The sequence below is a fragment of the Mirounga angustirostris genome, unplaced genomic scaffold (genome assembly GCF_029215605.1).
Source record: "Mirounga angustirostris isolate CCGP_5_RB_7025 unplaced genomic scaffold, mMirAng1.0.hap1 SCAF_2, whole genome shotgun sequence".
Taxonomy (NCBI): Eukaryota; Metazoa; Chordata; class Mammalia; order Carnivora; family Phocidae; genus Mirounga; species Mirounga angustirostris.
In genome coordinates this window covers 101322868-101611225 of record NW_026991710.1, presented here as the reverse complement: position 1 = coordinate 101611225, position 288358 = coordinate 101322868, and the positions used below count along the sequence as shown (strand labels likewise).

At 38.7% G+C, this 288358-nt stretch overlaps 5 protein-coding genes and 1 pseudogene across 11 annotated transcripts; 4 read left to right on the top strand and 2 right to left on the bottom strand.

Moving 5' to 3' along the window:
* The first annotated feature begins 74890 nt into the window (after positions 1–74890).
* Positions 74891–148320, top strand: TRPC3 (transient receptor potential cation channel subfamily C member 3). Of its 2 annotated transcripts, XM_064583119.1 has the most exons (13): positions 74891–75363; positions 93862–94633; positions 101709–101897; positions 110382–110546; positions 114450–114666; positions 116692–116925; positions 119229–119493; positions 122292–122487; positions 124669–124878; positions 126167–126214; positions 127951–128034; positions 142991–143066; positions 146483–148320. In XM_064583119.1, exons 1-13 carry the CDS (start codon positions 75149–75151, stop codon positions 146623–146625), a joined length of 2814 nt encoding a protein of 937 aa, XP_064439189.1. In that variant the 5' UTR covers positions 74891–75148; the 3' UTR covers positions 146626–148320. The 2 variants fall into 2 exon arrangements, with proteins under 2 accessions (XP_064439189.1, XP_064439194.1); XM_064583124.1 differs by lacking the exon at positions 126167–126214.
* A 6513-nt stretch (positions 148321–154833) lies between these two features.
* On the top strand, positions 154834–198304 carry BBS7 (Bardet-Biedl syndrome 7). 2 transcript variants are annotated; one of them, XM_045880496.3, is made up of 19 exons: positions 154834–155043; positions 157106–157171; positions 161383–161445; positions 162787–162962; positions 165511–165697; positions 167684–167756; positions 168366–168482; positions 170113–170243; positions 171713–171797; positions 172533–172635; positions 174250–174442; positions 180747–180821; positions 183577–183642; positions 187751–187890; positions 189546–189710; positions 194465–194574; positions 194701–194804; positions 194936–195059; positions 197097–198304. In XM_045880496.3, exons 1-19 carry the CDS (start codon positions 155008–155010, stop codon positions 197228–197230), a joined length of 2148 nt encoding a protein of 715 aa, XP_045736452.2. In that variant the 5' UTR covers positions 154834–155007; the 3' UTR covers positions 197231–198304. The 2 variants fall into 2 exon arrangements, with proteins under 2 accessions (XP_045736452.2, XP_064441083.1); XM_064585013.1 differs by lacking the exon at positions 197097–198304 and having other exon boundaries at positions 194936–195064.
* A 271-nt stretch (positions 198305–198575) lies between these two features.
* CCNA2 (cyclin A2) lies at positions 198576–205694 on the top strand. Of its 2 annotated transcripts, XM_045880498.3 has the most exons (8): positions 198588–199614; positions 200390–200633; positions 201900–202012; positions 202209–202432; positions 203289–203496; positions 204048–204161; positions 204604–204737; positions 205079–205694. In XM_045880498.3, the coding sequence occupies exons 1-8, from the start codon at positions 199402–199404 to the stop codon at positions 205125–205127; spliced, it is 1299 nt and encodes a 432-aa protein (XP_045736454.1). In that variant the 5' UTR covers positions 198588–199401; the 3' UTR covers positions 205128–205694. The 2 variants fall into 2 exon arrangements, with proteins under 2 accessions (XP_045736455.2, XP_045736454.1); XM_045880499.3 differs by lacking the exon at positions 204604–204737 and having other exon boundaries at positions 198576–199614.
* A 136-nt stretch (positions 205695–205830) lies between these two features.
* EXOSC9 (exosome component 9) lies at positions 205831–218096 on the bottom strand. The gene is made up of 12 exons (XM_045880497.3): positions 217932–218096; positions 217487–217581; positions 216667–216786; positions 216435–216537; positions 215381–215518; positions 213524–213606; positions 211429–211561; positions 210251–210339; positions 209481–209627; positions 208717–208901; positions 206352–206430; positions 205831–205978 (listed from the first exon to the last, which is right to left on the bottom strand). Exons 1-12 carry the CDS (start codon positions 217995–217997, stop codon positions 205894–205896), a joined length of 1323 nt encoding a protein of 440 aa, XP_045736453.1. The 5' UTR covers positions 217998–218096; the 3' UTR covers positions 205831–205893.
* Positions 218097–218151: 55 nt separating this feature from the next.
* On the top strand, positions 218152–258104 carry SMIM43 (small integral membrane protein 43). Of its 4 annotated transcripts, none has more exons than XR_010409531.1 (7): positions 218152–218231; positions 218652–218914; positions 243341–243635; positions 248636–248694; positions 253075–254356; positions 255387–255544; positions 256590–258104. XR_010409531.1 is itself a non-coding variant. In XM_064585014.1 (7 exons), the coding sequence occupies exon 4, from the start codon at positions 251945–251947 to the stop codon at positions 252134–252136; it is 192 nt and encodes a 63-aa protein (XP_064441084.1). In that variant the 5' UTR covers positions 218154–218231; positions 218652–218914; positions 221658–221813; positions 248636–251944; the 3' UTR covers positions 252137–252263; positions 253075–254356; positions 255387–255544; positions 256590–258104. The 4 variants fall into 4 exon arrangements, 2 of the variants coding, with proteins under 2 accessions (XP_064441084.1, XP_054364745.1); XR_010409530.1 differs by lacking the exon at positions 243341–243635 and adding an exon at positions 221658–221813 and having other exon boundaries at positions 218153–218231; XM_064585014.1 differs by lacking the exon at positions 243341–243635 and adding an exon at positions 221658–221813 and having other exon boundaries at positions 218154–218231; positions 248636–252263.
* A 12019-nt stretch (positions 258105–270123) lies between these two features.
* On the bottom strand, positions 270124–271418 carry LOC123847547 (protein SET-like; annotated as a pseudogene).
* Between the last annotated feature and the right edge of the window lie 16940 nt (positions 271419–288358).

The following is a 288358-nucleotide window of genomic DNA, read 5'->3' as shown; positions in this document are numbered from 1 at the left end:
TAACTGTTACTTTTGTAAAGTGCGATCATGAAATTGTGGATTTTAGGAAATACTCTGATTTTTCAGGGATGTATATTGAAGTATTTAGGGGTAAAATGTCATGACGTTCATAATCTGTTTTAAAATACTCTAAATTTATGAACCAAATATGCCAAAATGGTTACAATTATTTTTTAAAGATAATGGTTAAGTATTTATTATTCTAGTCTCTCTACTTTATACATTTTTCATAATAAAAATATGAAAAAAAGGATACATGTATTATATGCTTGCATTTTCCTTTCAGGGAATATGATGGAAAGAATTCAATAAACCTTGAATTGTACTTTAAAAAATAGATGCTAATCCTGAAAGAAACATCTACTATAGAGCATATAAGCTTCCCATCAGAAAGGTTCTCTCTCTAATTCTGATTCAGTCCTACTTATTTATCTTCTCAACTACTGTCCATAGACGCACTACCAGCAATCAGAATAATTTTGATATTGTTACAATCTGAACCCCGACAAGCACAAGATTCAAATTTTATTTTACTTAATTTGATGAGTTTCAAATGTGTGCACTTTGATTAAGCAGGCGATTTAGAGAGCAGATAATGGGGCTGACACAGCCTTCTGAACTAGGAAAAGTACAGCATAATTGAAGTCAGTTAACAGGATTTCCAGCAGGGAACGATTGCCCCGAGTGTGTGATCTGATTTTCTTTGATGTTTGTATTACAGTAATAGCATTAACAGCATCCCAAACAACACTTAATGAAATTTTAGACTTGCTATACGTGAGGCCTCCTCTGTCATCAAACTTGGCTCTTTTCTATACAATTTCTCTCAGGTAAACTAGCTCAACATGTGGGAAAACCAGGACAATATAGGACATATATCAGCTTCAAATTCCAGACAAAATATCCCTGCTTTTAAAAATAATTCTATATGCTTGCTATCCGTGGCCTAAACCTGTGTGTATTTTGAATTAAGGAAGTATCTAAACTAGTCAAATGCGTAGAAGTAAAGAATAGAATGATGGTTGCCAGGTACTGACAGGAAGGGGAAAACAGGGAGTTGCTAATCAAAGGGCATCAAGTTTCAGTTGTGCAAGATAAATAAGTTCTAGAGATCCGTTGTACAGCATAGTGCCTATAGTTTACAATGCTGAATTGTACACTTAAACCATTAAGAGGATAGGTCTCATGTTAAGTGTTCTTATCACAATAAAAAGAAAAAAAAAAAGGAAGTGGGTAGAACAACATCAACTGGGCATGAATATAGGAATAATGACTGGCTAAGTCCTGCTAATGGTTGTTGGTGGTGATGGTAGCTTAATGTACAAGGAATAGTGCATTTCACACTTCCAGAAAATTGCTTATATCTCTTCAAAGATGGTTTAGAAATATAACAAATGTTAAGTGCCATTTAAGGAGTCTAGGATTCCAGTTACTACTTTAGTTTTATTAAGAGTGAGTCAGTAAAGAAATATTGAACTGTCTTTAAAAAGCTTTTCAATGAATAATTAACCCTCACACAGGGAGAGAGGGTCGTCATCCTGACTTCACTGTCATATAAATTTGGAACCTGAAAATTCATCTCTCCCTGCAAATGTTTGAAAAATGGAAGAACAGGTCTTGTTTTCCATAACTCATGCCTGACTACTAATCCATATGACTGAATTGTATGTAACTACCAAGGTTAAAATCCATGTCTAAGATTTTCCAGGTTTGGGGCGCCTGGGTGGCTCAGTTGGTTGAGCGACTGCCTTCGGCTCAGGTCATGATCCTGGATTCCCGGGATCGAGTCCCGCATCGGGCTCTCTGCTCGGCAGGGAGTCTGCTTCTCCCTCTGACCCTCTTCCCTCTCATGCTCTCTGTCTCAAATAAATAAATAAAATCTTTAAAAAAAAAAAAAAGATTTTCCAGGTTTGATGGAAAGGGTTTTGTTCTGTGTGTATAATTAGAAGAAAGGTCTTGGTTCTTAGTTCAGAACTAAAAATGGGGGTAGTGTGGTGGAGGAAAGTGGGAATCTATGGCTGATGGATGGGTCAAGTACATGTATTAATGATTCCATAAACTAAAGTTATGCTGAAACTAACAAGTAATTATAAGAAATTAGTAAAAGTAGGTAATTATTGACAATTGCCAATAAAAATGAGAAAGGCATTTGACCAATTATGACTCCTACCTAGTTAGAATCCATTTTAATATGGTCCCAAGTTGCAGAGTTCCAAGAGACACCAGGTAGATGAAGATTCTGTATTCTGATGTTTGTGATTATCTACAATTTTTATTAAAGGCACTTCAAACAGGTCACTGAATAAAACTCAGGTAAATGTTGTTGCTCTATTGTGGCTGTTTAATTTTGAAGTTCAGCTAGTAGGATGATGTAGTCTAGATTTCAAAATGTATAACGTATTTCCATTCACTACAACTGATCTTTTTAAGACCCTGATTCCAAACTCAATCACAGGAAAGCAGTTAATTTGGAAGTTCTGAAAATCATTTTTGCTTTCCTTCTGTTGAGATCAGTTACCTTGTTGTGTATAAAATTCAGGTTCCACAAGGATTTATTAGATAAATCAGAAAGTGTGACTATAATATGGATGATGGCTTATTTGGGCTCCAGCTAGAAGACAGAAAGATTACAAAATCACTTCACATTTGTTTAATATAACTTCACTCATTTTGGGGCCAACATTTATTGAGCCCCTACTACAAGCAAAGGATGTACTTGGTTGGCCTTCTGCTGTGTACAAATACAGTAGTCAGGAAGGCAGTCCTGGCCTGCGGGTGACCTTAGGAGATCAGTCCATTAATGACTTGCAAATATTCAAAAGTACATCATTATTTAGTATTTTTGCTAAGTCAATAATGGATTATATCTTTTATAGAAGTTTATCTTATCTATCTAAGAATTGAAAAGTAGATTTTTAACATGGGTTATATCATAAGAAAATAAAAGTGACCCACAAGGATAAATGTTCCTGGGTACCTAAAAAGAGCAGAAAAGTTGGGACTTGAATTTAGCTCTAGTTTTCTGGCAGCTAAGATGAAAAGGGAAACATAGATCATGTCTTGTTATGTTTTCTATTTTGTTCCTCTGCAGTGGCAACATTTTTCCTGGAAGTAAATCCTATGAATCATGAATAATTTAACTCAGCAAAGACAGGGTCCACTTTCCCAACAGAGGTGATAGTATTTTGACAAGAGTCTGCAGTCAACCACGTCATACACAGCAGACGTGGTGGTTTTTATTCTGTAAGAATAAATAGCAGGGTCATTCACATGTTCAAAAGATGTGTCCAAAAAATATAACAAAAACATATTTTTGTTTATCAGTTCAAAATATCTTAGTTTTCATTATTCTGATGGTGTAGAAATCCCAAAAGTAAAGGATTCCATTCTTCTGAGAATAACAGCTAACAGTAAAACATAAAGAAAGATTCATGAGGAAATATTTTATGACTATTAACTCTAATGTACGCAAAAGGTTATCCAGGTTTGGTGTCATTAAAAGCTTTTATCAGATGATTTCCTAATAGGACATAATGGTTCTGTTGAGGTAGTTAAATAATGCCTTTGATATTTCCTTTTTATTCTAAATCATGCTATGCATTTTTAAGAACACATTTCAATTGCTATCAAGTAAACTTAAATTATATTGGCAAAGACAAATATCAGTGGATTATGCTAGTAGAAACAGATGTTTTATTTAACAATCCAAGTTCCAAAAATGATTAACAATGTAATAATAACGTAATTTTGTGAATTCTAGTCTATGGCTGTTTTTATAAATTTTCAATTTTCTGGAGACCTATAGAACAATTGTATAGCCAAATGATTTGCTTGGCTTTGGTGAAAGAAAATGTTAATGTGAGGCTTGCATAGGTATAAAAATGTTTGGAAATTGAAATTCTTCACTAATTAATTTAAATGTAAAAAATTGACAGCACAGACCTATTGAATGAGATTCTATTCTATCGTAATATAGGAGTAATGGTTAGTCATCTTTGTAATTCAGTATTCATTCATTTAGCAAAGATTTATTGAGTCCTACTCTAAGGCCATCACTGTGTAACATGTGGGGACATAATACTGAGTAAAACAGACAGTCTTAAACTTGTGATGCTTGAAGTCTATTGGTAGTCAAGATATCTCACAAATACATAATTACAAATTGTAATGCATGCTATAAAGACACTTCTATTGCCTAGAAGATGCAATGAGAGTGTATCATAGGTAGACCAGATGTAATATGGGGGTCAGGGAAGGCTTTCTAGAGGAGGTGGCATTTAAGTTTCTATTTGAAGGGTGAATAGGTGCTAAATAACAATGAAGAAGAGAGTGGGAGGAGCATTCCAGGCAGAAAGAGAAGCATGTTCAAGGGCCCTGAGGTAGGAGGTATGGAGGAACTGAAAAAAGAAAGAAAAGCCCTGCCTGTGGGATTGGATCACAAAAAGTGTTGGGAAAGTGGCACGAGATGGTATCAGAGAGGCAGGCAGGGCCAGATGTCAGGATTTCGGTGTTTATTGGTAAAAATAATGGGAAGCCTTTGAAGTATTTTAAATAGAAAGGTGATATAACTAGACTTGCAGGTTTTTAAAAATTACTTTTATTTTTTTAATCCCGAAGTATAATTTACATTCAGTAAAATGTTCCCACTTTAACTATACAGTTTGATGAGCTTTGATAAATGAATGCCTGCTTATAATCACTGTAAAAATTAAGATATAAATACTTCTTTTGCCCCAGAAAGTTCTCTCATGCCCCTTTCCAGTCTTGATGACACCTCCTTAGCCCTAAACAGCCACTGATCTGCTTTCTGTCACTATATTACTTTTGCCTCTCCTACTATTTCATGTAAATGGAATTTTACAACATGGACTCTTTTATGTCTGGCTTCCTTCACTCAGCATGTTTTTGAGATTCACCCTTATTGTTGCATGTATCTGTAATGCTTTTTCTTTCCAAGTGGTATTCCATTCTTTGGATATACCTCAATTTGTTTATCCATTAATCTGCTGATGGACATTTGTGTTGATTCCACTTTTGAGCTATCATGAATAAAGCTTCCACGAATATAAAAATCTTTTTTGTAGACCTATGTTTCCTTGGATAAAAGTAAGAGTGGGTGGAGGGTAGATGTTTAACTTTGTAAGAAGCTGCCCAGTGCTTCCCCAAAGTGGTTTTATGTTCCAAAACAATTTTTTTTTACTTGGAAGTACATTTTATAGTCCCATAAATGGTATATGAGAGTTCCAGTTGCTCCATATCCTCATTAACACTTAGTATGGTCAGTCTTTTTAACTTAAACTTTCTAACAGTTATGAACTGATAGCTCATGTTTTTAATTTTCATTTGAAATAAATCACCCTGACTTCAGGGTGGAGAAGGACAGGAAGGAACCAAAAATGGAAGCACAGAGAGATCAATAATTTGGATGACCAACTCATGTCTGCTTGGCCTGGACTATCCCAGTTTAAAATAAAAAATCCCACATTCTGGGAATGCTCTTAGTGCTGAGCAAACCTGGATGGTTAGGCACTCTATCAATAAAGAAGGAATGGTGGTGGTTTGGCTTGAGTGGATGGCAGTGACAATGAAGAGAAGTGGAAAGATTTGAAAGATATTTAGGAGATACAAATCAACAGAACTAAGTAATGGAGTAAATAGATGTGGGGAGAAGAGGAAGATGCCAAGGAGAACTCCTAGGCTTCTGGCTCTAAAACTGAGTGACTGGTGGTGCATCCACTGGGATGGAGAACACTGGGGGAGGACCAGGTTTAGGGAGGATGACCTCGAGTTCAGTTTTGAATACGTAGAATGTGATGTATCTTTGAGACATCCACTTGGCATTGTCATATACACATATAGCCTGGAGCCTAGAGGACAAGTCTGAGCCAGAAATACAAATTAGGGAAGTAGGCAAATACTCTGGTGGGTAATTGAGGACAGGGATCTCAATGAGATCAGAGGGATCTCATTGCAGAACTTTAGTGGAAGTTTCTTAACTGACTTTCCCGGGTGTTTTTCCCTGTGATTTTTGTAGTATGTAAGTCATACTACTTCAGTATGAGAACAAGAATAGAATTTTATCATGAACATGTCACTTTATATGGCAATTTAAAATTTATTCTTGATTTCTTAATATCAAAAATGTAACATCTCAACCCCTCTTTTTTTTTTTAAGATTTTATTTATTTATTTGACAGAGAGAGAGAGCACAAGCAGGGGGAGCTACAGGCAGAGGGAGAGGGAGAAGCAGTGTCCCCGCTGAGCAGAGAGCCTGATGTGGGACTTGATTCCAGGACCCTGGGATCATGACCTGAGCTGAAGGCAGACATTTAACCGACTGAGCCACCCAAGCACCCCTCAAACTCCCTCTTAAACTAGATTTTCCAACTTGGCATAATACAGACTCTTATAATTAGATGGCTTAATGAATGCTTCTGTACCTACCCTATGCAAAATATATTTATTGCAACATCATTTAAAGATAACATATTTTTATTTATTTATTTGTTTGTTTTATTATGTTATGTTAATCACCATACATTACATCATTAGTTTTTGATGTAGTGTTCCATGATTCATTGTTTGCCTATAACACCCAGTGCTCCATTCAGTACATGCCCTCCTTAATACCCATCACTGGACTAACCCACCCTCCCATCCCCCTCCCCTCTAGAACCCTCAGTTTGTTTCTCAGAGTCCATAGTCTCTCATGGTTTGTCTCCCCCTCTGATTTCCCCACCTTCATTTTTCTCTTCCTGCTATCTTCTTCTTTTTTTTTTTTTTTTAGCATATAATGTATTATTTGTTTCAGAGGTACAGGTCTGTGATTCATCAGTCTTACACAATTCACAGTGCTCACCATAGCACATACCCTCCGCAATGTCTATCACCCAGCCACCCCATCCCTCCCACCCCCCACCACTCCAGCAACCCTCAGTTTGTTTCCTGAGATTAAGAATTCCTCATATCAGAGATCATAAGGATAACATATTTTTTAAATGGGTGGTAAATATGCCAGATTTCTGAGGAGCCCAAATTTAGGGGCTTCTGTCTTTTTGAAAAGAGACTATTTTCACATCTGAAAACGACAAAACTCAGATATAATCCCTTTGCTTGAAAGATGGGAACATCAAGAAACAAAGATACAGTGGTATGGTGAGCGCTGTGAATTGTGCAAGACTGTTGAATCACAGATCTGTACCTCTGAAACAAATAATACATTATATGTTAAAAGAAGAAGAAGAAGAAGAAGATAGCAGGAGGGGAAGAATGAAGGGGGGGAAATCGGAGGGGGAGATGAACCATGAGAGACTATGGACTCTGAGAAACAAACTGAGGGTTCTAGAGGGGAGGGGGGTGGGGGGATGGGTAACCTGGTGATAGGTATTCAAGAGGGCATGTTCTGCATGGAGCACTGGGTGTTATACGCAAACAATGAATCATGGAACACAACATTAAAAACTAATGATGTATATGTGCTGCCGAAGCGAGCACTAAAAACTAATGATGTAATGTATGGTGATTAACATAACATAATAAAAAGAAGAAACAAAGATACAAAGATATGGAAAACACATTTTTTTTAAGATTGTATTTATGTATTAGAGAGAGTGAGAGAGAGAGCACAAGAGTGGGGTGAGGGGCAGAGGGAGAAGCAGATTCCCCGCTGAGCAGGAAGCTTGATGTGGGGCTCAATCCCAGGCCCCCCAGGATCATGACCTGAACTGAAGGCAAATGCTTAACCAACTGAGCCACACAGGCGCCCCTGGAAAACATGTTCTATTATGAAATTCCAAATACTACATCTTAATTTAGGTATGCTATTTTCATTTAAATGTATGTGTAATTTCTAGATTATATTCTATCCAACGCTCAGAGAATGCATCAAAATCTGAATGTTAGCAATGCCAATATTTTAGTAAAATATCTGACTAAACCTTATCTTAAGAAATATAGGGTTTTTTTAATTTAAAAAAAAAGGTCTTAGGGACCTAATAAAGAGCTGAAGAAAATGTGCATAAACATAATATATAAGTGCATAAAATAATAGAAAAGTATTAATGAAAGGCAAACACTGAAAATGCAGATTGTATGTTTAAGAAATGAGAGCTTAATGTGTGGGGATGCAGCACAGACCAGGTCAGAGAAAGCCTGGAGTGGAGGGAGAGATAATTGGGAAAACGTTGGTGCCCTACTTTGTCGAATATCAGAATATCACATCAGCATTCAGGAAAGCAGTCTTGTAAGGCCATATGACCTATTAGACCCCATCTGGAATACTGCACTTAAATCTATACTTCTGGAAGCTACATTTAAGCATTCAGCCCCAAATTGTTCTTAAAAGTATGTTCTATTATTTTTCTGTCACAGTATTAAACACAGGTGCCGGAAAGTTAAAAAGAAAGAAAAAGGTTCAGAGAAAAACATGGACATAGTACAAAGGATTTTAGGTGTAAATAATGTGATGAGATGAAAAGAACTAAACCCATCAGCTGAGAGAAACTTATTAGGGACTCAGTTACTGGGGGCTTATTAGGGATTGATATATATCTCTGAAAGAAAAGAAGGAAAATAAGTAGTGGGTGGAAGACATCAGAATTTGGTAAGCATGGTAGAATAGAATAAGAGGAAAAGATTCTTCTTTCTGAATTTTCATTATTTAAGTTTTGGTAGGAGGAAAACCATCTGACCTGGAAATTCCATGATCACCGGTGGAAGTTTTATTCCTTGAGATATTCTGAAGACTTCATGATGACAAGCTCAAGAGTCTAACAAAGGGGAGAATGACTGTGTATGAAGAAACTATGAGAAAGTGAGAGCGTTTTAATGGGGCTCAGCTTGGATTTAGATACCTATGAGGAAAACACAGAACGCCACAGTGGGTTCCAAATGACCATGGGTCAGTAAAATGCGTACCAGAGGCATACGGACCGTGTGTTAGTTGCTAAACTTTTATCAATCCCGCTTTTTGAAGATTGTTTCTGCTGATTGATTTGTAACCCCATTTGCCCATAGATAGCCAACGTTGTAGCCTTTCATTTAGCAGAATTCTAATAGAGCCAGTCTAAGCAAGCTTTATATAACAAGGATCTGAAAGAATAAAGTAAGCCCCACCCTCAATTCCAGAAATCTGGTGTTGCAGGCAAGCATTTGTTGTTTTCCTATTGCTGCAATCTGGTGGCATGTCTGCAGGGTGCTGAATGCATTATGTAGAGTGCATTGAAGATACAGTGAATGTTTTCTGAAAGCTTTTGTGCTCTGAGTTATTTTCTAAGGTGCTATTTAATACTACCAGATGCTAATACAGTGATGTGAAATTTATGAAGCCAAGTGGCGAATGCCCTCCGCTATACTTTTTCCAGTGCCTTGAATGCCAGCTTGCTGTGATTATTACTTTTCTTCCTTTCGTTTTATCAGCAATAGACTTCCAACAGAGTGTAAATTTACGTATGGTTTATTCTTTGTTTTATACAAATACTGAACTCTAATTCAGAGGACCCAATACCACTCTATACATTTGTCCAGCTGGACACTATTTTAGGCTGCTTCAGAATGTGTGTTTAGGGCAGGGAAAGGGGGTTGGACGCTTGGATTGTATTCAATATGGAGGCAGCTGCATTAATAAGCACCACTTTATACCACTGATTTCATTTCACAGTAACAAATGTTTTTATTTAAGTGTTCCTATTTCCCTATGAAATAGGTTTAAATCTTTAACCCCCCATCTAATTCTAATTTTGATTAATGTTAATAATTTTCCCCACCAATACAGGAATTCAAAATTTAACAAATGAATTATAATTCTAAGGAGAAAAAATGGATTGAGTTCTTTTGCATCCTTTAAGAAGTCTGAAGTGAAATCCCCATTCATCCATGTCCTTACACCTCAATGTTTGCTGTTCCCTGACACACTCTGATCAGATCAAAGTGTCTACTCGGTATCCACCGGATTGTGTTCATTCCTACTTCTGTGCTTTTGTTCACGTAATTTCCTTTTCCTCTTAGCTTTTTAAAAAATGTTAATGATTTTTATTATGATGTATTTCCAATATACAGAAGAAAGCAGAAAAAATACAGAACAACTATATGTATTCATCTACCAACAGCTTTAAAAGACATTTAGTGGTCATACCTGCTTTGATCTCACCAGCTTTTTTTTTTTTTTAAGAAAAATAGTTTTGCTCAAAAAAACCTTCCAATTCCTTTCAGTTCAACTGTTTGTTTTTGTTATTCAATAAACAAACAACTGTTGAGTACATCTAGAGGCTCTACTATGTCTAGAGGCTGTGCAGGGTGTAGAGAGGTGGGGAGAAGAAACCAAGTAGCCTAATCTTTTAAGAGTTCACCATACAGGGGATCCTGGGTAGCATTGTCAGTTAAGTGTCTGACTCTCGGTTTCAGCTCAGGTATGATATCAGGATTGTGAGATAGGAGCCCGACGGGGGCTCCGTGCTCAGTGCAGTCTTCTTGAGTTTCTCTCTCTCTCCCTCTGCCCTTCTCCACTTCTTTCTCTCTCACTGAAATAAATAAATCTTAAAAAAAAAAAAAAAGAGTTCACCAAAGAAAGCCCTTCCCCTGTTTAAATCCTCCCTTCTCCCATTAAGGACTTCCTAATAGGAGTCTGACAGGCTGACCTCCCTTCCCCAGACATCTAGGACACCTGTGATCTAAAAACACCATTTAAGGGATTGTGCATGTAGACAAATGACTAGTTGTGCTGGAGCTGGCTTGTACTAGCTTGTGAGAGACTATGGCGTATAGCTCTTTCCAGCTCTGCATTCAGTGGTGGCAGAAATGAGCAAACACTACAAATCAGAGATTTTGTTTTTAGGAGAGCTCATTTACCAGCACATCACTGCATGTAACACACATATAACATACCTGTCTTGTACACTTAAAACGTTTTTGTAAAGAGGTCTTAACTGTAAGTCCTATAATCTCCTTGAAGATGGAATCACATTTTATAGGACTTTCTTAATCTCCGAAGAGTTGGGCAAACATTTGGGATTTTATGAGTACTTTCTGATCATTTTGAAAGAGTGTGTTCAGTTCTCATCTTGCCATAGCGATTCATTGATGACACCCACTTTGCCCTGTTTTTGTTACAGTGAACTTTAAGATGCTGTTATTTGAAATTACTCTGATAGCTAATTGCTTTCCCTCTCCCTGTGAGGTAATTTCATAAACATCAAAATATCAAGTACTTGCAGCCCAGAAAGACAGATTCCAGTAAGTGATAGTCTCTCGGGTCCTGTGCATCCTCTGGTGATGCTGTGCTCTAGGACACAGGCTGCCTGCTCCGTCTGCGGCTCAGTTGTACTCTGCACGTTCTGTATTACCCAGCAGGTCTCTTTTGGAGGCCTGGCTTGATGCTAGTCAGTTATTAAGAATCTTGAAAAAGGGAGGGGAAGTGTGAGGTATGTGCTTCTGGATGGGCAAAGGGCCCTTAGAGGAGACCACAGGATCTATCAGAGTGAAATGAAGTCAGATATTAACACTGACAGTCATGTGCAAGTTTCTCAGAGTCCTGACCTTTTTATGTCTTCATTTCTCATCCCTCTAGTGAGATAGCAAAGCTCATTGGAGAGACCGATGCTCTGCAGTTCTCATATTTGCAGACCTTGTACTCCTTACAATTCTTACACAAAGGTAGAGATTCTCACAGATCTGGGGTATGTCTGCAGAAAGACTACTGTCTGTCCTACCTCAGGGGTCCTTTAAGGGACCAAACATACCTGAATTTTTCTTTTCTGTGGCCTCCTTCTTCAGTAAACCACTATAGTGTTCAATCACTTTGTCCATTTTTAAACTGGAAAAATGTTTTTATTTCCCTTATTCTAGCAAGACTAAAATAGGGAGTAGATTATGATTATATCCTGTATCCTGAGAATTTAAAGAAAGTTACACACTGGCCTTTTTTTCTCTTAATCATATTTATGGGGGTAGGCAGGCAAGAGGTAGAGGATGCTTTATGCTTTGTGATATGTCTGTTTACTTAGGTTTATGTTCCATGAGTAAATGAAACAGCATCCACTTCCTTTTCCCATCTTGCCAGAATTCCCAACATACAGACTATTTGGCTGACTTTCAAACTGAAGAGCTTCCTTCAAATTCATTGTCCCAATCTCCTCCCCTTTCCAGGGGCCTTTAATAAATCCTCAGTCCTAGGGGAGGAAGCAAAGGCAATTGACTGGTTTTCCCATTTTGCTTGTCAAATGCTTTTTAAAAAGTTTTATTTATTTATCAGAAAGAGAGAGAGCACAAGCAGGGGGAGCTGCAGGCTCCCTGCTGAGCAAGGAGCCCGATGCGGGGTCGATCCCAGGACCCTGGGACCATGACCTGAGCAGAAGGCAGATGTTTAACCGACTGAGCCACCCAGGTGTCCCTTCTCCAATGCTTTTAAAATTCTCCCTTTGAAAAGAAAAGGCTTTGCAGAGGTGGCTCCGTTCTCCGTGTTAGGGACAGATAAAGAAATTCGTCCCTCCTGCCACCACACCTACTGTGACCTCGGTGCGCCTCGGCAGCTTCACCAGCTGGAGGGCCCCATCGCTTTCCAACCTCGGCCTCTGGGCTGACAGGACAATAGACCACATCTGGCTCTGCTGGCACCACCTTTCTGGGCTGATTTCCTGACTCTTCAGAAATCACAATCCTTAACAGGCTTTACACGTTTCTTATCCGTTACAGAGTGGCTGAATTTTATCATCACCTCACTGATCAGCCTGTAACAAGTTTTCCTGGTTGCGCTGAAACAGAGAAAGTAAGCAATATCCATCTTGTTGAAACACTGACTTACACAGGTGCTGAGGAGCCTCTTAGGAAAAAACCTGACACTTTTCTACAGTTTGAGTCTGGACATGTCTGAAAGATGAGGAACAATGGAAACCAGATTAGTGAAAACCCCCAATAAGGGAGAAAGGAGACTTGCAAGATAAGCTAGACCCATCATCAGGACCCAAACAACATTTATTTCAATACTTAATTCAGTAAGTGTTTATGGGACGCCTACTATATACCAGAGCCTGCACTAAGTGTCAACCTTAATTTTGTGTGCTTCGTCATCTGTGAGTACAGAAAATAAGAAGACAGACCCTATTTGGGTTTTCTATGTGTGGTTTAGGCAGTCAGGACAATTTTACAATTATGACTTTAATAGTCTGAGCACCTTTAGAGAAAGTACTAATTTTGATTACTAATGATATTCAAATTGAGTTACTTTTTAAATATTAATTAATGCTACCCATGATACTGGAATAAAATCCTAAATATGTTAACATATTTCAAAAGAAAAATTATCAATGTAACCTAAAAATTTTCATATAAAATTCTATTATTTCAACAAAAATTTGGTATTGCATTTGTTATGATTACCCGACAGTGGTAGCTTCCCATCATTTTGGGGATGCTTGATTAGATGTGTCCAAATCCCTGACTGCATTAAACAAATGATTGTATTCTATATAATTCCATGTGTTGTGCATAACTGTGCTAGCCCTTCCATTTGCCATTTTATCCCTAAACAAAGACCCAAACACTCAGAATGTGAAATGAAAACATTGATGGGTTTGAAGTTAAGTGGAAACTCATGAACCTTGAGTTTTTACCCTACCTAAAATTTGACCATATGCCTTCAATTCTCAGGATAAACCCTAAAATGATGTGGCAGTTACTGTGCTGCTGGTAAGGTTGCAAAGCTATGTCATTGGAATTCATCTATGTCAGTTTCCATTTCTGGGGGTATATTTTACCACGGAAATAGTGTGTGGTGGAAAAGAGATATAAGAGAATTGAGTAATGCTGAGTTAGCATCTCCAGGTACCCATGGTCCCAGAGGGCAAAGTTATGAGAGCAGCGGTGAGCACAGACCACTCAAGCTATATCGCTAAGGTTAAATGAAGGAATATAATGGAAGCTATCAAGAATCTAGGTAACAGCTGGAAATTCGACCTCCTCTGTAGCTTTGGGAGCAAATCTACACGATGCATAAAAATTTCTAGGATGGTGAATATGTAAAGAACCACATAAAGAACCACACAGATATAAAAAAGACCTGCAAAAACTTTCAGCTATAAGATGAATAAGGTCTGAGGATCTAATATAAACATGGTGACTGTAGTTGATAACACTATATTTATAACTGAAATTTGCTAAGAGCAGAACTTAAACATTCTCACAAAATAAAAAAAAGAAGGAAAGATAAATATGCAAATGATGAATGTCTTTACTAACTAGCTGGAGGGGATCCTCTCACAATCTATATGTATACCAAATCACAATGATGAACACTTTAAATACATATCTTCCAATTCTATATGCCAACTATATCTCAATAAAGCTGAAAAAAATACCTACATTTAGTGAAACTCATTCATTGCTGTAATGTGCACTGTCATAATTTCTGATGAGACAAACAAACTGGCAGAAGACTGGAATTTCCCTTTATAAGATTCTGGGTAAAAACATGAGAGTATTTAGCCTTCTTCATAGAGTTCAATGCATCAAAGTAACTTAGCAGGTTCTGGGGCACTAGTGTAAGGATGGAAACTTCAAAACTCATCGATTCCCACTTCCCTGCATCTGAAAATATTTCCAAGCCTATTTTCTGAGGCTGTGATACATGCCTCCAGTGTTGGAGTCTGTTTCAGTTGCTTAGGTCATAGCAACTTCTGCTGCTCTCTGGGACAGTCACATCATGGTAGAGAAAGCCTGATTTCCCCTGAACTATTTCTAGGCTAAGTGGATTGGCTTCTAGATTACTGCCAATAAGTTTCCACTATTGTTTGCCTACCACACGAGGAACTGCTATCAATAACACTGTATAACAATAACAAATACTACTAACAATAACTAAGAAAAGTAGCATTGGCAATTCTGGTAGCCGGCGTCATCAAGTCACGCAAGCCTACAGGAATTAATGAACAGCACAAGAAGCCAGAAGTGGGCCACTGAGGTCTGAAGACAGCCACCACTGTGAAAGAAGTATCCACATTAGAACTGTGAAAATTAATCAAGGGAAACCTCACTAGAAGGGAATTAGAAGGTTCAGCAGAGGGAGCTTTCACACCCTACCACTCGTCAATTGCAGATCCAACAGGAAGAGACGGACCTTGCAAGTGGATATACTACCTTTACTACCCCAACAAGAAGAAAAGATGTCCTCCTCCCCCTGCAATAGTCCAGCCAACGAAAGACAGCAACAACCGAGCCAATGAGAAGCCACTATACTTCCAGCTCCCAGTTTACTCCAATGGAGTAACAGTCTATACCGATTCCATTGATTACTGAGTACAACAGCTCACAACACAGGATGCCAAAGGATGAAGTATCTTGAGACTGAGTTACACTAACTTTGTAGCAATGCACAGGAGAAACAATAACAAAAAAACTAGAGTTTACAATACAGAGCAAGACTTTTTAAAGTCTTAGGAAAGTCAATAAAGTAACCAGGGATCTTATTTAATGCCATTTTACAATTTCCTAATAATAAAACATTTTAAAGATGTTTTGTCAGTTTCTCATGTAGCATATCAACCTTCAGCTGTTTTTTTTAACAACTGGTGATCAATATTTGAGGTGATGTGGCTTCTCCTGTCACATTCTCGCTCATTTATTTCTCTACCCACACTGATCACATGGCCCATTGTAATACTGCCTCTGGTACCCTCCTGGCTATTCTCATGCTTTGAAGGATTTTCACATTAAACTTTTCAACAAATTGCCAAGTCTACATATTCTAATTGCTCCTTGTTTGAAACCAATTTTTAAGAATATTTTATATGTGGGAGAATTGTTTTGACTATTTTTGGGGTGACGGTTTCTATTTCTTCAACCTTGAAGCATTTTTAAGTTGTTGTGTTTTTTTTTGCCAATTCTTCAAATGACATATCAGCATTAATTTCGTATGTTTTATCACCAGTAACTAAAGCTGAACATTCCTATTCAAATATTAAAACCATTTTTAATAAGTCAAGAAATTCTGGCAAATTGGTAATTCAGTGAATTGAATCTTATTTTTCAAAGTATTGCTTTTGTGGTGACTTGATCTCCCAAAAGCTGGAGGCACTAAACTATGTCCATGCTTACACTGAACAACTTCTATAGAATATAAATAAATACTGACATTTTTGAAGTATTTTGGTTACAATAGTAGCTCGGATGAAAAGCATACACATTAGAACACACCGCCCATGATGTAAATGATTAATAAAAGGACAAACTCTTGAAAGATTTAGGCTCCAGAAGTTGAGAAGTGTCTTTATCACAATCCCAAAGGGTTTATAAATAACCCAGAAGGCTCAGGATTCTGTTTATAGGTGTTATATTATGTCCTTCATCTAGGAATATTGCTGAACACTGCTGGACCTTTTGTTTGCTTACCTATTCATGATACCTTACAGGAACTTTTGTTTCACTGTCTCCACCATGAAGGTCCCACTTATTAGGAGTTATAATAATAATTATTGTTTGTGTAGTAATATATTACTTATAAAAATTGTGTATACTGTTACCGCTATTAATAAGGCAATAAACATAGATCAATGGAACAGAATAAAAAACCCAGAAATGGACCCCAAACTATATTGTCAACTAATCTTTGACAAAGCAGTAAAGACTATCCAATGGAAAAAAGACAGTCTCTTCAACAAATAGTGTTAGGAAAACTGGACAGCAACATGCAAAAGAATGAAACTGGACCACTTTCTTACACCATACACAAAAATAAATTCAAAATGGATGAAAGACCTAAATGTGAGACCTGAAACCATCAAAATCCCACTAGAGGAGAACATAGGCAGCTCCCTTTTTGACATGGGCCATAGCAACTTTTTACCAGACACGTCTCTGGAGGAAAGGGAAGCAAAAACAAAAATAAACTATTGGGACCTCATCAAGATAAAAACCTCTGCACAGTGAAACAATAGAAACTAAAGGCAACCTACAGAATGAGAGAAGATATTTGCAAATGATATATCTGATAAAGGGTTAGTATCCAAAATCTATAAAGAACTTATCAAATTCAACACCCAAAAACCAAATAATCCAGTTAAGAAATGGGCAGAAAACATGAAGACATTTTTCCAAAGAAGACATACAGATCACTGACACATAAAGAAATGCTCAATATCACTGATCATCATGGAAAAATAAATCAAAACCATGATTACATAACACCTCACACCTCTCTGAATGGCTAAAATTAACAACACGGGAAACAACAGATGTTGGTGAGGATGAGGAGAAAGGGAAACCTTGTTACATGGTTGGTGGGAATGCAAACTGGGGCAGCCACTCTGGAAAACAGTACGGAGTTTCCTCAGAAGGTGAAAAATAGAACTACTCTACAACCCAGCAACTGTGCTACTAGGTATTACCCAAAGTATACAAAAATAGTGATTTGGAGGAATACATGCACCTTGATGTTTATAGCAGCATTATCAACAATAACCAAATTATGGAATAACCAAATGTCCAGTGATGAATGGATAAAAAAAGAATTCATTCTTTTTTATGGCTGAGTAATATTCCATTATATATATTACTCAGCCATAATAAAAAATGAAATCTTGCCATTTGCAACGATATGCATGGAACTAGAGTATATTATGCTAAGCAAAATAAGTCAGTCAGACAAAGACAAATACCATATGATTTCACTTATATGTGGAATTTAAGAAACAAAACAAATGAACATGGGGGAAAAAAAGACAGAGGCAAGCCATAAAACAGACTCTTAACCTCAGAGAACAAACTGAGGGTTGCTGGAGGGTAGGTGGGTGGGGGATGGGCTAAACAGGTGATGGATATTAAGGAGGGCACTTGTTGTGATGAGGACTGGGTGTTATATGGAAGTGATGAATCACTAAATTCTACTCCTGAAACTAATATTACACTATATGTTAACTGGGATTTAAAGAAAACTTGAAAAAGAAAAAAAAAATAAGGCAATGAGCTAGTTTCATTGTTGTGGATTTTTTATAAAGAGGGAGAATTTTGTATAGTAATGTAGAAAAGTATCTCAATTCTTCAGCTACAATTTCAATGTATTGCACATTCACATGTAGAGATTTCAATTAAGAACCTGTGAATAATCAATTTAATACTCAGAAAGCCAAGGTCCTTTTTCCCAAAGCTGGTTCAGGCATGGACCTATGCCTTTACCATTAATATGCCTCAACTCTAATGTAGCTTCTCCTAAGGCAGAAGATAACAAATTCAAGAAGAATTTATTAAGCTGAGGCTAACACTGGCATTATCAGAATGGCTTTTCAATAAAGTCAGGAATCGAACTGACAGCACCAATCAAAACTGGACATCTTTGATTTCATTGGTAAGACAAAAAACCCAAGAAACAATGTTTGGCTACAAAACCAAGTAGCAGCAAATGTATGTACACCAGATTTTTCTCTTAGTAGTCATAAAGTAAAGCTACTTGTCTCTTAGATGCCCCAAGCCAGTCCTGCCCCGACCAGGCTCTGTTCTCATGTTTCCCTGGATATAGTACAAGGAAATCGTTGACCAATCTTGAGCTATATTCATGTTGGTGACTGGCGGGGATTAATATTCTCTTTGAATTACAGTAACTTTCTCTGAATAAAACCATGCACAAAAACCCACTTTGATTACAATATGTAACTATGATATAAAATGAAGATGCAAAATCTCTGGACACTGAAAACCAAAATAGTCTCTTAACTGCTTTTCCTAAAATAGGTGATATAAAACCTCTTTTACAAAGAGATAATTGGCTACCATTAATAGTCTTATAAAATGTCTCTTGTTTCTGCTGTAAAATTAAAATATGTCCATAACAAAAGAGAAGACTCCAAGTTTTAACATTTGATTTTTTTTCTTTTTTTAATTTTTTATTGTTATGTAAATCACCATACATTACATCATTAGTTTTTGATGTAGTGTTCCATGATTCATTGTTTGTGCATAACACCCAGTGCTCCATGCAGAACGTGCCCTCTTTAATACCCATCACCAGGCTAACCCATCCTCCCACCACCCTCCCCTCTAGACCCCTCAGTTTGTTTTTCAGAGTCCATCGTCTCTCATTAACCTTTGATTTTTAATGCTGAAGTCATTTTGCAAAAAAAAAAAAATAATACATGTGATATTTATATAGTAAATCTAGCTAAGATTTTACTACCAAATGATGACCTGCAGAAGCACTGTGAAATGACTTAATTTCTTGTATACTTCTTCACTTAGTAAAAAGGGCTATTGGTCACATTTTAGCCCATATAATTTATAAATGATTGATACAATTAAAACTTAATTCGTGACCTAATTGTGGGAAAATGCCTACTACACGTGAAACAGAGATTGCAGCGTTGACCAGTTGAATCCTAAGTTTGAAAGTTTTATAAATTAAGGATAATAATGCTATCAAAAATAGCAAATGCTATCAAAGTAGCCTTCCTGTCTTGTGTTTTGAGATTATCTCCACTTGGTGACTGGAAAGCCAATAAGGAACCCAGTTCCATTTCATGCTGGAAGTTTAGCCCTCTTGTCAAAGGAGGAGTGATCAGAGGCACAATGACGGCAGCTGGAGAGATATGAGAAGCAGGTTCTGCCAGCATGGGCACAGTGATGAGGCTAGGTAAGGAGAAATAATGATTGGACACAACCAAGCTGGATCTGATTAGCAATTGGGAGCCTCTCCTGCCTCATGAGCAGATGATAAAAACTATTCTGTATGTGAAGGATAAACTGGAAGGGAAGAAAATGCAGACAAGGAGCCCAGCTAAGAGGCTGTTAAGAACACGTGTGAGGCAGGTAGGATATTGGTTATCGTGGTGGCTGTGGAACTAGTCAGAAAAGTTTAATGGGGAAAGTACTGAATGAATTGGCAGCTGATTGAGTGAGGAGGAAGGGGGAGAACAGGACAGAGAGGCAGTAACTAAGATGCACTCCGATGTTGGGAGCCTAGGGTCCCAAGAGAGTGTGGAGGCCTTGGCATTCATGGAGAATTTTGAAAGAGCTGCAGATTTGAGAAGATGGAATGGAAGCAGAGTATGTAAAGCACTGGTTCAGAAAAGAAGACTATATTGCATGGTAAAGAAAAATTGAATCATGTCTAAATATCACAAGAGAAGACATGGAAGAAAAATATTTAAAGTATTAGAGATTAAAGTATTAGAAAAATTCCCACTATGCATGAAATCCATGGTCAGGAGAATCTGTGCAGTGAAGACACTACTGAAGAGGGGAAAATGAAGTCTTCAGAGATATCTAACCCTAAAATGAGTCAGTGGGGAGGGAGTGCTGACAAGACCCTGAAGAAAAGCAGGTGGAAGAGAGAAAGTGACAGCACAAGATGATGCCAGTATGTCAGACTCTTGAGGATAAGCTGAATCTGTCATCATACCCTTTTCCATCCTGAAATCCTGATTCATGGTGTCTCTACCCTCCCTATTCATTCGTTCGTTCATTCATTCACTCACTCACTCAAAAACTGATTAGATACCTTATCAGTAGCAGGCACATGCTCGGATATGAAGATACATAATGTAGAATCTTTGTCCTTGAAAAGCTCACAGACACACAAAAAGTTATTGGATAGGGTGGGAAATACACATGCTCTTAATTCATTACGGTAAGTGCTCACTTCGAGAACACTAAGGACAGTACAAATAATTCTGACTAGGAAGTGAGCAAGACTTTCCAGAGGATGTTTGTCAAAAAAGTCATATGCATGAACACTTATCACCAAATGCTTTCACCAATAGATATCTACAAGAACGTTCATAATAATATTATTCATCAGATCCCCTGATTAAAATCTATGCAAGTGTCCATCAACAGCAGAATGGATAAATAAAGTGTGGTATATTCATATAATGGAGTGAGAATGAACAAATTACAACTACATACAACAACACAGGTGACATAATGTGTGGGAAAAGCCAGACAGACATAAAAGAGTATGATTCTACTTAGATCAAGTACAAAAACAGGCAACGTGATTCTATGGTGTTAGAAACCAGGATGGTTACCCTTGGGAGAACGCAGAGACTGGAAGGGAGCCTGAGGGGAGTTCCTGTGGCGTTATTAACATTGTTTCTTGATGCAGATGCCCTTTACAATGTATGTTGACTTTGTAGAAAGTCTTCAAGCTATGTGCTTATTACTTGTGAATTGTTCTGTATAAATGTTACACTTCAATAGAAAAAATAAATAAGTAAAATGAGGAAAGAAGGATTTGAAGCCTAAGAAGAGCAAGTTTGGGACTCTGTGGAACGTGAACCACCAAGGACCTGATGAAAGAGTGTGTCAGCTCTCCCCTGCCTGCTCCTCAGCACTAGCTCTGCAGCCACCCCCGTCTGGAAGGGTCACTATTGTGGGTAGAATTGTGTCCCTCCAAAAAGACTGTGTTGAAGTCCTCATCCCCAGTACCTCAAAATATGACCTTATTTGGAAATGCGGTCATTACAGATGTTCATTATACATGTAAGTAGTTGAGATGTGGTCATACTGGAATAGGATGGGCCTCTACCAGTATGCCTGGTGTCCTGGGAAGATCATGTGAGGACAGAGACACAGGGTGGATGACACCACGTGAAGACACAGGGTTGGAGAGATGCATTGAAAAGCAAAAGAAATGCCAAAGATGGCTGGCAAATCACCAGAATCTAGGAAGAGGAAAGGGAGGATTTCCGTAAAGTTTTTAGAGACTGCATGGTCCTGGCAATACCTCGATTTTAGATTTCCAGCTTCCAGAACTGTGAGATAGTAAATTTCTGTTGTTCTAAGCCACTAAGTTTTGGGTACTTTGTTATAATAGCTCGAGGAAAATAATACATGGACTTTTATAGACCTTTATGGACGGCATTAATAGGCTTCCCTAGCACTAGATTTTGGCCAGTGTGAGGTAGCCGTAGGAGGCCCCACAGATTGGAAGGTGGAAAGTGTGCTGGGCTATGCTGGCAGCTGCTGAGTCTCTCCACCAAAGACTATAGCTCCTGGTCCAGGTCCTTTAACTGTAACATTATCATGCCTCTCTGGCCCAGGGGTGGTAATGGACCCTGTTGTTGCTAGCTCCAGGGTACTTTCCCATCCCTGGTAGTTCTCCCTTTACCCAGCCTATACTTTTGTAAATAGGCCCCCATTAAACTCCTCTCAATTACCCTGTTTGAGGATTCTGCATGGATCCTGAATTATATAAAGGAGAGAACTACCATTGCCTAAGTAGGACATACATACATATACACAACACAGTATAGTTTCAGAATAAGTTTGTGGGAGTCATGATGAGAGGCCTTCAGGAAGATTCTCTATGAGGGAGCTAAAACTTTAGATAATGACAGATAAAGATTTTTCCTGATACAGGTATATTGCCTATTGTTCTTTTTTTTTTTTTTTTTTTAAGATTTTATTTATTTGTCCGGGGGGGCTGGCAAAAGCAGGCGGAGCGGCAGGCAGAGGGAGAAGCAGGCTCCCCGCTGAGCAAGGAGCCTGATGCAGGACTCAATCCCAGGATGCTGGCTGGGATCATGACCTGAGCCAAAGGCAGAAGCTTAACCAACTGAACCACCCATCCCTATTGCTTATTGTTATTATTTTTTAAAGATTTTATTTATTTATTTGACAGAGAGAGACACAGCGAGAGAGGGAAACAAGCAGGGGGAGTGGGAGAGGGAGAAGCAGGCTTCCCGGGGAGCAGGGAGCCAGATGCGGGGCTCAACCCCAGGACCCTGGGACCACGACCTGAGCTGAAGGCAGACGCTTAATGACTGAGCCACCCAGGTGCCCCTTGCCTACCGTTCTTAAGCAAGGTCTGTGTACTGCCTCCCAGAGCCAGATTGCATTTCTGCAAGAGGAGAACTTGTACCTTCAGCAAAGCCCCTCCTTAAAACCCTTTGTTTAGAAACCATGTTTGTTGGTTTTTCTTCCCACAAAAAGTAGAGAAGAGGAGAATTAATCTCTGAATGCAGGCAAAAGAATTTTGTGATTGGCTGTCACCGTAGCCCATTATTTCTGTTCTGGGAAAAACCACCCATGGTCTATTGGCATGGGTTTGCCCACAGGCTACAGCCTTAAGAAAAAGCCCTTGGTCGGGCTCCTAGCTGGCTCTGTGGGTAGAGCATGTGACTCTTGATCTCGGGGTCATGAGTTCGAGCCCCCCCACCCCACTGACCCCACACTGGGCATGGGGCCTACTAAAATAAGCCCTGTGCTCCCAAAGGCTTCTGCTAGGTGCTCAGAGGCTGTTCCTAAAAAAAAAAGAAAAGGGGGGGGTGCCTGGGTGGCTCAGTCGTTAGGCGTCTGCCTTCAGCTCAGGTCATGATCCCAGAGTCCTGGGATCGAGCCTTACATCGGGCTCCCTGCTCAGCGGGAAGCCTGCTTCTCCCTCTCCCACTCCCCCTGCTTGTGTTCCCTTTCTTGCTATGTCTCTGTCAAATAAATAAATAAAATCTAAAAAAAAAAAAAGTAGAGGGAAGTCAAATCTTTTAATTTGTCTCATTATTATAAAAAAAAATGATGAATGGTCTGGTCCAAAGAGGGGGCAGTACCAAACTTGATATATGCTAAGAAAGAGAGACAGTAATTATAATTATAATTATAGTTACATTTGAACATTTGAGTGCTCACCACTCCTCACATGCCAGACTAAGCATTTTACATATCTCTCCAACACTACAGGATAGGTACTATTATTACCTCATTCTATAGATCAAGAAACTAAAGCTTAAATAAATTGCCCAAAGTCACACAGCTGGTGAGTGTTAAGTTTAGGATTCACATCCAAGACTATAAGAGACACCAAAACTCCATTGTCTTCCCAGGACAAATGGGAAGAGAAAGCCCTTGGGTCACCTCCTCTCGAAGGCTGAAAAACTTAGGGATGGAGAAAGAAGTGAATTACATTTAAAAAAAAAAAAACAAAAGGGAGGGGGAATTCCACTCCAGATTTTGAACTCTGGCTGTGAGACCTCCATTTTGCAGATGAAGAACCAAAGTTTGGAGGTTAAGTAGTTTGCTCAAAATCCCATCCCAAATTAGCACAACCCAACCCAAATTTTTGCCTTCTTAATATGAATAATATGTTTTCAATGAATTAAAGCTAAACCTCCACATTTGGGAAGCTTGTGAGTATTAATCTTGGAAATTAAAGTGCTGATCAAAACAGAAAATGCCTTTCCCAGAAAAGGACTCTGCTATTAATTGAATTAATAAATGAAATCGAGTGCCTCGGGAGGGTTCTTTTTTCCTCAGGGTAATCAGGCTTAGTCTCTTACAAAATTGTGTGGAATAGCAATTGGCAATGTAGAGAAATATTTAGCAAGGCAAAGCCTATAGAACTAAGAGACAAAATTAGATTTACTATGTAGTTAACATCCCAATGGGATCATGGAAAAAATGGCCAGTCTTAACAAACTGAGGGTTCTAGAGGGGAGGGGGGTGGGAGGATGGGTTGGCCTGGTGGTGGGTATTGAGGAGGGCACGTTCTGCATGGAGCACTGGGTGTTATGCACAAACAATGAATCATGGAACACTACATCTAAAACTAATGATGTAATGTATGGGGATTAACATAAGAATAAAAAAAAAAAATGGCCAGTCTTAGTTTAGTGGAACTGAACTAGGGTTTGAACATTGTCAGCTACATGTATCTTAAGATTTAGGTTTATAAACTTTATGTTCTGTATTGATGCTAATTGAAAGACTAAAGTTTAATACACCTTTAAAATACAAGAAAGGACATCAGTAGTGTCTGTCTAAGGTAGCAATAAGAAAATTTAAGAGGTAATGGAGTGTTAACAATGTAGCTAATTGTTATTCTCTAGTAACAGCTATGCCCCAGTGGCCTTATATATAGTTTCTTCCATTCCACTAACAGATACTCTCAGTGGTTTCACTGAGAGTTCCCAGAGCCATCCTGGGAACTTTAGGAGTGAAAAAAATAGCTTAATAGGAGAAAAACCCAACTCTGTAGTCCTCAAACTTCAGAGTGCTTCGAATCATATGGGAGGAGGGCTTTAAAAAAAGATTTCAGGGCCCCAATCCCAGAGTTTCTGACTCAGCAGCTCATGGGTGAGGTCTAAAAATTTGCATCTCCAACACATTTCCAGCTGATGCTGATGCTGATGCTATCTGTCTAGGAAAGACACTTTGCTAACCTCTGATTTAACTGTATGGGCAGATCTGTTGCCTTAGGTGAGAATCAACCAGGAAAGTTGTCTTTTCTCCATTTATGTTTCCAGCAACTACCAGCTTCACATGCATCACAAGGTTAGAATCGAGGTTTAAAAATGAAAAAAAAAAAAAATTTGGCATCTCTATTCCCAACACAAACATAGAAGCCAAAAAGATTCTATAAGATGGACCTAAAGTCAGAGCAAAAAAACACCAATCTAACGTGCCATAGGATTTTAGTGTGCTATCTGGACATGCTGTACTAGGATTTACTTGATGAAGACAAGATGTTAACTCTCAGTAAAATCATGTGAGAACAGCACTATTTTCCTTACTTAGCAGCTGACAATCTGGAGAATTGAATGGCAGTATATCATTCACCAAAGGCAGCAAACTAAGGAATGGTAAAAGAAAAATGAAAACAGAGAAGAAGGAAAAAATATCCAACTTTTCTATTTTCCTCTGCATGTAATGTACATATCACACTTGTGTTGCACATGGAAGGAAGAAAGATTCCTGATGGCCCTGGTTGCCTATCATTGGATCATAAAATGAGAGAGCAAAACGTGAGTTCATTTTACAGAAGAGGAAATTGAGGCTCAGAGAGATTAAGCAACCATTACGAGTTCCCCTGGCTGGTGGTAAGTGACTTTCTGAAAGGCCTGGGCCTCCCATCCAGCATGTTGTCTAGCACACAAGTTACAACAGTTGTAAAGACAAAAGACACTGGTTAAAATGGAAAAATCACTAGGCTAGGATTTGTGTCAGGCTGTCCTCTGTGGACCTGTCATATACTCAGTCTGATCTCAGTTTCTTCAAGTCTAAAATGGAAATAACAATTCCTGTCCATAGGGTTGTTCTGGGGATCAGTGATGGAATGGATGTATGGTCACATTTTTGGAAACTGAAAAGCACTGCATAGACCATGACACTCTAGTGGTAAATGTGATGTGACTGATGAGCCTAATGGCATTTTATAGCTAAATAGAAGAATATGGACAGAAAGGAGCAAGGGTCTTAAAGAAAACATTTATCCAAAATAAAGAGCCAATAACAAGTAACTCCAAAAGACTTCTATTTGACATTTCTAGTGCTGAATGTCATATGCTTTTGAAAAGACAAGAAGTCAAAACAAAAGGAACAAGCAAAAATCAAGAAAAGATTTAACCAAATCACATCCTGTACTCTCCAGATCATCCTGTATACTGGTATTAACTAGGAGGACCAAGTAGTCAAACTTTAAGCCTTTTGTATTAGTCATATATTCCATAGACCCGTTGGACTAACTAGCTGCTATTCATGACAAGTTGTCTGTCTTTCTGCCTCAGCTGGGGAAGTCCTAGGTCAATAATATCCAGACTTTAACTTTCAAATGGCTTATGGCTCTTGCAATTGCCAAGAGACTCCCAAACCTCTGGTTTGGGATTAGAATATCCATGGGACTATTTAACAACCCCGTGGCCCTGCCAGTTAATGGTGATTACAGCTGTGAGGCTCCAGAATCCTAGGACTGCAGATACTCCTGGCCTGGGTATGAACTATAAAGCACTAGAAGTAATATGGTGACCTTTGTGGAAATACCCAAAATAACCAAGGTCAAGTTGAGATGGGATAAGGAAAACTCAGCCTGAATTAGCATCCATAATATACAGCAAGAAAAATATACAGGGATTACTTGTCTCCACAGTCTATGTTTAGCAGAATGTGCTCCTTCGAAAGCTGGAATGTGTGGCTGATATTTATAGAAAGCACCGTAAGCATGTCCAGGACCTTTCTGTGGTATAAAAAAGCAAACTGCCGTGAGCCACAGAGAGGAATACATTGTCAATGTTGATAAATCGAAAAACCCCAGTGATGAGGATGTGATTATGTGACTCACTGGGGCTATTTCCCCATCTGTCATGTGTTCCATGAGGATCAGGACAGCTGTGAGGATAGAGATGGAGGAGGGAAGCATTGATGGTAAATAAGAAAACTTTTAAAGTTAAAATAAGCATCTTACTTTTCTGGTGTCCCTATTTGACAAGAGAAGGGATGTAATAAGGTTGTCATCAGTCTTAACACTGTTGGGCCAGGTGGACAAAAACCAACTATAAGGAAGAAATAAGCCATGAAAAGAAATAAGAGCATATAATTTAAGACATTTGCTATCACTTCTTCTTTGGCTTTATTGAGAGAAAATCGTTCCCTTTCTTATTCTATAACCTGTTGCTTTAGTTTATTAGGCACTTATTGGGCATTTATGTGCTTAATTTTATAGGGAAAACATTACTTCTGTCATTTTTCTATTTTGTGCTTCAGAAGAATGCCTCTCTCTTTCAGAGTGTTAGGTCCCAGGCAGGTTTGCCTGGCTTTTGGAGGGGCCACTGCTGGCCTATAGGTGCTTTTGAGTGGGTGGAGGCAGCTTCATGGGCAGGCACATGGCTAAGGGTGAGAAGTGAGGGCTGGATTTTGGCTCCCACTTGTGCCCCAAGCCAGGTGTCACTGGGCAGTGCACAAACTGCACATCTGTATTTGGCAGCCTAGCTTCATGTAATAAATATATTTTTAGTAAGTTGTATGTGATTAAATATGTATGGACTCACTGTGATCTTTGGTTTTCCTGTAAGAGGAGATATTGTAAATTGTCAGGGCAATATCTTATTTTATACTCTGCAGCAATTCCATGATGGATTTTTTTGTAAGGGGAAGAAGTATCTCCTAATTTACCTATTATACAAATCAATAGTTAATAGTAATATTATAGTAATTATTTATTATAGAATAATTTAATAATAAATTAAATTAAGCTCAGCTTATTTCTTCATGTCCAGGGTGGCAAAAAACCTCTATCTATGTGCCCTAGAGTTCTTCAGAGTAAAAAACAAAAACAAAACACATAAAAAAACACAAAAAAAACACACACAAAAAAACCTTTATTACTATTCTTTTTAAAATATTTTATTTATTTATAAATATTTTATAAAATAAATATTTTATTTATTTGACAGAGCGAGAGAGGGAACACTAGCAGGGGGAGTGTGAGAGGGAGAAGCAGGCTTCCTGCGGAGCCTGGGATCCTGAGCTGAAGGCAAACGCTCAATAACTGAGCCACTCAGGTGCCCGATTTACTAGCTATTCTGTAGAAATACGTGACACTATAACAAATTTATTTCTCACTACCTAATGGTCAGGAAAGCTTCTTTGAGAAGTAAAAGTGTTGGCAGTTGTCAAGGGAGACAAGAAAATAGGAGTGTTACTGGTAAATTATTCCCCCAAATTTGTTTCTCTGTGCTGTCAATCCCCCCACTATCCTCCCTTCTAGTACAGCGTAGTCTAGGTTTAGAGATGCAGAAGCATATGCTATATGCAGAGACAGAAGACGAAGTATTTTCCCCTTTTCTTAGTGTAATGTGGGCTTAATATGTTAGAAATGATTATAAACCGACCATCTTGTTCAGAACTAGTTTGGGTGGACATAACTAAACCCAGCTAGTGTTGGGTAAGGGCAAGGGAGGAGCTGGGACTCGAGAACAACTTGATGCCAGGTCTCAGACTCCGCCATTCTTACTTTCTCTCCATCTCTCCATCTGTCTCTCAATCACTTGGTCTCTGTCCATAGGTCAGCTTTTTATTCTTAGACCTATTTCCTCATGGATATACAGCCACCAGCTGCTCTTCCGCCAGACATCTCCTAGCTTCACCACCAGAGGGAGACTGAGACTCTGGTCCCCGTTGAAAGATTGGTGGGGAGGACTCTGGCCTGGCTTGTGTTCTCCCCTCTGAACCCAAACCTGCTGGATTCAGCTCCAAGCAGGGCCACGGGGGACAATCAGAGGAGGCAGGAGAGTGGGATCTCTAAGTGAAGAGCGGCTCCTACATACATAGGTTAGAGTAGAGGATGGAGCATTTCCAGAAGAAATGCTGTACGGTTGTGGGCAAAGAAGGCCCACTATGCACGTTCTTACACCAAGTGAGAGTTAATGGGCTCTTTTGTATGTGTTTATTCAACATGTATTTATTGAATGCTGCCTTATGCCAGCTAGGAAGCGTGGAGTTGGAAGACACAGTTATGGGTATACTGCAGAGCCCAGTCCGATTTAATGGCATGGATGCTCAATGATTAAGAACTTGGGCTCTTAGTTAACAAACATGAGCTTAAATCTCAGCTTTCCCATTTACTTGGGCAGGTTATTTAATCTATCTCAACCTCAATTCTCCTTACACTCAAAGCACTTCACCAAAGAGCCTGGCATATAGTAAGCACTCAATAAATGACAGCTACCAGGGCACCTGGGTGGCTCAGTCGGTTAAGCGTCTGCCTTCAGCTCAGGTCATGATCCCAGGGTCCTGGGATCGAGCCCCACATCAGGCTCCCTGCTTGGCGGGAAGCCTGCTTCTCCCTCTCCCACTTCCCCTGCTTGTGTTCCCTCTCACGCTGTCTCTGTGTGTGTGTGTGTGTGTGTGTGTCAATTAAATAAATAAATAAAACCTTTAAAAAAATTAAAAAAAAATAAATGACAGCTATCATTATTCAAAAACATACGGAGATCTTATTGTCCCCAGTGTGTTAATACAATGGTGGACTGTCTTCATGAAGATCAAATAGAATTTGGAAAAAAAAATCCATATTGTTTTATTTGGATGGGGGTAGGGGAGGGGAGCTTAGGCGTCTTCACCAGAACAGTCCCTCTTCAGGCACAAAATATACAGAAGCCCTTGTACAAACTAGATTTTATTGTGGCACCTAGTCCTAAATTCCTTGTGTGTCTGGATCTTGTGCCTTTTCTCTGCCCCTTCTCTAATACTTGCCTGCCTCACCGTCTGTGTTTTGACCCTCTGCACTACTGATTCTCTGCGTTTGATTCTGACCTTCTTCACCTTCACCTTCTTGACAGGTGTTCTGACTCTCGCAGACAATTGAGGCCTACATACTTCCATACCATTGCTGGGGTAATGTTTCACTGAATAGAGAATCAGGGACATATTGGGATAACAGCACCAACCCAGGAAGAACAAATCAAAAACAGGGAGGGGGTGAATGTATACATTGGAGTAGATGGAGATAGCGTGTAAGTGGTGCAAAGCCCTTATATGAAGATAAAAATATGTCTCAAAGGACGGCAAGTAGGTACATTTTAGTGGAGGGTTGCCATAAGGCAGTTTATGGTCGGATCCAGAAGGAAATAGGAAAGAGCAAGGCAAGGAAAATGAAGACACACAGTGTGAAAAACGTGTGCAGGTAGAAGGATTATCAGGGTCTCATTAAATTTCCAGAAGGCTGGACAGTCCAATTTGGAAATGGACAGGCACGAAGGCAGCTCTGGAAGACCAAGAAGGAGGGACCCTAGCAAAGTCTCCTGATAGGTAAGGGTACCACCAAAAAATGTGTAGAGTACCTACGTTGCTTTCTTGTGTCCCTCACAACAGATTCCGATACCTGGGAGAGAACATCTGATTGGGGAAGCATACACCCTTGCTGGCCTGGGGCTTTGAGAGAAAGGATCAGGTCACTTCAACTGTTATGGAGGGAAGGCCCTGGATCCACCATCCGCCAGCATCACATTTGGTGGAAGACAGGTAATTCCCCAAAGGAAATGGGGGTGCTGCTAGGAAATGGGGAGCAAATATCCTCTATACATTCTTGCACCACAACATTTTTGGTTATTTCAATACAGAAAAATGAGTTGCACTGATTAGAGGAAAATAAAAGTTTCCATGATTCCAACATTCAGGGATTTTAGAATTTTTTCTTCCCAGAAGCCATTTTTGTAACTGTAAATGTTATGTAGAAATCCAAATACAAAACGGGTAAAAAAGCAGAACTACTGCAGTAGGAAGGGGAAGAAAAGCCCCCACATTGAGCCCCACCATGGAGAACCTGTGGCTTTGAGAAACACGGTTTAAGAAAAATCTCTGCTAAAAGTCCTTAATGGTGGTTATTTAAAAAGAAAAACAAAAAAGCAAACAAAAACTTTGAGCACATATTAAAAGGCAATTCTGAAATTAGAGTTTTTAGAGGAAGAAAATATATGAACCAATGTATTTATATCCTAGTTCTAGTCCTTCCTTCCTGTGAACCAGAAGTTCAATTATGGCTATTAAGAAATTAAAATGCAAGAATGCTAGACTGCCCATAAAAAAAAAAAAAAATGTTTCTCTGCTTTTTAGATATTTGTTCCAGGTTGCTGTGCCAATTCAAGTTATTCCTTAAAAGGATAGAAAATGTACTCTTCATCATTAATATGTTGACCTTGGTACTTGAAAAGGATGAGACTGAATTCTGTGATGTTAGAACCGCTGGTGCAACCAGCAGAGCTGATCTCTATACAAGTAGCTTCAGTGGAGAATAAATCAAAGACTGGAGGGCACGAACTCTACAATTGCAGAGGTATTCTCTCCAGCTCAAAAGGAAAGTGCATTGACTGGCAGAAAAGCAAGTTGCTAGCACCAAGCCCCGCTGAATGAATAGGGGAGTTCAGAGAAATCTGCACTATTGAAACTGGCAGATTTCTAGAGCATCAAAATTTATATGCAACCTTTTATTTTCCAGTTTAAAACTGTTCCCAGCATCTTCAAACAGCAACTCGTATGAAATTTTCGAATATGTGCCTGTTTCGAGTTCTTAATCTTTACGTTTAAAACAGTGATTCCCCAACCCCTTTGCTTAATTGCAAAATCAATCCTGGCCACCTGAATGATAAACATAAGCAGCTTGTTCTTCGTCACAATTAGGAAAGAGATGAATATGACTGTTTAACAGCCGGGGTCAGAAAGAAGAGATTTGGGAATGTAAAGAAATATTTATTATTGTTGTTGTTGAAAAAGTAGACCCATAAAATCCAGCACAGATTGTACTAAACCTGCTGACTTTCGTTTCAAATGAGAAGCTAAATACGGGTGACAGGAAACCGGTAGTGTGGGGGATTTCAAAGAGATCTCACGTTCTAATCCTTCCTTTCACAATCTGGGATATTGTTCAGTATGCGTTTAGGGGAGAGGCAGAGGAAATGCTAACATTAATTAGCCCTTGAGGAAAAAGCAAATTAAATGTATTTCTGAACAGTTTATTTATATATAGGAATTAATTTTATCCTCGGAGAATTCATTGTCGTACCTGTAAGCCAGAATTACTAGGTCGAATTCTTATATTTAGCCCATGCTAGAATCATACAATGATATTTATAGGACTTGTATAAGCCTTATTATATATGACTTCTGACTTTTTATTCCTGAGGTACCACCTACAGGGATTGGTGATAATTGCTTTGGGGGTCAAGTAATAATAATAACAGTAATAAAATAATGATAGTTTTTTCCAGTTGGGAATTGATCATCTAGTTGGGCAAGTAAGCACATACACATGAAAAGCTAAATAATAAAACAAAGCAATACATATGTAAGGTCTAAATAGGACCCTAGGAATTAGAAGAGAGCTATCACCATGAGCTATTGTGATCATTGAAAAGTTTGTGGATCATGTAGGACCCTTAGCTGAGTTTTTACACATTGGTAGGATTTTTATTAGGAAAAAAAGAGGGAAGACAGTATCCATTTTAGGCAGGAGAACTCCCATGCACAATACTGAGGGCAGCATTAGGCTGAATAACACTAGCTGCTGTAACAGTCTCCAAATGTCTGTGATTTAACACAGTAAACCTTAATTACTCACTTACATCCCAATCTAATGTGGCGGGGGCAAGAGTGGGGAGAGAATAAGGGGCTCACCTCTTCTCAGTCATGCAGAGCCCAGACTCATTCCATCTCTTGATATCATCATCTTCCATGTGTGGTTCCCAAGGTTACCACAGAAGAGATGAGTAAATGGAGGAATGTGCATGGGAGATTTTCAGAGGACAAGCCCCGCGGTGGTGTAAATCACTTCTGCTCACATTCTACTATCTAGAACACAGTCGGATAGCTCCAACTTGACTGCAAGGAAACTGGGAAGTGTAGTTTATGTATGTACTCAAGAGCAAACGTATGCATTGTTTTTGCTGCAGGAGGTCACATGAAAGACAGTAAGAAGAGCATATCACAGTGGCAACTTTAATGGCTATTGCTGGTCACCTCACTAGTCCCCATTTTCTCCTTCCTAATACTACCCCAAGTTTTGTTACCTATGCACCTCCTTCAGTTCAAGGGATATGGACACTAACTTTAAGCAAGAAGAGAAGACAAGTTTAAACTTGATAGCAGAGGGAGTAAATTGGATGCCATTCTTGGTGCCTTTGGAGATAATTGACATGGAAAAAATGGCACTTGTCAACAACAGTATGGAGTAGACATGAAAAAGAGTGGAGAGACCTGAAAAGAAATAATATATTTGTAATATTTTAAATTATATTTTTCTTTTTTTCGAAGATTATTTATTTGAGAGAGACGGAGAGCACAGAGGGAGAGGGAGAGGGAGAAGGAGACTCCCCACTGAGCAGGGAGCCCGATGTGGGACTTGATCCCAGGACCCCGAGATCATGACCTGAGCCGAAGGCAGACGCTTAACCACTGAGCCACCCGGGTGTCCCAATAATATTTTTCTTATTTGTAATTTTTTTCTTACACTCTCTTACTATTACTAGACCATGAGATTCTGAATTGTTGCCCTAGGAAAGAGGAAGGCAAATACCAGAAAAAGCAAGAGATGCCAGGATGATACATTTTTTAAAATTTTATTTTATTATGGTATGTTAATCACCATACATTACATCATTAGTTTTTGATGTAGTGTTCCATGATTCATTGTTTGCGTATAACACCCAGTGCTCCATTCAATACCTGCCCTCCTTAATACCTATCACGGGTCTAACCCATCCCCCCACTCCCCTCCCCTCTAGAACCCTCAGTTTGTTTCTCAGAGTCCATAGTCTCTCATGGTTTGTCTCCCCCTCCGGTTTCCCCCCCCCCCTTCATTTTTCCCTTCCTACTATCTTCTTTTTTTTTTAACATATAATGTATTATTTGTTTCAGAGGTACAGGTCTGTGATTCAACAGTCTCACAAAATTCACAGCCCTCACCATAGCACATACCCTCCCCAATGTCTATCACCCAGCCACCCCATCCCTCCCACCCCCCACCACTCCAGCAACCCTCAGTTTGTTTCCTAAGATTAAGAATTCCTCATATCAGTGAGATCGTATGATACATGACTTCCTATTAAGTATCGAAGAACTTAAATGGTCTCTGGGAAGAAGTGCAGGAGAAGGGGAGGGAAAGAATCCAGAACTGGCCCAGCTTAAATGCTAAAGGACTGACACTGTAATAATCCAAAGAGACTTTTTTAACCAAAATGTGCTGAGTTACCTTGGACTAAATAAATGCCCCCTACCCCATTACAAAGTAGAAGTGGAAACTTCATTATTGCAAATACTATCCATCACAGTTAGTAATGGAAAAGTGTATCTGTTACAGATCAGTTAGGAAAGCCTGCATGTTCCCAGGAAACAGAGCCCTGAGACAAGGTTTGTATGCAGGCAGGTAGTTCATTTTGAGAAGTAATCTCAACTAACAAGGACGGGGAACTAGGTAGAGTGAAACAGGGAGGGAAGAGAGCCAGTACAATGGTGTGTCCTCTAGTTGGCTATCCCTGTGGGCAACGGGGGCCTGATGCCAATGGCGGCCCCTGGGGCACCGTGTAGAATGAGCCTCAGATCTCTCCACCCAAGGGATGGAGGAGAGGGGCTTCCGTCCCTACACACTCTAAGGCTGCCAGTAAGAGTTCCAGCAGGCCCCTCAGGCATCGCCCGCTGAGGCATCAGAGAAGGTCAGCTCGTTAATAGAGAGATGCGCAGAGCACCTTGCACCCGGTGCTGCAAGGTGACCCCGTGAGGACCTGGGTAGCCGGGCAAAGGCTGGAGCCAAAGGTAGGCTGGGGGGATGGGAGGTGTCGAAGGCAGCTGCAGTCACAGGATGATGGGGGCACAGGCGAGAGTACTGACAAAGTGGATGAAAAGGAAAAGATGTCCTGCCGCCCTGCCCTTTTATCTGCAGGTCTTCTCTGTCCTTTCAAAAAGAGCAATAATCCCAGCCTTCACACGAAAGCAAGGTTTTATTTAGGGACTCTAATGGATACGTGCTACTTAAGGAAGCCTCTAAAAAAAACTGGAGAAAGGGGAAAAGGCTACCAATTTCCCTTTAAAAATTTCCACTCAGAAAGCCAGACCAATTTGAATGTCATGCCCCCTTAGTGCTACCACTTAGTCTAGTGTAAATTGTCGTTTCCCAGAGGATGAGTCACCGATTAATGCATTTCACTTACATTTTCTATAGAATTCTGTGATAGTTGCCATTACCCAGAAAAAGCAGCTAAAGTAGTTACGTCCCACACTGACCTCCTCTACCCTGCCCACTATAAATGAACTGCTTTTGGCTTATACCCATGGTCAGACAAATGTCTTTACCAGATAATGGTCTCTGGGCACTGGATTTCTTCCTTTAGAGAGTTTCTCATACTGAAATAGTCCCTATTCCATGCTCCTTCACCCCTGCTGGTTTTCACAGTTCAGCATTCTTGACATCGTCGTTATGCTGATAGGGGCCACCAATAATGTCATAACTAATGGAGTCAGAACTTTACTTGCAGGTTTCAAAAAAAGGAGATTTGACATGAAAACGAGGATAAAGAAATGGGTTGGGATTTTTCTGTTAATCACCACACTCTTACGTTTTTCTAAGCACAAGAACCCATTTAGCTAGTGACACCTCTTTTAAATGATTACAACTTCAGTTATTCTGATTGAAAAAATTTCCATGCTGAGTACATAAGGCAGAAAATTACAAGCAAGCTGTGATTCTAGAATATATTGCTAATGCAGTCATTTTTTAAAACTGAGCTAATATGGGGAATTTTTAAGTCAGCGTCGATACATTTTTTTTCCCCAATGTTTACTAAGGAGCTGTTTGTTATGTGCTAGGTGCTAGGGATTCAAATTTGAGGAATTCCTTACCCTCAGGGAGTTCACAGTCTAGTGGAAGAAATAGAAAAATAAATAAGGAAACTCCCTCTGGAAAATGCCACAAGAGGAGCTTGCATAATGTGTTAATGGGTCAGAGAAAACCCCTAACCACCTCTGGGTGTGTGGGGTGCGGTGACAGGGATGGGAGCAGATCAGGAAGAAGGCTGTGAAGAGGTGGCCGCTCTTGCATTGAGTCGGAAGGATGGGTGAAAAATCATCAGAAAACAAGGAGAGGAGGGGCAAGTGCAAAGATGTGGCTTTGACTGTGGCTTATTTGAGGAGCTGCAAGACACGGGGAATGCTGATTGTGGGGGTTCTGCTGAGACTGAACTCTACACTTTATCCAGGTATCAGGAAGGCAGTCTACGGTTTTAAGCTGGGGAGCAACATGATCGCATTTGCAGTTAGAAAGCAAACGGGTGGTGGTGGTGTGGAAAATGGAATGATGTGCTGGTGCAATGCCCAGTCAAGAGGCGACAAGCACCTGAAGGAAGGCAGGTGATGGAGTGAATAAAAAATGTACTTGTGAGAAATACCCAGGGTGTAAAACTGCCCGGTTCCATAACCAACAGTGGGAGAGCCAGGATAGGGTTTAGGTGGACTGTGTTTGCTCTTTTTTCTTTCCTCACTGCCATCCATACTCCTTGCTACAATTGCTGCTTGCTCTCCTGCCAATAACTCTCCCCACATGAGTAGATGAGTGACAGTGACAAGACAGGAGTGGTGCCTTGTTTGAATGTACCAGTTATAATCTCACCTTCTGGCATTTGACTTTTGATGCAGAAGATGGGCTGTTTTTAAGTATCTGGGGGACAGTCATGTTTGCACAAGAATTCTAGAATAAAAACTGGAATTGATGTAACTCTGTGCAGCTTACAAAGCACTTTTCCATTTGTCATCTCACTTAAGATGCAGGGCAATGTTCTGGTGGGTAAAGCAAGTGCTCTCACCATGCCCATATTGCCACAGGCAGTTGTGCCTGAGGGAGGGTAAGTGACTGGCCCAAACCCACACAGCTTCTGAAGAGCTGGCCCAGGGATTCCATAAGATCTTTCTCACTCCACAATTTTACAGTACCCCACCATTAGTTAAGCCGTTTGGTTTTTAGCTTGGAATGTCATTGATTGCTTTTTATTTCTCTTTTTAAGACTTATCATATCTCTCCAACTTGATTATAACTCTCACAAGGTTAGGAGTTAGGTACTATTCCAGTTAGTGTTATATCGCACAGACAACTTAAAATGTAATGCTAGACTTTCTTCTTCTGAAGATCCTTGGCTATTTCACCGATTCTAGCTTCTCACTGAATTGCTCTGCCTCCCTCTTCTGCTGCCACAAACACTGAAAACATTCACAGTGACAATGGTTCTTCCTATTGTTGATGGGGTGGAAGAGTGCTCTGCAGCTGTCTAACCTCTATTCCCCAATTCAGTATCAAGCCCCTTTCAAATGGCCAAAGACTATTACGGTGGGTTCCTGCCCCGGGTCTCACACCCCACCTCGTTTCGTCTATTGTCTCTGTGAGGAGAAAGCAGCCACATAGAGACTGATTTCTCCACTGAAATGAATTATGCCACCTCTTCCTTGTAAGGGAGAACCAGCCACAGTCAGTTTTCATTTCAGATGCATTTTTTTTTTCTTAGTAATATATTATTATTGTACCTTGTGGTGATGGATGCTGCCTGCTTAATAAGATATAAAAAGATGATATTGAATGAATTGGGTTTTTTTTTTTTTTAATATCTCTTCGTTTGGTAAAGACTTTCACTCCCATCCTAGGATTTGCCATCTGCACTGACTTAACATTGCACAACTCCTCAGGTGATAACTTAAAAAGGACTTGGGTTTGCATGAGATGCAAGAAAACTCCTTGCAAAGCAATGCCATAATTTTGATTCAGATAAACCACCTCTTTAATAGCTAATTTTTCTTCAGCCTTTGGAATAACACAGTGTCTTACAATTACATAGTATCCCATAAATTACTGCCATGTTTTCAAGTAACCTCTATTTGAAATAATGGATGCCTTGTTTTTTCTGGGACGAGAAACTGATGTCTTTGTCTTGTGCCAATGAAAATAAGGCAATCTCAAAATCGTGCAGATCTAGAGATCTGGATTCTTTAAAAAGGTGAATCCCTGAATTTACAGTAAATAAAAAGTTCTGGGATTAGAAATAGAAATTACAAGTATGCCTTTCACTTCATAGGAATTCCTTCTTGAAATTTTTCCAGTAACTTAACACACTCAGTATCTTGTGACTAGAAGATTTCAATAGAAACTTCTTAAGGGAATAAAACACACTGTTGCTTTCCAATACATGAAGTCAACTCTATAACTAAATTGTCTTTTCTGACAAGCAGTCAGAAGTGTTGTATGAACCCAAGTAAGTCACGTACTTTATATCCGGGCTCTTTAATTGCCATTTTGATGGAACATAATAGATAGTTTCACTCAAGAATTTTGCTCTGTTATCTTTAATCTATCATCATTTTGATTTGGCAATATACATAATGTCTCTGGTTTCAATTTCATTCCTTTTTCAATTTACATTTGATAATTAGACATATGTGAATCCACAAATCCCCTTCAATTTAGAAATGGGATTAGCTTTTGGAATGACTGAACAGAAGATTAAAATCTTGGGGCGCCTGGGTGGCTCAGCCAGTTAAGCATCTGCCTTCGGCTGAGATCATGATCTCAGGGTCCTGGGATCGAATCCTGCATTGGGCTCCCTGCTCGGCGGGGAGCCTGCTTCTCGCTCTCCCTCTGCCTGCCGCTTCCCCTGCTTGTGCACCCCTCACCTCTCTCTGTCAAATAAATAAAATCCTTGGGGAAAAAAAGAAGACTAAAATCTTAACCCAATTCTCAAAACTTAACTGGTATATTAAGAAAAAAAAAATCTTAACTTCAAGGTACATTAGTGTTGGATTTAGAATTATTTTGACTTCTGAATAACATTTGTCTTTCCCTGCAAAACTTGCTATTGGTAAACTAAAATTCCAACATTAATTCATTGCAAAGTAGTAATAAAAAACTTGCTTTCCTACCCAGAATTCTTGCCCCTATCTTTTTTTTTTTTAAGATTTTTAAAAATTTATTTATTTGACAGAGAGAGAGTACAAGCAAGGGGAGCGGCAGAGAGAGAGGGAGAAGCAGGCTCCCCGCTGAGCAGGGAGGACGGCGGGACTCCATCCCAGGACCTGATCCCAGCACCCGATCCCAGCACCCGATCCCAGGACCGGGAGATCATGACCTGAGCCAAGGCAGATGCTTAACTGACTGAGCCACACAAGTGTCCCCTTTCCCCCATCTTCTTAAACAAAACCCACATTCTCCTACAGAAACCACCCCTCCTCTACTCTCAGGCTAGATGGCTGGGGTAGACAAACTCCTCCTCTTGGCACCAGCGCAGAGCATGTGAGGAGACCTGCCCAATGAGAGCACTGTATCTCTCAAGGAAGGGCAGAGCCAAGAGATGGAGAAAGAAAGAACCTTAATTATTTGGTCTTGGATCCAGCTGGGCCACAGTCCAGTCCACCTTGGAATCCCTGATTATGTAAGCTCAAGTCAGCTTGAGTTAAATTTCCTATGACTTACAATAGGCAGAGTCCTGACTATAACAAATAGCTTCAGGACATATTTACTTGGCAGCATCTCAAAAAAGATTTCCCTTTAGTTTATCTCTGTTTTGCCAATAAGCAAGTTCTTGAAGCTAGATATAAGTCACTTAACTTCAAAGGTGACCCAAAAAAGTACATTCAAGGATTTATTATTTCTGCTTCTGGATTGGTAGCTTTAATTCACATGTTATCCCCAGGAAATCTTTGTAAATTCAAAGTTTGTATTATCCAAACTATTTCTGAGATCTGGGTTTGCATTTCATTTAATAGGTTTTGTTACTTTGCTTCTTATTTTTAAACTTTCTAAATGCTTTACCATCTCACGAGAGAGGGAAAATGGACAGTATGAGATGGCTTCTTTAATGGGGAAAAAGGGCCTTGGAGAAGCCTATCCTCCCCTGCTGCACCACTATTTACATTTCCATCTATTTTTTCTGTTCTTGTTTTTGTGTAAGAGCTTACTTTTATGTAAGAATTTTTTTTGATTACTAAGATATATAAATTAAACTGCTTTTAGCTCTAAGAGGAAAAGCCCAACTCAATTGGCTTAATGAAAAAATATATATATATTTCATATACCAAGAAGCCTAAGCAGGGTGGCTTCATGGCTAGTTAATTCAACAACTAATTGATGGATTAATTCAACAACTAATTGATGGGTTCCCTCCGTCTTTCCACTTTGCCATCTTCAGGAAAATGACCCTCATTAACAAGATGGCTACAGCAATGCTAGGAAAGAAGAGCTGTTTCTTCTCCCATGTCTCTTTTCATGAAAGATGAAATCAGATCCCATTGGCCAGCACTGTGTCAGGTGTTTATGCCTACCGGTTGCTGACAAAGGAAATGGGGATATATTCTTGGCTTAATCCATCCTCCTGGATTTGGGGATGGGACTCGCCTCCCCTAAAAGGATGGTCATGTGAAAGAGAAGGAACATCTGAGGATAACAGTTGGGAAGGTAACCAAAGAGTTCTGCTCATGGTCAGCTTCATGAGTGTACATCCTTAACAGTTGCCCAGAGCCAAGCTCCAGAAGGGCCCTGTCCTTAGCTTCATGCTCTGCTCTCATGAAATTCTTAATTAATTTTGAAAATTATGTAGCCTGTCTGAGTTCTGGCATCTTGAATAACTATGCCAGGCGCTCGGTAGAGTGTCTTCTTCACTTTCTCTTTTCCATCTCTCCTTGGAAGAATGCAAAAATAAAACTGTGTTGTGCAGAGGTGAAGCAAAATTAGTTAAAAGAATGTGGAAGACAGTAGCTACTGAGGTAAGGAGGAAGCTGTCAGTACAGATGTGAGCAGTCAGAAAGAAAACAGGAGGGATGGAAAGTAGAGAGCAGGAAAGGATGAGAACGAGGCATACCCTGGGGATGAGCCAAAACAGGCCAATGCAGCTCATTTTCAGGGAGCTTATTACCAAAGGAGATTGCATTCTATAGGAATTGGTCAAGGCAAATGTTGTGGTTAACTTTATAGCTGTTTAATTATCCTCATATTTGCTTATAGTTATTGTTGCTTGTTTATTTTAAATCTCTCTTTTAACTACTCTCTTTCTCATGCTATTCATCTGCTCTCTCCAGGTTTTCTGTTAGAGAGCTGCTTTCCTCACATCAGTTATTGTCCCTCCCCCCTCCTTTTTTAAAAAAAAGATTTTACTTATTTATTAGACATAGAGAGAGAGAGCACAAGCAGGGAGAGTGGCAGGCAGAGGGAGGGAGCCTGATGTGAGGCTCGATCCCAGGACCCCGAGACCATGAGCTGAGCTGAAGGCAGATGCTTAACTGACTGAGCCACCCAGGTGCCCCTCCCTTTCCTCTTTTGAAGAATAGTTTCTACTTTTAGGTAAAAAGGGGTCTGCTTTACCCACAAGTGCAAAGGCCTACCTCACACAGGAATGTAGCACACTTTATTGCTTGTTGCTATTCATGTGGTTAACCCCACATTCAACTCCACTTCCAGGAGTGGGCACATGGTATAAGTGTGGCCTACCAGTAAAGTCCAGTACCCTGGACTCAGTAGTTGTTTTACTTAGCCACTCCCTAAATAAAATTTAGCTCCAGGACATCTGCCAAAACAGTTGGAAGAGAGGTGCTCTCTATCTGTGAGAGCTCATAAACCGATAGGATACAAGCCTAGAGCTGCTGGCTGCCACCTTTCTCATGACTTGGTCAGAGTCGGAAAATGAAGTCAGTTCAGGGACAAGCAGAGCTGAGACATGGAGACAGATTTCTAGAAACTGCTTTTGAACACTTGGGTTCCAGTGAGCTGGAACTCTCTCCCTGATTTTCGATTATGAGGAACAACACATTCTCTTTTTGGTTTAATTCAGTTTGGGTTAATCCAGTTTCACCCAATCTCTTTTAATCTAAAGAGATTTGACTAATGTATATCATTGCCACCACACAATATATATGTGTAAGTATTTACAGACACTTTTTAGGAAGAGATGCATTTTCAAGGAAATTTCTCTTGCTAGCTTTCTGAGTGTTGAATATCTACCTAGAAAATAAGACAAAAAAGTGCAAGCTGCCCATTGAACGTGACCTCTGACATGCCAGGACTAGTCAGCCCCAGTGGATTCAGCCAGTTGGAACTGAGCAGGACCTGGTCCTCAGCTGCCAGGAGGGAAGGGGCCCTTTCCCTTCACAACTCATGGGGACGTTGATGAGCCACTGGGTAAATGGCATGGGTCACGTGAAAAGATGACCACGCCCCACATCTTCAGCTTGGACACATGGCAGAAATGTCTTCAAGCAGTAGAAAAGATGAAAAGGACAGAGATTTTTAAATCAGATTATGAAAAATATATATATATATATATCTAGATGAGGTGGTAACTTTGGAAAAGTTCAGCTTACTCCCTGTAGGACTTTTCATGTAGCCCTAGATTTCAGCTGCTCTGGAGTTCCACTGGCTTTATTCCTCTGATCTTCTTATTCTTACTAGTTAGAAATAAAAATAGACATCAAAAGGTAGTGTTGTGGTTGCCAATCAGCACTGGCACAAAGTCTGTTTTCTGGAAATTAGGCCCATTAGCTACAGAAACTTTGTGAAGAACAAATATATTTGTAAATTATATCCATTATGTTAACATAACCAAAACCTCAAAAGTTCAGTATTTGAAATGTGTACTGAGTCCTAAATTTAAGAAGCAAACCATCTTAGCACATACATTACTTTACTAAAATCCAGGATAAAACCTCTCATTCTTTTCTCTTTTGTTCACAGACAAATTCCTCCATAGGACTTGCTCTATACTTACAGTCACCATTTCTTCACTTTACTGCCCTGCTTCCGGCTAGCCTGATCCACCCCCAGACCATAAAGGAGAATGAGGAAAGCCCCACTGGAGCTCTCCATGGTCCCCCAGCTTCTCTCCCTGGGTCCATGGTCCCCCGGCTTCTCTCCCTGGGTCGCAACCTGCTTTTCCTCCAACCCTGTCTTCCCAGTGTCACACCCTTGGTCTGCAAACCCTTGGAACTCACCTTCTCCAGGGCTTGACACCTGGCTTTACTTAAATGACTGTAATCTGATTCCCTTCCCCCTACTACCTTCCCTAGACACACAGTTCTTTTTCTGCTTTGAGGAGAATATTCCACCCCTACACTTTAGTGCTAAAGAACCCACCTCAGACAATACAAAAAGCAGGGTAGAGTGAGTCAGGGAGTGTCTGGAGGACCCTTCTAAGTGCCTATAGAACTTCATCTCTTCCTACTCCCCCCTCTCACTCTATGCTTTCTAAAATAATTCACCTCAGATTTTTTAATACAAAGACCTCTTAGTGTATGTGACCATTAACTTATCAAAATCCAACATGCACATAAATTTGGGGGGAGAAATATTTGCATAAAGCTGAGTATTCTATACAAATATATATTAACATTTAGATTTCTCTTTGCAAAGGCCTATATGTTCTGTAAGCAGGAAGAATATAAAAGTCTTGTGTTAAGTTTAACCCTCTATCCTAACTGAAAAAAAATTAAACGCAATGAAGTATTTGCCTATTGGAAAGCTGCTAAAGAGAGCTAGAGGAGGACGTCCTTGGAGAGGGGTTCCTGGTCTCTCTGTGCAAAAGTCAATGCCAGTTCTCCCCACAAACAATAGAGCAGAGATGACTGTGTCCCAGCCAGATGGTGAGGAGCATTTTTTAAGACAAACCCAGTATCCTGTCTAATATGATCCACATCCTTCTGAGACTCTGAATTGAAAGAAGACAGATATGATAGTGAAGTTTTCAGCCACCTAATTATAAGCCAAATGGCATTTCCATCCAGAAAGAGGCCCTCACATAATCAGACATGTTTATAGTTCATTCCTGTCCTTTCACTGGCATGGATTAGAGTAGATAATGCAGTGGCTTTATCAAAAGGTTGTAATGTAAGAAATTACATGCTGAACATCCCTGAACTCCTATAAATGGAGTGTGGCTCCATGGAAGAAAAGAGTTCCTAGAATTAGAATAAAGAGTGAAAGATTGAGATAGTCAACAAATGAGTACATATGTAAATTTTAAAAGATACTTGAACTAAGGTTTGTTTTTTAACATTTGAAGAGAGGCACTGCTTGCCCAAACAGAAAAAATATGCTGCATATCCAAGTGATTTTGGCAATTAAATTGTAAAATCTGGTCTAATTATTCTTTCATTTTTCTTGGGTTAAGATGAGGGTTTTTTGTTTGTTTTTAAAAGATTTTATTTATTTATTTGTCAGAGAGAGAGAGAGCACACAAGCAGGGGGAGCAGCAGGCAGAGGGAGAGAGAGAAGCAGGCTCTCCCCTGAGCAAGGAGCCCGATGCGGGGCTGGATCCCAGGAGCCTGGGACCATGACCTGAGCCAAAGGCAGATGCTTAACCAACTGAGGCACCCAGGCATCCCAAGATGAGTTTTAATGTACTATTTTAAAAATAGAATTTGCTATAATATTTGTTCACAAAAAGTGACCCATTTTTCATTTATGAGTTAATGGGATTGAGTCAAGGTTGATGTTTTCATAGTGAAAAACTTGAATAAATTCATTAATTCATTTAAAATGATATTGTTCAACTTACAGTGATAAACATGAAAATGTGGGGTTTACATTCTAATGGAAGAGAAATGACAACAATAGACAAATAAGGCAATTTTTGAGAATGATTAAGTCCCCTAAAAGTAATAAATAAAATGGTATGAAAATAGATACTAATAGTAGTTATGATGTACTGGATAATTACCATGTGTTGGCACATTATATTCTTTAAATATAATCCTGTAATGTAAATACTATTATTATCCCCATTTTACAGACAAGGGAATTGAGGCATGTGGAGGTTAAATAACTTGTCCAAAGTCACACAACTATAATGTAACAGAGTGAGGATTTGAGGTGAAGCAATTTCCTGTGTAATGGTGGGCTATGATATTTGAATCAATTGTCTTGCTAGAAATAAACAAAATACTTAAAAGAACCATCTTCTTCAAATCATCAAAGAAACAAGACAGTTTTTTAAAAGGCCAAATGTGAAGAGAAAATGAAAATTCTGGAAGGCAAGTGGGCACAGAAGGGAAGTGGGCATAGAAATGCTTTGGCCTTGAAGGCAGTTCCCAATCTGGGTAAATCAGAAGCTTTGTTTTGATGACCTTGTTGGAAAAGGGAGATGGCCTAAAGTGGAGAATCCAGGGGAAGACCCTCTTTTCAATAAATTGGGAGCCCACCCCCAAAAGGCTGCACATTCAGGATAAGCATGAACCAGTCCAGAAGAAAATTAAAGCCTGTGATTTAATTACTATCTCAAGACATAAACTTGGTTTAAGGTGAAAGTGCTCCAGAAGCTTAGCAGAAGCAAATAAAAGTTCCCTCTGGAGTTTAGTACTTTCATCTGTGGACCTCAAATTGTTTCCATGAATGATTTTCACATACAATGTCCAACACTCAAAGAAAACCAAAAATATAAGCAAACTAGACTTGAGTAAGAACCAGCGGAAACAATAAAAGAACTATGCTGATTTTGTTGAGATAAATAAAAGATAAGCTTGAATACATCTGCAAGAAATAGAAAACTATAAAAACTAGCAAAGCCCAGAAAAGAAAAAACAAAATGTGATAAAAAATTGAAAACTCAATGAATGAGTTTGACATCAGATTCAGCTGAAAAGGTGAAGAAAGCATTAATGAACTGGAATACAGGTTAGAAGAAATTATCCAGAGTATCACATGTTATAGATAGAGAAAAAGAACAGGAAAATACACAGGAAAATGAAGAAAATTGAAGGATAGATTGAGAATGCCATGTGTCATTTATGGGCACCAAGTAAGAAAAGGAACAAAGATGATAAGACAGGACACAAAACAATATCATGTAAGAGATTTTGGAAGAATTGGGAATATTTAACACTTATGATTCAATTTTATTCTACAAACACTTGCTGAACATATCCCTGATGCCAGGGATGGTTATAGTCACTGAGATACAAAATATATAGGACTGGTTTCCAGTCTCAGAATGTTCATAGTTTCATTACAGTGTAAACAAGAGTAGAAGATTAGGGATAAAGGGGATAACTGTCTTACAAGAATGTAAGGTTGAGGGGCTCCTGGGCAGCTCAGTTGGTTAAGCGTCTCACTCTAGATTTTGGTTCAGGTCATGATCTCAGGGTTGTGAGACTGAGCCTCACATTGGGCTCTGCACTCAGTGTGCAGTCTGCTTGTCCCTCTCCCTCTGCTCCTCTCCCCGCTTGCACCCTCTCTCTCTAAAATAAATAAATAAACAAAACCTTAAAAAAAAAAAAAGAATGTAAGGTTGAACTGTGTGATTTTTTTAAGGTCCTCCTCACCCTGAGAATCTATTACTGAAAGTGAATTAGTTATCTATTACTGGTTAATATATTACCACAAGCTTAGAGGCTTAAAGCAATATACAATTATTATCTTATAGTTTCTGTGAATTAGGGATCCAGGCATGATTTAACAGGGTTCTTTGCTTCTAGGTCTCTCACAAGACTGCAACTAAGGTATGGTCAGGGCTGGGGTCTTATCTGAGGACTTGAGTGGGGAAGGAGCTGGTTGTTGGCAGACCTTCAGTTCTTCAAGGGCTGTTGGACTGACAGAGCCAACAGCCATAGGTCACCTTCATTTCCTCTCCAACATAGCCATTTGCTTCATCAAAGTGTGTCAGGGAGAGAGTCTGTTAACAAGGCACAAGTCACTCTCATGTAACTTAATCATAGAAGTGACATCTATCATATCCTACTAGTTAGAAACAAGTCATAGAAGCTGCTCACATTCAAGGTGAAGGGATTATTTCCAGACATGCAATGAATTAGAAAATCAATTAAGATAATCCACCATATTATCCTAATTCAAGGGAGAAAACCTCCAATCCATGATCATCTCTACATATACCAAAAAAAAAAAAAAAAAGACATTTGATAAAATTCAACATTCATGCCTGAGTAAAAAGACTTAGTAAAATAGGAATAAAAAAACATTTATTCAATAAATGTCTTAAAGTGTTAGAAGAACAGTAGCTAGTATGGCAAATGATCACTTGATGGTCCAAATTAACAGCCTCCCTGTGTCCCTGCCTTTTAATGTGAATTTGCATCTCCTCCCATCGAGAGGTAAAGTCTGTTTCCCATATCTTGAATCTGAGCTGGCCTTGTGACTTGCTTAGGCTAACAGAAAGCCAAAGAAGTAAACATGTGCCAGGTTTAAGCCTAGGCTTCAAGAACCCTTGCATGCTTCCACTTTCTCTCTTGGACCTTTGCCTCCACCCTGAACACCAACTCTGGCTAACCTGCTGAAGGACAAGAAATCACATGGAGGAGAGCCAAGAGGTGCCAGCCAAGTCCTGGAAGCAGAGCTACTCGTCATCACATGGGTGCATGCAGACATGTAAGGGAGCCCAGGTGAAACCAGCCTAAATTGACTACTTGATGAACTAAATAAGTGGTTGTTTGAAACCATTAAATTTTGAGGTCGTTTGTGATGCAACAATAGCTAATTGGTACAGCTAGCAAGTCCACAAAAATTCTCAACTAATTTCCTTTGTTTTGGAAATGATAACTTCTGGCTACATACATCATCCTCTCCACTCAAAAGAATGGAAAGAAGGAAGAAGAGAGGGAGGGAGAAGAAGGGAATTCAGGTTACATTTAATTCACTGTACATTTCTGAATGATGACAAAGGAAACAAGTCATGAAATGATTATTCTATGTAGATAAAAGCTTTTATTATTGATTTTTACATGAGAGTCAGGATACTGATACTTTGCTACTCCTCTCATATTGAAGTTATTTCTAAGAAAGTCTTGATGCATTTAAAGAATAAGTGGCTTGAGAGAGAATTTTAGCTAGTTTATGCCTTCTTTCCTAACTCATATCTTGAAATTTAGATTCAGGATAATCACTCAGGCTTTATATTCATTTTTTGCTTTTGCCAATGATGCTTACCATAAGCTACAACACTTGAAATCACAATGGAGACATTAAATTTCCAGAATCATAATATTACCTTCATCTTTTGGTTCAAAATTCATCTACTCCCCACATGTCTTAATGGCAGTTGAGCATTTTTCTCCCTTTTTGTGCAGTATAATATAATATAACTCAGATATTCAAGATTGTCTTTTGAGGATTAGCTAGCAGTCTAACCAACATGTGCCATAAAAATTGGACCTCTAGTAGAGAAGACACAAAGCAATGTAAATCTGGGAGAATAGTCTGTTCAACAGACACAGTCATGATTAAGTAGTCAGTATGAGCTCTAGCCTCTTCCTGAGGATGAAGTGATGGGCCTTGAGGATCCTTCATAAGTCCCCATGATGTTTTTGAATCCAACGTAATTGAAGGGAATGAGTAATTTAAAATCTGTTTAGAATCTCCAGGATGGCCATTTCCTTCTAAACTTAATTCCAAGTAAAAAGTTAAAAATAAAAACAAACAGACAAACAAACATAGTCCCAACTCTTGAGTCTAATCTTAAATGGGTGAACCAAATAGCCCCTAGGAGTAAATGCTTTTCCCTCTTTATTTTTATCTCTGAAGATCTATTTATTTTCCAATTACCTGAGCCTAAGATGGTTCCCCTGGCACAATAGCTTTAAAATTGTATAATTGCTAAGGATTTCTCCTACCTTAGGTCTTCTCTGTTTTCTACAACCTCTTCCTGATATTTATCTTATAGATATTTATGGAGCAACTACTATGATCATGACACCAGAGAGATGAAAAGTTTATGGTTTTGCCTCAGGAAGAGAAGATATTAAAGTAATTCTTTTAAGAACACTCCTTTGAAAGGTATGGCTCTTCTATTATCATCAAGAAAGCTTTTTGGCATCTGTTCCTTAAGGAGCACATCCACGATTCCTCCTCTTTACTAATAAAGAGAATTATGTTTTGGAGTCAATTCCCAAGCTCAGTTTTCCTGCTTAGAAATGAATGCACTCTAGCCCACAAACCCAATTCTGAAAAACTGTAAAAAAACAAAACAAAACAAAACAAAACAAACCTTCTCAATTGCTTGGCTCTGACTCAGTTCTGGTGGGTTCTGATAGTGAGTTGGGAGCACAGAGAAGGTGCACAGAGCTCCAAACACACTTCTCTTCCATTACCATCATTGGAACGCACAATTTGGTGGGTCAAAAGCAGTGCTACTGTTAACTGCATGAGACAGAGGAGTCTGTTTCAGGCAAATCCTTTTCACATGTACCTCTTCACCACTTTGTTTTTTGTTTGTTTCATTTTGCTACAAATACACTCCTAAAATAGCCTGCAAATTGGGAATCATTTCACTAGCAAGATGGTTATGTGGAAAATGTAACATAGTGTGAAAAAATTATGAACCTCTGGGACCAGGTTTTGTGACAACGATCCACTTCCTCTTAATCATGCCATTCTCACACCCAATCAGATTCCTGTCAAACGCTCCTTACTAAATTCTTTCATTTCTCCACAGTCTGTCACCATGACCCTGATTTACTTCCTTTCCTCTGTTCTATGGCTTTTGGCTCTAATTTGATCTTCCTATTTCCTGTCTTTCCTGATTCCAGGGCATTTTAATTTTAATCTTCTTGAGGCCCAACTTCAATCTTATCACTGGCATGCTTAAAATTCTTTTGTTGTTCTCTATCACCCACAGGATACAATTCAAACCCCTGTGGAGACATTAACAACCCTCCTTGTCTCACCACAACTTCTGTTTCCAACTTTACTAGCCCTCCCCTCTTCACACACCCTATGGCAGAGTCAAACTGATTTCCTCATTCCTTCCTGTGCCCGCTCTTCTCTTTACTGCCCTATGCCTCTCGCTTGTAGTTCCCGTTAACTGAAATACCCTCCCTATCACTTCAACTATAAATACTATCTTTTCTTCACAGGTCAGATCAGATGCTGCCTTATTGACAAAGCCGCTCTGATAATCCCCATATAAATGTAGCTGATCTAATCCTCTTCCCCATCTCTGGTGGAAGAAAGAACTATTTTCCCTTTAATTTTTGGTTCAAATAGCTCTGAAGTGCTACCTCACAGAATGCCCTTCCCCCGTTGGAGAGTCCTCTCTCCATGGGAACTCCAGTTCCCCCAGACTTGCTTTCTTAGTCCCAGTGGGCAATATTAATTATTCTTATCTTGTGGGGGTGGGGGTGTGAACCAGAAAACCTGCTCTATCAGCCAATGGGCCTATCCTTGTACCACACTTCAGGTCCATTACTTGAGGATCTTTGTCATCTTGGACATGTACTACCATCAAGTCTGGCACAATCCCTGTCCTCCAAAGAAATTCCTTTGGCGGTCAAGTAAGATTATACAACTGTTTTTGCTCTGACCATCATCTCCTTCAATAAGAAGGGGAAAAGGAAAAGCCTCTCTACTTGTAGGCACAAGCAGCTGCCTTCATCTCCGACCACTCAGAATGTTACTGTTCTGAAGTTACATCTTTCCTCAGGTCTATAACAATATACCCACAGAGCCTTTGCCCAAGGTACTGTGGGCAGTGCCAGAACAGCTCATTCTTGAGAAATTTCCATCTCAGCCCTATGCCATAGTCAGAGCCCTTCATCCCATGCCACTCCATCCCTTGCTACCTGACTTGTATCTCATTCCCAAAACAGGTTTCATATCACCTTCCATTCAGTTAAATGTGCCTTCTAGGTAGTTATCCAAGTCCTTAGGAGATATGTTGGTTAAAATGCACTGGGTGTTATATGCAAACAATGAATCATGGGACACTACATCAAAAACTAATGATGTAATGTATGGTGATTAACATAACATAATAAAATAAAATAAATGCCTTTAATTTTAAGTAGTAAAACAAACAAAAATGAACAAACAAGAAAAGTCTCAAGCTGGATTAAACAATAATGAGATTTGCTGAGTGATATAACTGTAAACTTAGAGGTAAGATAGGTTTGACGATGACTTAATCCAATAGACAGCCCTTTTTCCTTGTGATTTTTGGTCCTGTCTTCTCCTAGTATTGACTTCATCCTCCAGGCTGGTGACGGGATAGCCTTAGAGGTCTGAGCCTCACACCCACACATGTCAAGATCCAGAAGAAGAGTTAGAGGGTCACTTCTGCAAGCATTCCTGGAGTAGTGGAAAAAACACTTCCCAGAAGCCCCAGCAAACCTCTCTTCAGGTCTCACTGTCAATTTGGGGACTCCCATTCCTCAGCCAATCACTGGCAAGGAGGAGTAAGACTGCCAATCAGGCTTACCCCATCAAGAATTATATGGGTTGCATGAGTTGGGGGGGCCGCCTAAAAAATGTGGGCTCCCTTAGGAAAGATAGGAAAGGAATTTCACACATGCCTCATAATAGCTGCCTTCTTTCTAAACTGGTGATATGGAAAACATCTCATATACATTGATTAAAATCTTAGATACTGTTTTATTACTCAGTTTTTTTTAAAAAAAAGCTTTTAGAATCTCACAAACATAATATTGAGTGAAAGAAGACAGACACAAAAGAAAATACGTTCCGTAAGATTCCATTTATATAACAGCTCAAAAAGAGGCAACACTGTATTGTGTTATAAATAAGAGGGGTAATGACTAGAAAGGGCATGAAGGGGCTTCTGGGGTAATGTTCTGTTTCTTGATCTATGCTAGTTATAGCATGGGTTTAATTTGTGAAATTCATCCAGCTGTACATATATGATTTATGTAATTTTGGAATGTATGTTCTACTTCAAATAAGAAGTTAAAAATAAAAAATACAATCATAGTGTGAAGTGCTGTGCAAGGTATTACAGATACTGAGATAAATAAAGTCTATTCAAGATTCAGGGACTTTATAGCTGGGTGGAGGATTCACATAAGTCAGTAATCCATTACTATATAGTGTTAGGATATCTTCTATAATATGGGGGATCAAATCCAAGGATGGGGAAGGCTTCCCAAAAAGGATGACATGTAAGTTGGAGCAAACACAAGGTATGGGTATGAATTTGCCTGGTGAGGGTTGAAAGGGTCTTTGAGTGCACAAAGATAACAGACTGCCAGAAAATAGGTTACTATGGCTGGATCTGAGTGTTTAGGAAGGGCACACATTGAGGCTAAGAGAGGTCAACAGAGGTCTTTTAGGTTATGTGAAAGAGGTATACCTTATCCTGAGGGCAAAGGAAAGTCACAAAAGAAGACTGCTATGATCCAGCCTCAGCCAAGAATACACTCAGCACTCGTAGTGAAGGGACTTCTACTTGTGTGTCTAGGAGACTGGAAATAACATCCTTGAAGAGGTTAATAGGCATCAGGGTTTGGCTGAAAGGAATTAGTGGGAAGCAAACTGGCCTGCAAGTCAGATAATCTAAATTCTCATCCCCACTCTTCTACAACCTTGATGTGTATCCGCAGATAAGGTAGAACAGGGTAGGGTAAGAACACTATTGAATAGTTCCACTACTTAGGCAGACCCATCTATTTTATCTCACTTAATAATCTCATTCAATATATACCCATGCCATAGCTGTTCTTTTTTTTTTTTTTAAAGATTTTATTTATTTATTTGAGAGAGAGAATGAGAGACAGAGAGCATGAGAGGGGGGAGGATCAGAGGGAGAAGCAGGCTCCTTGCTGAGCAGGGAGCCCGACGCGGGACTCGATCCCGGGACTCCAGGATCATGACCTGAGCCAAAGGCAGTCGCTCAACCAACTGAGCCACCTAGGCGCCCACCATAGCTGTTCTTAGCCCCATTTTATAGAAGATGGAATTGAGCCTCAGGAGGGCACTAGTGGCAGAGGTGAGATTCAAACCCAGGACTTCTGGGGCCCTGGTGCAGCTCTTCCTGCACTATGCCATGGAAGAGCCACAAGTCCCATCACTCTGGGCCATACTCCTCTCACCTGTAAGGTGAAGGACTGATTGCCCTTTGGTTATTTCCAAGGTCCTTTCTAGTTCCTTCCAAGATTCCATGCTATTTTTTTTTTTTTTAAGATTTCACTTATTCATTTGACAGAGAGAGAGAGAGATAGTGAGACAGACAGCACAAGCAGGGAGAGCTGCAGGCAAAGGGAGAAGCAGACTCTCTGCTGAGCAAGGATCCCAATGTGGGACTCGATTCCAGGACCCTGGGATCATGACCTGAGCAGAAGGCAGACACTTAACCGACTGAGCGACCCAGGCACCTCCAAGATTCCACGCTATAATTAGGATGCAAATCCTTAACCCAGAGATTAAAATTAAAAGTATGTTTTGGGGCACGTGGGTGGCTCAGTCGTTAAGCGTCTGCCTTCGGCTCAGGTCATGATCCCAGGGTCCTGGGATCGAGCCCCACATCGGGCTCCCTGCTCTGCGGGAAGCCTGCTTCTCCCTCTCCCACTCCCCCTGCTTGTGTTCCCTCTCTCGCTGTGTCTCTCTCTGTCAAATAAATAAATAAAAATCTTTAAAAAAAAATTTAAAAAAGTATGTTTTAACACACATTTGCAAATTCTTGGTTGTATTTTTATTATTTTTTTAATCAATAAAAGGAGGATGGGCTTTCAGACATTTCTTTCTCTGAATGCCTAAATAATACAGGAAATAAAATACTACTTTAATAGTAATTAGAAATCTGGAGGCTTTTTAAAAAAATATTTATTTATTTGAGAAAGAGAGAGAGAGCAAGAGCACATGAGTGGGGGGAGGGTTAGAGGGAGAAAGAGAGGGAGAGACACAGACTTTCCACTGAGCATGGAGCCCCACAAGGGGCTTGATTCCACAACCCTAAGATCATGACCTGAGCCTAAATCAAGAATTGGACATTTAACTGACTGAGCTACCCAGGCACCCCAGAAATCTAGAGGCTTTTTAAAGCCAGGCCTCTATATGTTAAAAAGCAACAGTATAACTAATTTCTGTAAAATATCAATAGAAAAAAATCGCCTCCACTTGACAGAACAATGACCTCATATAAATACTTAAGCATGGTGTATTGCTATTTTTTGGTCATTAAGTCCTATTAATTACTTATTCTTTTCTAATTTCTATGAACCTCACAAATTCATTCCATCACGATCTGTCCTAATGCAAAACAAAAATGCCATTGCTAGTAATATGTAGTATACTAGCATCCAGTGTATTTGATATCGGGCCACTCATCCATTTAATGATTTAGGTTTGTTTTTTGGGGTTTTTTTTGCCATTGCTGACATCAAATGAATACTTTGTGATGGAAGAACCAAGAGGATCCATGTAATCTTGCCTTTTGCCCTCTAGTAAAGGAATTAACATCGTGACCTAATGACTCTATCTATATCAACATCTATACTCATATGTTTGATACACAGTAAATTGTTAATAGTGGTGCCCATAAAGAGGAAGTGATGCTGCGGGAAAAGGGGGATGAAAGGGAGGTATCACTTTTCCTCATTAAACTTTGACATTGTTAGAATAACTGTTTTACAGTTAAAATCTTTTCATATATTACATGTATCACTTAAATTTTTAAATTTTTATTTTTTATTACTTTATTCTTCATCATGATAAGCATACTCTTTAATCCCCTTCACCTATTCCAACAGCAAAAGTGGTTCTAAGAAGGAAGTTTACAGCAACACAGGCCTACCACAAGAAGAAAGAGAAGTCTCCAATACATGTATAATTTTTAAAAATAAAAAATACCACTTGCCTAGCTCTCAAAATTCTTTTTTTTTTTAAGATTTATTTATTTATTTATTTAGAGAGTGTGTGTGCTCATGAGCACACGAGCAGGAGAAGGGGCAGAGAGAGAGGGAAAGAATCTCCAGCAGACTCCCAGCTGAGCACAGAGCCCAGGGCTCCATCCCATGACTGGGATATCATGACCTCAGCCAAAACCTAAAATCCAGTGCTCAACTGACTGAGCCACCCAGGCGCCCCTAGCTTTCAAATTTCTTAAGAATTAAATCATTTTGAACAACTGTGCAAGCCACTAATGACTATGTCTAATGGAATCTTATAATTACATAAAAACACTTACATGTTTTACCGCCGTTCTTTACAATAGTGTTTTATGTTGAGAACACTATTTTTTTAAAGCATTTAATACCACTGGCGAAAAGAGTGTGACAAAGAAACAGTTCTATTGACTATTCCCTGGAAGTGTGAAGGGCAATGATACGAAGTTTCACATCTAAAGCCAAGAAAATCTCTGAGTAATAATAGCAGTACCCAAGAGCAGTGAATCCCTGGAATTCTAGAATCATGACTCCCACAATTAGATTTAATTCTCAGAAGATTTCTTGAGTGTGGCCATAGTAGAGACACACAGATGAATAAGATACAGTTTTCCGATGCCAAATTCCGATATCTACCGAAGGAAGCCCGGAAATACTATTGCAGTAACGTTATTAGTGTACAAGGGAGGGATTAATTAATTCTGCCCTGGGAGAGGCGAGGGCTGGTGGTTAGGGAGGTTTTCAGAGCAGGTGCCTATACTGGGCTTAAAGGACAGAGAGAATTTCTTCAGACAGAAAAGAAAGTAGGTGAGTTCATTTCTTGGGAGTATAGGAGAATGAGCATGATGGCCGCAACACAAACAAAGGCATCAAGGCACTAGGTGTGCTCAAGCAAAGTGACCAGACTGGGAGGCGGGACAGTGGTGAGCGAAGGATGCTGAATGACTGAGAAGCAACAGGATAGGAACCGCACCGGTGACTTCAGCTGATTTCAATCCTAGCAGGATGGCAGACTGGATACTCTGAATGGCTCTCCATGATCATACTGCCAATTCCTTAATAAATTATAAAAAGCATGTTTATTTTTTATCCATTCATCTGTTGATGGATAAAGAAGAGGTGATATGAAGAGGTGAGATATATATATATATGTATATATATTACTCAGCCAACAAAAAGAATGAAATGTTGCCATTTGTAATGACGTGGATGGAGCTAGAGTATATAATGCTAAGCGAAATAAGTCAGTCAGAGAAAGACAAATACCAAATAATTTCACTCGTGGAATTTAAGAAACAAAACAGATGAACCTAGGGGAAGGGAAGGAAAAATAAAATATGATGAAAATTGAGAGGGAGGCAAATCATAAGAGATGCTGAACTCTAGGAAACAAACTGATGGTTGCTGGAGGGGAGGCGGGTGGGGGGATGGGGTAACTGGGTAATGGGCATTAGGGAGGGCAGGTGATGTGATGAGCCCTGGGTGTTATATGCAACTGATGAATCACTAAATTCTACCTCTGAAACTAATTTTTTTTAAAAGCATGCCTTTTTAAAGAATTGCTCAGCTCAAAAGAAATCAAGAGAAATAGCCTAAGGCCAACTTATTCAGGTGCCTGGGAGGATGACGAAGCAGAAGGAGAAGTGCAGAGGTGTAAGGGAAGTGGCCAGCCTAGTAACCTTAGGAAAGCCGCTCACATTCTCTTCACATGGGAAATGAGGGTGTTGGGCAAGGAGATCTCTAGGATCCCAGTGCTAAGATTCTATCTGTCTGAAGGCAGAGCGCTTTTCCTGCCACACCTCTCAATACACACTAGTGCATTGACTTCTCAGATCTCTGTGAAGAGGCAGGACCCTTGGAAAGGTCCCTAGAGTTTCCTTTTTCTATTCTTGTTGTTTCTGGAAATTAAGAGCCTAAGAAATTATTATTATTATTATTATTAGGCTTATTATTATTATTACTTTTTAATTTTCAGGTAAAAATGTAACATCAAGAATATTCAGCTGGCCAAAAGCATCAAAGAAAAAGCCACTGCCATTTCATTTTTTCAAATCTTAAATTCACCTCATATAAAGTGAATAATGTAAACAGTAACTCCCAGGGGAAAAAAGTCACTTACTCAATAGAGTGTTTAACTTTATTCCATCCCGTTGGTCATTTTATTAGCAGAATTTCTAGCTTCGGGTATAGAAAATACTATTTCATGAAATAAATATTAATATAATATATTCAATAAATATCATTTTATGAAAATGATAATGTATTTAAAAGAACAATTTGTGGTTTTAATAAGCTTACAATTATAGAAGAGTGAGTGCAATGTTAGGAAATCATCCTTTAATAAAGACTTATTTCAGAAAAACAACTTCCTGGTATTATGGGAAAATACTGACACAAAATACATTACTTGAATAAAGCATTCATTTGGTTATGCTTAATTTGTTTCAAATAAATTATTTTTAGCTTTTAAATGAGCTGTTGAAAAGTTCTGTCTCAATAAGGCAGCTACTATTGTTTTTCTTTGAGTTACCATATTTGCTTTGTCCCCAGAGAACAGAATTTATGAACTTTTGTGTTTGCAAAATCAATGAGAAAAGACATATTCACTCTTTGGCAGTAGCTATAGAAATCTAATTTCAAAAATGTATGTAATTTATTGGAAGAAAACAGGAAGGGAGGGAGTGAGAAGAAATCAATAAAAAATTAAAATTTTCCTTAGATAAATATAATTCACAAGTGCAATGGGGAAATATTTATCTTTGCCCCTTTCTCACTTATCAGACATGAAAAATGTTATTAAAACCCTGTTATCATTTTTACTGTACCACTTTTTAAATTTATCCTATCCTTAAGTTTCCTCTAGGGGCGGAATACACATCATCATACAGAGTTTTGAAAATTATTCTGGAAGGAAATGTGTGAAAATCTATATAGTGTAAGAGAAGAATATGATTCAATAATTATTTGGCTTACCTACCCCATATATAACATTCAGGGAAATTCAAACCATCATTTCCATTATTAGACTAAGAATACTAATTTTTTTTTGGTGCTATGTATTTCTTTACAGTGGAATTAGCTTCTCTGAATGACGATAATTCACTCCTAGTTTTTCCCATGGGAAGAATTAACAAACATGGATAAACACAGAGAGAGAAAAACAACCACGGTTATGGTCCTTATCTGAAATACATTTAGGTACCTCAGTTCACCCCTCGTTATTTTGCCACTTCACTGACTGGCATGCAGCACTGTGCTTTGCTACTTGTACTTCTAAATACCTCCCAAGAAATAACCATTGACTAAATGACTGGGTAGCCTACGGTATTCTCCCTTCTGTGGTGGAGAAAATATGTCAAAAGCTCCAAGAGTAAAAATATATGACTTCTTTTCCCCCATTTAATCCACTTCAAGAAATAAGAAAGAAAGAAAATTTACATGCTTTATCTAAATTGAGATCTCAGACAAGGAGGGAGGAATGTACTGTATAGTAAAGTTCTTAGGTGTTACTAAACTTGTAGTTTGTAAGTCAAGGTGAGTCAAGCTTGTAGTCAAGGAACTAGGAGGTTCCAGAACTGTGGTCTGCTGAACACCACTAGAATTGAACTCCGTAATAGGATTATACACAAATGATGAGGTCCTCAGTGAAACACAACTAGCTTTGTGTACGAGTCGGAAAGAAAACCATGGATGTTGCTTAGATTCATCATATATCAGATTAAACATGGGAATGTTAAGCAGAGAAGTGATTCTCCCCATTGTAACAATTGTCAATAATTATATGTGCTTATCACCTTTTTTATTTCTGGCTTGATTTGTTATTCAAGCCCTATTGATTTTTAAAACATTTTATATTTTTACATCCAATTCTTCTAGAACATGGCTGGAAGCTCCTTGACTGCAGGAAAAATTGTCTTTTTAAAATATCTTCCTACAGTGTTTTATACCAGGTTGGTATTCAATAAATATTGTTTGATTTGGATAATGAAATTAAGCAAAGACCAAATTTAATTTTAGCAATTTAGTTTTAAACATTTTTTTCTACTTAAAAGGTAACACATGGTTAGTGCTGAAAATGTGACAAACACAGAAAAGCTGAAGGAAAATTCAAAAGTCATCACAAGTCCTAAACACCTTTCTCCACTTCTCTTTTGCCCCCAGAAACAGGTGAAAGTTCTTATGGTTTTTTTACTATGTTGGTTTGCAGAAAAAAATGGTATAAAGCTGTACAAAGAGTTCAGTTTTTACTTAATGTATATCATGAACTTTTCCCCACAACATGACCTTTGCGCCAGAATAGTATTCTATTGCATGGGAGCATCATAATTACTTTTTCAAAATCCTGTTGTTTCTATTTTTTCCATTATAAATTGTGGAATACTGTGAATATACATGTTAATATTATATCAAATACACATAGCAATTAATAATTAATCAAATAGTTGAGCTCTGATAAGGGAGGATGCTTAATTAAAAAGAGACAAAGAATGGAGTTAGATGGCTTTACGCAATCATGTATTGCATATTTTACATTTTCACATAGGAAAATTACTGTTCTTGGGGCACCTGGGTGGCTCAGTTGGTTAAGCATCCGACTCTTGGTTTTGGCTCAGGTCATGATCTCAGGGTCATGAGACTGTGCCCCGAGACAACAGGGAGCCTACTTGAGATTCTCTTCCTCTCCTCCTGCTGTTCCCCCCTACTCTCTTTCTCTCTCAAATAAATAAATAAATCTTTAAAAAAAGAAGAAAAATTACTAATCTCTTGAGTTCTGAAATGTGATTAAGAAATAAGACACTAAGATCTTACAGGTAAAATATGTGCCTTTATAAAGTGACTAATTTCCTTTTTTAGAGTATAAATGATTATAGATAACTAAAGCCTTAAATCATTTAAAATGGAGCAAACAAAAGGCTTAGCATTTATTTTCTATACCATTTACCTTATCTCAGTGAGTTACTAAAAAAATAAATATGGGGAAGAATTCTTGCTAATTCAGGAAAGTTTGAAGACAAGTACATTCCAGATAAATTACATAAATGCTCAATACATTGATACATGATCATTGATCAATTCAATCTTGATTTGTGTCACATGCAAAAATCTACTATATGACTTCTACAAAACTCTAAAATTCTAGACTATGATTACATACTTAAAATATGAGAATGAGATTATCTGTCACAGGCCAACATCATTTTTTTTTAATAATTCCATCACCAACACAAATGATGAAAAAAACTCAAAAATATCTCAGAATGTCCTTTAAAGCAATCAGTTCATGGACTATTTATTTCTGCTCTTTTCTAGCCATCTTCATAGCTGGTGACCTTTTTTACCCCCTAATCCAAAAACTTTTATAGAGGTAAAACATCAGACTGTTAATAAAGAAAGGCTTTGGGGGAAAAGATTATTCCTAAGGTTAGCAGTCTCTTATCCAATTTGATTCTTTGACACCCAAAGTAGCTTTATACCTTAAATATGGGCCAACAAATAAAAGAGTAATAAAACAAGGTTTTTTAAAAGAAAAAGAAACAAAATGGATTTAAGACAGGGGACAGAGAGATTCACCAAGAATCTAGAACTTCTGCTCTAAAGAATTCAGAATATTCTCAGAATTTAAAATTTTTTTTAAAGTAAATGCCAATTTTTTAAAAAGATTTTTTATTTATTTATTTGACAGTGAGAGAGACAGTGAGAGAGGGAACACAAACAGGGGGAGTGGGAGAGGGAGAAGCAGGCTTCCCGTAGAGCAGGGAGCCCAATGAGGGCCTCGATCCCAGGACCCTGGGATCATGACCTGAGCCGAAGGCAGATGCTTAATGACTGAGCCACCCAGGCACCCCGGAACTTAAATTTTTAATCTAGCACTGTAAATGCATGCAGTTATTGCCTAATAAGAACATAAAGATGATCTCAGTTTAGAGAGGATGAAGTTTAGGTAAAATACATTTAAGAAGTGCCTAGGTCCATGTCATCAACATCACCCCTTCTCGCACGGCCATATTTATTGGTTTATGTCATTACCTATAACAAAAGAATGTTCTGGTCAAAATCAAATTCCCCAAGGATTTATTAAGCACTAGGTTGCTAGAACTCAAGAATGAATAAACATAGTCCTCATCTTCAAGAGTAACATCCTGAAGGGAAAACAATTTGTAAAAAACAGTGGTTGCTCATAAATTACACGTTCTGAAGTGTATATTTTTGTCACTTTATAAAGTTAATCTATATTGTTATCCTTTCTCCAAACAAGACGTGACTCTTCACATGTTTCTACTTGCCTCCATCTCCCACCGCTTTTCGTGTCGTGACGGTTAGACAGTAGTAACAGCTCTCTTGATAGTCTTGGTCTTGCTTTAGTGGGAGGTCACGCCCGAGGACTGCATGGTTTCCTCCAGTCACAATCAGCTGTATCAGCAGAGGCCTGCCACAACAGAGTTAGCTCTGCCAAGTGAATACAGGGAAGGGAGATGGGGTGAGGGGGCTGGGGGCATTACACGGAGAACGGGAAATAATCATGATCCTAACATCTAAGCTGGGTAAGGGGGCATGTGGGAAAGGGAAGAGGCTAGGATTGATGGATTGGATTCTGGAAAGACTGGAGTATGGCTGGAGCTGCGCTACTAGAGGGAGTCAATCGCCTCTATAGAGGTCTGTAGGGGGTGGGAGGTCAGAGAGTGAGGGGTATGAAACGGAGAGGCCAGAGGGGTTTTAAGGACTGGTTATGACAAATTCTAGCGTATGATCATGGAGTTCACAACTGAGGTAGAGTGCAGGACAAGATAGAGGAAAGGAGTTCAAGAAGCTGAGAGGCCAGTGTGTTGGAAATATTATCTACGTATATATCGCATCTTCAAAAATTAATACAGGAAAAGTGCTAGAGAGAGTGACCATGAGTCAGGAGCTAAAATCATAGAGAAATTTAGGAGTGACACAGGCGTAGGGACATGATCCCAACAATGAGCGTTAGTTGGTAATATCATTTGATGACATTAGAGTCAAGCTGGGGGAGGAGGGAGGAAGAATGGTCTAAAGCAGGAGAAAAAAATAAAAAAAGGAGCAGAAACAACTACATCTACCCCTATCCCAGGTCTATATATACAAAGGGAGTGGTAGAAGAAAGAGCCCCAACTTGAGAAGACTGCAGGGGAAGAAGCATCCTCAGAAGATAACCAGGTTCTCTGTAGAGCAAGAAGGTGAAGGAAACTCTCAGAAAAGAGGTTGAGGATGTGGTAGATTTTGCTGAGGATGGATCATGAGTTCCAGAAGGCACAATGGAAGAAATTCAGGTGTTTGCTGAACAATGTGTGGGAGATGAGGTCAGGAGTAGAAATGCCCTGGAGTCTAGAGTTTCTTATGGTGAGTGACATAAACGTGTAGCTAAAAGGTGTAATGGAGACAGTCCCGGTAGACTCAAGGCAGACAGTGTAGTCCTGGTAAGACTGTAACTGCTACAGGGCAGGGAAAGAAGATATCCAGGGTATTCAGGGCTCCTTCATGTCCTCATCAGTTACAGATAAGGAGGCAGAGAAGCCTCTCTCAGAGGCTTCTTGACACCCGTTGATAAGGGTGTCTGACTAGCGAGATGTATCTTATTCAATGTGTACTAGATTCACTCTTGACCCCTGCTGCTCAGGACTGCTGATGGGAATTTAAACAACTACATTCTCCTTGCAGGGCAGTTTCTTAGTATCTAAATAAACAGAAAGTGCATATATATTTTGACTCAAAAATTTTAGGAATTTTCCTCAAAATACTCTCATGTGGTGATCAATTTAGAAACAAGTTAAATGATGAACGGTTAAATATAGTCTATATTATAAAACAGGGTAGATAGATTGTTAAGCAAAAATTAAAAATTGCAGAACAATAAGTCAAGCAGAGAAAGTCAATTATCATATGGTTTCACTTATTTGTGGAACATAAGGAATGGCATGGAGGACACTAGGAGAAGGAAGGGAAAAATGAAGGGGGGGAAATCGGAGGGGGAGACGAACCATGAGAAACTATGGACTCCAGGAAACAAACAGGGTTTTAGAGGGGAAGGGGGTGGGGGGATGGGTTAGCCTGGTGATGGGTATTAAGGAGGGCATGTATTTCATGGAGCACTGGGTGTTATACGCAAACAATGAATCATGGAACACTACATCAAAAACTAATGATGTACTGTATGGTGACTAACATAACATAATAAAAATAAATAAATAAAATTGCAGAACAGTAAGTACACTACAATTTCATTTATATAATTTAGAAAGCAACATAGAAACCTATACTTGGATTGCATATGTAGCAACTACTTCAAAAGAATTTTCTATGTGCAGGGCACTGTTCTAGGTGCCATAATTGGTTATGTACTATTACGATTATTGCTATTTTATGGATAAGGAAACTGAGACCCAGCAAAGGTAAGGAATTTGCCCAAAACCCCCAAAATATTAAGGGGTAGAGCTTGAATTTTGTCCCAAACACCCTGACTCCAGGGTCTGTGCTTTTAAATACATTAAAATGCCTATCAGGTACATAAGTATAAAGAAAAAAATCCTGAAACAATATGCCCCAAACTCTTAACTGCAGTTACTTTTTTTTTTTTTTAAGATTTTGTTTATTTATTGGTCAGAGAGAGAGAGCACAAGCAGGGTGAGCAGCAGGCAGAGGGAGAAGCAGGCTCCCCACTGAGCAAGGAGGCCGATGTGGGACTCGATCCCAGGACCCTGGGATCATGACCTGAGCCGAAGACAGACGTTTAACCAACTGAGTCACCCAGGCATCCCACCAGCAGTTACTTTTGAGGAGAGCAGGATCGGTGGGGTTGAAAGTGAAAATAATTGTTAGTTGTTACTTTGACTACAAGTTTTTTTAAACTTTTAACAACTGGAATATGTTCACTTGTATAGTTTGTTGGGGTTTTTTTCTTTCTTTTCTTCACTCACTTAAAAAAAAGTTGCTGTACAGTTCTAGTCTGCACCAGGGTTGTACGCAGTACTGTGTAATGTGGTAGCATTATTTAAAAGGGTAAAAGGATAGTGATCAACTTGCCTCAAGGAAGGACACTTCAAAGAGGAGATTTTTGAGTCTTAAAGGATGAAGAGTCTGCCAGGAAGATGTTTAGGAAGGGCCATACAGTTGGAGCTCAATAACTGTTTTTGAATGAATGTGTTCTAGGTAGAGGGGACACATATACAAAGCCTCAAAGGAAAGGTAGCAGGAGATAAGGTTGGAAGGATAGGTAAGGGCCACATCACCAAAGGTCTTATGTGTGAAGTAAAGGACATTATCTGGCAGCAATGAGAAGACTTGGAAGGGTTTTAAGTGGTGGACATCTGATTGTTCTATGCATATGGGTTTAACAGGTTTCCAGCACATCATCCTACAGATGCTCACTCCACACTAAACAGAAAGAAATAATCACTAAACAGAAAGAAATAATAGCCAAGAATAGTTGGTGGTGGTAGTGAATTGAGATCCTAGGACTCTGATCTATGACCATCTCATATGATACATCAGTCTGGTATTTTTTGTATTTAAGATCATTTAATTCATGGCCACGTTAATATCAGGGGAGTTTTAACTTCCTTAGGCATTGGTGATTTTTTCCTGCTTTGTACTCAATTTTGTATTTTGCATTTATATAAAAGTAGCTTCTGAAACAGATCTAAACACATGAATAAGATCTTCTTATATATCCTTACAAAAAGTCATTCTAATTAAACTATCCAGTTTTTTCCCCTTAACAGTCCTAATAGATATAAATCCTTAATGCCCTCTCTTGCTCATTATGAACTTTTATTATTCCTCCAGACATCAATTCATTTGTGGATATTGGGCTTCTGCCAAATTATCTACAAAGGTGTCTTTGTTGCTGTTTTAATGTATTTGGCTACAGTACACATAATATTTCTAGGCATGGATAAGCTGGATATTTTTAAATAAGTATTATTGGTGGCATAGGTCTCTCAATGCATTTTTGGTAAAAATCCACCTGTGATTCGCTAAGCTGATTTTACATGAAAATTGAAGCCATTTATGGTTTGGGAGCCTGCCATGCCTTTCTGATCTGTGAGAAGCCTCTTTCTCCCTTTGGGATTTCAGCATTTTAAGCTGCAAGCGAAACAGCTGAGCAGAGTAAAAAATTCTCATAAAACAAATAAAACATTCTAAATAAATTATTCCTTTTGGTTGTTCAGTAGCCAAGAGTAATGTAAAACTTTTATGAGAAGTACTTTTATGTGCAGGAATTGTTTGTTTGATACAGATACCAGCTCTTTTGTTACTGTGCCTGGGCTCCGCAGCAAGCATCACCTTTACGAGATGCCAACAAAGTCCCTGGGACAAAGCTCCCTTTCCAGGATAAATCACATTTAAGCCAAGATTTAAAGCTTCCACTTTCAAATTACATTTTAGACAATTCTGTTTTGTAGTGAAGCCTAAATCTATTGTATGCGAAAGTCTGTAACTTGTTTTGTTTTGGGTTTATAAGAAGGCAGATCCTTATTAATTTGCTCTCCATTCCCATTTCCAACTCATAATGATGACAAAAGTTCTGACTGGGTTATATCAAGGCTTAAATTTAAAAAGTGCAAACTTTCAATGAAGACTCACTTGTTTACTGAATTTGATTTGAATATATCCAGTTGGACTTTTCTAGTCTTTGTAAATGTAAGTGGCCTTGAACATCAATGCTTCCCAGGAATTCTCATAGATATCACTTATTGTCCCCCTTTGAACACATCGCTAAGAGATATAACAATCTTCTTTATAAGGGCTGTTACTCACAGACTTAAGTAACTTACTCATTGATTAAGATGTAAGCCACATCAGGGGTGCCTGGGTGGCTCAGTCAGTTAGGCATCTGACTCTTGATCTCAGCTCAGGTCTTGATCTTAGGGTTGTGAGTTCAAGCTCTGCATTGGGCTCTATGCTGGGCCTGGAACCTACCTAAAAAAAAAAAAAAAAGATGCAAATCACATCATTTTTCCCCCCTGCATCTGCAATCTCTTCTAAGAAAGGATTTATTGTATTACAAAACAATTTATAGAGGTAAGTGAATCACATTTTTAAAAAACTGTTTACATGATAAAGATACCAGTGTATACGTATGAACATTTAGCCAGGACACTGCAGAGGGATTCAAGCATTATAAGGTGACCATACCAGATCTCCTTTAAGATATGTTTCAAATCCACATAGTTCATGATTTTCTAGACAATGTAATCCCCTCCCTTTCCTTTATCCCTAAAATCCTTAAAGATATTACGATGATTATAATGTCATATCAAAAGTATTAATAATTGAATTACATATTTTATGTTGCTGTGTGAATATCTTGTAATTTTAATTTTTAATAAAAATTTGCATTAAAAGGAGATCATTGAGCATCCGTATATATGGGAATTTCATTTTTAAGATAATTTATTCCAGATGAATATATGGAAAAGCAGAAAACTTTGCCTTCTCTCCTATTTCTTTTTCCTTTCACTTTCTCTTAGCATTTTTGCCTAAAGTTAAGAGTTACAGGATAGAGGAATTACATTTGAAGATTAGGGATAGGAAGTTGGGGGGTGGGAAGGGCATGGCTTAAAGCAATGGGGAAACATTGTCCTTTATATATTCAAAGTGTCTAAGTGTGGCCCACTTTCCTCTCCCTAAATCCATATCTGTTCAGACTTGGGGTGTCAGCAAGTCAGGTCTCCTTTCATCTATTGGTGGTGAGTAGATCCTTGTGCTTTTAAATACAGCAAAGGACAGTGAACTGGTAATGTGGATACCAGCAGCTTTACCCTAAGTCTATTACTAAACAATGTAGACCTTAGAATGGGATTGCATTTGTAACCTCTTAAGAGATGTGTGTGTAGCACAGAATAAATTTGACATAGAAGGGCTATGTGAGCAGGAAAAAGAAAGAGAATTACACTTTAGTTTTTATGACCATTTTAAATTTGTCCTAAGAATTCACCCTGCATAGGGATAATATAAATAAACGAATTAGCTCATTTCACTAAAGATGAAAATACGATGACTGGAAAGACTGAACTTCTCTATTTTTTCAAACTCCCTTTCTGCCAGGTGACTTACAGGATACATTTCTGCCAGTTCCCATTTGTAAGTAATCAGTATTTCTTTCCTCCCTCAAGGAAGGACAAATATAACTTTGAGGAACATGTCTTTAAATAGGCTTTGGGGGGCACCTGGGTGGCTCAGTCAGTTAAGTGTCTGCCTTCAGCTCAGGTCTTGATCCCAGAGTTCTGCGATCAAGTCCCACATCGGGCTCCTTGTTCAACAGGGAGCCTGCTTCTCCCTCTCCCTCTCCCTCTGCCTGCCGCTCCCCCTGCTTGTGCTCTTTTTCTCTGTCAAATAAGTAAAAAAAAATCTTTAAAAGAAAATTAAAAAAATAGGTTTTGGAAGGAGGTGGGCAAGGATCATTGGGATTAGGATGGAGCAGAGTTGTTCTTATCCTTGCCAAAAATAGAGGCTACACAGATTTGATTTCTGTATGTACACACAGACAGAGGTCGAGGAAATGAAAGCTAAACATGCACCCTCACTTCCGCCCCAGCCCCTAAACACAACAGCACTCAGAGCCTCAAGGGGCAGTGCCGGCATCAAGCCACTCCTCGGATTGTTGAAACAAAACTGTAAGCAAGTATGAAGTCTATATCTTACTAGCAGAAGCACATTGATTTCCTCTGGTATTAGTTTCACATAAAAAATCATATTAGCAAATATGTAAAAGAATTGGCATAGAAAAATTAATTAATAATGCCTTTAGTCCCACGGGAAAGTTATTAGAATCCTTTTAAGAACCTAATTTACTCTTGGATTGTGGTGAGCATAGCATAACATATAAACTTGTTGAATCACTATGTTGTACACCTGAAACTAATGTAACATTGTGTGTCAACTATATTTCAACTGAAAAGAAAAAAAAAAAACGAAACTAATTCACTCTTGGAGATTTCTGCTTGGGGTAGGGGTAGGGACAGTTGTGAATTTTTTCATCTGTAGATGTAACTGCTGTCAAAAATTATGAAGCATCTGAGATTTTACACGATTTGCAAGTTCACAGGTTGACACAGTTTCATGGATGCTAGCAGAAGGCACGAAACTCCCGGACTAGAGACAAAGGATGGTTTATTACTCACAGCAGTAACAGGAGCCAGAGTGTCAGCATTTGTGCCAGTTCCCTGAGTCCCAATTCCCACAGAGTGACATGAAGAGAGCTAGATGATCCCTGCACAGGCAGTGGGGTGCATTACAAGAGAGGAACCCTGAGCTTGGGTAACTGAATCTTTTGTAATGATCAGTAAGCCCATGTGACCTTTGTATTCTCTTTGTTATACCGGACAGAAAACAAACCTGCTTTTTGCTCCATAGAGGGACTCTATCTCTGTCTTCCAAGGCTTTTTTCAATACAAACACCCTTGAAAAGATATTCCAGAACAAAAGCAGCCATTGCCTCTGCTTGCAAGATGTACAGAAATGTGAGGCACTCATGGAGAATTGAACAATAATAAATTTCAATCCCTATTTTCTCAAACTTGAGACTATACATAAAGTCCCTTAGCCCATTTTCTACTCTTTTTTTCAAACTGGGAGTCTTTCTTGACAATACTATGGGCAGATGCTGGTGGGGAGAGGGATGGGGGCACTTTTGAATCAGTTAGGTGTTGTAACTTTAGTAGTGGGAAGATGAAAGATGAAAGTCAAAAACTCTGTAGGGAAGTTACCCCAGAGCAGGCTTGCTATTTGGCAGCTCCCAACGGTCCCCGCCATCCTACCCCAAGGCATCTTCCTTTCATTTCACTTCAACACACAGCTAAATGGATAATCACTGCAGTTTTGAAAAATGTAAATCTCTTAGCATTAAGGAATCTTGGGTTTTTACACACATGAGTGTGAATTTGTGTAAGACACTTGTCCTTTAAAAGCCAGCTGAGATTGGCTGCTCTGAAGGAATAGCAATTTTGACTGTTAGGGGAGAAGAAGGGTAATTGTGAAATCTGGAGCAGTTTGGGGGTATAGCAGGCCAGAGAGATAACACTGTGGGAGAATTAAAACAATATGACATCAGAGTCCATCTTGCAGGGCAGCTGGGCACTATAAGGTGGGAAAAGATGTGAGAGAAAGAGTAGAGAAAGACTAGGGAGATATCCAAGAGAAATTGCACCTATTCTGATTTTACTTGAAGTTGGCACTGTGCCCAAAGCAGAGGAAGAACATGCTCTTCCTCCTTCTCCTCGCCCCTGGATCCTCTTTCCATAAATATTTATTGAGTATCTGTTGTGGCAACTGCCACTGCTAATATTACTAGTTATCAACTATTGAACCCTTGCTATGCGTCCAGTTTTATGTTTACACTGGTGTGACAAGGTCAGATAAGACATTACAGTCCCGTGTGGGAGATAGACAAGGAAGTCAACAGTTATGCAATTTAGTAAATGCATCTAAATCAGACAAGGTAGGTCCTTGCTTTAGGACCCAGACTTCATATTTCCATCATTAGTTCTGTAGCCCACAATAGTGAACTAATAGTAGCTAATTCATACACAGCCAGGCAGTTTTAAGTGCAATTAACAATGAGCATCTTTATAAAAACCCTATGAAATAGGCATTATGATTATATCTTACAGAGTGTATATCTACCCACCCCAATGTCACAGAACCAGTGAGCAGCTGAGGTGGGGTTTGATTCCAGGCCTCTGGCCCAGTGTAGGGGGAGGTAATACCGACACTGAATCTAGTTTAAGCTAATTAGGCATTTGTGAGCTGCCCAGGAAATGTAACCATCACTTACAACTTCTTTCTGTGATAAAGTACATTTTGACTTCCAAACTTGTGAAGAAATTTTCAAATGGGTGTTTTAAGGTAAGAAAGTACCTGAAACCTCTAAAAGGCTAGAAAAGACCTATGAGCATTGGTGACCTATGGTTAATAGGACACTGTAAATTCGGTGCAAAAGGCAATAGAGTATTAACTGTCACACTGTAAGTTCAGGGATACTCCTTTTTTAGGTTCAATTGTTCTTATAGGCAGCAGTTCCCCCACTTACTAAGAAAATTAATGACTTGAGTTTACTTTAAAAAGCAAAGAATCAAAAGAATGAGAAGACAAGCCACAGACTGGGAGAAAATAATTACAAAAGACACATCTGATTAAGGAGTGTTATTCAAAATACACAAAGCCTTAAAACTCAACAATAAGAAAACAAACAACCAGATTAAAAATGGGCTAAAGATCTTAACAGACACCTCATCGAAGAAGATATACAGATGGCAAATAAGCATATGAAAAGGTGCTCAACATCATATGTTGTTAGGGAAACGTAAATTGAAACAATGAGATGCCACTACATGCCTTTTGGAATGGCCAAAATCCAGCATACTGACAACATTTAATGCTGGCGAGGATGTGGAGCAATAGGAATTCTCATTCATGCAGGTGAGAAAGCAAAATAATACAGCCATTTTGGAAGACAGTTTGGACGTTTTTTTACCATATGATCTAGCAAGCATGCTCCTTGGTATCTACCAAAGGAGTTGAAAATGTCTGTCCCCACAAAAACCTGCATATGGATATTCATAACAACTTTATTTATAATTGCCCAAACTTGGAAACAACCAAGAGTTCTAGGTAAGTAGATAAAGAAACTGTGGTACATCCAGACATTGGAATATTATTCAGTGCTAAAAAGAAATGAGTTCTCAAGCTATTCAACGACATGAAGGAAACCGAAACGCATCTTACTAAGTGAAAGAAGGCAATCTGAAAAGGCTATATACTGTATGATTCCAACTCTATGACATTCTGGAAAAGGCAAAACTATAGAGACAATAAAAAGATCAGTGGTTGCCAGGGGTTAGGAGGGAGGAGAGATGAATAGGCAGAGCCCAGAATATTTTTAGGGCAGTGAAACTCCTCCATAAGGCGGATAGTTTTAAATTTGTCCAAACCCACAGAATGTACAACTCCAAAAGTGAACTCCAATGAAAACTATAGACTCTGGGTGATAACGATGTGTCAGTGTAGCTTCATCAGTTTTAACAAATGTGCCACTTTGGTGGGGGATATTGATAATGGGGGAGGCTACGCATATATGCATAGGGTATATGGGAAATCTCTGTACCTTCTAATTAATTGTTCTGCCAACTTAAAACTGCTCTAAAAAATAAAATCTAGTTTTTTAAAAGAGCAAAGCAAAATTCATTTATAAGAGAACCTCTATTCTTAAGAAGAAAAAAAAAAGTGCACTATTTGGAACATTATACCTGTTCCCATGCTCTTGCTCCCTTGAGAAAATTGCTAACCTTCATCCTGGGGTGCAAGAATTACTGCTCATAGTGTCTTCTTATTAGGTGTGTTACAGACAGACCTGGAGAAAGGGAGAGAGTGGGCAAGGGAGAGAAAGAGGCACAGAAAGAGAACAGGGGCATTCCATAGTGTGTGAAATGGATTTTAAACAAAACACAGCATTTTCTTAGAGATTTAGGAGGAAATTTGGAGACCATTTTCTGCTATCAGGTTAAAAAATTAGTTTTATTTTATTTGGACCTAGCATAAAATTTATGCTTTACTTATGCCTCAGTGGCCACCTCTTCTTGAAAATAATCTTCCTCAACAGTTGGATTTTCTGAATATTGAATAATGATTTTTCCCCCAAAGGAATAATGGATTTTGAATGTATGTTAGGCGAACACTCATTTAATGAATACACAGATAACTAACAACATACATGCAGTGATAGATCCTCTTTTACAAAAGAAGGACATAAGATAAAGCTGGCTTATGCCAGGGAAGAACATATTTCCTATCTTCAAGAACCTACTTTCTTTCAGATTTCCTCTCCTCTGGGTTTTCATCAATCTCAGGGGCATACGTCTTAAGAATAAAAATGTTAGCGGACTCTGGGAAGAGACTTCCCTCAGACCAGGAGAGTTAGTTTATGTTATGAACTGAATTACGCTGCCCCCTTCCTCCCCACCACCCCTCCCCCGGCAAATTTATATGTTGAAGTCATACTCCCCAATACCTCAGGATGTCTATTAGTAGATAGAGTCTTTAAAGAGGTAATTAAGTAAAAATGAGGTCATAGGCCCTAACCCAAATGACTGACATCCTTATAAGAGATGAGGACACAGACACAGAAGGAAGACCACGTGAAGATAGAAGAGAAGACGATCATCTACAATCTGTCAGGGGAAAACAACCCTGCCAACATCTTGATCTCAGACTTCTAGCCCCCAGAATTGTCAGAAAATGAATTTCTGTTTTTCATCCACTCTGTGATACTTTGTTATGGCAGCCCTAGCAAAACTAATACAGTGTATAAGAGTAAACCCTGGTGACACCAGCATTCCCAAAGTGCTTTTATCCAGAGCCTAATAAGAGCAGTTCAAGGGGCGCCTGGGTGTCTCAGTCAGTTAAGTGTCTGCCTTCAGCTCAGGTCACGGTCCCAGGGTCCTGGGATCCAGCCCTGAGTACTCGGGCTCTCTACTCTGCAGGGAGTCTGCTTCTCCCTCTCCTTTTGCCCCTCTCTCCCACTCATGCTCTCTTGTGCACTCTTTCTCTCATAAATAAAATCTTTAAAAAAAAGCAGTTCATGAACTTAACATAATTATAAAGAAGTTGTAGACTTCATAAATTAATTCAACAAATATTTGTTGAGCTTCTCCAGCACATCATGTACTGAGCTAAATGGCAAAAACAAAAAGATAAGCTCCCAAGTGGCTCAAAGTAAATAAGACCCCAGACCATCCTCAAAGGAATTCAGTCTAAAGAGGACACAGGTACAGAAAGAGTTAATTTCAATATGATGTGACCAGTAAGATTGTGGTATGCACAGAGTGCCATGGGTAAGGACCAATGGCCATGAGAACTTCACTGAGATATAGAAAGGGGAGCAGATTGGAAGCCACATCCAATCTAAGTCTTTAGGAAAAAGTAGAAGTGTGCTGGGTGGACAGGGGAAGAGAGACATTTCAGTGACAGGAGTACCGCAGACAAAGGCAGTGAAATGAGAAAGTGTCTAGATTGTCAGGTAATGAGCGAAAAGTTCAGGGTAACTGGAGTTAGGATGTGTATGAGGGAGGATGGGAGGACAGAGTGAAGAAATAAGGTCAGACCACTAAGGGCTGGGCATGCCAAATTTGGATCTTATCCTGAAAGCAGTGGAAAGCCACCAAAGATTTTTATAGAGAAAAGTCACGATCAGACTTGCTTTGAGTATGGTCTGGCTTAATAGCGTGGAAAATGAAATGGTATGGGGAGAGGTAGGCTGCATAAAGACAGAAAGCAGAGAGGTTGATGGGAGCCTGAACTGAGGCAGCGGTATTGGGGTACAAAGAGCAGTCTTCCTTTAGAGATATTTCAGAGATGGAATTGAAGGGGTCTAGAAATGTATATTGTGAAGATTTTAACACTTCTATTTCTGCATGTGCTAATATGGAAAAGGTGCTTCCAAGTGTAAAGCACTAGACGGTATTTACTTGTATTTTCTGTCAGATGTACAAATAAATATCGTTTCCTTAAACATCAGATTTGTTGGGCGCCTGGGTGGCTCAGGTGGTTAAGCGACTGCCTTCAGCTCAGGTCATGATCCCAGGGTCCTGGGATCGAGTCCTGCATCAGGCTCCCTGCTCTGCGGGGAGCCTGCTTCTCCCTCTCCCACTCCCCCTGCTTGTGTTCCCTCTCTCGCTGTGTCTCTCTCTGTCAAAGAAATAAATAAAATCTTTAAAACAAAACAAAACAAAAACATCAGATTTGTTACCACCTTAATAAAACACACAATATTTTATTTACTTTTTAAGAACTGAATTCAAAAGAGCTAGCTACTACATTTCCTTACTTGTGTTTTATTTAATTTCAGGAAGAACTGCTCCCTGAAAAAATACAGTATAATTGGATACAGTTAAAAGATGAGTATCTTGGGGCGCCTGGGTGGCTCAGTTGGTTAAGCGACTGCCTTCTGCCTTCAGCTCAGGTCATGATCCCAGGGTCCTGGGATCGAGCCCCGCATCGGGCTCCCTGCTCCCCGGGAAGCCTGCTTCTCCCTCTCCCACTCCCCCTGCTTGTGTTCCCTCTCTCGCTGTGTCTCTCTCTGTCAAATAAATAAGTAAAATCTTTAAAAAAAAAAAAAAGATGAGTATCTTATTTCATCTCATCATAGCGTGTCTGGTATTTCTGTGACTCTTCCAAGCTGGACTTGATTGAAAACTGCATATTTGAGGCAATTGAAAGCCTTGGAAAATACACTCACCTCAGTCTAATCTGAGTTTTCTCACTAGCTGCCTTCCATGACTAGTTTACATCCTCTTTCTAGGCCTCAGTTTTCTTATTTCTAAAAAAAAAGGGATAAATTCTTTGATCCTTAAGACTCCTTTTGACTAAAATTCCAGTATGGCTTTTGACTTTTAAGATGAAAAAAAAAAAAAAGCTTTATTTATTTATTATTATTGAAGTTTTAAAAAGGAGACTTTAAATTTTGCTGGAAAATATTTATTGGAATGTATATAAATCTTGTTAGATGGTTTTGAGACTTATTAAAAAAAAAACTGAAGCACAATGCACGTTCAAACATTACCGTTCTTGGGGTACAAAGGCACTCAAGGAAATGTACTTAAACCTCCGTAGTTTCAACTAAGTCTTAGAGTAACACAACGAACAAGTGATGCTTGTTGAAACAAATCTGGAGTCGAACTGGGTAAATACGACTTCAGAAAAATTAGCAAGCCAGACGACTTCCTTTCCCCTTCCTTAGGAAACTTGTATCTGGAAATGGAAAGGGGCTCTAGCTCCTCCGGCAGAGAAATGGGAGAATACGGAGAGAAGTTTCTCTGATTCCTCACTCCCTACCTGCTGGTCTGATTTCCTCTCCAGCTCGCTCTGTCTGATAAGGAATTGATTCTCCCCCTTCTCTCCCTCCCCCGCCCCCGCTCCCTCCCTCTCTGTCCTTCAGCCTGAGTAACGGTAGTGTCCTAGCAAGTGATGCTGTCGGAGACAGGAGCCGGGCACCGAGGAGCCTTCGGCGCCGCCGCCGCCGCCGCCGCCGCCGCCGGGCGGAGAGCCTTTCCCAGCACGAGCGCGCCACTCGGCCCCGGGCTTCCTCCTCGCAGCCACAGCCGCGGCGGCTGCTCCCACGGTTTCGTGGTGGGCGGCGGCGGCGACTCGGCTTTGGTTCCCGCCTCTAACTGCTAGGTGTCGGGCCGCGCCGTTCTCTCCTCCTGCCTTCCCGCCCGGGGCTGCCCGGAGCTGCCGGAGCGGCGGGCGGTGCGGAAGGGGCGCCGCCGACAGACCCGGCGGCGGCGGCGGAGGCCGGCATCCCCACGCTCGGAGCGCGGCGGGCGCGATGTCCACCAAGGTCAGGAAGTGCAAGGAGCAAGCGAGGGTGACCTTCCCCGCGCCGGAGGAGGAGGAAGAGGAGGGCGAGGACGAAGGCGCGGAGCCGCAGCGCCGCCGGCGGGGCTGGAGGGGCGTCAACGGGGGGCTCGAGCAGCGCTTGGCGCCCTCACAGCGGGAACCGCACGGCTTCTGCCCGCCGCCCTTCTCCCCCGGGCTGGACAGGTGAGTACCCCGCCGGTCCGCGGCCCGCGCGTCGGGAGGGCAGCGCCGGGCGGGGGGCAGAATGGCGCGCTCCGGGACGCCCCGCCACGTGCCAGGGACCCCCAGACGCCTCCCGGCACGGCAAGGCAGTTCTATTCGGGGCGACTTGGGGATGCACACCTCGATCGGGAGCTCGTCCCCTTGGTTCTGCTTTGTGCAGGGACTTGGGGGCCGCTGAAGGCGTGGCTGGGGCTGTGTCCCGGTTCAAGCGCAAGGAACGGCCCCGCGGACGGACACAACGGACGCCAGACTCGCTTTGCAGCAAGCAGACACGTCTCTCCTACACGCACACTACTGCCCCATGGGCTGGGAGCCCTCGGCAAATGAACCCCGAGCTTACCCGAGGAAGTCAAAGAATGGGAAGGTGTGCCTAGACCCAGGCGCGCCCTCGAACTTCGGCCTCCTCCCCCGCTCCCCAGCGTGGAACTACCCTGGGAACGTGCGTGGCCCCCGCGGCGCTCCCGGCGGCCCCAAGCCGGGGCAGGGGAGTGGGGAGAAGGGAAGGGAAGGTGTGTGATACGGAGTGTGGGTATAAGTTTGCCCAGTCGCCTCGTTTCTCCATAGTCCATTCACAGTTGGGGGCAAACTGAAGCCAAATCCCCAGGGGAGAGTGGGCGCGAGGCAGCCGCGGGAACTGTTTCGTGGTAACTTTGGCTGTAGTTCCCAGGCGGCTCAGGGTCAGCAGCTGCTTTCTTTTTAAAGGAAGGTAGAGGTCGGCACTGTAGTGTGTGAGAAAGAGCAACTTTTCTCAATTTCCAGATCTCGGAGTCAGCCTTAGCAGCTGCGAGACATAGCGAGGATTAAAAGAGAGCGCTTAGTTTTAAAGGGTGCATGCTATTTTTCTTGTCACATACCTTGGGCGTGCCACGGGGTTTACAGACTTTTTTAGGAAAAACGCACAGACCTAGGTAGAGAACTTGGGGTCAGACGTGGCGGGCGGCACTAACCGTCTGGGCGGGGTGGAGTGGTTCTCTGTGAAGGGACGGAGGTTATGCAGCGCCCCCTGCTGCCCTAGAGCTGCCACATCCTGGTCCCAGGCTTCTGCGGCGACCTCTAGACGGACCTAATCTCGCATAGCTCTGCGGGCTCAGAGACCACGCCTGGCCCTTCCAGATTTGCTTATAAAAAACCAGAAATCAGCCGCTAGGAGTAGATCGCCTAGGGAAGGGTTCTGAATTAAAATGAGCGACGCATCCTGATGTGGTTAGCCTGGAGTGGAAATGGCCCAGGAAATGGAAGGAAGGTATACCTTAGGGATTAAAGCATGCCAGCTCGCTTCCCAGCCTCCCTAAGATTTTAAGACATTGTCTATTTTTCCTTTTGCCAATTTGGTTTTTATAACCCAGTTCAGTTTCTTGATTATTTAATTTTTTTTTTTTTCTGTTCCCTTCAATCCACACTAAATGGGACACCACTGCCCTCTTATCTGAGAAAATAGGGTGGAGCAGAGATTACTCACTTTGCCTTTTGGAGTTTGAGGTCAATTACACAAAATACTAAGGCAAATTCTATCGTAAACTTGTCTACCTGCTAATAGAAGAGAACATTTTTTTTTCTATTTTCTGACTTTACATAATTCAACAAGTAAATGTCTTAGTATATTTACTTTGTAAAGCGCTTGAGAAGATCCAGTCATCTTAAGGAGACAAACATTAATAAATGTTTCTTCGGGTGGTAGGGCAGCGATCTCTTCATGTTTGAGTCCTGTCATTTGCTAACGTTGGGCACTAGTTTGATATCTGTAGAAAAAAATCAGCTCTTTATTCCTCCTTCAAGTAGAATATGGCCACAGTTTAAAAGCTCAGAAAGTGAACACAACAAGCCTAGGATGGAATTGGAGCAGGATAACCAGTCTCTCAAAGCCCCAGGGTCATTTTCAGTAGTCAGAAGAGAATAGCTGGACTTAAAATTTAGTCAGGATGCTGAAGATAGAATCCCACTTTTACCAAAAAGATTCCTCAAGGTTATCCTGTTGCTCATTTCACTGCTCCGTGCTCCAGTATTCCATTTGGGAATTTTAAACAGACTGACTTAGGAGAAAGAATGTCATCTGCTGTATCACTAACAAGACTTTTTAAAAATGTCCTTTGATAGAACTCTTGATTCAACCATTGATTCAAACCAAGACTTTCTTTTTCCCAATTGTTTGCAAACCTAGGACCAAGTAGTCTGTCACTGGCAAGATTACCTCATTCTCGAAGTTTTTAGTTATTAAATATATCTGATAAAACTCCAAAAAGGCATCTGAAGGCGGTTCTCATGAGTTTTGATTCAAAGACATTTCTTAAAGCATTTGCATGTGCCAAGTGCAAGTTAAGTACAGCAAGCCCCAAAGATGAGTATGACAACTTTTCTGCACTCAAGAAGTTTAAAATCTCATGAGGGAGAGGTGGAAATGAAACTGGGCATGAGCTATTATGCTATAAATTAGAGTAAAATAAGTACCATAAAAACATACAAGGAAGGAGCTATGAAGGATCAAGTGTAAAGGAGCGACGGACTATGTAAGGTCATGGAGAAATGAAGGAAACATTTATGGCTCTAAAAGATAGGAAAGGAGACAGAGACAGAGTGGGACATTAATTGAAGCCCTTCCCCCAAAAATGTTAGGCATGTCTGGGGAACGTTAATTGAGTTTCATTGGAACATAGAGTATGTGTAGGAGCAGTGAGATTTAGTTGGATGTATTGGTTTGGGGCATTAATAGGGAGGATCTTGCCAGAAGGAGACAATAGGGAGCCATTGATGGTTACAGAGCAGCAGCAATTTGATCAAAGCCAGTCTGAGAGCAGGATGGATTGAAGTGGCAATTGAGAGAATGTCAATAAATAAATTAGGGGGCTACTATAGCCATTCTGGCTGAGATTAGGATTTGTAATAGTGTAGTACTGGTGGGATGGAAAGGGAAGAGGTTGGAAGACAGAATACACAGATAGGATCATGGAATATGCAACTAACTGCCCATGAGGGGTTTAAAGAGAAAGCAGAGGGGTGCCTGAGGGGCTCAGTCAATGAAGCGATTAAGCTAAGTGTCTGCCTTTTGCTCAGGTCATGATCCCAGGTTCCTGGGATCAAGCCCCATTGCACTCTCCTTGCTCAGCGGGGAACCTGCTTCTCCCTCTCCCTCTGCCCCTGCCCCCCTTATGTGCGCTCTCTCTCTCTTTCTCTGTCTCTCTTTCTCTCTCTATCTCAAGTAAATAAAATCTTAAAAAAAAAAAAAAAAAGCACGTGCGAGAGAGAAAGAAAGCAGGGTCAGAGATGACTTGGCGATTTTGGCCTAGATAACTGAGATCATCGATGTCGTTGAAAAGGAAAGGACAAAGAGGAGGATCTGATTTTTCAGATAATTCCGATTAGAGGTGTGAAGCAGGAAGAGGGAAATGCAAGTTTAAAGCTTGGGAGAATTTGAGAATCTACTGGCTGATGGGGCTAGTTGCTGAGTCATGTGAGTATATGGTATTACCCAAAGAAAGAGTGTAAAGAGACAAAGAGAGCTCTAGATTCCCTTTTCTGAAGGATTTTTGTTGTTTAGAGGGTAGAGAGAAAGGGTAGCAAGATGAAGGAGCAGGTGGGTACTAAGGCAAAGCTGCCTAGAAAGACCAGTTTCAAGAAAAGAGAAGAATTGACCCATAGTTGGCAAATACTTGATAAATCAAGAGAGAAACTTATGAGTCTACTTTTAGAAAGAAGAATCAATCCTTATATTAACGTAGGTGCACATAATCATTGGATTTCTCAGCAGTGTTATCTTTAAAAGAGAAAGACTTCTAGAAAGGAAGATTCTGTTTAGTTTTTCTTCAGAGGTAGTACTGCCAAAAATGTGTCATAACAAAAGCAGTAATTTGTGTTTATATAATATTTCATGCTGGAACTGGGAAGGGATCCCCCGTTCTTAGTGCCTGCCCTCTCTTGGGTCTGGTACCCTCACAACCAGAGTATCTCTGTTTCTATTTCTCTGGAGATTTCATACCCTATCTTGCTTATAGGGGTGAGGGTATCAGTCAGTGGGGTAGAGATCTGGGGAAAGAGTTCTACCTGATCTTTATACAGACTTTCAGCCAATTCCCTTATTTTGGGCTCTTGCCTCATCTCTACTTTCTGGGATTTCTTTTGCCTTCAATTTCTGGGCCTTTTCTGGCATTGAGCAAGGTGGATCAAATTGCTTCTTGTTATAGACACTCTGGCACTCTGGTTGGACCTTCCTTATCTCCACTAAATCATTTACCTGTCTTCCAACTTCACATATTGTGTAGTTACAGATATGACAAATGTCTTCTGTTTCATGGAAGACAAAATCTGTGTTACTTTTCTCTGTTTTCCTTGCTGTTTAGGGGAGATAATTTTGGAGAGGAGAAAGGGTAAGAAAGGCCTTTATCCCATTGTCTTGAAACCAAATATCCCTACGATTATGTTTTAGGTGTTCATTTAAGCCCCAATGAAGACTATATTATTAACAGGCTAAGATTGCAGAAGGAAGAATATTCTTATTCATGACTGATCTTATTGGGTGAATGGAGTAGATGGTAAGCTATACAGTGTGATACGAGGGTCATTTGAACTCCTCCACCTAAAGTCATCTTAGTACCACACTTCCTAAATCTAACTACTATAGAATATTTTGGGGGAAAAAAAATAGAATGTTTGAGTTGCAAAGGATTTCATCTAGTCCAGTCTCTTCTTTTACAAATTGATAAACTGATTCTGAAGTTTGACCTCTAATTCACAGCAGCCCCAAGTCATGTGAAATCTCTAGGCTCTTAGGGCTCTGCTGTTCACACCGTGGCCTCCTTTCGGTTCAGCTTTTCTCTCTTCCTCAAAGAAATTTAAAAGTGCATTTACTCTTGGGAGGAATAACACAGGACACTACTAATTAGTATTAATTCATTTATGAGATCCAATTAATTCATCATTTCAATTTGCTGATGGCCGATCAACTTGAGAAAGTTTGTAAGCTAAGTGGGAGGACTAAGAATGGAAACAAAAAGAAAAGAATATCTCAAAACATAAGTGACCCCCTGCCAAATGTCTGTTATGGTTTTCTCTTTTCTTAATATCAAAGTGGTGAGAGGATCCTGGAGCAAGACTGGGGCATCATCTGATGATGGGGTTAGAATTTTAGGGATTTTTCATTACTGGCCTGGGATAGCAAATGTCAGTCCTCTCTTCTCTCTCTCTCTCTCTCTCTTTCTTCCTCTCTTTCCTTCTCCCCCCCACCCCCAGTATTCTTAACCATTGAGCTTTGGCTTTGCCTACAATATCCCATAAACCCCCTTACCGCAGTTGACAGTAAGCAATAAAACACCATGGGAAATGTAACAGGATGAAGAAACCTGTTTTTACTGGGTTCCTAGGCTCTTGGTAGGAAGGAATGCTTTAAACTTCATGGCTCAGGATTGAGATTGTCCCCTCAAGGAGCATGCTTAAGGAACAGTGAATGGCTGCTGAGCAGTCTTCTGAGGAGGGAGGCTCTTATCTTGACCAGCAATCTTCTTTTTCAACCCTGCCCTCAACATCACACGGGATAAGTCTGGCAGGAGAGCCTGATTAGTGGCCTGGGCAGGGTGAGCACGTAGAAGTCTGGCCCCAGATAGAAGATCTGGAGTTGTGAACTATGGGGTGACCAACTTCACACTTGGCATAAGGGGCTCAGCAGTGACTTTATGAGAATAATTAGGATTGTTACAGTGTTTTGTCTTTAATTTAGCATCTAGGCCAGGGGTGTCTGTCTACAGTTACCTAGTCAAAAGAAATCCCTCATTAAAAAGTAAACTTCCCTCCTTTTGCAGTATTTAAATAATAGGTGACAGTACGGATTTGGTCTTAGATCTTTTAAAAAATGAGATTTAAATGTCCACAAGTATATGACCTGTTAAGGAAAGAGCATGATAATGCTAATATTCTACACCAGTTTTGCATTTCTAAATATATTTTGTCAAGTAGTCCTGATGCATATGGATTCTGTTGAAAAGTATGTTGCAGGGTGACGAGACAGGAGCAAGCATCTAAAAACTTAAGACTTTTGACTTAGGATGTAGATGATAGTGATAGAAAACCAGATCCCTTTGCTTCTAATAATATTAAAAGTGTATATGGATATATATATAATAAGTTTATATGTATATTATATAAAATATTATTATATATAATATCATCTAATATATTTAAGTAACCAAATATGAATTTCTCTTGGGTCAGTAGAACTTTTTGATTTTATTATTGCGTTTATTTTTTTTTCTTTATGGTTCTTTTTTAAAAATTTTTTTATTGTTATGTTAATCACCATACATTACATCATTAGTTTTTGATGTAGTGTTCGATGATTCATTGTTTGTGCATAACACCCAGTGCTCCATGCAGAACGTGCCCGCTTTAATACCCATCACCAGGCTAACCCATCCTCCACCCCCCTCCCTTCTAGAACCCTCAGTTTGTTTTTCAGAGTCCATCATCTCTCATGGTTTGTCTCCCCCTATTATTAAGTTTATCTCAATTCTTGTTCACTTACAGATTGAATTCATATTTGACTTCTAATTTCATTGTCACTTAATATTCCTGAAATAATAAACATTAGTTTTAGAAAGTATTGTGAAAGAGTTTATTTTTGAAGATAAGCTTCATTATTAGAGCTTATTAATTCTAAGACTTATCCCTGTATTTTTTTTTATCCCCGTATTTTTTTTAAAGATTTTATTCATTTATTTGAGAGAGAGAGAATGAGAGAGAGAGCTTGAGATGGGGAGGTTCAGAGGGAGAAGGAAACTCCCCGTTGAGCAGGGATCCCGATGCAGGACTCAATCCTGGGACTCCAGGATCATGACCTGAGCCGAAGGCAGTCGCTTAACCAACTCAGCCTCCCAGGCACCCTGATTAATCCCCATATTATCCTGATAAACGTCACTTTTTTTTATCTAAAGTTTTTTTTTTATTATTTGTCAAATAAATAAAGACACAGCGAGAGAGGGAACACAAGCAGGGGGAGTGGGAGAGGGAGAAACAGGCTTCCTGCTGAGCAGAGAGCCCAACGTGGGGCTCGATCCCAGGACCCTGGGATCATGACCAGAGCCGAAGACAGACGCCTAACGACTGAGCCACCCAGGCGCCCCCAAACGTCACTTTAATATCAAAATCAAGAGATGTGGAATTCATCAGATACTTTTTGTGGTGTAACTAAGAATTAAATGTGATTAAGCAGAAATCTGCTTTGAAAGAAGAATAATTGTTTACATTACTTTAACTTCTGATTATTAATTTATATTATTCATGACTTTTATAGAAGAATTATTCGAATTCCCCTCCACCTCTACTTCCACACATTATCATATGTGACCAAAAGTTTTCTTTAATCTGGAGGGGAAAATTGTCTGATCTCTGGGTCTTCAGTCTTGTGGTTTAAGCACTCATGCATCTGTGCAAGCATGGCTCCAGCAGATAGATATGCATCAGCCATGTACTGAAAGCCAGGTGTATAGAGATAAAGGGAGGCGGTCTCTGCTATTAAGGATGTTACATTATCTTTGAAGAGCCAAGCATAAAAGCAGGCAATTGAAAGCAATGCAGGGGCACCTGGGTGGCTCAGTCAGTTAAGCATCTGCCTTCAGCTCAGGTCATGATCCCAGGGTCCTGGGATTGAGTCCCTCATCCGGCTCCCTGCTCAGTGGGGAGCCTGCTTCTCCCTCTCTTACTCCCCCTGCTTGTGCTCTCTCTCTCTGTTAAATAAATAAAATATTAAAAAAAAAAAAAAGCAATGCAACAGTCAGTTTAACCGAGTTATACACAAAATACAGTTCCTGAAAGCAGAAACATCTAAGTTCTAGAAAGTACATGCGTTTAAGAAGTATTATCATGCCATACAGGCAATGATTAGGGGTCTTCACCTCTGCTCCCAGTGGAGGAAGGAACACATTGTTAAGTGGCCTTTTTGCTTTTCTGGTTGTGGCTGCTGAGGGGTCTGGCAAAGAGCTTTCATGAGAGGGATGACAAAGAAAGTGATGAAGGGAGAAGACCGGAGCTTTCCTCCTTAAATATACAACAGCCTCTTTTCTCTGACTTGGCGATTAGGGTATATACCCAAATTAGCATTGTCTAATAGATTTATTAAACTCATACCTAGAGGATTCTGAATATAGCACAGGCTAACAGAAACTGTCAGGAAATTAATTACTGTGGAGACCCAGATCTCTCTCCAGACTTGTAAGTGCTGGAATCTCTACCGATTAATTTTTTTTTTTTTTTTTTTTTGGTGGGATGAGAATCTTTAGAAATGAAAGCTATGCTTTCCTGTTTTTTTTTTTTATAAAGATTTTATTTATGTATTTGACAGAGAGAGACACAGCAAGAGAGGGAACACAAGCAGAGGGAGCGGGAGAGAGAGAAGCAGGCTTCCCGCAGAGCAGGGATCCCAATGCGGGGCTCAATCCCAGGACCCTGGGATCATGACCTGAGCCGAAGGTAGACGCTTAACGAATGACTGAGCCACCCAGGCGCCCCTGCTTTCCTGTTTCTTAAATGGAGCTCCTTATCTTGTTGGTTTGGTTGCTATTGAGACAATGTGTTATTGAGCTGTTTGTGGTGTCAGGAGATGTGAGCTCAGCACTAGGCGCTGTGGGACATGGGACTCCCTGTAGCCCTGTACCCTATTCACCAAAGAGTTGAATAGATTGGGCTGCCTTCCTCTAGTCTTCCATACTGATGCCCTTAGGGGATGTACTGAAGTTCAGAGTGTCCCCCACTCCACTTCTTCCCCTCTCCAAATACATATATTAAGAGATTTTCAAAACATGTGTTTTTGATGCTCCATTGAGGCTGTTTGTGAGACACCCTCCCTCCCTGCGAGCCCACTCACACGAAAGCCATATGGTATAGATGTCAGGTGTCTCCAGAGGCAGCCACGTTGACTGACAGCTGCCTGCTTGCCAGGGGGACTATGAGGTTTGTCTACTTTTTGATTTTTCATCTCTGACTTTCTTGTCCTTTGTCAGTGCCTGCTGCTTCCCACCCTTATCATCACTTCCAGTTATCACCACCCCGGACACTGTAACATGGCCGTTGCTCTCTAATGCTTTTCCCCCCTCCTCTGTGCTTTTTCGCACTACTTCTCTTCTGTGGCTCCTTCTGCTCTTCTTGCCCTTCACAGAATGACAGACTGGATCCTGGCCGGTTGGCACATTCACTTTCTTCAGGGGGGTGAACAGCTTCGTCAAAACAACTTGGGTGTTATTCTCATTGCTTTGGCTCACATTGATGGTGTTATTACTCTGTTTGCCAGCTTGCTACATGAATTGAGTAGTTGGCTAATTCTTCATTTCAATAAAGGATTTGACTTCTTTAATAATGCTCATTTGTTGCTGAGTGCTAAAGAGATTGTGATTCAATCCAAAGAGCAGTTTTTGAAGCTGTTCTTTCTAGAACCCAAGTGTTCCAAAACATAAGCTGAGCATACATTTTAATAACATTATTTTGATTTGCAACCTTTATTCATTTTTTTCTTATTCCCCGGAGACAGCATGGTAGAGAGCCTGGGAGAGGACCTCTGAGCTCTCTTCTTCTAATTCTTTATCCTTTAATGACCTTAAGGAAGTGACTTACCATTCTGACTGAATCTCTTTGTCTATAGACTTAGTATCAATTGGGCAGAAATAATGGTAGGCCCAGGGATGGAAACAAAAGGAACATCCCAGAGGCAGGTGTAGCAGGGTCAAGAAACCAGAACAACTTAGATGAGCAGCAATGTGTTGCTCCTGTAATCTGCCTATAATAGGTCTTTCTCTTGAGCCTCCCACCTGCTGACCAGGAGAGAAAAAAAATAAACCAAATGTCCATTCTGTGGTTTAAATTCGTTTTTTAAATTTTGGGGGTTTTTTTTGTTTGTTTGCTAAACAGACACTTATTCTCATCCCACAAGTGAATTAAACAATCAATCAAGCAATTAAGTTAATTAAGCAGTTAAGCAGTTATGTGAGTTAATAGGAGGGAAGACTTGCCCTACATTATTGCAGGGAATAGGTCAACTAGGACAGTGTCTCCTTGTGCCTTGAGCTCATATCTAAGGCATTTTTGCTTGCTGATTCTTCCCTCCAATCTCTTCAAGGGGTCGTAGTCTCCTTATGGTTCATGTATACACCTCTAGTTCAGGGCACCCTGGGGAGATGCTGTGAAGCCAATTTCATTGATCCTAGTCTGATGTTATGAAGTAAATTTTCCTTTTAATAAATAGCCTCTCACTTGGATAAAATAGCTCAGGCTCTCAGAAAGCCCCCCCCCCCCCCACTGTCCTCTGTAGCATCTGGGCACTGGGGGAAGGGAGCTTATGTGTCCCTTGGAGGAAAGAAAGAGTTGTTGTCCTCTGATTCTTCTGGTCTCTGGGCGATGTTCATTGTCTACTTGGGTGCTGCTTGTCAGTGAAAATAACTCGATCTTGGCTGACTTACCTTTGTTATAACCCAGTCATGCTCCTTGGCTTATATGGTTTGAGCTCAACTCCCAGGAGCTCCAGGGTTCTAACCCAGCTTACAGCACCAGTGGTGTCCCTAGTCAGGGTGCAGGGTCTCTGGCTCTCAGCACAGGGTCCACACCACATGGGAACTTAGGGTGGCTTGACAAAGCCCACACCATTCCCTACTTAACCGGGCTGGGCTGTCCCAGGTCTCTTACCCTCAATGGTTCCTCAGTTTCTTGGATCCACATCTTAATTTTTACTTCCCTTTTATTTTTTCTTTCTTCTGTTAAGACAGGAAGCATCATGGCCTTGCTGTCAAAAGCTGTCTTGTCTGCACGATGAGAACATTCTATGATCAGGTTCCTTCAGAACTAATTAGAGAAATGAAGGAACTGAGCAAATCTTTCCTCAAGACAATTTCTCTTTTTCCTAAATTTTGCTTGCAAAATCCCATTTTTTCCTACAAAAAGCTGAAAATTACCTTGCTCTTTCTCTTTGCACTCCTCTAAAATTTGTCTTCTCTTCTTCTCCCCTAAACACACCCACCTAACTCTAACTAACCACTGATACAGGAGCAAGGAGCCTGATGCAGGGCTCATCCCAGGCCCCTGGGATCATGACCTGAGCTGAAGGCAGACTCTTAACCAACTGAACCACCCAGGTGCCCAGGAATATATATTTTAAATGAACATCCTTTGAAATTCCCAAGCACACTAAAGGTTGGGAACCTCCAGCATAAAAACAATGGGATTATCCTGAATCAATGACCCCAGACTATGAGGTCCTTAAACACCTGTCATACTGGCCCTGACAAAAGTCAAGTTGAAATAACATGTGTGAGCACTGCAGCCTAAGGGACAAACAGCCATATGTTTGTTTAGGTTCCCTGTGTTTTATTAACATTTAAAATTTGAACCTCAGGAAGCTGAACTTCAGCAAGTCACCTGAATCACAGTAAATAAGAAGCCTGCAAAATGCCTTCACCAGTGACTTGTTAATGTCACGCCCTTGCTTTTATCAAGGATTGATATTTTTAAAAGGTTACTATGTCGTCTTCAAAATTGCATTTAAAGGGTTAAGAGGTTGTCATATCCATATCCATTGTACCTTTTATGAGGATGCAAGTGCTAAAGTTATCATAGAATTGTGTATTAATAGGCCTCTCTCTCCAGATAAGTTTGCTTCTTTTAATCTAATAATATATAAACTATATAACCCTTGCCTTTTTTTTTTTTTTGGCCCAGGAAATCTAGCAATTTAGCTTAGATCTAAAAGTGTTCAGTTACCATCATTATTCTACCCCAGATTTCTGGTACATTCTTTTCCCTCCTCCTAAATGATTTCTCACATAGATTTAAAATCAATTATCATATATTCCATGTGTTCTAAACCTATTTTATGGTTACATGAATTTTTTTAAAGAAATACAGTATTAATAAATATCCCCTCACATGTGCACATATTCCTGGATGGTCAGGTAATTCTTTATTTCTCATTATCCAGTGACCCATAGGGAGTAAGTACTCAATAACTATTTGTTCTTTTGAGCTCCCAAATCTCTTGCCATGTCCTGTCCTCCCCCTTGACCTCAGATCCTACATGTACACCTGTTGTTCTCTGGTCACTCTAAAATGTCCCAACTCACCCTCTCTCTTAACAAGCACCACTTCCTTATTCAGATTAAGCAATTTCTTTATTTTATTTTATTTAGATTTTATCTATTTGACACACACACAGACACAGAGCAAAAGCAGGGGGGGGGGCCGCAGGCAGGGTGAGGGGGAGAAGCAGGCTTCTCGCCGAGCAGGGAGCCCAACGCGGGACTGGATCCCAGGGCCCAGGAATCATGACCTGAGCCGAAGGCAGACGCTTAACCGACTGAGCCACCCAGGCGCCCCCAGATTAAGCAATTTCAAGGTCATCTATGACTCACCGTCTTGATGCTGTCAGTCTCAAAGTTCTGAAGCTTCTCCTTTGGAATGTTTTGTGTCCTGGACTCTCCCTTCCAATTCTCATTGCCAGCACCGTCTTCCAGATCTTTAGCCAATCGTAGCTGTATTATTAGACCAGCTTTCCAGCAGAGATGGCATGAAGGAAGGCTACTAAACTTTACTCAGCACCTGGCATATAGGTATGTTTTTCACGCACTATCATGTTTAATTCCTATTTAGTTATGAAGCAGGTATTATTTCCCTTTCATAAATAAGAAAACTGAGATTAAAAAACCTGCCCACTGTAACACATATAGCTAAATGCAGATCTGGGCTTCAACTTGGGGTCTCTCTGTTTGACTCCAGACTCTTTCCAGTGCCACAGGCTACTCCTAATTTTCCTCCTTGCATGCCATAGCCATCCCCAGCACCTTGCTCTTCTTAAATTCTGCTTTTACTGTCACACTTCTCTTAAATAACAACAACAAACAAACTAGAATTCTCTGGTTGACTTTCAAGGATGCTGCCCAGCCAACCTTCTTTTCCTTGTTCTTCAGATTCATTTTTCATTGTCTTATAAACATATTATTCTGCTTACTTCTATACTGTCAAGGATATTCCTATACTGTCAAGGGTATTTTTGGAAAAAGTAGTAAGGTGCTTTTCTCTTTTGTCTTTCCAAATACAATATCTTTGCCCTGGTTGACTCAGGACACCTTGCTGCGGGGGTAGCAGGAGGGGGGGCGGTCACGAGTCACTGGTGAAGGCATTTTGCAGGCTTCTTATTTACTGTGATTCAGGTGACTTGCTGAAGTTCAGCTTCCTGAGGTTCAAATTTTAAATGTTAATAAAACACAGGGAACCTAAACAAACATATGGCTGTTTGTCCCTTAGGCTGCAGTGCTCACACATGTTATTTCAACTTGACTTTTGTCAGGGCCAGTATGACAGGTGTTTAAGGGCCTCATAGTCTGGGGTCATTGATTCAGGATAATCCCATTGTTTTTATGCTGGAGGTTCCCAACCTTTAGTGTGCTTGGGAATTTCAAAGGATGTTCATTTAAAATATATATTCCTGGGCACCTGGGTGGTTCAGTTGGTTAAGAGTCTGCCTTCAGCTCAGGTCATGATCCCAGGGGCCTGGGATGAGCCCTGCATCAGGCTCCTTGCTCCTCAGGGAGCCTGCTTCTCTCTCTGCCCCTCCCCTCTGCCTGTGTGCTCCCTCTCTCTCTCATGCTCTCTCTCACGCTCTCTCTCAAATAAGTAAATAAAATCTTTTTTAAAAAATAAAATACATATTCCATAGCCCCACCCCTGAGAGATTCTGATTTAGTTCATCTAAAATGGGTCCCAGAAATCTGCATTCTAATAGGCACTCCAAGTGATCTTGAGGCAGGTGGTCCTCATGTCACATTTAGAGAAACAGTGTTAGAAGTCAGATGAGTTTATGTCAAAGTTATGAAGACTGAGGAGTGTTACTTGTATTTTTACCTCTGAATGCAATGGAGCAAAGGGTTGCCTTTGGGTACACACCAAAATATTTCTCAGAAAGAACTTTTTATCTGCTTTTGTTTGGAGAAGTACCAAGAATCCAAAGTTTGTTTCATATAGCATGCATTTTTTTTTTCTTAAGATGTATGGTCACTGTCTTACTCAGCTTGGGCTGTCAACCAAATACCATAGACTGGCTTAAACAACAGAAGTGTTTTTTCCTCACAGTCCTGGAGGTCAGAAGTCTGAGATCATGGTGCCAGTATGGTCAGGTTCTAGTGAGAGCTCTCTCTTCCTGGCTTGCAGGTGGCTCTTTTTTGCTGGGTCTTCACCTCGTGGAGTGGGGGTGGGGTGGGGGCTTGAGGTGGGGGGAGAGAGAGGGAGGGAAAGAACATGAGAACTCTCTACTGTTTCTTCTTACAAGGGCACTGATCCCATCATGAGGGCTCTACCCTCATAACCTCATCTAATCATAATTGCCTCCTAACCTCTCAAAGGCTCATTCCCAGATGCCATCACATTGGGAGGTGGGGCTTAAACATATGGATTTGTGGGGGGACACAGTGCAGTCCACAGCAGACAGATATTACCAGGCATCCATATCAGCCTGAGCCTGCAAGAGGACTTTTGAGCAGCTGGTTTAGGTCAGTGGTACTCCAATGCCCTTATAAGAAAGAAGGCCCTGTGCAATGGACCCTTGTAGTGCTGAATGAGTCAACCCACTGGATGGAGATCTGAAGGTAAAAAAATGTCTGGCAAAATGATTTTAGTGTTAATATTACTAAAGCGAGGCATCCTCTCCCTTTCACCCTCATTCCTTCCTTATTTCTCATGCTAGCGGAGATGCACTGTCAAGACCAGCTAAGATTGGCGCCATGTTTATGAATTGTGGACAAGGTGAATTCAGTGTGACTCATACCATCCTATCATTCCAGATTAATGAAGGTTGTTTTACCTAATACTGTAAGTCAAGTTGTTTTTTTTTTTTTAAAGGCACTTCCTACATAGATTCACCATGAAGATACATTAGATCAGCTCTTTTATTTTGAAATAGCTGTATAATTTGTTCTAATTCAGAAATTGACTTCACACTTAACTCAGTGTTAGAATCTTTTAAAGACAAAATCAAAATGACTCATGTGACATGTGTTGTGTAGTACTAAAATCCCACATTTCAGCTCAAATACACAATATGGAGATATTAGTTCTGAAAGAGGAAGAGATACTAAGAAAAAAATGTTAAATTTTAAGAAATGCAAAGAAAAATTCATTAAAAAATCATATTCCGGTATTTTCAAATCACACTCTTTGGGGAGAAAAGGTGGGGTTTTTATAAGTGATTTTTGTTGTAGATAGCAATCATTAGATAAAGAGCCCTTTCCATTAAGATGTGACACTTTAATAATGAGTTTATTTCCGCAAAGATAATGTATCTGAGTATAGATTGGAATTCTTCAGACATATATACTCTGCAGATACCTTCTGGAATTATAGAAAATGTCAATATATTATCACTGGTAAGCATAAAATTCATCTTTTATGCCATATGGAAATTCTAGCCATTTGAAGAGTTCCAGTTTGTAGCTTCATAGTAAAAATATTAACCCAAAAAAGTCAGTACCATTAGGAATAACAAAAGATACTCACCTACCACAGTACAGTATTTACCAGATTTGTTTAAAGCCCTGTCATAGAGTTTGGTCTTGAAACAAAGTTCTCTTCTATGCAATCCAGTGAATGCTATTTCCCAGTTCTTTTTTTTTTTTTTTAAAGGATTTTATTTATTTGACAGAGAGAGATGGTGTGAGAGGGAACATAAGCAGGGGGAGTGGGAGAGGGAGAAGCAGGCTTCCTGAGGAGCAGGGAGCCCGATGCGGGGCTCGATCCCAGGACCCTGGAACCGTGACCTGAGCTGAAGGCAGATGCTTAATGACTGAGCCACCCAGGCACCCCTGCTATTTCCCAGTTCTTGTCCACCTAAAAATCATCCTCATACCAACACATACAGACACACACATATATACACACACAACACACCCCAACCCCGACCCACCCTTACACCTCCTTGTCTCCCACACACACTACACACTACGCACACCTCACTCTACATGCTACCCTACACAACATACATCCATACTACACTGATAGGGCATTTATTTAGCTTCAGAAAGATTATAATGTAATCATTGCCAATAAGCACCTACATTCAAAAATTTTTGTCAACTAAGGGAATAAAATTTATAGACATTAAAAATATGAATTTTATTTTATTTATTTTTACTTTTTAAAAGATTTTATTTATTTATTTGAGAGTGAAAGCATGCACAAGCAGTGGGGAAGGGCAGAGGGAGAGGGAGAAGCAGGATCCTCGCTTTGCACGGAGCCCGACACCAGGCTCCATCCCACGACCCTGGGATCATGACCCGAGCCAAAGGCAGACGCTTAATGACTGAGCCACCCAGGCATCCATGATGAATTTTATTTTTAATAAAAATATTCAAACTGTGGTCAAAAGTAATCAAAATGTGCAAAAGGGTATAAGTGAAGAGCAGAAATCTCCCTTCTCCTCTGGCTCCTCAGTTCTACTGCTCAGAGCCCAGGTATAACTACAATTAAAAGCCTCTTGTGTTGCTTTCTGGAAATTGCTACAAACACATATGTATGTGTGTGCGTACATGTGTGTACATATATATGTATGTATATAAAGTTGTATATACATATAAATACTCTATTTATTTAATTTTAAAAAGTTGATCACCTGACACTAGTTGAGCAGTTAGGATGGGGTGCCAGTCTAGCATTGTCGCCCTTGGAGTTAACGTGCCTCTCCGGACCTCTTTGGTTATCACCTCTGATGACCCAGGTTTGCCTGGCCATGTTCCCTTGGTCTCCACGTGAGAAACCTCTGCCAGTGCCTTCTGTACTCCTCTCTTGGTTTGAGGTCAACAGAGGTGAGAATTGAGTGGGGGCTGGTAACTGCCTCTGACTTCTGCTCCCAGACCCCCAGGGAGAAGGACAGTGTCTTCTCTAGCATAGTTTGCAGCCCCTGACTCTGTGAATATTGTTTTATCAATGGTGGAAAGTATTTCTGGAATATATATCATAGAAGGAAAGCATTTTTCTCCCCCAGCCATTCACTTTTAACTTGTCACTATTATTTGCTTCAGAAGTCGGTAATGTAAAAAGAGCTTTATCTGGTATTTTTGGTTGCAGCTCATACACAAAACAAAAATCACAGATATTTTAAAGAAGCTTATCTTAAGCATTGAAGTCAGCAAGAATGTTAGAACTGGCTAAGGGTAGAGATGCAGATTTGTATTTATAATAACAGCCATTTAAATAGTAAAAGTAATCACAATGTTAAAAAAAAGTAATCACAGTGTTAAAAATTATGTTGTTTATTTAGCATCATTTTTCAAAGACTCAGAACTTCTAAAAAAGCTTTTTGTTCATGTGCTCATGAGGAAACTCTGGAGCACTTTGTAAATTTCCATTTTACATCTGGGGTAAGGAAGTCCAAAGAAATGAATTTACTCACCATCAATTAAAATGTGAACCTGAATCACTGTACACATCAACTAATGACATCACTTTCATAATGCAGCTAAATCTCAATGAATGTGGTTCGTATTAGGTACATTGTTCTGGATATACAATTAGTGTCCGGTTGCTTTATTCATAAAATAATAGTAGTGATTTTTTTTTTTTTTTTTTAGAGAAGGGGAGGGGGTGGGAGGGGAGAGGGTGAGAGAGAGAAAGGGCGAGAGAGAATCTTAAGCAGGCTCCTCGCCCAGTGTGGAGCTGGATGTAGGGCTCTGGGCTTGATCTCACAACCCTGAGATCATGACCTGAGCCGAAATCAAGAGTCAGAGGCTTAACTGACTGAGCCACCCAGGTGGCCCAATAGTAGTGATTTTTCAACCATAAATCATACTATATCATTTTACTTCAAAGAGGCAATTATATAATATTGGTAATTAAACAATTCTTATTACAAAGTCACAGTTATTTTCAAGCAAGTAAGTTGGGTTTTTTTGGGGGGCGGGGGGGAGGCAGATACCCTTAAGAGGAAAAGATAACAAAGGTAAGATCCTGAAAGATCCTTGACCTAAATCTTAGACTTCCCCCCCCCCCGTCAATTATTTTATTTAGTTAAAAATATGCAATGATTTGAGAGGATTCTTCTGGTCTAATTCTGGAAAAATTTGCTTTCTTTAGCCTTAAATCCTAGTGCTTTGGTGCCAAGAACCTGCTAGACCTCTATTTTCAAGACTTTTAAGACTAGTATGCTTATTTATACAAGGTCCAGTGAGTTCCATCTATACCAGGGCCACAAGGGAAGCATGGATGTCTAGACCTTGTTTATATTAGGATTTCTTCCAAATGCCGTTTTCTTTTGAACAGGAACCCTTGTTCTGTCTGGGTTCAAGCAGCCGGTATTAGGTACAGGTGTAAATTTCAGGTGCGTTGTTTAGCAACTGACCCAGCTGCCCGCGGGCCACAGGTCTGCTGTAGGTGCTGTGTACTTGGAAAGGGCTGGATCTGTGGGAGGAAGCAATACACCCTAGTGGTCTACAGTTGTTTTTCATTGCTGCTGATTAGGTCCATGGAGGAAAGTCCATCTCTGAGGCGCAAGACGGTGATGCGGGAGAAGGGCCGGCGCCAGGCCGTCCGGGGCCCGGCTTTCATGTTCAATGACCGGGGCACTAGCCTCACTGCCGAGGAGGAGCGCTTCCTCGACGCTGCGGAGTATGGCAACATCCCTGTGGTGCGCAAGATGCTGGAGGAGTCCAAGACGCTGAACGTCAACTGCGTGGACTACATGGGCCAGAACGCGCTGCAGCTGGCCGTGGGCAACGAGCACCTGGAGGTGACAGAGCTGTTGCTTAAGAAGGAGAACCTGGCGCGGATCGGCGACGCCCTGCTCCTTGCCATCAGCAAGGGCTACGTGCGCATCGTGGAAGCCATCCTCAACCACCCCGGCTTCGCGGCCAGCAAGCGCCTGACCCTGAGCCCCTGTGAGCAGGAGCTGCAGGACGACGACTTCTACGCCTACGACGAGGACGGCACGCGCTTCTCGCCCGACATCACGCCCATCATCCTGGCGGCGCACTGCCAGAAGTACGAGGTGGTACACATGCTGCTGATGAAGGGCGCCAGGATCGAGCGGCCGCACGACTATTTCTGCAAGTGCGGAGACTGCATGGAGAAGCAGAGGCACGACTCTTTCAGCCACTCACGCTCGAGGATCAATGCCTACAAGGGGCTGGCCAGCCCGGCGTACCTGTCCTTGTCTAGCGAGGACCCGGTGCTCACCGCCCTGGAGCTCAGCAACGAGCTGGCCAAGCTGGCCAACATAGAGAAGGAGTTCAAGGTAAGCTCCGCGCTCCACCCCGGCTACCCTGCACGCTCATCCACTTTCCTACTGCCGCCTGGTGCCTTCCAAAGTTTGCTCTGTAATCAGTTTTGCCCAGCGGATTTAAAATCACCAGATATTGGAAATGTTGTTCAGAAATGATTTCCCCCTCTCAGCATGGTGCTGTGATAAATTCGCTTTGGGGCTGGGTATATACTGGATTAGAGAGCTATAATTATGGTGCTGTTCTGTGGGGATGAGCATTAAGTAGAACGCAAGACTTCCCCCCCCCCCCCCGCATTTGTTTAAAGGAGGGATTTGATGTGACTTTTTGCCTCCCAAATTCTTGTTCCTCTTCTGTAGTTAGTGGTATGTGGCACACAACACAGAAGAGTATTTAGTTTTGCTGTTTATTGACCCAAACATCTGTATATCCCTTTAGATAGAAAGTCAAAAGACTAATATGAAATACAATTAAAGTCATTTTATTAATATGACAAAAATGCCTCTCCCTGAAATCCACAAATGTATATTCAGAGTGGTGAGCCATAGACATTGGGTCAACCCAGAAATACAAGGATAGCAAATTATTTTGTTTTAATGGAGGAACTTTTTTTCTGAACATCATTTCCAGTCAAGCAGTATTATTGTTTTTTAAGCAATATTATTTTTTACAAAAATTATACATTAGTGACAACATTTTTTTCTTTTATTCGGTTGCTACATCCTCTTATGTATTTTGGATGGTTCTACCTTTAAATCTGGGGCAAAAGGAGATTTCATGGTTCTGGTGAAAGTCAAACTGTTTTTCAGCAGGTTCTTGTCTCCTATTGTCCACTTAAGATTATTGTAGACATCAATTCCTTAAATTATTTTCTGGATGCTGAGTTAATCCAATTTTTAGTGTTGTGGTGTCAGATCACAGAAAGAGTGATTATTCGGTCTTTCAGATCTTATTACAGTTTTTCATACTTAAGTGAGATTTGCGCAAATGCAACTAGCAATATAATTCAGGTTAAGGGGTTGCAAGAAAATGGTATGAAACAAAGAAAAGAGCTATTAAGCCATGAAAAGACATGGAGGAACCTTACATGCATATTACTAAGTGAAAGAAGCCAATCTGAAAAGGCTGCATACTATATGATTCCAACTATCTGACATTCTGGGAAATGCAAAACTATGGAGGCAGTAACAAGATCAGTGTTGCTAGGAGTGAGTGGAGAGGGAGGAATAAATCAGTGGAGCACAGAGGATTTTTAGGGCAGTGAAAATATTCTGTATGATACTATGATGATGGCTACATGTCATACATTTATCCAAACCCATAGAATTTACAACACCAAGAGAGAACCCTAATGTGAACTATGGACTTTGGATGATTATGATATGTCAGTGAAGGTCCATCAGTTGTAAGAAATGTACCACTCTGGTGAGAGATGTTGATGAGAGAAGCTGTGTACGTTTTGGGGCAGGGCACATATGGAAATTCATGTACCTTCCTCTTAATTTTACTGTGAACCTAAACCTGCTCTAGAAAAATGGTCTTTTTAAAAAATATCACTTAAAAAACGGCAGGAAAGTTTTGCATGTTTTTTGTTTCCCTTTCCCTAGATATTCATCAACCCTCATCTTGTCCTGGTAGAGATCTGGCCTTAGTATAATTTTGTTATTCCATTAAAATTTTTTCTGATATAAAAGCTACACATATTTATTGTAAAAATGTGGAAAAATACAAAGAAAAAATAAATATCACCTTATAGTTACTCTCTTTGAAGAGATTCATTATGTGATATATGAAAAGATGTATTTCCTTGGACTCAAAAGGAATTATTTATTTATTTATTTTTAGACAGAACTCAGAGCAAATTGAAAACTTCAAATTCTGTTTAGAGAGAATAGAAAAGCATTGAGGTAAAATAGTTCTGAATATCATTATTTTGACATAGTAATAAAAAATATAATTCTAAATGTATTTGCCACTATTTCAAATGTCATTCAAGCCTTGTTTTTTCCATTTTGCTTGATAGTATATTGAAAATCTGTAAAAGGGATTCTACAAAAGGGAATATTTTCTCATATTATGCTTTAATAATTTATAAAAGATGGTGATGTTTGCAATCCTGCCCAGAGAAGTCATCTCAGTGAAGCGATAGTTTAAAAATTTGTTATTCATAGTTTTCCCCTGAAGCTGGCTAAATCTGTATTGGTAATACTTAGAACCTCCTTTACCCTGACTTGAAGAGTCACCTCTGATAACCTTTCAAATGTTGGAAAATATTACAAGAGGCAAAAAGAGAAGAAAACACAACTGAATTTAAGAGGGAGTCCAGGAAGCTACCAAGTATCTAAGGATATGCAAAAATCGTCTAAATTTCACAGTTCCTTTTTCTAAACTGCACGGAAAGCACTTGGGTAGCATAACCCTCTCTGAGCCAGAATACAGATGGTTCTTCAGGATTTACAGTCTCTAAGGACAAGTCTCTCTCCCCTGACTGTTTCTTTTCTTTCCTGTTTCTTGCCTGTCCTTATTATTCCTTTCCATATCTGCCTTCCTTTCATCTCTTTGCCCTCTTGTCCTATGCTCCTGTCCAACTGTCAGGGCTTTAGACAGACAGAGAAAATAGTGCTTTCATGACACAGACCCAGAGACTCTGAGCTCGGAAAGGGCAGTGGGAGTGAAGCTCATTTCTGAGGCAACCAGGTAACCTAATTTGCCCTATTCCGTGTGTTCACTATATTCTTTCCATAGAGACCATGCCCTCAAAATACTAGCCTTGAAATGAAAAACTAATGTGTTCCTAGTGAAAAAGAGGTGATTTTTCCCCCTTTTAGACACTGTACCTATTTTATCTTATCAATGGCCTGTAAGATTATCGTCTCACCCCTCAAATTGCCATCACTTAGGTGCATCCGAGAAGGTTCCCAGGCAGTGCGCAGCTTTCAGAGTTCCTTGAAGAATACAGGAGGCATGGTGCCGAAAACATATGAAGGTCATTACCCCAGAAGGTTGAACATTCTAGGATATAGATTTAGATAAATTAATGGAGGACAGCTTGGTGACAGGTTATTAAAGAAATAGTTTGGATGTGCAAATGATGTCTGAAGCTATTCTGAGAAACAGAATATTGGACAGGATGGACTCTAGGTCTAATCTTCTGAATGTCATTGGTAAGAAAGCTAGTCATTTATTAAACTGTGAGAATGCAAAGTGAAGTTTCTTAATTGTGAGTCAATGATGCACTTTTTTTTTTTTTGAAAAAAGAAGGTATTTTCCTCCCCTATGCCTCAGTTTTCCTCTCTTTAAATTAGAAAAGCAATTTTAACTTACATCACAGTAGGGCTGTGAGGAAGAGGTAAAGAAATATAATCCAAAAGCAAGATGGCATTTTATAAAGCAGGAAGATATTCTAGGAGTCCTCTAGCTGTACAGACCTCTTATTTTACAAATGAGAAAACAAAGCCTATTAGCCAAGGACCCATCTGCTAAGTCTAGATTTAGGTGTCTTGGGTCCCAGGATTAGATATTCTATCTAACGTGCTGTACCCAATAACACTGTGGTATTTCTATAGTACTAGTGCATGAAGCATGCCATAAGCATATAATCCTCATAGCAGCAACATTAGGTAGGCTTATTCTCATCAGAAAGGCTAAGTAAATTCCACCCGATCATACAGCTAGTAGGTGGTAGAAGGAGTGTTTGAACCCAGGAAGTCTGGCTTCAGATTTAAGCTTTTGTTTTTTTTTTAATTTTATTTTATTATGTTACGTTAATTACCATACATTACATCATTAGTTTTTGATGCAGTGTTCCATGATTCATTGTTTGTGTATAACACCCAGTGCTCCATTCAATATGTGCCCTCTTTAATACCCATCACCAGGCTAACCCACCCACCTCCCTCCCCTCTAGAACCCTCAGTTTGTTTCTCAGAGTCCACAGTCTCTCATGGTTCGTCTCCCCCTCCGGTTCCCCCCCTTCATTTTTCCCTTCCTACTATCTTCTTTTCTTTTTTTTAATATATAATGTATTATTTGTTTCAGAGGTACAGGTCTGTGATTCAACAGTCTTACACAATTCACAGCGCTCACCATAGCACATACCCTCCCCAATGTCTATCACCCAGCCACCCCATCCCTCCCACCCCCTACCACTGCAGCAACCCTCAGTTTGTTTCCTGAGATTAAGAATTCCTCATATCAGTGAGATCATATGATACATGTCTTACTCTGATTAACTTATTTCGCTTAGCATAATACCCTCTAGTTCCATCCACCTCGTTGCAAATGGCGAGATCTAAGCTTTTAACCACTATACTATCCTGCTTCTTTTGTTATTAGGGAAAGGATCTGACTGAACCAAGCCTCCTTAGAGTTGAATTCCAACTTTTCTCTTAAAGATAAAAAGGGATTAGAATGATGATTAAACCACAAACATTAAGTGTGCTAAAACCTGTAGACAGGTTGTGACGAGGACCAGGCATCCTCGTTCTTCCCTTGGCTTGAGCAGGTCTTCGGGCTTTTGAGTTCCTTCATCTAAAAAGAAGGTCACAGGTCCTTCTGGTAACTTTGTGGAGAGCCATGGTATTAGAAGAGTGGCATGATGAAGATGATTAAGCAAAACTAAATTAAGAGAAAATTACTAGAAAATGCAAACCAGACAAATGGTCCAAGTCATTGAGTAACATTAGGCAGGACCTCATGGTAGAACTAATCTAGTCACCTCATGGTGCAATGCAGACTTCAGGTAGTTCCTTTTGCAACTGAGAAAAGGCTGTCTTTAGCTGGGGCCCTCCATCTTTCCCTGGGAGCTCCGTATCTGTTGATAAAGCAACATCCCATGCCCTCAATAAAAGAAATTGCCATTACCTCCAGCACTGATTCTTTTCTGCACTTAGGCAACAGAATTCTTCCAGCAGGAAATGCTTACAGTGTTATGAAGACAAAGTGTTGTTTTTGCAACTTGTATAACTACCAGTTTTTGTTTCTTGATTGATGTTTCTGTGGATGTGAACAAACCACACAGCTTTCTTTAAGACAATTTACTGATTATGATTTTTTTGAAGCAATGAGTTATACTGAGGTGTTACTGCAGAGGTGGCTACTGTTTTCTTCCAACATTGGAATAGTCTCTCTTTTTTCTGATCAATGGAGAAATGGTCATCCTGTGTTGCATCAAATCTTATAAAACAGTCTGAACTGAGGAGTAACATGAGGAAATTTCGTCAAAAAAAAATTGTATTAAAAGGAGAGCTTTATATGGAAACAGACATGAATTTAATACTTCTGGATGCTATAATAAAATATTTCATTAGTCTCTCAGGAATGGAAGCAGATGGATATTTAACTGACACTCTGCCTAGAAACCAGGGACTGAACATTTTATTAATTTTATCAGTTGCATGGTACCAACTTGAATGGAAACCAAAGACTGAAGTTTTTATTCATTTTATCTATTCTCTTATGAGGGGAAAAAGATTAACTGTAACTGTTCCTTATCTGAATTTCTGATATCTGAAATGGAAACTTTTCTAGTCTGTGTAGCCTTTAAACAGTCTCTCTTCTTTATTTTAGTTGGTGACGTGATTTTTTGCCCATCAAATCAATTATTTATTTAAAGGAAAAAATTCAAATTCTTCATGTCTTTTTTTTTTTTTTTTTAAGTAGGATTTTTGGAAGCCTGGAAATTCTGCTGTGCTAGGTATTACTTGAGACACGTATAGTATCTCGGGCCATATTGAAATGGGGAACTCTATTTTCCTCAAGTGTGCCAAATTAGACTATCATCGGTTAACTATTTATTTATTTATTTATTTATTTATTTATTTATTTATTTGTCAGAGAGAGAGCACAAGCAGGGAGAATGGCAGGCAGAGGGAAAGAGAGAAGCAGACTCCCCACTGAGCAGGGAGCCTGATGCTGCCTCGATCCCAGGACCCTGGGATCATGACCTGACCGAAGGCAGACGCTTAACCGACTGAGCCACCCAGGAGTCCCCCGGTTAACCTTCTTAATGGGCTAAAATTTTAGTGAAAGCCATAGAAGTAGAACTGGGGTTTCTGAAAGTGAGATACTTTCCCAACAGATGGTCATTGATACCTTAACTGGAACCAAAGTGCTAGAAATAGAACTCCATTCAGAAGGTAACAGGGAATGTTGCCAAGTGACTTCCTTATCCCAGTCCATGGCACTATATAAATATGCTAATGAAATTAAAGATTCACAGATTATTTTTAGCAAGGTGTTAGTTCCACTGGCCTGGAAATTTTCTCTCAGGTATTGATACTCTGCAACCCCTGAGAATTCAATTACATATAATCAGACATTTCTCTCCTTCCAGTTCTGCAGGACATGATAACCTTCAGACAAACAAGGAAAAATACCTCCTCTCTCTGTTGGTACCTGTGCATTTCTTTACATTCACTAGAAACCAGTCATTCTCAAACATACATGTGTATCACAAACACATGGAGCGTGTGTTTACATAGATTGTTGAGCCCTCTCTTCAGTTTCTAGATAGGAACAACTGAAATGGGGTCTGAGAACATACTTCTAATACACGTCCAGGTGCTGTTGATGCTGCTGGCGATAGGACTACACTTTGAGAAGCTACGTCTCCAACAAGGCAAGGGAGAGTAGAAACTGAACAAGTTATTTTCATGTATAGTCAATCTTCTATGTCAGATCACCACTTTAGAAAAATTACCATTTAAACCAATTTTCACTACAGAAATGGTTTTGTTTTGGCTTTAAGGAAACTGTTGTTTATATAAGAGAGATGCCGCTCTTTTTGATCCTTTTGGTCTGTCAGCATTAGCATTTATCCAACATCTCTTAATACAAACCAGTAACAAATGTGCATACCATTTTCAGAGCTGTATCCTATGGGTGGGCGGTTTGCAGAAGGTACCGGCTGAGATTGTGAGTGTGGGCAAATCCTGCCTGGGTCTAACTCAGCAAGCCTTGCATGCATGTAGGAACAGCAGCTTCTACCCAGAAGAAGGGACCCCTTTTTGTAATTAACAAAAACCCTAAACACTTTCCATTGAATTAAAGCAAACTCCTTGAGTTAAACTTTAAACCTCTTGTTTTTAGAATGACTATAGGAAGCTCTCCATGCAATGCAAAGACTTTGTAGTGGGTGTGTTGGATCTTTGCCGAGACTCAGAAGAAGTAGAAGCTATTCTGAATGGAGATCTGGAATCCGCAGAGCCCTTGGAGCTACACAGGCATAAAGCTTCACTGAGCCGTGTCAAGCTTGCTATTAAATATGAAGTAAAAAAGGTGAGTGGCCCACTTTTATCCAGCACCATATTGGAATAAACATGTAATATCAACTATGCCATAATCCCAGGAAAATCATTTAAATAATAAAGATGTTATTGACAAATATGGTAAAGTTGTGAGTCCAATATCTAGCTTCTGCCATCCTTTCCACTTCTTGTCTGCTGTGAGACCTTGGATAAATCATAAAACTTCTTCAAACTTCAGTTTCCTCATGTAAAAGGAGGATAATATCTCTTATCTATCTCAGAGAATACGATTTCAGTGGATTAAGATATGCAAAAGAACTTTGTGAACTGCTCATTACAATGCAATTAAAAATAAAATGTTACTTGTATACATTTTTGTAAATCACTGTTAAAACTGTCGTATTAATCCTTGTGACAAGCCTATGTGATTATCCATTTCACCTATAAAATAGGTAAAATAGACGATGACATTTCTACTCTAAAAAGGAAACTGAGGTTTGCCAAGCTTAAATATGTCTAAGTCACAGAGCTGTGGATACCAGAAATAAAATTTGATTACTTTTTTATTCTGTTTATTGCAGATAAACTGTTAAGTGTATGTATTTGCTGCTTGTATAGGGCTTTTAAATAATTCTTGAAAACTGTAGTTATGATGTTTTACTATAATAAAAATCTGTTAACTACAACCTAGCAGCGTTTATATGTTAGGTAACTGATATTTTTTTGTATTCTAAGAGAAAATGATAAGTCACCAAGAAGTAAGCTGTTTTCAGGAACAGATCTAGTTTCATGAACTAGTTACTCTCTGTAGAGCTGAATTTTCTCTCCTCCCTGCATGGTGCTTAAGAGGGCAGGGAGCCAGCTTGCAGGGGTTCAAGTCCTGAGTTAACCACGTGTTCCCTGTGTGGCCACGGGCAAGTCACCCAACCAGGCCAAGCCTCCATCTGCTCAGTTAGTGAAGTAAGGACCACAAACTGTTTATAAGATTATAAGAGCTAATACATGTAAAGTAATTAGCACAGGTCTAGTACATGGTGATTGTTCAACATGTACTAGCTGATAACATTTCTACATTATGAAAATTCATTCTCAAAATGATGACTCTCAAACAAGTTCAGCTTGTAGTCCTCAAACACAGATCTCACGTTCATTGTGTTGACTCCAGCCCTCAGTAATAGACTACAGCCATTTTAGGCAGAAAGGAATTTAGTAAGGGATCTGAGGAGACTCAGAATCATTAGGAGGGGTGGGGGAACAAGCACACCTAAGTCGTGCCTCCAGAAACCTTCCTCAGAACCAGGCCCAGAACGGAGACCTGTGCATATGCCCCTGGCCCGTGGAATGGAGGCAAGTGTAGGCACCCTAGCAGCAAGTGAGCATGAGGGAAACTTCCTTTCTTTCCTCTTCTCTCCTTGTGTGCGTGCACGTGTGCTCGCGTGCACCCCACACACACACAAATTCTGCCACAATCTAGAGAACTTTCACATACAGTATTCACAAGGTTTTAGCCAACTATTAATCACAGATCTCCCCTCAACTTAGTAAGACAGGCAAATGTGAAGATTCTTAGTAAATACTGATGTAAAATAACTTTTTAAGGAATTATCGTTTAAAAATAAATTGGCTCAACTGCCTTCCTCTCAGAGCATTCTTTTTTTTACTTAAGTTTTTATTTTTTAATTCCAGTTAGTTGACATACAGTGTAATGTTAGTTTCAGGCATACAATATAGTGATTCAACACTTCCATATAACCCCCGGTGCTCATCACAAGTGCCCTCCTTAATCCCCATCCTCTGTTTCCCCCTTCCTCCCCCCTGGTAACCATCAGTGTGTTCTCTATAGTTCAGAGTCTGTTTCTTGGTTTGCCTATCCCTCTCTCTTTTTTTCCCTTTGCTTGTTTGTTTTGTTTCTTAAATTCCACATAGGAGTGAAATCATATGGTATTTGTCTTTCTCTAGAGCATTCTTGCTAGTTGAGGTGTTGCTATATTAAAAGGAGAAAAGATAATTTTGAATAAGATTAATATTAAACCATTTTTAGAAATCTGTCTGGACATTTATTCACAGATCTTGCAATACACATCTCTTTTCTTTAGCACCTGAGAGGAGTGAATTGATTTCAGTTGTCTCCGGTTCGTTATTGTTACTCTGAGAGTGTCATTAGCAGAGGCAGCTCATCTGTAGATGTGCTTCTGTTGACCAAACTGTCTTGAGACCGTGAATATCTTCCTGGCATGTTAATTTTAAATAAATTGATGTATAGCTTACAACGTATGAGGTGTCATTAATAATAAATTTGTTATCAGTCAACTAACTACCAGGAAACAACAAAATAATATATTTGAAACTGAAAGGAGATTTAGGGCTCTGCAGGTATTTCTGGGTTTGTTTGTTTTATGCTCTTTGATTTGGAAGCTTCATTCAATGTATATAAAAACTTTATCCTAGCATGCCCAAAAAAACCCCAAAGACTTCCTTCATTCTTCACTCAACATTCACATGTCTCCATCTAGCAAGGAGGAAAGATGCCCTATCCCTTCTGGTGCTTCCTTTTTCCTTCATCTCATTTCTAGTACCGAAGTGAAACCACTTCTTGGCTTACAGTGATGCGTGAACCCTATCCCCAGTGCCACTGAGGTAGTCTACAGCTACATGCAAGGCATTGGGATTTCAAAATATATGTTATGGAATTTTTTCCTCCTGATAACATAATAAACTTATATTTATTCAAATCAACTCATAATTCCACCAAGGAAACCAGTTTTGTGTAACAGTAAGCTGTTACCCATAAGAGACTCAGGAAGTCTCTTCTGCCACGTGCCTAAGATGTACCCCCAGCTCTGTTTATGAGATGCCTAGCTTCTGTCTGGCCTCACAGTCCTCAGAGCTCAGGTCTTCCCTAGGAATCACACCGTGAGTTCTACTCAGGCCTTACAGAGCTCAGTGGCAATTAGTCAAGAAAATGAAAATATGAAAGACCTGAATAGGAGAGATCTGAACATGATTTTTTTTTTTAAGAGAGCGAGAGAGAGAAAGAGAGCACACACCAGTGTGCGCACGTGGGGGAGGGTCAGAGAGAGAGGGAGAAAGAACCCTAAGCAAGCTCCGCGCCCAGCATGTGGGGCTTGATCTCATGACCCTGAGATCATCACCTGGGCCGAAATCAAGAGTCAGATGCCCAACTGACGGAGCCACCCAGGTGCCCTGATCTCTACGTGAATTTAATGTTTATATGAGAAAGAATTTTCTAATACAAAAGTAGTCAAATAACAAAGCAAAAAGGTAAATAATCTGACAACATACAACTTAAAACTTCTGTACACAGAAAAATCATAAACAAAAAGGTAAAGGGCAATGTGAGAAAGGTATAATTTCTCAATTCTAACATACAAAAGATTGATATTCTTAATGTCCAAAGAGCTCAAACAAATTTTTAAGGAAAATTTCTAGAGCTCTGCAGAAAAATAAGCAAAGGGCTTGAATGGGCAACTCACAGAAAATTCAAATGGCTAACATATTTAAAATTGTCAAACCCTCTAGTACTAAAATAAATGCATCCTAATATGCAAATAACATTTCCTGTCTCTCAAATTTTTAAAGAATAAAAAATATTCTCAATGCTGTTGGTGTAATGGGCAATCTTATGCTCCTACTGAGGAACAAACAATAATGCGTTCTCTATCAGGGAGTGGATGTTTTAGATTATTCATCCCAGAATCATTTCTGAGGAGTCTCAAAGGTAAATAATAAAACTGGAAAGATAGTAAATATTATTACTGTTTGCAGAGTTACCCATGTTTTTCTACAAAAGAGAATGGGATAGAGTGAAAGATGAAATTTGATTTTTTTGAAAGAGTACAAGAAGATTAAGTTTTAGGCAAAAACATCAATTATTTTCCAGTTAGAATAATCGATTATTTACTTCCCCCCAAAAGCTCTGAGTTTTAATTCTGCCTGTACCTCTGCCTTCTCTGCGACTTGAGGATGAACATCAATCCCTTCTTCCCCATAGAAATAATGAGAGCTTCACCTGCTTCTAGTAAGTAAGCTCTGTCTATTCTAAGAAAGTCCTTGACAAAGTTAAAAGATACTAGAAGTTGATAAATCATCGAATGTGGAAAACTGGGCTATTGAGAAAGAGGAGAGAATTTCCTGGGTTGTTCCTCTTTGCTCTCTTATTTCTTCCATGGTGAGATTAGATTTAACTATAGAAATATCATCTAGAAAAGAGACATGCAGCAATATATGCACATAAAACTACCCATTGTGTATGAAGAAATTGTGCTTTCCCTAATTCCAAAAATTGAGCAATGCAATGTGAGTGGTAAATATACTGCAGAGACCTTGGGCAGGGTGCATGTGCTGGCCGGTGCGGTCCTGAGTCCTACAATTGGGCAGCCTCTTGGCCAGGTTCATGCCCGGCACCAAGAAAGAACAGAAAATTTTGCGCTCTGGGTTTGAAATCCAGCAAACTTATACAATGTAAATTTTCAGTTTATACTTCACAACTCAGAACTTTAAAAAGAAGTTGAATGAAGTAGCTTTTATTCATAGCAGTATTTTAAATGGTATGAGCTGTGCCTCCAACCATGTCATTAAAAACAAACACAGGGGCACCTGGGTGGCTCAGTCATGATCCCAGGGTCCTGGGATTGAGCCCCGCATCGGGCTTCCTGCTCAGCGGGAAGCCTGCTTCTCCCTCTCCCACTCCCCCTGCTTGTGTTCCCTCTCTCCCTGTGTCTCTGTCAAATAAATAAAATCTTTAAAACAAAACAAAACAAAACAAAAACAGAGTGTTCCTACCATGTTTTTGTACAACAGTAGTCCCGTGAAGATAGTTCTTGTAAGGGCTGATTTGATAATAAGACCGTGTAACGTGAATTTTTTTTAAGTTGAAAATTATCTCATTGTTTTCCTTTAACCTGTCCTGATCAGTGGTTCCGTTTACAATCTGTTAGTCATTTGGCAGGAAAAAAAAATGTTCTCAATGCTATGGTAGTTTTGTTCCATTGAAAGGTTGAGATTTTCTTGTGGGTCAGGGATTCTCCTTTTAAATCAGAAAACCTCAAATAAGGGCATTATTTTTGTAATGATTTCAATTTGCTGATCCACTGAAGTTAGGATGCAGCATACAAATTTATCCAACTGGCTATGACTGGTGTGGCAGCATAGGAAGTAGTAAACAATTTTAAGACATAAAGGTCACCGCCCTATTTTGAAGTCCTTGAAAAGAGCAAAACTCATCTCCCAGAGGAATTAACTTTTTCCCCTCACTTGCTACTATTGTATTGATTTTATTTTATTTTTTAATGTTCCTTGTGTGCTTGCATTAGGATTTTAAATTATTGGAGGAAAATATCTATTTGTGTTTTCTTCCTGTGAATTGGAAGGGATGAACAGATACCATACGCTGGTGTCTTACTATCTCAATTAAGAAGAGAGTAGAATTAACAGTATGGGAAATATCGATGTAAAGCCGAATTTTAAAGTGTAACAAGTAAGATGCAAACACCACAATTTGGGCTAATATTTAACATATATTAAGTGTTTGCACTGTATTGTACAAGTCACAATGGGTCGAAGATTGATTATTATATAATGCCATATGGAAAGCACTGATTTCCATCAAGTCTTTAAGGGCTGTGCAATCTATATACAATGTAACTAATGCCATAAAGCACATATTTAAGTTTGAAGATGATCTGGAAGAGGAGGAGCAAGAAGAGGGAGCCATACTGCAACATTAATATTTCTGTCCTCAAGAGTTTAAAACCTAAGAAAGAAAGGCTGGACACTCACAAAAGCGAAATTTATCCAACAATTCTATATGGACCCATGTCCACCTGTCTCTGAACTTTATGGGGATTTTCTGTCTTGTAGAAAACCTTGGCCTATAAAAAAGTGCATGTTGACTTCCCAAGTGGTAATCTGATTCGAGGACATTATCTATTCCACCTGTAGATTTCTCTGAATGCACTATTCCCCATCCTCAGTTGAGCCTAGTTGGAGTCACAGGATGGCTTTTTATTTTCATCTGTCCAACCTCTCACAATGCAGACCCTCCAAACAGCAGAACATTCAGACCAACATTCAAACTAGTACTGTTGTAAATGTTGATTATTTATCTTGGCAAGCATAAGGAGACTGTCTCCATTTTTTTTAAAGAATTATTTATTTATTTGAGGGAGAGAATGTGAGCGAGTGAGCAAGCCTGGAGGTGGGGAAGGGGCAGAGGGAGAGAGATAATCTCAAGCAGACTTACCGCTGAACGTGGAGCCCAATGTGGGGCTGGATCCCATGACGACCCCGATATCATGACTTGAGCCTAAATCAAGAGTTGGACGTTTAACCCACTGAGCCACCCAGGTGCCCCTCCATTTTTTCTTTCACATTTATTGAGAGTGTGCCCTAGAACAGGACCTGCTTATCACTTAATGCATACTGATGCTTCCATTTTCACTTTATTCTACCAAATACCTAACACAGTGCCTGACTCACAGGAAGAGCTTACATTTTGAAGAGTGAATGAATAAATGAATAAATGTCATTTAGGAACTCCGAGGGGATGAGGATTTTTAACACAGAAGGAGGGATAAAGCAGGAAGGAGATGATCCACTAAGGTATAGAGGCAGAAGTGGAAGTTTGGCAAAGTTCTCAACAAGAACCCTACCTAGAAAGTTGTCACCAAGACCCCAGGGCTTTCAGCCTTGATCGTATTTTATCATGAGTTCAAATAATGGCTGTATTGATCGAAAATTGGAGGAGTGACCGGATCTTGAATCTGGAAAGGAGATCTAATATAGACCTAGCTGCTAGCAGTGACCAGTAAGTGAGCTCTAGGACCTGGGATTTTTAGAATTGAATTGAAAGACACTTATAAAATATGCTTTTTCACACTGAACTTGTTAAGTGAGAAAAGATAGCATCTTCTTTGTAGTACTTTAAATCTCCCAAATCCTCCCAGTCTGTATTATTGAAATAAATTCAGTTAAGTACTTCAGATCTATTATTTGTAAACTCATCCTTACCACGTCTACCAGGACAAGACCCCCTTGTGCCCAGGGGGCACACCCGTCACCAGAGTGGCTATCAACGGACTTCCCAGAGGGCAGGTACACACAGGGGCAAAAGTAGGGACTTGGGAGAAATTGTGTCTCTACTGCCTACCTTGGGGGGTGAGGTTTTATTTTTTAATTTTATTATTATTTTTTAATTAGAAGAGCTAATGAGAAACGACACACCAGTGAGTAGAAACCTGTTCATTTCCTTGTAGGCGTGTAATTGATAAATAGCCAGATAACTTGAGGAATTGCCTAGAGTTGCTAACAATCATTAGGATCATTAACTAGAATTTGATTAAAGATGAACCCTTCATGGGTGGAGACTGTGGCTGTTTTCCTTGGCCCTAAGAGTTTGAAAAAAACATTTCACGAGTACTTCCTAACAGGTTCATTGTTATTTTTTTATTTTGTTTTTTAGAAGATAGTGATACCTTGATTTTTGTGTTGCTAAATACACTTTAAAAAAATATGTTGGTACTCATAGTTGATTTGTGAATGACCCTGAATAATTTCTAAGCTTGGGCAAAGTGTATCTGGTCATTCAAAGATAGGCATATCCAGTCACAAATGGACACCTGTTGATGTAGGGGCCTTTTCACATGAGCCTGACTACAGATACATTCTGCTACCTGAATAAGGACAGGCCTTTAGTGAAATACCAGTCCCTCTGAATAGATGCTGGCAGATGACTTAGTGAAACCAGATGGCAAAATAAAATGGCAGGGCTGAAATAAATATAATTTGCTCAGTTTTTCCTGGTTAGAACTGTCGTTACAAAAGAACTGTTGGAGATACATGTTTGTGGTTTTTGACCTGTGAGAGAAACAGCAACAAAAAGGACAGATTACTGAAATGGGAAGGCAGGGACATTTGATGCCAGTTCCTGGAGGCAGTGCAAGTGTGGACCAAGCATAATTCTTGCCCGTTTCATTGGCTTTTTGCAGATCTTTGCAGATTTGCAGTGGTAGTACATACGTATACATAGGGCATGTCGTGTATATATTTTTCATACATGTAGCATTTTAGGAATTGCTTATGAAACTTGACACATTTTTCTTTAAGCTGTAGTCTACAATGAACCAAATGACTATTCTTTTCCATTTTGGACCAAAAGCAAGTAAGCGGGCAGACAGCAGGATGGGACACATTTTCACAAAGGAAAGCATATGTCACCTAGATTCTGGAGAGGAATTTGTGAATTACGGAGAATTTCAATCAGAAAGAACTGTAATTAAGGACAACATCAATTTTACCCTCTTGTTGCCAACTTTAATTCTACTAGTTCTGAAGCAATTTTGGGAAATGGAGGGAAGGTAAGGGAAAATATTACCAGAGACTTCTAGTGCCTATATTCCAGAAAAGTACACATTAATATCCTTAGGATACACGTGCATTCAGTAGTTGAAGTGTCCCTAATGGCACAGTAGTAACCTTCGTCTCTTTCTGCCGACAGTTTGTGGCTCACCCCAACTGTCAGCAGCAGCTCTTGACAATCTGGTATGAGAACCTCTCAGGCCTGCGGGAACAGACCATAGCTATCAAGTGTCTGGTTGTGCTGGTTGTGGCCTTGGGCCTTCCGTTTCTCGCCATCGGTTACTGGATTGCACCGTGCAGCAGGGTACGTGTTTTTCCTCATCCATTTCCTCTGGGGTTGGTGTACCATGTGCTTTGGGGATGAAAAAAGAAAAGCTCCCTCCTTAAGGCTCTTATCAGTTTTATCCTGAATGGTAATTGACTCCAGAACACAAATGCTACCTTTTTAATGACTGGATCAATTCAAATAAGGGGTGAAAAAGGATCTGGTACTAGTGGGGTAGTTCACATTTGAAGGTGTGTAATACTTATTAGGCTTTTAAGATAAAATCCCCATGGTAGTCAAGAGGAAAAGCTGCCTGAGTGAGGTAGCACTTTTTTTTTTAAATTTTATTTTATTATGTTAATCACCATACATTACATCATTAGTTTTTGATGTAGTGTTCCATGATTCATTGTTTGCATATAACACCCAGTGCTCCATGCAGGACGTGCCCTCTTTAATACCCATCACCGGGCTAACCCATCCTCCCACCCCCCTCCCCTCTAGAACCCTCAGTTTGTTTCTCAGAGTCCATAGTCTCTCATGGTTCGTCTCCCCCTCCGATTCCCACTCCCTTCATTTTTCCCTTCCCACTTTCTTTTTTAACATATAATGTATTATTTGTTTCAGAGGTACAGGTCTGTGATTCATCAGTCTTACACAATTCACAGTGCTCACCATAGCACATATCCTCCCCAATGTCTATCACCCAGCCACCCCATCCCTCCCACCCCCCACCACTCCAGCAACCCTGAATTTGTTTCCTGAGATTAAGAATTCCTCATATCAGTGAGATCATATGATACATGTCTTTCTCTGATTGACTTATTTTGCTTAGCCTAATAGCCTCTAGTTCCATCCACGTCGTTGCAAATGGCAAGATTTCATGGGTTTTTTTTTTTGATGGCTGCATAATATTCCATTGTATATATATATATGTACCACATCTTCTTTATCCATTCGTCTGTTGATGGACCTCTTGTCTCTTTCCATAGTTTGGCTATTATGGACATTGCTGCTATAAACATTGGGGTGCATGTACCCCTTCGGATCACTATATTTGTATCTTTGGGGTAAATATGAGGTAGCAATTTTGCTGATTCTATTGACAGCTTAATAAACAGAGAGCCAGGGCGCCTAGGTGGCTCAGTTGGTTGGGCGACTGCCTTCGGCTCAGGTCATGATCCTGGAGTCCTGGGATCGAGTCCCACGTCGGGCTCCCTGCTCAGCAGGGAGTCTGCTTCTCCCTCTGACCCTCCTCCCTCTCATGCTCTCTGTCTCTCATTTTCTCTCTCTTTAAAAAAAAAAAAATTTTTTTTAAAAAAGTAAATAAATAAACAGAGAGCCAACTGAGTTGGCCTGTGTGAGGAGAACAACCCTACAGCAGTGGTACCAAGAAACAGTGAACCTGAGAACTGGAAGGGCAACTCGTTGGAACCTGTCAAGAATCTGAGGTTGAGTGTATTAAGTACGGTCACGAATAGTGGTTTGTCGTTCGACAGTTAATTTGAAGAATTCAAGAGAGTGCATGCCAGGTTTCCCCAGCCCTTTATTTCTTCAGAAGATTCTAAAAAAGGTAGAATTTGGATTTGGGGGCTTCGGATTTTTTAGATTATTTATCTCTTTAATTTTGCTTGACTCGTTTTTTCACTACCTCCATCCCTCTCTCAACTTTACCAGTATAGACTCAATTTAATTGTGCCTCAGAGATCCTCTGAACAAGATATAGGAAGGAATACTAGTCACGCTAACAGAATGTGTATTAGGTTAATAAAGGGCACCACCAGAGAGAAGAAGCCATTGTGAGATCCTTTAATCCTGTTTTTATATTCCACAATCTGGTTTCGTTTAAATCAGAGGCAGTTTCAGGAAAAATGAGTCAAGGCCACTTACAAACGATTCTGGAAATCTGTCAGCTCTCTGGCTCAATTGTCTTTCTGGCAGAGTGAGGCCCGCTCTCATATACATGTGAGACTATTCATCTCACTTCATTGTTGAACTGCCCGTGCAACTGAAGGCAGAAAGTTTGTCATTGTGATCAGTTTCGATGACTCAACTAAGTTCCTTTATTATGTATCATGGGAAAGTATCTTAGGATTCCTCCAATATATAAACCCTGAAGACTAAAATCTCTAAGTGATGAGCCAAAATCACTTCCCATGCATATAATTTCCCTTTCTGAGGGAAATGACTTGGAAAGGTCAGATTTCTAAGTGTTCATCTTTGGGGACAGCTTAATCAGTTAAAACATTGAAGTCCACTACTTTTAACTCTTCATTTATAAAAGTGCAGCTCTTATAAATGGTGTGTGGTGAACTCTCTGTCTGGCGGAGAGGGTTAAAGGAGGGAATTGAGTCTTTTTTTTTTTTAAGATTGTATTTATTTATTTATTTGACAGAGAGACACAGCAAGAGAGGGAACACAAGCAGGGGGAGTGGGAGAGGGAGAAGCAGGTCCCCCGCGGAGCAGGGAGCCCGATGCGGGGCTCGATCCCAGGACCCTGAGATCATGACCTGAGCCGAAGGCAGACGCTTGACGACTGAGCCACTCAGGCGCCCCTGAATTGAGTCATTTCTGGAGCCCACATTTATACCTGCCATATACCACCTAGCCTGTGGCAAAAAGTACATAGCAAGAGCTCCCCACATATATCCCATTTTTAAGACAGGCATGCTGCTTTATTTTCATGTTATTTAAAGTTAAAAGATCAGCCTTGATGAGAAACAGACTTGGCAGCTCCCAAGAAATCACTGTGTGGTACAGATGAGCTCCCCCAAATGTGTCTCTTTGCAGCTGCGGAACAGCACAGTGATGTGTAAATGTGTTGTTTATTTTTCTATGTCTAATATGGAAAATGTGACATTTGTGTGTCTGCATTCATGTTCAACTCCAGAAATGCTTAACATTCTTTGGTTATTTGTTGACATCAAATTAAGGTTCCGGACATACAAAAACATTTGTTTGAAGTTGCAGTCTCTCAAATGTGAACCTTGGTACTTTTTAAGGTCACAGACTGAGTTTGAAAGTTGGTTCTGAGTATGTAGACTAGAGAACTTATTTGATAAATCTACCAAATGTACCTAATTCTTGGGCTACAGAGGCCCTTGGGACAGGCAGAATTGTTTTTCATTTCTACTAGAACATGGGGCTTTTAAGGACATTATATCACATGGAATTTTAAAGGAGTTACCTTAAAATAATTATGCACTGAACTCTAGAGATGCTTTGGTACTATTTATATGATTTTCCAAACTCAGGGCTGACTTAATTAAGTTAACCTACTTAGAGGTTTTACTTATTATATATCTCCTTCTTCTTATTGAGGTAATAACACATAAAATATTTGCTTGATTCTAGTATCTTCTTCCTTTTTTTTCACAGCATACAAAGTGCAGCTTGATTTCAGAATATTTAGAAGTGAGAATGAAAATTTATTTCTGCAGTAGTAAGGTTTTTAACCTTCAGAGTCCTTGTTAGGTCCTACAAACCCATCATAACACTTCAGTTATAAATGAATGGGTCTCCAAACTCATAACATTTCAGTTATAAAGCAATAAAGAATACACACTACAGATTTGGAGTTTCTCTTCCTAGACTCTCAAAACCTAGATGTTGATTGCGTAGTATTTCATGTAAAAATAAGAATAACCAGCATATGCCTTGTGATTTTCAGAAAGGCATCTGTGTATGCAGTCGACCCTAAGGCAAATTGGGTATTTAGAAACAATGAAGTTTGAAGACTTCTTAAATTATTCTTGGAGGAAGCATCCCCTAAAAGGAGTAGTTTTCATAATGTATACCTCTTCACAAACAGAAGCAGAATTTTGAAAGTCTTCTGTTTCATTTATTTTTTTTTAATCCTGTATAATCATTTTCAAAAGTGGAAGCCAAGTTTTCCAAAGTAAAAGTTTCTTCTTCTTTGTCTGTTTGTTTGTTGTCCTACAGCTGGGGAAAATTCTACGAAGCCCTTTTATGAAGTTTGTAGCACATGCTGCTTCTTTCATCATCTTCCTGGGCCTGCTTGTGTTCAACGCCTCAGACAGATTTGAAGGCATCACCACGCTGCCCAATATCACTGTTATTGACTATCCCAAGCAGATCTTCAGGGTGAAAACCACCCAGTTCACGTGGACTGAGATGCTAATTATGGTCTGGGTTCTTGGTGAGCTTACTATTTTAAATATTCTAATTTCTACCAAAAAATAGTGTCTATGTAATGATTATCTTTTTTATCTAAAATGTTATCATGTGTTATATGGTGACAACATTATCATTGTAAGATAAGCAGAAGAGCAAAATAATTGAATAATTTGGCAGCTTGATAATACTGAAAGGTATCCCTTAACACTAAATAAAAATTTTTATGAGCAACAAGAGCCTAGTTATAAATACACCACGTTTCTAACTTTAATTATTGAGAAATGTAAATTTAAAAAAATGTGACTCACCATGATGATCAAATTCATTGAAATACTTGTGAAATAAATGGGTAGCCATTAACTGATGATTAAAGAACATTTTTTGTTTTCATTTCAGAGGTTTTTTTACAAGAGTTTCCGTTTTCAGAATGCTTGTTACTTCATCTTACAATAGTGCATTTTTTTGCTTTTTAAAATTTTTATTAGCAAAGTGTAGTTGACATGCAAAGTTATATTAGTTTCAGGTGTACAACATCGTGATTTGACAAGTCTGTATATTACTCAGTGCTCCCCACGATCAGTGTAGTCTCCATGCAATGTTATTACGATATTATTGACTATATTCCCTGCGCTGTACTTTTTAGCTCCATGACTTATTTATTTTATTAACTAGAAGTTTGTATACCTCTTAATGTCCTTTTTCTCCTACCTGCCCCCCCAACTGACCTCCCCTCTGCAGCCACCACTTTGTTCTCTGCATTGAAGAGTCTGTTGTTGTTCATTTGTTGTGAATTTTAGATTCTACATGGAGGTGAAATCATATGGTGTTTCTTTCTCTGACTTCTTTCACTTACTATGTACCCTCTAAGTCCATCCATGTTGTCACAGATCTAAGATCTCACTTGTTTTTATGGCTGAGTAATATTCCAGTGTGTGTGTGTGTGTGTGTGTGTGTGTGTATACACATATGTGTATATATCAATATATATATATACACACATATGTGTGTGTGTGTGTGTGTGTGTGTGTGTATATATATATATATCACATCTTTATCCATCCATCAACCAATGGATGTTTAGGTTGCTTTCATATCTTGGCTCACAAGAGCCCATTTTGAATAGCTATGTTAAAGTTAAAAACTTGAAGCCATGAGAGGGAAAAAAATGGAGGTAGGAACTCATTTATCTATCCATCACTAATCCAGGTCACTTTATTCTAGTCTCTCTGTTTTACCCAGAGTGTTTTTGGTATCATCTCAGTTCCTGAATTAATAGGTTGGTTATTACCCTCATTCACTCCTGTGGACTCAACTTGCATCAAATAATTATTTTATAAATTTTATTTTGAGCTATGACATTTTTTAAAATTCCACAATATCTTCCCCTTACATGGTCAGGACAAGTTGTTAAATTGGAATATTTGGCCCCCTTCTCCCAGAATGGCATTTTCTGCTTTCCATTTCTTCACAGTGTCCTAGGGCCCCTGCTTAAGGGTTCCTTCTTTTTCCAGTGATATTTCTCACCTCCTGGCATGAAACTAGAAAGAGGAGAGAAAGGTAGGGGAGTGACGTAAGTGTTCCTGTGTGATTGGGAAACTGATCTTGTTAAGAGTTTATAATAAGTTTCTCATTTAGGGGTTTATTTCATCAATAATTACTATGGTGTGATGACCATTGGGATCCACAAAGATGAACTTTCTCCTCTCCCCCCAAAAGTCTCATAGGGCAAATCATTTGACTTAAAGAGTCTTCTTTGCTTATTTTCCTTCCCTCTTTCCTGCCCACTCCTCTGTATAAGTAGCACCATTGCTGGTGCCAAATGTAGAACTATGCTTCTCCAAATTCTAATTCTGACTTAGTTGAAGATTTTTCCTCCACTTAATCTGCCTAGGGCCTCAGGGAGCTGAACAAGAGCTGGTGCTTGGTGGTGCCTAGTATGATGTGCCTTATCTATGGAGCCTTTTCTAGATGGGGACTGATGGGGGACAAAGTAACATCTTCTCAGTCTAAGCTGTAAGAAGTAATCTGTACCTTCCATGTGTGACAGGAATGATGTGGTCTGAGTGTAAGGAGCTCTGGCTGGAAGGACCTAGGGAGTATATTTTGCAGTTGTGGAATGTGCTGGACTTTGGGATGCTCTCCATCTTCATTGCTGCTTTCACGGCCAGATTCCTAGCTTTCCTTCAGGCGACAAAAGCACAACAGTATGTGGACAGTTATGTCCAAGAGAGCGACCTCAGTGAAGTTACACTTCCACCAGAGATCCAGTATTTCACTTACGGTAAGTTATTAACTACAGGCTCCTCATATGAAAGGTCCTCAGAAAAGGTACTGAAACCACATTTTGGAAGGAAGTGTCCATATGTTTAATATGAGATGTGTGTTGAATGTATATGAACAGAGGAGAGAGCATGAGCTTTGGAACTGTACAAAACTGGATTCCTGTCGAGGCTACGACTCTCCCTTGCTGGGTGTGACTTTGTTCAAGTTAATTTCCTTCTCTGTGTCTCAGTTTTCAAATTTATACAAAGAAGATGTTGCAAGGTAGGAGAAAATTATCTTTAAGTCTAATGACATAATTACTTTCATATATTGTGAAGGTATGAAACTGTCTTAATTAGGGGGAAAAAATAGCTTGAGAAACTGATTGAGGTGGAAGATGAATCCCTGAGAGTGTGGTTCAGAGCAGATAAACTGACCATTGACCACCTGCTGTGCAGGTGAAGTGAACAAAAACTCAACAGAGGCAGGAACTAGAAGCCAAAGTGACATGACAATGTAAGCTCTGGAGAACAGGCAGAAATACTGGGGTGAATGTCCTGCCCCTCAACATGAGGTGGAAGGGAATTCATGCCTAACTTCTCTGTATCATGAAGAGCAGGGAGACCCCAGCTGATAACCAGTGTGTAAGGATATTGACTCCTTCCTTGCCCAGCACAAACCAGTGGTAAGCGATGTGAGCCTCCCCTCCCTTGAGGCCAGATTGGGGAGGTGGGATTAGCAGATTTTCATGTAGTTGCACAATCTTAAATCTGGAAAGGACTTTAGAAATTTATTACCTACCCCTTATTTTACTGATAAGGAAACTCAGGCACAGAGTTCAAATGTGTTCTGATTGTGAAGAATAATTGTTTATAAATGTAATTAAGGCTTACATTGTGATAAGGACAAGTGGCATGTTAACATTGAAGAAGACTGGGTGCTTGCTCAAAAATATAAAATGTACATTTCACACATTGTGAACTTTAAACATATTATCTCCTGTTGTCAGCAAGCAAAGATTTTTATATGCCAAGGACACCAGATCAAATGAGTAAATGATTACCATTTATAATTAAAGAATTAGCTTAAATTGTATTTTTGTATAATATCTATCCTGACTATTTCAATAACCTATTTATTTAAATTTATTAATGTGTATCTAATGATTGTCATCTGGAGGGAAATTTGTGAGTTCAGGATTTACTTCTTATTGTGTGTATGATTTTGATCAAGTATTTAGCCTTTTTAAGTCTTGGTTTCTGCATCTCTAAGGAGCAGATAATAATAACATCAAATCCATAGAGTTATAGGAACACTCAATAAATGTTAACTTTTGTTGTTGCAAATGTCTACAATGTATCCATTCTTCTGGCAGTGACTCAGTTTGCACAAAATTAGCCACATAATATTTCATTGACCTTCCAGGGAAATGAGTATCCAGTAGTCTGCTGTGAACTTACTAAGTGATCTTGAAAGGGGAGGGTCCTCATTTAGAATCCATATCCCAAATTTTTGCACCTCAGTAGCATTTTACATTTTCCAGGAACAAGTCATACTGCTCAGATATCACACCGACAGCACCAGTGTGATTCAGTTGACGTTCTTACTTCTCATAATATGACATTTTACTTGCACAAACTGTTAGATGAACTAATTTCCCGATGAAATATGAAAAAGAAGTTTTGTGCCAACTGAGCCTACAGGATGACAGAACAGTTGGTCAATAAATCTAGTAACTGAGGGGATAAATTAGTCAAGCCTGTTGTTTTGTCATTCTGGACACAGTCTGTCTCTGATGAAGGGTTTTAACCTCTTTCTTTATCTTTTGTACTTGATTCTGTTTCTACTCAATGTGAAGCAGGCTTAGTATCTTTATAATAGTGTTTCCTCCATTAAAAGATTCCATGTGAGTGTGGAATTCATATGTTTCTGGTTTAACATGAAAAACAGTGCCTGGACAGTTAATTAAATCTAGAGTAGTTTCAACCAAGATAAAAACCACCTACCTAAAAAATAGATATTATTTAAGGTATTTATTTTGCATGGCTAGCAATGACTAGGAAGTTCCATTTCTTTCTTTTTTTTTTTTTAAAGATTTTATTTATTTATTTGAGAGAGAGAGAATGAGGGACAGAGAGCATGAGAGGGAGGAGGGTCAGAGGGAGAAGCAGACTCCCTGCCGAGCAGGGAGCCCGATGCGGACTCAATCCTGGGACTCCAGGATCATGACCTGAGCCGGAGGCAGTCGCCCAACCAACTGAGCCAGCCAGGCACCTGGAAGTTCCATTTCTAATCTCTCTCTCTCTCTCTCTCTTTTTCTAGCCAGAGATAAATGGCTCCCTTCTGACCCTCAGATCATATCTGAAGGCCTCTATGCTATAGCTGTTGTGCTCAGCTTCTCTCGGATCGCATACATCCTTCCTGCAAATGAGAGCTTCGGCCCCTTGCAGATCTCTCTTGGAAGGACTGTGAAGGACATTTTCAAGTTCATGGTCCTCTTTATTATGGTCTTTCTTGCCTTTATGATTGGCATGTTCATACTGTATTCTTACTACCTTGGAGCTAAAGTAAATGCTGCTTTTACCACGTAAGTAAAACATCTTATGAAAAAGGTACAATGAAGAGAATTGCTAACAAATCTAGATGAAGCAAACACACAAAAAATTCAGAAATTCTAATAAAGATGTTTTTAAGGGGAAAAAATCCATTGAAAACAATGCTTATGTGTGATTACATTGCTCCAAAGGCTTGTTTCTTTGAGCTTAGTAAGTGTTTGACCACGAAACGGAATCAGAATTTGAAAAATCCTAGATGAAACTGACTATTTTGAGCGAATTGGGCAGCAAATTTTTAATACTGGGTGTCCCTTACATTATGTATGACATTAAACTTAGTTTCATCATTTTGTAGCCATTACTATTCAAAAAAGAAGCATTGTCTTTTATTTTAATGTATCATTAATCAGTACAGGAGGTGAGTAAGAAGAAATTAGAGCTAAATGTTGTACAGCTCACTGTAACTCTAAAATCACTTCCTTCCTGTGGCGACACTGGTTTCTGCACTGGGGACTCACCTTGCCTGGGAAGTCTTCCTTGATTAAACTTCCTTAGTCACTGTCCCTTGAAGTTCCCTCAGCATGGAGACATCCAGTTGTGAGATCCTCTCACTCATTGGTGCCTAGTGGTCAAGACGTGGGCCCTCATTTTTACTGTAGTCATTCCAGGTAGGGAGATCGTAAGCCCTCCCTGCCTCACTTTGTACCCTGTCGTGCCACGACTGGAAAGAATCTAGACCTTCAGTTCCCTGCAGACTAAAATAGAATATTAAGCCCTTTCAGGCATCTGAATTGTTTTGAAATGATTTTTTCCAAAGAGTTATATAGAGCAAGTCTTAGGGGTAAAAGAGAACTGAAACTCCCTTTATTGTAATGAAATAAAAAATCTGTTTGAACCCACTTGGGGAGGGACAAAGAGATCCTACACACAACACCACCCCTTTGAACTCTGTGAGAGCTCATTTTATACAACCCATTGTGTTCACTGTTTCGTGTGAGGATGTGGCAACTTGATATGGTGGAAAGAATATAGGCTGGAAAATCAGGCAGATCTGGATGTGGATGCAGTCTCTGCTGGTTTCTGGTTGTGGTTTTGGTCAAGTTACTCAGCAGTCCTCAGTGTTCGTTTCCTTCTTTTTAAAATAAACACAATAAGGTTGGGATCAGGTTGTTGTGAGGGTGATTTAAGATCATTGATAGAAAGCCTCTTGCACACAGTAAGAGCTCAGGAACTGTCTGTGTCCTCCCCTTTTCCACTGTCTGCCTCTTCCCATACATACAGATTCTCAGGAATCTGTATTCTTGAAGTTAGAGGCGAGAAGGTCTGCAAAAGAACAAGACAAAGGAGTCAGAGAATTTGGGGATACTGTTACATTAATGGCAAGGAATGAAGAGATTATAGTTTTTCTTAGTCTCCTGCTACCATGTATGCTATAACATCACACAATGAAATGTTTTGTGATAGAGAGTAACTGCATAGAAGTAGGAACCTTTCTGTTCAACCTTCTACCCTCAGGGTCTAGCACACTTTCTAGAACATAATAGGTGTTCCATCAATATTTGCTGAATGATGGAATGAATAAACCAACTAGTACTAAAACCTGTAAATCTATAGAATTGTTATTTAGAATCTGTTACAAATTTTTTTTTAAAAAAAGCACTGTTACCATAACTGTTTCTTTGGAAAAAGGACTGACTTGAACCTTCTGTGTAATGGAATTCTACACGTGTAATTGTTTAATTTAAGGATTATTTTTGTGGTTCACAAAGCAGTGAGTACAACTTGGTTATATGCCAAAACCAGGCAAATTCAGTCGGCAAAGTTCATTGAGGGGATAAAAGTAGGTAAATAATCTGGTAAGGGCCTAAGTGTTCATTGCTACGATGGAAGACTCAGGGAGTAAGTTATATAAATTAAAGGAAAAGACCAGGAATCTTTCAATCTGTTGCCTCCTTTTCATTTCCAGTTAAGTACAACTTTTAGGTAGGGAATATATTCTTGTGGCAAAAAATTCACAGAGTGGCGTCTACAGTGAAAAGCATCTGTCCCCTTCTTCACCACTGGACCCCAGTCTCTTATTTCTCCTTAGTTCACAGAGGCAATGGTTTCTTTTGGATACTTTCAGAGATAATTTATACCTAAACAAGAATATAAGTATTTGTAAACCCCTCTTTTTTAGTCAAATGATAGACTATTTCACTCTTGCTATGTCTTATTTTTTTACTGAATAGATCTCAGATATCATTTTATGTAAACACATGTAGATGGATTTGTCTCATTGCCCCAGTGGCCGCATACCACCCATCATATAGATGTCGGAATTATTTACCCACCCCCCCATTGATGGGTATTTAGGTGGTTTTCATTCGTCCCTGCTGCCACAGTACAGGGAATGTGTTTGTACATACTTTTTTTTGAAGTGAGTATATAATTTTTATCCTGGCCTTGTTCTACTCCAGAAAACCTGATTTAAATGTCTAAACCACCGATAAAATCAACCCCCAAATTTCCATCCTTCTAGGAGAAAGGAATGGGTATCGTGGCATGACTTTCAGCTTTCCTCTGCTGAGTTGAGAGAATTTTCACCTGATGATAACTTCCAGAAAAGCTGGGCACTGGCACTATTTAATCACAAACTCCTGAAAACCTGAGAGAATGATTTCTATTAAACACTATGATAAAATAATTATACTCCTGGGCTTTATTATGATGATATTTAATGATGGCATTTTACCTCTGTACAGAATTCAGACCCTAACTTGTTTCTCTTTTGACTTTTTCATACTGAAAACTGTCAATTTATTTACTGTGTACCTTATTCTTTCAACAGTGTAGAAGAAAGTTTCAAGACTTTGTTTTGGTCGATATTTGGGTTATCTGAAGTCACTTCCGTTGTGCTCAAATACGATCACAAATTCATAGAGAATATTGGATACGTTCTTTATGGAATATACAATGTAACTATGGTGGTCGTTTTACTCAACATGTTAATTGCTATGATTAATAGCTCATATCAAGAGATTGAGGTAAACCTGCTTTCTATCCATGGTGTCTATTCTTGCCATCCCACTCTAATAGTACACACATCTGTTTCTGTGCCCTATGGTGGATTTCCAGGTCATCTAAATAGAGAGGCTTATACCCAAGCAGAGGGAGTCAGGACATTTCCCTACATTTTCTTCCTGGGTAGATAGGCCCCCAGCCTCTAGTGTCTTCTAGGAGCACAGCAGGGGTCCCCCTGAATTTACCATCACTCTGCCTCCTCTCAGAGTACATTTCAAGTTTTGAAATTTGGGGGGCCAGACGTATTGGCTATAGGAAAATTATTCTCTCCTAAGTTAGCCGGCCAACCATCGGAAAAATCCCAGTAGAGGAATTACTAGATGTCTGGCAAACACTGGTGATGTTCCATATACAGTCAGAATTTTTAGTATTGTTGAAGTTATCCTATTTCTGGTTTTGGATTGGGCTTGGTTTGGTACCTTCCTTCATAATCCTATGTGTGCTTTCCCTTGTCCTCCAGGTTAGTGTTCAGTATCTCTTTAGTGCTTTGCTGTTTGTTAAATGCACCGAGTCTGTGTGTGTTTTAGAAACACATAAAAAGGTTTCTCAAAGCAGAAGTTAGGTTCCCCAGAAATGAAAACTGTGGGATCCTGAATACCTGTTTGAGTGTGGTAATAGCAGTTCTGGGCAGTATGAGATAAGCAAGCCAACTTCTCCCACCTTTGGACCCCCCCTCCTCTTCATTTCTTTTCTCCATCACCATGGGCCAGGACTGAGAATAAAAGTGTTGCAGGATTTTTTCTCCTTCGTTGGTGCCCACGGTTCTCGGTCACGCTGCTTGAAAGAAGGAAGAGGTAGACCAGACAGAGTGGTGGGACCAGACAGAGTGGTGGGAAACAAAGCAAAAGTTTATTGAGTGATAGCAAAGTGGTAGTATGAAGCTTCCAAGGAGGGAGGGGATCCAAGAGGGTTCCCACCAGAGTTTCTAAGTCTAGGGGTTTTTATGGGCTTGTTGACAGGCTGTTTTAATCTGATTAACCCTCCCCGTGCCTGTCATCAAATCAGGTTTTTGTCACTGATCACATGGGAAAGGGTGGAGGGCTCCTTCCAGGGTGGTGTAAAATCTTTTTAAGCATGGTTTCCTCTTAGGGTGGGGGCCCCTTGTCCCTGCCTGCCTGCCTTCCAACTATCCTTCATCAAAAGGACATATAAGACAGGAATAAGCCACTGAGGGCCTCATGTGACATTTGAGGACAGATGGCAGACACATAACCTCCGAAGTTCAATTCAACTGAGTGCTGTCTTTTTTCTTTTGCTCTGAAGTATGTTATAGTCTATCTACAGCCTGCCTTGGGTGGGTCTAGATGAGGAGGGAGCGCAGGTAAGGAGTGGGGAAGTATGGTCGAATATGTGGAATTATCTTTTCATCCTTCCTTGACCTTGAATTTTTCTGGCATTTTTGCTTTGTTTTTGGCTGGAGAACAGGACATTCTGGTTAAATTTCAGTGTGTAGAGACAGAGGCATATGGAAGAGAAAAATAAAAACATTCTTAGCAGTACTAAGAATATATGTAGGCCAATAGAGGTTATATGCAGATAAATGTATGCAAGTCACTTATCTCTTTCAAAAGGATAATTTAGGTTCATTGTATGATCCTACTGGAATATTTGGTTTTTAAAATCGAAGTAGGGAAGTGAGGTTCTTGTCTTACGGAGTCGAAGAATGAATCTCGTGGACGAAGGAGAGTGAAAAAAGCGATAGAGTTTTATTAAGCAAGGCTACAGAAAAAGCTCTCAGGAGTGAGGGGGTTCCGGACAGGGTTGCCACTGAGGGCTTTTAGGGTTGGTCTTTTATTGAAGGCTAACCAGGGAACCAGTTAAATCCTTTTAACATCTCTACTGATAGCACCACTGAGTAAGGATTAGTGACAACACCTTTGATGGCTTACTTCCTTTTTAGGGTCCAGTAATTCTTTATTCATCACAGGTAGCTGTTGCAACAAGATTCCACCTCTGACACCTGGGGCAGGGTGGTCTGGTTTGTTCCCTTCTCTCTGGTGTCCTTACACCTCTGCATTTTTGGAATTTCTGTGAGCCTAATCCCATAGCGCCCTGCCACCACACACACCTATGTCTCCCTACCTAGCCCCGCCTGTCCTTTACTCAAAATAAGTCATTATTTCTTTTCTGTTTTTGTGACACAGGATGACAGTGATGTAGAATGGAAGTTTGCCCGTTCAAAACTTTGGTTATCTTATTTTGATGATGGAAAAACATTACCTCCACCTTTCAGTCTAGTTCCTAGTCCGAAGTCATTTGTTTATTTCATCATGCGGATCATTAACTTCTCTAAATGCAGGAGGAGCCGGCTACAGAAGGATATAGAAATGGGAATGGGTAACTCCAAGTCCAGGGTAGGTATCCAAAATTCACCAAGACCTGAAGATGAATGTTCTGTCTTCCTCCTTGTCTTTGTTGTTTATTCAGTAATTTTTATGTGAACTTAGAAGATGTTGAAAGTTACTGTCCATTCCATAGTCTTTCACAGACTAATCCTTAGTATCTTCACAATGTTTCAAGAAGTCGCTTAGTCTGTACCTTGCTTCTGGTCAGAATTTCATGCAAAGTAACAGATTAAAAACAAAAACATCTTTTTAACTTGTTAAAAGTAAACAGAAATGTTATTGTGAGAAAATACTCTGGTTTTGTGTGTGTGTGTGTGTGTTCCATGCTTCTCAACTGTTATTCTGTCGTTAAATAGTTTTAACCTCACATTTTTCTGTTGGCTATATGTATGGTTTACCGGCACCATATTCTTCTTATTTGTAGAAACTCTTGATTGGGCTAAGTAATCTTTTTTTTATTTACTATCATAAAATTGACACAGACCTAAGAGCATCCTCAAATATTAATCATAAGTACCATTTTTATATGTAATCAAGAATGGTTTGTCCCAGAGTTGTCCCATTTAAGTCATACTTGGGTTTTAGTTTGAGTCATACTCTGATTTTAACAAAGATGAGTTTTATGATAGTAGTTTATAATAATGAACTTAATTTTCAGAGATAGAATTGGTAGAGGAGGCAGAAGGATATGAGCAGGACCTCAGATAACAGGGAGCAAGACAGAGTAGCAAATGTGTGGAGTTAAAATAGCATTTTTGCCCCTAAGTTGTGAATATGGCCTGTAGTTGTAATACCCTGGGAGCCCACCAGGTGGCAGTGTTACCTCCATAAAGTACAGGCCTGTTGAGCCGAGGTAGGTACTTGTTCTCAGTTGAAGCTAGGGAAAAAAGACTGGATTACTGCAGTTTAATTTCTCACTTTAAAAAATAGATGTGCATTTCTAAGATTTGTAATACCCCGGCATCTTATTCTTTAAGCCTTTTAAACCTTTTAAAATTTTACCTGGATGTGGTCTCTTGAGGCACTGATTGGGCTATCCCATCCCATGATTTCAAATAGTAGCTCATATGTACACAGTGAGAAGCAGTAGAAGGTAAGGAAGAGAGCCTCTGCGTTAGACCCGGATTTGAATTTTGGCACTTCTGGCTTCCTAGCAAGTAGCTCGGATAAGTGATTTCATCGCTCTGAGCCATAGTTGTCTCCTCTGAAAGAGGAAATTTTGTAGGGTTAATGTGAGGATGATATGAGGTGTACAGTTCCAGCCTCAACAAATATCAGTGCCCTTCCTCATTCACAGTTTACAAAGTGCTTTGCTGTACATTTGAACCTCATGCAACACTGTGAGGTAGGTATTATTATCATTCCCATTTTATAAATAAGACCACCGAAGCCATTAAAGTAGCGCACTTACACAGGTCAGGGAGCTAGCCAGTTGTGGGGTAGGTGTGGAATCCAAGTTTTCCGGCATCAGATGTCTAGCTCTTTCTACTGCACACGACTGCCTTGTACTCAGCACCCTGCAGGGCGGCTGATCTCTTAAAGGGACCACGCTTTAATTGCCATCCTGGGCAATTCCTGCCACGACTGAAATTGACTTTGTTTTGAAGGCGCTTTGTTTCTCTGGGGATTTATTAACTGAGTCTTTATTATTTAAAACCAGAAGTCTCTCAAGTATGGGAACCCACAGCTCTTGCTCTTCACAACTTAAAGTTCTCTTTCTGTAGAAAACTGATTTCCCTGACTTCACTCCTGAGAGTGTAAGTCAGTCAGGTCAAGAGAGAGCACATTCCAATGGCTTGTGGCTGCCTGGGCCTCTGTAAAGGAAATGCAACTGGCGCAAAGGAATGTGAAGGGATCAGATGTGCTTCGTTTAGGGTGTCCTCTCCTGCCTGTATCGCACCATTGGCGGAAAGAATAGCTTTTTTTTTTCAGAGAAGTTGCTGGAAGTAGAAAAAAAGTTGAGCACTGATCTCTCAAGAGGCCATGGGCCTTGGCTTCCCAGTCTCCCCAGATCCGATTTAAAACCATCACTTCGATTTTATTTTTTTAAATTGTGCATGGAGATGTTGAAGTCTCTTTAATATTATTAATACTATGAATATTAATAGATACTCTCTGTGTACTGACTTGAGTAAAAATTTGGAGAAATTATATGTCTCTGTTTTTCTTTTTTAGAAGAGAGGAAGTCGCCTCAAGAAATCTTTTGCACTACCCAGCAGTAAAACTAACCTCAGGCAACAGTCAGATACTGACCTCCAGTGGCAAAGAGGAGAATTAATTTTATTTGCCAAGGTTTTCTCTTGGTGTGATTGTGCCACTTCCTTCCTCTTAGCACCCCAGCCATTCCTGAGTTATGACGCTGGGAAGTCAGGTGGTGGGTGAATATACATTTTGGCCTGGGGGCCCTGCCTTCGAATCATACCTAATCGGCAGCAGCTTGTGCAGGAGTAAGAGGCGGTCCCTGCTCACATGCATAAAGAGTAGCCAGTAACAGTGTGCTCTTCTTACTGTCTCTTTCTCCCCACTCTGAAGTTAAACCCTAAAAAGAGAGTGAGAAGAGAAAAGAAAACCAAAATTCTTCAAGCTTATTCTATTCAAAGTTGTGAATCTGAATCAGTATAAGGCCATGATACCTGGGAAGACACGTCATTCTGGCTCATATTTTAGGGTTATAAATTATCGAATGACCCATTCAAACTTGTAGTGTGTTTTTGTTCAAGTGTCGGAGACGAATATAGGCTCAGGAGCAGAGAGTTGCTTCTAGGCATCTTTGCTTTCTAGATGGCATGAATACATTTTGATAAAACATCCAAGTCCCCAGGGACAATTATGTTTAGTATGAGCCAGATTTTAAAATAGGTTTTCCGTTCTATTGCAATTCACCTTGTGAACATCTTGACAAGTGTGAGCATGTTGCTCACGTTAATTTTTACTGTTGGAAATATATTAAATCACTTATGAAATTCAACTTCCACAAAATGTTCCTTGGAAATGTTATCAAGGAGAATATATAGTAGATTATATTTTTGGTTTCCCAATGAATGTATTCTAATTTACTAGGTTAATTGTATTTTTTCCTAGTTAAACCTCTTCACTCAGTCTAACTCAAGAGTTTTTGAATCACACAGTTTTAACAGCATTCTCAACCAGCCAACACGTTATCAGGTAAGCATTCAGTAGATGTATCTCTTTATCTGTATGTAATTACCCGTGTGTGTGTGTGTGTGTGTGTGTGTGTGTGTGTAGTGAGTAGAATTATGTTCTGATATATTACAAGGATAAAACAGTAGAGAGAGAAAAATAGTATGGTAGTTGGACAGGACTTTAGAAATCAGAGTCCAAGTCCTCCTTTTTTTGGTTGAGGAAAAAGAGTTCTTTGTGATATTAAAAGCCAAGTGTTGCCAGAGTTTCCAAAGAACACCTTCAAATACCTTGAGCTGGAAAAGCAGTGAAAGATATGAAATATTAGGAAAATAATGCTCTCATAGTATGGAAATCTGATACATTTCTCTAGGTAATCCATTTTTCCAATGGATTCTTAGGCTATATTGTTTCATCAGTACTACTTTAGAGTATCTTTTCCATTTTGATATTAGATGTGACGTTTGAATGCTAAATTCCAACTCAGAAGAAGTTGTAGCTTTTTACTTTCCATCTGGTTGATCATTTTGACTGTAGACTTCTGATGAGTCCAAGACCACAAGAATGAGGATCCAGGAATTTATAATGGATGGTGATGTCAAATAATGGGTACAGTTTTGTATAGTTTTCTTGGAAGCAGCAAATTCTGCAAAACTGCTTGGCACACTTGATTGTCAAAGCCTTTTTAATGGTTACATTATATCCCATTATATGGTTATATTTAATATGTCAGTGTTCTATCAGTGGAAATAGAGGATATGGCCAATATTTAGCTATTACAAGCAACCCAGCAGTAAGTAACCTTGTATATATGGCATTTGAAATGTGCAAATCTATGAAACTGTCTGGTATCTAGGCATTTTAATGTTTTAGTTATTACCAACCTGATTTTGATTGAGCTTGTGCCAGTTTATATTCTTACAGTAAAAGTATGAGAGAGCCCTTTTCCTCCTTAATGTACCAACAGTGTGTTACCAAAAGCTTATCTTTGCCAAATAGATGGGTGAATATGGTATCACAGGGTAGTTTTATTTTACATTATTTGTAATAAATGAACTTGACCATCTTTTATTTAGTGTTCCATATGTTTGAGATCCTATGTATTTACTTTTCTTGATGGGCTTTTTGTTATAAATTAAGACTTCTTTTAAGACTTCTTTTAAGAACTATTTTAAGAACACAGCCCTTTGTGATATGAGTTGAAAATTTTTTTTCTGTTTCCTGTGTGTCTTTTTAATAATTTTCCCCCAACTTTCTGATTTTTGTATAAACTCCACAAAATTTTTATGGTTTTAGATTTTGTATCCTGTTTAGAAAGGTCTTCCCCCACATAAGAATACTTAAGAAATTTTTTACACACATTTTCTTGGTTTCACATTTTATATGAAAATCTTTGACCCATGTAGAATATATTTTGATGCAAAGTGTGGGGTGGGGATCCAAATTTATTTTTTTCCAGATGATTATATAGCTGGATATGTTGAATAATTATCTTTTAATTGATTTGTAATATCACCTTTATCACTTACTAAATTTCTTTATCTCCTTAGATTTATTTTTAGGCTTTTCATATGTAATAGAACTGCATTAATTATTAGAGTTTAGAACAAAAGTCAAACAAAATATATGGACACAGACCCACATATACACATGTCCTTACTTTAAGACTTATTTTACATAATATTCTGGTTATTCTTTCTTGTTTATATTTCTATTTGAGCTTTAGAGTCAGCTTGTGTAGTTTGCAAAATATTTTGTTGATATTTTTATTGTGGTCGTATTAACGTAAGTAAAATTGACTTCTTTATAATGTTCTGTCTTCCTTTTCAAGAACATAATATACCTTTCCATTTATTCAGATCTTCATTTGTGTACTCAGTATCATTATAAAGTAGTCCTCCTATTGTTCATATTAATTAGGATTAAGTTTGGTGCAAACCACACAAAACCACCAAATACCACCCACTAAGTAGTTAAAAAAAGCATAAAATTTATGTTTAAAAAAAACACAAAAATTTATTTCTCTCACCTATTCAAGAAGTCAAGAAGTGGTCATTCCAGGGCTGGTATGGTACCTACCAATGTCAGGGACCAAGGCCTTTCTATCATATAATTCTGTCATGACTGGCTTTCAGTCTAATGTGCTCTCTGGTCCAAGAAAGCTATTGGAGCTCTGGCTCTTATGTATGCATTCCAAAAGACATTTAGAAGGTGATAGGTAAGAAAGATAAGCCTCCTTCTTGTAAGGAACTTCTGTAAAGTTTCACAACTTACCTGCAATGGAGGCTGGGAAATAAAGTCGTAATTCCTAGTGGCTATTTGCCAAGCTAAAAAACCCGTGAAGAGAATTGGCAGTCACTCCTGAAATGGATTATATTACTTGTCTTGGTGCTTACCTTTATGTCTTTACACACACTTCTATCTCTGTTACTTGATTTATAAGTTGCGACTTTATCTTTTGATCCTCCAGCTCTAAAATATGAGAAAATCAGTGTGTTTATCTTCCATCATTTCCTCCCTTCTCTCAGCTTTTGTTGGTTAAATCATTAGAACTTGTGGGGGAGGAGGAGAAAAAAAAAAAACCTTTTCTCTATCCATTAGGTTCTGTAGCTAGGGCCTGTGAATTAAACTGACAAAAGACAGATTAATGGGAGAAAAAAAACACAGTTTATTTACACACGCAAAGTGCATACACACAGGAGAACTCAGTGATGAGTAACTCAAGGGGTTAGTTAGAATTTGGAGCTTATATACCATCTTATCAAAGAGTAGTAAATTTGGGGAGAAGTGACAATTGACAAAGGAAAAGAGATTTGGGTTCCCAGGAGTAGTAAATTGCGGGAGGGTAATATATGAGAAAACCAATGGAAGATGAGGGTTAGTTTATTAAGGTTTAATTGTGCAGATGCATCTCAGTGCCAATTCTCTGTCTCCAGTGATGATGGTTATTTTAATTCCTCCTGATATGGGACAGGAGAGAGGGAAGACCTTCATAAAGGGAAATTTATGTCTCGCTTTTAGGCAGGTAGGAGAAGGGTAGTGAGCTCTTTCTGTGTTTTCTGCTTCTTAATTGACTTCAGCTCAAAGTAATCCTCATGCCAAAGTGCTGTAAATATTGGGGTGGCATGTTCTGATCCCTTTCACTACCTGGTCAGGATTATAAACCACATTTGTTTTCATTTTAGTTCCACAGAGTCAAAACTCACCACTGATATTTGGCCATAATTTTTCTTTGTAGGCTAAAGTTTGTCTTCCTTTAGTTTCTTCAAAAAGAGCTCATGGGAACTATGTTCTCTCAGTTATTTCACATTCTAAACTATTTTTTGTATATTTATATTGACTTGCTCTACAATTCTTAGATATGACTTTACTTTCTTAATGTATTTGTAAGTATCACTCCACTGCTTCTAGAATGAAATGCTGATGTGAAAAGGTTTGAGGCTGGATTGTTTTTCTTATACTGTTGACCTGAGATTTTGAATGAATGCCCGAATTTTCTTTGTTTATTTTTTAAATCCAGTAGCTGTTGTTTATTCTGTAGGTGAATCTGCGTGAATTTTTTCTGGACAAAGTATGACTCTTAAATCCATACATTCAAGTCTTCATTTATTTCTGAATAATTTCCTTAAATTATATCTTGGAATATTTTTTCTGTTCCTTTATTTGGGCTATCTTCTTTAAAGATACCAGTTAGATGCCTGCTGAATCTTCTTTGCCTGTCTCTATAGCTACCATTTTTACTCTAATCCATTTGAATTTTTCATCCATTTCTCCTTTTTGGCTCCTTTTTTCTCATACTGTATCTTTTTTTTTTTTTTTTTTTTGGTCTGTCTTCATATGTGCTACTTCAAGTTTACCTTTCATTTCTGTGATGATTTTATTTTTTTCTTCCTCCTCTTCTTGAGATCTTCAAGTTTATATATCCTTTCCTTCTTTGGCTCACCTTATTTTCCTTGCCCTCTTTGTGCTCTTAATTTAAAGACAGGATTGGCTCATTTATTTTTAAATGTATCTAAATGATGGCATCATGTATTTTCATCCTTTCTTTAACATTTTTCTGGTGATTTTTCTGTATTTGCTATTTGTTTTATCCTTTTTTTCTTAGACTATCTTAATATAGACTTTGTGTAGATTCCTTACTGATTATTACTCAGTTTTGAATGAAGTGAGTTCTTGAACCAGCTGCTTTCAGGAGGTTGGAGTGTTGGAGAATTCCAGATCCTCATTCTCAGCTAATAGAATTTTCCTTTATGCACAGAATTGTATATGTTCACTTTTTCTTCATGTTTCCCTATCAGAAAATAGCACTACAGGACTAGTCAGACACTCCCTCTCAACCTCACTAACTACTTCTAGCAAATAGGGCTTTCCTTGATAATTTCTCCTTTACTCTTCTATTCTAAGCTTCTCAAGATTTTGTATCAAAAAGTCAAGGGAAGTTCTCAGCCATGAATGTCTGCCCTTGGCATTTCCTCACCCCCCCGCTTGATCTTTTCATATAACCTTTCTAAAAAAGGGTATGGATGCCTCTAAGTTTCATCAAAGGAGTTTGTGTTTCTGTTTCTTATTCTCCTTGTTGCTTTTGAATGATTTAGAAGTGGGAGAAATTCCCAAGTTTATTGTCAAATTCAAACTTCTTGTGGTCTGAGAATTGTTATGCTTCTATAAACTCTGAGAAAAAAAGTTTGATCAGCTATCAAACTTCACATGTCAATCAAACTTCATATAAATGGCTTGATTATATTTAGATAAAGTCTTTTTATTATGAACTCCGCAAGTGGTAACAATTGGTTTAGTTGTTATGGACTTTTGTTTCACGTAGTGTGATTAAAATATATGACTTACCTTAAAGAAATCCTAGATCCTAATCTGCTAAATGGGGATTACTTTCTTCAAAGTGGTAACCTTTTGGGATACCCTAATTCTAATGGTGCTACCACAGCTCAGAACATTTTTTGAATATCTCTAAAGAATTACTTTTTTTTTTAAAGTTTTATTTATTTATTTGAGAGAGAGAGCACATGAGAGGGGGAAGGGTCAGAGGGAGAAGCAGTCTCCCTGCCGAGCAGGGAGCCCGATGCGGGGCTCGATCCAGGGACTCCAGGATCATGACCTGAGCTGAAGGCAGTTGCCCAACCAACTGAGCCACCCAGGCGCCCAAGAATTACTTTTATAATTAGCTTATGAGACACAAAAAATGCTTTAGTCTCATTACTAAACTCAGATAATTATTCACTTTTCAACCAGACTCAATGCCATAGGATTTTACACTTTTTTTTTTCAAAAATAGTCACATCCATCTTCAAAAAAACACATGGCTGTCACCAGTTGGTTTTACCACCCTATGTGTTTTAGATCTAAATGAGTATTTCTTCGCTAGTTACTTCAAAAGCAGAGAGATTCAAATGCGCCTCAAAGTACAACAGAGGAAGAGTTTCAAAAATACTTTGCTCAATGGCAGTATTATTTTTATTAACATTATTAATAATATGCTGAGATCATTTTTTTTAAAGATTTATTTATTTATTTGAGAGAGCGAGAATGAGAGAGAGAGAGAGAGAGAGAGCACACGAGAGGGGGGAGGGTTAGAGGGAGAAGCAGGCTCCTCGCTGAGCAGGGAGCCCAATGCAGGACTCGATCCAGGGACTCCAGGATCATGACCTGAGCCGAAGGCAGTCGCTTAACCAACTGAGCCACCCAGGCGCCCCTGAGATCATTTTTATTATGTGTGTAAAGATTTTTTTTTTTTTTACAGAACTAGGGATAATTTTTCTGAAAAATATAAGGACTTGAAGGGATAGCCTTGATTGAATTCTGCTCATGAACACCTGTGTTAGTTCAAGTTAAAGGTACATAGATATGCTAAGGTGACCTTAAGAAATGGGAAGTTTCTCTAAGACTCCACAGAGGCAAGGCTCTAGGTTCTTGGGTCCTATTCTCTCTGGTGTCTCTTGTAGCAGCACTGCTTTAACTAACTTCTTTGGCTTGGGGACACCTTTGGCCCAGATAGTGTCAGGCTGTCTTTGACCCACATGGTGGTCCCTGGTCCAGTCCATGAAGGCTACCATAGGTGGCTTAGTTTTACTGGAAAGCACATGGCAGTTTTTCTCTAAAGGAGGCAATATGAGACATTCACATTAAGCTTCATTTACAGTGAGCTTGAGGGCACATTCAAGACTCCCACTACGAAGAATGATCCTTCGTTATAAGGATATAAAGATACAGTCCATGCCTGCAATGATCTCTCCCTGGAGTGGAAGTGTGGGGTTGAGGTGGGAAGGAAAGGAAGGGAAGAAAAAGGTGGATGAGCATTCAGACAACCCTGTGGTGTGGCTATGTGGTATAGATGAAACATAAATAAAATGTTATAGTAAGGGGACCTAGGGAAACCCAGAGGAGGGGAATACATGAAAACCGATCAAGTAGAAGAAGTGATTTTCTTCTCTGTTTCTCTAAAGAACAGAGCTTGGACCAGTGGTTAGAAGGTACAATGAAGCAGATTTGGTGCAATACAAAAGAATTGTTTTTAAACTGCTTCAGTTGTCTAAAAATAGATTAAATCAGCTGTCTGGAAAGAGTAATAGGCTCTGAATCACAGATGTTTATTCAGAGGCTGGGCAATGGTGATGGGTCAAAGTGAGTGGTATGAAAATACGAAAAACACATGACTTCCAAGGTCCCTTCCCTCTCTAAAATTCTACTCTTTACTTCTGGGTTCTTTATGTTTGTTTACATCAGTCTTACCTTATAGTCAGACTTTAAAGGTTGCTAATATCCATATCATGGAAGTACTGATAACAGTCAAATTTGGCTTCTCTGTAGGATTAAATGAAAAAAATGAATGTAAAAGTACCAGATAGAGTGCTTCACAATTGTTAGTTGAATTTGAATCAGTGAAAAATAAGCAAGAAGAGAGGCTTTGATGCCTTTTGGGAATGAAGAGCATATCCATATATCCAACCACCCACATTTCATTCCTTTTCCCAGTCTTAATGGAGGGTTGAGAAAGGAACTCAGATTTGTTTGCAAGAGATAATGTTTAAGGTAACTACTATCTAGGCTTTCCATACCCTGGATAGAGAAGATCCATAGTCTACTCTACAAAAGTCACAATGTCTACCTAAAGAGTGATTCACAGGATCATACCAAGAAATTTGGATAGTTCCTGGAGGTGTGTGGACTGTGGAAATTAATCTATAGACTTCTTTTTTTTTATTATGTTATGTTAATCACCATACATTACATCATTAGTTTTTGATGTAGCGTTCCATGATTCATTGTTTGCATATAACACCCAGTGCTCCATGCAGAACGTGCCCTCTTTAATACCCATCACCAGGCTAACCCATCCCCCCACCCCCTCCCCTCTAGAACCCTCAGTTTGTTTCTCAGAGTCCATCGTCTCTCATGGTTCGTCTCCCCCTCTGATTTCCCCCCCTTCATTTTCCCCTTCCTGCTATATTCTTCTTCTTCTTCTTCTTCTTCTTCTTCTTCTTCTTCTTCTTCTTCTTCTTCTTCTTCTTCTTCTTCTTCTTCTTCTTTTTAACATATAATGTATTATTTGTCTCAGAGGTACAGGTCTGTGATTCAACAGTCTTACACAGTTCACAGCACTCACCATAGCACATACCCTCCCCAATGTCTATAGACTTCTATTCCATTAGTTTTCTATTCCATTAGTTAGTAACTTCACCAAGAAGGGAAAATGATGAATCTGTTATTGGCCAATTTAGTTTTTGGTACTGGCTTTGATTAAGGAATCTGTTGAAAATTTAAAGATAATATTTATAACGGTAATTTTGTGTGTCACATATGTTTTATGATCCTTGCCCATATAACCATCACTATTAAGATTGGTTAATGAAGATTTGCTTTACAGAAGCATACTTGATAATGAGAGCATAATAGTTATGTTAATTGAGCACCTACTGTGTGATTTACCTATACTATCTCTTTTACAATGTAGATTATAACATTTCCATTATACAGATTAAGTTGCCAAGGTTCCACAGTTTGTATATAATGAAGTCACAACTCAAATACAGGCAATTTGCCCTTGCAGCCCACTTTTTTAACTGCTTACACAATACTGCCTCAGGTTCACCATGCAAGCTACCTAACAGAATGGAAATGGCTAACCTTTGCCCCTTCTCTGAGTTGCACATAATTTTGGAATTCACATGAATTATCTTTCCAACATGAACTGAGGAGTGGACTATGGCCAGGTAGTTTCATGTGTGGGGCAACTGATTTCAATCCAACATCAGGTGTCTTCTTGCCTTGTAGAGAAGCTCAAATTTAGTACAGTGGCAGATATCAAAAATATTTAAGCTGTAAATATTAAGATGAAATTTTTTTAAAAAATGAGAATTTTTGTGGGATACATGGAAAACCTAAAACACCCAATTTTGAAGGGAAAAAATTTAAGCCTGTAACCATAATTTTCCCTATAGGTTAAAGATGAATGTATCTATTTTCCCTTCAGTGAGGGAATTTAATCTGAGTGACTCTGCACAGGTATTTCTGGGGAACCTGTACTCTATTTGAATTTTTAAAATATTTTATTTTCCAATCATCTTCCTTTCTGGCAGTAAATATAACTTTTCATAGGCTTCTTCTAAGCATAGTTTTGGATAATGTTAAATATTTTAGAGAGTATCATACTAGAGCATGTGGGTAGCAATATCTTAGCCTTCAAATTTTATCTTTATAAATAATACTAGCAAGAATGAACCTCTTCTAAGCAGAAATTCTGCTTTTACGTGCATTTGATGATTTAATCTGTACAACCTCTGAGTTTTTATTGCCCCATTTTTTTCTATGGGGAAATGGAAGCTTAGAGAGTTAAAGCACCTTAGGTTCACTCAGCTAATAAATAAAGACCTGTTCAAATTCAGAGATTTTTTTCTTACTCCAAACTCCTTCTGCCTCCTTTTCATTTTTAAGCAGTTTTATTTTTTGTAGATAGGATTTCTAAATAACACATTTCTGAATGGTTCTAAACAAGACCCTTTTATAAGCTCTGACTTGCTCTCAGTTTATGTATTAGCTAAAGTTTTTACAGCTTTGTAAAAGTGAAAAATGTTTTTCTATTTATTATAATTGAAGGGCTGTTGCTGCTGGAAATGGAAGGAATGCACAGGCTGGGGAGGCACATCAATTTGTTAGGCAGCATTAAAAACCTACTCAGAAGAACATTTTAATAGTTTTTATTTTAAGTTTTAATTATAAACTATTTCAAACCAGAAGGGTACCACAAATATCCTGTTAGACATCTGTACCACTACCATCTTGATTGAATAAATGTCAACATTTTCCCATATTCTTTTTGGACCTTTTTTGTAAGGATTTTCTGATACAACTAAATGCCCCTACCCTATCACATTAGCCTTCATCCTTCCCCAGTGATCTTCACGATCTTGAAGTTCAAGTGTGTTCTTCCCATGCATGCTTTTATATATTTATTACATATATAAGTACATTCATATCTTTATGTACTAGTTTTATGTGTTTTTAAAATATACATAAGTGAGTAATATACTACATATTCTGCTCTTTTTCCACTTATCTTTATGCTTTTGAGAATTACCTATATTGGTACATGTATATCTTGTTTTTCATTCTCACTGCTATAGTATAATGTTCCATTGTATGAATAAACCATTTTTGTTTATTCATTCCTCTATTGATGAATATTTAGCTTATTTTCTTTCTTTGACTATTATAAATAATGCTGTAATGAGCATCTTAATAAATGTCTCCTCTTGCACATTTGTGTTTTTCTGGATGACATACCTGGGAGAAGTTATATCAGTTTATATTTCTAGCAACGTGGTACAAGAGTTTCTCACTGTTCTCAGAAGCACTTGGTATTAACATATTTTAAAAATTTTGCCTACTAAAAAATCTGCCCTGCCCTGTATATCTTCAAAAATGTTGGTATCATGAAAGACAAAGGCCAGAGAACCATTCCAGATTAAGGAAGAGTAAAGATAAATAACATCTGAAAGCAATATTGTTCCTCAGTTAGAAAAAAGAGACTGAATATGGACTATGTATTACACAGTTCTTGACTCATGTTACTTTTTCTAAGGTTTGATCATCGTGGCTTGGTTATATAAGAGAATATTCTTGTTCTTTGGAAATATAGAAGTTATTACGGATAAAGGGACATGATGTTTGAAATTTATTTTCAAATGCCTTAGCAATATAATAATAATACAGACACAGGGTGAGATAAAGCAGTGTAGCAACTTTCTCACATTGGTGAATCTAGGTGAAGGGTATATGTAAATTCATTTTACTTTCAACTCTTCTGTAGATTTGAATTTTTTCAGAAGGAAAAATGTTTGCTAAACTCATAGGTGTAAATGTATTCATTATTTTAATTTACTCTTCTCTGATTACTAGTGGGATTGAACATCTTTTTATATGTTGATCATTCAGATTTCCTTTTTTGTGAATTTAAATTCCTTTTCCTAAGTCTAATTGGCTATTTGTCTTTTCCCTCTTGACTTCTCAAGATTCTGTAATAGTCTTCATCCCAATTCTTTGTTGATGTATTTTGCAAACCACTTCTCCTAAGTTTTGGTTTGTCTTTTAACTTTGGGTAATGGGTTCATTAAGGAATCTCAGCTTATGAGTGTATAAAATGACTTTGTTGTCAGTATTTTTCCACTGACTGTCCTATTTGGGATTCTTCTTTTCCACTGGATGGAGGATCCCTTTACACATCTTGTCAAGACTCCATAACTTTCCAGTGACTTGGTTATTAAAAAGTCTCATTTTTGTAATTAAAGAGACAGTTAAGTTTATCTTGAACCATGAATCTCCAAATCTAAAGCTCTTCTCCTTACTCCTAGCACAAGCTAAACCTTTCCATGTCTCTAGTGGAGAAAGGCAGTGGTCTGCTTTGTACATACATCCCCCTGCTAACTCCATCGAGGTGCTAATCCTCTGCTATGTGGAATGGGAAGAAGAAGCCAAGGAGCAAGCATCTTTTCACTTGAGTGAACTGTAGGTGCAGCTTCCTCCTTGTTTGTCACTACTGCTCTAAAATTGACCAAGTTCTAATGTCCTCACTGTGGCAGGCACCCATGTGCTGCCTCTGTAACTGGGTTGGAGGACATGTTGAGAGGGTTTGGAAAGGCCATGTGGGCTACCTTCCCTTTTGCACAGCTCCTGAAGCAGAGACCTAGCTCTGATTTAAGGTTCACATCTAATTTTCACCTTTTCCATAGGGACAGCTCATCATCCCAGCCCCATTCATTGAAGACCCCCCTTTCCCACTGATGTATACTACTGCCTTCCACCCAATGTAGTGGAAATTTTATCTGTTTGCCAAATAATGGGAGTACAGGTTGGCCCAATGGCTGTTCCACTCTTAACTGAGTTCTTTTTTCTCCCTGACTTAATTGCCAGGAGCAGGTTGGTAAGTTTGCTGTACTTGATATTTAATTGGGAGCAGGATGCCAAGACTTTGGTTTAGGCAACTCTAATCTTTTTTTTTTTTTAAAGATTTTATTTATTTATTCAACAGAGAGAGATAGCAAGAGCAGGAACATAAGCAGGGGGAGTGGGAGAGGGAGAAGCAGGCTTCTGGATGAGCAGGGAGCCCGACATGGGGCTCGATCCCAGGACCCTGGGATCATGACCTGAGCCGAAGGCAGACGCTTAACCAACTGAGCCACCCAGGTGTCCCAAGGCAACTCTAATCTTTATGAGTGATTGCCTTGGCTTTTTCCCCTCCCTTGGCTTCTGGGGAATGGAGGTACACCACCTCCCTTCCACCCAGAGAGAGAACATCTCCACCCCAAAGGCCCGTGATCCCTCCCATCTCTCAGTCCTTTTCCTTATGTGGAGTGAGGAGGAAGTTGGTGGTAAGTACTGGTCTGGTGATTCTCAGTAAGCCTTGAGGGAGGGTGGCTGGCCCCAACTGCTAGTGAAACTTGGTCTTGTACCATGGAGAACTTAGCATCCTTTCTCATCAGTTTTGGATTTATCAACAATGTCAGGACAACCAGAAAAAATCCCATTTGACATAAGGTTACATTTCATTGGTATTCTTTCTTGTATAAAAGTTTTAAAATGTCTTAATACAGTCAGATTTACTAATCTTTTCCTTATAGCTTATCCTTTCCTTTAGCTTTTTCAAGAAGTATTTCCCTATTCCTTTCAAAATTTTGCTTTTCACATTTAGATCTTTTGTCTATATGACTCTTGAAAAATTTGTTTTATATGTGATATGAGGTAGAGATCTAATTTTAATTTTCCCAAAAGGATAGTTCTTGTCTTAGTACTATTTGTTGAATAGTCTTTTCTTTCCCACTGATTTGTATTATGGCCTTTCAAGTTGCTTTTTTGTTGTTTTTTTTTAAGATTTTATTTATTTATTTGAGAGAAAGAGACAGCGAAGGAGGGAACACAAGCAGGGGGGAGCCCTAGGCAGGGCTCGATCCCAGGACCCTGGGATCATGACCTGAGCCGAAGGTAGACGCTTAACGACTGAGCCACCCAGGTGCCCCTCAAGTTGCTTTTAACTGATATCTATTTCTTTGTATTTTCTTTCTATAGGAATCACCTTTGCTATCCCCTAAAGTTAATTAGATCCCTGACATGTCCACCCATCATAGTGAATTGTTCCAATGACATTTTATTAGAGTAGGAGCTGACTGTCCTATTTTGGATTCCCTAGCATTTAGTACAGTACCTGGCACAGAGTTGGCTCTCAATAAATATTTGGTGAATAAATGAGCAAGTCCAGGCCAAGATCCATCCAGCTGTGAGTCTGCCCTGAAGTCTAGATTCCACAGAATTCAATAGGTTTTCTATTTTACTGCGATTGGTAAAATGGGTTTTTCCTTTCCAGTTGCATAGTTTCTCTCTTGATCTGTTATTCTTTGAGACAGACATTTTGAATATTCCTAGATTTCTCCCTTTTCTTGAGCTTGGCATCTAATAGGTCACTTAGCTTCATGATTTCTACTTTCTTAAAATTAAGATATATTTTCTATTCCTACTATATCTTCATTTTACCTCAGGCCTTTTTTTCCCCCTTTCCTTTTTTTTTTAGTGTGATATTTGATATATGCACAAGAATGTGAGTAACACATAATAAATTATAATTACATGTACGCCTGTGGGAACCACCACTTGCCTAAGAATGGTAACATTATCTGTCCATTGCCTCTACTTAGGTGCTCCTCCCTGGCCCACCCCTTGCCTCCACCTAAGAGGTAATCGCTAAGCTGAAGTTTCAGTTTCTCATCCTCTTGTTTTGGTTTCCTTTTCAAATATAGACTTATTACATATAAAAGTATTCCTAACAATGCATTATGTAGATTTACTTATTGAACTTTATAAGAATAGTTTCATACTTTGTGAAGTCTGCAAACTGAATTTTTCATTCAACATTTATGCTTCTAAGATTCATCCATCCTGTTGTGTGTGGCTATGGCTCACTAATTTCATTATTTAATTTCATTAATGAGCACAGTGAGATTACATTGTGTAACATACCATGGTTTCTCTATCCTCCTGTTGGTATTTGTTTAGACTGTTTCCAGATTTGTGTTTGCTACCTTGGACAAGATTGCTATAAACATTGTTGTTTATGTCTCTTGGTCCACATGTATAAAGTTTTTCCAGGCTCTGTATCAAGAAGTGGACTTTCTGGGTGAAAGGATATGCCAGTGTTCGACTTTAAAAGATAATGCCAAATTGCTTTTCAAAGTGGTCTGTTTATACTCATGCCAGTAAAGCATAAAAGTCCCCATTGACTTATATTCTTTCCAACATTTGGCATTATAAGATTTATTAATTTTTTCCCTTTTTAGATGGGAAATTGTGTCTCCTTTTAATTGTAATTTATATTTCCCCGAGAAACGAATTTGAGATTGTTTTATATGCCTACTGACTATTCATGATTCCATTCTTGTGTAATGCCTGTTTGTCTTTGCCCTGTTTTTCTACTGGGTTATTTGAGGGTTTTTTTTGAATAAAGTTCTTCATATATTTTAGATACAAATTAAATTCTTTATCAGTTGTAAGTATTGCCAATATTTTCTTCCAGTTTGTGGCTTGCTTTTTTAATTTTCTTTATAGTATCTCTATAACCAGAAGTTTTAATGAAGTTTTAAGAGTAATAATGTTGAATTTATCAATCTTTTCTTTTATAATTGGAATTTTTTTATCTTGTTTATAAAACATCCAGCTCTACACTGAATTTATAAATACATTCTCCTATGGTTTCTTTTAAAGGATTTAAAAGCTTTGTCTTCCACATTTTAGATGCATGTGGAATTAATTTTTGTGTGTATGGTATGAAGTAGGGCTCCAATTTTATTTTATTTTTTCCTTATGGATAAACAGTTATCCTGTAAGAGCATTTATTTAGATTGAAATATATTTACAATATATATTGCTATGAGAAGAAAGCATACAATATAACGGAATATATGGTATTTTGAAAACATAAAATATACATATAGTATTTAGTGCATATACAAAATTTAAAGAGACATACACCAAAATAACAATTATGATTATCTTTGGATAGTGGGACAATTGATGATCTTTGTTTATTTCTTCTTTTCTATGTTTTCCAACTTTTCTCTGTTGAGCATATATTCATATTTTTTTAACAGTGAAAGATAAGGTAGTGTTTATAGATGATAGTGCGATGTCAGCACATCTTAAAGAGAAACCATGAATTTAAATTCTCCAACTTAACTTTTTTTTATATAGCTTCTTCCATTCCTAGGGGTGGGGGAGAATGTTTGTAGATTATGCAGTAAGTCTCAATAGAAGGTGAAAAATGGTTGAATTCTGAAATCTGGGTGAATCTTCTATAATTAGTTAGATAAAATTTCTCTCTCCTGAGCTGCGTTTGCTTTACAGGTATGTAAGACTCTTTGGAGAATAGGATCCATGTTACTTATGTGTATCATTGATGATATAATTATTTCTTTTTGATCAACAGCAGATAATGAAAAGACTTATAAAGCGATATGTTCTGAAAGCACAAGTGGACAAAGAAAATGATGAAGTTAATGAAGGTAAGCATCTCCACCTTGAGAAGCATCCTTTTGCAACTAACTTAATGACCTTGGAAAACTTGATATTGAAAGATATTTTAAAAATCCAATCTCAAGTAACAGTTCCAAGATTGATAGGAGAATCTTAGGTTACATTTCTAAAACTCTATCTTTTAAAAGAAAGGGTTATTAAAAATGTCAGTCAGAGACAGTTGATCTCTATTTGAATGCCCTAACTGATTCTTAGAATGTAAAACCTGCCATCATTCTGGGAGCCTTTAAATTCCTATTACATAAAGTAGTCAGTAGTTTCAATTCTGTTGCAGTGAGTTCACATGAGTGTTAACATTTTTCCAATGTTAACATTTTCCAATAAAGTAGTTGGCTGGTTGGCTCAAATAAAACCTGCATTTCTTCAGAAAAATGTTTCCTTTGTTGTACAGAAAGAAATCTGTAACCCATTTTTCTCATCTGCTGTTTCTCTTTTCCCTTTCACTTTTCTCCTTTGCTCCTTATTTAAAGGTGCCTATTTTTCCAGGCATATCCTAGGCAGGGCAGCTGTCTGTACTATAAAAATGTTTCACCAAAGGCTAGGCCAAAGAACAGGCCCAGAGTTGGAAAGAAATCAACCTGGGAAAAGTAAGTTGCCTTAAAATGGAAACTTAGCTTCCAATAGCAATGAGAGTCTACTAGATCTATCTATGCTGATAAGAAAGGGCTAAACTAAATAAAACTGGTGATGGGCTTCAAAGCCATTACTTGATTTATGCAAAGAATCCCTTGAAAATCTGGATCAATCCACTGGTACGTGTATGTAGAAAAGAAGTCTGTGAATATGTGATTGAGGACCAGCAAAAATCCAATCATGATGCCCTAGAAACTGTCTCAGGGAGACAGGATGGAAAAGGGTTGTAGTTTAGAAAGCGGAAATCTGATCAGTAACCTCCCTGGTGGATGGCAGTTGGGAGAAGAAAAACAAAGTGATCTGGGGGAATTGGATTGCTGATGGCCTCAAAAACAAAGGAGCGGGAGGGGAAGAATGAAGCGGGGGAAATCGGAGGGGTAGATGAACCATGAGAGACGATGGACTCTGAAAAACAAACTGAGGGTTCTAGAGGGGAGGGGGGTGGGAGGATGGGTTAGCCTGGTGATGGGTATTGAGGAGGGCACGTTCTGCATGGAGCACTGGGTGTTATGCACAAACAATGAATCATGGAACACTTCATCTAAAACTAATGATGCAATGTATGGGGATTAACATAAGAATTTAAAAAAAAGGAAAAAAATATTAAAAAAACAAAAAACAAAAAAAAAAACAAAGGAGCATCTTCCATGTCCCTGCACCAAAGAGGAAAATAAGTTAATGAGAATTTGGAGTTCTGAACAAAGTTCTAGCTGAACTATCATACAGTTTAACATCCTCATTTAATAAATGAAGAAACTGAGGTCCAAGAGGTTGAGTAGTTTGTGTTTCCCATATTGGCAGACGACATATAACACTTAATGACTAGTCTCCCCATAACTCAAAAACAAGGAAGGAGGATATGGCACTAGGGAGGTGAAAGGGAATCTAGTGGGTTTGTAGTCCAAACGTGATATTCAATGGTGTGAGAATCCATTTATTTCACCACAGACCAGCCTCAGGATTTCAAATTTGATCATATTGCCAGATGGGAAAGGAAGAAGCACTTTTTTTTTTTGCCTAAAAAAAGGAATCTGCAAATGTTTTATGTGTATTTTTGAGGAATAGAGTTCCTTAACGTAAAAAGTTTCTGATATATATATATATGAAAAACTGTAGAAATTATACTTTAAAGCATCATAAAGGTACCAGGTAATATCATGGAAGGTATGTTTTACATGTGATTCTTTTACAGAAAGCTTGTTAAAGTACCAATAATTTGAAGAATCATTTCTTAGATTCGAGATAAATTTCTTTCTTTTTTTTTTTAAGATTTTATTTATTTATTTGAGACAGAATGAGAGAGAGAGAGACAGCACATGAGAGGGGGGAGGGTCAGAGGGAGAAGCAGACTCCCTGCTGAGCAGGGAGCCCAATGCAGGACTCGATCCAGGGACTCCAGGATCATGACCTGAGCTGAAGGCAGTCACTTAACCAACTGAGTCACCCAGGCGCCCCAAGATAAATTTCTGCCCTAAAGTTCACCTTTCAATGTCAGTGGCTTATCTACATTGCAGTCATTTGCAAGAGAATCCAGTTCTTAATTGAAAACTACATATGCTCAAAATATGCCAAGCTGAATTATGGGAATAGTTGTGGGTTTTTTTTGTTTTGTTTTGTTTTGTTTTTTAAGATTTTATTTATTTGACAGAGAGAGACACAGCGAGAGAGGGAACATAAGCAGGGGGAGTGGGAGAGGGAGAAGCAGGCTTCCCGCTGAGGAGGGAGCCTGATGCAGGGCTTGATCCCAGGACCCTAGGATCATGACCTGAGCCGAAGGCAGATGCTTAAGGACTGAGCCACCCAGGTGCCCCTAGGGAATAGTTGTGTTTTAATAGTGACAAGTCTCCTGTGGAGACTCTTATGTGTATACCCATTGCCAGTGGTATCACATTAAACTTAATTTCACCATTGCTTGTTATTTCCTTATACACTGGTTTTCTGTGTCCTACAAAATGTTCCTTGGCCCCAAGTTCATTGCCATTGCCTTCCTTAATAATCACTCCTACTTTTTTTTCTTCCCTTCCCTTACTTCAAACCTGACTTAAAATTTACTTGTTCCATGTCAGTATTTGCCTGTTAAACAGATTGAATCACCTTTAGTAAAGTTTCATCTTGCTAGGAGTCTCTTCCATTCTAGCAAAGGGAGATGATCCATGTAGGTTTCGACCCTTATGTCTGAGGGAACCAAAGGGACTCCCTATAGACAGAATGGGATACTCTGGCTGTAGATCAGTTAGCCGAAAAATCACCCTGTGTTAAGAGGTGATTAAGCCACAGAACAATACTTTAGCTGAATTTTGCTATTGAAAACATAGCTGGACTATTTTTATAGATTTTTCAAAGGTCAATATATTTTTAAAGACTAATACTTCTTGGGATGCCTGGGTGGCTCAGTTAAGTGTCTGCCTTCCTATCAGGTCATGATCCCAGAGTCCTGGGATGGAGTCCTGCATCCAGGCTCCTTGCTCAGCAGGGAGTCTGCTTCTCGCTCTGCCTGCCGCTCCCCCTGCTTGTGTTCTCTCCCGATCTCTCTGACAAATAAATTTAAAAAATCTAAAAAAAAAAAAAAAAAAAAGACTAATACTTCTTAAATATCCTGCAGGAAAAAATTTGATAAAACTACCTTGGACTTTAGAAGCAAATGTATTCATATTATATGAATTTGTATGAATTTCACTCTTTGTTCTTTTCTAAATCCAAAGAGCAAATTACCAATGATATGTTTCTTTTTTTTAAAATACAAATACTATAGGTGAATTAAAAGAAATCAAGCAAGATATCTCCAGCCTTCGTTATGAACTTTTGGAGGACAAGAGCCAAGCAACTGAGGAATTAGCTGTTCTGATTCATAAACTCAGTGAGAAACTGAATCCTAGCATGCTGAGATGTGAATGATTCAGTAACCTGGAATAATGGCTTTGATTATAGCACAAATGTGGGCAATAATATTTCTAAGTATGAAATACTTGAAAAACTATGGTGTAAATTTTTAGTGTTAACTACCTTTATCATGTGAATCTTTAAAACATAGGTCTTAATGATTTTACTGTTTTATCACATGAAAATGGTCTTCATTTTAATTGTCTGCCTTGACATTATAAACAATGACATGCCATTGTATTTAAAGGCCCAGTATTATTACATTACTGACATTTTTGTCCACTTTAGAATAAACTCTTGTGTCTTTGCACTACCTATTTGCCTCCAAGAGACTGTAAGCTCCTTGGGGACAGGGACCATGTCTTATTCATCTTTGTGTCTCCAGCGTCTAGTACAGTGCCTGGTACATAGTAGGTGCTCAATAAATGTTGAAACCAACTAAATGGAACTGCCAACAAAATACAAATAAAAATAAAAAGGCCATCACTATGTAGCATTCCTTCCCTTGTCCAAGTGCTGAAGAGATTTTTTTTTTTTTAAATAGAAACTAAAGAAGTTTTATAACCAGCCATGACTTGGTAAGATTTTCTTAGAATTTTTGGCATCACTCATGATCCTAGAACCTTTGAGCCCTGAATGAAGAATTTAACAATGAAATGGATTAATAGAAAATATAATTACATTACATATTTAAGTTTCATATAATTGTTCAAAACAACACATTAAAGATTTTTCTAAAGTATATACAGTTTGCTTTCTGTCTTAAATTTTCATTTGTTGTTTTTCAGTAATGTGAATTTATTCAGTGGGGTAATGAGTTTTTTTAAAGTTTGGGGCTATGCAGGGTTGCTATTCTGTGATAACCTTCTAATTTCTGCCTCTGATGCTTTAATGCTAAAGAAGATATCAACAATTGACTTCTATCTTGCCCATTAGCTTAATTCTGAGTTTTAGAGGGTATGTGTATGGGAAGAACCAAGAAAGAGCAATGGCTGTCTACCTGGAAACACATATTCAAGCATCACCAGGTATGTTTCATTTCCCTTCGAGGCATCTCTTGCTATCATTACTTAGTGATTGACATCCTTTTTCTTATCAAAGCCTCTCAGTTTACACTTTTTACACAAAATGGATGGTGATGACCTGTAATTGATTTATTCTATAACTGAGCTGGATACTGGTAGTATCCACACTACCTCATGACTTTAATAAGAAAGGGGATACAGACCAGTAATATCCCTCATCTCTTCACAAGACAATAAAGCACTCAAAGTATTTTTTTTAACCAGCTGGGTTTTAATCTCTTAAAGAGTTGTGCTTATCATCTGGATTCTCTTCACTCTGTTTTTTGTCAGGTCTTACAGGAATACGATTTATGATCATAGCTCAAGGATAGTTTTATAGGTCCTAAAAACCAATTAAATACATGATACTTTGAAAATCATCAATATCACACAGAAAGGCTTTCTAGGCATGAAAACAAAAATGAACATTAAATGGTACTACATAAAGCTCTTTAAAGATAATTTCTTAATTTCTACTTTTGGGGAGTTAAAACAGTTAAGGTAAGAAAAGACTATACAATTTTGCTACCACTGTAGAATATTTCATTGACTTTTGTGCTATGCTAATGGTATTTTGTCTGAAACATTTTTCAAACTTTATGTATTTTATGTTATACCTCAGAACTGAATAGAATATTGATTTTTTTCATGTTATATGTGACTATAGTTTGTAATAAAACAGTAAAGACATGGAGTTTCCATAATAGACAGTACTTTCAGTCTTCTGGTATTGTCTCGGATTCCAAGAATAAAAGTTTTCGTCTATAGCTATGGAACAGCATATTTAGTAATATTCCTAATTGGAACTGGAAACATGTTGAATGAAAAAGTGTCAGATTCATCTGAGGACATCCAGCCTATGATCCTTGGATCACGCATATATATCCTGTGAGAAAATACTTTTTTTTTTTTTTTAGTCTATGCCTCACACAACTGTAGAGTTCTCAACATAAGTTTTTTTTTCTTTATTAACTATACTTATGTAAAACTGGTATGTTTCTGTTATTTCATTTTTTTTCCTTCTTCATAGTTTCTAGGTTGTAGCCAAGAAGGAAGATGTGATGCCAAGGTGTGGTGGATACATTGATGCTGTTGTTGTCCTGCCTAGATCCTTTTTAATGGGCCAGTGCAGGAATCTCCCAGATTCTGTGAGTGTTGGCTCCTTAGCAGTTTCCAACTATCCCCTTCCCCAGGGAATTGCCCTCCACTGAAAGGAAGCAGCCTTGCCTTGGATGTTATGCCCCCTTTTCCCCATGCCAGTGACCAACTGACTGGGGTGGAAACAAAAAGGCTGGGCCCTTGTTTCAAGGTAGGGCCAACATTTTGGTGTAGTTCATGCTCTAGAGCTCAGGGAGGGATTAGGCTCAGCCAGACACCAGTTGAGACCAAATCTGTGTTTGTCTTTTTTCTCCATCTTACCACATTTCCATTCCTCCCTTTCTGCTGAGAACATTCCTTCAATAAATCACCACATACAAATATTGTTAGGCTTTGTCCACAATGAGCTCATTCTAAGACCTGGGTATTACTGCAGCAATATAGGGGCCAGGTAAGGATTACTCTAGGTGATTGCTGTCAAAATTAATACTTCTTTGAGGTTAATGATATAGCTCTCAGTCAGCAAGTCCTTGCCCCACTCACCATTTTGACAGGGGCATTGGGCTTAAAAGCAACACTCAAAGAAGTCAGTGGGGCAACTCGGGGAAGGGAACATTTTAACAGGACCAAAAACAATTTGTTTAGCAAAGGACATTTAGGTATTTATGATTAATTAGAAAAGTATCAAAGTCCTCTATCTCTTTTTCAACTTCTCTGCTGTTCTTAGTTTTTCTTTGGTTATATGTAAAGGAAAGGAGGCAACTCTCAAATTGCTTCTTAGGCTTACTGTTTAAAAATTTTGACACTTTATGTTTCTGTATTGAATTTATTGATGACCCTTGACTTAATGGACTTCATAATATGTTGAGAAGCTTAGAGTAATAGACTTGAAATAAAAGAGGGAACTAAGCAAAATAGTATCCAGTGTCTTCAGAGTTCTATGCACTATAAAAACCTAAAAATGACATATATTTTGTGATTATTAAAAGCAAATTTAGTACAACTTAGGATAACTCTTTTACCCAATCATGTCCAATGTGTTTCATTTACCCAATCATGTCCAATATATTTCAATTTCAAATGTGTTAAGCCAAATGAAAGAAACTTTTGTAAATGGGAAGGTAAAGTGTCTTATGAATGACATCTAAAGAGAACTGAAGCCATATCGATCGTTAATTGCGTGCCCTGGGACAAATCTGGTTTCATACCTTGTTCAGTCAAACAGGGTTATGCTACAAGCAGGTTCTCAGTCTTTGGGTGTCACAGAGTTGTTTCATGGGGTTGATATCATCATCCAAGCTAGTAATGATCTCTCTCCTCTTGTTTCTTTTTTTAAATCAATCTAAAAGGGTTATTTATTAATTTTTTTTTTTAAATAAGAGTTTGAGGGTTTCCAAATTGGTACCACATGTTAGTGGAGACCAATGTATATACTCATGAGTCAGTCACTCAGTCAACCACCTCTAGCTGTGTGATGGTTTTAACTTTAATGCAGTTTAAATTGCTCTTATTCTTAGTCATAGTTGTTTAATTTATACTCATAATGATTGCGTTAAGACCACAACATAAGCTTTATAAGTTACTGAAGTGTATGATACCTTTGTAAATTTGTCTCAAGGTGACATTTATCACATCTGAGATATACTGATTTTTTGTTTTTGTTTTTGGATTTTTTTAATGTAGCCCACCAAGATGTCTCTAGTACCTTAAAATATGTTTGAAAAGAGAAATTATAGTGGCAATTTTGTCTAACTTGGCTTTTCATTTTTGTGAATAAAAACCCTGCTAATTATATAAGAAGTATTTAAAATTAGCCCTTTGAAGCCTTTGCCATTTAGAAACAAAACACAGTACTTAAAAAAAAAAATCACTTGCCTTTTCTACATGCAAAATGAAAGAATTCCAAGTATCGTATTATGCAAGCTCTTTTTATTTTTGATGCTATATGATAGCCTCATTTCAATGTTTTAAAAGAAATTTGATCTTCAAAATAAACTCTTTTTTTCTTTTATACAATTAGCTTAAAGTAAAATAAACAGTGGGCATCACTTGTTAAATGGAAAATAAGCATTGCCAGTATATGTTTTTATTACAGTTATTGTAAAGATTGCATGAAGATGAATTTTATAATGCTTTCTTAAATAATATAGCAACCTAAAATAAAATGCCTTATCTTTAAAGTTACATTTTTACACAAACATTTTCCTTCTGTACAAAATTAATTACAAAATTGCACAATAAAAAAAATGAAATAATTATTAAAATTCTAAGGGCTTTGAAAGAGTATATACTACTATGAATATGATTTGTGGATCCAAAAGGGAAAACACTGGACTAATAGTTTCCAAAATTTTGCCCAGCCCTGGAATACTTATTGAATTTCCCAGAGTAATTTTTAAAAAGATAATTCCTGCCCACTTCATCAGGTTTTCAGTATTTTGATTTGTTTGTTATAATGCAAAAACAGCAATAATAGCTGTATTATTTTCCTTAAGTTGTTAGCATGCAATGCCAGGACTTGAGAAGAGAAACAAGAGAATAGATAGTGGAAAGATTTGGTACCTACCATTTTGGATAACGCTTTTTCAGAAACTTGCAAACATAGGGACAGAAGAATGCTCATTTTGGGGACTACACAGCATTAAACACAGGAGTCTTAGAATCTCTTAATTTTTAATTTTATTTTATAACAATTTTATTTTTAAATTGCAACATTTTATTAAAAATGCTGGGCACCTGGGTGACTCAGTTGGTTAAGCATCTGCCTTTGGCCCAGGTCATGATCCCAGGGTTCTGGGATCCATTCCTGCATCGGGCTCCTTGCTCAGTGGGGGAGACTGCTTCTCCCTCTCCCTCTGCCTGCTACTCCCCCTGCTTGTCTCTCTCTCATGATCACTCTGTCTCTCTCAAATAAATAAAATCTTAGAAAAATGCAAAAATCTTATGGAAAACACAAAACAAGATTATAATCCTTTAATCTATAACCAACTAAAAATTTTTGGATATATTTCATAACAAGTCAGTACAATACACTATTTTATATTCCATTTTTATTATTATCCTGAACACTTTCCACATTGCTATACAGCCTTCATTATTTTCACTTTCAGTGGCTGCGTAGTGGTCCATAAAGTGGATGCACCACTCCCTTTATATTGGATAGTTGGTCCTTATTTTAAATGGTTCCTCAGTTATGACTTCTTACTTTGTTTTGCTTTTGTAGATTAAATATTCAAAATTGGGGTTATGGGTTAAAAAATCACATATTTATAGGATTGGATATATATTGCTACATTGCTTTTGAAAGTGTTTTATTACCAGTTTAAAGCATCACAGTTGATGAGAACATGCTCTCTCTGCAACATACAGTGTTATCACTTAAATCTTTTTCTAATCTGAAAGGCAAAATAAAAAAGATACCTTGCTTTAATATTACTGATTAGAAATGAAGGTAATAGATTTCTATAAGTGTGTTCAGTAGCCACTTTCTTTGTGAAATATCTGTTCATATTTTTACCTATTTACTTATTGGAATCATAATATTTCCATTTTTATTAATTTGTATGAACTATTTATAAATATATTAAGTTTATACATAGCCCCCAAATTTTTGTTTATATGTAAAATTTTTTGTTACATATTGAGATGTTTCTTTTTTATTTTTAATATGTTTTTTCTTTGTGGTTTTTTCTATTCCTCTAAAGATCAGACAAGTTCCCTTCTGTTATGGGCTGAATTGTGTCTCACTTAAATTCATATGTTGAAGTCCTAATCCCCAGTACCTCAGAATGCAACTAAATTTGGGGATAGGACCTCTAAAGAGGTAATTAAGTTAGAATGAGGTCATTAGGGTGGTCCTTAATCCAATGTGACGGTTTCCTTATCAGAAGAGATTAGAACAGGGACTTGAAAAGAGGGAAGACCTCATGAAGACTCAAGGAAAAGACGGCCATCTACAAGCCAAGGTGAGATGCCTCAGAAGATTGGTTTGGTTTCCTGCTGACACTTTTTGATCTTGTACTCTTAACCTGTGAGACTTGTGAGGAAATAAATTTCTGTTGTTTAAAGTCATCCAGTTTGTGGTACTTTGTTTTGGGCGCCCTAGCTGACTAATACACCTTCCAATTCCCTAAATTCTATACAACTCTATGTTCTCCTATATCTCCTCTGTGGCTTTTTCAAGTTTATGTCTGAACTTTATCTATATTTTTGTGAAATCTAAATTGATGTGTGTTTTCCCCCAAATTTCTACACAGTTAACCCATCTTCAGGCACTGTTGCTACTTTAATATGGAGTTATTTTAGCCTCAGAAAAAGAATTGTCTGGAACATTCTGGTACCTAGTCAAAACCTTCTCAGATCCCTTGCAGGAAGTAATTTTTCTACCTAAGAAGCACCTCTTCTCAGGGTTTCAATTCTTGTTTCACAATCACTTATGAACTCTCCACTAGTAGACCAAAGAAATCAGGAAAGGGGCTGTATCTTACTCATACGCATGGAGTATTTCTGTAGGCAGAGCACTGTGTGCATTAAGGAAGGATTGATGAAAGAATCAGGGAATGTGAGCTCTCAGTCAGACCTTGGGTCACTATAGACCAGTGGTAGTCTGCAGGTCCCTCAGGCCTTTTCAGGGGGTCTGTGATTTTGAAACTATTTTCATTACACTAGGATGTTATCTGCCTTTTCCACTGTGTTGATATTTGCACTGGAACATAATAAAATAAAAATAAAAAAAACAACTAAGAAATCACCTACAAAAAAAAAAAAAAAAACCAGTGGTGGTTAATACTGCTGGTACTTAAGCATGAATCAAAGCAGTAGCTTCAAGCAGTAGTAATAGTTACTGCATTCCTCATGCTACATATTGGCAGGAAACACAATTCTGTATAAAAATGCTCTTTGTGAAGAGTAAAAGTTGTTAATTTTAAGTCTCAACTCTTGAATACGTTTCTTTTAAAATATTCTGTGTGATGAAATAGAAAGTACATAAAACATTTCTATTGAATACAGAAGGGTACTGTCTCAAGGAAAAGCATTTGTGTGATTATTTGAGTTGCTAGCTGGAACATTTCTTTTTTAAAAGCACAACTGACAAAAACTATGATTATTCAGACTTGGATATTTGGTATACGCTTTCTGGTGAATTCAAGACTGGAATCTATCATTTCAAGGAAAACAATTGACATTTGTTGCCAATGCTTAAAATTTGGCCTAAACACACATTAGAATATTGCAAAATTTGTATCCATGTCCGAGGTTGATAGCTTTCTAATACTTCAAAACTTTTCTGATGAAATCCACGGTAATATTAACATATAGGATTTCTTGGATGTTGTATAATGAAGACACATTCCACACTGCAATTAGCTTTCCAGAAACTACCACTTGTTGATTTTGGACCAGATTTTCTTCATATACTTAAAAGAAAAAAAAAAAAACCTATACCAACAGGTTGAATGCAGTAGTAGATCTGGGACTTGCCTATCTACTATTCAGGTGGACAGCAAATAGATTTGCAAATAACACCAGTCTTTTTACCTCTTTTTTTTCTTCGAAAATAAGTTATTTTCATTAAAATATTTAACACGGTTTGAAAATACATTTTAAAATTTCAGTTCTAATTTCTAACGTAAATATCAACAGATAACCCATATAAACAAAAGGTCTTTGGGGTCGTCCAAAATGGTTTGTAAGAGTTTTGTAAAGGGGTCGTAAGGCCAGAAGTTTGATAACCATTGTGGTAAGCTAACGGCTATAACTGTGGAACCTAATTCTTTGAAGGACCCTTTCCAGGGTCAGTAAAATAGTTCAGAATCTACACAGGTTTCACATCGCGGGTCTACACCAAGAAGGACTTCGAAGTGCAGCTCTGGAGGGCGGTGGGGGCGGGGCCAATGCTGCGTTTCCACTCTCCGGGGAAACCACCTTTCTCGGGTCTCCAGGATCTCGTCCTCCTTTCCTCTCTGCCTCTGATTGGAGGCAGGTTAAGTCCGTGGGCGGTCCTTCGGGAGAGGGGCGGGGCTTCGTTTTGGCGAGGGCGGTCCTCTTCGCGTGAACGTATTGACGTCACGCGGACGCCGCTGTCCTGACGCCTTGCCTTTGCATGCCGTACTGAGGCTGCTGGGGTTGTTCTTTCGAGGGGACGCGAGCGGTACCCCTTCAGAGGCCTGGGCTGTGGCAGCCTCTGTCACTCCTGTGCGGTCCCGGCGCTGCGCAGCGCGTTGGTGCCACCGTCATGGATCTAAATTTAAACCGAGCGGATTATTTACAGGTAAACCTGAGGGGATAAAACGGGAGCCGCGCGGGGTGAGCCCCGCTCCCCGAGAGGATTTTGTCCTTCCACTGACGTCTGTCGCGGTCGCCCGGAGCGGGTGCTGTGGCGAAGATGCTGCGGGGCTGGGTGCTGCGCTCGCGTAGTCCCGGTCACGGGCAAGTCCTGCTTGTCCTTGGGGGGCCGCCGGGACTTGTAAAGAAGCGACACATGGTCCCGCGTTGCTGGCGCCTGCCTGGTCCTAAAGATGCCTAGAAAGAACTGACGTGATCCCGGATAACTCCCCGGGGCCCTTCTTCTCCCAGGCTGCAGCTACCTGTTGGCCTGTAACTCCAGAATCTCCATCTCTACCCAGCCCCTAATCCCGAACACCAGACACTTCTTACTGTGAGCTGGACCTCACCAGCCAGATCACCATAAAAACGACAGCTGCTTATTGTGCATGCAATTTATTCTAAAAGCTTAACATACATTGCTATTTAATCTTCATAAAAATTCTCGAAGTAGGTAATGTTACAGATGGGGACCCAGGGACTCAGATAGAGCAATTTGCTTAACAGAGAAAAAGGATGGAGTTCCTATGTGAAACAAAGCCTCTGACTCCAGAGCTGGTGTTCTGTTGCACCATCCTGCCTCTCATTATTTAAGCTCTAGACATTCTGTCCCTCTTCCATCTTCTTTTTCAGTAACCCTATTTTGACTAATGGTGCAAAAGTTTGCCCCGTCAGTTCACCTGGAAGTTATGCTAGGTACTTTCCACCTTAATATCTTCCATATTGAACTGGTCACTGCATTTTGCTACTGCTTTTATCTCCTAAATATCTCTTGATTCTGTCCCATTGTTGCCATCTCCATTACCCCAGTTCAGGTTCTCATCTTCTTAATTGGGCTCCTAGCCTCCAGCTTCATCTCCCTCTGAGCCATCCTTCACATCACTTGTTAGAGTGATGTTTCACAAATGCAAATCTAAACAGATTACTTTAAACTTTAATACTACTCCTTAGAATATGGAATAAAGTTGTAGTTCTACATTATCTGTAAATCTTTTCATGATCTGTTTTTTCCAACTTCTCCCCCCTTGGTCCCATCCACCCAGCCTCCTATCCTAACTGTGCACCACTAGTGAGAGTTCCCTGCTGAACAGGCCATGCTGTTTGCATCTTCCATATCTTCTGTAAAATAATCTTCATCATCAGATTGGGTGTCATTGCCATTAGCGTGTTTGGTATTTTAGCAAAAATCTTCTGTGTTGCATTTTAAATAATTGTAATCTATTTCCAAAGATTTTTAATCACTTTACAAAAACTTTTTAACAACTATATGACAACTGTAGGTATGAAGTTTTTTATGAAGTCTTCTAGAAATATTTGTTTGTAAAGTGTTTTTCCACTATGGACGCTTGGGTGGCTCAGTCATTTAAGCATCTGTCTTTGGCTCAGGTCATGATCTCAGGGTCCTGGGATCCAGTCCTGCATCTGGCTCCTTGCTCAGTGAGGAGCCTGCTTCTCTCTCTGCCTGCCACTCCCCCTGCTTGTGTGCGCACTCTCTCTCTTTCTGACAAATAAATAAATAAAATCTTTAAAAAAAAGTGTTTGCCACTAATGTCGCATTATTTTTGGCTTGACAACTTTATAGCATAAATTTTAGTATTTTGACTTTTGTGGCATATTTCATTAGAAAATAAGTTCATCACTGATCATAATTATTTCATATCACCAATTGCAATAAAAAATAAGTCTCACTATGATCTGAATCTGTAGGTCCTTTTATTTTTTTTTATTTATTTATTTTTTAAAGATTTTATTTATTTGATAGAGAGAGACACAGTGAGAGAAGGAACACAAGCAGGGGGAGTGAGAGAGGGAGAAGCAGGCTCCCCGCAGAGCAGGGAGCCCGATGCGGGGCTTGATCCCAGGACTCCAGGATCGTGATCTGAGCTGAAGGCAGACACTTAACGACTGAGCCACCCAGGCGCCCCTGCAGGTCCTTTTAATCTCAGATGTAATCATTTCAAGTTAGTGTGTCAGAAAACATTCACTAGGTGACTGGTGTGTTTCCTTAGGTGGGAGTGACCTCTCAGAAGACTATGAAGCTACTTCCTGCCTCAAGACATAGAACTACACAAAAGGTACTGTAGAGATACTGGTTTCTCCCTATCGCTTTAGCTCTGACAGAAGAGAGGTTTATATTTCTTTATTGGTAAGTTACTCTTTAATGTTAAAATGTAAATAAATTTCTTTTAATTTGAACAGAGGTTGGAATACCAAGGGATATTTATAGACAGTAATTTTCTTGGATGTTATAATTTTTATGTACAATCTGTAAAGGATAAGCAAACTTGTTGAAAAACATATTCCAGGGGCGCCTGGGTGGCTCAGTTGGTTGAGCGACTGCCTTCGGCTCAGATCATGATCCTGGAGTCCCGGGATCGAGTTCCGCATCGGGCTCCCTGCTCGGCAGGGAGTCTGCTTCTCCCTCTGACCCTCCCCCCTCTCATATGCTCTCTCTCTCATTCTCTCTCTGTCAAATAAATAAATAAAATCTTAAAAAAAAAAAAAATTCCATTTTCCTGTTAATAATTTACTCAATGTGTACTTGTGTGTACCAGGTTGTGTATATGAAAAAGAAACATAAAGCACAATAGGATATAGAGAAAATTCTTGTTAAACTTTATCATATTTGTAAGAATAAATTAAATATTGAGGTGCCTTGGTGGCTCCATCAGTTAAGTGTCAAACTCTTAGTTTTGGCTCAGTTCATGATCTCAGGGTCCTGAGATCGAGCCTGGCATCAGCTCCATGTTCATTTCGGAATCTGCTTGTCCCTCTCCCTCTGATTCCTCCTCTGCCCCGCTCTCTCTTTCTGATAAATAAAAATAAAATTTTTTTATAAGCATTTAAGTATTTTGATATTGAACTTTCTATTTAGCTAATATTATTTTTATAGAAATATTGATCCTATGATTTATATAAGCCAATTATACTTTCCTAGTAGAATAGTAAGATATTTTAATAGCTGCCAAATAAATACACTATCCTGATGTAATAACATTTTATTAAGATAAATCAACAGATTTCTGATTGTCATTTGTATTTGGTCTATTAGATAAGAACTTCTCAAATTCTTTTTGGTCTCAGCACCCTTTTACACTCTGAAATTATGTAGGATCCCAAAGAACTTTTGTTTATTTGGGTTATATCTATGAATATTATTATATTAAGATTAAAGCTGAGAAATGTCTAAAATATTTATTATTTTATTTTTTAAAATAATAAACCCATTACGTTTACATAAATAACATTTTAATGAAAAATAACTGTATTTTCATAAACAAAAAGAATTTAGTGAGAATAGTGGCATTGTATTACACCTTTGTCAATTCTTCAGTCTGGCACAGACAAAGGTACCTGGCTGCTCATGTCTGTTTCCTACAGTCTATTGTGATATATTGTTTGGTTGAAGTATACAAAGAAAACCCACCTCACACAGACACACAGTTGAAAATAGGAGTTATTTAAAAGCTTTTCCAGATAATTATGGCTCTTCATACACGCTATGACACATATACTTGACAAGTAGTAGTTTCTTAAGTATTAGTTGCAATGTGGAATATGAAACCATATTGATTAGCTTTTCATACTTTGGTACATTAAAAACCATTTGTACTTTGAATGAATCTTTTACTCATGCATGGTTTTATAACATCTTGTAATGGTCTTTTGAGATTATTAGTTCATTGAGTTATACAGATCTCCCAAAGGTTGAATGTTCAGAAAAGTTGTTAAATATGGCATAGGTAGCTGTCCAGCTCCCAGTGGCAGATACAAGTCTCCCAGAGTACTTATTTTCACGTGAAAGCTCAACTTTTATCATTGGGAGCAAACACTCTCAATTATTTTCCTTTAAAATGACAAGCTCACTTCCTTCAGTTTTATAAAAAAAAATGTCTACAAATACCCTAGTGTTAATAACAATTTGTTATTAACCATCGTTAATAGTTGACAGTTGTTCTTTTCATTCTTAAAATTGTTTCTTGGGGCGCCTAGTGGTGCAGTCAGCTAAGCTCTGACTCTTGATTTCAGCTCAGATCTGATCTTAGGGTTATGAGATCGATTGAGCCCACATCCAACTCAGTGCTCAGGGCACTGTCTGCTTGAGTTTCTCTCTCCCTCTGCTTCTGCCCCTCTCCTGCCCCACCGATTTTTCTCTCTCTCTCTAAAATAAAATAAATCTTTAAAAATAATTGTGTTTCTTAAAAAAACTGGGTAGTTCAGCTTGTGACTGAAACAATTATATAAGTGCTTTTTGGTTTGCAGCAAGAGTGTTTTATGCATATTTTCTTTTTTAAAGATCCATCCATCTATTTTATTTTTTTTTTCTAAAGATTTTATTTATTTGAGAGAGATCACAAGTGGGGTAAGGGACAGAGGGAGAAGCAGACTCAGTGGGATGAGGTGCAGAGAGAGAGGGAGAAGCAGACTCTACGCTGAGCAGGGAGCCCAGTGCGGGACTTGATCCCAGGACTCCGGGATTATGACCTGAGCTGAAGGAAGACGCTTTAACCAACTGAGCCACCCAGGTGCTGCGACCATCCATCTATTTTAGAGAGCAGGCTGCAGAGAGAATCTTAAGCAGACTCCACAGTGAACAGCAGCCCAACTTGGGGCTAGATCTCAGGACCCTGAGATCACGACCTGAGCCTAAACCAAGAGTCCGATGCTCAACAGACTGTACCACCCAGGCACCCCAATTTTATGCATATTTTCTATTTTCCCACAGTAAATATTAAAAAGAGATGACTCAAGGGTCAAAATTTAACAAGATTAATAATTTTTATTGCTTCATCCAGAACACTGTCACATGAAGTTGGATTTTTTTTTCTTTACTCTGAAGTGGTGATGAAGATTACAGTGACCACTGGTCTGGTTTATTGTTGTTTTGATTCTTGCCGGACACTAGCAATTTTATCCACCATTGCTTTTGTACCATCATTGTAAATATCAACCTAGTGAAAAAAGAAAGACTTACTGAGAAAAATAATTTTCACTTGGCAGATTCCCTAAAAAGTTCTTGTTGACCCCAGGAGTCCAGGAATCACACTTTGGGAATCCCTGAAATAGATTATTGTTTTTAAAAATTACTGGAGTAGTGTACTGTTCTTATGTATTTTTTCATCTGAATAGAAATCTGCCAATATCAAAGATCTATAAATCTCCTGAAAATGTGTGCATAATTATTTGTGAATGTTCATTGTTCTGGGGAGAAAGTCCATAGCTTTCATCAAATGCACAAAAGGGTTTGCTGTCTCCCTACCCCAAAGTTAAGAATCAGGGGCCTTGGGGCCCTGGATGGCTCAGTCGGTTAAGTGTCTGCCTTCAGCTCAGGTCGTGATCCCGGGGTCCTGGGATCGAATCCCACGTTGTGCTCCCTGCTGTACAGGGAGCCTGCTTTTCCCGCTGCCTCTGCCTCTCTGTCTCTGTCTCTCATGAATGAATAAATAAAATCTTTAAAAAAATTTAAAAAAAAAATCGGGTGCCTAAGAATGTGCTCTGCAACGTCAAGTTTTTGGTATTTGAGACTTATTTTATTTATGTCCTAATACATGGTCAATTTTCTGATGTTCCTGTGTGCTTGAAAAGAACATTTATAATTTAATTCTTAGGATGAATGATTACTTATTTATGCATGTGTGCGCACACACACACCCTATATATATGTACATGCATATATACATATGTGCATATATATTAGATCAAAGGTAATTGTTTTTTCTAATCTATATCCTTATCTTTTGTCTGCTTGATTATCAATTCCTGAGAAAGAAGTGTTGAAATCTCCCTCTGCATTTATTTCAAAATAATCCATTGGTTACATGTTGATAATTGTTGAAGCTAAGTGATGGATACATGGGAATTCATTATAATATTCTGTCTACTTTGGTATATGTTAAAATTTTTCTATTATAAAGGTTTTAAAAATATCAAAGAGGTCAGTCACAACTGTAATTGATAATCTGTTTTGAAAGTTAATCTTAACATGTTCTTATGTTCCAGTTGAGAAAAAAAATTACCTCCCTGACATTTCTATCTCTGTTCTCTTGTTCTGTTTACATTGTAGGAACAAAATATATGGTCCACTACTTGCATAATGACTCTCTGTACCTCCTCTTTGCCCTTTTCTTGTAATTTCTTGGAGTATTAGTTTGTGTGGGGGTACTTTCCTAGATTTTCTGATCTCTACATTTAAAGTCATAATTTATATATTGAGATTCTTGTTTCCCCCATATAAGTTAAAAGGGCATAATAATAGTAATTTTAGATTCTCTTCAATCTATTGTAGGTGGTTATTGGAGATCACGATGGGGTAGTTATGTGCTTTGGCATGAAAAAAGGGGAAGCAGTGGTATGTATAGCTTTTTTTTTTTTTTTTTTGAGAAAAACAGATTTTCTAAAAGAGAAACACACTATTTATTGAGTACTCTTAGGTTAAAATTGTCCTAAAAGCAATGAAAAATGCATTGTGAGGGAAATAGTTACATGGAGTATGAGGCTACAGGCAACACAAGAGTCAGATGCTAGCTAGCTGTGGAACAGATTACTTCAAACTTCAGGGTTTAAAATAACTCACATTTATTATCTCACAGTTTCTGAGTGTCAGGAGTCTGAGCTCAGTGTCTCATATGGCTGCAGTGCCAGGCTGGGGTCCTATTCCAAGCTCACATGACATGATTCAGATTCTTCCTATTGTAGAACTGAGGTCCCCACTTTATTGCTGTCTGTACACCAGGGCCTGCTCTCATCGTCTTGAGGTCCCCACAGTTCCTTACCCTGTGGTCCTCTCACAGGCTCACTCCTAACATGGTGACCTACTTCTTCAGGCCAGCAGGAAAATCTGTCCAGCCAGCTAAAGTGGAGTCTTAATGTAACATAATGTAACATGGAAGTGACTATCCCATCACCTTTGCCACTTAATGTAAGCTAATCAAGGATGTGATTGTATATTATTATATTCACAAAATCATAGTTTACAAGCAATGGGTCTGAGCTGTGAACACTTAAATTAACTATGAAGAATTTATAAAACGATGAATAGTTAAAAACTGTCAGAAGCCCAGTGTTTCCGTTATTCATATATCCTCCCAGATACTTTATTCTCTGTATAAAGTCATTGGAGGGGAGGGAAAGAAACTGGTGCCAATAATAAAGTGGAAAATAACCAGGAAAAAATTAATGATATAAATGTTGTATCCAATTAGATACTAAGTTATACATTTGGGTTTTCAGTAAATTTTATAGCCTTTTATTTATAGTACTAAAATTCATGAAAATTATAAAAGATACAGGAGACTTTAGTTTTAAAAAGATGATTAAAATGCAAAAACATGTCCATTGGAACCAGTGAGGGAATCTTACTTAGTAGAGTTGGGGTTGGGCCTGAGATTCTGCATTTTAATAAGGTTACTCATACTGATGCCACTGCTTAATGAACTGTACTTTGAGATGCAGAAGTTTAGATTTTAATGATGTGGCTGAAATGTGTGGCAATAAATATTCCAAATTTGGAAGATTTTTAGCCAAAAACCTTAAAGACACACTGAAGTAAATACATTAGTATCCATAAAGATGTTTCTAAAGTGGTACTATAATATTTTGTGTGTTTGAAATCATAGCATTTTTTTTTCAGTAAAGGAAAATGTTTACAGTAAATTTGTGTACTTAATTTTTTCCCCAATAATTTTTGCAGGCAGTGTTCAAGACTTTACCAGGGCAGAAGATTGCAAGATTGGAGCTAGGAGGGGTTCTTAACACACCCCAGGAGAAAATTTTTATTGCTGCAGGATCTGAGATTAGAGGCTTCACAAAGAGAGGAAAACAGTTCCTCTCTTTTGAAACCAACCTCACTGAAAGCATTAAAGCTATGTATGTTTATCCTTTTTTTATTTTTACATATCCATTTATAATATTTTGGATAGGTGACAAACATCAGATTGAGTATCATATCTTAATAGGTTTCCTGGGAAATAAAATTGACTAAAGGTACTTTATTAGTCAGAAATTAATTAACATAGAATCAGTACAAAATTAGTTGGTTGTCGAAATGTTGTTTTCTTTTTAAGATCCTTATAGTATTTATACATTTATTTATTTATTTATTTATTTATTTATTTATTTTAAAGATTTTATTTATTTATTTAACAGACAGAGAGACACAGCAAGAGAGGGAACACAAGCAGGGGGAGTGGGAGAGGGAGAAACAGGCTTCCTGCTGAGCGGGGTGCCCGATGCAGGGCTCGATCCCAGGACCCTGGGATCATGACCTGAGCCGAAGGCAGATGCCCAACGACTGAGCCACCCAGGCGCCCCTATACATTCATTTTTTGACTAAATGGTTCAGCTGATTCATGATCAAGGTATAAAAGAAAAAAGTAAAAGAAATCTAGAGATACTTAGGTTTCTGTTCCTTTGCTGTCTCTGCTTATTTTGGTTGTGAGGTAGCATCATTTGTCAAAAAGCTGGCTATCAAAGTTGGTAACTACCAATAGGCTATAATTTCAGGTAAAGAAAGTAAGATTCTGAGTAAAAAATAACTCCTTAATGGCTTCCTGATTTGTGAGATTTTGCAAGTAAAATTTTAGGTTTTTGAATAATGGGAACTAGAAGGGTTTTAAAGTTTATCTAATCCCCTGTCCTCAGACCTGCTACTTAGGAGAATCTCTTGGAAGCTTAAAAGGGTGGATTTCTTGTCCTACTCATACCTGCAGATTCAGAATTATTAGGAGTGAGTGAAAAGAAAAAAGTTCTTCATTTGACAACAGCCAAGTTGTAGACCTTGGTTTGAAAACTATTAATTCAATCCAGAGTTCTATGTGATGCACAGCTGTCCTGCATAATTCTGTATAATGCACATCACATGTCCTAACGTTCAGGCTGTAAAACTTTGCTTTGGTGAGATTAGGTAAAAATTAAACAATGGCAAGTGGGAGTGAGTTCAGTGGTTTAACAAGAATGTAATATTTTTGAATTGTCCAGTGATAATTGTGAAATACTAAAATCAAAGTAATAATTTGCATAACTCCACATTCAGGAAGGTATGTGGATAGAGGTTTGAGGAAGATCAGGAGTTTCCCAGCCAGTATCTTTTGCTAGTTTCTTAAACATTTTTACTAGAGTGGCAGAGGTGGGATGGAGAGGATCTTTACTCAGTTTTTTAAAATTTATTGTCTGAATCCCCAGATTTACAAGGGTGCACAGAAAAGCAAGGTTATAACTTGAAAATATTCAATAAGAAACTGAGCACTTACAAAGTTGGTTACCACTCACTCATCCTTCCCTGCTTAATGCTTCCATCTGTCCCCGCTCTTGTCAACAGTAGTGATTGCAAGTAATACTTTGGAAAATGTGTAATTGCAGTATAATTTCAAATGTAGTGCAGGTGGATTTCAAGATGAAACTTAAAATCTTGAAAAAGATAGAATTTCATTAGGTTGGTAAAAATGATATTAAGAGGACTACTGAAATCATACGCAGAGCCACAAAGTGAGGCCACTTAAGCAATAACCAAAGAAGAGAAAATCAATGAAGATCTTTATAGCATAGGGAATAATTTTAGTACCAAAACTTTTTAACTAGACTTTAGAACGGTGGAGAAATAGATGAAACCTTCAAATAAAATTACCTTCTTTATGATTACATGATTTTAACAATCTAGAAGTGAAAGGTAATACACTAGTATATGATTTTTGTCAAATTTCAACTCCCTCAGTGAAAACTGGATTCAATATAAGAATTAGAACATTGCTATGATTATTGCCTATATTTTGTTAAATATAATTTGAAATGAACTTGTTTTCATTTCTTTTTTCAAGAAAAATTCTAATGAAATCATTTCCCCCCCACTGTTTATCATTTGAAGTAAATTTGTTTCCAAAAGCCTTTTCTGGACAACTTAGTGTAGTAGTAAGAAAGCTAACTCTAGAGCTAAAAGCTACCTGAGCTGCAACCCACTCCACTACTAGTTGTGTGCCATTAGGCAAGTTACTTAACATTTTATTGTTCTCTGTAAAGAGGGATAATAATAGTCCCTAGTCCACAGAATTATGAGGATTAAGCTAATACATGTAATACATGTAAATCTGTCAGGACAGTGCTTGGCACATAGTGCATACTGAGAAAAAGTTACTTTTTGACATTGTCTTCAGATATAGACAAAGTTTTCAGTTTTTCTGAGCTTAATTTTTGAGATGCCTGAGGCCTTAAGATCCTCATTTTCAGCTTTTTAAAATCAGCATTATATCAAAAAGCTACAAATTAAGTGGGGGAAACAGGGCGGGGGGAACTATTCTTTAAGTCTGTGATAAAATGATAGAGACTGTATAAATAAACCTATTTTCATATCAAAAGAATTCAGGAGTTTCCTATGCTTATTTTTTAAAATATGGATATTTTAAATTACTTTTAATGTTTTCAGGCATATATCTGGCTCAGACCTCTTTCTCAGTGCAAGTTACATCTATAACCATTATTGTGATTGCAAAGACCAACATTATTACCTTTCTGGGGACAAAATCAATGACATCATCTGCCTTCCAGTGGAAAGATTACCTCGTATTACACCGGTATTGGCCTGCCAGGACAGAGTGCTCAGAGTTTTACAGGTTTCTGTTATTTGCATTTTTATGGTTTTTCATAATTTATGTAAATGAATATTGCTGAACAATGTGTACTTGCGATAAATTACTTATTACTACCACTAATGTCCTACTTAAAATTATATCTGGAAAAAATGCTTTTTAATTGGTGAGCTAATTTTTTTTTTAACTTGAGGCAAATGTATTGAGATCTTTGGCAAGTTTTTAGACATATATGGGAAAAAGGATGCTTTTCTGCCCCCATGCATAATTTCTGAACTAGTTCAGTCAGAATGGAATGCCTTTGCTACAAAGAACGCTTTCTAGCTTTTTTTCCTTTCTTCCTCCATTACTCTTTCCTCCCCCAAAAATCAAATTAATGGAGGAAATTGTGTTGGGAGAGGGTGTTAGGTTTTAACAAAGAAGGGATAGTTGTGATCAGCATTGTATCATTTGAGTTTATTCCACATTTATGACAATATGTGGATCAGAATAAGCACTCAGTAAATATTTATTGGATAAGTAAATGAATGATAGAAAAATCAGTTTATTGTCCTTATATTTCTATTAAAAACTATGATTGGTTAAAACAACTGCATAAGGCATTGTTATTAGTAATAAGAGTTACAATTATGTCTTCTCAAAAGTGGCTTTCAATAAGATACACATATGTAAACACACCAGGATCCATAAAATAAAGTTTAAATGCAAATAACCTAGAACAGGTGGATAACTTGGGTTAGAAAGTTGGGCTGATGATAGTGCGGTTGAACAAAATATTTGGCCGTTTATTCTGTGCCATCACAGGCTTTCTCACTCTTCCAAATTTCACAGCCAGAAATTTCATAGCCATTTCTTGACATCAGTCCTTTTATAGAAGGGAAATTCCAGTAGTTCTATGAGGTTTTATTTATTTTCTATGGGAAAAAAAGTTAATGTTCAAGGTTCATTCTAGGGGCATGAATGATTAATTTCTTCCATAGCCTGTGCTCCCAAATACGAGTTGTTTGAATAAGGCTTTTAACAGGAGCTGGCTAGTATTCAATTAGGAGTTGGTCTAGCTGATTTGAGGATTCTGCTTTGTTTAACAAGAAGAGATCCATGTGCTTACTGTAAAAATAAAAAAATCACTAAGGATTTGTGAGAAGTTAAAACTTGAAGCCTTTGTTCTACCCTTCACATATCCCTACACCCCATCGACTCCACATTTGTAAGCAATCCATTGCCCCAGAGGTAGTCTTTTAAAGTTTTTTTGTGTATTTTTTTGTTTATATACTTGATACCTGTGAAGTTTCAAGTGTAATTTTAAATAAAAGATAAAGCATATGACTTTTATATTTTTATATGTTATTTAATATTTTAAGAAAAATGTTATCATTCCATATTTACTATAATTTTGTGGGGTTTTTTGTTGAATGATTTATCATAGATATTTTTTCCATGTGAGTGTAAGTGCTTCTACCTCATTCTTTAACAGCTTCACAAATACTGTGTACTAAATGAAAACATTACAAGTGACAAAATTTTTAAAAAGACAAATAAATGGACATAATTTGTTTTCTTATCTAAGTAACAGGTCATTCGGCCTCTCACTGGAGTAGGTTTTGGAAATATCTAAAAGAAAAGCCAACATTCTCCTTAGGAAATAACTTTGGGTCTGTTTAAATGTTTGAATGTGCTCTAAGTTAAACTGGAAAAAAGAAACAACTTGTTCCTGGAAAGTTTTGATAGGAAAATTTACCAGTGTCAGTCAAGTTTTTGGGCAAAGTATTTAAAAACAAAAGTATTTAAAGTGTAGAAAATTTTATATATTTCTTCTCGATCTTTACATTTTCTATGTATTTTAAAATGAATTAACATATACAAAATTGCTAACAAAGACAAGTTAATAATCACAACCTAATCTTTTCTGGCAGTTTTATTCTGGAGTTTTTTATATGAATTATCTATGAGTGCCTAGATTATTTTAAATTTGTACTCTGTTTCAGTTTTGAAATACTTGTTCTCCTTCAGGGATCTGATGTGATGTATGAAACTGAAGTGCCTGGCCCACCTACTGTTTTAGCACTACACAACGGAAATGGCGGTAATCACAATCAGATAAGGGAGGGCATTATGTTAGTTAAGTCTAGATATTTCAGGTTTAATCATTTAACTATATATTAAGTGAAAATGGGAAATTGTAGAAAGAACATGAACTGGAATTGAGACAGTAGTCTTCAGATAACTTGCCAGTAACTAACAGTAATGAATTATTGAACTTTAATTTTCAGTTTCCTTATCTTAAAATTAGATGAGGAAGGGTCTTATCTCTTATATTTATAAAATCCTGTGACTAAATAACCAACCCCCCAAAGTAAGTGTTCTTTTTATATTTTTTAAATGAGATTTTTTTTTTTTTTAAGATTTTATTCATTTATTTGACAGAGAGAGACACAGCGAGAGAGGGAACACAAGCAGGGGGAGTGGGAGAGGGAGAAGCAGGCTCCCCGCTGAGCAGGGAGCCTGATGTAGGGCTGATCCCAGCACCCTGGGATCATGACCTGAGCCGAAGGCAGGCGCTTAATGACTGAGCCACCCAGGCGCCCCTTTTAAATGAGATTTTTATGTGAAAGTCAATGTGTACAAAAAATTTTCAGTTTTAAAGAGATGAGTCATGGGATAAATATTACATGTTGACTTTAATTATAACTAGGTGATTCTGGAGAAGACCTTTGGTTTGGAACATCAGATGGAAAACTTGGGCTTATTCAGATCACTACCTCTAAACCAATACACAAGTGGGAAATTCGAAATGAGAAAAAGCGGGGAGGTATGTTTTTGATGTGGTTTAGATTCTGAAATTTCATTGATTATTAAATATCCTAAATTATATAGCTCATTCTGTTTTATTTATTCATGGTACATAGTAGACCTAGCACTTCACAGAGCCACCTTACTATTTGTTTATTTAGCAGGTCTGTCATACTTTGGCATAATTATTAATCAAGAAATGCTAATAGTAGTTTAGGATAGATAGGCTTTTATGGGCTAATGTCCATCCATAACATCATTCTATGCTCAAAGCCATTATTCACTGTTTGGTATAGGAAATTTATTTGAATTTGAGAGTATTTGATAGGAGGCAAGGAAAAAGTCCAATGGGTCAGGGAATATTTCTGTTTTCTAAGGAATTTATACCTTTCTGCAGGAATTTATATCTGACTTAGAAGGTAGTGAGATGGCTATTTATAGGTATAGTAATTCTATTCATATATTCATTTATTCCTTCAACAAATACTTGTTAGGTAGGAGAGACAGAGAATAAACAAATGAATAAATAAGATAGCTTCATCCAGTCACCTGAAAGAAATACCAGAGGGTGATGTATTAGTGATGGGTGGAGGGAAGAAGACTATGTTTAGACTGGGTGGTAATGGAAGACATCTTATAAAGGGTAAAATTTGAGCTGAGATCTGATTGATAAGAAAAGGAGTTAGTAATGTAAAAACTTGGGGGGGGGCGGATTATGCTGGATAAAGAGGAAAAAGTCAGGACTTGAGGCAGAGGTAAACTTGATTCATTTGAGGAGCAGAGGGAAGACCAGTGTGGCTAAATGGGTTAGCATGGCAAGAAAAGAAGTCAAGGAATAGCATAGAGCCAAATCATGTAGGTCCTTGTGGGCCTTGGAAAAGGGTTTGGATTTTAATCTAAGTGCAGTGAGAAGTCTTTGGAGAATTTTAAGTGGGAGTATGACATGATCTAATCTAGCGAAAGAACAAAAAACCCACTAGAGAGAATGGATTTGGGGGGAAGCAGGTCAAAATTGGAAGCATGGAGATTGGTAAGGAAGTCATTGTTATGGTTGTTATAATTTATTTTACTCTAGGCTAGAGATATAAGTAGCCTGGGCTAAGCTAATGGTAGTTGGAAATGGAAAGGAGACAATTTCAGTATGTGTTTTGAAGATAGGGCTGATAAGATTTGCTAAGGGATTTGATCTGGGCAGTGAGAAAGAGAAGAATCAGAGATGTAGCCTAGAATTTTGGCCTGAGGAACTGGGTGATACCTTACCGAGATGAGGAGAGATTGGGGAAGGAGCATTGAGGGGGTGTGATTAAGGGGAATGAAGAGTTTTCATTGGATATGGAGAGTTTGAGATGCAAATGTATGTCTCAAAGAAAATGTTGAATAGAGACTTGGATATATGAGTCTGGAGCTCTGGGGAGAGGCCAGAGCTGGAGATATAAACTTATGAGCCATTTCTGTTTAGAGTATTATTTAAAGTCTTGGAAATGGATGAATGTAGATAGAAAAGAGGACACCTGATTATGGTCCAAGGTTTTTGGTTTTTTCCCATTCTGATTTGGTATATACATTTTTTTTCATTCTTTACTTTGTATATACTTGACTGTAGTGTTAGTTTTATTAATAACTTGTCACTCTATCATCTTTTTTTAAAGGGATTTTGTGTGTTGACAGCTTTGACATTGTGGGTGATGGGGTTAAGGATTTACTTGTTGGGAGAGATGATGGAATGGTGGAAGTGTACAGTTTTGACAATGCAAATGAGCCTGTTCTACGATTTGATCAGGTCAGTTCATTTAAAAAAAGACTATATATGCTTATTCATCAAATAATTATAGAGATGACTATTATGGTTTGGGTTTTATTAAATCAAATATGTTAAAATCTTGTGTTTGGCTTAGAATATTGCACCTTTGATGTCAAAATCTTCTCTAGACCACTCTTGTGTTTGAATAATAGACTGTTGCCTTCCAGCTGAATAATAAATTACTGCTTCATTTGGTTTCTAAATAGTGTATATTTGAAGTGTTAAATATTTTGCCTTAGTTTCTATAATGCATAGTAGATTACAGGAGTAACATTTATATGTTTGGGTAACATAAACAAGACTGTTGTTTCAAGATAATAATATTTTAGGAGTAAACTCATGTTGTTAGGACAATATCAAAATATCCTTAAGCAGAGAGAGAAAAGTTGCAATTTCACTTCTAGCCCCCCAAGAGTTTACCATATGAGAATTACTAGATAAGAGTAATTTTAGTTCACAAATTTTAAATGTAGTTCAGCTTGTTTATCCTAAGGTACAGAGTTACATGGAGAATCATTCTGCTGTAAATGGAATCTTTTATTTTCATGAAGTGGTGTTCTCCAGTCCACGATTTCCCATCCTGCCTCGGGGAGGATTCATTGAGGCTGTTTTAAAAAACAACAACAAAAAACCCACAACTCAGTATCAACTAACTTTTCTTTGTCTAATTTCTGTACTAGTGCTACCTCTCAGTTTTAGCTTTAACTGCAGATCAGCAAATACAGATGTTTTGATGTATAGAGAAAGTACATTACATAGATAATATGGGGATAAAAATTCTCTAAAGGTTTCATATAGGCCATCTTCTTCTTTATTCATTAAAAAAACTATTTGGGAAAAACACATGAGAGATAGCATATGGAATTCAGATAGACTAAACATATTGGGAGTTTTGCTTATGTAATTTTTTTAAAAAAACTTCTTTCTTGGGATGCCTGGGTGGCACAGTTGGTTGAGTGTCCGACTCTTGGTTTCCTCTCAGGTCATGATCCCAGAGTCATGGAACTGAGCCACACCTCGGGCTCTGGGCTCAAGGGAGAGTCTACTTAAGTTTCTCTCTCCATCTCCCTCTGCCCTCCTTACGCCATGCACATGCACTCATGCACACAGTCTCCCTCTCTCTCTCTCTAAAATAAATAAATCTTTAAAAACAAAAAGCGAAAAACTATATAAATAAATGATTTTTGCTCATTAGGTGACTGATGAGGCTAAGTGCAACACACAAATATATGAGTCATTTTCAATCTTCTTTCCCCAAATTTAAAAGCACTGGAATTTTCTGCCATTTGTGCAGGATTTTTGCCTTCCAATCTCATTGTTTCCACATGGTAAGTATTCAGTAAATGTATGTTTTGAAATCTGGAAATGGGAAAATAAGTTTTATGGCTTATTTTAATATGTGAATTTTTTAGTTATTAATGAAGTGCTTGATCTTAAATTGATTTTAGATGTTGTCTGAAAGTGTCACATCTATCCAGGGTGGTTGTATAGGGAAAGATGGCTATGATGAAATTGTGGTATCCACATATTCAGGTAAGGTAAACGGTAGTAAGTAAAGAAAGAATGAATAAGAAAAAACTTAACATTTAATAAATTAGTTTTGATGACTACTTTTTTAAAAAAAGTGTTATTAGTAAATCTTACCTATATCATTAAACCTTTATTGGTTAAAAAATGAGGGAAGGAGTGGGTGTATTGATTTATAAAACAGTTAATATTTGAATAATACTTGTTAAAGAGTACTTAGCATGCTCTAGTATCTTTGAAAATTAAATTACATTCTTTGTTTTAAAAAGTATTCACTGAAATTTAGTTTTGTTATTGTGTACATTTCTTATAAAAATTTCCTTGCTTCTGAGATGGTCATTTTTGCATTCTCAAAATAGCCAGTGTGAGAGTTTAATTTTACATGAAAATGATTTGAAAGACTATTTTAATTCATCAGGTATTTGCTAGAATGTGTTGACTTATTCCATGTTTAAAAACTAAAACTATAAGATGTGAAAGATTTCCTTAGTCATAGTATTATAGTGTTTCAGGCAAAATAAAAATAATATCACAACATGCTTAAGTAATTTCTTCTTTGTGGTTTGAATATTTTCCAACTTGATTTCTTTTGTTTTTTGTTTTGTTTTGTTTTTTGAAGGAGAATAAGTCCTAGACTAAATGAGGTTGCTGTTGGTGGACACAGGGGCATGTAATAATTGGGGTTTCTTTTAACACTAGTAGCACTAAGTGGTGCATGATTAAGTAATTTCATCTCTACAGGCTGGGTTACAGGTCTGACAACAGAGCCTGTACATAAGGAAAGTGGACCAGGAGAAGAACTGAAAATTAATCAGGAGATGCAGAATAAAATTTCTTCTTTAAGGTAATCTTGGATTTTTTTGTTTGCTTTTTTTTTCATTTCATGAAGTGTGTGGTTGTTTTTTTATTACTAATAGAAGCAGAATATTGGAAGGAACTATACCTTTTAATTCATTTATCACCCTTTTAAATGAAAGTTTATCAGTCAGAAAATTAGCAGTAAGTGCTAATTAGTTATTTCAAAGTTAGAAATATACTTTTATATGCTTTATTCTATATTGACTTTTTCTTAGATCATATTTTTACTTGTTTAGTTATAGATAGTTGTAGTGTTTTGTTTTTTCACAGGCATTAGAAAGAAACCAACACAGATGCTCTATTCCTCATTAATTGTAATGTTTATTGCTCCTATAGACCCTTCTGAATCTTTAACTTTGGCTTATCAGTTTTCTTACTGGAAATGAGTAATGTTGATTCCTTTAGACACAGGGATTGCTTCTGTGGCCTATTCAGTTTGACAAGTCCTATGAAAAGGGGCCCAGACTCAAGTAAAATTGCTTCATATAATGAAGAAGTGCGAGTTGCTAAAACTTTTAACGACTGCTCTCCCTACTTCAACCCTTGCCAACCTCTTGGGGCAGTGACGGCCAATCTTTTTTTGGTGGTAGTTGAGGGCTACAGAAGTTTTTAAGGCAGCAAAATGCCACAAGTACTAATTCACTAAAGCCACACAAGTTTACCACAAGCCAGTTTAGCAAAGCCACCTGGAGAGCAAGCTCCAACGTTCATGCAACAAAGAAACCAAGTAGAATCAATGTCTACTATCTCACGTCCTCAGTATAGTACTGTACATTTATAACCCAGTCTATCCCTCCTGATTCCAGTGGAATATGGGATGAGAAGCTTATGTCTGTTTTGTTCATTCAGTACCTACAACACAGGTACATATGAAGCATTCAGTAAATATTTCTTGGACGAATAAATCTTTTCCTTTGTTTATTGCACAAATCTCTTCCAAGCTTTTCCCAGACTTTTCCCCCTAAGTTGGGGCTGGTGAAGCCTCTTTGTTATTTCTCAGTTACTATTTGCTTCATTTGCATATGGGTTTTCCCTTTGACTGGAATGACTCTAAGCAATGAAGCAATGCCTGTACAGTTCAATCTAAGCAAAATCTTCTTCAAAACTTAATAGAACTTCAGCTGTACCACTGGCTCATGATCATCCTGTGGTCCCCAAAATGTGAATACTCTGCAGCCTCCTTCCTTTGTCTGTCTCACCTAATTCTGATTGACAGGTACATATTTACACATTTTGTTTCTTCAAATTAAATCTAATATGTTTCTCAGCCAGTACAATCAGTTTCTCTTCTGATTAGTATTATATGTAACTGTAACTAGATTTGTGTATTAGAATTGATTATTTGCAACTTGCTTTGATACTTACAACTCTTTATTAATATTGCTGGTATGGAACTGAGTTTTAATTTTTAGATTAGAGATAAATAATGTGGAATTGTTTGGCCAGTCATAGAAACAAAATTTTGTTCCTATTAGTGTCATAGTTCTAGTTCACCTAATAAAAATCCATTTTGCAGAAGAAAATGTCTCAAATTCTTGTAATCATTCTAAGGACTTCAAATGTGTATATAGGTGACAGAGTTGTATATATTTTCCTCTAGGAGTGAGCTGGAACATCTGCAGTATAAGGTACTACAGGAAAGAGAGAAATATCAACAGTCTTCGCAATCAAGCAAAGCAAAATCAGCAGTACCTTCATTTAGTGTAAATGATAAGTTCACATTAAATAAAGATGATGCCAGCTACAGTCTCATCTTAGAGGTACAGACAGCGATAGATAACGTCTTAATACAGGTAAGCAAAATGTCTAATTTATTTGTTTTCTGATTGGATCTATTTTGCAGACCAGTCATATACACTAATTATTATTGAACACTTTTTAGACAGTAATTGTGTTTATCTTTTTTAAAATTTTTTTTCAAGATTTATTTGAGAGAGAGAGTGAGCGCACCAATGGGGGGAGGGCCAGGCAGAGGGAGAGAGAGAAGCAGACTCCCCACTGAGCAGGGAGCCCATAGCTGGGCTCCATCCCAGGACCCCAGGATCATGATCTGAGCCTAAGGCAGACGCTTAACCAACTCAGCCACCCAGGTGCCCCTTTAAGTGTTTATCTTTTAAATGTTGCATTTAGTTTATATAATTTTAAAAGCTTTTCTTAATCTTCCATTAGGTAATCAATTGCTCATGGATTACCTGGATTATATCTTTACTTTTTATTTATACTATAAGTATTAAACAAAAGACTCATGGACTTAAGTTTTAGGAAACATCAGAAAGAAGTTAAGGGTTTTGTTCTTTGGTTGACCTTTAGGAGAATTTAAAGAGATGTGACAGAAAACTACAGTATTCAATGCCCTTGTTAGAATCTTTCTTTAAGGGGCGCCTGGGTGGCTCAGTCAGTTAAGCGGCTGCCTTTGGCTCAGGTCATGATCCCAGGGTCCTGGGATCGAGCCCCACGTCAGGCTCCCTGCTCAGCAGAGAGTCTGCTTCTCCCTCTCCCTCTGCCTGCCACTCTGCCTACTTGTGCTGTCTCTCTATCTCTCTGTCAAATAAATAAAGAAAAAGAAAAGCAAGAAAATTAAAAAAATTAACTTTGAAAGACTAAAGAATCGTGGGCAAAAAGCCATGAATTCTATGTGCAGTATTCCCCTAGCGCTGGAGCTCTGCCGTTCTCATTGATCAGTAAACTTGGTCTTGGCTGGCTGCTCGGGACAAGAGATCTGTAACCTACAATGGTAGAAACATTAGATTGGCAACAGACCTATTCACAGAGACTTGGCAGGCCAGAGAGGACTGGCATGATATATTCAGAGCACTAAATGAGAAAAATATGCCTCCAAGAATACTATATCCAGCTAGGCTGTCATTGAAAATAGAAGGAGAGATAAAAAGCTTCCAGGACAAACAAAAACTAAAGGAATTTGCAAACACGAAACCAGCCCTACAAGAAATTTTGAAAGGGTCCTCTAAGCAAAGAGAGAGCCTAAAAGCAACATAGACCAGAAAGGAACACAGACAGTACACAGTAACAGTCACCTTACAGGCAACACAATGGCACTAAATTCATATCTTTCAATAGTTACCCTGAATGTAAATGGGCTAAATGCCCCAATCAGAAGACACAGGGTATCAGATTGGATAAAAAAACAAAACCCATCAATATGTTGTCTGCAAGAGACTCATTTTAGACCCAAAGACACCTCCAGATTGAAAGTGAGGGGGTGGAAAACCATTTACCATGCTAATGACACCATAAGAAAGCTGGGGTGGCAATCCTTATATCAGACAAATTAGTTTTAAACCCAAGACTATAATAAGAGATGAGGAAGGACACTATATCCTACTTAAAGGGTCTATCCAACAAGATCTAACAATTGTAAATATCTATGCCCCAACATGGGAGCAGCCAATTATATAGGCCAATTAATAACAAAAGCAAAGAAACACTTCGACAACAATACAATAATAGTAGGGGACTTTAACACCCCCCTCACTGAAATGGACAGATCATCTAAGCAAAAGATCAACAAGGAAGTAAAGACTTTAAATGACACCTGGACCAAATGGACTTCATAGATATATTCAGAACATTCCATCCCAAAGCACCAGAATACACATTCTTCTCTAGTGCCCATGGAACATTCTCCAGAATAGATCATATCCTAGGTCACAAATCAGGTCTCAACTGGTACCAAAAGATTGTGATCATTCCCTGCATATTTTCGGACCACAATGCTTTGAACCTAGAACTCAATCACAAGAGGAAAGTCAGAAAGAACTCAAATACATGGAGGCTGAAGAGCATCCTACTAAAGAATGAATGGGTCAACCAGGAAATTAAAGAAGAATTAAAAAAATTCATGGAAACAAATGAAAATGAACACACAACTGTTCAAAATCTTTGGGATGCAGCAAAGGCAGTCCTAAGAGGAAAGTATATAGCAATACAAGCCTTTCTCAAGAAACAAGAAAGGTCTCAAATACACAACCTAACCCTATACCTAAAGGAGCTGGAGAAAGAACAGCAAATAAAGTCTCAACCCAGCAGGAGAAGAGAAATAATAAAGATCAGAGCAGAGGGTGCCTCGGTGGCTCAGATGGTTAAGCATCTGCCTTCGGCTCAGGTCATGATGCCAGGGTGCTGGGATCAAGTCCTGCATCAGGCTCCCTGCACCTTGGGAGCCTGCTTCTCCCTCTGCCTCTCTCACCCTCTTTCTCTGTCTCAAATAAAATTTCTTTAAAAAAAAGAGTAGAAATCAATGAAATAGAAACCAAAAGAACACTAGAACAGATCAACGAAACTAGCAGCTGGTTCTTTGAAAGAATTAATAAAATTGATAAACCCCTGGCCAGACTTATCAAAAAGAAAAGAGAAATGACCCAAATAAATAAAATCATGAATGAAAGAGGAGAGATCACCACCAACACCAAAGAAATACAAACAATTATAAGAACATATTATGATCAACAATATGCCAGCAAATTAGATAATCTGGAAGAAATGGATGCATTCCTAGGATGTATCAACTACCAAAACTGAACCAGGAAGAAATAGAAAACCTGAACAGACCCATAACCACTAAGGAAATTGAAGCAGTAATCAAAAATCTCCCAACAAACAAGAGCCCAGGGCCAGATGGCTTCCCAGGGAAATCCTACCAAACATTTCAAGAAGAATTAATACCTATTCTTCTGAAACTGTTCCAAAAATAGAAATGGAAGGAAAAGTTCCAAACTCGTTTTATGAGGCCACCATTACCTTGATCCCCAAACCAGACAAAGACCCCATCAAAAAGGAGAATTACAGACTACTATCCCTGATGAACATGGATGCAAAAATTCTCACCAAAATATTAGCCAATAGGATCCAACAGTACATTAAAAGGATTATTCACCACGACCAAGTGGGATTTATTCCTGGGCTGCAAGGTTGGTTCAACATCCGCAAATCAATCAGTGTATTGTGATACAATACATTAACAAAAGAAAGAACAAGAATCATATGATCCTCTCAATAGATGCAGAAAAAGCTTTTGACAAAGTACATCATCCTTTCTTGATCAAAACTCTTCAGAGTATAGAGATAGAGGGTACATACCTCAATATCATAAAAGCCATCTATGAAAAACCCACAGCAAATATCATTCTCCATGGGGAAAAACTGCAAGCTTTTCCCCTAAGGTCAGGAACACGGCAGGGATGTCCACTATCACCACTGCTATTCAACATAGTATTAGAAGTCCTAGCCACAGCAATCAGACAACAAAAAGAAATAAAAGAAGTCAAACTCTCACTCTTTGCAGATGATATGATACTTTATGTGGAAAACCCAAAGGACTCCAACCCAAAGCTGCTAGAACTCATACAGGAATTCAGTAAAGTGGCAGGATATAAAATCAATGCACAGAAATCAGTGGCATTCCTATACACCAACAACAAGACAGAAGAAAGAGAAATGAAGGAGTCGATCCCATTTACAATTGCAGCCAAAACCGTAAGATACCTAGGAATAAATCTAACCAAAGAGGCAAAGAATCTGTACTCAGAAAACTATAAAATACTCATGAAAGAAATTGAGGAAGACACAAAGAAATGGAAAAACGTTCCATGCTCATGGATTGGAAGAACAAATATTGTGAAGATGTCAATGCTACCTAGAGCAATCTACACATTCAATGCAATCTCTATCAAAATACCATCCACTTTTTTCAAAGAAATGGAACAAATAATCCTAAAATTTGTATGGCACCAGAAAAGACCCCGAATAGCCAGAGGAATGTTGAAAAAGAAAAGCAAAGCTCTTGGCATCACAATTCTGGACTTCCAGCTCTATTACAAAGCTGTCATCATCAAGACAGTATGGTACTGGTACAAAAACAGACACATAGATCAATGGAACAGAATAGAGAGCCCAGAAGTGGACCCTCAACTCTATGGTCAACTAATCTTCGACAAAGCAGGAAAGAATGTCTAATGGAAAAAAGACATTCTCTCCAACAAATGGTGTTGGGAAAATTGGACAACCACATGCAGAAGAATGAAATTGGACCAATTCCTTACACCACACACAAAAATAGACTCAAAATGGTAGGAAGACCTCAATGTGAGACAGGAGTCCATCAAAATCCTAAAGGAGAACACAGGCAGCAACCTCTTCGACCTCAGCCACAGCAACCTCTTCCTAGAAACATCGCCAAAGGCAAGGGAAACAAGGGCAAAAATGAACTATTGGGACTTCATCAAGATAAAAAAACTTTTGCATGGCAAAAGAAACAGTCAACAAAACCAAAAACCAACTGACAGAATGGGAGAAGGTATTTGCAAATGACATAGATAAAGGGCTAATATCCAAAATCTATAAAGAACTTCTTAAACTCAACACCCAAAGAACACATAATCGAATCAAGAAATGGGCAGAAGACATGAACAGACATTTTTCCAAAGGAGACATCCAAATGGCCAACAGACACATGAAAAAGTGCTCAACATCGCTCGGCTTCAGGGAAATCCAAATCAAAACCTCAATGAGATACCACCTCACACCAGTCAGAATGGCTAAAATTAACAAGTCAGGAAACGACAGATGCTGGCAGGGATGTGGATAAAGGGAAACCCTCCTACAGTGTTGGTGGGAATGCAAGCTGGTGCAGCGACTCTGGAAAAGAGTATGGAGGTTCCTCAAAATGTTCAAAATAGAGCTACCCTATGACCCAGCAATTGCACTACTGGGTATTTACCCCAAAGATAACAAATGTAGTGATCCAAAGGGTACGTGCACCTGATGTTTATAGCAGCAATGTCCACAATAGCCAAACTATGGAAAGAGCCATGATGTCCGTCAACACATGAATGGATAAAAAAGAAGTGATATATATATACAATGGAATATTATGCAGCCATCAAAAGGAATGAGATCTCGCCATTTGCAACGACGTGGATGGAACTGGAGGGTGTTATGCTGAGCGAAATAAGTCAATCAGAGAAAGACATGTATCATATGATCTCACTGATATGAGGAATTCTTAATCTCAGGAAACAAACTGACGGTTGCTGCAGTGGTGGGGGTGGGAGGGATGGGGTGGCTGAGTGATAGACATTGGGGAGGGTATGTGCTATGGTGAGCATTGTGAATTGTGTAAGACTGATGAATCACAGACCTGTACCTCTGAAACAAATAATACATTATATGTTAAAAAAAAGAAAAGATAATAGGAAGGGAAAAATGAAGGGGGGGAAACCGGAGGGGGAGACGAACCATGAGAGACTGTGGACTCTGAGAAACAAACTGAGGGTTCTAGAGGGGACGGGGGTGGGGAGAAGAGTTAGCCCAGTGATGGGTATTAAGGAGGGCACGTTCTGCATGGAGCACTGGGTGTTATACGCAAACAATGAATCATGGAACACTGCATCAAAAACTAATGATGTAATGTGATTAACATAACATAATAAAAAAAAAAAGAGCTGCATTTAATAACTCTAGGAGCATCATTTACATAGAACTGGTTGCAACAGCTGTGTCCTAGAAACTACCTCTCCAGGAGAGAAAAATTATCTCCTTTCTGTGTTACAGGTGAAAATAAAATTGATAAAAATGAACTGATATAATCAGAATGGCCATATTAGGAAGATTATAATTTAAGGGGGGTGGTGAGAGATGACAGTCTGTGATCTCTGATAAAATTTGAAAAAAAATAAGTCATTGTGATATAACATTTATTCTTTATTGCATTTATTTTCTAGTAGTACATATTATCAAATATAAATTGAGAATTCATATGTTCAAATTTAAAGATGAATGTGAACTAGAACTAAAGAGAACCCTTAGAGAAAATGTTTTGTTGGGTGCCTGAGTGGCTCAGTCGGTTAATTGTCTGCTTTTGTCTCAGGTCATGATCACAGGGTCCTGGGATTGAGTCCTTCATTGGGCTCCTTGCTCAGCAGGGAGCCTGCTTCTCCCTCTCCCTCTGCCCCTCACCCTGCTCTCATGCTCTCTCTCTCTTTCTCTCTCAAATAAATAAAATCTTTAAGAGAAAATAATGTTTTGTGAAAATTTTTAGTTTTCCATTTGAACCATTTTTTTTTTTAATATTACCTTTAGAGTGATGTTCCAATAGACTTACTTGATGTGGATAAAAATTCTGCTGTTGTCAGCTTTAGCAGCTGTGATTCTGAGGTGAGTACAAAGTATAAACAACTTTTCAGATACTTTTTCTATTATGCCATTTTGAATAAAGTCTATAAATGCTACTAGAGTTTGATGTTTCTTCTTCTATCTCTTTTTCATAACCTTTCCCTGAAAATCTGCTTCTGCTCTTTTTCCCTGTTTTTGGATAATCCAGAAACCTGGGGTGTTATCCTAGATTCCTTCCTTTCTCTGATCTGTTAAATCCAATTAGTCACTGGTTTCTGCCAGTTCTATCTCCTTCGCTATTATATCTTTCCTCTGCTTCATTTCTACTTTTTTTTAAAATTTTATTTTTATTATTGTTTAAGATTTTATTTATTTACTTGAGAGAGAGAGAGAGAGACAGCATAAGCAAGGGAAGGGATAGAGGGAGAGGGAGAAGCAAAGACTCCCTGCTGAGCAGAGAGCCCGACGATTCAGGGCCCATCCCAGGACCCCGAGATCATGACGTGAGCTGAAGGCAGACTCTTAACGGACTGAGCCACCCAGGCGCCCCTTCATTTCCACTTCTGTTAACTTTCCAGGCCCTTATCATGTTTGCTTGAACTACTCGTCACCAGTTTTTTTGCCTCCAGTATTGCCTCTCACCTCTAGGCTCTGCTGAACACTGCCACCAGAGAGGTCTTCCTAAAGTATAAACATCTCTCTGTCATTTCTTCTCTCAAAACCTTTTAAAGATTCCTTATTCCCTGCTGCATATAAGTCTAGATTTCTCATTGTGGCATAACAACTTTCTGTGATTCAGCTCTTGATTTTATCTCTAGCTTATCTCTTACCAGCTGCTACCTTCCCTCCCATGCACATTATTTCTGCCAAACTGAAGTTCTTAAAATTTCTTGAAAATGCTATATAGTTTCACACATCCTACATTTGAACATGGTCTGTTCCTTCTGCCTGTTCTTTTTCACCTTTTCTGGGCTTGTTGAATCTTGCTTAACCTTTATTTAGTAGACATTTGTTGAGTACTTACCATGTGCAAAGTACCTTGGATGAGAGTGTGTCAGAGGTTTGGGATATGCTTTACCATATCACTTCTTTCTGCTTAGTACTAGCTGACTAGCATTCTCGGAGCTAAGTGTGGCTCCTGAAGAGAAGTTAGGGTAAAGATAAAGTCTGGAGTAGTTGTATTGAAGAAGGCAAGCCAGAGCGGGAGGTGGTGACTAGAGTTGGCAGGTAGTTATACACATAAAAAGGGAGGAATGAAAAGAATAGATGAAGAACAAAGTTGATAGCTATATTAGGGAATAGTTTTCAATATAATTTTATAGTAAAACTTTTTTTGATAAGAGGTTTTATAAGTTGTATTATGTAATATATATGATTTGTCATCCCTGTTTGAGAATAAAACAAAGATTAGGTCCTACATTTTAATTTTCATTTAAAATATCAAGTTGATCTTAAAATTTTAATTTCTTAGTTGCTGTGAAAGATTAAACTATTTTATTTACATCACTGCAGGATTCTTTGAAATGAGTATTTTATATTAATTTAAAATCCATTTTCTAGAATGATGGCTTTAAAACCACCTTGTTATGGAGATTTCAAGTATATATAGAAGTAGAAACAGTAGTATAATAACCTCCATGTACTCATCATTAACTTCAACATATGACCAGTCTTGTTTTATGCTCTTCTCCTTCTCCTATCCCAAACCTAATCCCAGAACTTTCATGTATTTTAATCTTTATCATCCTATCCATAAATAGTTAAGTATATAACATTTGTTTTTAATCACATTAAAGCATATTTATTTTTAGGTTGACTGATATTCTGTGTTTATTAAATTTAAATGATTTGAAATTAAAATGCTCAAATTTTCTTTTTGATATTATCTTTTTTATTTCTTCAGTTATTTATTAAAAATAGGGAAATAGCAGTACATGAACACTGAATACTAAATATTTCAAGTTGATTTGTTTTTGCAATTCCTGCACACAGATATATTTCTCTATTTTTAGTAGTTTAATATTCAGGCTCAGGAAGTTATAATATTTGAAGTAACCTCTCCACTTCAATTCAACAAGCATGTATTGAATGCTTACAGTGTCATCCCAGACACTGTGCTATTTGCTGGAAATACAGAGAGGAGATATTTCTTAGTCCTCTAAAAGTATTTGTGAAAGTCAAAGACAGTCAACACCAAACACTGATGTTTTTGTCTTTTAATATAAACATTAGGAGTGTGTGCTGTCAGTTAAATTTTTAGGACAATTAATATTTAAATGTTATTGTAGAAGCTCAGGATGAAAGAGCGTGAGCTTTAGAATCTTTTTTTTTTTTTTTTAAGATTTTATTTATTTATTTGCGAGAGAGAATGAGAGACAGAGAGCACGAGAGGGAGGAGGGTCAGAGGGAGAAGCAGACTCCCCGCTGAGCAGGGAGCCCGATGCGGGACTCGATCCGGGGACTCCAGGATCATGACCTGAGCCGAAGGCAGTCGCTTAACCGACTGAGCCACCCAGGTGCCCGAGCTTTAGAATCTTAAAAGATATGAATTTGAATTCCAATTTCATTACTTACTAGCTTTTGGGAAATTTTCCTAACCTGTAATGCTGCAGTTTCTTGTCTGTTAAAACTTACTTAGTAAAACTTCACATAGGGTTGTTTGCAAGAATAAAAAAAGCACATCACAGTGTCACCCAAATGATATGTGCTTAGTAAATGGTAAGCATTATTATTATTGATGTTTTTATTATTAAAAATGTGAATTCATCCTTTTTCTTCAACTTTGAATTCTTCCCAGTCAAATGACAACTTTCTTCTCGCTACTTATCGGTGCCAGGCAAATACTACAAGGCTGGAACTCAAGGTAAAAACATTTGAAATTACCTTTAATTGAAAGCTTGAACTTTTCTTCCCCTTGGCATATCTTACAACATACGATATCATTTCTTTGTATTATTTTCTCCTGAGATTTGGAGTAATGATTTTTGGATGACCAGTGAGGTTTTAACTCAGCCCCAACCATTATGTGTGCTATTGGCTTCTCTAAAATTATCCATCCTGAATTTCCTCTAAGTGGAATTTTTTTTTCTAATCCTCTATTATGGAAAGTTTCAAACCTACGTAAAGGTAATGACTTCAGCTTCAACAGTCACCAACTTATGGCATTCTTGTTTATACTGTCACTGTCCATTCCAAATTATTTTGAAGCAAGTATAAGATATTTTATAATTTCATTTGTAAATATTTCTGTACATATATCCAAAAGATAAGAACTGTTTGTTAAAACATAACCACAATACTATTATCACACCTAAGGAAAATTAACAATAACTCCTTAGTATCATCAAATATTTAGTATTTAGATTTCACTGATTTGTTTCTACAGTTCGTTTGATCCAGTCATTGTCCATAATTTGGTTATTGAAGTATCTGAGCATTTGCCCTATATTTTCCTACCACTCGGATTTCCAATAATGTCATTTATTATCATCTATTCTAGAGAAAATTTTTTAATGTTTTCTTTAGCAATTTAGTAATGTGATCTCCCTTATAATTAAATACTGATTGTATCACACAAATCTGTTTTATTTATTTTTTTTAAGATTTTATTTATTTGAGAGAGAGAGAGAGAATGAGAGAGAGAGAGCACATGAGAGGGGGGAGGGTTAGAGGGAGAAGCAGACTCCCTGCTGAGCAGGGAGCCCGATGCGGGACTCGATCCTGGGACTCCAGGATCATGACCTGAGCCGAAGGCAGTCGCTTAACCAACTGAGCCACCCAGGCACCCCAAATCTGTTTTAGTTACTTAATTTGTGTGAGGTTATTAGGGACTATAACTTTTTTCATAGTGTTCCTGATGTTCAGACTCAAAGCCTGTTTCTTTCAAGAGAGATGCTGTTAACATAATAACTTTTTCACATCTAGTTAAGGAAATTCCAGTTAAATGTAGGTTTTTTTCTAAACAATTTATTTTAGTCTGCATAAGTTCCCTTTTGTGTATTTTGAAAGAAAAATTGAAAACTGGAATAAATTTTTTTTCTAAAGGAATATACTTAAACATATTTTATGTAACTTAATTAAGCATTTCAAATTACAGTTCCACTGAACAAGACTGTGCCAATAAATTGGGAAGTAGACCTAAAAATATTAAAAAGCTGTGTTCTTTTTTTAAAATTGGATGCAATAATAGATGCGAGAAAACTACTGAAAAAGAAGAAAAAGGTGGAACTTATCTTGCCATATGGTAAAACGTACCATAAAACTACCATAATAAAAATAATGTAGGGTATTTACAAGGTCTAAGTAAATAGGCAGTGCAACAGAATACTCTAGAAATAGAGCCCACTACACATTTATGGAAATTTAATGGATGGCATTTTTATGTAGAAAAAAATTCTACTGGGGCGCCTGGGTGGCTCAGTCATTAAGCGTCTGCCTTCGACTCAGGTCATGATCCTAGTGTCCTGGGATCGAGCCCCACATCGGGCTCCCTGCTCAGCGGGAAGCCTGCTTCTCCCTCTCCCTCTGCCCCTGCTTGTGTTCCCTCTCTCGCTGTGTCTCTCTCTGTCAAGTAAATAAAATCTTAAAAAAAAAAAAATTCTATTAAATTACTATGTCTATTTAAAAATTGGTGTTGACATAACTGGCATCTATCTGAAAGAAAATTAAGTGGATTCTTATCTTAATGCCATATATAAAAAATAAATTCAGATGAGTTAAGTACCTAATTATTTTTAAAAAGAAGGAAATTTAGTTGTCTTCTAGGTAATGGGTGAATATCAATAAAATCCAAAGACTGCCTATAACTTGTTAAAAAAAAAAAAAAAAAAAGACTACCCAGTAAGGAAAATAGGCAAAGAATATGGATAGACAGTTCACACAAGGAGTCAAAAGAGCTAACAAATATTTTTTAAAAATGTTCTATCTCATTATTAGTTAGGGAAATTCAAATTAAAATAAACAAAATAGATTTTCTGGATCTAACAGGTTGGCAAAAAAATTTTAAAAAGCAACATCACCAGATGGCAGGGTTGAGAAAAAGGACATTCTCAATTGTAGCTGAAGAAAATAAAAATTGTAATAGCCACTTCGGAAAAATAAGCACAGAACAGTCCCATTTGGAGGAATCTATTTTATAGCAATAAAATCACAGTATTATACACACAGATATGTATTTAACTGCAGCATTGTTTGTAGAGGCAGAAAAGTGGAACCAAAGTGAATATTTAATAATTGAATGGTTGAATAAATAGCTGTTTACACATTCCATGGAATATAGGACAGCTGCAATTAAGAATTCATTGATCTATTCCTGTTAACGTGGAGTGAATCCCATGAAAAACAAAATGTAGATAAAATCCCTATATATATAAGAAAGATATGAAAAGAAACACATCTGTCTGGTATGATAGATTATGCAGTAGGGGGAAAGCATGAGTGGGATGGGAGTGGGTAGGAGGTGATGGCATTAGGAGAGGCAAAGATAAAGGAAAAAAGTGATTATTAGAAATAAAAACAAAGATATCTATGATATAAATAGAATTTATTCATATGAAATTATGCTTTTGTTTTTGTACATGTGCATAGAGAAATGTATGAAGGCATAACTACCAAAATAGCACTAATGATCATCTCTGGGTGGCAGGATTTTAGGTGACTTATATGTTCATCCTAATTTTTCTTTCTGTTTTTTAATAATGAATATGAATTGTTATATAATCAAAGAAAGCAGTATGACTTTTTATTCTGGAAAAAATTATGTGCCAGTCAGTGTAAACTTACCTTTTAAAAAGAAACCCTAAAATATAGCTGTATCAGATGTATTTTTTATTTTTATCTTTCCTCTTTCCATTTAGAGCAATATTGGAAGTGTAACATCTGCAGAAAACTTTGCTTTAAACTTTTATTTATGTTTCCCATTTAGGTAAAACATTGATTCCCCCCCCGCCCGCAACATGCTAAGAAAAGTATGAATTAAAATATCAGCTAGTTTAGAGAAGCTACCATTGTAATACAAGAGGTACTACAATCCATCTCATGAATTCAAACTGAGAGGAGCGGAAAATGCGCCAGGAGGGAGAAGCTGGACAACTTTCCAACTCCTCTAAAATTAGTTCTTCACAGTTTAATGAATTATTATTTTCTGTTAAGTGTTTTGAATTCTCAGGATATCCAACCGGGTATATTTAAAATAGCGCAAAAGAATTTCCTAATCCAAATATGTAATAATTAGATGGTGTATACTTCTCTATTTTCATAGAAAATCAAGAATTAAGTTCTTGGTAACATTTTTTCTGTCAATAGATTTTTTTTTAAGATTTTATTTATTTGAGAGAGAGAGCAGAGCACAGGAGGGACAGAGGGAGAAGCAGACTCCTCGCTGAGCAGGGAGCCCAATACGGGGCTCAATCCCAGAACCCTGAGATCATGACCTGAGACGAAGGCAGACGCTTAACCAAGTGAACCACCCAGGCACCCCTCTGTCAATTGATTTTTTATAACAATAACTGTATGCTGTAATATCCTCATGAGAAATGAAGTATTCCATTTAAGTTTTAGTTCTTTGAAAAACTCACTTATCCCCTCAGCAAAAATGTCTAAATTTTAACCATTTTTTATGTGAATCTTATGAAATATACACCTGTGTTTTTAGATGTGGTGGGTAGTATGTGAGAATGTGTGTTTTTTGGAATGGCATAGCACAGCTAAGTGTAGACAAATCACCTAAATCTATGTGGTGGGGATAACTTTTATAGATAGATTAAGTTTGCTTTTGACGGCCAAAATCTTTTTAAATTTTTCTTTACTCTAGGTAAAAAGTAGTTGTCTAATAGAATGTCATTTACTTCAGAATATTACAGAAGAGAGTAAAGTCTAATTACTTGATTACTTGTGTTGAACATTTTAAAGATAACATTTATGTTATGCTGCTAGATTATTTTTATTTTCTTTTCTCTTTTGTGTTAAATCAGATTCGTTCAATTGAAGGCCAGTATGGCACACTTCAAGCATATGTGACTCCAAGGATTCAACCTAAAACCTGTCAGGCCCGCCAATACCTTATCAAACCCCTTTCACTCCATCAAAGAACTCACTTTATTGATCATGACAGGTAGGACAAAGGAGGAAGGAATTTATTTTTTAGGATATTACGTGATGCAAATAAACTTGCTTTTGATTTTCATAGTATAAATTCTGGTAGCTATTTATACATTTTAAAAATTAAATAGCATGGATTCATATTTTTAATATAAAATTTGTCTTCTTTTAATGGTTGCTTTGAGTTGAACTTTCCTATCTTTCCCATCCATATATTACCTTTCTGATATCAGTAGAGTAATAGTTCTCTCTCCCAAACACCTATGATGAATAAATAGGATTTAGCATGAGTTTTTCTGTGAATAGGATCTTATAATATTAGCCTCAAACATTATATTTGCTTTCTATTTCACTTCAGGGAATACTGGTAAAGCAATTGGTTGTGATAGTCCCTTATTTCTGACTTCCATTCCAACTTAAGCATCCTCCTGTTGGTAGTTTTTCACTTTCTTTCCTAAAGATGAGAGGCCATGGGCTTAAATGAAGAAGGGAAAGAAGTAATAATTCTGAATACTTTCCCCTCTGCTGTATGTTGTGCTAGGTGCATAGGCATTATCATTTAAGTTTGACAGCAAGCAAGACAGGTAGTTATGTCTCCATTTTACAAATGAGAAGTGGAGGCTTGGAAAAGTAACTTGCTGACAGGAAACTTGATTGGAGGCCAAAGCCCATGTTTTTTCTATTGCAGTTTGTAATTTTAAAGATATGTAATTTAAATAAGATGTAAGGGAAAATATTTATAGGGAAGATTTTTGGATTTTTGGAAAACATTAAAGAGAATAGATTCTTTGTGGTATCTTCCTGTTTTGAAGTCGTAAGTTGTTGTTAGTGGAGGTAGCGTGCATGGTGTGCTGGAAAGAACAGCAAACTGGGAATCAAGAGACTAAGATTCTAATCTTGTATTTTATCTAATGTCCCTCTTTAGCTTTGGGGAAAGCACTTAATCTCTCTGGGTTTTAGTTTTCTTATCTGCAAATGAGAGGGTTGGTCAGGATGATCTCAAAAGTCCCTTCTTAATTCTGTATCTTCTTAAAATTCCTCTGAATCTTTAATCCCTTAAACTTTGCATTTTCTTAACTGTTTATAATTATCCATTTGATTTATTTAAATTTATTTATTTTACAGCCTTTTGTGTATATGTGCATATGTCTATGTGTGATTTTGCAAAATAGAAAGCATTATTCCATATCCCCGCAAGATAGCAGGTATTTTTCTCCAACTTGCCCAATGGCTCAGAGTTAGTAAACAGCTGGTAAATAATGGAGCAAGGTTTCATTCAGTTCCATGAATATTTTACTTGAAAGCCCAATTCTTTGCCTTCACATTATGCTGATTCTTTCCCTCAGGAAATTCTTGTGTAAGTACGTTTTATAGTTTATATAGATGAACTTTTAAAAAATGAAGTCTACCTGGATAAACTGAATTTTATTTGTAAAGCTATTGTGTTACTTAATTGAATATTAAAAGCACAGATATAAGCATTATTTTTCCCATGAAATTGAAATTTTTAGTTATCTGATGGTTAATATTAATCTGAGGAAAATTAAATGTATACTTTTATATTTGTTTAAACACTATTGCAGAATTCTGTTTGTTCATGTGTTGTGTATATAAATTACCTCCACGTATTCCCACACACAAATGTGTACCTCTGCCATTAAATTTCAGACCCATGAATACACTGACTTTAACGGGCCAATTCAGCTTTGCTGAAGTTCACTCCTGGGTGGTTTTTTGCCTGCCTGAAGTTCCTGAAAAACCTCCAGCAGGAGAATGTGTGACATTTTACTTTCAGAACACCTTCCTGGATACACAACTTGAAAGTACCTACAGGTAAATAAAACTTATTATTGGTTCACAAGTGTTTTTATATAAATGGAATTTCTAATTTTTGTTTTAAGGAAGGAATAACTTGAAAATAATGTGATTGAAAACCTATACTATTCAAAAGAATCTATTGAAAAACAAGTAGAATTAATGAGCTTAAAAATGATTGAATAAAGATGAGTATGGAAGACCAGTCTTTCCTATTCCCAACGATAACCAGTTAGAAAATAAACTATTTGAAAAGACCCTTTCAGAGTAGCAATAATTACAAAATATCCATATAAAAATCTGTAGGAATATTCATTAGAAATATGCAGAACTTACATGAAGAAAACTAAAATTTTATTGACATAAGACTTGATTAAATGGAGTAATATATTGTATAGTCATCAATATGAAGACATTGTAAACATGGCAGTCCTTCCCAAATTGTTTCAAACATTTATTCTAACTCCAATAAAAATTCCAGTTAAATTTCTTTATGCAAAAATAGGAAATGGCTCAGAACTTGAGAGTTTAGAACATAGAGGCTTTTGAAGCTATTGTGTTAAAAGGTGGAGGTCATATTCTTCTACACTCTTCTTAAGCTCCTAGTTGCACTCCTGCCCCTTCACTATCACTACTTACTCATCTCCCATAGGCTTCCATAATTTGTTTCTGAATAGAGTAGAGGCTAAATTTTCCTTCTCCTTTGTTCCTATCTCTGAATGTGAAATGACCTACTTCTTGGGTAAGGCTAATTTTTCTGTCTGCTTTTGAACTTGTACCCTCTTTTTTTTTTTTTTAAGATTTTATTTGAGAGAGGGCGTGTGCACAAGAGACCATGGCGGGGGGGGGGGGGGCGGTGGTGGAGGCAGACTCCCCACTGAGCAGGGAACTCAATGAGGGGGCTCAATCCCAGGACCCTGGGATCATGACCTGAGCTGAAGGCAGATGCTTAACCGGCTGAACCACCCAGGTGCCTCTTTTTTTTTGGGTGCGCAGCAAAGCAGAGTTTATTGAATGATAGTACAAAGCTCCCGAAGAGGGAGGGGACTCGAGAGGGTTGCCCTCATACTTCTTTAAGGTGCTTGCATTCTCTTTCTCACATCTGTAGGTTTGTTTGGCCTTTTGGTTTTTTTTGTTTTTATTATTTTGTTTGGAGATGAGGGAATTTCTTGTCTAGGATTCTTTCCCTAAGCAGATTATTGAGGTATTCTACTTCTTGCTTCCTAGGTGAGACTTTACCATGCTAAGTTCTGGAAATAGCAGTGAACACATAATTTTACCTCAGAATTCAGCCTTTTGAGATCAAGAAGTCTCCAGAAATATAACTGGTTTTTTTGCATCAGTTCTATGAAGGTGTTTTACTGTAAAACCTTCAGGGGATCTTACATGTGTCTAAACCTGTAACAATGACTCCTGTTTTCAAGTACCACAGTGTTACAGGGTTTTTTTTTCCTCTGTGGGTGCCCACGGTTCTTGGTCACACTGCTTCAAAGAATGGAAGAGGTAGACCAGACCAAGAGTGGTGGGAAACAAAGTGAAGTTTATTGAGTGATAGCAAAGGGATAGTACTAAAGCTCCCAAGGAGGGAGGGGATCCAAGAAGGTTGCCACCAGAGTTTCTAAGTCTAGGGGTTTTTCTGGGCTTCTTGAGACTGGCTGTTTTAATCTGATTAACGCTCCCTGTACCTGTCATCCAGTCAGGTTTTTGTCACCTATCATTGGGAAAGGGTGGAGGGCTCCTTCCAGGGTGGTGTAAACTCTTTTTAAGGGTGGTTTCCTCTTGGGGTGGGGGGAACTTGCCCCTGCCTGCCTGCCTTCCAACTATCCTTCATCAAGAGTAAACCTCACACTTTAATCATAGCAGACAATTCAACATGCCCCTGGCATATTCTGTATTATTATAATAGCATACCTTTGCTCTTTCCCATTCTGTGTCTTTAAATATTCTTTCCTTTAACAATCAAAACTATAGGGATGCCTGGGTGGCTCAGTCCATTAAGCATCTGCCTTTGGCTCAGATCATGATCCCAGCATCGAGATCATGACCTGAGCTTTGATTGTTAAGGAAAGAATATTTAAAGACACAGAATGGGAAAGAGCAAAGGTATGCTATTATAATAATACAGAATATGCCAGGGGCATGTTGAATTGTCTGCTATGATTAAGAGTCCTGCATCGGGCTCCTTGCTCAGCAGGGAGCCTGCTTCTCCCTCTGTTTGCCGCTCCCCCTGCTTGTGCGTTCTCTCTCTCTCTCAAAAATAAATAAAATTTTATGGGGCGCCTGGGTGGCTCAGTCGGTTGAGCGGCTGCCTTCGGCTCAGGTCATGATCCCAGGGTCCTGGGATCGAGCCCCACGTCAGGCTCCCTGCTCGGTGGAGAGCCTGCTTCTTCCTCTCCCTCTCGCTGCTGGTCTGCCTCCTTGTGCTCTCTCTCTCTCTGTCAAATAAATAAAATCCTTAAAAAAAAAATTTAAAAAAAAAAAAAAAATAAATAAATAAATAAATAAAATTTTTAAAAATCTTAAAAAAAATAAAGCTATAAAATCCCTTAAAAAAAAATCAAAACTCTACTTATCCTCCAAGGCTCAACTTAATAGCTACATTTTGAAGCCTTCCTACCTGTCTTAAGTTATTTATTGTTATTTGAAGTATATGGTAATTTTTATGTAAGCTTGTCTCTTCAAATTAGATTTTAAGCTCCTCATGGGCAGAGTCAGTTTGTTTCTTAATTATCTTCATATGTTTCCTCCAAGTACCTACTGCATGGCTTTGAACATAGTGGTGCTTAATAAATGTTTTTAGAGTGCCTGAATAAAATACACATATATGCAGAAAGTGCGCTTTGGAGGCAGACATATGTAGGTTTGATCATGGCTCTGTGACTTACCAGCTATTTGCCCTATCTGGACTATTTAACTCTCTGAGCTTCAGTTTTCTTTTCTGAGGGATGGCAATAATAGCACTTCATTGAGCTGTGATGATTAAAAGAAGATAAACCATGTGAATCATTCCACAGTGCTAGGTACTGTGTGTTTAATGTTAAACATCATCAGTTAGAATTAAAGACTAGTGAAAATATCATGATTTCTAAAACATAATTGGAATAAAATAATATATATGAATCATCTTCCTAGAAAAAAAGAATTAGCATTTGTCTACAGCTAGTTAATATAAACTATTAGTGTGTGTGAAAACCAAATGAAAAGATCGCATTTAATATATGAAAGATGGTATATATGTTAATTAGGAAACTTTTGGTTATCATAAGAAGGAACCAAATAGAAGCAGACCAACATACTGAATAACAGGAATTTATCAGCTCATATAATTTAAAAGTCCAGTAGTAATCTGCCTCAGGCACAATGAAGACTATCCCTTTCCAAAATAAAACAAGACAAAACCAGAGAGGGAGACAAACCGTAAGAGACTCTTAGTCAGAGGAAACAAACTGAGGGTTGCTGGAGGGGAGAGGGGTGGAGGGATGGGGTACCTGGGTGGTGGACATTGGGGAAAGTATGTGTTGTAATGAGCACTGGGTATTATATAAGACTGATGAATCACAGACCTGTACCCTGGAAACAAATAATACATTGTATGTTAATTAACTGAATTTAAATTTAAAAAAATAAAAAATAAAACAATAAGACTACCCCTTTCCATTGCTCAGCTCCGTTCTTGTCTTTTTTTGGCTTTCTTATTAAGTACCATAGTGGCCACTAGCAGTTCTGTCCAGTTTTCTATCTTTTCAGGTATCATAGACCCTCTCTTTCCCACTGGTTCCAATAAAATCCCAGGATTGAGTGTCATTATAGAGCCGTGAACCATTGTGGTCAGGAGGATGGAATATACACGGCTAAATGCTTTCTCTTAAAGTCCCACAAATGGGCTTGAGGCCAGTGCCAGTGAAACTACAGTTGACTCTTAAGCAACACAGGTTTAAACTGCATGGGACCACTTGTATGTAGATTTTTTAAATAAATACGGTACTGTAAATGTATTTTCTCTTATGATTTTCTTAATAACATTTTCTTTTCTCTAACTTTACTATAAAAATATAGTATATAATACTTACACAAAATATGTGTTGATCGACTGTTTACTAGAGTATTACTAGTTTGGGGGAGGTCCAAAGTTATATGCGGATTTTTGACTACAGGGGTTTGGCACCCCACCCCCCACATTGTTCAAGGATCAACTGTATATGGATTGAGAAGGGTAAGAGAAAGAAGTGGTTCTATAAAGAAGATGACAGGTCCTGTGTCCATAAGAAGTGGCAATGGATGATGGGCATGGAAGAACAGAAGCTGTCATTCTTAGACTTAATATCAACTTTCTTTTGAGAATAAAGAATGTAGTCATGTTATAATTTATGTAATTACATCAAAGAAAAACATACTTACATGTAAATAAGCAATTCTAAAAGCATTTTATATACATATAGAGTTAGCTGTTAGAAATTTTATTGGTGAAAGTGAAGAAAAAAGATGCTTTAATGAAGGATTTATATAAATTGTTATATGTTTAGGAGGCATATATCTAACATCTTTTGTTTAGTTTCACAATTATGTTCAGAACTTGAATTTATATAATAGTAAAAGGTTACACATTTAAATATGTTTTATATAAACAATGTATTTTATATTAATGTATAGAAAGAGATCTAAAATCAAATGTATTCTAAACACCAGGTACTAGTCACAAAATATGTATTTACTGGACCTATTTATGTATTTTCTTCTAATGCTGTTCTTTTAAAAATATATTAATTTTATAGAAAAGGAGAAGGAGTTTTTAAATCTGACAACATTTCTACTATATCCATCCTAAAAGATGTGCTCTCTAAAGAAGCTACCAAAAGGAAGATTAACCTCAACATATCATACGGTAAAAAAAAAAAAAGAAGAAAAATAAATCATTCTTTATGGGGTATTGTTTTTTGGTTATTGTTACAATAAGAATATTTCTGATCAAAGTGACTTAGCTAATTGTGCTTGACTCACCTCCTTCTAGAGATAAATGAAGTATCAGTCAAACACACTTTAAAGCTAATCCACCCAAAGCTGGAGTACCAGTTGCTTTTGGCTAAGAAAGTGCAATTAATTGATGCTTTAAAAGTAAGTATACATTTCATGGACTCATGATCATTACTTTATTGTGATGGGATTTCTAAAATTGTAAAGACTTTAAAGTTACACTGGATTGGATTTTGATTATTAAAGTCCTTCTCTTTTTAATTTTAAATAAGGAGTTGCAGGTTCATGAGGGAAATACAAATTTTCTGATACCAGAATATCGCTGTATTCTAGAAGAGGCAGATCACCTACAGGAAGAATACAAAAAGCAACCTGCACATCTTGAAAGACTGTATGGTTAGTGGACTGTTCTAGAAAACCTTGCCGTATTTCTTTTTTTTTTTTTTTTAGATTTTATTTTTATTTTTCAACAGAGAGAGAGACAGTGAGAGAGTGAACGCAAGCAGGGGGAGTGGGAGAAGCAGGCTTGCCGCCGAGTAGGGAGCCCGATGTGGGACTCGATCCCAGGACCCTGGGATCATGACCTGAGCCGAAGGCAGACACTTAACAACTGAGCCACCCAGGTGGCCCCTTGCTGTATTTCTTTTCTACTGGCTATTTGTGAAGAATCTTGTGAGAGAAGCTAGGCAGAAAGATAAGCGAAGATTACAGCGATCATGAACCAGTGACAACCAATTTATTGCATCAAATATTTTGTAAAATTTGTTTTAATATTTAATATTTTTACTTGAAAAAATGAAAGGAAAGGGAAGCCTGGGTGGCTCAGTCCATTAAGCATCTGCCTTCGGATCAGGTCATGATCCCAGAGTCGGATGGAGTCCTGCATTGGGCTCCCTGCTCAGCGGGGAGCCGGCTTCTCCCTCTCCCTCTGCCTGCCACTCCCCCTACTTGTGCTCTCTCTCTCTCTCTGACAAATAAATTAAAAAAAAAAAAAAATCTAGAAAAAAATGAAAGTAAAAATTAAGTGAAATAAGTGTAATGCAGTAAATTAATCTCTATATGAAGAAACCTGGTGTGAAATGAATATAACCTATGAAGCAATAAAATGTAGGCCATATTTCACACAAATAATTTTTAGGTTCTGTTGATATTGTGAAATATCAAAAGGCAGCATTTAATATTTTTTAGGCAAAATATAATAAAGATATGTATGTGCTGTGAATTTACAGCAAAAGTTGTTTTGCTTTGGTGGTGACAAGTTGGGTGTTTCACAAATTGTCTTGAAAAACATTGAGAGCAAGAGGGAGATATGCAGGAAGGGAGAGAAAGAGGAAGGATGGAACAGCTTAAGGAAAACATTTTTGTGTGTGTGATCTTTATATAAGCTAAGCTTATTTATTTCCTATTTCTTTATAACATCTTCATTAATCAGATATTTAATCCTTACAATAGCTCTGCAAAGTAGATGGTGTTATCTTCATTTTTCACATTTTTTTAACTGAAATCTGACACTAAAGAATTTGTTGTCACATTGGTAGTGGCAAAGCCTGCACTAGAACTTCCTCACCCCAAAATGCTTGCTTTTTGCACTATGCCAAATCTTTTTGGCATAGTTGGTATCATCAATCCACATTGATCTTTGAACCTGCCTAATGAATTTATTTTAATACCCAGGGACTTGCTCACAAACTATAAATAACAATAATATCTAATATCTTAATATTTACTATATGGCAAACACATGATCTTTTATCCTTATAATAACTTAGAAGATGGGTGGTTTTCTATTATTACCAGTTCCAAAATTCAGAAAGCTTTAAAAACTAACACTTTAATAAATCATTTGGCAGCAAATTTGACTTGATCTGAATTAATAATTTAATGACAAAATTTCACTTAAACTGACATGAGGTTATTTATAGTCATTTTTATTCCACTTAGTGTGAATATTCACCCATATATTTTGTTGCAGAAACTCATTCCCCTTGGATATTATGCTATATTTGGTATATCCCTTTTATTATCTCTCTAAAATATGAAAAATTCTGAAACATGTCTTGGATAAACCCCAAGAATGGTCAACATATTGATGGAATATTTTAATTCAAATAGAACTTCAGAATCTGTTGGAGTGCCTGGTGGCTGTTGGTTAAGCATCTGTCTTTGGCTCAGGTCATGATCTCAGGATCCTGGGATCCAGTCCTGCATCGGGCTCCCTCCTCACCTGGGGGGAGTCTGCTTCTCCCTCACACTCTCCCTCTGTGCTCTCTCTCTCTCTCAACTAAATAAATAAAATCTTTAAAAAAAAGTATCAATACCCTTAGGCTTATATATTAAATAATGCAGTGATGAGTGCTTAGAAATAGATTCTCAAGTAATCACTCACTTTCATTAAGTACATTAATGACAGGAAATTAACATTTTTCTTTATAGGCATGATCACTGATCTTTTCATAGATAAGTTCAAGTTCAAAGGCACCAATGTAAAAACCAAAGTACCTCTTTTACTGGAGATTCTGGACAGTTATGACCAAAATGCATTGATTGCTTTCTTTGATGCTGCATGAACTATAAACAAGGTAAAGTTCCAAAGGAGTCTTTTTAAACGAAATATGTTAAAACAGAATTATGGCACAAGCTAACTGTACATACTTTTATTTCAAATGCTTTTTAATAACGTCTAAAAATATTTAAGATGTGACTTCTTTTAGTAATGCTTCTATTTTGAGAAATGGAGCTTTTTAAAAATAGAGTTTTTATTTTAAAACATTAGTGGAATGATGATAAGGAATTTTAATGAATTTTTTGCAAGTGGATGTTTCAACTTTTAAATTGAGAAGTATTTGGAAAATTAAAAATATATTCAAATATTTAACAAGCTATACCACATGTATAAACTACAGTTTTCAAAAATGTATTTACATTCATTACTTCATCTATTCTTCACAATATATATTGTTATTTTGTCAAGTCATATAGGAAAACTGATTCTCTGTGAGGTTAAGTGATTAAGAGGACAAGTTGTTATTATTTTGTAAAGCTGGGACCAGATCCCAAGTTCTGGTGCCTGGTTTGTGTCCTGGTTACTGTATACGTTGTTAACCAGTGGAAATAACTTACCAATTATTTTTTCTCAGAGTTGAGATTGATTTGCAACTGATTTCACTCTTGCTAGGTAATGTTTCGTGAACCATGCTCAGTTTGTGAAATGCTTGAGTTGGTTCAGTGCTATAAATTGTGGCCAGGGAAATGAGCAGAGCTTGCACAGATTGAAGGGATCTTCACTTGCTGTCCCTGTAACCAGTAAAACTATACAAGTGTACTACATGTGAAGAGTGCAGAAATAGTGATGGCTCCTTAGATTTTCCTGCACTAGTACCCACTAATTTCCATTTTATCATATATAGAGGGAAATAAGACTTTAAAGCTACAGAAGTTTTATTCATTAATCTTAATTTATGTTTTTTCATATTCAGGGTAATATTGTATTTAAAGGTTGTTTTAAAATGACATGAAGATTATATAATTATGTTTTCAAGAAGGGCACACTCATGAATTTGTCAAAAACAATGTTTCTTAATTATCTACCATTATATTTATTATATGCAAGCCTTGTATATTAAATTTGAAAATTTGTTAAAGGCACATATCACTGAGAGTTTTATTTTAATAAGGTCATATTTTTATTATATTTAAACAACCTTCATTGCTAAATGGAACAAATAATTTTATTTAGGTCACTAGAATTTCACTGGGTGCTTTTTGTTGGCTGCCACAGCTTGCGGAAAGATGCATCAAAATCAGTGACTGTCTAGTTTAATTTCTTATAGTACTTTTTGTTTTAGATAGATAGATAGATAGATAATGTCTCTCTATATATCAACAGTGGTTCAAGGTGGCACCTTCCCTAATTGCATCTTCATTAGGTAAATTCAAAGGCATGACTGAAGACACCTAAATGCTAAGATGACATTATAGTCTGGCACTTGAGTATCAGTTACTACGTGAGCAGCGTGTTAATGATTTATGCACATTATATAATTAGGACAACCATATGACATGAAGATATTTTTACTCCAATTAGTAAGAAAACTGAGAATCAGAGACCTTGAATAACCGGAGCAAGACTATCAGGCCGGTTAGTGGCTCAGCTTTTAGAGCTTTGGAAACCAGTTAAGCTGAGGGTCCCAGGGCTAACGTTAGGCTAGGGCGGCACACTAACAATTGCTGGAGCTTAACTCAGCTTATCCTAGACACGGCCCTTGCCCAGTGCCCACGAATCCTCGGGGCCCAGTTTAGTCGCCAGAAACTCAGGCCCCGCCTCTTCGGCCGGCGCAGGCGTTTTTCCTCCCGCCGCCGCTCGGCGTTTCTCCGCCCCTGCCCCGTGGCCTCGCCGCCGCCTTCATTCGCCTGCGACTGTGTCGCCTCGAGTGACGTCACGGGCCTCGGCCCTTCCCATTGGCCCATTTCAATAGTCGCGGGATACTTGAACTGCACGAACAGCCGCCGCTCCGGCGGGCTGCTCGCTACATCTCGGGGGCTTCTTTAGCCTTCCACGCCCGGCGGTTCCTACCTACGCCTTTCGCAACCTCTTCGGAACTGCGCGATCCCACGCGAGCAGGCTGGCCCGGGCTGCGGCGGCTGGTTACGGCTGGAGCGTTTCTCGGCGGTGTCGGCGGGACGGAGTACACGCTGCTTGGCGCCGCAGGCTGATCCCGCCGCGACCCCGGGAGCAGTGATGTTGGGCAGCTCCGAGCCCGGGCCTGCGGCCCGCGAGGCGGGCTCGTCGCTGCTAACATTGCAGCATACGGCGCTCCAAGAGGACCAGGAGAACATCAACCCCGAGAAGGCGGCGCCCGCCCAGCAGCCCCGGACCCGGGCGGGGCTGGCGGTACTGAAGGCCGGGAACCCGCGCGTTCCAGCGCCGCAGCAGAGGCCCAAGACACGACGGGTAAAGAGATGAGCGAGATCTGTGGGAGGGAGGGCCGAGCGGGAGTTTTGCACGAGGTTTAGCAGGCCGAGGAGCGTGGAGAGAAAGCATCTTCCGAGCTTTTTAAAGGGAGGCCTGGGTCTGGAGTCCCCTTGATCCCTAGTTTTCTGGCATGTGGGATGCCACTTACAGCTTCTCTCCCATTGCTCTCTTCGCCAGCGCTGTATTTTGCTGCTTGTCTGCTCTTTATTGGGGATATTTTTCTATAGATAATGAGGTCAAACCAAGCCCTACGTGTGTCCGCGCTTTTCTCGCCGCTTTAAACCTTAGGCACTGCCCTAGGATCTGGACCCGCTTCCTGCTTTCCATATGGTTAAGATTACCTCTATTTTAGGAAAGGGTATAAAAAATACTTTGCTTTTAGTAAATTCCGCCATTTTACCGGATTTGCTCTGTTGCTCCACCCTGGGGCGAACGAAAGTGGTGAACCAACACCTCTTTGCCTGCTCTCCTAAACTTGTCATCTTTCAGCCTGCCACTCCACTCATCTTGTAGCCTTGATTAGTTTTACATACTTTCACTTAGTGTGATTCTTTCTATAACTTATGTAGGAATGCCTGTAAGGAATTTGAACATCCCTTTCTTCAGCCACTCAAACTTTGTTGCCTGGATTTTGTCCCAGATAGTTTTATTTCCTGAGAGTATTTGGGAATGAAAGCAGAAACTGAGACCCATAAGGGGAAGAAAGCAAAACTCCATTTAATAGGCTCAAAGCCAGATATTCATTTCTTTTTAGGTTGCACCTCTTAAGGATCTTCCTATAAATGATGAACATGTCACTATTCCTCCCTGGAAAACAAACAGTAAACAGCCTGCATTTACCATTCATGTGGATGAAGCAGAAGAAGAGACTCAAAAGAGGCCACCTGAATCTAAAAAAACCGAACGTGAAAATGTCCTGGCTTTTAATTCAGCTATTACTTTACCTGGACCAAGAAAACCACTGGTACCTCTTGATTATCCAATGGATGGTAGTTTTGGTAAGTTTTGTATGAAAACTTCTAAGATTTGTATCAAATCAATGTAATCATAATTATTAAATAGGCTGAATTAATATTTTGCATTTTAAGACATTATCGTACCTGATCCTTACTACATAATGAAATTGGTTTAATGTAACAAAGTTTAGAAAGTGTGTGACTTATCTCAGATCTCACAGCTAATACGTTGACCTAGTGACCTATAAATCCTAACTGGGTGTTCTTCCTTGTATACTGCCGATAACATCAGTTTAATTAGATCTCAAACACTTTGCTTGCTTGGGAGAACAGATTTCAATTGTACTGATAAAATTCACTTTGTACATACCACTTCATAGTATTTGAATAGGACACAGCTTTCAATATTGTGATATCTAACATCTCTTACAGCTTTAAAATTTTCTGTAAATCTAGTCTGATACCAGAAAGGGACACTGTCCTGTGAATGAAGAGTTGAATCATGGCTGTTTGCAGTTAACCACATATAAAATAAAGTAGCTGCTATAAAGACAGCTCTGCCAACAGTTTGTGCAACTTCTTTACCATAGGTCTGTCGAGTCACTGACAACTCATTAAGTTCAATCTCATTTAGGTTTTAGTTCTATTATGAGAAGTCTGGGAATAGCAGGAAAATCCTTTGGAAAGAAAGTAATTTTTGTATTTTTATTGAAAATTTGTAACAAGTTTTAACCTCAAGATGAACCTTGAAGTGAAAAGAGTAATGAATGATATTCTTTGCCTCAAAAGGTAATTTAAAATTACAAAACATGAAACACTTGTTGATTGTAGTGCCAAGTTGTTTGAACGGCTCATAACAAACCTAATTTTCATTGACACGTTAGCCCTCCTTCTAGTTATTGCTACATTGTACTTCGAATTTATCAGACTTTGGGGTCTGCGAAATCTCTTAGGGTAAATACTACATAATATCACAAAACTTGGATTTTAACTCTGTCTTCACAGGATCACTGTGCCATCTGCTCTTCTCTCTCATAGAGTATGAGTGACACTTTTAACATAATACATCTTCAAATGCACTTTCCTTTTAGTGGCCTATCAGTATTTTCTCTTGTTGATTAAAACCAAGTGGACAGAGGTACTAAAACCAGAGTGAAATATTCTATGTACTTTGTCATAAGAAGCCCTTTTTAGTTGGATGAAAGAAATGCTTTCGTATGGGACGCCTTACAAGGGCTATCAGTTTTGGCTATTAAATTAATTAGAAAATTAAACAATGAACTTAATCATACTTTTATATTCTCCCAGAGTCACCACATACTATGGACATATCAATTGTATTAGAAGATGAAAAGCCACTGAGTGTCAATGAAGTCCCAGACTACCATGAGGACATTCACACATACCTTAGGGAAATGGAGGTAAGAGCTCTTGGAATCCAGTTCTTACACTGTTGTTTATTCCTTATGGCAAAATGAAACAGGATGTTTTTAAGTTTTTTAACTGCTAGTGAATTATTCTAATGTTATACTTATGTTTCTGGTATGTAGCATCTTTGTTAATGGTAGAATAATCTAATTGCAATTTTAACATTATAGTAAGTAACTTTCTCAACAGGTTAAATGTAAGCCTAAAGTGGGTTACATGAAGAAACAGCCAGACATCACTAACAGTATGAGGGCTATCCTTGTGGACTGGTTAGTTGAAGTAGGAGAAGAATATAAACTACAGAATGAGACCCTGCACTTGGCTGTGAACTACATTGATAGGTTCCTTTCATCGATGTCTGTGTTGAGAGGAAAACTTCAGCTTGTGGGCACTGCTGCTATGCTATTGGCCTCGTAAGTCCAACTTGGTTTGTTGGATTAAAAGTGATTGATATGCTTCTATGTAGGGAAGAAGTTGTGATTTTTATTTTTTTAAGATTTTATTTGAGAGAGAGAATGAGAGAGAGCACATGAGAGGGGGGAGGGGCAGAGGGCGAAGCAGACTTCGTGCTGAGCAAGGAGCCCGATGCGGGACTCGATCCAGGGACTCCGGGATCATGACCTGAGCCGAAGGCAGTTGCTTAACCATCTGAGCCACCCAGGCGGCCCACAAGTTGTGATTTTTAACATTGTGACATATTAATATGTACAGAAGGCAGAAAGTCAGTGACTGCTTTAGGGGGTAGCAGTATGAAACAGTGTGTGAAACTAATTTAATTTTCCCAGATCTAGATTCCAGGGTACCTACTTGAATGAAGATGGGAGACTGGCTACATTTTAATACACTAGGACTAGATTACCAAGTTTGAAAGTGTGGTTCCTTCCATCAAAAAGTGCTTTCTGGCATAAAATCTTCTCCCATGGAAATTAACTAAATTAAAAAACTAAAAATGTTTATTTTTCTAAGAATTTCCTAAATTTTCAGTTACTTGGTGAACTCTGGCATTATTCCCATCTTGGGAACTCTCTTGCCTCTTATATCCTTTAAATGCATTGGGACAAAATCCCAAGTCCTGGATGGATTTGGGTCTTTTAGTTAGCATTTATCTAGCTCTACTGGAAATGGTCAAGTATCAGGGGAAACAGGCAATTAGTGGAGTTTAGGTTTTGGACTCATTTCATGTATTCTGCTAAAGGGATTTCAGAATTAGATAAACAGCTTGCTTCTCTTTTTGGAAGGACTGATTACTTAAAACTTTTTTCATTGTAGAAAGTTTGAAGAAATATATCCCCCAGAAGTAGCAGAGTTTGTGTACATTACAGATGATACCTATACCAAGAAACAGGTCCTGAGAATGGAGCACCTAGTTTTGAAAGTGCTTGCTTTTGACCTAGCTGCACCAACAATAAATCAGTTTCTTACCCAATACTTTCTGCACCAGCCATCTGCCAACTGCAAAGTTGAAAGTTTAGCAATGGTAAGTTTTCATTTTGTTGAATGAAGATTCTTAGGTCACAGAGTTTAATTTTATAGCTTTGGTCAAGGGATTTAGTATTTTGGGGACAAATTAGTGTTGCAGTATAAAGAGAGTCTACCACTGGCAAAAGATAACATGAACTGGGAAAGTACTAAGAATAGTGGTATGAGGATGAAGTCTTAGGAAGTGGTAGCCAGAAGAGTTTTAAAAATTATTAAAAGAGGTAAAAGTACAGGATGAGGATAGATAAGGCTATGGGTTTTTTTCTTTGGTTGCCATAGAGCCAGTCTTTTAAAGATTTGAGAGAGAGAGCACAGAGGGAGAGTGAGCGGGAGCAGACTCCCCATTGAGCAGGGAGCCAGACGTGGGGCTTGACCCCAGGACCCTGGGATCATGACCTGAGCTGAAGGCAGGCGCTTAACCAACTGAGCCACCCAGGTGTCCTGCCATAGAGCCACTCTTAAAGAGTGGCCTAGGGCATAAGGCAAAAATTTGAGGCTTGAATTCTAGAGCTCTTGTGATCATAAAGTGTATTTGCTTTTTCATTCCAGTTTTTGGGAGAACTAAGTCTGATAGATGCTGACCCCTACCTAAAGTATCTGCCATCAGTTATTGCTGCAGCAGCTTTTCATTTAGCACTCTACACAGTCACAGGACAGAGCTGGGTATGTATCACCATGTCTTCACACATCTGTCTTGCAACTTAAATATCTGTGCCAGGTAAGTTAGAGAACTGTCCTATACAAATGTTGCTGGTATAGAGGTACTTACCTAGAAAAACTGATCAAAAAATATATGCTGTTTAAAGTGTCTTACCTGTTTAGTAACATGTTTGCTTGTTAGGTAGAAAGTTATTACTTGGGTTTGAAAGGTGTGCTTAAAGAATTAGGGCCATGAGACCTGCTGCTGGAAGGGAAAGTAGTAAAAATTGATCAAAGTCAACATAAAAGACGGAATAATGGCTTGAGAAATCTGGAAGATTTGTTAGTTGGAGGTGTTACTCTTGAAATTTAACAAAACTCAAGTTTAATGCCAATACTACCTCATTGTGTTTAGTGTCTGTTGCTAAAAACAAAACTCAGTGGTTCTCTACTCCCTTCTCTGCAGCCTGAATCTTTAGTTCAAAAGACTGGATATACCTTGGAAAATCTTAAGCCTTGTCTCATGGACCTTCACCAGACCTACCTCAGAGCACCACAGCATGCACAACAGTCAATAAGAGAAAAGTATAAAAGTTCAAAGTAAGAATTAACATGAATAGATACTAAAGAAGCTTGCTTTTCCAGGTTACTGTATGATTGAGATCCTTGATATTTTAACTTTATCAAAGGATTCACAAAACAGGCACAGCCTCCTCTTAGCAGGCCAGGTGTTTTGAGTAGGTTGTAGTTATGCTTTATGTCCTGCATTTGAGGGAGAAGAGGGGAGAGGAATGGGGCACGCATGCATGCATATTTTGTGGACCAATGATTCACTAACTCAATCAGAATAGAAACAGCATTTCTCAGTTCCTAGTTATATCTATCATTCCGTGATCTCCTTTACCCAATGAATATTTACTGAGTTTTTTTCCTACTTACAGGTATCATGGTGTTTCTCTCCTCAACCCACCAGAGACACTAAATGTCTAACAGTGAAAGACTGCCTTTGTTTTCTAAGATGTAAATCACTCAAAGTATATGGTGTACAGTTTTTGTAAGGTTTTAATTTTACAATCATTTCTGAATAGAGTTATGGTCAAGTACAAATTATGGTATCTATTACTTTTTAAATGGTTTTAATTTGTATATCTTTTGTACATGTAACTATTTTAGCTATTTGGCTAATTTTAAGTGCTTTTGTTAAAGTATTAAATGATGCCAGCTGTCAGCACAGTAAGAATAAGAACTAATAAATGGATTTGGAAAATTTGGTTTAAGTCAAATCTGATTTGACTTTATGGTATCACTCAGAAGAATTAATTTGATTTACTACAGAAGGGAACTGGAAAGGCTTCTCCTGAAATTAAAAAATAGTTTTAGGAAAACAGATAAAAGTTTGAACACTCATTTTTCCCAAGGAACTGGATCAATTTGGTGACTTGAGCATAATCTAAGCATATCTGTAATAAATCTGTGCTTATTTATCAGTTGTGATGATCCTGAGACTCTTTCAGCCCTTTGTACACACTAAGAAAATGCTTTTTCATTCCTCAATTTCTCCACTTCACTGAAGTGACAATTATTTAAAACCTGCTAAATTGTCCAGAAGGTTTATTTTAAAGCATAATGTAAAAAATTATATAAAGAATCAACTAGATTTTATAATGGATTTGTGAATAGAAAAATACTCAAGTTATTAGCACTGAATAAATATCCTTTTAATAGTTATATACACAAATATACAACTATGTGAACTTCAATTAGCAGCTCTCTTCTTTTTTCTCTTTTTCACTGGCTTTTTACTTGGTGCTTTTTCTTGTTTTGCACTGATGGTTTGTGTTCTGTGAATAAAATAAATTAACAGTTTACTTACAGTATTAGCACTAGAAAGCCGATACCATGGATGGTTTACCAGACTTACACCATTCTGCTCGTTAAATTTTGAACTACCAAAATAGGAGACTTTATTCCCCCCCAGGAGAATATGTAACATTTGCCAACTAAGAATAAAATGCAGTAACCTTAAAAGGCATCCATACATTTTTATAGAATTAGATCCTGTTTTTAAATCTCAGTTTGAAGAAACCATAGAAAGAACAGCCGGATTTCAAATAAAAAATGGGTGTCTTTGTTTATAGTAGAATATGGTAAGAATAAAACCAGAGAAGTCTTGACTTATGTGTATACATTTGAAATAAACCAGAAATTTGTTACCTTATTTTCTTTGGGTTCTTGTCTGGTTCTAAAATGATCATTTCTTCTTCTTCACTGTCTGAGAGTACTATAGGGGCATCTTTAAGAAAATGTTAAGGAAACAATATAAGTATACTCTCTCGGAAAATTTCTTTGTGGGTTTATGTCAGCAGTTCTAATACTCTATTTCCATACAAATAGCCCCAGCTACTCTTGAGTTAAGGCTTACAGAACTACTTGTTCTTCCTTCCCTGAAGTGACTCCTTGGCAAAGCTCTGAAAAATAACACATACTTTCTTTACTTCCTAAAAATTCTGTAATTATATGACCATTTTGTACATGTCATAATAGGGGGGAAAGTCTATATAACTTCTCCCTATTATAAACAACACTGAAAGGAAAATACCTAGAAACAGAATTATTAGGTCAAAAGGTATATATATTCTAAAAGATATTTTGCCAAATCCACCCAAAATACTGTTTCAATTTATATGAAAAACTCATTTTCCTATGCACCCTTGCCAATGGTGGTATTTTTTTTTTTCTTCAAAATTTTATTTGAGGAGAGAAAGAGCACAAGCAGGGGGAGGAACAGAGGGAGAGGAACACGCAGACTCTACACTGAGCGTGGAGCCCGAACTGGGGCTTGATCCCATGACCCTGAGATCATGACCTGAGCAAAAATCAAGAGTCAGATGCTTAACCTGAACCACTCAGGTGCCCTAAATTTTAATACTGTCTGATACAGTAGTTAGAAAACATCCCTTTTTGCTTTGAATTTATTTCCTTTATTACTACTAGGGTTGCCCATGAAATATGTTACTGGCCATTTGTATTTGAGAATTACTTTATATCTTTTGCCAACTTTTCTCCCGAGCCTTAGTTAATGATGTATATAAATCAATCTTTGAGTTTTCAATTAGTTTCTCCTTGTGTTCATATGCTTTACAAAGGCTTTACCTGCCTTATCCTCCCAATTATCTTAGGTCCACTTTCATTATTCAGTTGAAAATATTACTCTTCAAAGCAGTAACTGAATGTTTAGGTATTAATCTTACTAATCTTAGAAAAATATTTCACAAATATATAAAGAGGCCTATGCAAAGATGCTTTACTGCAGCACTGTAACAGAAAATGGTAACATTTATCAATAAGGGAATGTTATTAAGCCAACCTAGTTATTGCCAAAGCTAGAATTCTGTGTAGCATTTAAAAATGTGGCTGATGACATGAAAAAATTCTAAAGATTCATTCACAGTCCTTTAAATGTAAGTGCTTAAAGCAGCTTATATTGGTGTAAATATATAGTAAATAAATACATACAGCAAGGTCTGGAAGAAGAATACCAAATAGAAGTAACCACTAGGAAAGCTGAAAAAGGTTCCCAATTGATGGGGATTTTTTTTTTCCTTACAAAAAACCCTGGCAGGCTCTCAGTAATGTTTACAGATAATTTCATTCCCTGTAGGTAGGCAGGTATGTACATTACATACCTAAACAGTATCAACACTTTTTTTTTCAGCTAGATTTAGTAAATACACCCTTTAGTTCTCTGCCAGCCTACTTGCTGCATCCGTCCTTGTATGATTTGGGTTTGAAAAACTCAATTCATGATTATTATGGGCCAAGCAAGCATTTGGTTTTCCGAATAGTAAAAATATCCGCAAGTTAAAAACAATTTTCTCCAGTTCTACAGCTTTCAGAATGCAAAGAACATCCAGGACTACCATTATTCCAAGTGATTCTAGAGTTTTGTATGTTCTAATACTGCTCTATTAACAGCCATATATAGCTATTTAATTTTATATTAGCTAAGATTAAAATTTAGAATTCTTCTGTCACAAACCACATTTCAAATGCTCAACATCTGCATGTGGCTAGTGGCTATTATATTTATTGAACAGTGTACATATAGAACATTTCTAACATTATAAACAGTTCCATTTGGACAGTTCTAATACATGTTATGATATGACACAGGTTTTTTATGTTTGAGTCTAGAAACTACAAAGAAAAAACAGCATGCAGGAATGAACTTTTTAAGAAACTCATCCCTTTAAAACTGGCCCAGATATACATAGAAAAAAAGAACAAAACATTTTTAACTAAAAATGCCACTACATACCAGAGTACCACAACTCCACAAAGATAAGCACATTCTTTTAGAAAACAATTGGAGTTAATATTGTAGTTAGCATCAACAGTTTAACTGAAATTTAAATCACAAAATACTTAGCCCCTCTAAAAAAGGAACTGCTAATATAAAAATAAGATCCCTAAAATAGGAAAGTATATATATTTTAGTATATCCCTAAAATAGGAAAGTATATATATATATATATAATATATATAATTACATAGAAGCCATAAATGAAGTGTTACCTACCTTGGCTTCCAATATTGGACACTTCTACTCCAGTGTCCATTTTTATACTATCAAGAATGATTGCTTCATCAGTGCCATCTTCATCGTCCTCTTCCTTCTCAGAGTCTTCAAGATCACCCCAGGAGTTTTCTATTCCCTCTCCAATTTGGGCAGTTCCAGGAGTCCAAAGCACAGGATTAGAAACACTTAACAAGTTAAGAAAATTATGAGTAACAAAAATACTGCTATTTGATGCAGTGTTGAAAAAGAGGAGAGTAAAAGTTTTAAGACTGAAGTGTGCATCAAGTTTGTGCGAAAAAATGTCACTAATAGCTACACTATGGGTGGCTGAACAATAAGCAAGAAAAAACGTAACTCAGGTAAGATTTTATGGAAACAATGGTGAGAAATATCGAGACATACTGGCTCTCAACAGTTGCAGTTATAAATATGGCAAATGGGTGAATAAATAATTTCCAAGAACAATATGTAATAGTATATATATAAAGTGCTTAACTAAGATTAAGGAACAATTTTCCAAAGGAAAATAAAACGCTATAAATTGGCTAACAAGATAGAAAATTTTCGGTTTTTGTAGGATAGTTGAAGAGGTGGATGTTATATCGAAGACTTAATAAGACTAATCACTGTCTTGTATCTTAAATGTTTTCTCTAACAGTGTTTCAGAAAACAAACTTCAGTATGTACACCCTTCACATATACCTAATAATGCCAAAAGTGTTATGAATCATGTTGTTACTGAAAAAACCATCCAATAAAGATACACTTCTGAAGGAGGCTCAGCTTCAGCAATAATTTCTTCTGCTTTCTCTTCTACATCGGAGGTATCAATAGGGGCCTTTTCCATTTTAAATGCTGTGATCCTTTGACTTGCTATAGACTCTGCAAAGCCAAATTTTCCACCTTCTTTCCTGTGTGGGTTTTTTATTTGGGGGTGGGGAGAGGTGGAGGAGGGGGAATGATAGATGGAAGAGAAAACAAGAAGGGAAAAGTTAACCATTTTATCCTTTTGATGGGAGAGGAACACTGGGGAAAAAAGCTATCTGACTAACTTAACCTTACCAATTTATTATGCTTATCAAGAGAAATAATAAAAAGTTACTATAATTAATTTATTGAACCACGTGCCAGGCAAGTGCTAAGTGCTTTAAGTATATTACTTTCTAATCCTCAAACCAGCCCTACCAAGTAGGTATTACCTCCCACATTACAGAAGACACTGAAGTGCTGGGTTATAGAAGAAGCAGAGAACCAACCCCAGTTTGTGTTACTTCTGTTAGTTTGAGCTACTAGATTATTTTTTCTAAAGAAAATGTTAATTTTTTTAAAGACCAATATTATGTGGCTTCTCAATTCAGATTATATTTAAAGTGGAATACAATATAACACTCCCGTATATTCAACTTAGATTAACAGATAAGGAAAAATGGGAGTGTGAAAATTAATATGGTTACTCTTATGGAAGAAAAGTCCTTAACAGAAAAATCTGTTAAAAATAAAAAGACCATTTAGTTCTAAAAAAAATTAAACTTACCTTACTTTCTGGTCATTCTCCAAAGCCTTCTGTATTAGCTCTGTAATTTCCAGTACTTTCACACCAGCTATTTTACTACATCTCAAAACCTATTTATAAAAGTGCATTCTATTATTTAAAGACAACAAACTACACAGCTTTCTCTAACAAAACTAGAAATATGAGAATGGTTTTTCTACCTTTAAAATATAAGCTTGACCTTTTAAAATACGAAAATACAATGTAAACACGAATGCAAAATGTGAGACTTGTTTTAAAGTATCTGAAGGATTATCACGTTAAGAAAACAGACTCAAAAACTTCTCTGACAGTATAAAAGATACCACTGAAAAGGCCACAGACATACATTATATACTCAGGGATGCACTAACTACCTTTCTGTGTGAGTGATCCAAAGCATTAATTCAAGATACGGCTGCAGTATCCCCTGGGAAACTATAAAGCAAAGATTCCCAGGCCTCATGGACCTAATGGATCAGAATCTCTGGAAATAGGGATCTGACAGTGGTCATAATACTGGTAATAGAAACTAACATGGCACACTTAATATATGCTATACAGTGCAATATGCCCATGTGTTTATCCTTAACATTCCTTAACAAGGTGTCGACACATAACTTTATTCCCTATTTTACAGATAAAGAAGCCAAGGCACAAAGATAGGAAATCATTTGCAAAAGGTCAGTTAATATAAGGCAGAACTGGAATTCCAACTAAAGCAGCCTCTGTGCCCAACCTGTGCTACATGCTATATGCCAATCTATTTTCTAGAAGCCTTTATGTGAATCTGATATGTAGCTGGATTTGAGAACTACTGCTTACTGAACCCAATTTCTGAGAGTACCTAATTTCTACCTTTTGACACCTTTTTATTTTTTTTTGAATAGGGAGATGAATCTCTTTTCTCACTGGGAAGAAAAAAGTGTTCCTCTATGTAGAAGGGTTAGACCCTGGAGGGCCATACATGGGAGCAGCAAGGAAGAAAGGAAACCTTGTAGCCACCAGTCAACAGAATGTAATAATATTGAAACCAGATTCTAACATATCCTAGAATCAATCACTGAAAATATCCTTGATGGCTTTTAGTTAAAAAAACAAGAAAAAGCAAAACAAAACAAAGAAAAAGCTTCTAAAAAGAAAAGACCTATTCTTAATAGAACATTAATCAAAGCACTAACTTGATCTTTCAGCAGCATTATCCCACCACTGGACTGGATAGTACAAATCTCTCGATGCTTGTTCATGGCAATCACCAGCAGGCCATCCATTACACGTTCTTCTCGTTCATTGGGATCCACCAATAAATATGTACTGAAATGAATGTTAAATGGACCTGAGCAAATCTGAGGCTGAATGCTTGTCAATTTTAAGATACTGAATATTTTTAAAAGATAGCATTAATAGGGCGCCTGGGTGGCTCAGTTGGTTAGGCAACTGCCTTCGGCTCAGGTCATGATCCTGGAGTCCCAGGATCGAGTCCCGCATCGGGCTCCCTGCTCAGCAGGGGGTCTGCTTCTCCCTCTGCCCTCTTCCCTCTCGTGCTCTCTGTCTCTCATTTTCTCTCTCTCAAATAAATAAATAAAATCTTAAAAAAAAAAAAAAAGATAGCATTAATAAAGTCAACACAGTGAAGGTCTGAGCCTGTGGATGTGAGTCATTTTAATGGGAAAAAAGATAAGAATTATATTTTTATGGACAAAATAAATGCTAAGGGGATATCACTAGCTATTAAAGTAAACTCACTTAAGTTCATATTGGTTTTCTTTAAGTAATATATAATCTAAACCTAATGCTATCATTTTGGTTAAACAACTTGTTGCTCATTAATAAAAACATAATATTAATTTGTTAATTTTAAATGTCCCCTAGTGTGTCCTAGATCCTGAAGTGCTTCTAGGTTCTGCTAATGGCTCAATAAAAGAATACTATTTCTGCACTGTCCAATGTTGGCCTCTAGGCTATTGAGCTTTAGCTAGTCCAGACTGAGATGTACGTGAGTGAAAAATACTAGATTTCAAAGATTTAGTAGAAATAAAAAAATGTAAAATATCTCATGAATAATTTTTATACTACATGTTAAGATAATATTTTACATATAAGATAAAATATATATCAAAATCAATTTTCCCGGTTTCTTTTTACTTTTAATGTGGCTACTAGAAAATTTTAAATTACATATATGGCTCATGTTGTATTTCTACAGTGCTGGTCTACTTCCCACTAATGAAATTCTACACTACAATGACTAAAAATTGAAAGCTTCCCTAGTTTTTATTCATAAAATTGTTACAATATCTTATTTATTTATTTATTTATTAAAGATTTTATTTATTTGACAGAGACACAGCGAGAGAGGGAACACAAGCAGGGGAAGTAGGAGAGGGAGAAGCAGGCTTCCCCGTGGAGCAGGGAGCCCGATGCGGGGCTCGATCCCAGCACCCTGGGATCACGCCCCGAGCCAAAGGCAGATGCTTAAAGACTGAGCCACCCAGGCACCCCAACAATATCTTATTTGTATCTCCCTTTGTTTCCGAGAAGATTTAAGGCTCAAATTTTCATTGAAAGGCACCACTACATGGACCTAAGACTCCAGTTTTTCTGTTGTAGGAAGAATTAGTAAGTTGTGAAGAAACTACTAGAGAGCTGAAGAAAACTAGATTTAGCCCATTTGTGAACCATTCCCCCTTGTGACTTGCTCCTCTAAAATGCTCCAAAGTCCTATCTTCCATTAATCCACAGTAATTCTCAGCCTACTTTCCTGAATTAGAGCCTAGCACACAATTCTATTAACACCTGTACATCTCTAGCACCACCATGCTGCAATAAATTTATTTATTTTTTTAAAGATTTTATTTTTTTGTCAGCGAGAGAGAGCACAAGCAGGGGGAGCGGCAGGCAGAGCAGGTAGAGGGAGAAGCAGGCTCTCCGCCAAGCAAGAAGCCCGATGTGACTCAATCCCAGGACCCTGGGATCATGACCTGAGCCAAAGGCAGACGCTTAACCGACTAAGCCACCCAGGCGTCCCTTGCTGCAGGAAATTTATAAGTATCCTATGAAAAGTGTTGTGAAGTCTCCTCATTACAAAAGAATTTGTCACTTCCATTGAGAAAGCTCTTTGCCAACTAATGCTCTCACAAATGAAGAAAAAAATATATATAAGGTGCTTTAATATTAGAGGAGGTGTTTGTTCATCTATCCACAGCACATTTGAACAGAACAAAAAAGTTCCTAGCTACATGTACAATTTCAGCCCATGACAAGCATGAGACTTACCCCTGCTGGAAGAAGGCAAAACTGACACAAATGGGCATGTGGTGGATGCTTAACGGTACAGGATCTCGCTCTTCAGGTGTATACTGTTTGAAAATAAAAGCTTCAATAATTAGCCACTAAATTATAAACATAAAAAAACACCTTGCACATCAAGTATTAAAAAATATAATTCCTTTAATCGTCAGTTGAGTACCTAAATTAACTCTTTCACAATTACCTGTTCGACTTTGCCACTCATGTTCCTTAAAACTTTATGCATATGTCAAAAAGCTTTAATGGGGTATAAATACCACAAAATCCATTCATCATAAGTATGTATCTAGTCACTTTGGAGTAAATTTAGAGTTATGCAACTATTACCACAATCCAGTTTTTTGACCTTTCCAATACCCCCCCGCCAAAATCTCCCTGAGTCTATTTGCAGTCACTTCTCACTCCCACTCCCAGCCCCAAGCATTCCATGTAAGTGGAATCAAACAATTTTGTCTTTTGTGTCTGCTTCCTTTGAAGTTAGCATGTTTCATCCATCTTACAGTATATATCACTAGTTTGGTCCTTTTTACTGCTGAATAGTATTCCACTGTGTGGATATACCACATTTTGTTTTTTGACTTACCAGTTAATGAACATTTGGATTGTTTCCAGTTTGGGGCTATTATGAACAATGCTGCCATGGAACATTCACATGAAAGTCTTTGAAAATGTACTATCATTTCTCCTGAGTAGATTCCTAGGCATGGAACTGCTGGGCTGTGTAAGTTGACACTAACTTTTTAAGAAACTCCCAAACTTCTCCAATGTGGCTATACCACCAGCAATAACTCTACAATATATTTAAATTGATCTTCTCTCTTTTACGTCCTCACACCAATTCCCTTTACTAAAGGAACATCTCTATTGTTAATAAACCTTTGTCTCTGGGGTGCCTGGGTGGCTCAGTCATTAAGCATCTGCCTTCGGCTCAGGTCATGATCCCAGGGTGCCGGGATCGAGCCCCACATCGGGCTCCTTGCTCCTCGGGAAGTCTGCTTCTCCCTCTCCCAATCTCCCTGCTTATGTTCCCTCTCTTGCTGTTGTCTCTCTCTGTCAAATAAATAAAAAAAATCTTTAAGAAAAACAAACAAAAAAAACCTTTGTCTCTACCTCTCAGTCTTTCGAGTCTACTCTAGTCTAATGCCTAAAAACAGCAAATGAATGACTGCTCAGAAATGTGGGCATCTGATGTTTCCTTTCACAACTTTAAGACTCAAACTATCCAGTGTACTTTCATTATTCCTGCATGAATTCATATAAATTGACAATGACATGCTTAGCACAAAAGAAAGGCAATGTAAACAGTACATGTCAACAGTTTTTAAAATGTGGCCCATCCACTGGCAGCATCAGTATCACCTGGGAACTCTGTTACAAGTACAAATTTGTAGGTTCTACCCCTACCCTACTCTGAGGGTGGAGCCTAGCAATGTTTTAATAAACCTTCCAGTTGTTTCTGAAGGACTTATGCCAGAGACTAAGCACAAGTATCTCAACGTGCCGAGAACCATGTATTTCTCACACATGTGGCTCCTAAACATAAGCCAACCGCTTCATCTAGTGCTCAATCCCAAGAAAAAGTCATCTAGTTTTATCCTAGAAAACCAAGATAGGGTGTGCTTTTATTGACAGACACTTTGATACAAAAGATTTGAGAGATTTCAAGGACAATTTTGACCATATATCATTTTTGCCTTATCAACAAATTTCAGAACATACTTAATTACCATCTACAATAAGAATTCACTAATAACAAGTTGCCTGAACATCAAGGATATTCATTCTTTCATAGGGAGAAGCGTGGCTCGAATCATGGGAGCTTACCAGTGTTACTTCATCTCCTTGGACAGAGACATCGGGTCTTCGGAAGTGACACAAGGCTACAATTGCAGCAATGCTGGCAGCATCAATAATATTCCCATCATGATTCAATAAATGTAGGTCCACACGTATTTGCCAAACCTGAATGTGAATTTAAAACAAAAATAAATCCTAACTGATCACAACCAGTGGCTATTCATAAGGAAAGTAACACTGCGTGCAAATTTTTCTCTTGCAGTTAAAATATGCAATTACTCCTTCTATTTTATCAATAAAAATGTATTAAGAGAAATGTTAAGCCAGGCCAACAACTGAAGTACCAGTAGTTCACCTTTCTATGAGTCATCTGACAAGAGTAAAATATACACTCTAAATAAATAGAACCATTGCACAATTAATACTAAGATTTTCCCAATCCTAAATATATTTTTATTTTGTCTCCTAACTTAAAAACCTCAAACTCTTAGGTTTTACATAACAGTATTTATATTAACCTTACATGTAATCCAAATAGGAAGGATCATATTGAAGGATATAATGTGGAAAGTGACTTCTCTGGAGTCAAAAAGATAGTCAAAATACCCCAATCAAGAGTAAAGTTCTAAAACATCACCATGCAGCACAATTTATTGAGAGTAACATTTCCAATGTCAGTCTACCACTGACTCCCTGTGTAGCCCTGTGTAAGTCAATAAACCTTCACAAAAGAAGGATTTAATCTGTTCTTCAGTTCCTCATTCATAAAAAAAGGAACACATTACCTGCTTCTATCAACTCACATAAAGAACATACTAAAACAATATAAGAAAAACCGCAAGTTCTTTGAATAAGACATTTTTACACACATTTGGCCAAGTTGATACTTTCACCAATGTTTATTGTCCCTTCAGAGAGAGAGATGACAAAGTTCTATGCGTAGCACTCAGGAACATGTGAAATGAAGTGAATCAGTATAAAATTGAATTAATGGAAGCTCTGAGAATAAAAGCACAGATATAGGAATCCATGAATCAACAATACTCAACCTAAGATTAAGAATTTTGGGCATATTCCCCACCTTTTCACCAGCAACAACACAGAGAGATTCAGTGTCTATACACTTCGAATTTCTTAGACATCTTTCCAAGAGTCGATTCAACTTCACCAAGAGATCTGACTGCCTATGAAAATAGGAATGGGCTAATGTCATGAAATATAACACCAGGCATTAAAACAATAGCTCACTGCTGTTATGTTCTCCTCTGGCTAAAAAGCAGCTTAAAAAAAAAAAAAAAAAAAGATTTAAATACCTGCCAGGTTCAAAAGCTGGGGCAGCCATCTGAGAGAGTTCAAGGTTAAAAAAAAGAATACCTTCTGTTGCCCTGTTGAGCTTTGGAGAAACAAGTTCACAGGAAACCTGTCCAAGAACTCTGCAAAATAAAGTACAAATCTGTTAACTAAATAGATCTCCTTTCCAATTAAAAATAAATCTAAAACAGGTACCAGTTAAGTTTCGATCTTACTCCGAGTAACAACATACTCAGTATGATATATCATTAGAGGCTGAAATTACATATAAAGTATAGAGTATACACAGAAATAAAACACATATTGGCATACACAAAAGGATGACAAGAAAAAAACATCTCTTATTACAATATTGACTATTCCACAGATTTTTTTTTAAATCAATGATCTTTACTTCTCTTTTCTAAAACAAATATTTATTGACACAAGATGGCCTGAAAACTTGAGAGATTTCTTAAGAGTTTTCATATGGCATGGCTGGCCAACATTATCTGAACAATATCCTCACAGCTTCCAAATGAATATTAAAAACCTAATTCTCATGTCAGGAAAATGAGAAAAGTAGGCCTACTTAATGGGAAGTGCAGAAAACAAATTCAGGGCAATTACTGCTGGCTGTATATATGACTTAAAGAGATCAGAAAACTATGTGATACTCATGTGATGAAAAATATATTTATGGTTAAAAATAAAAAACTCTCGCATTAAAGAAAATATACTTATTTTGGCATACTTCTTAGCTGCTTTGTAAACAACCGAGTCAATAAGGTCCTTTTAAACTTTTCCCTGTTGAGCTTTTATCTAATTTGAATCCTTTGTTACCTTGTTTTCCCGAGTTCCACAATACAGCACCCATAATCTGTTCCAAATGAGATCTTGATGTTCCTATAATCATAGGTTTGTCTGCCATCCAGCCGCTGTAAGCACAACATTCATTCGTTATTCCTTCAACAAATATTTATTGAGCAGCTACTCTATGCCAGGGCTAAACAAACACTTGGAGGTAAGTGGATTCCTAACCACTCCGCATAGGATAGTGGAAACCAGATCCCAAGCACTACTAGTCGCTGGTGTGACTCCAGCTTTGAACCCAACTGGAGCCAAAAAAAAAAAAAAAAGGTGGAGGGATTGGGGGACCGCACCGGCGGTTCCCTCCAGGGGCTCCCTGGGCCTGCGAGGGCCAGCTCTGTACGACCAAACCCGAAGGCTGCGAGCGGCGGTGCGGCCAGAGCGCCCACGCACCGCGAAGTTTCCCGGGACCATTTACCTTCTTCTCTTCGATGGCGCGGAGTAGGAAACGGCGCTCGCAGTTTGAAAGTGGTGTCTCCTTCATGCCGTGGGACCACAGCACACACTAGCACCGGAATCAGCTAAGAAAAGTGAACTCGATCCCCGCACGCGCTCCACGCTCGCTCTGACGCGCAAGAAATACACGTCATCAGAGCTCGGCGGCTTAGGAAAGCCAGGGCGGGGGGCGGTCGCCAGTGCGCAAGCTCAAAGCAATGTTGGCGCTAGCGGTGCTGGCTCGGAGAGAGGCGAGCGCCTTCGAGGAGGCGGGTTTCTGAACGTAAAGCTCTATTTCTTTTATCAGAAACTGTAGGGAAGAAAAGGACCCCAAAACAACGATCAGTGGTAGAAATTAATATCAGTATATAGGGCTTTCGCATTTCACCCTTTCTTCAGTTCTAGCGGGGTAGACTAGGCAGGTATTATTGTTATTTTACACAGAGGAGGAAGTTGAGATTTAGCCAGAAAGCTGCAAAGGCAGAGTTTGTAGCATTTTCAGTGGAGAAACACTGGAATGAACGGGCGAAATGGAGAGGAGGGAGGAGAGCAAACTTGAGACGGTGAAGTGGGGTATTGCGGGCTGAAAGGTGAAATCTCGTAGACTTGAGAAGTTGACAGGAATTTAGAATATTGACACTTCGTAACTAACGGTGTTATAATCACCACTAGCTGAAACAAAATTTGTTGTTTATTTTTTCAGTCTCTCCAGTTATTTTAAGCCGATAAACTTATTTTTATGGGCATAGAGGAACCGGATGCTTGCGCCGCCAACCACTCAGCTTTTCTTTAGAGAGGCGGTATCAAGCCGTTAAAAGCAGGATCTCCAAAGTTCTGTGACCCTGGCCAAGTTAGCTTATGTGCTTCACTTTACTCATCTGCAAAGTAGGAGTGATAAGCCTATTTATTATGTCGGATGAAAACGAGTTAATACATGTAAAACGCTTAGCACAGTGTCTGGAACGAGTAAGTAATATGTGTTTGCATATTTTTTTTTGCAAATTTTTTTTGTGTGTGTGTGTGTTTGCATATGTGTTTTTTTGTGTGTGTTTGCATATGTGTTTGCAAATATTGTTAACATTTGTTTCTGAGGTGATAGTCACTGTAACTCCTTTTCAGGCTCCATTCCCCTACTTTCGTCTTTTTTTACAAGTTTTTTTTTTTTTTCCTACCAGTGATACAGTGTAGTCTGTTTGTACTACTTGCAATTCATGTACTCAATAAATTACATTTTGTGTATGTGTGTGTGTGTGTGTGTGTGTGTGAGGACCTTCTGTGTGGCAAGAATAATTCCAAGTGCTGGAGAAAAGGGGTGGACAAAATCTTGTTCCTCAAGGAACCCATATTCCCTTTGGAAGAGACAAACAATAAAAACTTAAACACACACAAAACCCCAAGTTCACATTCTGAATGCTATCTGAGAATGGGGTTGCTATTTCAATAGGGATAGTTGCAGAAAGAGGTTGTTCTGTAGAGGTGGCATTTGAGTTAAGTAAATTCTCAGTAATGAGAAGGAGCAGCCATGATACCATCTGGAAGAAAGGAAGTGTTTCAAGCAGAAGGAGCAACATTAGCCAAGAATGAGATAGGATGAGCTTAACATGGCCTGAAGACAGAAATTGTGAAGGAGGAAAGTGGACAGAAACTATGTCCACATGCTCAGTGAATTGGTTTTCAAAACAGGCAAGGGGATTACGGAGTATAGGCCATTCAAGTTCTTTAACAACGTAAGTTCTTTTATAGTACAACTTCACAACAGAATTCCTGGCTAACTTCATCATTTAAATCCTTGTGTTCTTTTAGTGGGCATTTACGAATTTCTCTTTTCTTCAGAACTGAAATGTTGGCCTTTACTGAAGTAGTCTATCCTTTCCTGGGGGGCAGCTTGGTAATGGAAAAAGAATGTTGTTTGGCTTCAGATAAACTTCGGTTCTAATGGACTTTGAGTGAACTAAGTAATCTTTTGAACTTCAGCTTCTGTATCTTAGTTTGGAAAGAATAATTACTTCGTGTTAAGTTGAAAGAATCTAACAGTGTTTTGGACAGGATAGCTATTCAATTGGTTTCCTTCCCTTTTTTGGCTTGCCAAAGGCTTCCCTTGAAATCACCCTGATTTGCCATGTCAGATTGCTGTTCTGAGATTGCTACTTGATTACTTTGCCTTTGCTTTTCTCCACTTGGGTAGAATTCCCACTGTTCTTTCCTACTTTCACTATTATGTTATTGTAATTTTAACACTTCAGCATCTGCCTTTTACTGGAGTTAATCCAAAGATGTATAACCCGTCTCCACCCACATCTACATACCATCACAAAATATATTTACATCATAATCTTATTTTTAGTAAGAAACCTTTGAAACACCCAAGGGACCTTGGCTTCATGTTTTTGGGGGAAAATTTTTTTTGAAGTTTGAAAAGAGGTTCAGATAATATTGTACATTCTGCTCTTTAAAAATAATCAATTTGAATCAGAATATTAACCTGGATTGTCTGTCTAAATATAACCTGGTTTTCAACAAAATATTTGAGTATACATCTTTTTTTCCCCTCTTTATTGGGCATCTGTTGCTTTGTCTGACCAGCATCCTTCTATTTTTTGGAGAAATGTCCTTTCCTGATCCCACATTATTCTGGTATTAATGTTTATAGGAGGCAGGGTATGACCAGGCCCTACTAATCATGGAACTCCATCCCTCTCTCCTCATTGCCTGTTCACCCAGGCAGGGCTAAAAAGAGTCGCTTCATCAGTCTTGACATGTGAACTCTAGGAAAGAGTAGGTCTTTCCTTCTCTAAGATTATGACCTCTAACGACAATGCAAGTCTGGAACTGTTAGGGGCCATCTTGCTACCACAGGGAGAGAATGTGTTTGAAAATGAAGTCAGACAGAGGCCCTAAACTGAGAAATAAAGGAGAGAAGTGGAGCCCTTATGTAGAAATAGTTTGCACCAGTTCTTGGACTTCCCAGTTGGTGAACCAGTACATTTGAATTGGTCTCTGGTTAAGTGTGTCCAGAAGAATCCTGACTAAATACATTTCTACTAGATTATAAAGATCCATGTCTTACTAACCTTTATAGCACCTACTGAAACTGGTGTACCTTGTGAGTAAATGAATGAGTGAATGGTCTGTTACAGCACATCTGGTAAAAGAAATTAATAGGTGGATGAATAAATGAACAAATGGAATCTTACAATTTTGTTTACCATATAATATGTCTGCTGTACAATTTGTCTCTATAGAAATTGATTTTCCAGAAATTATCCTGGAAGAAGATAATGCAAAATGTTAAGGTGGTTATCTCTGGGTGGTGGGATTCTGGGAATTTTTTTTTTCTTTTTTGAACTTTCTTCTTTATGAATTTCCCAAATCTCCTGTGAGGCATATAATAGCTTTTATCATCAGAAAAAGTAAAAATAAAAATGAGTTTTCCTTTTCTTGTTCTGAAACATTTAACTATTTATTTAAAGACATTTTGGCTGGGGCGCCTGGGTGGCTCTCAGGTCACGATCCTGGAGTTCTGGGATCGAGTCCCACATCGGGCTCCCTGCTCAGCGGGGAGTCTGCTTCTCCTTCTGACCCTCCCCCCTCTCATGCTCTCTCTCTCTATCTCATTCTCTCTCTCAATAAATTAAAAAAAAAAAATCTAAAGACATTTTGGCTTTCAACTACATTTTTTTTTTTAAGATTTTATTTATTTATTTGACAGAGGGAGACACAGCGAGAGAGGGAACACAAGCTGGGAGAGTGGGAGAGGGAGAAGCAGACTTCCTGAGGAGCAGGGAGCCCGATGCGGGGCTCGATCCCAGGACCCTGAGATCATGACCTGAGCCGAAGGCAGACGCTTAACAACTGAGCCACCCAGGTGCCCCTCAACTATATTTTAACAAAGACATTTGTTTTGTTGTTGTTTTTCAAGACTCAAACTGGAAACTACATAGTTAATATGTGAAAAGATTTTATGCATTGACAACTGTCATGGTCTGAATGTTTGTGTCACCCCGCAAATTCATATGTTGAAATTCTAACCCCCAAAAGTGATCATGTTAGGAGGTAGGGGTCTTTGGAAGGGGAGGATGGAGTCCTCATGAATGGAATTAGTACTCTTATAAAAAAGATCCCACAGAGCTCCCTGGCCCCTTCCACCACATGAGGATACCATAAGAAGTCTCTGACTCAGAGAGACCCCTCACCCACTCAGGCCAGGACCCTGATTTCAGTCTTCCAGCCTCCAGAATGGTGAGAAATAAATTTCTATTGTTTATAAGCCATCCAGTCTGTGGTATTTTGGCTATAGCAGCCCAAACAGACTAAGACAAAAATGATTGAACACTAATAAGTCACATGTAGTGTGTATTACCCTTCCATATTCTTCTTCCATATTATAAATTTTATTTTTTTTGAAGATTTTATTTATTTATTTGTCAGAGAGAGCACAAGCAGGGGGAGCAGCAGGCAGAGAGAGAAGCAGACTTCCCGCTGAGCAGGGAGCTCAATGTGGGACTTGATCCCAGGACCCTGGGATCATGACCTGAGTTGAAGGCAGCCGCTTAACCGACTGAGCCACCCAGGCATCCTCTTCCATATTATAAATTTTAAAAATCTAGATTATCAAGTTCATCTCTAGTTTCTATGGACTAGTTAAAAGAGCTTCCTTTTCTTTATCATTTGCTATGATCAAATATCTATATATGAACTCTCATTATTAAGCTTTTTCTATAGGTTTAGAGGAATAAAATATTATTATCTTCAGCTTATAAATACAACAAAATGAGGGGGGAAGAGAGGCAGGGGAAATTTTGATTTACACTGCTCTCAGATAGTTGTAACATGTGGGTAATCCTGGACTCAAAGAAAATTAGGCAAATTCTCAGGTTCCACCCCAGAATTACTAAAGCAGAAACTGCAAAATGGGACCTAGCATCTGTGTTTAAAAAACTCCTCCAGATGATTTTTATACACACTAAAGTTAGAGAAGCCCTGATCTAAATTTCTTAGAGAAAGAGATACACCTGGTCTTGTCCATAGCTCTGGGATTCCCAGTCTGTTTTAGCAAAATGTGCTTGCAGATGTCATCCACTGCCCCTCCCCAGGGGACACTGCTAACTGAGGGCTTACTGATTTCTGGAGGGAAGTGGAGGCAGAAAAGGAATTACAGAGCTCCTAATATATGCTAGGCAGTGTGATTGGTGCTTGTGCTTCTGTACAGTGATTTCCAACTTGATCTTCACTGATTTTACAGAAGGAGAGTTTTCAATTACAATCTAAACCTGAGCTATATTTCAACAGCATGGATTTTTATTATTTTATTTTATTTTTTAACAGCATGTATTTTTTTAAAGTTAATAGACACATGTTTAAGAGTACAGTGAAATTGAATGGAAAATACGGAGTTCCTATATACCCTTCCTTCCCCAACCCCACTACATACGTGCAGCTTCCCTCACCATCAACATCCCCAATCAGTATGATACATTTGTTACAGCTGATGAACCAACATGGACACATCATTATCCCCAAAGTCCATAGTTTACATTAGGGTTTACTCTTGGTGGTATATGTTTTATGGGTTTGGACAAATGTATAATGACATATATTTGCTAGTAGTGTGTCATACAAAATAGTTTCACTGCCCTAAAAATCACCTGTGTTCCACCTGTTCATCCCTCCCTCTCCCCTAGCCCATGGCAACCAATGATCTTTTTACTGCCTCTTCAGTTCTGCCTTTTCCAGAATGTCGTATAGTTGGAATTATAAAGTATGTTGCCTTTTCAGATTGGCTTCTTTGACTTAGCAATATGCATTTAAGGTTCTTCCATGTCTTTTTGTGGCTTGATAACTCATTTCTTTTTATCACTGAATAATATTTCATTGTATGGATATACCATAATTTCTCTATTCATTCACATATTGAAGGACATCTTGGTTGCTTCCAAGTTTTGACAATTATGAATAAAGCTGCTGTAAACATTCACATGCAGATTTTTGTGTGGACATCAGTTTTCAGCTCATTTGGGTAAATACCAAAGTACACAATTGCTGGATCATATGGTAAGAATATGTTCAGCATTATAAGAAATCTGTCAGACTGTATTCCAGAATGGCTGTACCATTTTGCATTCCAACCAACAATGAATGATTGTTGCTCCACATCTGCACCACTTGCTGTTTTCAGTGTTTGGGATTTTGACCATTCTAATAGGTGTATGGTAGGATCTTGTTATTTTAATTTGTGATTCCTTAATGGCATATGATATTAACTTATGTTGAGGAAATATATATGCTTATTTGCCATTTATAAATCTTTGGTGAGGTGTCCAGATCTTTTTCCCTTTCTATTTTTTTTTTTTTTAAGATTTTATTTATTTGACAGAGAGAGAGACAGCGAGAGAGGGAACACAAGCAGGGGGAGTGGGAGAGGGAGAAGCAGGCTCCCCGTGGAGCAGGGAGCCCGATGCGGGGCTCGATCCCAGGGCCCTGGGATCATGACCTGAGCCGAAGGCAGACATTTAACAACTGAGCCACCCAGGTGCCCCATCTTTTTCCCTTTTTAAATTGAGTTTTACATTTCCATATTCTTGACTTTTAAGAGTTCTCTGTAAAAAAAAATTTTTTTTTTAATTCTTTGTATATTTTGGATTGTTGGGTTTGGCCAGCAAACCTCGATGCGGCAAACAAAAAGATTACTCCAGATACCTTAGTAGGAGAAAGGAGAAGGGACCAGATGTTCTAGTGGCAAAAGGCCCCGAGCCAAGCTCTTCCTCCACTTTTATTGTGAGCGTTATCAATACATCAAGGGAATAAAAAAAACAAGGAGTGTGAAACTTTAATAATCAGGACAGTAACAAAGGGAGTATCCTGTGATTAGAACAAGCTATGCTCATGTCACACATGCAGGCAGGGAGTACGTGACCACCAAAGATAAATGTTTCTCCTAAGAATTTATTCCCTGGATGAGTGCACTGATCTGCAACAAGGATCCGGCTGTTTTCAGCCCAGAAACTGCAAAGGAGGCCCAGTTTTCTGGAACTCCTTCTTTGCTTTTCAATTAGTCTCACCCAGAGAGGCATATATTTATTAAATCTTATCTAGCCAGGCATTATGAATTCCCACATTGGATGATAAATATGTGTTTTGCACTGTTTTCTCTCAGTCTGTGGCTTGTCTTCTCTTTCTATCGACAGTGTCTTTCACATAGCAGAAGGTTTTAATTCTAATTCTAATGAAGTCCAACTTGTCAATGTTTCTTTTTTGGATTGTGTCCTCGGCATTGTATCTAAAAAGTCATCATCTCCAAACCTAAGGTCATCTAGATTGTCTCGTGTGTTCTTAAGTGTTTTCTACTTTTTCCATTAGAGCCCTTAGTGTATGAATTATAGTTGTTTTAAATTCCTGGCTTGATCATTCCAACATCCTTGCCATATCTGAGACTGGTTCTGATGTTTGCTCTGTCTCTTCAAACTCTATTTTTTGTCTAGTAGTATGCCTTGTAAATTATTGTTGAAAACCAGACATCAAGTACTGGATAAAAGGAACTGGCATACATAGCCCCTTAGTGTTGATAAGGTGTGGGGAATGGGAAACATTCTATAGTCCTATGATTTGGTCTCAGTCTTTTAGTGAGCCTGGGCCCCTAGGCTGTGACATTTTACAAGTGGTTCTCAGTTTCCCACCCCACCTTCCTTAGGTAAGACAGGAAAACTAGTGGGGAATGGAGTTGGATCCTTCTTTTCCCCCAGGTCAGGTGGGCTCTGGTGACATAGTTTCTCTTGAGGGCAGGCCTTATTAAGAAGAACAGTGTTCTGGCCCTATGTCAAAATGGCTACCATTCCCCTCCCCTTGCTAGAAGCATGAGAAGACTTTTCCCCCCAGTCTTCACTGTGAGAGCCTGGTAGGGCTTCTGTAGGTAAAACTCACAAAAGAGTGGGAGTCATCCTATGAGTGACCCCCAACTGGAATTTTTAACTCTCAGACTTGTCTGCATTGAACTCCAGCAATTAGTCCATTACAGCTTAGGTGTTCGACCACAGAGGTTCCTGTAGAGGTTTCTGTATGCGAGTTTCTGTTCTGGTAAGTTGTGGTTCTCCGTATCTGCCTATCTGCCTCTCCAGATTTTGTGGCAGTGGTTTGTTCTGTGACCTCACTTCTGTGACAGATCTAAGAAAAGCTATTGATTTTTAGTTTGTTCAGCTTCTTTCTTTTCATGTGGACAGGAATAACCATTTCCAAGATGACAGTGTGCTAGACCAGAAACTGGAAGTCATGTGAAGTAAAACTTTTTTTAAGAAATTTTTTTATTGTTATGTTAATCACCATACATTACATCATTAGTTTTTGATGTAGTGTTCAATGATTTATTGTTTGTGCATAACACCCAGTGCTCCATGCAGAATGTGCCCTCTTTAATACCCATCACCAGGCTAACCCATCCTCCCACCCCCCTCCCCTCTAGAACCCTCAGTTTGTTTTTCAGAGTCCATCGTCTCTCATGGTTCGTCTCCCCCTCCAATTTCCCCCCCTTCATTCGTCCCCTCCTGCTATCTTCTTCTTTTTTTTTCTTAACATGTATTGCATTATTTGTTTCAGAGGTACAGATCTGTGATTCAACAGTCTTACACAATTCACAGTGCTCACCATAGCACATACCCTCCCCAATGTCTATCACCCAGCCACCCCATCCCTCCCACCCCACCTCCCACTCCAGCAACCCTCAGTTTGTTTCCTGAGATTAAGAATTCCTCATATCAGTGAGGTCATATGATACATGTCTTTCTCTGATTGACTTATTTCGCTCAGCATAACACCCTCCAGTTCCATCCACGTCATTGCAAATGGCAAGATCTCATTCCTTTTGATGGCTGCATAATATTCCATTGTATATATATACCACATTTTCTTTATCCATTCATCTGTCGATGGACATCATGGCTCTTTCCATAGTTTGGCTATTGTGGACATTGCTGCTATAAACATTGGGGTGCATGTACCCCTTTGGATCCCTACATTTGTATCTTTGGGGTAAATACCCAGTAGTGCAATTGCTGGATCGTATGGTAGCTCTATCACGTGAAGTAAAAACTTAAAACAGATTCTTTTATTTAACAAACATGCATATAATACTATGTGCCAGGTCTTGATTTAAGCACTTATAAATATTAATCCTAATAACTAACCTGTGAGGTAGGTCAAATTATTATCTCTGTTTTATAGATGGGGAAACCCAAGACACAGAGAAATTAAGTGATTTGCCTAGGGTCACACAGTTAGTAAATCATAAAACCAGGACTCATTTGCAGGCAGTCTGTCTCAAGAGACTGTATTTATAACCACTACCCTGTGCTGCTTCTTATAAACGGGAATCCATTTCTATGCCAAGTATATAATCTTCACCTTAACACCAAGTCAATTTATTTTCTTTCTCTGTGAGGATCTTAACTTTCCTCTTTCAATTATATTGACATCTACAGTTGACCCTTGAATAACATGGGTTTGAACTGTATGGGTCCACTTTCATGTGATTTTTTTCTGATAAATACAATATAGTACTGGAAATGTGTTTTCCTAATATTTTCTTTTCTCTGGCTTATTTTGTTGTACGAATACAGCATATCATGCACATAACATACAAAATATGTTTAATCGATTATGTTATTGGTAAGGTTTCTGGTCTTCAGTAAGCTATTAGTAGTTAAGGTGGCACCTGGGTGGCTCAGTCAGTTGGGCATCTGCCTTCAGCTTGGGTCGTGATCTTGGGGTCCTGGGATCGAGCCCTGTGTCAGGCTCCCTGCTCAGCGGGGAGCCTGCTTCTCCTTCTCCCCTCACTGCTCGTGCTCTCTCTCTCAAATAAATGGGTAAAGTCCTAAAAAAAGAAAAAAAGCTATTAGTAGTTAAGTTTTGGGGGAGTCAAAAGTTACATGCAGGTTTTTGACACTGTGGGGGGTCAACGCCCCTAACCCCTGCATTGTTCAAAGGTCAACCGTGCATAGAGAAGAAAGCTGCTATTATATTACCCAAACTCAATTTCTTATGCTTAGACTTGACATGCAATTAGACGTACAACCATGAAGTAGGGTTCGCTAATGCAAAGAGACATGATGAGATCCAACTGTAATCCCAAACCTTGCATACAGACAGAAGTAAGATTGTAATTTAGCTTTTATTAATAAGCAGTATGAGAACTTCTATGTGCAAAAGTGATGTTGGTTCTTGATTGAGAGACCCTTACAGAATATGTCATTTGTACAACCTTTAGCCCTAAAGTCCACGGATGCTGTCCCTATATCATTGATCAACTCTTTATTCAAATTAATGACCTAAGAGGAAAAATTTCTACTTTACTTCTTGTTTTCACTTTGTTTACCTCTTCCTAAAGTTGCCCAGGAAGGAAGGCTTAGATTGTTTCAGAAGCAGCAGCGTCAGCAGAAGTGGGAGAATACCAGATGATGGTGACTCTCAAGAGAGGTAATAGTGGACAGCCAAAGCGAGAAGGTGGTTTCATGTGGGCATGTCTCTTTAACAAGCAATAAAGTAGGGGTACCTGGGTGGCTCATTCTGTTAAACATCCTACTTGTCCTACTTTGGCTCAGGTCATGGTCTCATGGTCAGCGGGGAGTTTGCTTCTCCCTCTTCCTCTGCCTCTCACCCCACTGGTACTCTCTCTTTCTCAAATAGATAAATAAAATATTTAAAAAATAAGCAATAAAGTATTCTTTTGAGATAGTACTTCAGTGGTAGGCAGCCTCAAAGATGGCCCCTAGGGCTCCCCACCTCCTGGAATTCAGGGCCTGCATAATCCTCTCCCTTTGAGTGACTTGCCTCAAACCAGTAGACTCCCTCAACATTGAGAAGATGATACTTTTGTGATTAGATTACAAGATAATGTAACTTCCATCGTCCTAGCAGTTTCACTACCTTGTTGGCTGTGATGAAACACGTTTCTATGTTAGGAGGGCCCACATGGCAAAGAAGTAAGAATGTCCTCCCACCACCAGCCATGTAGATACTGAGGCCCATAATTCACAGCCCAAATGGAGTTGAATAATGCCAATGATCACATAAGTGAGCTTGGAAAAAATCCTTCCCAAATTGAGCTTTCAGGTAAGACCCCTGCCCTGGCTGACATCTTGATAGTGGCCTTAAGCAGACCCAACCGAGCTGTGCCTGGATTCCTGACTCACAAACTAGGAGTAATAAACATTTATTGTTTAAGCTGCTAAGTAGCAATAGACAGCTAATGCAATTTCTAGCACAAACTCTTAGGTAAACATTACTTCTGGATTTTATATTTCCATTGACCTATTCTCATCTTGTTGATAGTGCAAAGAAAATCTATATTTAACATTTTTTGCAACCCCTGAGTTTATGAAAATGTTGCTAAAATAATTTATGAAGGAATTTGTGGCACATAAATGCTAATTCTTTATCACTGAAGTATGCTTTCTTTAGTGACCAGGAAATTTTTTGATGATCTTTAAGAGAAGAGGTTAACTGAAAGGAAAGCATGGTTTGTATCTCAAGAATCTTGCTATAGTTAAGTACTACTGGACTAGAACTGTAATTTTTATCTCTGGCAATATAAAATGTATGGGAAAATGACTTCCAATGTGCAGATAGGAAAGCCTTGACCGACTTTGCTCTTACTTAAAACAAAAAACTGAGCCTGAATATGTAGTTTGTTGAAAGTCAATGACAAGCAAAAATCCATTCAGCAATGGATTTTTTATTGGATCCAATAATGTTATCTGAAAAGGTGAATGTATATTGGAATCTCTGTTATGAGAACATATCTATAAAAAGAAATACCAGTATCTGTTTATAAACAGGGACTGGAAAGGAAAGCTGACATTAACAGGGATTATGTATTATGTCTGATGGTGGCATTTTTCTTTAATTTTCATTTCTGATATTACTAATAAAATTAGATTGTGTAGCAAATAAGAATCTGAAAGAATTCAGTCATTTATAGAAATATTTTTTGTGAGCATGCTATGTGCCAGGCTCTATTCCAAGCACTGGAATAATGTAGTAAACAAAGTAGACAAAGTCCCTTGCAGCTTATGTTATAGAGACAGGTGGACAGTAAAATAATCAAAAAACAAGCAAATGAATAATGCCTGGTAATAACAAACAATACAAAGAACAGTAAAACCGGGTTTGGGTGAGAGAGAGTGGCCAGAAGTTTACTGTGCAGATAATATAATCAGGAAAGGGCCTCTCTGATGAGTAGGCATTCAAAGAAACTTGGAAATGTGGGGAATGAATTATTAAGTGGACTTTGGTATTCCAAATGACCAAATAGGCTGTGAGAGGGGTTGCTGGAAACAAATAAATTACTTGAGGTTCTGTAGCGCATACCATACACAGCGGGACATAGTTTTATGAGAGGGAATTTAAAAAGCCTAGGCTCCAGAGCCAACTTCCTGGTTTAAATTCCAGCTCTGTAACTTATTAGCTGGGTGACCTTGGGCAAATTATAAACCTCTCTAAAAAAAAAAAAAAAAAAATGAGGCTAATAATCACACCCTCATAAAGTGTTCATGAGGGTTAAGTAATGTGTGAAAAGCACTTAGAACAGGCCTCTGCCCATAGTTAGCTATAATAAACATTAGCTACTCTTCTTAATAAGTTTTCTCTATTACAATATGTATTCGTTATTAAATAAGGTCAACACATATCGCTCTCTGGAGGTATAACGATCTGCCTTTTATAAGGTGAGGGCTCTAGCCTTCAAATTTGCAAGCCCAATTTCCTAAGTAGCTTTCCTGGCCTCTAGGAGAGTTTTAGCACAGGAACCCAGAACTAGCTTCAGACACATTAGGTATACATTGTTAAAACAAAGGTATAAAGAAGTAGGTGTCAAGAGTTCTTTGAAATCATCTAAGAAAGTCACACATTTTCTAAACTGTAATTTTATTTTTTTTATTTTTTATTGTTATGTTAATCACCATACATTACATCATTAGTTTTAGATGTAGTGTTCCATGATTCATTGTTTGTGCATAACACCCAGTGCTCCATGCAGAATGTGCCCTCCTCAATACCCACCACCAGGCTAACCCATCCCCCCACCCCCTCCCCTCTAGAACCCTCAGTTTGTTTTTCAGAGTCCATCGTCTCTCATGGTTCGTCTCCCCCTCCGATTTCCTCCCCTTCATTCTTCCCCTCCTGCTATCTTCTTCTTTTTTTTTTTCTTAACATATATTGCATTATTTGTTTCAGAGGTACAGATCTGTGATTCAGCAGTCTTGCACACTTCACAATGCTCACCATAGCACATACCCTCCCCAGTGTCTATCACCCAGTCACCCTAAAATGTAATTTTTATAGTGGTTCAGGGCATCAGGCAGCCTTGGGTTTAGATCCTGGCTTGGGAAACGGCAGTGTTTTGGACACATCATCCTACCTCTCTAAACTGGAGTTGTTATAGCTGACACTCTTACAGCCTTTATTATGTGCCAGATACTTTTCTAAGATGTTTACATACATTAGCTCATGTAATCTTCACATCTTCACAAAGTGGTTACTGTTATCCCCATTTTACAAATGAGCAAATTGAGGCAGAGATCAAGTGACTTTCTCAAGGTCACAGAGCCATTTCAGTGACAGAGTCAGGATTTGAATGGATTATGTGTGGGCTCCAAGTCTGTGTGCCTAAAAGCCTTATACTCTACTACCTCCATAATAACAGTTTCTACCTCATCGGTAGAACCATATTAAGAGGTTATGTGTAAGCACTCATCACAGTGCAAGACACTAAGTAAGTGCTCAATAAATATTTGTTGAATGACTAATTATGCAAAGTCGTAGTAAATTATATCTTAGTAAAAATCTGCATACTTTATTATGGCTGAATAATTCAATTATTTTTCACGTTTTTAGGTAATCTTGTATTTATTACATCAACTTTACAAGTCCATTATAGTCTAATAACCCTATTGGATTACCTGGCAAAATTTGTTTTACTGAGACCATGCTGGCTCCTGATGGTCACCTCTTATGTTTCTAAATGCCCACAGACCATCTGTTTGAGAATCTATTTTAGAATTTTGCTTGCAATCAGTGTCAAGACCATCATTTACATATTTGCCTTCTTTGCATTTTTGGAACTTGGGGAACTTCTAGTTCTCTTCAGGATGAAAATCTAGTTTACATTACTGGCATACTTCATTACTGATGAAGACCATTAGAAATTTTCTACATAGTTTCAATTTTTTGTTAAAGTAATGGGATGACTGCATTATACTAGAAGAGCATTTGAATCATACAACTAGCAAATCACTTCTATTTCAAACCCATAACTGTATCAGATTGTGGGGCTGATCCAGCATAAAATTAGATTACTCATCTGCTAGAGGAAATTTTCCAACAGGAAAATTTAGGTAGGATATGAGTCATATAATCTGACATTCTTCTGCTATCTAAATAAATCCTATTTCTTTTAACTAAACCATATGTTTTAAAGGAGTAAAGAAAAAATAAAAATGTAAAATTTTTGTACATAGAACCCCTTGACCAATTAGGTATTTTATAGATTTGAATTTCTGAGTTATAATTGGACCTTGAAAATAGGTCAGTCATTTTCTTTGCAGCAAAATTTTCCAACTGCATTTCTTTCTTAATAAATGGTTTCTGGTTACTTAAATTTAGCAAAGAAATTAAGCTATGCATACTTTTGTGTTCTCTGTAGATGGTGTTGTCTAAAAGCAAAAGCTAGTAGTAAAACTTCTGAAATATTGAAATGGATAGTGCATGGTCTCCCTTCTTAAATTTTCTAAAGGTCAATGGCATTGTTAGGAGATGAGAATTAAACTCCAAAATTTAAGTTGGTCAAATTGTATTTTATTTCTACAATCTACAGTTAAAATGGTAATAAGTTGCTTCCATGGGGAAGTTTTGCTACAACAGTTGGAATCAGGGCACCATTGACGTGGGTTGGGCCTTGGTCATGGAACCCAAGGTTGTACCTCAATGTCTGTTCTCTTTCCTCCTTTAGTTTGGTTTGCTGAGAGCTGAGGATGAGTTGTAGTGTAACTACAAAGGATGGGGGTGGTAAGAGAAGGAAAACAAGACAGAGCAGACCTTGGTGGATCTCAGAGGAACACTAATCTGTTAGTTGAGAATTGAAAGTCGATGTGAGTGTGTGTATATGCATGTGTCTGTGTGTGTGTTTGTGCATTTAGATTGACTTACACTCCTTATTGTTAAAACCAATGAAAATTGAGTCTCTTGCTTGATTTTTCTGCATCATTTGATATCATTTGTCTTCTTGAGATGTTTTTTTCCTATGATTTTAGTGACCTTCTTGAAATACTTTTTTTCCCCTCTTGACTTTCATGACTTCTAATTCTCCTGATTCTTCTGCCTTATGTGACATTCCTTTTTAGTCCCTTTTGGGGATTCCTCTTCCTCAGTTCATCTCTCAAGTATCAGTGTTTCATTGAATTCTGTTTCAGAAAATTTCTTCCTTTTTACACTCTCCCTGGTTTTCCACTTCCCTGGTTTCAATTACCAGCTGTGTGCTGATTACTCCCAAAGGTATTGTGGGATTTCAGACCTAAATCCAGACCTCCTCTGAATTTTTCTAGATGTTCTGTGGACATTTCAAATTCACTGTGTCTACAACTGAACCATTATCTCTCTTCCCAAACTTGTTTTTCCTTATATTCTCTCTAGTGAATGGCAGCATCCCAGTAGCCAGGACATGAGGGTGTCATTCTTGACTCATTTCTTACCACACCCACCCCTTCTCATAGCTCACCAAGTCCAACTGAGGCTACCTACTAAACACCTAATCCATTTGTTTTCTCCAGACCCACTGTCATGACCATTATTCAAGTCACTATTGTCTTTTCTCTAAGTTACTGTATTGGCCACCAACTTAGCCTGCCAGTCTTCAGTCTTGCTTTCTTCCACTTCATTTTCCACATTATGTGTGATGCTTGTAAAACACAAATCCACCATGCTGTTTTACTTACAGCCCTTCTATGACTCCACGTTACTTTAAGATAAATTCCAGTCTCTACCCCATGGTTTACAATACCTTTTCTAATTTATCCTCTATTTTCCCAGTCCTATCTGTGAACACTTTTCTTTTTATCTAATCTTCAACTTTATTGGATTATTTTCAATTACTCAAAAGCACCACATTCTCTCTCACCTCCAGGCATTTGCATTGGGATTCTCTCTGCCTGAAATACTTCCACATTTTCTATCTGGCCAACTCCTAACCGTTCCTCACGTTTCAGCAAGAAGTCTTTCCTGAAACCCCAGACTGACTGGAGTCCCCACTCTGTGCCTCTAGAACATTTATGGCATGCATTTAAAGTGGTCTGTTTGCCTGGCTGTGTCTCTCCTTAAGCTCCATGAGGAGAATCTGTTTCATTCACTTTTTTATCCACTGCGCCTGGACCTGAAACATGGCAGATACTTAGTAAATATTGAATAAATGAGAGAAAAGCAAGACCAGGATCAAAATGGAAGCATATTTACCTGGCACCACAAGCCTATATTGTACTACAGAGCAAGAGTAATCTTCACAGTCACATTTGCATTCCTACTGCGTTCCAGGCACCATTCAAAGCAATTTCCAAACATGCACTTTTCCCAACAACCCTAAGTAGATGAGGATTTTGATGCCTAGATAAATAAGGCAACTTGCCAAAGGTAAGACGTTTATTAATTTGATGCTTTCCTCCTCTTTGGTAGGGGAGCTATGAGTGTTCACTATGTCTAACAAAATATATCACTTCATATTTTGCACAAAAGTACCACTAACATGCTTATGACAGACTTCAAGTTTGAGGCTTCAAGTTCTCTAAAACAAGTTTTAAAAAATCTTTAAATTAGAAAATATCATTTTATTTTAAATAACTATGCATCCTTTTTATGAGAAACCTGTTAAATTATTTTTCAGAACCTTTGCCAACATTATATAAATAATGTAAAATTTCAATGAAACTACCCTCCTTTATTCAAAATAGTTTCAAAGCCTTCTCAAGAAGGACAGATGGTGTTTTCATCATCTACAATAATATGAAGGCTACCAAAGTCAGTTGAGGTGAGGCAAAGTACCAAGTTTCATAGAGCCAGGCCATTAATTTAAGATGCATAAAGAAATTTGTTCAGAATTGGGAATCTTTATAGAATCCCAAAAAACCCACAACCTATTTAGCCATCCAAATTGTATCTCACAAGATGCTCAGTGCATTTCTATTTTTCTGCAAGAGATTAGTCAATATTTTGGTAATCAGATTTTGAGCAGGCAGTTTGAAGCTCTGCTTTTCACAGAGAAGGTGATCAGGATATATGTTGATGGCATGCTTTTAAATGGCAACACTTTCAGCTTCATCCTGAAGAAACGTAAGCCAGTTGATTAACTTTGTGTAAAAATCAATCCATGGCCATAGCACTGGAAGGAGTTATATAAAACTTAAACCAGTGAATGTATTTAGAGTGGTGGGATTTTCCCCCTGAATTTTGTGGAGATGCTGTATGTGCCATAGACAAAACTCAGGGAGCGCTACGAGGTCTAACAACTCGTGCTGGGGGCCGCCTCAAGCATCCGGCTCATGTCTACCTGAACTCTTAGAAAGCAGCCGTGTCACCCTGTGGCTACTCCCCCAGGCTATGATGTCTATTTTGGGTCAACACATGTGACACAGTTAGTAAGCTTTATTCTGTCCCAAAGCACAAAACTGTGTTCTTTGATTAGCCCAGGCTCTGTAAAAACCCTGTGCTCAGAAGCACATGATTGTGTTGGGTTCTTCAGAGCTTCCAGTGGAGCCCAGGGAGAGAAACCAGGATGCTGGGGGATGCGTTCTCCCCTACCCCTCACTGTGGGTGTCACACTGCTGGGGAAGAAATAAGGGAACAACAGCTGGAGCGAGGCACGGCCCTTGGCAGCAGAGCATGGTGTCAGAACCCAATTTGGCAAAGCCGAAATCGTTGGCAGTTACATCAGGAGTGCCAGGTCCTTTCCAGCTGCCAAGAGAGAGTGGCTGTGGGTGGGTGGGTAGAACAAAGAGGCAAAGGGAACAACGCAAACCCATTTCCAAGGAGGGATGGGAGATACACGACAGAGCAGCTGCCCTCAGAGATGTGACACGCTAGTGGCTACTCTGTGTGGGGAGGGAGGCAGTTGTCACAATCTGTATCAAGTGCATGTCAGATAAGGTAAGGTCGCCATGCTCGAGGAACTGTGTACTTGACACAGTGGTAAACTTCTAAGGAAGCACTCTGACTCCACACAGGAGGTTTAGGAACTAGCACAGGGGTCCTAGCATCTCTATGTCAGCATAGTCTTGGCCCCCAAAAGCAACCCATTAGAACTGCAAGGCTCTTGTGTGACTCCCAAGCCAGAAGAGGGCTCCTTGATTTTTAGAGAAACATGTTGGTAGGACTGCAGGGATCCACCAGGCTTACCAAAGCAGATTCAGTAGTCCCATTTGCCACATATGATCCCTTGAAAATGATATGTCTACGTATGAATGAGTGATCTCCTGGTAGGAGGAATGAAATATTAGTATTTAGTATATTGACTCCTTATGTTTGGTTCATTCTTACAGACCCTCCATGTAGAACTGCCACTAGGTATCACATCTTTGCAGGCACCTTCCTCTTTGCTTTTTTTCCCCAGTACTCCTTGGTAATGGGCAGTTTGATCCTTTTGCCTTTTTGTTCTACCCACCCACTTGCAGTCTTTTTTTTTTTTTTTTTACTTTTTATTTGGCAGCCCAATAACAAGCAGTGGGTCCAAAAGAAACCAACTACAAAGCCTTGAAACAAATGTTTGTCTCAGTTTTATTTTACTAATCTCACCTCATTCTGCTTGTCCACATCACTGTGATACATACAACATTAAATTATACAGCTCTTTTCCATATTCTTCCCTGTAATTGTTACCTATTTCTTTGATCTTTCAATTTAGTCTCTTTTGAAGCAGAAAATAAAAATTCCTTAAAGATGGGGGTGCATCTTTTATTATTTGGCATGCTATCTAATGTATAAAAGGTGAACTGTGGACAATAGTTACAGAGTTAACGCCAGGTGTTTTTATTTCTTCACTCAGCGCCTGAGACAGGGCATGTACAATTAGACCTTTAAAAATCTTTTGTGATTTATGAGATGATTCTCTATGTGTTTTTGATTGTGAATCTATCTTAAACAAGTTGTTTGACCTCTTTCTTTTTTTTAATGATAGAAATCCACTTTTTTTTTTTTAAGATTTTATTTATTTATTTGTCAGAGAGAGAGAGCACAAGCAGGGGGAGCGGCAGGCAGAAGGAGAAGCAGGCTCCCTGCTGAGTGGAGAGCCTGATGCGGGACTCGATCCCAGGACCCGGGGATCATGACCTGAGCCGAAGGCAGCTGCTTGACCAACTGAGCCACCCAGGTGTCCCTGTTTGACCTCTTTCAACACAGTTTTATTAACATACTTTCCAGATCTAGCTTTTTACGGTATAACAATAAAGCCAACCCACCCCCAAATCACTACTTTATGGTTTTTTCTAAAATCTTCTGGAAAAACAACAAAATATATTTGAATGAACAGTACTGATGTCATTAAATTTGAAAATAACTCCAAATGACTCTTTGGACATAGAGTATGCTCATCTTTGAAAACAATTCAGGAAGCTGTCTCTTCACATTGGTGGAAATGAATTCGTGCACTTTGCAGAAAGCACTTTGTTCTAAATTGAAGACTTTAGTTGGGATCAAATTAGATTATGTATGGGAAAGTGCCCTGTTAATTGGTCTATAAATATATGTCATTAGGATGAGTAATGATGATGGTCGTCATGGAACAGCCAAAATACGTTTAGGCAGTGAGGAGCTGGGACCTCCCCGGGCACGGCTGACATTCATGAGATAACTAGACAACTAAGTGCCCCCAACCTAGTGCTTCTGAAACTTTAATGTGCATAGGAACCACCTGGAGAAATCGTTAAAATGCTGCTTCTGCTTCAAAAGCCTGGACTCAGGCCTGAGTGTCTTAATTTCTAACAAGCTTCCAGGTGATGCCAACACTGCTGATCCATGGAAAACACTTTGAGCAGCAAGGTGCTAAGCCTTCACAAAAGTTGCTGATTAGGAAGAAAAAATAAAAAGGAAAGAGGATAAAGCCAAGGACTATGTTCTTCGAAGTGCAGCCCATCGATAATGGGCTCCTATTATATAACCTTGGTACCTTGCACCCCTAAACACACACACACACTCACCCCCCACCCACCACCACCACCCCAGAAGTACCTGAACAATTCCAAACACGTTTGAGGTGGGAGGAGGAGGTGTTTGGGATGTAAGAAAATAAGCAGTCTAGGATCCTTTTAAGGATGTTTTTGATCACAGTCCCCCTAAAAGCTTCTTGAAAAGAAAAAAAAAACTGTATTTCTGCTAAAATATTTTAAATTGACATTTAAAATTTTTTATCATAAATTTAAATAGCAGCCAAGGATGTTGTTTATGGCATATTACGAATATCCGTATTTTAAAATAAAGCTATTGTATCACTCTTCAGTGGAAACGTAAGATCCACAGTGATTTGAACCCATCATCCATTTAAAACACTTATAAACAAGCTCCTCTCTAACAGTAATTTCATGTTGTTTTTTTCTCTTTCAGCTTCCTATTTCACTTCTCTATAGATTTTTATCCTAATCTAATAGGCTTTTATATTGAAAGTCTTTTATTGGCTATCTTATGCTTCTCCACATCAAATATATATCCTATGACCATGTATGTAAAACAATTTGTTTTGGATTGGCTTATCATTATAAACACAAGTAACATTTGATTAGAACAGCATAAATTATGAATTTTGATAAACAATTATTACGTGACTATTAGTTGGTACAAATATCCCAAACAATACACAGAGGAGGCATAGAGCAGATTTATTGGGAAGTCTCATATCTGAGAGCCAGCAGAAGAGCATACAGGATCTCACCAGCTCTCATCCAGCAAGGAGAGGTGTTTAGGCCTAGGATCTCACCCAAGGCATTGGGAGGGGGCAGGGAGCCTTTATTTGACTATGTAACAATAGGAGCTTCCTAGGGGTAGGATGACTTTCTTAGAAAAGCGAAGAAGTTGGAGCCTAGGCTGGCATCAGCTAGAAGCCTCACCACTGTATTTTTGAGCTGGCTCATTGCTGGGCTGCCTAATGGGGTAAGGAGAGAGAGCCACTGAAGCCAGTTGGTGGACAAAGGATTTTTGTTTCTTGTCACCTAAAAAGGAAACATCTTTGGAGATATATTTCTTAATGAGATGGATGGGGGAGGATGTATTATGGTGCATGGAATAAAGAAATTATTTAAAGGATTATTTCTGAATTTGGCAATAATTCTGAATTCAGAATTATTTCTGAATTTGGAAATATTAAGATTAGGAATAGGTAAGAGATAAGTCTTGTTAAAAATGGGAGGAAATTTGGAAAGGGGAGTATGAAAAGAGACCCTTGACATATTACCAAGTGAAAGAACCCTATTTGAGAAGGCTACATGCTGTATTATTGGCAAACCTGTGAAGCCAGTAAAAAGATCAGTGACTGCCAGGGATTAGTGGGGAGTGAGAGATGAACAGGCAGAGCAGGGGATTTTTAGGGCACTGAAACTACTCTGTAGGATACCATAATGGTGGATACATGTCCTTATACATTTGTTAAAACCCATACAGTGTACACCACCAAGACTGAACTCTGATGTAAACTATGGGCCTTGGGTGATAATGATGTAGGTCAGTGTAGGTTCATCGACTATAACAAAGGTAGGACTCTGGTGGAAGAGGTTGATAGTTGGGGAGGCTGTGTGTATTGTAGAGACAGAGGGCATATGGGAACTCTGTATTTTCTATTCAGTTTTGTTGTATAGCTAAAACTCTTCTAAAAAATAAAGTCCAATAAAAAAAGAGAGACCTCTGATGATTGACAGATGATTTTAGGAAAAAGTACATGGAAGTTGAAGATCTGGACATAGCCATGCTCATGTCCTATTTAGAAAGTCTTCATATACCTTCAGTTGTATCTGAAACCTAGTTTGAAGACCTCTGGTCTAAGGTTATGGGAGAGTGAATAGACAAGAAAAATGTAGGAAAGATGGGTTATTCATCTGAAAAAAAATGGTTTTGGGAAAACAGGGTAGTCATATGGAAAAAAGAATAAGGATGGATCTCTGCCTTATACCTCATCAAAAATTAAATTCTGAATGTATCAAAAATTTGAACATTAAAAAAACCCTATAAATGTAATAGTAGAAACATGATTTGGACAGTGACAGGTATGGTTAGTGAGGTAGGCAATGAAACATAGAGCTGGTTTGTGTAATTACAAGAGAGCTCACAGATCAGCGTTGTCCTTGGTGTGTTAATATCCTGACTTGTGAAATAATACTAAGAATAATAGTTAACTTTTATTGAGCACTTACAATGTTCTGGACAATGTTCTAAGCTCTTTCCATGTATTAATCCATTTAATCTTCACAACAACCCAGTGTTGGGGCCTCCATTTTTCAGATGAGACAGTTGAGTCACAGAAAACTGAAGTCACATGATGGTTGGGGTGGAAGCCAAGATTTATCAATTCAAACAGCCTGGCTCTACAGTCCAGGGACTTAATCACCATACTCTGCTATGAAGCAATGCTTATTTCTATATATTTTTTTTAATGTTAGCTATACAGATTAATAAGTATTAAATTTTACAAGTTGTATCTATAGTGCTAACTTTAAACAATTTGTGCATTTACTTTCCTTTAGAAAAGCCTTAGGGAAAGACTGTTTTTCATTTAATAGTTCACTGAAAAAACAGAATTATTTTATCCTTAATATATTTCACTAACTGAAGAGTATAATTTCCACATCTTTGCAGGCTAACTTCACAATTTAATTCATGGTATTTAAAAAAATCACAGTCTGTACAATAGTTTTAGAAACACTGTTATTATGCATGAATTATTTTACAAACATGATTATCAATAGTTTATCATAGAGTGATGGGCAAACAATTGTCCTTCAAATTAATTTTCTGCTTATGTTGAAGTTGAGAGCAAATGTTGTCACATTATTTCTTTGGCAGAGTAAATCTGCAAACCTTGTTAGAAAAGCATGAATACCAAACAGCTCTAGCTTTATAATACTGTCGTGAAATGATTATTGTGTTGTTACAAAAGATATAAAATAATGGATTGTCAAGTGCTTGATAACAAAAATGCTCAATACTCTCTAGTATTAAATAATCTTTAAGATGAGACCAATTTTTGTTCAAAGTTAGATGAAAACTAGTAAAACCATTTTCTTATGGTGGTGGGATGTAGAAAGCTTCATTTTTAAGCCTGTACAATGGAGGGTTTATTGTTTTTGTTTTTGTTTGATTTTTAAGTTTTTATTTTAATTCCAGTTAGTTAACATATGGTATTATATTAGTTTCAGGTGTACAATGTAGTGGTTCAACAATTCCATGCATCACCCAGTGCTCATCACAAGTGCACTCCTTAATCCCTATCACCTATTTTGCCCATCCCCCCATCAACCTCCCATCCCCTCTGGTACTATCAGTGTGTTCTCTATAGTTAAATGTCGGTTTCTTGGTTTGTCTCTCTCATTTTTCTCCCCTTTGTTCATTTGTTTTGTTTCTTAAATTCCACATGAGTGAAATCATATGGTATTTGTCTTTCTCTGACTTATTTTGCTTAGCATAATACTCTAGCTCCATCCATGTCATTTTACAAACGGCAAGATTTCATTCTTTTTATGGCTGAATAATATTCCATTATATATATGTGTGTATATATATATTCCAATATATATATTCCATTATATATATAACATATATACACATATATACACATATATATGGACACTTGGACTGCTTCCCTATCTTGGCTACTGAAAGTAATGCTGCTATAAACACAGGGGTGCGTGTATCCTTTGAGTTAGTGTTTTTGTATTTTGGTGGTAAATACTTAGTAGCGCAATTGCTGGGTCATAGGATAGTTCTATTTTTAACTTTTTGAGGAACCGCCATACTGTTTTCCACAGTGGCTGTACAAGTTTGCATTCCCACCCACAGTGCAAGAGGCTTCCCCTTTCACCACATCCTTGCCAGCACCTGTTGTTTCGTGTGTTGTTGATTTTAGCCACAGTGGAGTTTTACTTATTCTAATCTGAAAGAGAATACAAACAGTGCATACAGTTACACTGCGCATGAAGCCCTGTCCTCAGCAGCCTACCTGGCAGGTCTTATTAATACAACTTTTCTCTTATACTCTTTCTTACTTGGAAATGATTTGGGCTTGATCAGAGAAGTTGAAGAATTATGTGTGTAGTACTCAGGGGGAGAATAATTTCTTGGCAACTTGTAGAATACCTTATCGGTGGGGTCGATTTTATTTAAAACGGAATTTGATAGCCTACTGGTAGGAGCTAGCTCAGGTTGGTGCTCAGGTTTCCTGCATAACAAAGAAAGCAAAGGAAAGAAAATAATAACTTTGTCGGGGAAGACCACGGTGTTAAAAGGAGAGAGTGCCCAAAGTTGCTCGAACAGCCGACCCGGGCCTTCGGGAGTGACAGAACTGTCTAATGGATATTTGTTTGCTCTGTGGTCTAAATTCTCCCTTTAGTCTCCCTTCAGTAAATTCTGTGTTGCTCAGTCATGTTTTGTGGAGTGATTTTCTCTTTTAGAGGAACCCACGTTGTGCTGAGTCCTGCTTATGGTTTGCACAGAGGGGAAAAGTGGTTGTTTTCTGGAGCAGCTGATATGTAGGTTACATGTGAATAATTCTACTTACTTAAAAGAAAAATGTCATGGCTGGGGGTGAGCAGTGGTTAACTAACCTCTTCTGTTAATGTGCCAGAGGCCCTTCTGGGAACAAATTGCTTTCCTTTTGAGAAAGAAGGCGCTCTGGGTTCCAAGCCTACCCTGTCGTCGTGGCAGCTGGGAACAATTCACACAGATACTCTCACTCTTCTGCCACCCCTGGTTTTGGCAGGAAAAACGATAAGTCATTTGAATTTTGGAACTAGAAGGGACATGAAGATAATTATGTTCAATCCCCTAAGTTAGGGAACAGAAGCGTAGAGAAGTTAACGACATGCCTAATGTTATGGCTCATGCTAGCAGGGGATGGTGAGAATCCAGGCTTCTGAAGTTTCCAACCAGTGTTCTTTCCACAACACCAGAGACTCTGAAGAAATCTGGAGAAGAAGGAGGAAAAATCATACCAGCAAATATAGCTAAGGCATCAGCAAAATGATGAAACTGATATGGCTGTTTTCTTCTTGCGATAGATTTTTTTCTATCTGACAAAATACACAAGATAGAAGAAAACACGAAGAGCCAAAAAAATATGTAGGTAGCAGGTGCTCAGTTTTGTGTATTGAGTTGTGTGTTCATCTTTTCTCATAGGTAAGAAATGGTTCCACCACCAGCTGCGGTGGGTGGAGAAAGAAAATTCTTGGTGGTGTAAGTTTCAATTGTAGCCCACCAGCTTAGCCATACAACACATGAAGAGATCATGATTATGAAGGGCCACACAGAGAGCCAGGTGTGCAACAGCCTACAGAGAATATGCATTTTCTTCAGATGTCACAAACCTTCGTTTTCATTACTGAGTAATTGCTATAATAGCACTCAGTTCAACCAACAGTATCTGCGATGGAGCAAAAGGAAACCTCAAGACAGTATTAGTATTCAAATACAGGTAATTCACAAACGCCCTGAACATTTTCTTTTTACAATGCTTTTCAAGTCACAGAAAATAATAGAACAATCTCTTTATTGCTGAATTCATAACCTATACCTTTTGAATTCTTGAAAAATATTTTAAAGGTTGCTATCTCTATGGTGCCATTCATCTTAGTGTTTAGATGCTCAGATCCATTAAGTAAAAAAAAGCTAAGAAAGAGACTTTGTCTCTCCCAAGCCAGCAGCCTCTAGTTTGAAGTAATGATTTCCTTGGGGAGGGTGAGAAGGTTCCTTGGATGGATTCACAGTGTCTTCCAAACAGCTGATACAAAAACCAGAGGGAGGCTTGGGTGGGCAGTCAATGTTGGCTGTTTGTGGTGGGGATTACAAAAGGAATATCCAGATGTATTTTCAAGTGGAGCCCTACAGAATCTCTCTCTTTCACCAAGAGTTTCTGTTTATGTTCTAACCAGTACTTATGACAACAGGCCTTTTGATATGGCATACTGCAGAGTCAATAATACCAAACTGATACCTTAACCACTGTGGAATTGGTCTCTCTAAATACAGAAAATCCCAAGGAGAAATAATTTTCACATATATTAAATAGTATTGTGGCTTTCTGCATTAAGCATACTTGCACTCTACAGGAAATAGTTCTTCAGAGGACATATATGTATGTCTTCTTATAACCAATAACCAAAGTAGATTATTTTAATGATCTAGATCATATGATAAAGCTCCTGTTTTATTCAAAAGGTGTCTACAAGAGTGGTATATACATACAATGAAATATGTATTAGTTAAGGATCTCCAGAGAAGCAACCAATAGAAGATATAGATAGATGATAGATAGATAGATAGATAGATAGATAAATTATTTATTATTAAAATAAATAAGTAATTAGGGAGGGCAATCTGCTTTACTCAGTCTACTGAGTGAATGTTAATCTCATCCAGAAACACCCTCACAGATACACCCAGAATAATGTTTGACCAAATTACAGAATACTATTCAGCCTTACAAAGGAAGAAAATTCTGACACATGCTATAATGGGGATGAACCTTGAGGACATTATGGTAAATGAAATAAGCTAGTCACAAAAGGACAAATACTGTATGATTGCACTTATATAAGGTACCTAGAGTAATCAAATTCATAGAGAAAGAAAGTAGAATGGTGGTTGCCAGGGACTGGAGAGAGGAAAAAATGGGGAGTTATTGTGGAATGGGTACAGAGTTTCAGTTTTGCAAGATGAAGAAGTTCTGGAGGTGGATAATCATGATGGTTGCACAACATAATGAATGTGTTTAATACCACTGAACCGTACACTTAAAAATGGTTAAGATGATAAATTTTATCTTAAGTCTGTTTTACCACAATTAAAAATTAAAAAATGGGACACCTGGGCGACTCAGTCAGTTAAGTGGCTGCCTTCGTCCTGGGTCATGATCCCAGGGTCCTGAGATCGAGTCCCACATCGGGCTCCTTGCTCAGCAGGGAGCCTTCTTCTCCCTCTCTCTCCCTCTCCTTGTGCTCTCTCTGTCAAATAAATAAAATCTTTAAAAAAAAAAAAAAAGGAGGATTCTGGGAAGATGGTGGATTAGCAAGCACTATGAATTTGTCTCCCCACCTAAACAACAATTGTACTGGCAGCAGGATCTGTCTGATACGACTATTTTGGAACTCCAGAGTCTATTGTAGGCTTGCAATTTCCAGAAGTCTTGGACATAAATTATGGTAACAGAGATTACAGGCTCTGAGTAACAGTGATTATGAGCTCTGGGTAACAGTGACCATTGACTCTGTGTAATTCCATTTTCCCCTTTGCTCCTCTAGTCCAGGGGACTATAATCTTGTGGTACTTTACCTCTAGCCCAGGGGACTATAATCTTGTGGTACTTCTCTGTTTTGCATCTTGCATTCATTCAACAGCTGCCTAACCAATTTCCCTACTTTAGATACCTACAGTGGTTTTGTTTTCTTTTTTGGAAACTGATAATACTTTTCTTCAATTAGATTAGGTCAATTTATGTCATATGCCCCTCCTAGACTGAAAAAAAAAATCATCGTATTAACTGAATGACTTTTGGATCACTAGGATGCACATCCCCAATACAGTTTCCTCTAAGGCACATGGGGTACCTGGGAAAGAGGTAGATACCTGAATAAAGTCAGGATTCTATTAATAAGGAAGAAAGAGGGATGAGGTGCTTCTTAGGCAACCAAAGATTTTCAAGGTTACCCAGCTAGCAAGAGATGAAGCCAAGATACATGTCCAAGCCATTGGACTCAAGACACTCTCATCATTGTGCAGTACAGTATAAGGTAGAGTGTATATGGCTGGTACTAGGACCCAAGTCTGTTCATTGCCAGTTTGCCTGTCTGTATGTCTAAAAGGCAGCTTGGATCCCTAGATCTGGGAATACAGGCCCCAGTTGCTGAGGTCACCAGATCTTACAAGCTGGCATTTCACAAGGAGTATGGGTTACATACAAATTCTACTTTTTTTTCCAATTTCTTTTTCCCTTGTGGCAGTGTAATTTTAGTCCTATGTATGTGCATGTGCATCTGTAAGCCCACGCTCTGATTATTATCAGCTCATACAGAAGTTCGCAGACCTTCCATTAGAAATGACAGTTTCACCACTGCCATTATTGAGGTTGTGCTAAACAAAAGATCTATTGCTCTATAATGCTCAGATTTTTTATTTTGCTACATGACATAGTATTGATCAAGTCTAGAGTCAGCCACAGTCACATCGACTTTTTCTAGTGTTACTGCTAACTTACTGGAAAGAGTCTAAATTAAAGAAATAGTGTTTAGCTGTTAGCACAATCTGTCACTTAATTTTTTTCAATATTGGACAGACTTAGGCATCTTCTGTTGCGTTTTAAGACATTCTAAACCAAGGACAGGGTCTAGAATTATTCTTAGTGGTGAATTCTGGGTTTCAAAGGCTACCCACATAGGATGATCTCCCACATACCCCTCAAATAAATTTCTTCCTTAGATTTCCCTCCCTCTCTCCCTTCCTTCCTTCCCACTGGAATTCCTAAATGGTTATGTGAGATTTAAGCAGTTTATCATTTACATTTTACTTATTTCTTGAAGAGTTAGTATTGCAAAACTGCTACAGTCATTCTTTTGGGATGGAGTAGGAAAAGAGATGAGGGTGTGGAAAGCAAATCCAATTGTCGGGGTCTTACAATAACTCTTGGCTAACTTAATATGACTCCCTGAAGTAGAACAACTCACTTTTCTGCTGTCTACAGCAGTAAACATTCCCATAGATATTCTAATTCTGACCCAGAGGGTGGTAGGAGTTTTAAAGAGTGTAATAAGGGGGCAATTCCAAGGAAGCCCAGTTTGTATCGCCTAGAAATGAACATGGTGGTACATTTGTGTATGGGGAAGAAGCAGGAGATTTGGGGTGTCATAGGGACATGAATAGTATGTGCTGGGATATTTGGGGCCATTAAGAATTGCCAGGATCACTGGGTGATTCAGGCCCTGATTAGCTAGGACAGAGCTTCTTAGGGCCTGGGAACTTCCGCAGAGAATGGATCTCATCCTCAGCACGTGAATGAGTGCTTTACAGGAGATTCCATCTAAGCAGAAGCCATCTACCTGTAACCCAGTTTTTGAGGTCCAGAGCACCTGGAAAGGTGTGTAGTTACTTAACAACCCCGTGTTAATAATCATGGTCAACAGCACATTTTGAGGCCAGAGCATGGAGTAAAAATATTTCTTCCATTTCTTTTGGGTTCATTTCAGACCAAACTGAATTAGCCTTAGAAAGATACCTGGAAATCTTTTTCTCTAGTCTCCCAGTTTTGTCCTTCCCTTGCCTTGGGGAAACTGCTTCCATTCTGCAGGTTACCCCCAACAGGTAAGTCCAGGAAGGTTTCACCCGGGGATGGTGACAGTAGAATTTTGTTGTCCTTCCTTTTGTGTTTTCTTAGGTCTTTAGACTCTTTAGAGAAGCACATTTATAAGACAAATTCTTCTATTCCTACCCTTAATCACTTCTCATAAATAGTTTTGATGCTTGTTATGATAAAAGATTCCTCCCTAGCAGAGGTGAGGGTGAGGAGGAACAGAGCAGGCAAAGGGATAGAGAACCCTATTCTGATATATACACCATAGCTGTCCATAGGCCAGGACCTGGAGCAGCCCAGGGGCAATATCCAGTTGCTTTGAGACTTGTGAAGAGGGGACTGAGGACTTGAAAGATACATAAAGTCTAACTATGAGTAGTCGACGTGTTAAGTGGAAGCATATATGGGGTCAACTTTATGGGCAGTGGTATGGGATTGTAATGACATAGTCTCTGTCTGTTTTACCAGTTTGTGCACAAGGGCTTTCTTTTTAGATGCTAGAACCAGCCAAGCTCTTATATAAAGTAAGTGTCCTTTCTGCCTTTTAAAATGGTTGGATTTTCTTTCTATGGATTTCCATTAATAGGCATATTTAGGTAGAGAAATATTGTATCTTATTTCTATGGAGTCATTTATATAATAGAAACTGAAATTCAGGGCGCCTGGGTGGCTCAGATGGTTAGGTGTCTGCCTTCGGCTCAGGTCATGATCCCAGGGTCCTGGGATCGAGTCCCACATCGGGCTCCTGGCTCAGCAGAGAGCCTGCTTCTCCCTCTGACCCTCTCCCCTCTCATGCTGTTTCTCTCTCGCTCGCTCTCTAAAAAATAAATAAAATCTTTAAAAAAAAAAAAAGAAACTGAAATTCAGACCATCTTATGAGGTGTGTCACCAGAAGCTAAAAAGCATTGGGAGCATCTAATAAATGTCATAAGTTATTTTTTTGTTGTAGCAACATTATTTTAAAGAGAATTCTATTGAGAGTGACTATGAGGATTTATTAGTTAGTATTTATAAATCTATTTAAGCTGCTCAGATAAATGGAAAATCTAAACAGTTATGGTCAGGAAGGCTGAAATGGGTTTGAGCTTGGTGACATAAAACTTTCATCTGTTGGCCTCTTTCCTCATCTGCAGGCAAACATGCACTCATTTGAAGCTTTGGTGTTGAAGATTTCAAAGGAAGGACCCAAGATGTAAGTAAGCAGAAGGTATGGGTTTCTTGAAATTTATTTTCCTTAAGTTTGACACTCAAAAGAAAAAAATATGGTATTAATTTGATGGTCATACACAAGAAAGAGGTACTTTCCCCTGTGAGGCAGTGCATCATAGGGGTTGAGCGTGAAGGCTTTGGAGCCAAACTCCCTGGGTTCACATCCCAATTTTGCCACTTGTTAGCTGTGTGGCTTTAAGCAGGTCACTTAACCTCTCTGTGTTTTAATCTCCATCCTTTAATAACTTGGATATCTGGATGGCAATGTACCAAATGGCATATGTCTTTTCTACCAAACACTTTTTTTATTATGAGTGCATAATATATGCAGAGTGTGTAGGTAATGCTTTCTTGGTCAATATTTGCATCTGCAAGATAGCATTAACCACCATTCCTTGCTACAATAAGGAGATGTACTAGAAAAACCAGTGGAAGCTCACAGAATGGAAGAGAGGCAGGAGAGCCACATCTGGGGAAAGGGCAGGAATCAAGGATGCCTTGATAGGCAGGTAACAAGAGCCAAACCCAGGTCACTCCTGGGACTGGTCTGGCTTTCAGAGCTCCTCTGCTACCCAGAATGCATCTGACCTCCAAACATCTCCTCCTGTTCTGTCCGCTCCCAAGCTTCAGAGTCTTGGGAAGCAAGGATATTTGGCCGAGTTTCTGGCATGGCTCTTCCTGCCCTTCTTCCTGCACTGTATCAGGAGTGGGTAAAAGATGTATTTGAACTTCTTGGTTTCCACAGCAGGAGGTGGCAGTGGAAAGCACTCACTGGAGTCTGTCCTCCTGTCAAGATTAGATAAAATGGAGAATTCTACCAGTAGGAACATGTGGTGTTTCTGTGTAGTAAAAAAAAAAAAAAAAAAAAAAAAAAACCCCACAAATCTCTGCTTTACTTATATAAGACTTCAAATTTTCCTCAGGAGCTCTATGAGCCATGGTGTGGTGGTTAAGTGTTTAACAAATGACTCTGGCCCTGATTTGTAGCGTTCGTACATTTCCAAGGGCAAAGGCTCCTACCGTGGCCAATTCCTGGCTACCCACATGACATCTGAACACAGTTGAGAAGAGAGGTACAGCAATATACTATTATATAATATGTAGCCATATAGTTACAACAGATGTACATAACCTCAGGTGCATAGATAATAGTGAAATATAGTAAAATAATGTGGAAGTAATGAGTTTTGAGTATTTATTACCTTTGTTGTTAACATTATTTAGTTGTAAGCTTACACGATTTAATTTTTCATAATAGCTGTATTTTAGCAAATGCCTTGCAAAAGTTTTCAAAAAAATGTTGTGAGCCAGCACACTATTGCCTAGAGGATGGATCAATAATGTTATTGAGAGAGAGATCTTACACAATACAGTGCTTGGTGAGAGGCCTGGGACCTGGACATTTTATACAGTACATTTTTGTACATTGGGGATCCTCAGTAACAGATTGATAATAGTATCTGACATTTACCTAACAAAACACATTCTTATTCAACATTGCATTCATTTTTGATCCTCACAACAAACCCAGGGAAAAGGTATGCAAGGTATATTATAGGTGAGGGAACTGAGTCAGAGAACCGAGGTGACCACTGACCAGTGGAGTGGAAACTAGATTGGGGTCCTTGAGACTTCCAGTTCCCAGCTTTTTCCACACCAACCTGTTTCTTTGAACCCCTTGCCATCCCTGGAACAGCTATTTATTATGGGCAGACCTGTAAATAATCTGGGATATGTATGTCAGCATTTATTTATTCCCGGAATTCAGCCCAGGGGACCCCTCCCATCTCTTCACAAATAAACAATGAAATGAATTTGGAGGCCAACAGAATGGACAATGACAGTATGTTGCATTAGCAGCTTTGATGGCCAGACTACAAGATGGCCCCTGGCCGTCGTTACCCCTGGTGTTCATGTCCTTGGACTCCTTCACTGAGTAAGGCTCTGTGTGGGACAGATAGGACATCGCAGAAGTGATAGCCTACCACTTCTTACGCTAGCTGCGAAGAGCGCTGCACTTTCTGTCATGTTCTCTTGGGTCACTGGCTCTGGGGGAAGCCAGCACAGTGTTGTAAGGACACATAATAAGCAGCCCACCAGGCAAAGAGCTGAGGCCTCCCAGCAACAGCCAGCACCACTTGTCAGCCATCTAAGTGAGCCACCCTGGAACTGGATTCTCTAGTTCCATTCAAACCTTCAGGTGACCATGGCCTTGCCTGACATCCAATTGTAACCTCATGAGAAACCCCAGGCCAGAATCACCGAGTTAAGTGCTACCAAACTCTTGACTCTGTGAGAGTGTCTCAAACCATGAGAGAGAACTAAGGTTTGTGTTGTCTTAAGCCACTAAGTTTTGGGCAGTTTGTTACACAGCAGTTGATAAACTGGATTTCTTTACAAGCTGCACCGTATAGGTTATGGGTGATCTTAAATACAGAGAGGTGTTAGGGACTTAAGGGAGCATTTCGAGTAATTGTTTATTGTTGTTTTATTTTTGCTTTCCACCAAGGAAATTCAATTTCAAGTCAAGGTTCTGAAGCTTTGTACAATACAACTTTTGAAATGCGTTTTGTTCTTAATGCTTTCCTAAATGAGCTGTTGTCCATGGAAAAGAGCACTCTGTACTGAGTGCATCTGCAACTCTGGAGAGCAAGGCAGCTTGAACTGGAATTCACTTTGGCACGGTGAAGTCACCTCAGCCCTCTAGACCCCACCTTCACTGCTATCTTTCATTCTTTTGGGTTTCTGGGCCATGGCATCTTTCCCCTTTGGGAAAACCAGGACAGGGGAAAATAATGAAAGAAATTAATTAGGAAGGGAGAGGGCTAGGGACCCATTGAATGTTGGGGGTGGAGATCTTAAGATCATTTGCCAAACACCAGCCCCAACACCCCAGGGGGGACTGAGCCATGACCCCTTCTCCTGGCGTCCCCGCCCGCAAAGTTCGCTCCTAGAAAAATCCGCTCACGTCCCCAAGAGCGCAGGAGAGGATCTCAGCGAAGCGGGAGGCTCTTGTGCCTGCTGGGAGAGGCGGAGCTGGGATTAACCAGCTCCTTGGCGCTTTTCCTCCCAGCTGGGGGAGGACGAGCACGGACCGCGGAGTAGGCGCCCAACGTGGGGCGCCCGTACGCGGGCGGAGGAGACCCGGAGGTGGGAGAGCGGGCTGCAAGCCTTGACCCGCGGCCGCTACCCGCGCCCAGCGCGCACTGCCACCGAGCGCCGGCGCCTCCAGCATGGAGTGGGAGCTCAACTTTCTGCTCTACCTGGCGCTCTTCTTCTTCCTGCTCTTCTTACTTTTCCTCCTGCTCTTCGTGGTCATCAAGCAGCTGAAGAACTCTGTGGCCAGCACGGCCGGGGCGCTCCAGCCCGGGCGTCTCTCCGTGCACCGGGAGCCTTGGGGTTTCTCCCGCGAGCAAGCGGTGTGACCCGTAAGGCGCGGGCACTAGCGGGAGGGCACGGAGCTGCGCGGGCGCCGGGCTGGGTCTCAACCTCGATTCCCTGTGCGCGTGGCCGCCCAGGTTCCAGTGCCAGGCTCGGTTGTAGCGTTGGCAGGTTCGTTCGGGTGTTGAAGGGGTCTGCGCAGGGGCGAGTTTCTCCCCCCTCGGGGTGGTTCTGGGCTCGAAGCGCGCTCGGTTGCCAGGCGCGGCGGGTGTATGGGGTCTGGGCTGGCGCTGTGCTCTTGGGGACGGACCCTCAGCTTTTCCGGGGTCGAGAGATGGAGAAAGAGATGTTCGGCGGTTGGAGCCGGAATGGCTTTGGGCACCTGCAAGCTCTTCTTCCCAGTCCCACTGCATTTTAGCTTGTGCGGAAAGGAAGGAAAACTAAATCATTCAGATAATTCAATCCAACCACTTCCAAACCAAATTTGACATCCCAAATCGAATGTCAACCTTAATGTCCAAATTACTGAGAAAGTGTGGGCTTTGGGACAGGAAGCAGGAGGAAAGAGTATGCCAAATACTGCTTTAAATATCTTTGCGCTTTGGCAGACGCTAAATGGGGTTCGTCTGACCGCGCCAGAGAGGATTCAGGGGCCCTTCTTCCCCTTAATCCCTACTCCTCTTCTAGCCACCGACCCCATTGATGCCTGCTGAGTTGCCACACCAGGTGGGTTTAGAATCTCAAACGGCGGGAGGGTGAGCGTTAGCGAGTCATTTGGGAGATGCCTTGGGGGTGATGAAAAGAGGTATACTGTTCACACGTTGTAAGGCAACAGGAAAAAGAGGAGCAAGGCTGTCGTTTCAGGTTACGTGACTAGACCATTTGCCAGAAGATTGGCGGGCAGCATTAAACTTCTTATTAATGTGCCCTAAGCACCCTCCAGGCACTGTCAGTTTGGGGGAATAACAGTTTCATCTTCCAGATGCTTTTTCCTCGATTTATGTCGTCTCGAGTTCTGGAACCGAGCTGTTGCCCTGGGTTGGTGCGCTGAAGACCACCACTGCAGTTACAGCTGGTAAGAGGCAGCCCTGCACGGAGAGGACCGGGACAACCCGAGACGGACCTTCGCTGCAAATGGTAAGCGGGGACCACCCTTGATTTCACTTTGTCCCTGGTTGTAACTGAACTTCTGAAGACCCAGAGCCTAAAAAAGTGAGAGGTTGGGATCGAGGAAACGGATCTTAGGATCCTAGGATCCTAGGACCTAGGATCTTAGAACCGATGAGCTTTCTACTAGGACTGGAGGAGCCGAACTGATTTCTAACTAAGTGCAAGAATCAGTGTCTATGCAGAGGAGCCTAGATATTAGAATGGGATGTGAGGAGTGTTTATAATTGTAATAATCATTTTGCTCTTCTGGAAAACAGTGCAGGGGGCCTTGGAGTTGAAATACGGAATGCAGATATACTTGTCTTCAGTAAGGGAAGATTTGGGTTCAGTCACATTAAGGTGGGATGAGCTGTCCGTGTCATGACTGAATATTGAAAATATTTATTAATTTTAGGTACAAGGACCATGTAGAGAGGATAAAAACAAGAAATACTAAGTTTTGCCTAAGTGGATAATATGAAAGTGACGTGGAAGACGATTATTTTGATAATTCTAGGGAAGGAAAAAGTACTCTCATGTAGGTAAATGGGAAAATTTTTTTGGCTGAGACATTCAGATAATTTCCCACATTTCTATTTCACTTTTCTAGAACAGCCCTGTTTTAAATGAAGTATAACTGTGTGTGTATATATTTCTCTCTCTACATATAGAAATATACATATAATTCTCTTTATATAAATATATGTAATTCTATATCTCTATTTATCTATCTATACTTCTCTTTATCAGAGCTATGGTACGACTTGTTTTGAATTTCCAGTTTGAATCCCAGAATCAACTGCAGTGACTCTATCTTGTATTTTGAGCAATAGTTCTGTAATTGATTGACACCCCTGCAGTAGCATTTAGTTATCGGGTTGTATGGTTAATATGGACATTGAAGATGAGTGGGGGGAGTAGTTAATTAGCAATTATTTTTTTACAAGGGTAGAAAACAATCACTTCATACTTTATAAATAACCAGAAGGTAAATTATTTTAAACACCTCTGTGACTTCTTGAGTTTGTAATCCTTTAACCTTCCCAGCAGTGCCCCTGGTGTCCAGAGGTTTAAACCCTCCTGACTCTTCTAGAGAGGAGACTAGAGAACTCAGGGTGAGTAGTTTGCTGCCGTCCCGTCCCCATATGAAGCCAAGCTCTGGGTGGTTCTACTGACTCTGCTCCCTGTGAAAGGGTGGTTACTTTTCTATCTTGTGCCCAGTGCCATTTTATAACCTCCTTGTAATCTAATTATTAGTTACTAAGTTCCCATTTGTCTAGGCCAAAAAAATGAATATTTATTCCTGTTATTTAATCTCTGCTTGGAACTTGGCCCTAAACTCTGGAAATTAAGGTCCCTCATATTTGCTCTCAGAACTTGCTGCTGTTCATCTCCTGCCTTGCCCTTGCTTGGTTAGACACTCTGCTTTTGAAACTGGGACACCCCATATATAAGCTGCCTTTTTCTATTGTTTATTCAATCATCATTTTCCCAAAAGTCAACAAAGACCAGTCTCCCAAATAAGAACTACTTTTGAGCTCACTTTTTTTTTTTTTTTTGGCTATTGGTATATTCTTGATCTAATGCTTTGACACCCACCAGGGTCTAGGTTCCCAGTTTGTGCATGTTGGCTGTTCTATCCACTGACCACATTCTGATCCTGACTATCACTAAACCAAGTCTATTTTTGAAGATGGTATGCATGTGGGCTAGACATGAAAATATTTGAAAAGTCAGGAACGTTTAAAATAACTGCTCATCATATAATTTGATTATAGAAGGTTCTTATGTTCTATTTTCAATAAAAGGTTTTTAGTGATTCTTCAGCGATGCTAGAAGCCTAGTTGAATTTCTTACGTCATGAGGAAATAGGCCATAATTCAATTATTAGGAAATACTAGTATTTTATTTCAAGTGTTCTTATTTCAGTGTTTTCTCTAAATTTCGGTTGTTTGAAATGACTTCAAATCTTATTAGGATAATCTTGATTGTGTCGCTGATTTCCAAACCTGTAAGTGCAATGAATCAGCAGTTCCACTTGGAAAGAGAACCATTTTCAGTTGAATGAGAACAACATCACACTCACACCTGCAAAATCTGAAATGTCTAATAAAGTAGATTCCTATGTCTGAACTTCAATTTTAGGGCACAGCTGTAGATGCAGGACTGATGCCATCTGGTGCAGTTCCACAGAAAAAGAGATAAAATTTACCCAGAGTGTGCCATGTACTGGCTTTTCTGGGAATGACAAGGTGCCAGGATTTGTTTTTGGTTCATTCGCAGGGGTGGAAACTTGGAACGAGGTGAGTAAAATAGATGCAATATCCCCATTTATAGCTTGACATTTTATATTTCCAATTCTGTTTATAGTTTCAAAATAAGTGCGAAAGAGTTCATTTTTTTTAATGGCCCAGCATTTTAACATTGTAAATAGTTAAACCATTTAGGATAGTGGGAAATGTTTACTTTTTCTAACTCATACGTACTAATCTAGGGACTTTTAGAATGCTAGTGGTACTAATACAGTACATAGAAAATATGTACAGAGTACTGTACTTTGGCTTTAATTTTTATAGCTACTTTGAGGTAGGTGTGCTTATTTAAGCTGAAACCACAATTAAAACTCTGGTATCATTAGGAAATCACTGTCAAGTGTCTGTGTTACATACAAGGGAAAGCTAAAAACTGAGTTGCAGATCTTTGAAGTTAATTTGGCGGGGGGGGGGGTTGAATCAGTGACATCAATTCTCAACACTACATTTCTTACTTTGTCCACACAAAATAAGATTATAGATTAAATAGTGATCTGATTAATTATCTGAGTAGTTAGCATCTTACTCCATAGGAATGTGGGCAATCAGGGCAGACCTGTGCTTAGAACAATAGTCAGAACATAATAGGCATTCAGAAAAAACTTCCTGATGAAGTAAGCTAAAAATCCTCTTGTTTTCCTTAATAGCAGCTATTTTATGTAATAAACCTAATCATTTCTTCCACTGTTGCACTGTGTAGACATGGGTAGGTTGAAGTTAAAATTTTTATACTTTTGTTTTATTAGTATGACTCTATGAAGTTACTTGAACTTTATTGAATATATATGATTCTTCAGGCAAGTGTTTTTACAGTAAGATGGGAATCTTGCTTTCCTATTGGGAATCAAGACAGATGGCTACCTCAGAAATAGAGTAGGAAGTTACTGGACCGAACAGTAGCTGAAACAAAGTAGGGGTTTTGTTTCGTTCTCATGTGACTAGGAGGTTAGGGGCAAACTATTGCCGGTGTTCTTTAAGCAGCTCACAGATGTCAGGGTCAAGGTAGCCCCTGAGGTTTCCTTGGCTTTTCCCTTAGGTTCCAAGATGGTTGCTGCAGCTCCCCCAAGAAGATGAAGGAAGCTGAAAGGGAAAACAGGGCATACCATTTTGATTCTGCTTCCTTTTAAAGAGCTTTCTCAGAAGCCCAGCAACTTTTACTTACATCTCATTGGCCAGACTGTGTCATATCTGCGAGGTTGCATGAGAAATGTTAGTTTTTGTAGCTGGACAGATGATGGCCTTCAACAAAAAAAATCTGAGGAAATCTAAGGAAAAAAGATGATGGCGGATCTTTGGGGAACAAACTAGCAGTCTGTGCCCTGGTTACAAAATACAGTTGTCAAGGAGCATAATGATTGAAACACATCCAAACTGTAACTCCTTCACAGCTAATAGTACTCCAAGCAACACTGCTCTGCCCAGAGAGTGAGCAGAGTGAAGACATCCTAGGTTTTTTCTTGAAACACCTGCCAGAACTGGCTTTCGCAGTCAGCCAATATGCTTGCCCCACATCAGGATTTTCTAGAGGAGGACCCTGGGAACCTTCCACTTCCTTGGAGGACATAGTCTATGGAAGTTTGGAACAGGATAAAGAAGGCTGTACCTTGCTGCTTTCCCATCTGCTTCATGTATCTCTAATTCTCCTTACAGATTTTTGGTGGAGTCTAGTTTGTTTGATCCCCAGAAAAGGATCATCCCTTTCATACATAGGAAAAAGTGATCTATGTAAAGAAAGGCTACTTTACTCCCTTCTGTGACTCTACCACCCATCTCGGAATATCCTGGGAGAAGACTTGCTTCTCAAAGCTGCTTCCATAATCAGCCTACATCCTGCCTAAGCAAAGGAAGAAGAAACACTTCCCACATCCAGGGTTGTCCAAAAGAACTTTCTGTGATGACAGAAATGTTCTATATTTGCACTGTCCAATATGGTAGCCACTAGCCATGTGTGACTAGTGAACCCTTGAAACGTGGCTCGTGTGAATGAGGAAGTAAATTTTAATTTTATTTAATTTTAAATAATTAAAATGTAAATAGCCATGTGTGGCTAGTGGCTGTTGTATTGTACAGCGCAGTATACAACTTTCTTTTTCTTGCATTTTCCAACTACCTGGGAGGGGTTTGAGCCAGTCATGTGCTTGGTGTTCCATCGTCGTCACTCTCCCACCTTGCCATTGAACTTGTGTCCCAGAGAAAAGGAAAAATAGTATCCTAGAACGAAAGTCAAGATGTTAACTTGACATCTATACATTGTACGGATTTCTGTATAAATGGAATGATCTCCTGGGAATGGGTCCTGTGATTGATGTTTGTGATAATTGATGGTGGAGAAATGGTGGTGGTGCTGGTCCACTTACCATTCCTAGTGAACATTATGCGTTCCTAGTCAGAGTGAGTCAGCAGGAATAATTTTGTTCTGTTGTGCAATTCGTTCTGGTTTATTTTTGTAATATTGTGGCTGCTAAGTGATTATTCAATGTGTGTTTTTCAAAATACTTAGTGGTTTATATTTTTTAAAAGACTGTGAAATAAAATAATTATATGTAACTCAGTTTTTTGTGTGTGTGAATTATTCTTACCCATAATTTTTAAAGAGTTAATTAGGACAAGGTTAATGGATAGAAGGAAATATTTATGATTTACTTATTTATTTTTAAAGATTTTATTTATTTATTTGAGAGAGAGAGAGCAAGAGAGAGCAGGAGCAGGGGGGAGGGGCAGAGGGAGAAGGAAAAGCACACTCTCCGCTGAGCAGGGAGCCCTATGTGGGACTCGATCTCAGGACCCTGGGTTCATGACCTGAGCCAAAGGCAGACACTTAACCAACTGAGCCACCCAGGAACCTGGAAATATTTATTTTTATATCAGATTTTTTCATGGGCATGTCTGTATGTCAATTAATGTTATGTTTTAAAAATATTAAATAATATTTTTATCATATTCAGAGTTTGGGTAAAATATGAGGGGTGGTAATTGTATTGGGTTAATTTTTCCTCATCTGGTTGTTTTTCTATCTTGAACATCACTTGGATCTTGTTTCTCTATAGTGCCCTGTCTGGGGTTATTTGTCTTTTGTTATTGAGTTATAGGAATTCTTGATATATTCTAGACACTATTGATCTATGACATATGCTTTACAGCAATTTTCTTCTAGTTTGTGGCTAGCCTATTCATTTTCTTAGCAATGTCTTTAATAGAGGTATTTTAAATTTTGAAGTTAGATTTATCCACTTTTTTTTTTTATGTTTATTGCTTTTTGTGTCTTCTCTAAGAGACTCTTGCCTATCCTTTAGGTCACAAAAATATTCTCCTGTACTTTTTTTCTATACTAGAAGCTTTATAGTTTTAACTTTTACTATGTCTGTTATGCATCTTAAATTAATTTTTGTGCGAGGTATGAGGTAAGGATTAAGGTTCTTTTTTCCCCCTATATATATAAAGTTTTCTACCCTTTTGTTGAAAAGACTTTTCCCTCTCCATTAGACTGCTTTGGCATCCTCTTCAAAAATAAAATGACCATATAAGTGTTGGACAATTTCTGGGTTCTCTGTTCAGTTCCATAGGGCCATTCTCATCCATTATAACACTGTCTTGATTCCTGTCGTTTTATAGTAAGTCTTGGTATTCACTACAAAATGTTATTGAATCTGAACTTTTATAATAAACTACTGAAGTCTGCATCTACACACAAAAAGAGGCTTCAGTAATTTCAGTTGAAAATGGTCAAATTCAATAAGGTCAACCCTACCCCAATACCATGCTTCTTTTATTCTCAATTCTAGTTCCACCCACAATCTGAATCTGGATTTAAGGTAGCACTTGGTGAAAACGTGGGTCCTTGTGTTTCTACATATCTAGGTAACTGGGAAATATCTTATATTTCTGTTACTACAGTTGAGAGCAAATTGTACTTTATAAAAGGTACTTTTTTTTTGGGAAAGCTAAGTGATACAAAAAACAAAGCACAGAAGTTCATGTGTTGCTAATGTCCCATCTTTGTTACTAATGTAGGATTAACCACAGATTGAACTGCCTGGCTCAAGTATTAGGACATCCGTTTTGATGTTTTCCCCTCACCTCAGTGGTAATCTGATATTTGAATGTTTGGATATCTGATCATGCTTTTTAGAAATTTAGCTAGGATCGTTTGATTGGCGCCAAATTACTTCTCCTGCCCCATTTTTAGCTGCATGCAGTTTTTCCAGATACACTACTTCTTGTCCTTTACGCATCTCAACTTGGAACTCACTGCAGAGTCTTGACCCATTAGAGGAAAGGTGAATGGTCTCCTCCATCTCCAACTATGTCAGCTCACTCCCTCCTGGGAGCTAATGGTTGTTAACAGTTTGAAGTATATCTTTTGAAATGATTTTCTGTGTATTTGCCATGCATAGTTATCCAGTTACATTCACATTTGCATGCAGATACACAGGTTTTTTTTTTTTTTTTAAATATAGATGACATCAGACTATAGATATTCTTCAATTTGCCTTCTTCTCTAGTATGTTGTGGCAGGTTGTATTTTCCAAAAGATGGCCAGAACAGCATCTCCCATTCCACATGCTTTTACAATATGATTACATTGAGTGGGAGAGTCTATATCCCCTCTCCTTGAATTTGGGCAGGCTTGTGACAACAGAAAGGTGCCGAAATGACACTGTCTGACTTATGAAGCTAGGTCAGAAAAACAGTGCAGTTTCCCCATTGTTTGATGGAATACCTACTTTTGGAGCCTTGATTTACCATGTAAGATTGAATTACCTGAGGCCACCATCATTCTCTGAAGAAGACCATGCAGAGAGGCCCTGTGTAGGTCCTCTAGTGCAGAGCCCCAGCTAATGAGTACCTCCCAGGGGTTGAGTCCTCCCAGTTGAGGCCCTCAGCTTTATGGAGTAGACACCAACCGTTCTCACTGCACCCTGTCTGGATCCTAATAGTTTTAAGTCACTAATTTTGGGAGAGTTTGTTACAGCAATAGTAACTGGAACATATGTTTTAAAAGTTTTTTTTTTTTAAAGATTTTATTTATTTATTTGAGAGAGAGAGAATGAGAGAGAGAGAGCACGAGAGGGAAGAGGGTCAGAGGGAGAAGCAGACTCCCCGCCGAGCAGGGAGCCCGATGCGGGACTCGATCCCGGGACTCCAGGATCATGACCTGAGCCGAAGGCAGTCTCCCAACCAACTGAGCCACCCAGGCACCCGTGTTTTAAAAGTTTTAATGAAAATAAAGTCATCTTTATTGTTCTAAATTGTTGTAGAGAATCCTCAGCAATTTATTTAATAGATGAACTATTGATGAACATTAAGTTTGTTGCAAATTTTTCTAAGATTGTATTCACAGAAGTATGATTTCTGGGTCAACTGGTTTGGAAATCTCAGTCTCCATCCTAAATGTGCCAGAATATATCTATCCACTTCTCCACAGTATTTGACATTATGGGTCTTTAAAAAAATCGCCATTACAAGAACAAAAAAATACAATAAAACCTTACGGGTTTGATCTGAAAAATTATGAGGGAGTTTGTTCCTCTCCCTTTTTTTTTTTTTAAGGGTGGGAGTGTAGAGAGAGAGCGAGAGAGAAAATCTTAAGCAGGCTTCACACCCAGCACGAGCCCAACGTGGGGCTTGATCTCAGGACCCTAAGATGATAACCTGAGCTGAAATCAACAGTCAGACGCTTAACCGACTGAGCCACCCAGGCACCCCTGTTGCTCTTATTTTATGTTTATTGGCCATTTATTTATTTATTTATTTATAGATTTTATTTATTTGAGAGAGAGAGAGAGTGAGCACGAATGGGAGGCAGAAGCACAGGGACAGAGAGAAGTAGACTTCCTGCTGAGCAGGGAGCCGAAGCAGGGCTCCATTGCAGGACCCAGAGATCATGACCTGAGCTGAAGGTAGACGCTTAAATGACTGAACCACCCAGGTGCCGCTTATTGGCCATTTTCATTTCCTCTTCTCTATGTGCCTATTCAAATCCTTTACCCATTTTTAATAGGTTGCTTGTCCTTTCATAAGTAATTTATGTATAGTACAAATATATAATGAATATCCCTATCTATTGGATGGCCATATCTATAAAATCAGTAAATATATACATACAATTATTAGTCATTTGTTGGAAGTTGAAACTGTTTTCTCCTAGTGAGTTGTGCACGTTTTAACTTTGTCTTTTGTTTGTTTATTATTTATTTATTTTCCAAATTTTAATTTAAATTCTAATTAGTTAACATATATTGTAACATTGGTTTCAGGAGTAGAATTTAGTAATTCATCACTTCCATATAACAGCCAGTGCTCATCACAGCGAGTGCCCTCCTTAATACCCATCACCCATTTATCTCATCCCCTACCCACCTCCCTCCATCAACCCTCAGTTTGTTTCCTATAGTTAAGAGTCCCCTATGATTTGCTGCCTCTTTCTTTCTTTCTTTCTTTCTTTCTTTCTTTCTTTCTTTCTTTCTTTCTTTCTTTCTTTCTTTCTTTCTTTCTCTTTCTTTCTTTCTTTCCTTTCTTTCTTTTTTTTTCTTCTTTCTTTCCCTCACTTTCCTCTCTCCCTCCCTCCCTCTACCTGTCTCTTCCTTTCCTTCCTTTCCTTTCCTTTCTTTTCCTTTTCCCTTCCCATATGTTCATCTGTTTTGTCTTCTAAATTTCACATATGAGTGAAGTCATATGGTATTTGTCTTTCTCTGACTTATTTCGCTTAGCATAATATACTCTAGTTCCATCCACATCATTCCAATTGGCAAGATTTCATTATTTTTGATGTCTGAGTAATATTTCAGTGTGTGTGTGTGTGTATGTGTGTGTATGTGAGACAACTTCTTTATTCATTTATCAGTCAAGGACATTTGGGCTCTTTCCATAAGTGCGCTATTGTTGATAATGCTGTTATAAACATTGGGGTTCATGTACCTCTTCGAATCAATATTTTTGTATCCTTTGGGTAAATACTTAGTAGGGCAATTGCTGGATCGCAGGGTAGTTCTATGTTTAACTTTTTGAGGAACCTCCATATTGTTTTCCAGAGTGGAAACAATGGCCGCACCAGTTTAATTTTGTTTTTTATTTCATCATATGGAAGTTTAAAATTATATATACATACTGTTTACTCTCTGTAACTATACACTGTAATAGAACAATTGTCTCCTCATTTCTTGGCTGTTGTTCTGGGGTGTGTGTGTGTGTGTGTGTGTGTGCATTTCACATGAGAAGTTAAGAATCAATCTGTCAATTTCCATTAAATAAAATTCCTTTGGATTTTGGGTGGGATTGCATTGAATTTCTACATTAAATTTGGGGGAAATTGACATCTTTTTTTTTTAAAGATTTTATTTATTTATTTGTCAGAGAGAGAGAGAGAGAGCATAAGCAGGGGGAGTGGCAGGCAGAGGGAGAAGCAGGCTCTTGGCTGAGCAGGGAGCCCGACGTGGGGCTCCATCCCAGGACCCTGGGATCATGACACGAGCCGAAGGCAGACGCTTAACTGACTGAGCCACCCAGGTGTCCCTTGACATCTTTTTTGTATCTTTTGGTGATGGTTTAGATTGTTTATTTCATATGGGCAATCTTGGATATTCCTGCTTAAGTTTATGTTTAAGCATTTTATAGTTTTGGTTGATGATATATAGGGGTTGTTTAGTAGCTATTGCTCATAAAAGAAAGCAATTTATTTTTTTACATTGATCTTATATCTGGATCCTTATTAAACTCTTCTATTCATTGTAATAATGTATTTTTTCAGTGATTTTCTCGGATTTCCTAGGTGTTCAATCATATTGTACAAATAATGAGTTTTGTTTATTTGCAACCTGCATTTATGCAGTTTATTTCTTTTCGTAGAACAATGACCAGGACAGCTAGTACAACATTAAGTACTACTGGTGATAATGGGCATTCTTGTCTTTTATCTTATTCCTAATTTAAATGATTACACTTCTAATGTGTAACCTTTAAGTATTATATTTGTTACAATTTTCCTATGTTTTTCTCTTCTTTTTTTTTCATTTTTTCATGTGAACGTTTGTTGTTTTCTTTTGTGACCTGTTTTCTTTTTCTCAACAATATGTTTTGAGTAGCTTTCCAAATCCAGAAGTATATAGATAAATAATTTTAAATGTCTGCATAGTATTTCATTGAATATACATACTAAAATTTATTTACCTAGTCTTCTATTGGTAAACAAGTATATATATTTAACATGTTAATATATATGTATATAAGCTACACTGCTTTGAATCTCTTTGTACAAACAACCTTCGCATCTGTTTGATTCCTGACAGTTGGATAGCTTGTGTTAAATGTAAGGGTGGTATCTAACTAACTTTATTGTGCATTGTTACATACTGTTGAGGGCTGAATTGCCCTCCAGAAAGGATATACCAATTTATACTGTCATCAACAGTGAAGGAGTGTGCCCATTTCCCTCTACCCCTGCCAACTCTGCATTTTGAGGATCTTTTTACTCTACAAATTTGTTAGGTAAAAAGTGATCATTTGTTGCTTTTATTAGCATTCATTTTGTTATTAGTTTGAACATTGATAATTTCTCTTTCTTCTTTTGTGAGTTGCCTATTCATATCTTGCCCTTTCTTCCTATTAGGGCATTCTTTAGTTTCTTATGGATGTTTTGTTGGTATTTATTTTTATTCCCTTGGAGAACGTTATTTTTTTATAATTAGGAAGACAATGAGGTTAAATCACACTTCCCTCCCTAACTACCAGTCAGTCTCCATTTCTTCTTTATGGTTACTAGATTCTTATGTATACTTCTAGACTTATGAAATATATATTCATACATATATATCTTTTTTATTCACACGAATGAAGCCGCACTATTTGCACATTGTTTTGTACCTTGCATTAAAAATACTTACTGAGCACTCACTATGTACCAGGCACAATCCTACTTTTTTTTTTTTAAAGATTTTATTTATTTATTTGAGAGAGAGAGAGAGAGTACAAGGGGAGGAGGGTCAGAAGGAGAGGGAGAAGCAGACTCACCACTGAGCAGGGATCCCAAAATGGGGCTCGATCCCAGGAGTCTGAGATCATGACCTGAGCCAAAGGCAGATGCTTAACTGACTGAGCCACACAGACGCCCTCACAATCCTGCTTATTTGGGATATATTAGTGAACAAAAAAGATAATTCCTTCCCTCATAGAGTTTACTTGTATTCTGTATGTAGGGCTGCCTGTTTTTAACTGCTCTATAGTATTCCATGGGTAAAGGAAGCATAATTTACTTATCCAATTCTTTCTTAATACATACCTAGTTGTTTCTAGGTGTTTGCTATTACTAACAACACTACATAATTTTTTGGCATAAATCTTTAATCAATATGTCCATATATCTAGAGGATAAAATCCTAGATGTGGAATTTCTGGGTATGTGTATTGTGTAAAATTTTTTGTTATAGAAATCAGAAACATAAAAGTAAAGGGAATATTGCTTCAAATTTATTTTCTTTGATCATTACAAAATCTTACTTATTTTTATTTGTTCTAAATAATTTTCCATGTATGGATACACTATATTTTGTTTGTTTATCCATTCACGTATTAAAGGACATCTTGGTTGCTTCGAAGTTTTGGTAATTATGAATAAAGCTCTGCCATTCTGTTTGCTTTCTTCTGGGAGCCGTCCAATTTGATAATATTCCACTTAAAAAGTGGGCTGTTTCTCATGGGTGTGGCTAAAATAAGTCCTCTCATATACTCAGGTAGAAGTTGGAATCTGAAGAGATACACCGGAGGGCAATTTGGCATATCTATTAACATTTAAACTGCATACGAGCAGGAATTCCCCTTTTCCTATCTCTTATAGAGAAATGCAGATGTGCAACAGGTAACGTTTACATCTGGCAGTCAGTCCATTTACAATAGGTCAGCAGCTGGAAGTAAAGGAAGCTGGGCCCCGTGGATTAGAGCAAAGGGTAAGCCTCCCCGACTCGCCAGAATTAGAGAGCAAGGCAAAGAAACTGAGGCAGAAACCTAGTCATATGGTCTAGGCTAACACAGTGAGGAGTAGAAATAGGTTGTGAATCAGAGTTTTACCTCAGGCTCACTGGCTGGCTGGTTGATGACAGAAGAGCTGATTCCAGATTCCCCGTTGCCAACACGAGTCGGCAGGCTGAGACGGCTGGTACACTTTCTAACCCGGTCGGCACAGCAAATTCTTGCCAACAGAGGCTGGGGTTGAAGGAACTGGAAACGTTCATCCAGAATATTACCTCCACCCATGCAAAATATGAAACATGATTCAGTGGTTTTCAGATGGCTTAATTTCTAAGTGTTTTACAAACTATTTTTTCCTCTCTTTCTCTCTCTTTTTTTTTCCTCTCTCTCTTTTTTTTTTAAAGAAAGAGAGTGGGGGGGGGGCAAGGGAGAGGGAGAGAATCTCAAGCAGACTCCGCCCTGAGCCCGGAGCCTGATAAGGGGGCTCGATCCCAAGACCCTGAGATCATGACCTGAGAAGAAATCAAGAGTTGGATGCTCAACCCACTGAGCCACCCAGGCGCCCCTACAAACTATATTTTTAAAGATAGAATTTTGATGTGGATTGACATTAAGCCCTCCTTCATAATTTCCAGAATCCTCTCTTTACCCCTACTCACTCTGCCTGCCTTTTGAAAACACGACCATTTTCCTGCCTCCAAAATCAAAGTTCCCACCCCGTTGCCCGTGATTCCTCTGCATGCCTTGCAGCCCTTGTGTGAAAGCATCTCTGCCAGGCTTGGCTTCTCAGAACCCCAGCAAGGGAAGGAAGGCATTTGGATCCCAGCTTTTCTGATCGCTGAAATCACCAATTGCTCCACTGTTTGCCTCTGTGACAGTTTTTCCTCAGACTTAAACTGCATTATTATATCTGATATTGGGCCAGCTTACCTATCTTGTAAGAATTTCATTTTTCTCTCTCATTTTACTTTCAACTGAAATGGTCTCGCAACGATCATTTATGAATTTCTCTCAGTCTCTATCGGCTGGCTCTAATCTGTTAAAGAGACGTTGCTTAAAACCTTAGACAACGGAGCCAGACTCTTGCGTTTACATCCCCGGTCCATCATTTCTCTGTGCTTCAGTTTACCATCTGAATACTGCCAAATACCTTGAGCATATGTGACCATATGTGACATATATTACGTGCTCAATAAATGTTAGCTAGTCTTTCTAAATTCGACAAGGTATACTTCTTCCAACACTTTATTTTAGGTAATTGTTCCATCTCCCAAGAGCTTCTTTTGTCTGATACAGCACTCATTTTCCTTTGCTAAAATTTCAGGTTAACTTGATTTATAACCTATGTTTTGTTAATTTATATATAGACATGTGAGTTTGTGGTACTGTCCCTAATTCGACACTTTGTTTTTTTGCCAAGACTTATCGGTCCACTCCCATGCTATTGTTCTTCTCATGTCATACCTGGTATTCTCTGGAGGTGTACAGTTTTAGCTGGGCATTTTTCCTGCCCTGCATATGTCAGATTGGTACCTTCCTGCCAAATGTGTTCTTTCCAGCCCATGCACACACACTCCAGCCGCTGCGGGAGCCCACTGGCACAGAACTCTAAATTCATCCCTACCCATAAAGGCTGGTCACCTCTCACATCCTTCTTTATCTTGCAAAGTCACGGCCTTTTCCTGGAAGTCAAGATAAAAACACATCCTGTGCCCTGGGGTTCTTCAGCTTTCTGCCCAGAACTTCAAAATGCACAGAGAGACATTTTGGAGAGTTCCGTCTATATTCTGTGTGCCCTGATGAACCATTAGAAGTTAGTAGTACTAAGAGGATTTGATCAATGTCGGCAGACTCTGATCTAACTTGGATATGATCAAGAGCCAAACATATATGGGCACATAGCTAATGAGTATCTGAGTAGTCAGGGAGCAGAGAGATGCAAGGTTAGGCTCTAAATATTTCTAGTGTGAAAGTTCTGATGTTCAGGAGGGTCTGAAGGGTTATACACTCATTATGTTTGTGAGGTTTCTGCCCACCCAGGCAGCTGAAGATGCTCCCAGGGTCTCCACACATGTGCCCTCTCCGGTGCACGTTCTGTGATGAAGAACAAGGACAGCAGGGACTGCAGTGTTTTTCATATTCATTAGACCTAGAGATTTTATTTCATGTAGAGAGGTTCTGAATTATAATAGAAACCTTTTCCATATGTATAATCTTAAAGGAGTCCTTTCTCCTGAAGGAATTTATAATGTATAACAAGAGGCGAGCTCAGACCTCAGATGTGAGCTTCTCCCCACATTCATTAAATTCCTAGCCTCTCTCTCTATTTTTATCTGGGAAACCTTTGTGCTAGGAGGGGGAGTCTGCCTTTAGGATTTCATCTTACCCCTCAGATCTGCCCTCAAAAGTCACAGTTCCCTTCAAAAGGGGGACTTTGAGTCGTCTTTTGACGATCTCCACTGGCACCCACCACGTGTCTGCATCTTGGGGGAATGATAATACGAGTGTCTGTAATGTTAAGTGTTTACCACGTAGCGGGCACTGTGCTCAGGTGCGTTACTCAGTCTCCAACACACCCCCGAGGAGGGTGCCATTATTATGCCATGTTATTTTCCCCTTACCTCCTTTCTTCTTTACACTTTGCACCCACAGCATATGGTGTCCCTCAATCACCCTTGGCTTTGGGTCCCGGGGTCCTTTGCTGTGACCAGAAGACTCAGCAGCCCCATTTTGGGGAACACATTGCCAACCCGATCTCAATACTTTATTCAGCCCATGAGCTCTTATGGCCACCAGATGGGAGTATTGGGATTATAAAAAACTCTCTCTCTGTCTGTCTCTCTCTCAAACAAATAAAAATAATCTTAAAAAAAAAGAACTCTTCAGAAAACAAATTCAGTGCGATTGTAAATCCACCTCGAACAGTTTTGCATGTGATTTTAGTAGATAAAATGCCTGTCTAAATCAAAGCCAAACTTCTTTTGTAGAAGCACATTTTAACTATTTCAAGATACCAGAAAGTGAGTTATATCAGGAGCATTGAATTGTTTTGAAGATGTTAGAACTCAACACACACCCACCCTTAAGCACAAACATTCTTAGATTTACAGTTCTTATTGTTAGTTCTAATGGTTTCCGGTAAATGCATAGTTTAGCATTTCCTAGGCTGGTGCTTCTCACATTTGCTCCCAGTGGCAGAGGAGAGAGTAAACAAGTCTTCCAAGAACTGTGGACTCACCTACAGTGCCCCCTTGGGAAAAACAATGCCTTTGAAGTCTCAGGTTTCACTTCACAAGTTGTGTGGATTTTAATACATATCAGTGTTTTTAATTACAAAAACGACATTAAGTAACATGGCCGTGGCTGGGAAATGCGGCATGCTTATCTCACAGTCAGTTTTGGGAGACTGGTACGAAAATTTCTGGAAGGGCAGGAAAGGAGTAGATGTGCCAGTAGGGAGCTTTTCAATGTTTGCCTCCCTTGGGATTTTCTGGTGGTTATCTTCTGTGGTGTTTCATTTCTATTTGCTCCTGAGATTCTCTTTCATTCTGCATCTTGGCCTTTCATATTTTTGGCTATTTTTATTAATATTTTGGCTATTTTTCCAACGAGTATGGTCTTACAAAAACGGGGCTCAATTTTTGGCCTTCAGCAATGCCCTTTCTTCAATTCCCAGGATTACTTACTCTTACTTTCATGAGTCCCAGACTCCTTCCTAAATTAAACCTTTCTGATGATTCAACGTTCTTTCACTTCCTCATCTCAATACTATTCACTTTGTAAGATTTTTTTGTTTCTCATTTCAATAGTGTCCACTTTGTAAGATTTTTTGTTTGTTTTAAAAATAACTAAATTACATATATATGTATATATATATAGCAGTCCCACGTCTTTTATTTATTTATTTATTTATTTATTTATTTATTTATTTATTTTAAAGATTTTTTTGGGGTACACATTTAGTTTTATTGTAACAAAGCAACTTGTACACTTTTAACGTTTAAAACTGAGCATCATCTTTCCTTTCCAGTGAAACAAAAAGAAAATTTAAAAATAAACAGGAACAAAATTACAATAGAGAATGTCAATTCCAAGTAAAATCCTACAGGTTCTGCTGATTCTCCCATCGAGTGGCAGGGCTCACTAGGAGAGAGTTTTATTATTAGGAGAGAGTTTTATTTTTTAGATTTTATTTAAGATTCAAGTCTTCATTAGGAGAGAGTTTTATTTTATTTTATTTTTTTAGATTTTATTTATTTATTTGACAGAGAGAGACATAGCGGGAGAGGGAACACAAGAGAGGGAACACAAGAAGCAGGCTTCCCGCAGAGCAGGGAGCCTGATGCGGGGCTCAATCCCAGGACCCTGGGATCATGACCTGAGCTGAAGGCAGACGCTTAACGACTGAGCCACCCAGGGAGAGAGTTTTATTTTAAAAGTGTCATCTTAAACTGCAAGGATGTCCGTTAAACATCACAATTAAACATGCCAAAGGAGAAGCCACGTTGTCAAAATGCCCACTTAACCCACCCAAACATCTCAAACCCACCCTTTGCTGTCCTTCTATAACCCCATTTTTTAAAGTTTTTTTTTTCTTTTCTTTAAACAAGAGAAAGTAGACAGGTACATGTTGGTAAATGCTAACTGTCCATATTCACATAGAGACACAGTGTAATCTCTGAGCCCAATATACAGAGAAAGGAGGAAAAAAGCTAGAATTCTATGCACTACTACACAGGGGCCTAACACCCTCCAGCTTCCAGCAGAGCTAAGGGAGCAGAAGGTTTTTCTTTTTTCCCACAGAGCACGGTGGTGTTGATTCCATAAAGTTTTTATTGAGACAGGAAGGGATAAAAATGAATTTGGAACAGAAAGGGGTAGAGATTCTTTTCCCACTGTATTCTGCTCAAGGTATTTCCCCCCAAAATAAGTTGAGAACCATGGTATAAAAGGAGAGAAAAGAGACTTCAAAAAACAGGGCGAATGAGCACAAGAGAGAAAAAAAAAAAAAAAAAAAAAAAGACTGCAACTTGCTCCCAGGGACTGAAGAAAATTAAAAAAGGAAGGTTGGAATCCATCAGTGTTCCATTAGTCATCTTCTCCTTCATCCTCCTCTCCTTCCTCCCCCTCATCATCATCTTCATCTTCTTCACCTTCATCCTCATCTCCTTCATCGATATCTTCTAATCCTTCTTCTTCATCATCATCATCTTCTTCTTCTTCTTCCCCTTCTTCACCATCCATATCAGGAACCAAGTAGTACTGTAATGGATTTGGCCAAATATCATCTTTGATGACCTCTCCTAACTCATCTGCACCTGCATCAGGATGGTTAGTAAACCAGGTGAAGAAGCTCTCTGGTTCCTCATGCTGTCTCTTCCTGCTGGCTTTATTCTGTGTTTGACTTGAACGTTTCGTCAAATCCTTTCCAGATTTCCATTTGATTTCGGTGGACTTTGAAGATGGATCACCACTCTCATTCAGATGAAATTCTTTGGATTTAATATTTTGATTTAATATCTTCAAATTCTGTCACTTCAACTCTTGTCAAATAATGCAACGCCTCTTCATCCTCCTCCCCAAGCAGTGCAGACACTTGTGGATGGTTGACAAATGTTGTTACCCAAAAATTGGGGATTTTGGCAATCAGTTCCGAACTCTTCTGAAAAAGTGGTTGGCGGAGTTTGTTATATTTCTGTTCTACTTTCAAAATCTCCTCACTGGCTTGTTCATTAAATCTGTCTATTTCATTTTGTACTTCATCAATATGTTCAATTGCTTCTTGCTGTTCTATTTCTCTCTTAGGCAGGTGCTGAGATGTCGATGTCTCCTGTGGCTTGGGGGCAGGAGGTAGTCTCGGTTTCTTCGTTTGAGGCGGGAGTGAAGACTGGCGTTTGGGGGCCATGCTGTGAGGAAACTCCATGAAACCAGGAGAGAGGCATGTCTGGAAAAAGCCCCGCTTCTATTTTATAGATTTTTTATTTATTTAAACTAACATTTAGGAGATTGGCACACAGTTGTTTGAAAAGATTAAGAGGAATGCTCACTGTGGATGTAGTCTGATGTTTGCACACAAACCGATCAAGAACAAGCTGACCCAATTATCTAGCTATAACTGCGCTAGTCCCTTTGGGTGCAGAAGCCTGTGTTCTAATGAGAGAGACAAATCTAAAACATACTACATATTTATACCAATATTTTCAGGTTCACAAAACCTTTTGCCTCAGACCCATAAATAAAATAATAAAGCCAAAAAGTACAAAAAAAAAAAAAAGAAAGAAAGAAAGAGGTGAGCTGCTTGTTCAAGGTTGTAAGAGTGACCAGAGCAGGGCTCCACTGGTTTACTTAACTTTCCCACTGCGTTAGCCCTGCTCTTGGTGGCTCTGGAAGGTGCCATGGAGGACCACCTGAGAACAATTGCGAAGTCAAGTTTCCTACTTCCTCATTTTCTAGAACCCATGGATTATGCATGTGTTATCCATTTAAAAGCATTTGAGGGCGGACAGAGAATTGCTGAAAAAAACAAACAAACAAACATATATACACAGACAGGGGGGTACTTCAGTTTCAGAAAACGTAAAATTAAAAAAAAAAAAAAGATGTGCCTTAAAGACTACCTGTCACAAACATTACACGAAAATGATTACAAGGCTATAGAAATTCACAAGAGAAAATGCCAACATGACTGAACAAATCAAGACAGACTTTGTTGGGAAGCTGACACTCTATAGGTTGGATTTGGACAGGAAGAGAACAGGAGGAACCATCTAGGGGCAGCAACAGCATGAGCACCTGTGTTAGAGTAGAAATGACAAACTGATTTTGGAAAACTTGAGAATTTTCCACATCTTCAAGTCCTGATTTCCTTTTGCTTAATACCTGCCTCAACTCATTTCTCTCTTCTTGCATTTTACTATGAGCAATCAGGAAGAAACAAACTCCTTTAAAACTTCCCTGAGAAATCTCCTCAGGTAAATACCCAATCTTATAGCTTGCAAGTTCGACCTTCCAGAAAACACTAGAACACTAGTTAAGCCAAGTTCTTTGCTATTTCATAACAAGGATCTCCTTTCTTACAGTTTCCAACAGCATGTTCTTCATTTCCATCTGAGATCTCACCAGAAAGATGTTCAACATCCATATTTCTAACATTCTGTTTCTGATTAGTTACATACTCTCTAAGAAGATAGAGTCTATCCCTGAAGCTCTCGCTTTTATTTCTGAACACTTACCAGAATCACCTTCAACATCTATTATTTCTACCAACAGTCCCTTCACAGCAATGTGGACTTTTCCCAGCATGCCCCTCAAAACTCCTCCAACCTCTACCCCTTCCCCAATTTTAAAGCTGCTTTGACATTTTTAGGTATTTGTCACAGCAGCATCCTCCTTCTTGGTACCAAAATCAGAGAGGAAAATGAATGAAATGATGTTTATTTTTTTTTAAAGATTATTTATTTATTTATTTGAGAGAGAGAGCCCACGAGTGAGAGAGAGCAGGGAGGAGCAGAGGGAGAGAGAGAGAATCTCAAGCAGACTACCTGCTGAGCGGGGAGCCTCAGTCGGGGATACATCTCAGGATCCTGAGATCATGACCTGAGCCAAAATCAAGAATCGTATCCTCAGCCCGGTGAGCCACCCAGGCGCCCCTGAAATGATCTTTATTGAAAAAATATAAAATTATATGAATAGGAAAAAGATCTGATTAGTAATCCCAGAAAACATATAGGCGTGAAAAAAAGACATGAAACTAAAAGAATTAACTCTAGAATGTCCAAAGTTAAAGAATTAATAAACTGGAAGAAAGAACTGAGAAGTTTACTCAGGATGCAGTATAAAGAGAAAAATTAAAAGAGCTGTTTATATGGAGTGTCCTTTGAGAATCACCGTTTCATAAAATTTTAGTGGATTCTAGTAAAAGATAATAGAGGGATATTGCAGCAAATTAGTCAAAGATATAATAGCTGAGAAATTTTAATATATATAAATAAAAATTGATAGAGAAAATACTAAACTTTAATTATCAATCCAACAAAAATTAGCCTGCATGAATAAACTAGGCAAGCCTCTAGAAAGTTTGATCAAGGTAGATGTGTACACACATAAAAATTAGGAAAGGAAGAAAAAAGAAACCAGGAGAAATCTCTGATGAAAGAAAAATACAAAATAAGGTGGTCAGTGTAACTCAAAGTACATTGTAACGACAATAAATGTAAATAGATTAAATCACTCTATTAAAAATCAGAAATTATCAGCATGGATATAAAAAAAATCAGTTATATGCTGCTTATAAGGCACACTGCTATACACACATGCACACAAACACACTCTGAAACAGAAAATATAAAAAGGAAAAAAAAGAAATATACTAAGCATATATGAACCAAAAAAGAGCAGGTGCAACAATATCTGTCAAAATAGAATATGAAGTCAACACATTAATGTGAATAAAGCAAATAAGCTATACTTCATGAAAAGGCTATAGAAGTTATAAATTTGTATTTGCCTAACAATATAGAGTTAAACTATAAAACACCAAAAGCCAACAACTACAAAAATTCAGAATTACAAAATAAAATTGAAAAGCTCATGTAAGCATAATGGCAAAATTTAACACCTCTTTCAGAAACCACATATTTGGAGAATATACAGAGAATCTGAGGAATGCATAGGACATAATTGTGAATTTACATATGCCTGCACCCAAAAGACAACACAACAGAGGATACACATTCTCCTAAAGCATGCATGCAACACATTAGATATGTATAAAATTAACTGTATACTCTCAGTCACAAAAAGTCATAGTTATTCAAACCATATTATCTAATTACTATGTAATTTATTTAGAAATTAACTACTACCACTAGTAATTAAAATCCTATAGGTTAGAAAATCTGAAAAAAACAAAAGCTTAAACAATGAGTAAGTGAAAAAATACTTCACAAAGAGAATCATAAACTGTAATTGTTTTACCAACAAACTAAAATATGAAAAATTTGTGAGATATAGATAAAGCAGTACTTAGAAGTTATGAATAGTCTTATTAAATATATTTACTAAATTTAAATGAGCTAGCATTTAATCCAAGAAGCTAGATGAAGAAGTGAAAACAGTAAGAAAGTTGAAGCAACAGAATGGTAAAAGCAAAACACAAATTAATAACCTAGGAAAAAACATTAATGGAGATGATTTTTAAAATCTATTTCTTTGAAAGCTAATAAACTAGGCAAGCCTCTAGAAAGTTTGATCACGGTAGATGTGTACACACATAAATGCATTATCATATAATGGAATACTAGACGGAGTGAACCAGGTCATCCATACAGAGGAATCACAAAACCTATGGTAAAAAGATAAAATTGCTGAATGATAAGAATTTCTGTAGTTTACTTATTCATTTAACAATGTTTTGTATGTTTATATATACAAATTGTGTGTGTGTGTGTATGCATGGGTATGTTGTGGATATTTATGTAATAAAGTCACCTCTAACATTTTCTTAAGAAGTGTGAAGCACGTGGTGAAATGTTAGCATTTTTAAATCTTTCAAGAAATTAAATTAATATATGTGTGCTTGGAGTTTCTTTTTTCCCCCTTTACTCAATCCCATTCTTTCCTTCCACAGAGGTAATCACTATCCTGAAGACGGTGTTGTTTTGTTTTTTCTTTCCCAACTAGTTTTATATTTTTACATTTTGGAAAAACTCCCATTCTTACAAAGCAGTTTCTCTTTTTCCATTTTAGGAAATTATAACTTTCCTTTGACAGTTTGGTTTTCTAGTTGTTTCTTTTATTTGACAAAGGAATGATACCATTTTTTAAAGATTAAGCCAACTAAATTAATACTGACATTTAGGCCCAGGACCATAAGGAAGCCAATTTTTTCTTAGCACCAATTATGTTGTGGGTAAGTAAAACAAAACAAAACTGGAAAATAGAGTCACCATCCACTATAAATCTTCAGAGTATTACTGGCCCATTCGGCTAGCATAGAAAGAATTACAGAAAAATATAAAAGGCATCGTTCAGTGCTCTCTGAAAAGAAGTGGCTTCTTGTACTAATATATATTCCATTCACCAAATTCTTACATGTTGCTTTTGTGGAATAGACATTGAGTGATTATATATATATCCCACTTAATTTATCATGGTAATTAATCCCAACCATCCATGATATTAATTTGCTGATATTGGTAGCCTGTGAGTCGCTTTCTTTCTGGAATAAAATAGGAGAGTCATTCTAAGTACCTTTATTTTACTTCTGGAGATGTTTAACCTTAACTACATCACTAAGTGCAGATTGACTGATGACTACACACATCTTACTCCCAGGTACGGTAAAGGCCAATATCAGAATGTCTAATTGCCTTTTATTCATTCTAGATTAGGCAATTAAGTTCTTTTACAGTTTATCAGAGTTCCTAGGATCTTTTCCTCAAATTTAAGAAATAAATTGTTATTCTCAAGGAGACATTATGCTTGAGTCTCCTGAAGGAAATACTAACATTTATTAACCATTTTCCTAGGTCAGGAATCTCTTGAGTTGCCATTGACAAATAAGTTCAATTTCAGCTTTTCTTTACCTTCTGGTATTTCTAGCTCCTCTTCTTTTCAATTTTTTTTTTTTAATATCTTCCTTGGCTTAAAAACTCACAGATGCATTGCCCAGCCATGTTTTTTTGCCCCTTTTATTCTGGATTGTTGATATTTAGAAGAAATTTAATACAAAAATGCAATTATTCCCAAATGCATCACACCGATATCAGATTTTTTACATAATGAATAAAAATAATATATCCCAGAACTTGTGAATAAGGCTGTGAAGTCATATCTAAAAAAATTGGTCAAACTGATGATGTCTTATTGCCACCCATTGAAATTCCATATGTGCTGTATTCTACCTCTTCAGTTTTAAAACTTGCAGTTGCTACCAATGTGTATAAAATCTCTACACCCTTCGAAAATTGAACATATTCATTCATATTTTTTTGAGTAGAAATTTAGCCAGGCATTAAAAGTAATATAAAACTAACACAAGATACAGTTGTTTACCACAGGAATTTGGATTTGCTGAATAATGTATGAACACACTGGCATAATTCCTGACGGTGCAAAGCAGCATACGAGCCAATGTCTAGTAGGGGCAAGCACTCATGTAAAGAACAATTAATTTGAGATCAGGAAGGCTTTGTGAAATTCTGGGAGTGGAGAACCCAGATGGCTACCTAGTTAGTGGGTGGAAACGTAGAGACCAAGGAGAGGTGAGGATTATAGTTAGAAAAGTGAGTGTGACTTATTCAGGGACCAGTAACGTTTCTGACCTAGCTAAAGCAAAGGATCTACAATGGGAAAGAGTGAAGACAAAATTGATTACTAGAGCAGGTTGCATTGTGGAGGATCTAAAAAAGGACATTTTTTTCTGAAAAAAAAAATTCAAAGATCTATTGATGGCTTCTTAGCAGCTGAGTGAAATGGTAAAATCTGTGAGTTAAGAAGAAATAAATTCAGAGCGATGTTTATTAATGTATGTTCCCAGGATCATTAATTAATGGGGTTACTCCAAAAGGGCCAAGTAATGTCAAATAAATGTGGAAAAAACTGGAGCATTTGACTTCAAAAGGAAAATACAGAATTTCCCTAACCTATTTGACCAGGGAACCCTTTCTAGGAAAACTGTGCTTGGATCATATATTCTATATATATTGATACCAACCTCAATGTATACATTGACATATGTAATAAATGTCCAATTCTGTGTTTTTAAATAGCTCGCTTGGTGTCTAGTTTGATTCTCTGTTCCCAGATTGGTAGAAATTCAGGATCTCTTAATTTCCCCCAGGAGTGTGTCTATGTTCTGGAGTCTTCTAGTGCCAGGGAGTTAGAAGGCTATGAAATGGCGAGGTGGCACTTATCTGCTGCTTTGGGTCATTGATGTATACTAGCATCTGCTGAGATGTCCTAACTGTTCTCTGGTCCTGGGGAATTGGTCAGTACTACTGTTGTTGAGACATGTCTTTCAAACCTGGTGGCTCTCTGTAGTTCTTCCATACTATTCTGGAATTGATGGGAATACTTTTCTTACTGATCTGTTCCACACTGAGGTATAAGAAACTCTATGTGGACCCACAGGGGCCCCGTCTTTCTTAGACAAGTCAATTAGCTATTCTGTGAGGCCTTCCTGCTTTCTTTTGGCTTCTATCCAGGAAAAGGGGCAGATGTCCCATGTACCTAATGATTTTGGGCTTTTCCCATGAGGTTTCCACCTAAATCTTCTACTCTATGCCATGAGTAAGTTTTGTTTCCTAGAAAGCTAAATTTTTAAAACTCATAAGCAACAAAGGGCTCCCTTTTCCTCATATTCTCCTATAGCTTCTATTCCCTGAGGAAGTGATTTAGTTGTCCGTAAGACAGCTTAAGACCGGGACAAGGATAGAGGCAAAGAAGACCTGAGGTAAAAAATCAGTTATTATTTCAAAGATACTTCCTACCACACTTTGAATGCCTTTTAGGAAATGCTGATTATAATCCACTGAGGATTAAAAGCCGATGAATAAAAGGATGTGTGTAGTAGTGGTGCTGCCTTGAGCTTTGATTATCATGTGTGGTCTTAATAAATAATGAATGCCTCCTTGTCTTGTAAATCACTGTCTTTGGCATGGTGCTTTGCACAGTCCTCTCCCACATTAACTCTTGAAAAGCCTTTCTTGCTTCTGGCAACTCTTCCTCCACCATATGCAGAAGGACAGGCTAGCTCGTTGAAGACATGGGGACCAGCTGAGAGCCAACACCAATAAACAGACTCCTAGGTTAGCTCCAGATGAGCTGCCAGCTGACTGCAGGTGCTCAAGTGACCTCAGCTGAGACCAGAACTGCTCAGATGAGCCTCCACTGAAGTGTTGATATGAATCATAAACAAGTAAAATGGTTGTCCAACCCACTGAGTGATGGAATTACTTTTATTGCATCAGTATAAAAATATGCAATACACTACAATGCAACAAAGTACATAATATGAGATGGTAGGTATTGAAGACAGAGGAGATACTTTGTGGGAAGATTTCCTCAATATGGGTAATATGAGATGAGGCAAAAGAAAAATTCTAATGGGATGAGCAAGTTCCTTGGAAGGGGCTCATTTTTCATTCATTGGAAAAACAGTTCATTTTATTTTCTATTTTATAGGAACTAAAGAAAACGGAAGAGTCAAGTGTCATTATGTAGATGGTAGTCTTCAGTGACTTAGAAAACTGTAGACAGGTAGCTGGGTGGAACCATGCCAGATGGGGTCTTCGTATCATTCTGCAGTTGTGCCTTTTTGTAAATCACTCTCACTCTCACTGGCTTGGATTCAAGAGGTTGATTTCCTGACACTACTGAAATGAAAAATAAACAGTTGTCTTATATAAGCATATTCTCAGACACTACACTAGATTTATCTTAATTCCTGATGACATGTATTTTCCTAAAGATTTCCTCAAAGCAATGACAAAAACGTCATAAAACCAAGAAATGTCAAAAATATAGAGGGATTGATGAGATGTGTCTCCAAGTTCTGAATCGAAAGTCTATTATAAGGTGGACTGCTACGAGTTAGCTGTGATTAGCTAGGCTCAAATATACTAGCTCTAATCTCAGGGGCACTTCTCCTAGTCCTATTAATGGCTTTTTTTTGAAATTTATTTTACATCCATCACCTTATTTAATCTTTACAACAATTCTAAGATTTAGACAATATTTTTATCCACAATTTTAGAGAGAAAGAACTGATGCCAGTTCTTTTCAACCCAGTTCAAAGGGCACTGGAATCCTGTGGTGCCTCAAGAGCCCCTGAGCCAAAAGAGGAGGGAGGGGAAGAAAGGCCACTTGCTCTGGCTTCAACCAGAGCACATCTAATATACATAAGTATATATATTGTGTTTAAAAATTAGATATTCTAAATTTCTAATTATATATTATATATATAACTAAACATATATGTATGATATGACATATATATATGGCACCCATTCAAATTTTGTTAGAGAAATTCCCAAACACTGTAGCATACCATGATGAGTCCTAATGCCCTTATGATCTACACTAGAAACTTCTTGAAGTCAGACACCTCATCTTATCCTTTCTTTGGTCTCACAACAGTGTGGAACCTCCCTTGACCTGTGAGCCAGCCTTCGGAAGAAGGAGCCCATGGAACTCCTTGCCCTGGCGATGCTCTGGGCTCCAGAACAGCTCTTTCTAAGCATCTCCCATGACCCCTGGCAACCTTGCTGTCTGCTTCTCACTAAAGCCAATTAAATTACTCCCGGTACCTGCAGCCTTCTCGCTGTTACCACGACTCATTGAATTCTCGCCCAAGAAGGAAGTGATGTCTTCTCCAAATATCCTGAGGCAATTTTCAAGAAGAAATTGTACAAGACAAATCTGTAACACAAAAAGACAAGAATGGGGTGCTCTTTTCCATACGGCATAGTTATAAATCACATTTTGTATACAGACCTTGGATCTAAGAAAAAAATGGGAAGGACTTCCCAGTAAAATTCAGAGTTGATAAAAATATGTAGAAACCAGGGGCACCTGGGTGGCTCAGTCGGTAAAGCGTCTGCCTTCGGCTCAGGTCATGAAAGCAGGGTGCTGGGATCAGCCCTACATCGCGTTCCCTGCTCAGCGGGAACCCTGCTTCTCCCTCTCCCACTCCAAATGCTTGTGTTCCCTCTCTCGCTGTGTCTCTCTCAGTCAAGTAAATAAATAAAACCTTAGAAAAAACCAAAAAAATAAAAACACATAGAAACCAGAGTTCTCTCAGAAATAACTTAGAAAGAGTGATACTTTCCCATGTACTTTGGGTACACATTTTAAAATACTGCCCATCCGTGGGCTAAAGTTACAATGCGTGGCCTAGTTTAAGAGCTAACATTTTGGGATCAGTGGTTACGTCTTTACGCCTAGGATAAATTTCGGGGCCCCTCAGTTGAGCGTCTGACTCTTGATTTCGGCGCAGATCACGATCTCAGGGTGGTGCGATGCAGCCCCACATGGAGCCAACTTTGGGCTCCGTGCTCAGCGGGTTATGGGCTTGGGCTTCTCCCTCTCCCTCTCCCTCTTCTTCTGCCCCTGCCCCGCTCACGCTCTCTCTTTCCCTCTCTCAAATAAATACATATCAAAAAATAAATAAAACAAGGATAATTTTCAAAGTAGCCTACCTTATTAAAGTTTACTTATTTTTTGCTTTTAAATTTTGTTTCCAGTTTTACTGAGCTGTAACTGATGTATACCATCTTATGAAACTTTATAAAGTATGAACAAAAACTTAAGAAAACCATTTCTTAAATGAAGAAGTATCATAAAGTTGGGAAGCAGGGATTTTGGTGGGGTTGTGAGGGAAAACCCACACAGCTGGAGAGAAAACGTATCTGTCTGTCTAACTTCAGTCCCTTCTCACGCATTGCTTTGCCTCATGCTCGCTCTCTCTGGGTGAGCTTGGGGAAGACCTGTCATCTTATGAGGATATTCTGGAATCTCTTGCTAGTTTCCATATGACGTAGCAGAGGTGAAATAGTAGCTGAGTACTTTCCTAGATGAGCCACAATTGGCAGAGGAAGGCCAATGTGTTTGGAGGCATGGGGGCTCATATTGCCCAGGCCACCCAGGATGTGCCAGTGATGACCGGAGGAGCTGGCTGTTGTCGCCATTGTGTAGTGAGGAAACCATGGCTTTGCCCAAGGTTACGAGTCCCTCAGGGATTAGGCTGAGAGTTGAACCTTGACTGGTGAAGCTCCAAAGCCCAGGTTCTTTTCTATCGTATCACACGACTCTTCTCTCCCTCGTTTAGTCAGTCTAGTGTTTAGTCTCCTGGAGGGGGAAGAAGTGACTCGACTGCTCCGAGTTTCCCGTTTAACGACACCCCTTCCCAGACCCCGCCAGAGTAGGATAAAGAACTCTGCCACTCCACAGGGGCCTAATGAAAATGTGCACTTCACAAAGTTCCATCCGTCAGAGTTACTACTGCACATGTCCAGTTCAAAGTAGGGATTCTACCCCCTGGGGGACAAAAATGAGAGCTCTCATTACCTTTCTTATCAAGTTGTCTTCCAATTCCAAGGTGCTGGAATCAGGTGGGTAAAGAACGCTTGGGGCTATACAAACGGATAAAGTATAAGCTGTCATCTGATTGGATGAGGAATGTTGCTCAATGTTGTATAGCACTCCAAAAAGGTATCGCAAGAGAACAACATTTGCTCTTGGCAGCTGGGCTAAAAGCCTAAGGTCAGAAAAACACACTTTTAAATTAGGCAAGTGATTCCACTTAGGAGGTTGGAAAAACAGAGACAGGGAACAGGATACATCCTTGTATATCTAGCACACAACCCGCTCTAGCAGAGTTCCAGGCATGAATGTAGACAAAATTGTTGCACTGAATTCAGTCCCTGAGCCAGATAAACACTTCTCTGGTTAGTTAAATGTTTGACAGACTTTTAAGGTCATTGCCCTGGCAGTTGATGCTCTTGCATGTGTCTTGAACCAGGGAATTTCGTCTACAAGTTTCATGGATCCAGAAGGTGTCAAACGGCCAAGGAGTCCACATTAATAAGATCAGGAGAAGAACAATAATAGCCCTAAAGCGTGCCTCTATTCTGAAGCTGGGCCCCATGGGTGTGAAGACTTGAAACTCTTTGGCGTTGGTCATGATTATAGTGGGCAAAGCTGCAAAACGTAAGCCAATGTTTTCCTAATAGTATGTTGGCTGTATTTTGGAGATGTGACCAGAGTAGAGTAATTATGGCATCATTACCTCTGGGCTGCAGTTATCTTCTCCTCTTTGTTGCCTTGATCAATAACACCGAGCCATTTGTCATAGAGATCAGATAAAAATACACTTCCCGGGATATTTCTTAGAAAGTCCTTAGGGAGATAAAAAAAATATGTGTACATATTATAGAAAATATGTATTGGAAATATTCCGGAGAAAATATGTAGTTAAAAAATTCAGTTCAGCCCCCACTTCCTTTACAGATACCCAAACGGGGACCCACACGGAGCTCGGCTCTGACTCTCCATTGACTTGCACACGCAGGAGCAGGTGCTTGGATTTTCTCCCGCTAAAACTTAGAGGCATAAAAGCAGAGCTGAGCCTGTGGTGGCAATGAAGATAAAGCTCCCTTCTATCATCTGGAACTTATTTTGTGTGTGTGCTTTTTTTTTTCAAAGTACCACAAACTGACAGGGTCTGGCTATAGACCATCCTAAATCCTATTAGCTTCCTGGACAGAAATACACATACCCATGTTGCTTGTTTTAGACAAGGTGCTAGCTCTTAACTCTAGCAAGAAAAGGCCTGAAACAATCAAAACACAAACAGGTGGGCTCTTGCACACATATTAGGAAAGAACTAGGTCTTCTCACTCAGGGTATGTGTGCTCCCTGGAAGAAAGCTACTCGCACAATTGCTTCATTCTTCCTTTTCTTAACTGTCTAAAAGTCGAGAGTCTAAAGGCAGACTCACTGTGGTCCTGAGGATAGATTCATTTCTAGTTTAGGCCAATTGTCCAGCTAGTTTGCCATGATATTATCAAGGCCAAGGTCGCAGAGTCTGATTCTCCACCAAGATCCGTCAACTTCAGGAAGAGAAAACTTTAGAAATGTCTAAGCACTCTCCCGACAAGTGCTCACCCTCTTCCTAGTCGGTGCTTATAACACGGAATCAGGAAAGAACCTCCTAACTCTTGCTAGAAAATGGATTCCATGTGTGCACCTTACAGAGGGCAACACTCATCTTGCTACCTAGTGTATCATCATTCTTCTCCTGTCTCCTGATGCCTGTATGTATATTACTACTGGATATCACTATGACCCCAGTGTAGGAGTGGTTACCTAAGACATTTCTGGACCTTGCTATTGATCCCATCTTCGAACATTAACGGGGGACAAGGGAAGACCAAATGTGACTGAGATTCTACGACTGTAGTCATTACTACGTTAACATAGGGTTGTTCAGAGCTGTTCATAAGTGCCAAGGTGGATGGATTAAATTCTTTCCCTGTTCTATTTCTTTGGGAAAGTTTGCCTTCATTAGGAGGGGGGTGAGGATGTTTTCATGGGTAAACTGTGTGTATGTATCGGTGCGTATTTCGAAATTTATTATCATGACTAGTAGTCATTTCAGTATTAGTATTTTGCATGGAGTCTTCAGGAGTGAAGGTGGGGAGGGCGGTGTGTAGTGAAAACAGAAAGTATTTCTAACACATGGGGCTTTTAACTCCTAAAGTAGCTTCCTTACATTTTGATTTTGTCAAGCGTTTTTCAGCTTGTCAGGTTCTTAATCTATTATGCCCGTTATGGTTCTTGAGCAGTCATGATGAAGGACACCAATCATAGCTTCAGTTACTCGTGTGTGGATAATGCTAGAACCTTCCCTACCTTTAAGACGGATGCGACCACATGAACAGATTCGCTGTACGGGTTCACTTTGACGCCAGAATTTAGTTTCTCCTTTAGCACATGGCAGGATTTTATATTGGCTGATTTTCTGAAGATGCCTTTTGTGAGTGGCCCTTTTTGATGAATAAAGGAAAGCATACCCTGTAGGAAGAAAAGAAAAGTATATGGTATCTCATATCCACAAACGCAGAGCACAAGCTTGCCTCCGTTTTGAAAGAGGAGGGGAATGTACTGGTACACTGTTTTAGAGCGGGAAGGACCAAAGTCAATTTAGATTGTTTTGTTTTGTTTTTTTTCCAGTGTCTCTCTCTATACTTTCTACCCAAATATCCATTTTACAGTCATACACTGAAACATTTTAAACACTTCTTTTAATCAGATTTTCCTTTCCATTGAGTTTCCACTCTTAAAGCAAACTTCTCTGCTCCAAGGCCTTTGCGGAATCACCGTCTGTTTCCTACTTTACCATTCTTTTCTCATTATTCCCCTACGTAGATGCTCTTCCCCAAGTATGGAAGTCTATTTAGGGAATACTCATTTCCCATTTGTTTATTTCTCTTTAAGTGACTGTATACTCCTTTCCTACTTGTTCTATTTCCTTCCCTCTTTTAGAGCCAGGCTCAGAAACTCTCTTGTCCTTCTCTGATTACCCTCCCTTCTCATGAGTCTTAAATTGTCTTTTGCTCTATCTTCATGTCCTCTCTCTGCTGTGTAGAATCTTAATAAGGGCTGGACTCAGGGAATCCAACGGATCTGAAGTCTATTATGCTACTTATCTATTGTGTGAGCTGGGGCACATACATCCTGTACTGAGGCTTCTCTGATTCGGTTAGGAAGTGTGGAGGATGATAATCCTAGCTAGCCCCTAAATTTGCTGTGATGCAAGGACCTGGGGTAGTAGCTAGCAGGTAACAAAGTAGCTAATAGGATACATTTCTTCATAGCTAGCAGAACGTTCCCTACATCCCGGACAGTGCTTGCAGAGACACCGAATACTCAGTGAATGTCCACACTGACAATTCACTACAGCAGCTTGAGATAACACAGGCCAAACTCTGTGGCTTTCCTTTGACATATTCTGTTAGGATTAACAGATTCCTATTTGCCAGAGGATGAGTCTATGCTCGTGTCAGATGTTTGCAGTTGTTAGACTGAGTAGACTCCGTTGAAGGAGACTTGAGACTCATGTGAGTGCAGGAAGGCAATGAAGGGAGAGTGTGAAGATGAGGTGGACTCTCAGAGACTCACATACACAGAGTCATTTTGACTGATCTGAACAGGCCTCGGTGGGTCTTTGCGGAAACAAGACCCAAGTGGAATGGACAAGAATGTCTTTTCCTGTTGTATTTGCCTCATGACTCTGCTGGACCTAAGTCAGATTCTGTTCCTTGAAATAACAGTAACAGAGCTTCTCAGCCAAAGCCAGGGGCTGTCTAATGACTTCTCCATTTGGGGATAGATTTGGATGAGGACACGTGGCCTCTCAGAGTGTCCCCTCCTCAGGAGGGCTCTAGAAGACCAAAAGGAGATGACCTACCAGAATTGGGAAGGGCAGGTTGTCTTTATCACACACATCCATGAGGGGAACTCCAAAGAGCTGTCCTGGCTTTGCGGAAGGTGGGGCTGTGCACTGGTTGTGCTGACAAGTGCTGGAACCCTGACAAATGGCCCTGTCACTGAGAAAACGGCTTGTCACAGTCTTCCGGCCGGAGTCTAAGGAAGAAGAGAGAGTACTAGTAGTAGTAGTTGTTGTTTAATACGCTGAACCTTCCTTTTCCTTTTTTTTTTTTTTTTTTACAGATTTTATTTACATTTTGACAGAGGGAGAGAGACAGCGAGAGAGGGAACACAAGCAGGGGGAGGGGGAGAGGGAGAAGCAGGCTTCCCTCGGAGCAGGGAGCCCGATGCGGGGCTCGATCCCAGGACCCCGGGATCATGACCTGAGCTGAAGGCAGACGCTTAATGACTGAGCCACCCAGGCGCCCCAGACACATCTTAATTCCTGATGACTTGTATTTTCCTAAAGATTTCCTCAAAGCAATGTGGTAAGCATCATAAAACCAAGAAATGTCAGAAATATGGAGGGATTGATGATACGTGTCTCCAGGTTCTGAATCGAAAGTCTACCTTCTAAGGTGGACTGCTGCCAGGTAGCTGTGATTAGCTGGGCTCAAATCGTACTAGGTCTAGTCTCAGGGGCACTTCTCCTAGTCCTATTAATGGCTTTTTTTGGATTCCATCCATCATCGTATTTAGTGTTTACCACAATTCTAAGATTTAGACATTATTTTTATCCACATTTTAGAGATGAATAAACTGATGCTGAGCTAGAAAAACTGATCAAAGGTAATATAGCTGGTAAATAGGGGCACAGGACTTTACACTCTGGAGAGGTTTTTTGACATCAAGTCAAGTCCTTTTTTCTCAATGATGCCAGTTCTTTTCAACCTGTTTCAAAGGGCACTGGAATCCTGTGGTGCCTCAAGAGCCCCTGAGCCAAAAGAGGAGGGAGGGGAAGAAAGGCCCCTTGCTCTGGCTTCAACCAGAGCACATCTAATATACATAAATATATATACTATGGTCATATTTATATAGTATAAGTATCTAATTATATATATTATATATATATATATATAACTACATATATATGTATGATGTTGTATATATATATATAGATATATAGCACCCACTTAGAATTTTGTTAGAAAAAATTCCCAAACACTGTAGCATACCATGATGAGTCCTAATGCCCTTATGATCTACACTAGAAACTTCTTGAAGTCAGAGACCTCATCTTGTCCTTTCTTTGGTCTCACAACAGTGTGGAACCTCCCTTGACCTGTGAGCCAGCCTTCGGAAGAAGGAGCCCATGGAACTCCTTGCCCTGGCGATGCTCTGGGCTCCAGAACAGCTCTGTCTAAGCATCTCCCATGATCCCTGGCAACCTTGCTGTCTGCTTCTCACTAAAGCCAATTAAATTACTCCCGGTACCTGCAGCCTTCTCGCTGTTACCACGACTCATTGAGTTCTCGCCCAAGAGGGAAGTGATGTCTTCTCCAAATATCCTGAGGCAATTTTCAATGAGAAATTGTACAAGACAAATCTGTAACACAAAAAGACAAGAATGGGGTGCTCTTTTCCATAGGGCATAGTTATAAATCACATTTTGTATACAGACCTTGGATCTAAGAAAAAATGGGAAGGACTTCTCAGAAAAATTCAGAGTTGATAAAAATATGTAGAAACCAGGGGCGCCTGGGTGGCTCAGTCGGTTAAGCGTCTGCGTTCGGCTCAGGTCATAATCCCAGGGTGCTGGGATCAGCCCTACATCGCGCTCCCTGCTAAGCGCGAAGCCTGCATCTCCCTCTCCCACTCCCCCTGCTTGTGTTCCCTCTCTCGCTGTGTCTCTCTCAGTCAAGTAAATAAATAAAAGTTTAAAAAAAACACACAAAAAAACAGAAACACATAGAAACCAGAGTTCGCTCAGAAATAACTTAGAAAGAGTGATACTTGCCCGTGTACTTTGGGTACACATTTTAAAATACGGCCCATCCGTGGGCTAAAGTCATAATGCGTGGCCTAGTTTAAGAGCTAACATTTTGGGATCAGTGGTTACGTCTTTAAGCCTAGGATAAATTTCGGGGCCCCTCTGTTGGGCGTCTGACTCTTGATTTCGGCGCAGATCACGATCTCAGGGTGGTGCGATGCAGCCCCACATGGAGCCAACTTTGGGCTCCGTGCTCAGCGGGGAATGGGCTTGGGCTTCTCCCTCTCCCTCTCCCTCTTCTTCTGCCCCTGCCCCGCTCACGCTCTCTCTTTCCCTCTCTCAAATAAATACATATCAAAAAATAAATAAAACAAGGATAATTTTCAAAGTAGCCTACCTTATTAAAGTTTACTTATTTTTTGCTTTTAAATTTTGTTTCCAGTTTTACTGAGCTGTAACTGATGTATACCATCTTATGAAACTTTATAAAGTATGAACAAAAACTTAAGAAAACCATTTCTTAAATGAAGAAGTATCATAAAGTTGGGAAGCAGGGATTTTGGTGGGGTTGTGAGGGAAAACCCACACAGCTGGAGAGAAAACGTATCTGTCTGTCTAACTTCAGTCCCTTCTCACGCATTGCTTTGCCTCATGCTCGCTCTCTCTGGGTGAGCTTGGGGAAGACCTGTCATCTTATGAGGATATTCTGGAATCTCTTGCTAGTTTCCATATGACGTAGCAGAGGTGAAATAGTAGCTGAGTACTTTTCTAGATGAGCCACAATTGGCAGAGGAAGGCCAATGTGTTTGGAGGCATGGGGGCTCATATTGCCCAGGCCACCCAGGATGTGCCAGTGATGACCGGAGGAGCTGGCTGTTGTCGCCATTGTGTAGTGAGGAAACCATGGCTTTGCCCAAGGTTAC

Excerpts from the sequence above, each read along its gene's own strand:
- EXOSC9 (XM_045880497.3), bottom strand. The coding sequence starts at position 217,997 with ATGAAGGAGACACCACTTTCAAACTGCGAGCGCCGTTTCCTACTCCGC. Across the intron at positions 215,519-216,434 it reads GTGTTGTTGCTGGTGAAAAG|GTTTGGCAAATACGTGTGGA; the intron begins GTGGGGAATATG and ends ATTCACATTCAG. Across the intron at positions 206,431-208,716 it reads GTCCAATATTGGAAGCCAAG|ATGCCCCTATAGTACTCTCA; the intron begins GTAGGTAACACT and ends ATTTTCTTAAAG.
- TRPC3 (XM_064583119.1), top strand. The coding sequence starts at position 75,149 with ATGTCCACCAAGGTCAGGAAGTGCAAGGAGCAAGCGAGGGTGACCTTC. Across the intron at positions 110,547-114,449 it reads GGATTGCACCGTGCAGCAGG|CTGGGGAAAATTCTACGAAG; the intron begins GTACGTGTTTTT and ends GTTGTCCTACAG. Across the intron at positions 122,488-124,668 it reads GCTCATATCAAGAGATTGAG|GATGACAGTGATGTAGAATG; the intron begins GTAAACCTGCTT and ends TTTGTGACACAG.
- BBS7 (XM_045880496.3), top strand. The coding sequence starts at position 155,008 with ATGGATCTAAATTTAAACCGAGCGGATTATTTACAG. Across the intron at positions 187,891-189,545 it reads CACTTTATTGATCATGACAG|ACCCATGAATACACTGACTT; the intron begins GTAGGACAAAGG and ends ATTAAATTTCAG. Across the intron at positions 195,060-197,096 it reads ACATCTTGAAAGACTGTATG|GCATGATCACTGATCTTTTC; the intron begins GTTAGTGGACTG and ends TTTTCTTTATAG.
- SMIM43 (XM_064585014.1), top strand. The coding sequence starts at position 251,945 with ATGGAGTGGGAGCTCAACTTTCTGCTCTACCTGGCGCTCTTCTTCTTC.
- CCNA2 (XM_045880498.3), top strand. The coding sequence starts at position 199,402 with ATGTTGGGCAGCTCCGAGCCCGGGCCTGCGGCCCGCGAGGCGGGCTCG. Across the intron at positions 203,497-204,047 it reads AAGTTGAAAGTTTAGCAATG|TTTTTGGGAGAACTAAGTCT; the intron begins GTAAGTTTTCAT and ends TTTTCATTCCAG. Across the intron at positions 204,162-204,603 it reads CAGTCACAGGACAGAGCTGG|CCTGAATCTTTAGTTCAAAA; the intron begins GTATGTATCACC and ends CCTTCTCTGCAG.